The sequence below is a fragment of the Nothobranchius furzeri genome, chromosome 10 (genome assembly GCF_043380555.1).
Source record: "Nothobranchius furzeri strain GRZ-AD chromosome 10, NfurGRZ-RIMD1, whole genome shotgun sequence".
Taxonomy (NCBI): Eukaryota; Metazoa; Chordata; class Actinopteri; order Cyprinodontiformes; family Nothobranchiidae; genus Nothobranchius; species Nothobranchius furzeri.
In genome coordinates, this window is record NC_091750.1 from 22286582 (window position 1) to 22574939 (window position 288358).

Consider the following 288358-nt stretch of genomic DNA (forward strand, 5'->3'; position numbering starts at 1 on the left):
CTCATTGGACCTTGTTTTCACACAAATGAACCCAGAATGATGTGAAATTGTGCTTCGTGCAACATAATTCTGGGTGCCATTTAAAAACCATAAGTGCTAATGACTCCATTCCTTTTTGGGGTAATGGGGGCTGTTAATTGGAGTACTCTAAAACAAACCTGACCTCTTTACGATATTCAGAAGCCAAGTTATAAGCCCACAAAGGTGTAACTGGACTACTTCTTTAAAGTGACACCAGGCCCGGTGACCTTTGGGACATGGTTTAACCCCCTATAGGAATGTGGGATCATCATGAAACGTTCAGATCACTTACAACTCAATAGATTCTACCTTCTTGTAAAATTTCAGCCTGATTGGACCTTGTTTTCACACAAATGGACCTAGAATGATGTGAAATTGTGCTTCGTGCAAAATAATTCTGGTTGCCATTGACAAACCATAAGTGCTAATGACTCCATTCCTTTTTGTGGTTGCAGGGGCTATTGATTGGAGTACACTAAAACAAACCTGATCTCTCTAGGACATTCAGAAGCCAAGTTACAAGCCCACAAATGTGTAACTGGACTACTTCTTTAAATTGACACCAGATCTGGTGACCTTTGTGACATGGTTTGACCCCCTCAGGAAAGTGCTATCATCATGAAACGTTCAGATCATTTACAACTCAATAGATTCTACCTTCCTGTAACGTTTCAGCCTGATTGGACCTTGTTTTCACACAAATGGACCCAGAATGATGTGAAATTGTGCTTCGTGCAACATAATTCTGGTTGCCATTTACAAACCATAAGTGCTAATGACTCCATTCCTTTTTGTGGGTGTAGGGGCTGTTGATTGGAGTACACTAAAACAAGTCTGACCTCTCTAGGACATTCAGAAGCCAAGTTATAAGCCCACAAATGTGTAACTTGACTACTTCTTTAAATTGACACCAGATCCGGTGACCTTTGGGACATGGTTTGACCCCCTTAGGAAAGGGCTATCATAATGAAACGTTCAGATCACTTACAACTCAATAGATTCTACCTTCCTGTAACATTTCAGCCTCATTGGACCTTGTTTTCACACAAATGAACCCAGAATGATGTGAAATTGTGCTTCGTGCAACATAATTCTGGGTGCCATTTAAAAACCTTAAGTGCTAATGACTCCATTCCTTTTTGGGGTAATGGGGGCTGTTAATTGGAGTACTCTAAAACAAACCTGACCTCTTTACGATATTCAGAAGCCAAGTTATATGCCCACAAAGGTGTAACTGGACTACTTCTTTAAAGTGACACCAGGCCCGGTGACCTTTGGGACATGGTTTGACCCCCTTAGGAAAGTGCTATCATCATGAAACGTTCAGATCACTTCCAACTCAATAGATTCTACCTTCCTGTAACGTTTCAGCCTGATTCGACCTTGTTTTCACACAAATGAACCCAGAATGATGTGAAGTTGTGCTTCGTGCAACATAATTCTGGGTGCCATTTAAAAACCATAAGTGCTAATGACTCCATTCCTTTTTGGGGTAATGGGGCTGTTAATCGGAGTACTCTAAAACAAACCTGATCTCTCTAGGACATTCAGAAGCCAAGTTATAAGCCCATAAATGTGTAACTGGACTACTTCTTTAAATTGACACCAGATCCGGTGACCTTTGGGACATGGTTTGACCCCCTTAGGAAAGTGCTATCAGAATGAAACGTTCCGATCACTTTCAACTCAATAGATTCTACCTTCCTGTAATGTTTCAGCCTGATTGGACCTTGTTTTCACACAAATGAACCCAGAATGATGTGAAATTGTGCTTCGTGCAACATAATTCTGGGTGCCATTTAAAAACCATAAGTGCTAATGACTCCATTCCTTTTTGTGGTTGTAGGGGCTGTTGATTGGAGTACACTAAAAAAAACCTGACCTATCTAGGACATTCAGAAGCCAAGTTATAAGCCCACAAATGTGTAACTGGACTACTTCTTTAAAGTGACACCAGGCCCGGTGACCTTTGGGACATGGTTTTACCCCCTATAGGAATGTGTGATCATCATGAAACGTTCAGATCACTTACAACTCAATAGATTCTACCTTCTTGTAACGTTTCAGCCTGATTGGACCTTGTTTTCACACAAATGGACCCAGAATGATGTGAAATTGTGCTTCGTGCAACATAATTCGGGGTGCCATTTACAAACCATAACTGATAATGACTCCATTCCTTTTTGTGGTTGTAGGGGCTGTTGATTGGAGTACACTAAAACAAACCTGATCTCTCTAGGACATTCAGAAGCCAAGATATAAGCCCACAATTGTGTAACTGGACTACTTCTTTAAATTGACACCAGATCCGGTGACCTTTGGGACATGGTTTGACCCCCTTAGGAAAGTGTTATCATCATGAAACGTTCAGATCACTTACAACTCAATAGATTCTACCTTCTTGTAACGTTTCAGCCTGATTGGACCTTGTTTTCACACAAATGGACCCAGAATGATGTGAAATTGTGCTTCGTGCAACATAATTCTGGTTGCCATTTACAAACCATAAGTGCTAATGACTCCATTCCTTTTTGTGGGTGTAGGGGCTGTTGATTGGAGTACACTAAAACAAGCCTGACCTCTCTAGGACATTCAGAAGCCAAGTTATAAGCCCACAAATGTGTAACTTGACTACTTCTTTAAATTGACACCAGATCCGGTGACCTTTGGGACATGGTTTGACCCCCTTAGGAAAGTGCTATCATAATGAAACGTTCAGATCACTTACAACTAAATAGATTCTACCTTCCTGTAACATTTCAGCCTCATTGGACCTTGTTTTCACACAAATGAACCCAGAATGATGTGAAATTGTGCTTCGTGCAACATAATTCTGGGTGCCATTTAAAAACCATAAGTGCTAATGACTCCATTCCTTTTTGGGGTAATGGGGGCTGTTAATTGGAGTACTCTAAAACAAACCTGACCTCTTTACGATATTCAGAAGCCAAGTTATAAGCCCACAAAGGTGTAACTGGACTACTTCTTTAAAGTGACACCAGGCCCGGTGACCTTTGGGACATGGTTTAACCCCCTATAGGAATGTGGGATCATCATGAAACGTTCAGATCACTTACAACTCAATAGATTCTACCTTCTTGTAAAATTTCAGCCTGATTGGACCTTGTTTTCACACAAATGGACCTAGAATGATGTGAAATTGTGCTTCGTGCAAAATAATTCTGGTTGCCATTGACAAACCATAAGTGCTAATGACTCCATTCCTTTTTGTGGTTGCAGGGGCTATTGATTGGAGTACACTAAAACAAACCTGATCTCTCTAGGACATTCAGAAGCCAAGTTACAAGCCCACAAATGTGTAACTGGACTACTTCTTTAAATTGACACCAGATCTGGTGACCTTTGTGACATGGTTTGACCCCCTCAGGAAAGTGCTATCATCATGAAACGTTCAGATCATTTACAACTCAATAGATTCTACCTTCCTGTAACGTTTCAGCCTGATTGGACCTTGTTTTCACACAAATGGACCCAGAATGATGTGAAATTGTGCTTCGTGCAACATAATTCTGGGTGCCATTTAAAAACCATAAGTGCTAATGACTCCCTTCCTTTTTGCGTTGTAGGGGCTGTTGATTGGAGTACACTAAAACAAACCTGACCTCTCTAGGACATTCAGAAGCCAAGTTATAAGCCTACAAATGTGAAACTGGACTACTTCTTTAAATTGACACCGGATCCGGTGACCTTTGGGACATGGTTTGACCCCCTTAGGAAAGTGCTATCATCATGAAATGTTCAGATCACTTACAACTCAATAGATTCTACCGTCCTGTAACGTTTCAGCCTGATTGGACCTTGTTTTCACACAAATGAACCCAGAATGATGTGAAATTGTGCTTTGTGCAACATAATTCTGGGTGCCATTTAAAAACCATAAGTGCCAATGACTCCATTTTTTTTTTGTGGTTTTAGGGGCTGTTGATTGGAGTACACTAAAACAAACCTGACCTCTCTAGGACATTCAGAAGCCAAGTTATAAGCCCACAAAGGTGTAACTGGACTACTTCTTTAAAGTGACACCAGGCCCGGTGACCTTTGGGACATGGTTTGACCCCCTATAGGAATGTGTGATAATCATGAAACGTTCAGATCACTTACAACTCAATAGATTCTACCTTCTTGTAACGTTTCAGCCTGATTGGACCTTGTTTTCACACAAATGGACCCAGAATGATGTGAAATTGTGCTTCGTGCAACATAATTCTGGTTGCCATTTAAAAACCATAAGTGCTAATGACTCCATTCCTTTTTGGGGTAATGGGGCTGTTAATCGGAGTACTCTAAAACAAACCTGATCTCTCTAGGACATTCAGAAGCCAAGTTATAAGCCCATAAATGTGTAACTGGACTACTTCTTTAAATTGACACCAGATCCGGTGACCTTTGGGACATGGTTTGACCCCCTTAGGAAAGGGCTATCATAATGAAACGTTCAGATCACTTACAACTCAATAGATTCTACCTTCCTGTAACATTTCAGCCTCATTGGACCTTGTTTTCACACAAATGAACCCAGAATGATGTGAAATTGTGCTTCGTGCAACATAATTCTGGGTGCCATTTAAAAACCATAAGTGCTAATGACTCCATTCCTTTTTGGGGTAATGGGGGCTGTTAATTGGAGTACTCTAAAACAAACCTGACCTCTTTACGATATTCAGAAGCCAAGTTATAAGCCCACAAAGGTGTAACTGGACTACTTCTTTAAAGTGACACCAGGCCCGGTGACCTTTGGGACATGGTTTGACCCCCTTAGGAAAGTGCTATCATCATGAAACGTTCAGATCACTTCCAACTCAATAGATTCTACCTTCCTGTAACGTTTCAGCCTGATTCGACCTTGTTTTCACACAAATGAACCCAGAATGATGTGAAGTTGTGCTTCGTGCAACATAATTCTGGGTGCCATTTAAAAACCATAAGTGCTAATGACTCCATTCCTTTTTGGGGTAATGGGGCTGTTAATCGGAGTACTCTAAAACAAACCTGATCTCTCTAGGACATTCAGAAGCCAAGTTATAAGCCCATAAATGTGTAACTGGACTACTTCTTTAAATTGACACCAGATCCGGTGACCTTTGGGACATGGTTTGAACCCCTTAGGAAAGTGCTATCAGAATGAAACGTTCCGATCACTTACAACTCAATAGATTCTACCTTCCTGTAATGTTTCAGCCTGATTGGACCTTGTTTTCACACAAATGAACCCAGAATGATGTGAAATTGTGCTTCGTGCAACATAATTCTGGGTGCCATTTAAAAACCATAAGTGCTAATGACTCCATTCCTTTTTGTGGTTGTAGGGGCTGTTGATTGGAGTACACTAAAAAAAACCTGACCTATCTAGGACATTCAGAAGCCAAGTTATAAGCCCACAAATGTGTAACTGGACTACTTCTTTAAAGTGACACCAGGCCCTGTGACCTTTGGGACATGGTTTTTCCCCCTATAGGAATGTGTGATCATCATGAAACGTTCAGATCACTTACAACTCAATAGATTCTACCTTCTTGTAACGTTTCAGCCTGATTGGACCTTGTTTTCACACAAATGGACCCAGAATGATGTGAAATTGTGCTTCGTGCAACATAATTCGGGGTGCCATTTACAAACCATAACTGATAATGACTCCATTCCTTTTTGTGGTTGTAGGGGCTGTTGATTGGAGTACACTAAAACAAACCTGATCTCTCTAGGACATTCAGAAGCCAAGATATAAGCCCACAAATGTGTAACTGGACTACTTCTTTAAATTGACACCAGATCCGGTGACCTTTGGGACATGGTTTGACCCCCTTAGGAAAGTGTTATCATCATGAAACGTTCAGATCACTTACAACTCAATAGATTCTACCTTCTTGTAACGTTTCAGCCTGATTGGACCTTGTTTTCACACAAATGGACCCAGAATGATGTGAAATATTGCTTCGTGCAACATAATTCTGGTTGCCATTTACAAACCATAAGTGCTAATGACTCCATTCCTTTTTGTGGGTGTAGGGGCTGTTGATTGGAGTACACTAAAACAAGCCTGACCTCTCTAGGACATTCAGAAGCCAAGTTATAAGCCCACAAATGTGTAACTTGACTACTTCTTTAAATTGACACCAGATCCAGTGACCTTTGGGACATGGTTTGACCCCCTTAGGAAAGTGCTATCATAATGAAACGTTCAGATCACTTACAACTAAATAGATTCTACCTTCCTGTAACATTTCAGCCTCATTGGACCTTGTTTTCACACAAATGAACCCAGAATGATGTGAAATTGTGCTTCGTGCAACATAATTCTGGGTGCCATTTAAAAACCATAAGTGCTAATGACTCCATTCCTTTTTGGGGTAATGGGGGCTGTTAATTGGAGTACTCTAAAACAAACCTGACCTCTTTACGATATTCAGAAGCCAAGTTATAAGCCCACAAAGGTGTAACTGGACTACTTCTTTAAAGTGACACCAGGCCCGGTGACCTTTGGGACATGGTTTGACCCCCTATAGGAATGTGGGATCATCATGAAACGATCAGATCACTTACAACTCAATAGATTCTACCTTCTTGTAAAATTTCAGCCTGATTGGACCTTGTTTTCACACAAATGGACCTAGAATGATGTGAAATTGTGCTTCGTGCAAAATAATTCTGGTTGCCATTGACAAACCATAAGTGCTAATGACTCCATTCCTTTTTGTGGTTGCAGGGGCTATTGATTGGAGTACACTAAAACAAACCTGATCTCTCTAGGACATTCAGAAGCCAAGTTACAAGCCCACAAATGTGTAACTGGACTACTTCTTTAAATTGACACCAGATCTGGTGACCTTTGTGACATGGTTTGACCCCCTCAGGAAAGTGCTATCATCATGAAACGTTCAGATCATTTACAACTCAATAGATTCTACCTTCCTGTAACGTTTCAGCCTGATTGGACCTTGTTTTCACACAAATGAACCCAGAATGATGTGAAATTGTGCTTCGTGCAACATAATTCTGGGTGCCATTTAAAAACCATAAGTGCTAATGACTCCATTCCTTTTTGGGGTAATGGGGGCTGTTAATTGGAGCACTCTAAAACAAACCTGACCTCTCTAGGATATTCAGAAGCCAAGTTATAAGCCCACAAAGGTGTAACTGGACTACTTCTTTAAAGTGACACCAGGCCCGGTGACCTTTGGGACATGGTTTGACCCCCTTAGGAAAGTGCTATCATCATGAAACGTTCAGATCACTTCCAACTCAATAGATTCTACCTTCCTGTAACGTTTCAGCCTGATTCGACCTTGTTTTCACACAAATGAACCCAGAATGATGTGAAGTTGTGCTTCGTGCAACATAATTCTGGGTGCCATTTAAAAACCATAAGTGCTAATGACTCCATTCCTTTTTGGGGTAATGGGGCTGTTAATCGGAGTACTCTAAAACAAACCTGATCTCTCTAGGACATTCAGAAGCCAAGTTATAAGCCCATAAATGTGTAACTGGACTACTTCTTTAAATTGACACCAGATCCGGTGACCTTTGGGACATGGTTTGAACCCCTTAGGAAAGTGCTATCAGAATGAAACGTTCCGATCACTTACAACTCAATAGATTCTACCTTCCTGTAATGTTTCAGCCTGATTGGACCTTGTTTTCACACAAATGAACCCAGAATGATGTGAAATTGTGCTTCGTGCAACATAATTCTGGGTGCCATTTAAAAACCATAAGTGCTAATGACTCCATTCCTTTTTGTGGTTGTAGGGGCTGTTGATTGGAGTACACTAAAAAAAACCTGACCTATCTAGGACATTCAGAAGCCAAGTTATAAGCCCACAAATGTGTAACTGGACTACTTCTTTAAAGTGACACCAGGCCCTGTGACCTTTGGGACATGGTTTTTCCCCCTATAGGAATGTGTGATCATCATGAAACGTTCAGATCACTTACAACTCAATAGATTCTACCTTCTTGTAACGTTTCAGCCTGATTGGACCTTGTTTTCACACAAATGGACCCAGAATGATGTGAAATTGTGCTTCGTGCAACATAATTCGGGGTGCCATTTACAAACCATAACTGATAATGACTCCATTCCTTTTTGTGGTTGTAGGGGCTGTTGATTGGAGTACACTAAAACAAACCTGATCTCTCTAGGACATTCAGAAGCCAAGATATAAGCCCACAAATGTGTAACTGGACTACTTCTTTAAATTGACACCAGATCCGGTGACCTTTGGGACATGGTTTGACCCCCTTAGGAAAGTGTTATCATCATGAAACGTTCAGATCACTTACAACTCAATAGATTCTACCTTCTTGTAACGTTTCAGCCTGATTGGACCTTGTTTTCACACAAATGGACCCAGAATGATGTGAAATATTGCTTCGTGCAACATAATTCTGGTTGCCATTTACAAACCATAAGTGCTAATGACTCCATTCCTTTTTGTGGGTGTAGGGGCTGTTGATTGGAGTACACTAAAACAAGCCTGACCTCTCTAGGACATTCAGAAGCCAAGTTATAAGCCCACAAATGTGTAACTTGACTACTTCTTTAAATTGACACCAGATCCGGTGACCTTTGGGACATGGTTTGACCCCCTTAGGAAAGTGCTATCATAATGAAACGTTCAGATCACTTACAACTAAATAGATTCTACCTTCCTGTAACATTTCAGCCTCATTGGACCTTGTTTTCACACAAATGAACCCAGAATGATGTGAAATTGTGCTTCGTGCAACATAATTCTGGGTGCCATTTAAAAACCATAAGTGCTAATGACTCCATTCCTTTTTGGGGTAATGGGGGCTGTTAATTGGAGTACTCTAAAACAAACCTGACCTCTTTACGATATTCAGAAGCCAAGTTATAAGCCCACAAAGGTGTAACTGGACTACTTCTTTAAAGTGACACCAGGCCCGGTGACCTTTGGGACATGGTTTGACCCCCTATAGGAATGTGGGATCATCATGAAACGATCAGATCACTTACAACTCAATAGATTCTACCTTCTTGTAAAATTTCAGCCTGATTGGACCTTGTTTTCACACAAATGGACCTAGAATGATGTGAAATTGTGCTTCGTGCAAAATAATTCTGGTTGCCATTGACAAACCATAAGTGCTAATGACTCCATTCCTTTTTGTGGTTGCAGGGGCTATTGATTGGAGTACACTAAAACAAACCTGATCTCTCTAGGACATTCAGAAGCCAAGTTACAAGCCCACAAATGTGTAACTGGACTACTTCTTTAAATTGACACCAGATCTGGTGACCTTTGTGACATGGTTTGACCCCCTCAGGAAAGTGCTATCATCATGAAACGTTCAGATCATTTACAACTCAATAGATTCTACCTTCCTGTAACGTTTCAGCCTGATTGGACCTTGTTTTCACACAAATGAACCCAGAATGATGTGAAATTGTGCTTCGTGCAACATAATTCTGGGTGCCATTTAAAAACCATAAGTGCTAATGACTCCATTCCTTTTTGGGGTAATGGGGGCTGTTAATTGGAGCACTCTAAAACAAACCTGACCTCTCTAGGATATTCAGAAGCCAAGTTATAAGCCCACAAATGTGTAACTGGACTACTTCTTTAAAGTGACACCAGGCCCGGTGACCTTTGGGACATGGTTTGACCCCCTATAGGAATGTGGGATCATCATGAAACGTTCAGATCACTTACAACTCAATAGATTCTACCTTCTTGTAACGTTTCAGCCTGATTGGACCTTGTTTTCACACAAATGGACCTAGAATGATGTGAAATTGTGCTTCGTGCAAAATAATTCTGGTTGCCATTGACAAACCATAAGTGCTAATGACTCCATTCCTTTTTGTGGTTGCAGGGGCTATTGATTGGAGTACACTAAAACAAACCTGATCTCTCTAGGACATTCAGAAGCCAAGTTACAAGCCCACAAATGTGTAACTGGACTACTTCTTTAAATTGTCACCAGATCTGGTGACCTTTGTGACATGGTTTGACCCCCTCAGGAAAGTGCTATCATCATGAAACGTTCAGATCATTTACAACTCAATAGATTCTACCTTCCTGTAACGTTTCAGCCTGATTGGACCTTGTTTTCACACAAATGAACCCAGAATGATGTGAAATTGTGCTTCGTGCAACATAATTCTGGGTGCCATTTAAAAACCATAAGTGCTAATGACTCCATTCCTTTTTGTGGTTGTAGGGGCTGTTGATTGGAGTACACTAAAACAAACCTGATCTCTCTAGGACATTCAGAAGCCAAGTTATAAGCCCACAAATGTGTAACTGGACTACTTTAAATTGACACCAGATCCGGTGACCTTTGGGACATGGTTGGACCCCCTATAGGAATGTGCAATAATCATGAAACGTTCAGATCACTTACAACTCAATAGATTCTACCTTCTTGTAACGTTTCAGCCTGATTGGACCTTGTTTTCACACAAATGGACCCAGAATGATGTGAAATTGTGCTTCGTGCAACATAATTCTGGGTGCCATTTACAAACCATAAGTGCTAATGACTCCATTCCTTTTTGGGGTTGTAGGGGCTGTTAATTAGAGTACTCTAAAACAAACCTGACCTCTCTAGGACATTTGGAAGAAAAGTTATAGGCCCACAAAGGTGTAACTGGATTACTTCTTTAAAGTGACACCAGATCCGGTGATCGTTGGGACATGGTTTGCCCCCTATAGGAATGTGCGATCATTATGAAACGTTCAGATCACTTACAACTCAATAGATTCTACCTTCTTGTAACGTTTCAGCCTGATTGGACCTTGTTTTCACACAAATGAACCCAGAATGATGTGAAATTGTGCTTTGTGCAACATAATTCTGGGTGCCATTTAAAAACCATAAGTGCCAATGACTCCATTCCTTTTTGTGGTTTTAGGGGCTGTTGATTGGAGTACACTAAAACAAACCTGACCTCTCTAGGACATTCAGAAGCCAAGTTATAAGCCCACAAAGGTGTAACTGGACTACTTCTTTAAATTGACACCAGATCCGGTGACCTTTGGGACATGGTTTGACCCCCTTAGGAAAGTGCTATCATAATGAAACGTTCAGATCACTTACAACTCAATAGATTCTACCTTCCTGTAACATTTCAGCCTCATTGGACCTTGTTTTCACACAAATGAACCCAGAATGATGTGAAATTGTGCTTCGTGCAACATAATTCTGGGTGCCATTTAAAAACCATAAGTGCTAATGACTCCATTCCTTTTTGGGGTAATGGGGGCTGTTAATTGGAGTACTCTAAAACAAACCTGACCTCTATACGATATTCAGAAGCCAAGTTATAAGCCCACAAAGGTGTAACTGGACTACTTCTTTAAAGTGACACCAGGCCCGGTGACCTTTGGGACATGGTTTGACCCCCTTAGGAAAGTGCTATCATCATGAAACGTTCCGATCACTTCCAACTCAATAGATTCTACCTTCCTGTAACGTTTCAGCCTGATTCGACCTTGTTTTCACACAAATGAACCCAGAATGATGTGAAGTTGTGCTTCGTGCAACATAATTCTGGGTGCCATTTAAAAACCATAAGTGCTAATGACTCCATTCCTTTTTGGGGTAATGGGGCTGTTAATCGGAGTACTCTAAAACAAACCTGATCTCTCTAGGACATTCAGAAGCCAAGTTATAAGCCCATAAATGTGTAACTGGACTACTTCTTTAAATTGACACCAGATCCGGTGACCTTTGGGACATGGTTTGACCCCCTTAGGAAAGTGCTATCAGAATGAAACGTTCCGATCACTTACAACTCAATAGATTCTACCTTCCTGTAATGTTTCAGCCTGATTGGACCTTGTTTTCACACAAATGAACCCAGAATGATGTGAAATTGTGCTTCGTGCAACATAATTCTGGGTGCCATTTAAAAACCATAAGTGCTAATGACTCCATTCCTTTTTGTGGTTGTAGGGGCTGTTGATTGGAGTACACTAAAAAAACCTGACCTATCTAGGACATTCAGAAGCCAAGTTATAAGCCCACAAATGTGTAACTGGACTACTTCTTTAAAGTGACACCAGGCCCTGTGACCTTTGGGACATGGTTTTACCCCCTATAGGAATGTGTGATCATCATGAAACGTTCAGATCACTTACAACTCAATAGATTCTACCTTCTTGTAACGTTTCAGCCTGATTGGACCTTGTTTTCACACAAATGGACCCAGAATGATGTGAAATTGTGCTTCGTGCAACATAATTCGGGGTGCCATTTACAAACCATAACTGCTAATGACTCCATTCCTTTTTGTGGTTGTAGGGGCTGTTGATTGGAGTACACTAAAACAAACCTGATCTCTCTAGGACATTCAGAAGCCAAGTTATAAGCCCACAAATGTGTAACTGGACTACTTCTTTAAAGTGACACCAGGCCCGGTGAACTTTGGGTTATGGTTTGACCCCCTATAGGAATGTGCGATCATCATGAAACGTTCAGATCACTTACAACTCAATAGATTCTACCTTCTTGTAACGTTTCAGCCTGATTGGACCTTGTTTTCACACAAATGGACCCAGAATGATGTGAAATTGTGCTTCGTGCAACATAATTCTGGGTGCCATTTACAAACCATAAGTGCTAATGACTCCATTCCTTTTTGTGGTTGTAGGGGCCGTTGATTGGAGTACACTAAAACAAACCTGACCTCTCTAGGACATTCAGAAGCCAAGTTATAAGCCCACAAAGGTGTAACTGGACTACTTCTTTAAAGTGACACCAGGCCCGGTGACCTTTGGGACATGGTTTGACCCCCTATAGGAATGTGTGATAATCATGAAACGTTCAGATCACTTACAACTCAATAGATTCTACCTTCTTGTAACGTTTCAGCCTGATTGGACCTTGTTTTCACACAAATGGACCCAGAATGATGTGAAATTGTGCTTTGTGCAACATAATTCTGGGTGCCATTTAAAAACCATAAGTGCTAATGACTCCATTCCTTTTTGTGGAGGTACGGGCTGTTGATTGGAGTACACTAAAACAAACCTGATCTCTCTAGGACATTCAGAAGCCAAGTTATAAGCCCACAAATGTGTAACTCAATAGATTCTACTTTTCTGTGACGTTTCAGCCTGATTGAAGCCTTTTTCTGAGAAATGGATCCGGAATGATGTGAAATTGTGCTTTGTGCGACATAATTCTGGGTGCCATTTAAAAACCATAAGTGCTAATGACTCCATTCCTTTTTTTGTTTATGTTTATGTTTATTCATTTTGCGGGCTGCATGGTGGCGCAGTGGTTAGCACTGTTGCCTCGCAGCACGAAGGTCGCAGGTTCAAAACTCGCCTTTCTGCGTGGAGTTGCGTGTTCTCCCCATGCATGCGTGGGTTTCCTCCGGGTACTCCGGTCTCCCCCACACATCAAAACATGCCCTACAGGTTATAAAAAAAATAAGGAAAAAAAAAACTTGTACGTCGCTTTGGATAAAAGTGTCTGCAAAATGACTAAACATAAACATAAACATAACTGGACTACTTATTTAAATTGACACCAGATCCGGTGACCTTTGGGACATGGTTTGACCCCCTATAGGAATGTGCGATCATCATGAAACGTTCAGATCACTTACAACTCAATAGATTCTACCTTCCTGTAATGTTTCAGCCTGATTGGACCTTGTTTTCACACAAATGAACCCAGAATGATGTGAAATTGTGCTTCATGCAACATAATTCTGGGTGCCATTTAAAAACCATAAGTGCTAATGACTCCATTCCTTTTTGAGGTTGTAGGGGCTGATGATTGGAGTACACTAAAACAAACCTGATCTCTCTAGGACATTCAGAAACCAAGTTATAAGCCCATAAATGTGTAACTGGACTACTTCTTTAAATTGACACCAGATCCGGTGACCTTTGGGACATGGTTTGACCCCCTTAGGAAAGTGCTATCATAATGAAACGTTCCGATCACTTACAACTCAATAGATTCTACCTTCCTGTAATGTTTCAGCCTGATTGGACCTTGTTTTCACACAAATGAACCCAGAATGATGTGAAATTGTGCTTCGTGCAACATAATTCTGGGTGCCATTTAAAAACCATAAGTGCTAATGACTCCATTCCTTTTTGAGGTTGTAGGGGCTGATGATTGGAGTACACTAAAACAAACCTGATCTCTCTAGGACATTCAGAAGCCAAGTTATAAGCCCACAAATGTGTAACTGGACTACTTCTTTAAAGTGACACCAGGCCCGGTGACTTTTGGGACATGGTTTGACCGCCTTAGGAAAGTGCTATCATCATGAAACGTTCGGATCACTTACAACTCAATAGATTCTACCTTCCTGTAACGTTTCAGCCTGATTGGACCTTGTTTTCACACAAATGGACCCAGAATGATGTGAAATTGTGCTTCGTGCAACATAATTCTGGGTGCCATTTACAAACCATAGGTGCTAATGACTCCATTCCTTTTTGTGGTTGTAGGGGCTGTTGATTGGAGTACACTAAAACAAATCTGACCTATCTAGGACATTCAGAAGCCAAGTTATAAGCCCACAAATGTGTAACTGGACTACTTCTTTAAAGTGACACCAGGCCCTGTGACCTTTGGGACATGGGTTTACCCCCTATAGGAATGTGTGATCATCATGAAACGTTCAGATCACTTACAACTCAATAGATTCTACCTTCTTGTAACGTTTCAGCCTGACTGGACCTTGTTTTCACACAAATGGACCCAGAATGATGTGAAATTGTGCTTCGTGCAACATAATTCGGGGTGCCATTTACAAACCATAAGTGCTAATGACTCCATTCCTTTTTGTGGTTGTAGGGGCTGTTGATTGGAGTACACTAAAACAAACCTGACCTATCTAGGACATTCAGAAGCCAAGTTATAAGCCCACAAATGTGTAACTGGACTACTTCTTTAAAGTGACACCAGGCCCGGTGACCTTTGGGACATGGTTTGACCCCCTATAGGAATGTGCGATCATCATGAAACGTTCAGATCCCTTACAACTCAATAGATTCTACCTTCTTGTAACGTTTCAGCCTGATTGGACCTTGTTTTCACACAAATGGACCCAGAATGATGTGAAATTGTGCTTCGTGCAACATAATTCTGGGTGCCATTTACAAACCATAAGTGCTAGTATCTCCATTCCTTTTTGTGGTTGTAGGGGCTGTTGATTGGAGTACACTAAAACAAACCTGATCTCTCTAGGACATTCAGAAGCCAAGATATAAGCCCACAAATGTGTAACTGGACTACTTCTTTAAATTGACACCAGATCCGGTGACCTTTGGGACATGGTTTGACCCCCTTAGGAAAGTGCTATCATCATGAAACGTTCAGATAACTTACAACTCAATAGATTTTACCTTCCTGTAACGTTTCTGCCTGATTGGACCTTGTTTTCACACAAATGGACCCAGAATGATGTGAAATTGTGCTTCGTGCAACATAATTCTGGGTGCCATTTAAAAACCATAAGTGCTAATGACTCCATTCCTTTTTGAGGTTGTAGGGGCTGATGATTGGAGTACACTAAAACAAACCTGATCTCTCTAGGACATTCAGAAGCCAAGTTATAAGCCTACAAATGTGTAACTGGACTACTTCTTTAAATTGACACCGGATCCGGTGACCTTTGGGACATGGTTTGACCCCCTTAGGAAAGTGCTATCATCATGAAATGTTCAGATCACTTACAACTCAATAGATTCTACCGTCCTGTAACGTTTCAGCCTGATTGGACCTTGTTTTCACACAAATGAACCCAGAATGATGTGAAATTGTGCTTTGTGCAACATAATTCTGGGTGCCATTTAAAAACCATAAGTGCCAAGGACTCCATTCCTTTTTGTGATTTTAGGGGCTGTTGATTGGAGTACACTAAAACAAACCTGACCTCTCTAGGACATTCAGAAGCCAAGTTATAAGCCCACAAAGGTGTAACTGGACTACTTCTTTAAAGTGACACCAGGCCCGGTGACCTTTGGGACATGGTTTGACCCCCTATAGGAATGTGTGATAATCATGAAACGTTCAGATCACTTACAACTCAATAGATTCTACCTTCTTGTAACGTTTCAGCCTGATTGGACCTTGTTTTCACACAAATGGACCCAGAATGATGTGAAATTGTGCTTTGTGCAACATAATTCTGGGTGCCATTTAAAAACCATAAGTGCTAATGACTCCATTCCTTTTTTTGTTTATGTTTATGTTTATTCATTTTACGGGCTGCATGGTGGCGCAGTGGTTAGCACTGTTGCCTCGCAGCACGAAGGTCGCAGTTTCAAAACTCGCCTTTCTGCGTGGAGTTGCGTGTTCTCCCCATGCATGCGTGGGTTTCCTCCGGGTACTCCGGTTTCCCCCACACATCAAAACATGCCCTACAGGTTATAAATAAAATAAGGAAAAAAAAAAAACTTGTACGTCGCTTTGGATAAAAGTGTCTGCAAAATGACTAAACATAAACATAAACATAACTGGACTACTTCTTTAAATTGACACCAGATCCGGTGACCTTTGGGACATGGTTTGACCCCCTATAGGAATGTGCGATCATCGTGAAACGTTCAGATCACTTACAACTCAATAGATTCTACCTTCTTGTAACGTTTCAGCGTGATTGGACCTTGTTTTCACACAAATGGACCCAGAATGATGTGAAATTGTGCTTCGTGCAACATAATTCTGGGTGCCATTTACAAACCATAAGTGCTAATGACTCCATTCCTTTTTGTGGTTGTAGGCGCTGTTGATTGGAGTACTCTAAAACAAGCCTGACCTCTAGGACATTCAGAAGCCAAGTTATAAGCCCACAAATGTGTAACTGGACTACTTCTTTAAATTGACACCAGATCCGGTGACCTTCGGGACATGGTTTGGCCCCTTAGGAAAGTGCTATCATAATGAAACGTTCAGATCACTTACAACTCAATAGATTCTACCTTCCTGTAACGTTTCAGCCTGATTGGACCTTATTTTCACACAAATGAACCCAGAATGATGTGAAATTGTGCTTCGTGCAACATAATTCTGGGTGCCATTTAAAAACCATAAGTGCTAATGACTCCATTCCTTTTTGGGGTAATGGGGGCTGTTAATTGGAGTACTCTAAAACAAACCTGACCTCTTTACGATATTCAGAAGCCAAGTTATAAGCCCACAAAGGTGTAACTGGACTAATTCTTTAAAGTGACACCAGGCCCGGTGACCTTTGGGACATGGTTTGACCCCCTATAGGAATGTGCGATCATCATGAAATGTTCAGATCACTTACAACTCAATAGATTCTACCTTCTTGTAATGTTTCAGCCTGATTGGACCTTGTTTTCACACAAATGGACCCAGAATGATGTGAAATTGTGCTTCGTGCAACATAATTCTGGGTGCCATTTACAAACCATAAGTGCTAGTATCTCCATTCCTTTTTGTGGTTGTAGGGGCTGTTGATTGGAGTACACTAAAACAAACCTGATCTCTCTAGGACATTCAGAAGCCAAGATATAAGCCCACAAATGTGTAACTGGACTACTTCTTTAAATTGACACCAGATCCGGTGACCTTTGGGACATGGTTTGACCCCCTTAGGAAAGTGCTATCATCATGAAACGTTCAGATAACTTACAACTCAATAGATTTTACCTTCCTGTAACGTTTCTGCCTGATTGGACCTTGTTTTCACACAAATGGACCCAGAATGATGTGAAATTGTGCTTCGTGCAACATAATTCTGGGTGCCATTTAAAAACCATAAGTGCTAATGACTCCATTCCTTTTTGAGGTTGTAGGGGCTGATGATTGGAGTACACTAAAACAAACCTGATCTCTCTAGGACATTCAGAAGCCAAGTTATAAGCCTACAAATGTGTAACTGGACTACTTCTTTAAATTGACACCGGATCCGGTGACCTTTGGGACATGGTTTGACCCCCTTAGGAAAGTGCTATCATCATGAAATGTTCAGATCACTTACAACTCAATAGATTCTACCGTCCTGTAACGTTTCAGCCTGATTGGACCTTGTTTTCACACAAATGAACCCAGAATGATGTGAAATTGTGCTTTGTGCAACATAATTCTGGGTGCCATTTAAAAACCATAAGTGCCAAGGACTCCATTCCTTTTTGTGATTTTAGGGGCTGTTGATTGGAGTACACTAAAACAAACCTGACCTCTCTAGGACATTCAGAAGCCAAGTTATAAGCCCACAAAGGTGTAACTGGACTACTTCTTTAAAGTGACACCAGGCCCGGTGACCTTTGGGACATGGTTTGACCCCCTATAGGAATGTGTGATAATCATGAAACGTTCAGATCACTTACAACTCAATAGATTCTACCTTCTTGTAACGTTTCAGCCTGATTGGACCTTGTTTTCACACAAATGGACCCAGAATGATGTGAAATTGTGCTTTGTGCAACATAATTCTGGGTGCCATTTAAAAACCATAAGTGCTAATGACTCCATTCCTTTTTTTGTTTATGTTTATGTTTATTCATTTTACGGGCTGCATGGTGGCGCAGTGGTTAGCACTGTTGCCTCGCAGCACGAAGGTCGCAGTTTCAAAACTCGCCTTTCTGCGTGGAGTTGCGTGTTCTCCCCATGCATGCGTGGGTTTCCTCCGGGTACTCCGGTTTCCCCCACACATCAAAACATGCCCTACAGGTTATAAATAAAATAAGGAAAAAAAAAAACTTGTACGTCGCTTTGGATAAAAGTGTCTGCAAAATGACTAAACATAAACATAAACATAACTGGACTACTTCTTTAAATTGACACCAGATCCGGTGACCTTTGGGACATGGTTTGACCCCCTATAGGAATGTGCGATCATCGTGAAACGTTCAGATCACTTACAACTCAATAGATTCTACCTTCTTGTAACGTTTCAGCGTGATTGGACCTTGTTTTCACACAAATGGACCCAGAATGATGTGAAATTGTGCTTCGTGCAACATAATTCTGGGTGCCATTTACAAACCATAAGTGCTAATGACTCCATTCCTTTTTGTGGTTGTAGGCGCTGTTGATTGGAGTACTCTAAAACAAGCCTGACCTCTAGGACATTCAGAAGCCAAGTTATAAGCCCACAAATGTGTAACTGGACTACTTCTTTAAATTGACACCAGATCCGGTGACCTTCGGGACATGGTTTGGCCCCTTAGGAAAGTGCTATCATAATGAAACGTTCAGATCACTTACAACTCAATAGATTCTACCTTCCTGTAACGTTTCAGCCTGATTGGACCTTATTTTCACACAAATGAACCCAGAATGATGTGAAATTGTGCTTCGTGCAACATAATTCTGGGTGCCATTTAAAAACCATAAGTGCTAATGACTCCATTCCTTTTTGGGGTAATGGGGGCTGTTAATTGGAGTACTCTAAAACAAACCTGACCTCTTTACGATATTCAGAAGCCAAGTTATAAGCCCACAAAGGTGTAACTGGACTAATTCTTTAAAGTGACACCAGGCCCGGTGACCTTTGGGACATGGTTTGACCCCCTATAGGAATGTGCGATCATCATGAAATGTTCAGATCACTTACAACTCAATAGATTCTACCTTCTTGTAATGTTTCAGCCTGATTGGACCTTGTTTTCACACAAATGGACCCAGAATGATGTGAAATTGTGCTTCGTGCAACATAATTCTGGGTGCCATTTACAAACCATAAGTGCTAATGACTCCATTCCTTTTTGTGGTTGTAGGGGCTGTTGATTGGAGTACAGTAAAACAAACCTGATCTCTCTAGGACATTCAGAAGCAAAGTTATAAGCCCATAAATGTGTAACTGGACTACTTCTTTATATTGACACCAGATCCGGTGACCTTTGGGACATGGTTTGACCCCCTTAGGAAAGTGCTATCATAATGAAATGTTCAGATCACTTACAACTCAATAGATTCTACCTTCCTGTAATGTTTCAGCCTGATTGGACCTTGTTTTCACACAAATGGACCCAGAATGATGTGAACTTGTGCTTCGTGCAACATAATTCTGGGTGCCATTTAAAAACCATAAGTGCTAATGACTCCATTCCTTTTTGAGGTTGTAGGGGCTGATGATTGGAGTACACTAAAACAAACCTGACCTCTCTAGGACATTCAGAAGCCAAGTTATAAGCCTACAAATGTGAAACTGGACTACTTCTTTAAATTGACACCGGATCCGGTGACCTTTGGGACATGGTTTGACCCCCTTAGGAAAGTGCTATCATCATGAAATGTTCAGATCACTTACAACTCAATAGATTCTACCGTCCTGTAACGTTTCAGCCTGATTGGACCTTGTTTTCACACAAATGAACCCAGAATGATGTGAAATTGTGCTTTGTGCAACATAATTCTGGGTGCCATTTAAAAACCATAAGTGCCAATGACTCCATTCCTTTTTGTGGTTTTAGGGGCTGTTGATTGGAGTACACTAAAACAAACCTGACCTCTCTAGGACATTCAGAAGCCAAGTTATAAGCCCACAAAGGTGTAACTGGAATACTTCTTTAAAGTGACACCAGGCCCGGTGAACTTTGGGACATGGTTTGACCCCTTAGGAAAGTGCTATCATAATGAAACGTTCAGATCACTTACAACTCAATAGATTCTACCTTCCTGTAACGTTTCAGCCTGATTGGACCTTATTTTCACACAAATGAACCCAGAATGATGTGAAATTGTGCTTCGTGCAACATAATTCTGGGTGCCATTTAAAAACCATAAGTGCTAATGACTCCATTCCTTTTTGGGGTAATGGGGGCTGTTAATTGGAGTACTCTAAAACAAACCTGACCTCTTTACGATATTCAGAAGCCAAGTTATAAGCCCACAAAGGTGTAACTGGACTAATTCTTTAAAGTGACACCAGGCCCGGTGACCTTTGGGACATGGTTTGACCCCCTATAGGAATGTGCGATCATCATGAAATGTTCAGATCACTTACAACTCAATAGATTCTACCTTCTTGTAATGTTTCAGCCTGATTGGACCTTGTTTTCACACAAATGGACCCAGAATGATGTGAAATTGTGCTTCGTGCAACATAATTCTGGGTGCCATTTACAAACCATAAGTGCTAATGACTCCATTCCTTTTTGTGGTTGTAGGGGCTGTTGATTGGAGTACAGTAAAACAAACCTGATCTCTCTAGGACATTCAGAAGCAAAGTTATAAGCCCATAAATGTGTAACTGGACTACTTCTCTATATTGACACCAGATCCGGTGACCTTTGGGACATGGTTTGACCCCCTTAGGAAAGTGCTATCATAATGAAATGTTCAGATCACTTACAACTCAATAGATTCTACCTTCCTGTAATGTTTCAGCCTGATTGGACCTTGTTTTCACACAAATGGACCCAGAATGATGTGAACTTGTGCTTCGTGCAACATAATTCTGGGTGCCATTTAAAAACCATAAGTGCTAATGACTCCATTCCTTTTTGAGGTTGTAGGGGCTGATGATTGGAGTACAATAAAACAAACCTGATCTCTCTAGGACATTCATAAGCCAAATTATAAGCCCACAAATGTGTAACTGGACTACTTCTTTAAATTGACACCGGATCCGGTGACCTTTGGGACATGGTTTGACCCCCTTAGGAAAGTGCTATCATCATAAAACGTTCAGATCACTTACAACTCAATAGATTCTACCTTCCTGTAACGTTTCAGCCTGATTGGACCTTGTTTTCACACAAATGAACCCAGAATGATGTGAAATTGTGCTTCGTGCAACATAATTCTGGGTGCCATTTAAAAACCATAAGTGCTAATGACTCCCTTCCTTTTTGTGTTGTAGGGGCTGTTGATTGGAGTACACTAAAACAAACCTGACCTCTCTAGGACATTCAGAAGCCAAGTTATAAGCCTACAAATGTGAAACTGGACTACTTCTTTAAATTGACACCGGATCCGGTGACCTTTGGGACATGGTTTGACCCCCTTAGGAAAGTGCTATCATCATGAAATGTTCAGATCACTTACAACTCAATAGATTCTACCGTCCTGTAACGTTTCAGCCTGATTGGACCTTGTTTTCACACAAATGAACCCAGAATGATGTGAAATTGTGCTTTGTGCAACATAATTCTGGGTGCCATTTAAAAACCATAAGTGCCAATGACTCCATTCCTTTTTGTGGTTTTAGGGGCTGTTGATTGGAGTACACTAAAACAAACCTGACCTCTCTAGGACATTCAGAAGCCAAGTTATAAGCCCACAAAGGTGTAACTGGAATACTTCTTTAAAGTGACACCAGGCCCGGTGACCTTTGGGACATGGTTTGACCCCCTATAGGAATGTGTGATAATCATGAAACGTTCAGATCACTTACAACTCAATAGATTCTACCTTCTTGTAACGTTTCAGCCTGATTGGACCTTGTTTTCACACAAATGGACCCAGAATGATGTGAAATTGTGCTTTGTGCAACATAATTCTGGGTGCCATTTAAAAAGCATAAGTGCTAATGACTCCATTCCTTTTTTTGTTTATGTTTATGTTTATTCATTTTACGGGCTGCATGGTGGCGCAGTGGTTAGCACTGTTGCCTCGCAGCACGAAGGTCGCAGTTTCAAAACTCGCCTTTCTGCGTGGAGTTGCGTGTTCTCCCCATGCATGCGTGGGTTTCCTCCGGGTACTCCGGTTTCCCCCACACATCAAAACATGCCCTACAGGTTATAAATAAAATAAGGAAAAAAAAAACTTGTACGTCGCTTTGGATAAAAGTGTCTGCAAAATGACTAAACATAAACATAAACATAACTGGACTACTTCTTTAAATTGACACCAGATCCGGTGACCTTTGGGACATGGTTTGACCCCCTATAGGAATGTGCGATCATCGTGAAACGTTCAGATCACTTACAACTCAATAGATTCTACCTTCTTGTAACGTTTCAGCGTGATTGGACCTTGTTTTCACACAAATGGACCCAGAATGATGTGAAATTGTGCTTCGTGCAACATAATTCTGGGTGCCATTTACAAACCATAAGTGCTAATGACTCCATTCCTTTTTGTGGTTGTAGGCGCTGTTGATTGGAGTACTCTAAAACAAGCCTGACCTCTAGGACATTCAGAAGCCAAGTTATAAGCCCACAAATGTGTAACTGGACTACTTCTTTAAATTGACACCAGATCCGGTGAACTTCGGGACATGGTTTGGCCCCTTAGGAAAGTGCTATCATAATGAAACATTCAGATCACTTACAACTCAATAGATTCTACCTTCCTGTAACGTTTCAGCCTGATTGGACCTTATTTTCACACAAATGAACCCAGAATGATGTGAAATTGTGCTTCGTGCAACATAATTCTGGGTGTCATTTAAAAACCATAAGTGCTAATGACTCCATTCCTTTTTGGGGTAATGGGGGCTGTTAATTGGAGTACTCTAAAACAAACCTGACCTCTTTACGATATTCAGAAGCCAAGTTATAAGCCCACAAAGGTGTAACTGGACTAATTCTTTAAAGTGACACCAGGCCCGGTGACCTTTGGGACATGGTTTGACCCCCTATAGGAATGTGCGATCATCATGAAATGTTCAGATCACTTACAACTCAATAGATTCTACCTTCTTGTAATGTTTCAGCCTGATTGGACCTTGTTTTCACACAAATGGACCCAGAATGATGTGAAATTGTGCTTCGTGCAACATAATTCTGGGTGCCATTTACAAACCATAAGTGCTAATGACTCCATTCCTTTTTGTGGTTGTAGGGGCTGTTGATTGGAGTACAGTAAAACAAACCTGATCTCTCTAGGACATTCAGAAGCAAAGTTATAAGCCCATAAATGTGTAACTGGACTACTTCTTTATATTGACACCAGATCCGGTGACCTTTGGGACATGGTTTGACCCCCTTAGGAAAGTGCTATCATAATGAAATGTTCAGATCACTTACAACTCAATAGATTCTACCTTCCTGTAATGTTTCAGCCTGATTGGACCTTGTTTTCACACAAATGGACCCAGAATGATGTGAACTTGTGCTTCGTGCAACATAATTCTGGGTGCCATTTAAAAACCATAAGTGCTAATGACTCCATTCCTTTTTGAGGTTGTAGGGGCTGATGATTGGAGTACAATAAAACAAACCTGATCTCTCTAGGACATTCAGAAGCCAAGTTATAAGCCCACAAATGTGTAACTGGACTACTTCTTTAAATTGACACCGGATCCGGTGACCTTTGGGACATGGTTTGACCCCCTTAGGAAAGTGCTATCATCATAAAACGTTCAGATCACTTACAACTCAATAGATTCTACCTTCCTGTAACGTTTCAGCCTGATTGGACCTTGTTTTCACACAAATGAACCCAGAATGATGTGAAATTGTGCTTCGTGCAACATAATTCTGGGTGCCATTTAAAAACCATAAGTGCTAATGACTCCCTTCCTTTTTGCGTTGTAGGGGCTGTTGATTGGAGTACACTAAAACAAACCTGACCTCTCTAGGACATTCAGAAGCCAAGTTATAAGCCTACAAATGTGAAACTGGACTACTTCTTTAAATTGACACCGGATCCGGTGACCTTTGGGACATGGTTTGACCCCCTTAGGAAAGTGCTATCATCATGAAATGTTCAGATCACTTACAACTCAATAGATTCTACCGTCCTGTAACGTTTCAGCCTGATTGGACCTTGTTTTCACACAAATGAACCCAGAATGATGTGAAATTGTGCTTTGTGCAACATAATTCTGGGTGCCATTTAAAAACCATAAGTGCCAATGACTCCATTTTTTTTTGTGGTTTTAGGGGCTGTTGATTGGAGTACACTAAAACAAACCTGACCTCTCTAGGACATTCAGAAGCCAAGTTATAAGCCCACAAAGGTGTAACTGGACTACTTCTTTAAAGTGACACCAGGCCCGGTGACCTTTGGGACATGGTTTGACCCCCTATAGGAATGTGTGATAATCATGAAACGTTCAGATCACTTACAACTCAATAGATTCTACCTTCTTGTAACGTTTCAGCCTGATTGGACCTTGTTTTCACACAAATGGACCCAGAATGATGTGAAATTGTGCTTTGTGCAACATAATTCTGGGTGCCATTTAAAAACCATAAGTGCTAATGACTCCATTCCTTTTTTTGTTTATGTTTATGTTTATTCATTTTACGGGCTGCATGGTGGCGCAGTGGTTAGCACTGTTGCCTCGCAGCACGAAGGTCGCAGTTTCAAAACTCGCCTTTCTGCGTGGAGTTGCGTGTTCTCCCCATGCATGCGTGGGTTTCCTCCGGGTACTCCGGTTTCCCCCACACATCAAAACATGCCCTACAGGTTATAAATAAAATAAGGAAAAAAAAACTTGTACGTCGCTTTGGATAAAAGTGTCTGCAAAATGACTAAACATAAACATAAACATAACTGGACTACTTCTTTAAATTGACACCAGATCCGGTGACCTTTGGGACATGGTTTGACCCCCTATAGGAATGTGCGATCATCGTGAAACGTTCAGATCACTTACAACTCAATAGATTCTACCTTCTTGTAACGTTTCAGCGTGATTGGACCTTGTTTTCACACAAATGGACCCAGAATGATGTGAAATTGTGCTTCGTGCAACATAATTCTGGGTGCCATTTACAAACCATAAGTGCTAATGACTCCATTCCTTTTTGTGGTTGTAGGCGCTGTTGATTGGAGTACTCTAAAACAAGCCTGACCTCTAGGACATTCAGAAGCCAAGTTATAAGCCCACAAATGTGTAACTGGACTACTTCTTTAAATTGACACCAGATCCGGTGAACTTCGGGACATGGTTTGGCCCCTTAGGAAAGTGCTATCATAATGAAACGTTCAGATCACTTACAACTCAATAGATTCTACCTTCCTGTAACGTTTCAGCCTGATTGGACCTTATTTTCACACAAATGAACCCAGAATGATGTGAAATTGTGCTTCGTGCAACATAATTCTGGGTGTCATTTAAAAACCATAAGTGCTAATGACTCCATTCCTTTTTGGAGTAATGGGGGCTGTTAATTGGAGTACTCTAAAACAAACCTGACCTCTTTACGATATTCAGAAGCCAAGTTATAAGCCCACAAAGGTGTAACTGGACTAATTCTTTAAAGTGACACCAGGCCCGGTGACCTTTGGGACATGGTTTGACCCCCTATAGGAATGTGCGATCATCATGAAATGTTCAGATCACTTACAACTCAATAGATTCTACCTTCTTGTAATGTTTCAGCCTGATTGGACCTTGTTTTCACACAAATGGACCCAGAATGATGTGAAATTGTGCTTCGTGCAACATAATTCTGGGTGCCATTTACAAACCATAAGTGCTAATGACTCCATTCCTTTTTGTGGTTGTAGGGGCTGTTGATTGGAGTACAGTAAAACAAACCTGATCTCTCTAGGACATTCAGAAGCAAAGTTATAAGCCCATAAATGTGTAACTGGACTACTTCTTTATATTGACACCAGATCCGGTGACCTTTGGGACATGGTTTGACCCCCTTAGGAAAGTGCTATCATAATGAAATGTTCAGATCACTTACAACTCAATAGATTCTACCTTCCTGTAATGTTTCAGCCTGATTGGACCTTGTTTTCACACAAATGGACCCAGAATGATGTGAACTTGTGCTTCGTGCAACATAATTCTGGGTGCCATTTAAAAACCATAAGTGCTAATGACTCCATTCCTTTTTGAGGTTGTAGGGGCTGATGATTGTAGTACAATAAAACAAACCTGATCTCTCTAGGACATTCAGAAGCCAAGTTATAAGCCCACAAATGTGTAACCGGACTACTTTAAATTGACACCGGATCCGGTGACCTTTGGGACATGGTTTGACCCCCTTAGGAAAGTGCTATCATCATAAAACGTTCAGATCACTTACAACTCAATAGATTCTACCTTCCTGTAACGTTTCAGCCTGATTGGACCTTGTTTTCACACAAATGAACCCAGAATGATGTGAAATTGTGCTTCGTGCAACATAATTCTGGGTGCCATTTAAAAACCATAAGTGCTAATGACTCCCTTCCTTTTTGTGTTGTAGGGGCTGTTGATTGGAGTACACTAAAACAAACCTGACCTCTCTACGACATTCAGAAGCCAAGTTATAAGCCTACAAATGTGTAACTGGACTACTTCTTTAAATTGACACCGGATCCGGTGACCTTTGGGACATGGTTTGACCCCCTTAGGAAAGTGCTATCATCATGAAATGTTCAGATCACTTACAACTCAATAGATTCTACCGTCCTGTAACGTTTCAGCCTGATTGGACCTTGTTTTCACACAAATGAACCCAGAATGATGTGAAATTGTGCTTTGTGCAACATAATTCTGGGTGCCATTTAAAAACCATAAGTGCCAATGACTCCATTCCTTTTTGTGGTTTTAGGGGCTGTTGATTGGAGTACACTAAAACAAACCTGACCTCTCTAGGACATTCAGAAGCCAAGTTATAAGCCCACAAAGGTGTAACTGGACTACTTCTTTAAAGTGACACCAGGCCCGGTGACCTTTGGGACATGGTTTGACCCCCTATAGGAATGTGTGATAATCATGAAACGTTCAGATCACTTACAACTCAATAGATTCTACCTTCTTGTAACGTTTCAGCCTGATTGGACCTTGTTTTCACACCAATGGACCCAGAATGATGTGAAATTGTGCTTTGTGCAACATAATTCTGGGTGCCATTTAAAAACCATAAGTGCTAATGACTCCATTCCTTTTTGTGGAGGTACGGGCTGTTGATTGGAGTACACTAAAACAAACCTGATCTCTCTAGGACATTCAGAAGCCAAGTTATAAGCCCACAAATGTGTAACTCAATAGATTCTACTTTTCTGTGACGTTTCAGCCTGATTGAAGCTTTTTTCTGAGAAATGGATCCGGAATGATGTGAAATTGTGCTTTGTGCGACATAATTCTGGGTGCCATTTAAAAACCATAAGTGCTAATGACTCCATTCCTTTTTTTGTTTATGTTTATGTTTATTCATTTTACGGGCTGCATGGTGGCGCAGTGGTTAGCACTGTTGCCTCGCAGCACGAAGGTCGCAGGTTCAAAACTCGCCTTTCTGCGTGGAGTTGCGTGTTCTCCCCATGCATGCGTGGGTTTCCTCCGGGTACTCCGGTTTCCCCCACACATCAAAACATGCCCTACAGGTTATAAATAAAATAAGGAAAAAAAAAACTTGTACGTCGCTTTGGATAAAAGTGTCTGCAAAATGACTAAACATAAACATAAACATAACTGGACTACTTCTTTAAATTGACACCAGATCCAGTGACCTTTGGGACATGGTTTGACCCCCTATAGGAATGTGCGATCATCATGAAACGTTCAGATCACTTACAACTCAATAGATTCTACCTTCTTGTAACGTTTCAGCGTGATTGGACCTTGTTTTCACACAAATGGACCCAGAATGATGTGAAATTGTGCTTCGTGCAACATAATTCTGGGTGCCATTTACAAACCATAAGTGCTAATGACTCCATTCCTTTTTGGGGTAATGGGGGCTGTTAATTGGAGTACTCTAAAACAAACCTGACCTCTCTAGGATATTCAGAAGCCAAGTTATAAGCCCACAAATGTGTAACTGGACTACTTCTTTAAATTGACACCAGATCCGGTGAACTTCGGGACATGGTTTGGCCCCTTAGGAAAGTGCTATCATAATGAAACATTCAGATCACTTACAACTCAATAGATTCTACCTTCCTGTAACGTTTCAGCCTGATTGGACCTTATTTTCACACAAATGAACCCAGAATGATGTGAAATTGTGCTTCGTGCAACATAATTCTGGGTGTCATTTAAAAACCATAAGTGCTAATGACTCCATTCCTTTTTGGGGTAATGGGGGCTGTTAATTGGAGTACTCTAAAACAAACCTGACCTCTTTACGATATTCAGAAGCCAAGTTATAAGCCCACAAAGGTGTAACTGGACTAATTCTTTAAAGTGACACCAGGCCCGGTGACCTTTGGGACATGGTTTGACCCCCTATAGGAATGTGCGATCATCATGAAATGTTCAGATCACTTACAACTCAATAGATTCTACCTTCTTGTAATGTTTCAGCCTGATTGGACCTTGTTTTCACACAAATGGACCCAGAATGATGTGAAATTGTGCTTCGTGCAACATAATTCTGGGTGCCATTTACAAACCATAAGTGCTAATGACTCCATTCCTTTTTGTGGTTGTAGGGGCTGTTGATTGGAGTACAGTAAAACAAACCTGATCTCTCTAGGACATTCAGAAGCAAAGTTATAAGCCCATAAATGTGTAACTGGACTACTTCTTTATATTGACACCAGATCCGGTGACCTTTGGGACATGGTTTGACCCCCTTAGGAAAGTGCTATCATAATGAAATGTTCAGATCACTTACAACTCAATAGATTCTACCTTCCTGTAATGTTTCAGCCTGATTGGACCTTGTTTTCACACAAATGGACCCAGAATGATGTGAACTTGTGCTTCGTGCAACATAATTCTGGGTGCCATTTAAAAACCATAAGTGCTAATGACTCCATTCCTTTTTGAGGTTGTAGGGGCTGATGATTGGAGTACAATAAAACAAACCTGATCTCTCTAGGACATTCAGAAGCCAAGTTATAAGCCCACAAATGTGTAACTGGACTACTTCTTTAAATTGACACCGGATCCGGTGACCTTTGGGACATGGTTTGACCCCCTTAGGAAAGTGCTATCATCATAAAACGTTCAGATCACTTACAACTCAATAGATTCTACCTTCCTGTAACGTTTCAGCCTGATTGGACCTTGTTTTCACACAAATGAACCCAGAATGATGTGAAATTGTGCTTCGTGCAACATAATTCTGGGTGCCATTTAAAAACCATAAGTGCTAATGACTCCCTTCCTTTTTGCGTTGTAGGGGCTGTTGATTGGAGTACACTAAAACAAACCTGACCTCTCTAGGACATTCAGAAGCCAAGTTATAAGCCTACAAATGTGAAACTGGACTACTTCTTTAAATTGACACCGGATCCGGTGACCTTTGGGACATGGTTTGACCCCCTTAGGAAAGTGCTATCATCATGAAATGTTCAGATCACTTACAACTCAATAGATTCTACCGTCCTGTAACGTTTCAGCCTGATTGGACCTTGTTTTCACACAAATGAACCCAGAATGATGTGAAATTGTGCTTTGTGCAACATAATTCTGGGTGCCATTTAAAAACCATAAGTGCCAATGACTCCATTTTTTTTTGTGGTTTTAGGGGCTGTTGATTGGAGTACACTAAAACAAACCTGACCTCTCTAGGACATTCAGAAGCCAAGTTATAAGCCCACAAAGGTGTAACTGGACTACTTCTTTAAAGTGACACCAGGCCCGGTGACCTTTGGGACATGGTTTGACCCCCTATAGGAATGTGTGATAATCATGAAACGTTCAGATCACTTACAACTCAATAGATTCTACCTTCTTGTAACGTTTCAGCCTGATTGGACCTTGTTTTCACACAAATGGACCCAGAATGATGTGAAATTGTGCTTTGTGCAACATAATTCTGGGTGCCATTTAAAAACCATAAGTGCTAATGACTCCATTCCTTTTTTTGTTTATGTTTATGTTTATTCATTTTACGGGCTGCATGGTGGCGCAGTGGTTAGCACTGTTGCCTCGCAGCACGAAGGTCGCAGTTTCAAAACTCGCCTTTCTGCGTGGAGTTGCGTGTTCTCCCCATGCATGCGTGGGTTTCCTCCGGGTACTCCGGTTTCCCCCACACATCAAAACATGCCCTACAGGTTATAAATAAAATAAGGAAAAAAAAACTTGTACGTCGCTTTGGATAAAAGTGTCTGCAAAATGACTAAACATAAACATAAACATAACTGGACTACTTCTTTAAATTGACACCAGATCCGGTGACCTTTGGGACATGGTTTGACCCCCTATAGGAATGTGCGATCATCGTGAAACGTTCAGATCACTTACAACTCAATAGATTCTACCTTCTTGTAACGTTTCAGCGTGATTGGACCTTGTTTTCACACAAATGGACCCAGAATGATGTGAAATTGTGCTTCGTGCAACATAATTCTGGGTGCCATTTACAAGCCATAAGTGCTAATGACTCCATTCCTTTTTGTGGTTGTAGGCGCTGTTGATTGGAGTACTCTAAAACAAGCCTGACCTCTAGGACATTCAGAAGCCAAGTTATAAGCCCACAAATGTGTAACTGGACTACTTCTTTAAATTGACACCAGATCCGGTGAACTTCGGGACATGGTTTGGCCCCTTAGGAAAGTGCTATCATAATGAAACGTTCAGATCACTTACAACTCAATAGATTCTACCTTCCTGTAACGTTTCAGCCTGATTGGACCTTATTTTCACACAAATGAACCCAGAATGATGTGAAATTGTGCTTCGTGCAACATAATTCTGGGTGTCATTTAAAAACCATAAGTGCTAATGACTCCATTCCTTTTTGGAGTAATGGGGGCTGTTAATTGGAGTACTCTAAAACAAACCTGACCTCTTTACGATATTCAGAAGCCAAGTTATAAGCCCACAAAGGTGTAACTGGACCAATTCTTTAAAGTGACACCAGGCCCGGTGACCTTTGGGACATGGTTTGACCCCCTATAGGAATGTGCGATCATCATGAAATGTTCAGATCACTTACAACTCAATAGATTCTACCTTCTTGTAATGTTTCAGCCTGATTGGACCTTGTTTTCACACAAATGGACCCAGAATGATGTGAAATTGTGCTTCGTGCAACATAATTCTGGGTGCCATTTACAAACCATAAGTGCTAATGACTCCATTCCTTTTTGTGGTTGTAGGGGCTGTTGATTGGAGTACAGTAAAACAAACCTGATCTCTCTAGGACATTCAGAAGCAAAGTTATAAGCCCATAAATGTGTAACTGGACTACTTCTTTATATTGACACCAGATCCGGTGACCTTTGGGACATGGTTTGACCCCCTTAGGAAAGTGCTATCATAATGAAATGTTCAGATCACTTACAACTCAATAGATTCTACCTTCCTGTAATGTTTCAGCCTGATTGGACCTTGTTTTCACACAAATGGACCCAGAATGATGTGAACTTGTGCTTCGTGCAACATAATTCTGGGTGCCATTTAAAAACCATAAGTGCTAATGACTCCATTCCTTTTTGAGGTTGTAGGGGCTGATGATTGTAGTACAATAAAACAAACCTGATCTCTCTAGGACATTCAGAAGCCAAGTTATAAGCCCACAAATGTGTAACTGGACTACTTTAAATTGACACCGGATCCGGTGACCTTTGGGACATGGTTTGACCCCCTTAGGAAAGTGCTATCATCATAAAACGTTCAGATCACTTACAACTCAATAGATTCTACCTTCCTGTAACGTTTCAGCCTGATTGGACCTTGTTTTCACACAAATGAACCCAGAATGATGTGAAATTGTGCTTCGTGCAACATAATTCTGGGTGCCATTTAAAAACCATAAGTGCTAATGACTCCCTTCCTTTTTGTGTTGTAGGGGCTGTTGATTGGAGTACACTAAAACAAACCTGACCTCTCTACGACATTCAGAAGCCAAGTTATAAGCCTACAAATGTGTAACTGGACTACTTCTTTAAATTGACACCGGATCCGGTGACCTTTGGGACATGGTTTGACCCCCTATAGGAATGTGTGATAATCATGAAACGTTCAGATAACTTACAACTCAATAGATTTTACCTTCCTGTAACGTTTCTGCCTGATTGGACCTTGTTTTCACACAAATGGACCCAGAATGATGTGAAATTGTGCTTCGTGCAACATAATTCTGGGTGCCATTTAAAAACCATAAGTGCTAATGACTCCATTCCTTTTTGAGGTTGTAGGGGCTGATGATTGGAGTACACTAAAACAAACCTGATCTCTCTAGGACATTCAGAAGCCAAGTTATAAGCCTACAAATGTGTAACTGGACTACTTCTTTAAATTGACACCGGATCCGGTGACCTTTGGGACATGGTTTGACCCCCTTAGGAAAGTGCTATCATCATGAAATGTTCAGATCACTTACAACTCAATAGATTCTACCGTCCTGTAACGTTTCAGCCTGATTGGACCTTGTTTTCACACAAATGAACCCAGAATGATGTGAAATTGTGCTTTGTGCAACATAATTCTGGGTGCCATTTAAAAACCATAAGTGCCAAGGACTCCATTCCTTTTTGTGATTTTAGGGGCTGTTGATTGGAGTACACTAAAACAAACCTGACCTCTCTAGGACATTCAGAAGCCAAGTTATAAGCCCACAAAGGTGTAACTGGACTACTTCTTTAAAGTGACACCAGGCCCGGTGACCTTTGGGACATGGTTTGACCCCCTATAGGAATGTGTGATAATCATGAAACGTTCAGATCACTTACAACTCAATAGATTCTACCTTCTTGTAACGTTTCAGCCTGATTGGACCTTGTTTTCACACAAATGGACCCAGAATGATGTGAAATTGTGCTTTGTGCAACATAATTCTGGGTGCCATTTAAAAACCATAAGTGCTAATGACTCCATTCCTTTTTTTGTTTATGTTTATGTTTATTCATTTTACGGGCTGCATGGTGGCGCAGTGGTTAGCACTGTTGCCTCGCAGCACGAAGGTCGCAGTTTCAAAACTCGCCTTTCTGCGTGGAGTTGCGTGTTCTCCCCATGCATGCGTGGGTTTCCTCCGGGTACTCCGGTTTCCCCCACACATCAAAACATGCCCTACAGGTTATAAATAAAATAAGGAAAAAAAAAAACTTGTACGTCGCTTTGGATAAAAGTGTCTGCAAAATGACTAAACATAAACATAAACATAACTGGACTACTTCTTTAAATTGACACCAGATCCGGTGACCTTTGGGACATGGTTTGACCCCCTATAGGAATGTGCGATCATCGTGAAACGTTCAGATCACTTACAACTCAATAGATTCTACCTTCTTGTAACGTTTCAGCGTGATTGGACCTTGTTTTCACACAAATGGACCCAGAATGATGTGAAATTGTGCTTCGTGCAACATAATTCTGGGTGCCATTTACAAACCATAAGTGCTAATGACTCCATTCCTTTTTGTGGTTGTAGGCGCTGTTGATTGGAGTACTCTAAAACAAGCCTGACCTCTAGGACATTCAGAAGCCAAGTTATAAGCCCACAAATGTGTAACTGGACTACTTCTTTAAATTGACACCAGATCCGGTGACCTTCGGGACATGGTTTGGCCCCTTAGGAAAGTGCTATCATAATGAAACGTTCAGATCACTTACAACTCAATAGATTCTACCTTCCTGTAACGTTTCAGCCTGATTGGACCTTATTTTCACACAAATGAACCCAGAATGATGTGAAATTGTGCTTCGTGCAACATAATTCTGGGTGCCATTTAAAAACCATAAGTGCTAATGACTCCATTCCTTTTTGGGGTAATGGGGGCTGTTAATTGGAGTACTCTAAAACAAACCTGACCTCTTTACGATATTCAGAAGCCAAGTTATAAGCCCACAAAGGTGTAACTGGACTAATTCTTTAAAGTGACACCAGGCCCGGTGACCTTTGGGACATGGTTTGACCCCCTATAGGAATGTGCGATCATCATGAAATGTTCAGATCACTTACAACTCAATAGATTCTACCTTCTTGTAATGTTTCAGCCTGATTGGACCTTGTTTTCACACAAATGGACCCAGAATGATGTGAAATTGTGCTTCGTGCAACATAATTCTGGGTGCCATTTACAAACCATAAGTGCTAATGACTCCATTCCTTTTTGTGGTTGTAGGGGCTGTTGATTGGAGTACAGTAAAACAAACCTGATCTCTCTAGGACATTCAGAAGCAAAGTTATAAGCCCATAAATGTGTAACTGGACTACTTCTTTATATTGACACCAGATCCGGTGACCTTTGGGACATGGTTTGACCCCCTTAGGAAAGTGCTATCATAATGAAATGTTCAGATCACTTACAACTCAATAGATTCTACCTTCCTGTAATGTTTCAGCCTGATTGGACCTTGTTTTCACACAAATGGACCCAGAATGATGTGAACTTGTGCTTCGTGCAACATAATTCTGGGTGCCATTTAAAAACCATAAGTGCTAATGACTCCATTCCTTTTTGAGGTTGTAGGGGCTGATGATTGGAGTACACTAAAACAAACCTGACCTCTCTAGGACATTCAGAAGCCAAGTTATAAGCCTACAAATGTGAAACTGGACTACTTCTTTAAATTGACACCGGATCCGGTGACCTTTGGGACATGGTTTGACCCCCTTAGGAAAGTGCTATCATCATGAAATGTTCAGATCACTTACAACTCAATAGATTCTACCGTCCTGTAACGTTTCAGCCTGATTGGACCTTGTTTTCACACAAATGAACCCAGAATGATGTGAAATTGTGCTTTGTGCAACATAATTCTGGGTGCCATTTAAAAACCATAAGTGCCAATGACTCCATTCCTTTTTGTGGTTTTAGGGGCTGTTGATTGGAGTACACTAAAACAAACCTGACCTCTCTAGGACATTCAGAAGCCAAGTTATAAGCCCACAAAGGTGTAACTGGAATACTTCTTTAAAGTGACACCAGGCCCGGTGAACTTTGGGACATGGTTTGACCCCTTAGGAAAGTGCTATCATAATGAAACGTTCAGATCACTTACAACTCAATAGATTCTACCTTCCTGTAACGTTTCAGCCTGATTGGACCTTATTTTCACACAAATGAACCCAGAATGATGTGAAATTGTGCTTCGTGCAACATAATTCTGGGTGCCATTTAAAAACCATAAGTGCTAATGACTCCATTCCTTTTTGGGGTAATGGGGGCTGTTAATTGGAGTACTCTAAAACAAACCTGACCTCTTTACGATATTCAGAAGCCAAGTTATAAGCCCACAAAGGTGTAACTGGACTAATTCTTTAAAGTGACACCAGGCCCGGTGACCTTTGGGACATGGTTTGACCCCCTATAGGAATGTGCGATCATCATGAAATGTTCAGATCACTTACAACTCAATAGATTCTACCTTCTTGTAATGTTTCAGCCTGATTGGACCTTGTTTTCACACAAATGGACCCAGAATGATGTGAAATTGTGCTTCGTGCAACATAATTCTGGGTGCCATTTACAAACCATAAGTGCTAATGACTCCATTCCTTTTTGTGGTTGTAGGGGCTGTTGATTGGAGTACAGTAAAACAAACCTGATCTCTCTAGGACATTCAGAAGCAAAGTTATAAGCCCATAAATGTGTAACTGGACTACTTCTTTATATTGACACCAGATCCGGTGACCTTTGGGACATGGTTTGACCCCCTTAGGAAAGTGCTATCATAATGAAATGTTCAGATCACTTACAACTCAATAGATTCTACCTTCCTGTAATGTTTCAGCCTGATTGGACCTTGTTTTCACACAAATGGACCCAGAATGATGTGAACTTGTGCTTCGTGCAACATAATTCTGGGTGCCATTTAAAAACCATAAGTGCTAATGACTCCATTCCTTTTTGAGGTTGTAGGGGCTGATGATTGGAGTACAATAAAACAAACCTGATCTCTCTAGGACATTCATAAGCCAAATTATAAGCCCACAAATGTGTAACTGGACTACTTCTTTAAATTGACACCGGATCCGGTGACCTTTGGGACATGGTTTGACCCCCTTAGGAAAGTGCTATCATCATAAAACGTTCAGATCACTTACAACTCAATAGATTCTACCTTCCTGTAACGTTTCAGCCTGATTGGACCTTGTTTTCACACAAATGAACCCAGAATGATGTGAAATTGTGCTTCGTGCAACATAATTCTGGGTGCCATTTAAAAACCATAAGTGCTAATGACTCCCTTCCTTTTTGTGTTGTAGGGGCTGTTGATTGGAGTACACTAAAACAAACCTGACCTCTCTAGGACATTCAGAAGCCAAGTTATAAGCCTACAAATGTGAAACTGGACTACTTCTTTAAATTGACACCGGATCCGGTGACCTTTGGGACATGGTTTGACCCCCTTAGGAAAGTGCTATCATCATGAAATGTTCAGATCACTTACAACTCAATAGATTCTACCGTCCTGTAACGTTTCAGCCTGATTGGACCTTGTTTTCACACAAATGAACCCAGAATGATGTGAAATTGTGCTTTGTGCAACATAATTCTGGGTGCCATTTAAAAACCATAAGTGCCAATGACTCCATTCCTTTTTGTGGTTTTAGGGGCTGTTGATTGGAGTACACTAAAACAAACCTGACCTCTCTAGGACATTCAGAAGCCAAGTTATAAGCCCACAAAGGTGTAACTGGAATACTTCTTTAAAGTGACACCAGGCCCGGTGACCTTTGGGACATGGTTTGACCCCCTATAGGAATGTGTGATAATCATGAAACGTTCAGATCACTTACAACTCAATAGATTCTACCTTCTTGTAACGTTTCAGCCTGATTGGACCTTGTTTTCACACAAATGGACCCAGAATGATGTGAAATTGTGCTTTGTGCAACATAATTCTGGGTGCCATTTAAAAAGCATAAGTGCTAATGACTCCATTCCTTTTTTTGTTTATGTTTATGTTTATTCATTTTACGGGCTGCATGGTGGCGCAGTGGTTAGCACTGTTGCCTCGCAGCACGAAGGTCGCAGTTTCAAAACTCGCCTTTCTGCGTGGAGTTGCGTGTTCTCCCCATGCATGCGTGGGTTTCCTCCGGGTACTCCGGTTTCCCCCACACATCAAAACATGCCCTACAGGTTATAAATAAAATAAGGAAAAAAAAAACTTGTACGTCGCTTTGGATAAAAGTGTCTGCAAAATGACTAAACATAAACATAAACATAACTGGACTACTTCTTTAAATTGACACCAGATCCGGTGACCTTTGGGACATGGTTTGACCCCCTATAGGAATGTGCGATCATCGTGAAACGTTCAGATCACTTACAACTCAATAGATTCTACCTTCTTGTAACGTTTCAGCGTGATTGGACCTTGTTTTCACACAAATGGACCCAGAATGATGTGAAATTGTGCTTCGTGCAACATAATTCTGGGTGCCATTTACAAACCATAAGTGCTAATGACTCCATTCCTTTTTGTGGTTGTAGGCGCTGTTGATTGGAGTACTCTAAAACAAGCCTGACCTCTAGGACATTCAGAAGCCAAGTTATAAGCCCACAAATGTGTAACTGGACTACTTCTTTAAATTGACACCAGATCCGGTGAACTTCGGGACATGGTTTGGCCCCTTAGGAAAGTGCTATCATAATGAAACATTCAGATCACTTACAACTCAATAGATTCTACCTTCCTGTAACGTTTCAGCCTGATTGGACCTTATTTTCACACAAATGAACCCAGAATGATGTGAAATTGTGCTTCGTGCAACATAATTCTGGGTGTCATTTAAAAACCATAAGTGCTAATGACTCCATTCCTTTTTGGGGTAATGGGGGCTGTTAATTGGAGTACTCTAAAACAAACCTGACCTCTTTACGATATTCAGAAGCCAAGTTATAAGCCCACAAAGGTGTAACTGGACTAATTCTTTAAAGTGACACCAGGCCCGGTGACCTTTGGGACATGGTTTGACCCCCTATAGGAATGTGCGATCATCATGAAATGTTCAGATCACTTACAACTCAATAGATTCTACCTTCTTGTAATGTTTCAGCCTGATTGGACCTTGTTTTCACACAAATGGACCCAGAATGATGTGAAATTGTGCTTCGTGCAACATAATTCTGGGTGCCATTTACAAACCATAAGTGCTAATGACTCCATTCCTTTTTGTGGTTGTAGGGGCTGTTGATTGGAGTACAGTAAAACAAACCTGATCTCTCTAGGACATTCAGAAGCAAAGTTATAAGCCCATAAATGTGTAACTGGACTACTTCTTTATATTGACACCAGATCCGGTGACCTTTGGGACATGGTTTGACCCCCTTAGGAAAGTGCTATCATAATGAAATGTTCAGATCACTTACAACTCAATAGATTCTACCTTCCTGTAATGTTTCAGCCTGATTGGACCTTGTTTTCACACAAATGGACCCAGAATGATGTGAACTTGTGCTTCGTGCAACATAATTCTGGGTGCCATTTAAAAACCATAAGTGCTAATGACTCCATTCCTTTTTGAGGTTGTAGGGGCTGATGATTGGAGTACAATAAAACAAACCTGATCTCTCTAGGACATTCAGAAGCCAAGTTATAAGCCCACAAATGTGTAACTGGACTACTTCTTTAAATTGACACCGGATCCGGTGACCTTTGGGACATGGTTTGACCCCCTTAGGAAAGTGCTATCATCATAAAACGTTCAGATCACTTACAACTCAATAGATTCTACCTTCCTGTAACGTTTCAGCCTGATTGGACCTTGTTTTCACACAAATGAACCCAGAATGATGTGAAATTGTGCTTCGTGCAACATAATTCTGGGTGCCATTTAAAAACCATAAGTGCTAATGACTCCCTTCCTTTTTGCGTTGTAGGGGCTGTTGATTGGAGTACACTAAAACAAACCTGACCTCTCTAGGACATTCAGAAGCCAAGTTATAAGCCTACAAATGTGAAACTGGACTACTTCTTTAAATTGACACCGGATCCGGTGACCTTTGGGACATGGTTTGACCCCCTTAGGAAAGTGCTATCATCATGAAATGTTCAGATCACTTACAACTCAATAGATTCTACCGTCCTGTAACGTTTCAGCCTGATTGGACCTTGTTTTCACACAAATGAACCCAGAATGATGTGAAATTGTGCTTTGTGCAACATAATTCTGGGTGCCATTTAAAAACCATAAGTGCCAATGACTCCATTTTTTTTTGTGGTTTTAGGGGCTGTTGATTGGAGTACACTAAAACAAACCTGACCTCTCTAGGACATTCAGAAGCCAAGTTATAAGCCCACAAAGGTGTAACTGGACTACTTCTTTAAAGTGACACCAGGCCCGGTGACCTTTGGGACATGGTTTGACCCCCTATAGGAATGTGTGATAATCATGAAACGTTCAGATCACTTACAACTCAATAGATTCTACCTTCTTGTAACGTTTCAGCCTGATTGGACCTTGTTTTCACACAAATGGACCCAGAATGATGTGAAATTGTGCTTTGTGCAACATAATTCTGGGTGCCATTTAAAAACCATAAGTGCTAATGACTCCATTCCTTTTTTTGTTTATGTTTATGTTTATTCATTTTACGGGCTGCATGGTGGCGCAGTGGTTAGCACTGTTGCCTCGCAGCACGAAGGTCGCAGTTTCAAAACTCGCCTTTCTGCGTGGAGTTGCGTGTTCTCCCCATGCATGCGTGGGTTTCCTCCGGGTACTCCGGTTTCCCCCACACATCAAAACATGCCCTACAGGTTATAAATAAAATAAGGAAAAAAAAACTTGTACGTCGCTTTGGATAAAAGTGTCTGCAAAATGACTAAACATAAACATAAACATAACTGGACTACTTCTTTAAATTGACACCAGATCCGGTGACCTTTGGGACATGGTTTGACCCCCTATAGGAATGTGCGATCATCGTGAAACGTTCAGATCACTTACAACTCAATAGATTCTACCTTCTTGTAACGTTTCAGCGTGATTGGACCTTGTTTTCACACAAATGGACCCAGAATGATGTGAAATTGTGCTTCGTGCAACATAATTCTGGGTGCCATTTACAAACCATAAGTGCTAATGACTCCATTCCTTTTTGTGGTTGTAGGCGCTGTTGATTGGAGTACTCTAAAACAAGCCTGACCTCTAGGACATTCAGAAGCCAAGTTATAAGCCCACAAATGTGTAACTGGACTACTTCTTTAAATTGACACCAGATCCGGTGAACTTCGGGACATGGTTTGGCCCCTTAGGAAAGTGCTATCATAATGAAACGTTCAGATCACTTACAACTCAATAGATTCTACCTTCCTGTAACGTTTCAGCCTGATTGGACCTTATTTTCACACAAATGAACCCAGAATGATGTGAAATTGTGCTTCGTGCAACATAATTCTGGGTGTCATTTAAAAACCATAAGTGCTAATGACTCCATTCCTTTTTGGAGTAATGGGGGCTGTTAATTGGAGTACTCTAAAACAAACCTGACCTCTTTACGATATTCAGAAGCCAAGTTATAAGCCCACAAAGGTGTAACTGGACTAATTCTTTAAAGTGACACCAGGCCCGGTGACCTTTGGGACATGGTTTGACCCCCTATAGGAATGTGCGATCATCATGAAATGTTCAGATCACTTACAACTCAATAGATTCTACCTTCTTGTAATGTTTCAGCCTGATTGGACCTTGTTTTCACACAAATGGACCCAGAATGATGTGAAATTGTGCTTCGTGCAACATAATTCTGGGTGCCATTTACAAACCATAAGTGCTAATGACTCCATTCCTTTTTGTGGTTGTAGGGGCTGTTGATTGGAGTACAGTAAAACAAACCTGATCTCTCTAGGACATTCAGAAGCAAAGTTATAAGCCCATAAATGTGTAACTGGACTACTTCTTTATATTGACACCAGATCCGGTGACCTTTGGGACATGGTTTGACCCCCTTAGGAAAGTGCTATCATAATGAAATGTTCAGATCACTTACAACTCAATAGATTCTACCTTCCTGTAATGTTTCAGCCTGATTGGACCTTGTTTTCACACAAATGGACCCAGAATGATGTGAACTTGTGCTTCGTGCAACATAATTCTGGGTGCCATTTAAAAACCATAAGTGCTAATGACTCCATTCCTTTTTGAGGTTGTAGGGGCTGATGATTGTAGTACAATAAAACAAACCTGATCTCTCTAGGACATTCAGAAGCCAAGTTATAAGCCCACAAATGTGTAACCGGACTACTTTAAATTGACACCGGATCCGGTGACCTTTGGGACATGGTTTGACCCCCTTAGGAAAGTGCTATCATCATAAAACGTTCAGATCACTTACAACTCAATAGATTCTACCTTCCTGTAACGTTTCAGCCTGATTGGACCTTGTTTTCACACAAATGAACCCAGAATGATGTGAAATTGTGCTTCGTGCAACATAATTCTGGGTGCCATTTAAAAACCATAAGTGCTAATGACTCCCTTCCTTTTTGTGTTGTAGGGGCTGTTGATTGGAGTACACTAAAACAAACCTGACCTCTCTACGACATTCAGAAGCCAAGTTATAAGCCTACAAATGTGTAACTGGACTACTTCTTTAAATTGACACCGGATCCGGTGACCTTTGGGACATGGTTTGACCCCCTTAGGAAAGTGCTATCATCATGAAATGTTCAGATCACTTACAACTCAATAGATTCTACCGTCCTGTAACGTTTCAGCCTGATTGGACCTTGTTTTCACACAAATGAACCCAGAATGATGTGAAATTGTGCTTTGTGCAACATAATTCTGGGTGCCATTTAAAAACCATAAGTGCCAATGACTCCATTCCTTTTTGTGGTTTTAGGGGCTGTTGATTGGAGTACACTAAAACAAACCTGACCTCTCTAGGACATTCAGAAGCCAAGTTATAAGCCCACAAAGGTGTAACTGGACTACTTCTTTAAAGTGACACCAGGCCCGGTGACCTTTGGGACATGGTTTGACCCCCTATAGGAATGTGTGATAATCATGAAACGTTCAGATCACTTACAACTCAATAGATTCTACCTTCTTGTAACGTTTCAGCCTGATTGGACCTTGTTTTCACACCAATGGACCCAGAATGATGTGAAATTGTGCTTTGTGCAACATAATTCTGGGTGCCATTTAAAAACCATAAGTGCTAATGACTCCATTCCTTTTTGTGGAGGTACGGGCTGTTGATTGGAGTACACTAAAACAAACCTGATCTCTCTAGGACATTCAGAAGCCAAGTTATAAGCCCACAAATGTGTAACTCAATAGATTCTACTTTTCTGTGACGTTTCAGCCTGATTGAAGCTTTTTTCTGAGAAATGGATCCGGAATGATGTGAAATTGTGCTTTGTGCGACATAATTCTGGGTGCCATTTAAAAACCATAAGTGCTAATGACTCCATTCCTTTTTTTGTTTATGTTTATGTTTATTCATTTTACGGGCTGCATGGTGGCGCAGTGGTTAGCACTGTTGCCTCGCAGCACGAAGGTCGCAGGTTCAAAACTCGCCTTTCTGCGTGGAGTTGCGTGTTCTCCCCATGCATGCGTGGGTTTCCTCCGGGTACTCCGGTTTCCCCCACACATCAAAACATGCCCTACAGGTTATAAATAAAATAAGGAAAAAAAAAACTTGTACGTCGCTTTGGATAAAAGTGTCTGCAAAATGACTAAACATAAACATAAACATAACTGGACTACTTCTTTAAATTGACACCAGATCCAGTGACCTTTGGGACATGGTTTGACCCCCTATAGGAATGTGCGATCATCATGAAACGTTCAGATCACTTACAACTCAATAGATTCTACCTTCTTGTAACGTTTCAGCGTGATTGGACCTTGTTTTCACACAAATGGACCCAGAATGATGTGAAATTGTGCTTCGTGCAACATAATTCTGGGTGCCATTTACAAACCATAAGTGCTAATGACTCCATTCCTTTTTGGGGTAATGGGGGCTGTTAATTGGAGTACTCTAAAACAAACCTGACCTCTCTAGGATATTCAGAACCCAAGTTATAAGCCCACAAAGGTGTAACTGGACTACTTCTTTAAAGTGACACCAGGCCCGGTGACCTTTGGGACATGGTTTGACCCCCTTAGGAAAGTGCTATCATCATGAAACATTCAGATCACTTACAACTCAATAGATTCTACCTTCTTGTAACGTTTCAGCCTGATTGGACCTTGTTTTCACACAAATGGACCCAGAATGATGTGAAATTGTGCTTCGTGCAACATAAATCTGGATGCCATTTACAAACCATAAGTGCTAATGACTCCATTCCTTTTTGTGGTTGTAGGCGCTGTTGATTGGAGTACTCTAAAACAAGCCTGACCTCTAGGATATTCAGAAGCCAAGTTATAAGCCCACAAATGTGTAACTGGACTACTTCTTTAAATTGACACCAGATCCGGTGACCTTCGGGACATGGTTTGGCCCCTTAGGAAAGTGCTATCATAATTAAACGTTCAGATCACTTACAACTCAATAGATTCTACCTTCCTGTAACGTTTCAGCCTGATTGGACCTTATTTTCACACAAATGAACCCAGAATGATGTGAAATTGTGCTTCGTGCAACATAATTCTGGGTGCCATTTAAAAACCATAAGTGCTAATGACTCCATTCCTTTTTGGGGTAATGGGGGCTGTTAATTGGAGTACTCTAAAACAAACCTGACCTCTTTACGATATTCAGAAGCCAAGTTATAAGCCCACAAAGGTGTAACTGGACTAATTCTTTAAAGTGACACCAGGCCTGGTGACCTTTGGGACATGGTTTGACCCCCTATAGGAATGTGCGATCATCATGAAATGTTCAGATCACTTACAACTCAATAGATTCTACCTTCTTGTAATGTTTCAGCCTGATTGGACCTTGTTTTCACACAAATGGACCCAGAATGATGTGAAATTGTGCTTCGTGCAACATAATTCTGGGTGCCATTTACAAACCATAAGTGCTAATGACTCCATTCCTTTTTGTGGTTGTAGGGGCTGTTGATTGGAGTACAGTAAAACAAACCTGATCTCTCTAGGACATTCAGAAGCAAAGTTATAAGCCCAGAAATGTGTAACTGGACTACTTCTTTATATTGACACCAGATCCGGTGACCTTTGGGACATGGTTTGACCCCCTTAGGAAAGTGCTATCATAATGAAATGTTCAGATCACTTACAACTCAATAGATTCTACCTTCCTGTAATGTTTCAGCCTGATTGGACCTTGTTTTCACACAAATGGACCCAGAATGATGTGAACTTGTGCTTCGTGCAACATAATTCTGGGTGCCATTTAAAAACCATAAGTGCTAATGACTCCATTCCTTTTTGAGGTTGTAGGGGCTGATGATTGTAGTACAATAAAACAAACCTGATCTCTCTAGGACATTCAGAAGCCAAGTTATAAGCCCACAAATGTGTAACTGGACTACTTCTTTAAATTGACACCGGATCCGGTGACCTTTGGGACATGGTTTGACCCCCTTAGGAAAGTGCTATCATCATAAAACGTTCAGATCACTTACAACTCAATAGATTCTACCTTCCTGTAACGTTTCAGCCTGATTGGACCTTGTTTTCACACAAATGAACCCAGAATGATGTGAAATTGTGCTTCGTGCAACATAATTCTGGGTGCCATTTAAAAACCATAAGTGCTAATGACTCCCTTCCTTTTTGTGTTGTAGGGGCTGTTGATTGGAGTACACTAAAACAAACCTGACCTCTCTACGACATTCAGAAGCCAAGTTATAAGCCTACAAATGTGTAACTGGACTACTTCTTTAAATTGACACCGGATCCGGTGACCTTTGGGACATGGTTTGACCCCCTTAGGAAAGTGCTATCATCATGAAATGTTCAGATCACTTACAACTCAATAGATTCTACCGTCCTGTAACGTTTCAGCCTGATTGGACCTTGTTTTCACACAAATGAACCCAGAATGATGTGAAATTGTGCTTTGTGCAACATAATTCTGGGTGCCATTTAAAAACCATAAGTGCCAATGACTCCATTCCTTTTTGTGGTTTTAGGGGCTGTTGATTGGAGTACACTAAAACAAACCTGACCTCTCTAGGACATTCAGAAGCCAAGTTATAAGCCCACAAAGGTGTAACTGGACTACTTCTTTAAAGTGACACCAGGCCCGGTGACCTTTGGGACATGGTTTGACCCCCTATAGGAATGTGTGATAATCATGAAACGTTCAGATCACTTACAACTCAATAGATTCTACCTTCTTGTAACGTTTCAGCCTGATTGGACCTTGTTTTCACACCAATGGACCCAGAATGATGTGAAATTGTGCTTTGTGCAACATAATTCTGGGTGCCATTTAAAAACCATAAGTGCTAATGACTCCATTCCTTTTTGTGGAGGTACGGGCTGTTGATTGGAGTACACTAAAACAAACCTGATCTCTCTAGGACATTCAGAAGCCAAGTTATAAGCCCACAAATGTGTAACTCAATAGATTCTACTTTTCTGTGACGTTTCAGCCTGATTGAAGCTTTTTTCTGAGAAATGGATCCGGAATGATGTGAAATTGTGCTTTGTGCGACATAATTCTGGGTGCCATTTAAAAACCATAAGTGCTAATGACTCCATTCCTTTTTTTGTTTATGTTTATGTTTATTCATTTTACGGGCTGCATGGTGGCGCAGTGGTTAGCACTGTTGCCTCGCAGCACGAAGGTCGCAGGTTCAAAACTCGCCTTTCTGCGTGGAGTTGCGTGTTCTCCCCATGCATGCGTGGGTTTCCTCCGGGTACTCCGGTTTCCCCCACACATCAAAACATGCCCTACAGGTTATAAATAAAATAAGGAAAAAAAAAAACTTGTACGTCGCTTTGGATAAAAGTGTCTGCAAAATGACTAAACATAAACATAAACATAACTGGACTACTTCTTTAAATTGACACCAGATCCGGTGACCTTTGGGACATGGTTTGACCCCCTATAGGAATGTGCGATCATCGTGAAACGTTCAGATCACTTACAACTCAATAGATTCTACCTTCTTGTAACGTTTCAGCGTGATTGGACCTTGTTTTCACACAAATGGACCCAGAATGATGTGAAATTGTGCTTCGTGCAACATAATTCTGGGTGCCATTTACAAACCATAAGTGCTAATGACTCCATTCCTTTTTGTGGTTGTAGGCGCTGTTGATTGGAGTACTCTAAAACAAGCCTGACCTCTAGGACATTCAGAAGCCAAGTTATAAGCCCACAAATGTGTAACTGGACTACTTCTTTAAATTGACACCAGATCCGGTGAACTTCGGGACATGGTTTGGCCCCTTAGGAAAGTGCTATCATAATGAAACATTCAGATCACTTACAACTCAATAGATTCTACCTTCCTGTAACGTTTCAGCCTGATTGGACCTTATTTTCACACAAATGAACCCAGAATGATGTGAAATTGTGCTTCGTGCAACATAATTCTGGGTGTCATTTAAAAACCATAAGTGCTAATGACTCCATTCCTTTTTGGGGTAATGGGGGCTGTTAATTGGAGTACTCTAAAACAAACCTGACCTCTTTACGATATTCAGAAGCCAAGTTATAAGCCCACAAAGGTGTAACTGGACTAATTCTTTAAAGTGACACCAGGCCCGGTGACCTTTGGGACATGGTTTGACCCCCTATAGGAATGTGCGATCATCATGAAATGTTCAGATCACTTACAACTCAATAGATTCTACCTTCTTGTAATGTTTCAGCCTGATTGGACCTTGTTTTCACACAAATGGACCCAGAATGATGTGAAATTGTGCTTCGTGCAACATAATTCTGGGTGCCATTTACAAACCATAAGTGCTAATGACTCCATTCCTTTTTGTGGTTGTAGGGGCTGTTGATTGGAGTACAGTAAAACAAACCTGATCTCTCTAGGACATTCAGAAGCAAAGTTATAAGCCCATAAATGTGTAACTGGACTACTTCTTTATATTGACACCAGATCCGGTGACCTTTGGGACATGGTTTGACCCCCTTAGGAAAGTGCTATCATAATGAAATGTTCAGATCACTTACAACTCAATAGATTCTACCTTCCTGTAATGTTTCAGCCTGATTGGACCTTGTTTTCACACAAATGGACCCAGAATGATGTGAACTTGTGCTTCGTGCAACATAATTCTGGGTGCCATTTAAAAACCATAAGTGCTAATGACTCCATTCCTTTTTGAGGTTGTAGGGGCTGATGATTGGAGTACAATAAAACAAACCTGATCTCTCTAGGACATTCAGAAGCCAAGTTATAAGCCCACAAATGTGTAACTGGACTACTTCTTTAAATTGACACCGGATCCGGTGACCTTTGGGACATGGTTTGACCCCCTTAGGAAAGTGCTATCATCATAAAACGTTCAGATCACTTACAACTCAATAGATTCTACCTTCCTGTAACGTTTCAGCCTGATTGGACCTTGTTTTCACACAAATGAACCCAGAATGATGTGAAATTGTGCTTCGTGCAACATAATTCTGGGTGCCATTTAAAAACCATAAGTGCTAATGACTCCCTTCCTTTTTGCGTTGTAGGGGCTGTTGATTGGAGTACACTAAAACAAACCTGACCTCTCTAGGACATTCAGAAGCCAAGTTATAAGCCTACAAATGTGAAACTGGACTACTTCTTTAAATTGACACCGGATCCGGTGACCTTTGGGACATGGTTTGACCCCCTTAGGAAAGTGCTATCATCATGAAATGTTCAGATCACTTACAACTCAATAGATTCTACCGTCCTGTAACGTTTCAGCCTGATTGGACCTTGTTTTCACACAAATGAACCCAGAATGATGTGAAATTGTGCTTTGTGCAACATAATTCTGGGTGCCATTTAAAAACCATAAGTGCCAATGACTCCATTTTTTTTTGTGGTTTTAGGGGCTGTTGATTGGAGTACACTAAAACAAACCTGACCTCTCTAGGACATTCAGAAGCCAAGTTATAAGCCCACAAAGGTGTAACTGGACTACTTCTTTAAAGTGACACCAGGCCCGGTGACCTTTGGGACATGGTTTGACCCCCTATAGGAATGTGTGATAATCATGAAACGTTCAGATCACTTACAACTCAATAGATTCTACCTTCTTGTAACGTTTCAGCCTGATTGGACCTTGTTTTCACACAAATGGACCCAGAATGATGTGAAATTGTGCTTTGTGCAACATAATTCTGGGTGCCATTTAAAAACCATAAGTGCTAATGACTCCATTCCTTTTTTTGTTTATGTTTATGTTTATTCATTTTACGGGCTGCATGGTGGCGCAGTGGTTAGCACTGTTGCCTCGCAGCACGAAGGTCGCAGTTTCAAAACTCGCCTTTCTGCGTGGAGTTGCGTGTTCTCCCCATGCATGCGTGGGTTTCCTCCGGGTACTCCGGTTTCCCCCACACATCAAAACATGCCCTACAGGTTATAAATAAAATAAGGAAAAAAAAACTTGTACGTCGCTTTGGATAAAAGTGTCTGCAAAATGACTAAACATAAACATAAACATAACTGGACTACTTCTTTAAATTGACACCAGATCCGGTGACCTTTGGGACATGGTTTGACCCCCTATAGGAATGTGCGATCATCGTGAAACGTTCAGATCACTTACAACTCAATAGATTCTACCTTCTTGTAACGTTTCAGCGTGATTGGACCTTGTTTTCACACAAATGGACCCAGAATGATGTGAAATTGTGCTTCGTGCAACATAATTCTGGGTGCCATTTACAAGCCATAAGTGCTAATGACTCCATTCCTTTTTGTGGTTGTAGGCGCTGTTGATTGGAGTACTCTAAAACAAGCCTGACCTCTAGGACATTCAGAAGCCAAGTTATAAGCCCACAAATGTGTAACTGGACTACTTCTTTAAATTGACACCAGATCCGGTGAACTTCGGGACATGGTTTGGCCCCTTAGGAAAGTGCTATCATAATGAAACGTTCAGATCACTTACAACTCAATAGATTCTACCTTCCTGTAACGTTTCAGCCTGATTGGACCTTATTTTCACACAAATGAACCCAGAATGATGTGAAATTGTGCTTCGTGCAACATAATTCTGGGTGTCATTTAAAAACCATAAGTGCTAATGACTCCATTCCTTTTTGGAGTAATGGGGGCTGTTAATTGGAGTACTCTAAAACAAACCTGACCTCTTTACGATATTCAGAAGCCAAGTTATAAGCCCACAAAGGTGTAACTGGACTAATTCTTTAAAGTGACACCAGGCCCGGTGACCTTTGGGACATGGTTTGACCCCCTATAGGAATGTGCGATCATCATGAAATGTTCAGATCACTTACAACTCAATAGATTCTACCTTCTTGTAATGTTTCAGCCTGATTGGACCTTGTTTTCACACAAATGGACCCAGAATGATGTGAAATTGTGCTTCGTGCAACATAATTCTGGGTGCCATTTACAAACCATAAGTGCTAATGACTCCATTCCTTTTTGTGGTTGTAGGGGCTGTTGATTGGAGTACAGTAAAACAAACCTGATCTCTCTAGGACATTCAGAAGCAAAGTTATAAGCCCATAAATGTGTAACTGGACTACTTCTTTATATTGACACCAGATCCGGTGACCTTTGGGACATGGTTTGACCCCCTTAGGAAAGTGCTATCATAATGAAATGTTCAGATCACTTACAACTCAATAGATTCTACCTTCCTGTAATGTTTCAGCCTGATTGGACCTTGTTTTCACACAAATGGACCCAGAATGATGTGAACTTGTGCTTCGTGCAACATAATTCTGGGTGCCATTTAAAAACCATAAGTGCTAATGACTCCATTCCTTTTTGAGGTTGTAGGGGCTGATGATTGTAGTACAATAAAACAAACCTGATCTCTCTAGGACATTCAGAAGCCAAGTTATAAGCCCACAAATGTGTAACTGGACTACTTTAAATTGACACCGGATCCGGTGACCTTTGGGACATGGTTTGACCCCCTTAGGAAAGTGCTATCATCATAAAACGTTCAGATCACTTACAACTCAATAGATTCTACCTTCCTGTAACGTTTCAGCCTGATTGGACCTTGTTTTCACACAAATGAACCCAGAATGATGTGAAATTGTGCTTCGTGCAACATAATTCTGGGTGCCATTTAAAAACCATAAGTGCTAATGACTCCCTTCCTTTTTGTGTTGTAGGGGCTGTTGATTGGAGTACACTAAAACAAACCTGACCTCTCTACGACATTCAGAAGCCAAGTTATAAGCCTACAAATGTGTAACTGGACTACTTCTTTAAATTGACACCGGATCCGGTGACCTTTGGGACATGGTTTGACCCCCTTAGGAAAGTGCTATCATCATGAAATGTTCAGATCACTTACAACTCAATAGATTCTACCGTCCTGTAACGTTTCAGCCTGATTGGACCTTGTTTTCACACAAATGAACCCAGAATGATGTGAAATTGTGCTTTGTGCAACATAATTCTGGGTGCCATTTAAAAACCATAAGTGCCAATGACTCCATTCCTTTTTGTGGTTTTAGGGGCTGTTGATTGGAGTACACTAAAACAAACCTGACCTCTCTAGGACATTCAGAAGCCAAGTTATAAGCCCACAAAGGTGTAACTGGACTACTTCTTTAAAGTGACACCAGGCCCGGTGACCTTTGGGACATGGTTTGACCCCCTATAGGAATGTGTGATAATCATGAAACGTTCAGATCACTTACAACTCAATAGATTCTACCTTCTTGTAACGTTTCAGCCTGATTGGACCTTGTTTTCACACCAATGGACCCAGAATGATGTGAAATTGTGCTTTGTGCAACATAATTCTGGGTGCCATTTAAAAACCATAAGTGCTAATGACTCCATTCCTTTTTGTGGAGGTACGGGCTGTTGATTGGAGTACACTAAAACAAACCTGATCTCTCTAGGACATTCAGAAGCCAAGTTATAAGCCCACAAATGTGTAACTCAATAGATTCTACTTTTCTGTGACGTTTCAGCCTGATTGAAGCTTTTTTCTGAGAAATGGATCCGGAATGATGTGAAATTGTGCTTTGTGCGACATAATTCTGGGTGCCATTTAAAAACCATAAGTGCTAATGACTCCATTCCTTTTTTTGTTTATGTTTATGTTTATTCATTTTACGGGCTGCATGGTGGCGCAGTGGTTAGCACTGTTGCCTCGCAGCACGAAGGTCGCAGGTTCAAAACTCGCCTTTCTGCGTGGAGTTGCGTGTTCTCCCCATGCATGCGTGGGTTTCCTCCGGGTACTCCGGTTTCCCCCACACATCAAAACATGCCCTACAGGTTATAAATAAAATAAGGAAAAAAAAAACTTGTACGTCGCTTTGGATAAAAGTGTCTGCAAAATGACTAAACATAAACATAAACATAACTGGACTACTTCTTTAAATTGACACCAGATCCAGTGACCTTTGGGACATGGTTTGACCCCCTATAGGAATGTGCGATCATCATGAAACGTTCAGATCACTTACAACTCAATAGATTCTACCTTCTTGTAACGTTTCAGCGTGATTGGACCTTGTTTTCACACAAATGGACCCAGAATGATGTGAAATTGTGCTTCGTGCAACATAATTCTGGGTGCCATTTACAAACCATAAGTGCTAATGACTCCATTCCTTTTTGGGGTAATGGGGGCTGTTAATTGGAGTACTCTAAAACAAACCTGACCTCTCTAGGATATTCAGAACCCAAGTTATAAGCCCACAAAGGTGTAACTGGACTACTTCTTTAAAGTGACACCAGGCCCGGTGACCTTTGGGACATGGTTTGACCCCCTTAGGAAAGTGCTATCATCATGAAACATTCAGATCACTTACAACTCAATAGATTCTACCTTCTTGTAACGTTTCAGCCTGATTGGACCTTGTTTTCACACAAATGGACCCAGAATGATGTGAAATTGTGCTTCGTGCAACATAAATCTGGATGCCATTTACAAACCATAAGTGCTAATGACTCCATTCCTTTTTGTGGTTGTAGGCGCTGTTGATTGGAGTACTCTAAAACAAGCCTGACCTCTAGGATATTCAGAAGCCAAGTTATAAGCCCACAAATGTGTAACTGGACTACTTCTTTAAATTGACACCAGATCCGGTGACCTTCGGGACATGGTTTGGCCCCTTAGGAAAGTGCTATCATAATTAAACGTTCAGATCACTTACAACTCAATAGAATCTACCTTCCTGTAACGTTTCAGCCTGATTGGACCTTATTTTCACACAAATGAACCCAGAATGATGTGAAATTGTGCTTCGTGCAACATAATTCTGGGTGCCATTTAAAAACCATAAGTGCTAATGACTCCATTCCTTTTTGGGGTAATGGGGGCTGTTAATTGGAGTACTCTAAAACAAACCTGACCTCTTTACGATATTCAGAAGCCAAGTTATAAGCCCACAAAGGTGTAACTGGACTAATTCTTTAAAGTGACACCAGGCCTGGTGACCTTTGGGACATGGTTTGACCCCCTATAGGAATGTGCGATCATCATGAAATGTTCAGATCACTTACAACTCAATAGATTCTACCTTCTTGTAATGTTTCAGCCTGATTGGACCTTGTTTTCACACAAATGGACCCAGAATGATGTGAAATTGTGCTTCGTGCAACATAATTCTGGGTGCCATTTACAAACCATAAGTGCTAATGACTCCATTCCTTTTTGTGGTTGTAGGGGCTGTTGATTGGAGTACAGTAAAACAAACCTGATCTCTCTAGGACATTCAGAAGCAAAGTTATAAGCCCAGAAATGTGTAACTGGACTACTTCTTTATATTGACACCAGATCCGGTGACCTTTGGGACATGGTTTGACCCCCTTAGGAAAGTGCTATCATAATGAAATGTTCAGATCACTTACAACTCAATAGATTCTACCTTCCTGTAATGTTTCAGCCTGATTGGACCTTGTTTTCACACAAATGGACCCAGAATGATGTGAACTTGTGCTTCGTGCAACATAATTCTGGGTGCCATTTAAAAACCATAAGTGCTAATGACTCCATTCCTTTTTGAGGTTGTAGGGGCTGATGATTGTAGTACAATAAAACAAACCTGATCTCTCTAGGACATTCAGAAGCCAAGTTATAAGCCCACAAATGTGTAACTGGACTACTTCTTTAAATTGACACCGGATCCGGTGACCTTTGGGACATGGTTTGACCCCCTTAGGAAAGTGCTATCATCATAAAACGTTCAGATCACTTACAACTCAATAGATTCTACCTTCCTGTAACGTTTCAGCCTGATTGGACCTTGTTTTCACACAAATGAACCCAGAATGATGTGAAATTGTGCTTCGTGCAACATAATTCTGGGTGCCATTTAAAAACCATAAGTGCTAATGACTCCCTTCCTTTTTGTGTTGTAGGGGCTGTTGATTGGAGTACACTAAAACAAACCTGACCTCTCTACGACATTCAGAAGCCAAGTTATAAGCCTACAAATGTGTAACTGGACTACTTCTTTAAATTGACACCGGATCCGGTGACCTTTGGGACATGGTTTGACCCCCTTAGGAAAGTGCTATCATCATGAAATGTTCAGATCACTTACAACTCAATAGATTCTACCGTCCTGTAACGTTTCAGCCTGATTGGACCTTGTTTTCACACAAATGAACCCAGAATGATGTGAAATTGTGCTTTGTGCAACATAATTCTGGGTGCCATTTAAAAACCATAAGTGCCAATGACTCCATTCCTTTTTGTGGTTTTAGGGGCTGTTGATTGGAGTACACTAAAACAAACCTGACCTCTCTAGGACATTCAGAAGCCAAGTTATAAGCCCACAAAGGTGTAACTGGACTACTTCTTTAAAGTGACACCAGGCCCGGTGACCTTTGGGACATGGTTTGACCCCCTATAGGAATGTGTGATAATCATGAAACGTTCAGATCACTTACAACTCAATAGATTCTACCTTCTTGTAACGTTTCAGCCTGATTGGACCTTGTTTTCACACCAATGGACCCAGAATGATGTGAAATTGTGCTTTGTGCAACATAATTCTGGGTGCCATTTAAAAACCATAAGTGCTAATGACTCCATTCCTTTTTGTGGAGGTACGGGCTGTTGATTGGAGTACACTAAAACAAACCTGATCTCTCTAGGACATTCAGAAGCCCAGTTATAAGCCCACAAATGTGTAACTCAATAGATTCTACTTTTCTGTGACGTTTCAGCCTGATTGAAGCTTTTTTCTGAGAAATGGATCCGGAATGATGTGAAATTGTGCTTTGTGCGACATAATTCTGGGTGCCATTTAAAAACCATAAGTGCTAATGACTCCATTCCTTTTTTTGTTTATGTTTATGTTTATTCATTTTACGGGCTGCATGGTGGCGCAGTGGTTAGCACTGTTGCCTCGCAGCACGAAGGTCGCAGGTTCAAAACTCGCCTTTCTGCGTGGAGTTGCGTGTTCTCCCCATGCATGCGTGGGTTTCCTCCGGGTACTCCGGTTTCCCCCACACATCAAAACATGCCCTACAGGTTATAAATAAAATAAGGAAAAAAAAAACTTGTACGTCGCTTTGGATAAAAGTGTCTGCAAAATGACTAAACATAAACATAAACATAACTGGACTACTTCTTTAAATTGACACCAGATCCAGTGACCTTTGGGACATGGTTTGACCCCCTATAGGAATGTGCGATCATCATGAAACGTTCAGATCACTTACAACTCAATAGATTCTACCTTCTTGTAACGTTTCAGCGTGATTGGACCTTGTTTTCACACAAATGGACCCAGAATGATGTGAAATTGTGCTTCGTGCAACATAATTCTGGGTGCCATTTAAAAACCATAAGTGCTAATGACTCCATTCCTTTTTGGGGTAATGGGGGCTGTTAATTGGAGTACTCTAAAACAAACCTGACCTCTTTACGATATTCAGAAGCCAAGTTATAAGCCCACAAAGGTGTAACTGGACTAATTCTTTAAAGTGACACCAGGCCTGGTGACCTTTGGGACATGGTTTGACCCCCTATAGGAATGTGCGATCATCATGAAATGTTCAGATCACTTACAACTCAATAGATTCTACCTTCTTGTAATGTTTCAGCCTGATTGGACCTTGTTTTCACACAAATGGACCCAGAATGATGTGAAATTGTGCTTCGTGCAACATAATTCTGGGTGCCATTTACAAACCATAAGTGCTAATGACTCCATTCCTTTTTGTGGTTGTAGGGGCTGTTGATTGGAGTACAGTAAAACAAACCTGATCTCTCTAGGACATTTAGAAGCAAAGTTATAAGCCCAGAAATGTGTAACTGGACTACTTCTTTATATTGACACAAGATCCGGTGACCTTTGGGACATGGTTTGACCCCCTTAGGAAAGTGCTATCATAATGAAATGTTCAGATAACTTACAACTCAATAGATTCTACCTTCCTGTAATGTTTCAGCCTGATTGGACCTTGTTTTCACACAAATGGACCCAGAATGATGTGAACTTGTGCTTCGTGCAACATAATTCTGGGTGCCATTTAAAAACCATAAGTGCTAATGACTCTATTCCTTTTTGAGGTTGTAGGGGCTGATGATTGGAGTACAATAAAACAAACCTGATCTCTCTAGGACATTCAGAAGCCAAGTTATAAGCCCACAAATGTGTAACTGGACTACTTCTTTAAATTGACACCGGATCCGGTGACCTTTGGGACATGGTTTGACCCCCTTAGGAAAGTGCTATCATCATAAAACGTTCAGATCACTTACAACTCAATAGATTCTACCTTCGTGTAACGTTTCAGCCTGATTGGACCTTGTTTTCACACAAATGAACCCAGAATGATGTGAAATTGTGCTTCGTGCAACATAATTCTGGGTGCCATTTAAAAACCATAAGTGCTAATGACTCCATTCCTTTTTGTGTTGTAGGGGCTGTTGATTGGAGTACACTAAAACAAACCTGACCTCTCTAGGACATTCAGAAGCCAAGTTATAAGCCCACAAAGGTGTAACTGGACTACTTCTTTCAAAGTGACACCAGGCCCGGTGACCTTTGGGACATGGTTTGACCCCCTCAGGAAAGTGCTATCATCATGAAACGTTCGGATCACTTACAACTCAATAGATTCTACCTTCCTGTAACGTTTCAGCCTGACTGGACCTTGTTTTCACACAAATGGACCCAGAATGATGTGAAAATGTGCTTCGTGCAACATAATTCTGGGTGCCATTTACAAACCATAAGTGCTAATGACTCCATTCCTTTTTGTGATTGTAGGGGCTGTTGATTGGAGTACACTAAAACAAACCTGATCTCTCTAGGACATTCAGAAGCCAAGTTATAAGCCCACAAATGTGTAACTGGACTACTTCTTTAAAGTGACACCAGGCCCTGTGACCTTTGGGACATGGTTTTACCCCCTATAGGAATGTGTGATCATCATGAAAAGTTCAGATCACTTACAACTCAATAGATTCTACCTTCTTGTAACGTTTCAGCCTGATTGGACCTTGTTTTCACACAAATGGACCCAGAATGATGTGAAATTGTGCTTCGTGCAACATAATTCGGGGTGCCATTTACAAACCATAAGTGCTAATGACTCCATTCCTTTTTGTGGTTGTAGGGGCTGTTGATTGGAGTACACTAAAACAAACCTGACCTATCTAGGACATTCAGAAGCCAAGTTATAAGACCACAAATGTGTAACTGGACTACTTCTTTAAAGTGACACCAGGCCCGGTGACCTTTGGGACATGGTTTGACCCCCTATAGGAATGTGCGATCATCATGAAACGTTCAGATCACTTACAACTCAATAGATTCTACCTTCTTGTAACGTTTCAGCCTGATTGGACCTTGTTTTCACACAAATGGACCCAGAATTATGTGAAATTGTGCTTCGTGCAACATAATTCTGGATGCCATTTACAAACCATAAGTGCTAATGACCCCATTCCTTTTTGTGGTTGTAGGGGCTGTTGATTGGAGTACACTAAAACAAACCTGATCTCTCTAGGACATCCAGAAGCCAAGTTATAAGCCCACAAAGGTGTAACTGGACTACTTCTTTAAATTGACACCAGATCCGGTGACATTTGGGACATGGTTTGACCCCCTTAGGAAAGTGCTATCATCATGAAACGTTCAGATCACTTACAACTCAATAGATTCTACCTTCCTGTAATGTTTCAGCCTGATTGGACCTTTTTTTCACACAATTGGACCCAGAATGATGTGAAATTGTGCTTCGTTCAACATAATTCTGGGTGCCATTTAAAAACCATAAGTGCTAATGACTCCATTCCTTTTTGAGGTTGTAGGGGCTGATGATTGGAGTACACTAAAACAAACCTGATCTCTCTAGGACATTAAGAAGCCAAGTTATAAGCCCACAAATGTGTAACTCAATAGATTCTACTTTTCTGTGACGTTTCAGCCTGATTGAAGCTTTTTTCTGAGAAATGGATCCGGAATGATGTGAAATTGTGCTTTGTGCGACATAATTCTGGGTGCCATTTAAAAACCATAAGTGCAAATGACTCCATTCCTTTTTTTGTTTATGTTTATGTTTATTCATTTTGCGGGCTGCATGGTGGCGCAGTGGTTAGCACTGTTGCCTCGCAGCACGAAGGTCGCAGGATCAAAACTCGCCTTTCTGCGTGGAGTTGCGTGTTCTCCCCATGCATGCGTGGGTTTCCTCCGGGTACTCCGGTTTCCCCCACACATCACAACATAACCTACAGGTTATAAAAAAAAGGAAGAAAAAAAACTTGTACGTCGCTTTGGATAAAAGTGTCTGCGAAATGAATAAACATAAACATAAACATAACTGGACTACTTCTTTAAATTGACACCAGATCCGGTGACCTTTGGGACATGGTTTGACCCCCTATAGGAATGTGCGATCATCATGAAACGTTCAGATCACTTACAACTCAATAGATTCTACCTTCTTGTAACGTTTCAGCCTGATTGGACCTTGTTTTCACACAAATGGACCCAGAATGATGTGAAATTGTGCTTCGTGCAACATAATTCTGGGTGCCATTTACAAACCATAAGTGCTAATGACTCCAGTCCTTTTTGGGGTTGTAGGGGCTGTTAATTAGAGTACTCTAAAACAAACCTGACCTCTCTAGGACATTTGGAAGAAAAGTTATAGGCCCACAAAGGTGTAACTGGACTACTTCTTTAAAGTGACACCAGGCCCGGTGATCTTTGGGACATGGTTTGCCCCCTATAGGAATGTGCTATCATCATGAAACGTTCAGATCACTTACAACTCAATAGATTGTACCTTCCTGTAATGTTTCAGCCTGATTGGACCTTGTTTTCACACAAATGGACCCAGAATGATGTGAAATTGTGCTTCGTGCAACATAATTCTGGGTGCCATTTACAAACCATAAGTGCTAATGACTCCATTCCTTTTTGTGGTTGTAGGGGCTGTTTATTGGAGTACACTAAAACAAACCTGATCTCTCTAGGACATTCAGAAGCCAAGTTACAAGCCCACAAATGTGTAACTGGACTACTTCTTTAAATTGACACCAGATCCGGTGACCTTTGTGACATGGTTTGACCCCCTTAGGAAAGTGCTATCATCATGAAACGTTCAGATCACTTACAACTCAATAGATTCTACCTTCCTGTAACGTTTCAGCCTGATTGGACCTTGTTTTCACAAAAATGAACCCAGAATGATGTGAAATTGTGCTTCGTGCAACATAATTCTGGGTAGGGCCTGCACGACTTTATTTTTTTTAAAGTCGACAGTCAAGTAATGAAAGTCGAGTCGACTTCGACTAGTCGTTGATGACGTCATACGCCGGAAGCGGGGTGGGGGTGGGGGTGGGGGGTGGGGGTGGGGGGGTCGGTCGGTAGGTTCGCTGGAGTTTTTGACAATTAAAATTGCGCCCACATTTTCTAAGTTAACACATCTCTTTTAACAACGGTAGTTTCTGCATCTTACTTCAGTCCTCTCCCCCCTCCCCCTGCGCAGCAGCCGCAAACTCACTGATGCGCCTGCAGCCTTTCCTGCTGCTCTAAACATTAAAATAATTATTTCATTTTCTGTTCCTCACTTCTGATTACCTTCAATGGTGTCTGTTTGTTGCAACCACCAGGTACAAAAACTAACTTGTTTTTATTTGACTATTTTTCTGTCCTGTCTGTTTATTATCTTCCTGCATCTCCTCTCAATCCTAAAGAGAAACTGCTACCTGCGTTCATATATATTCACCTTATGAGTTACCTTTGAACTGCAGTTCTAAAAAGATCTACCGACCGCAAAAACAGCGGAGTGCCGCTGCTCGCCAGCCGACTACAACGGGACCGCTTTTGCTGCGGAGTTCATGCCGGAGCGGAGCGGAGATAGTGGAATTTTGGGGATGCGTCACCGGAGAACAAAACAGGTGAAGAGCCTCGCTCCGCAGCAGCGAAACGCATCAGGCACAAATAACAGACAGAAAACATGAAAGGAAATGAGCCGACATGAACGATCGCGTGTTTAATTTGTTTTTGAGGTGGTGACACCTGATTTGGCGGTGCTCAGGACGCAATGTCTGGAGCGCACGTCAACGATCAGAGCTTTGCATGCGCAAACTGGTTAAGATTAGGATGGGGGTGAGGGGAAGGTTAAATTGCAAGAGGGAAAAGGTCACAGTTTGGTTAAATGTCCGTTTTACCGCCGGTGTCAGTACCGCACAGCGCGTTGCCTCCGCCTCGATCCAGACACGCAGGGGCTCATCACCTGCTGTCTTTTCCGAGGACTGCATCTTGTCAGTGATTATCACGTGACAGCGACTAGTTGATGACAGGCATAAAAAGTCACTACAGAGCCGTGAAGTCGACTAGTCGACTGGTTCGTACAACCCCTAATTCTGGGTGCCATTTAAAAACCATAAGTGCTAATGACTCCATTCCTTTTTGGGGTAATGGGGGCTGTTAATCGGAGTACTCTAAAACAAACCTGACCTCTCTAGGATATTCAGAAGCCAAGTTATAAGCCCACAGAGGTGTAACTGGACTACTTCTTTAAAGTGACACCAGGCCCGGTGACCTTTGGGACATGGTTTGACCCCCTTAGGAAAGTGCTATCATCATGAAACGTTCAGATCACTTACAACTCAATAGATTCTACCTTCTTGTAACGTTTCAGCCTGATTGGACCTTGTTTTCACACAAATGGACCCAGAATGATGTGAAATTGTGCTTCGTGCAACATAATTCTGGTTGCCATTTACAAACCATAAGTGCTAATGACTCCATTCCTTTTTGTGGTTGTAGGGGCTGTTGATTGGAGTACACTAAAACAAGCCTGACCTCTCTAGGACATTCAGAAGCCAAGTTATAAGCCCACAAATGTGTAACTGGACTACTTCTTTAAATTGACACCAGATCCGGTGACCTTTGGGACATGGTTTGACCCCCTTAGGAAAGTGCAATCGTCATGAAACGTTCAGATCACTTACAACTCAATAGATTCTACCTTCCTTTAACGTTTTATCCTGATTGGACCTTGTTTTCACACAAATGGACCCAGAATGATGTGAAATTCTGCTTCGTGCAACATAATTCTGGGTGCCATTTAAAAACCATAAGTGGTAATGACTCCATTCCTTTTTGTGGTTGTAGGGGCTGTTGATTGGAGTACACTTAAACAAGCCTGACCTCTCTAGGACATTCAGAAGCCAAGTTATAAGCCCACGAATGTGTAACTGGACTACTTCTTTAAATTGACACCAGATCCGGTGACCTTTGGGACATGGTTTGACCCCCTTAGGAAAGTGCTATCATCATGAAATGTTCAGATCACTTACAACTCAATAGATTCTACCTTCCTGTAACGTTTCAGCCTCATTGGACATTGTTTTCACACAAATGAACCCAGAATGATGTGAAATTGTGCTTCGTGCAACATAATTCTGGGTGCCATTTACAAACCATAAATGCTAATGACTCCATTCCTTTTTGTGGTTGTAGGGGCTGTTGATTGGAGTACACTAAAACAAACCTGATCTCTCTAGGACATTCAGAAGCCAAGTTATAAACCCACAAATGTGTAACTGGACTACTTCTTTAAATTGACACCAGATCCGGTGACCTTTGGGACATGGTTTGACCCCCTTAAGAAAGTGCTATCATAATGAAACGTTCAGATCACTTACAACTCAATAGATTGTACCTTCCTGTAATGTTTCAGCCTGATTGGACCTTGTTTTCACACAAATGGACCCAGAATGATGTGAAATTGTGCTTCGTGCAACATAATTCTGGGTGCCATTTACAAACCATAAGTGCTAATGACTCCATTCCTTTTTGTGGTTGTAGGGGCTGTTTATTGGAGTACACTAAAACAAACCTGATCTCTCTAGGACATTCAGAAGCCAAGTTACAAGCCCACAAATGTGTAACTGGACTACTTCTTTAAATTGACACCAGATCCGGTGACCTTTGTGACATGGTTTGACCCCCTTAGGAAAGTGCTATCATCATGAAACGTTCAGATCACTTACAACTCAATAGATTCTACCTTCCTGTAACGTTTCAGCCTGATTGGACCTTGTTTTCACAAAAATGAACCCAGAATGATGTGAAATTGTGCTTCGTGCAACATAATTCTGGGTAGGGCCTGCACGACTTTATTTTTTTTAAAGTCGACAGTCAAGTAATGAAAGTCGAGTCGACTTCGACTAGTCGTTGATGACGTCATACGCCGGAAGCGGGGTGGGGGTGGGGGTGGGGGGTGGGGTTGTGGGGGGGTCGGTCGGTAGGTTCGCTGGAGTTTTTGACAATTAAAATTGCGCCCACATTTTCTAAGTTAACACATCTCTTTTAACAACGGTAGTTTCTGCATCTTACTTCAGTCCTCTCCCCCCTCCCCCTGCGCAGCAGCCGCAAACTCACTGATGCGCCTGCAGCCTTTCCTGCTGCTCTAAACATTAAAATAATTATTTCATTTTCTGTTCCTCACTTCTGATTACCTTCAATGGTGTCTGTTTGTTGCAACCACCAGGTACAAAAACTAACTTGTTTTTATTTGACTATTTTTCTGTCCTGTCTGTTTATTATCTTCCTGCATCTCCTCTCAATCCTAAAGAGAAACTGCTACCTGCGTTCATATATATTCACCTTATGAGTTACCTTTGAACTGCAGTTCTAAAAAGATCTACCGACCGCAAAAACAGCGGAGTGCCGCTGCTCGCCAGCCGACTACAACGGGACCGCTTTTGCTGCGGAGTTCATGCCGGAGCGGAGCGGAGATAGTGGAATTTTGGGGATGCGTCACCGGAGAACAAAACAGGTGAAGAGCCTCGCTCCGCAGCAGCGAAACGCATCAGGCACAAATAACAGACAGAAAACATGAAAGGAAATGAGCCGACATGAACGATCGCGTGTTTAATTTGTTTTTGAGGTGGTGACACCTGATTTGGCGGTGCTCAGGACGCAATGTCTGGAGCGCACGTCAACGATCAGAGCTTTGCATGCGCAAACTGGTTAAGATTAGGATGGGGGTGAGGGGAAGGTTAAATTGCAAGAGGGAAAAGGTCACAGTTTGGTTAAATGTCCGTTTTACCGCCGGTGTCAGTACCGCACAGCGCGTTGCCTCCGCCTCGATCCAGACACGCAGGGGCTCATCACCTGCTGTCTTTTCCGAGGACTGCATCTTGTCAGTGATTATCACGTGACAGCGACTAGTTGATGACAGGCATAAAAAGTCACTACAGAGCCGTGAAGTCGACTAGTCGACTGGTTCGTACAACCCCTAATTCTGGGTGCCATTTAAAAACCATAAGTGCTAATGACTCCATTCCTTTTTGGGGTAATGGGGGCTGTTAATCGGAGTACTCTAAAACAAACCTGACCTCTCTAGGATATTCAGAAGCCAAGTTATAAGCCCACAGAGGTGTAACTGGACTACTTCTTTAAAGTGACACCAGGCCCGGTGACCTTTGGGACATGGTTTGACCCCCTTAGGAAAGTGCTATCATCATGAAACGTTCAGATCACTTACAACTCAATAGATTCTACCTTCTTGTAACGTTTCAGCCTGATTGGACCTTGTTTTCACACAAATGGACCCAGAATGATGTGAAATTGTGCTTCGTGCAACATAATTCTGGTTGCCATTTACAAACCATAAGTGCTAATGACTCCATTCCTTTTTGTGGTTGTAGGGGCTGTTGATTGGAGTACACTAAAACAAGCCTGACCTCTCTAGGACATTCAGAAGCCAAGTTATAAGCCCACAAATGTGTAACTGGACTACTTCTTTAAATTGACACCAGATCCGGTGACCTTTGGGACATGGTTTGACCCCCTTAGGAAAGTGCAATCGTCATGAAACGTTCAGATCACTTACAACTCAATAGATTCTACCTTCCTTTAACGTTTTATCCTGATTGGACCTTGTTTTCACACAAATGGACCCAGAATGATGTGAAATTCTGCTTCGTGCAACATAATTCTGGGTGCCATTTAAAAACCATAAGTGGTAATGACTCCATTCCTTTTTGTGGTTGTAGGGGCTGTTGATTGGAGTACACTTAAACAAGCCTGACCTCTCTAGGACATTCAGAAGCCAAGTTATAAGCCCACGAATGTGTAACTGGACTACTTCTTTAAATTGACACCAGATCCGGTGACCTTTGGGACATGGTTTGACCCCCTTAGGAAAGTGCTATCATCATGAAACGTTCAGATCACTTACAACTCAATAGATTCTACCTTCCTGTAACGTTTCAGCCTGATTGGACCTTATTTTCACTAAAATGAACCCAGAATGATGTGAAATTGTGCTTTGTGCAACATAATTCTGGGTGCCATTTAAAAACCATAAGTGCTAATGACTCCATTCCTTTTTGGGGTAATGGGGGCTGTTAATTGGAGTACTCTAAAACAAACCTGACCTCTTTACGATATTCAGAAGCCAAGTTATAAGCCCACAAAGGTGTAACTGGACTACTTCTTTAAAGTGACACCAGGCCCGGTGACCTTTGGGACATGGTTTTACCCCCTATAGGGTTGTGCGATCATCATGAAACGTTCAGATCACTTACAACTCAATAGATTCTACCTTCTTGTAACGTTTCAGCCTGATTGGACCTTGTTTTCACACAAATGGACCTAGAATGATGTGAAATTTTACTTCGTTCAAAATAATTCTGGTTGCCATTGACAAACCATAAGCGCTAATGATTCCATTCCTTTTTGGGGTAATGGGGGCTGTTAATTGGAGTACTCTAAAACAAACCTGACCTCTCTAGGACATTCAGAAGCCAAGTTATAAGCCCACAAATGTGTAACTGGACTACTTCTTTAAAGTGACACCAGGCCCGGTGACCTTTGGGACATGGTTTGACCCCCTATAGGAATGTGCGATCATCATGAAACGTTCAGATCACTTACAACTCAATAGATTCTACCTTCTTGTAACGTTTCAGCCTGATTGGACCTTGTTTTCACACAAATGAACCCAGAATGATGTGAAATTGTGCTTCGTGCAACATAATTCTGGGTGCCATTTACAAACCATAAGTGCTAATGACTCCATTCCTTTTTGGGGTAATGGGGGCTGTTAATTGGAGTACTCTAAATTAAACCTGACATCTCTAGGATATTCAGAAGCCAAGTTATAAGCCCACAAAGGTGTAACTGCACTACTTCTTTAAAGTGACACCAGGCCCGGTGACCTTTGGGACATGGTTTGACCCCCTTAGGAAAATGCTATCATCATGAAACGTTCAGATCACTTACAACTCAATAGATTGTACCTTCCTGTAATGTTTCAGCCTGATTGGACCTTGTTTTCACACAAATGGACCCAGAATGATGTGAAATTGTGCTTCGTGCAACATAATTCTGGGTGCCATTTACAAACCATAAGTGCTAATGACTCCATTCCTTTTTGTGGTTGTAGGGGCTGTTTATTGGAGTACACTAAAACAAACTTGATCTCTCTAGGACATTCAGAAGCCAAGTTACAAGCCCACAAATGTGTAACTGGACTACTTCTTTAAATTGACACCAGATCCGGTGACCTTTGTGACATGGTTTGACCCCCTTAGGAAAGTGCTATCATCATGAAACGTTCAGATCACTTACAACTCACTAGATTCTACCTTCCTGTAACGTTTCAGCCTGATTGGACCTTGTTTTCACAAAAATGAACCCAGAATGATGTGAAATTGTGCTTCGTGCAACATAATTCTGGGTAGGGCCTGCACGACTTTATTTTTTTTAAAGTCGACAGTCAAGTAATGAAAGTCGAGTCGACTTCGACTAGTCGTTGATGACGTCATACGCCGGAAGCGGGGTGGGGGTGGGGGTGGGGGGTGGGGGTGGGGGGGTCGGTCGGTAGGTTCGCTGGAGTTTTTGACAATTAAAATTGCGCCCACATTTTCTAAGTTAACACATCTCTTTTAACAACGGTAGTTTCTGCATCTTACTTCAGTCCTCTCCCCCCTCCCCCTGCGCAGCAGCCGCAAACTCACTGATGCGCCTGCAGCCTTTCCTGCTGCTCTAAACATTAAAATAATTATTTCATTTTCTGTTCCTCACTTCTGATTACCTTCAATGGTGTCTGTTTGTTGCAACCACCAGGTACAAAAACTAACTTGTTTTTATTTGACTATTTTTCTGTCCTGTCTGTTTATTATCTTCCTGCATCTCCTCTCAATCCTAAAGAGAAACTGCTACCTGCGTTCATATATATTCACCTTATGAGTTACCTTTGAACTGCAGTTCTAAAAAGATCTACCGACCGCAAAAACAGCGGAGTGCCGCTGCTCGCCAGCCGACTACAACGGGACCGCTTTTGCTGCGGAGTTCATGCCGGAGCGGAGCGGAGATAGTGGAATTTTGGGGATGCGTCACCGGAGAACAAAACAGGTGAAGAGCCTCGCTCCGCAGCAGCGAAACGCATCAGGCACAAATAACAGACAGAAAACATGAAAGGAAATGAGCCGACATGAACGATCGCGTGTTTAATTTGTTTTTGAGGTGGTGACACCTGATTTGGCGGTGCTCAGGACGCAATGTCTGGAGCGCACGTCAACGATCAGAGCTTTGCATGCGCAAACTGGTTAAGATTAGGATGGGGGTGAGGGGAAGGTTAAATTGCAAGAGGGAAAAGGTCACAGTTTGGTTAAATGTCCGTTTTACCGCCGGTGTCAGTACCGCACAGCGCGTTGCCTCCGCCTCGATCCAGACACGCAGGGGCTCATCACCTGCTGTCTTTTCCGAGGACTGCATCTTGTCAGTGATTATCACGTGACAGCGACTAGTTGATGACAGGCATAAAAAGTCACTACAGAGCCGTGAAGTCGACTAGTCGACTGGTTCGTACAACCCCTAATTCTGGGTGCCATTTAAAAACCATAAGTGCTAATGACTCCATTCCTTTTTGGGGTAATGGGGGCTGTTAATCGGAGTACTCTAAAACAAACCTGACCTCTCTAGGATATTCAGAAGCCAAGTTATAAGCCCACAGAGGTGTAACTGGACTACTTCTTTAAAGTGACACCAGGCCCGGTGACCTTTGGGACATGGTTTGACCCCCTTAGGAAAGTGCTATCATCATGAAACGTTCAGATCACTTACAACTCAATAGATTCTACCTTCTTGTAACGTTTCAGCCTGATTGGACCTTGTTTTCACACAAATGGACCCAGAATGATGTGAAATTGTGCTTCGTGCAACATAATTCTGGTTGCCATTTACAAACCATAAGTGCTAATGACTCCATTCCTTTTTGTGGTTGTAGGGGCTGTTGATTGGAGTACACTAAAACAAGCCTGACCTCTCTAGGACATTCAGAAGCCAAGTTATAAGCCCACAAATGTGTAACTGGACTACTTCTTTAAATTGACACCAGATCCGGTGACCTTTGGGACATGGTTTGACCCCCTTAGGAAAGTGCAATCGTCATGAAACGTTCAGATAACTTACAACTCAATAGATTCTACCTTCCTTTAACGTTTTATCCTGATTGGACCTTGTTTTCACACAAATGGACCCAGAATGATGTGAAATTCTGCTTCGTGCAACATAATTCTGGGTGCCATTTAAAAACCATAAGTGGTAATGACTCCATTCCTTTTTGTGGTTGTAGGGGCTGTTGATTGGAGTACACTTAAACAAGCCTGACCTCTCTAGGACATTCAGAAGCCAAGTTATAAGCCCACGAATGTGTAACTGGACTACTTCTTTAAATTGACACCAGATCCGGTGACCTTTGGGACATGGTTTGACCCCCTTAGGAAAGTGCTATCATCATGAAATGTTCAGATCACTTACAACTCAATAGATTCTACCTTCCTGTAACGTTTCAGCCTCATTGGACATTGTTTTCACACAAATGAACCCAGAATGATGTGAAATTGTGCTTCGTGCAACATAATTCTGGGTGCCATTTACAAACCATAAATGCTAATGACTCCATTCCTTTTTGTGGTTGTAGGGGCTGTTGATTGGAGTACACTAAAACAAACCTGATCTCTCTAGGACATTCAGAAGCCAAGTTATAAGCCCACAAATGTGTAACTGGACTACTTCTTTAAATTGACACCAGATCCGGTGACCTTTGGGACATGGTTTGACCCCCTTAAGAAAGTGCTATCATAATGAAACGTTCAGATCACTTACAACTCAATAGATTCTACCTTCCTGTAACGTTTCAGCCTGATTGGACCTTATTTTCACTAAAATGAACCCAGAATGATGTGAAATTGTGCTTTGTGCAACATAATTCTGGGTGCCATTTAAAAACCATAAGTGCTAATGACTCCATTCCTTTTTGGGGTAATGGGGGCTGTTAATTGGAGTACTCTAAAACAAACCTGACCTCTTTACGATATTCAGAAGCCAAGTTATAAGCCCACAAAGGTGTAACTGGACTACTTCTTTAAAGTGACACCAGGCCCGGTGACCTTTGGGACATGGTTTTACCCCCTATAGGGTTGTGCGATCATCATGAAACGTTCAGATCACTTACAACTCAATAGATTCTACCTTCTTGTAACGTTTCAGCCTGATTGGACCTTGTTTTCACACAAATGGACCTAGAATGATGTGAAATTTTACTTCGTTCAAAATAATTCTGGTTGCCATTGACAAACCATAAGCGCTAATGATTCCATTCCTTTTTGGGGTAATGGGGGCTGTTAATTGGAGTACTCTAAAACAAACCTGACCTCTCTAGGACATTCAGAAGCCAAGTTATAAGCCCACAAATGTGTAACTGGACTACTTCTTTAAAGTGACACCAGGCCCGGTGACCTTTGGGACATGGTTTGACCCCCTATAGGAATGTGCGATCATCATGAAACGTTCAGATCACTTACAACTCAATAGATTCTACCTTCTTGTAACGTTTCAGCCTGATTGGACCTTGTTTTCACACAAATGAACCCAGAATGATGTGAAATTGTGCTTCGTGCAACATAATTCTGGGTGCCATTTACAAACCATAAGTGCTAATGACTCCATTCCTTTTTGTGGTTGTAGGGGCTGTTGATTGGAGTACACTAAAACAAACCTGATCTCTCTAGGACATTCAGAAGCCAAGTTATAAGCTCATAAATGTGTAACTGGACTACTTCTTTAAATTGACACCAGATCCGGTGACCTTTGGGACATGGTTTGACCCCCTTAGGAAAGTGCTATCATAATGAAACGTTCAGATCACTTACAACTCAATAGATTCTACCTTCTTGTAACGTTTCAGCCTGATTGCACCTTGTTTTCACACAAATGGACCCAGAATGATGTGAAATTGTGCTTCGTGCAACATAATTCTGGTTGCCATTTACAAACCATAAGTGCTAATGACTCCATTCCTTTTTGTGGTTGTAGGGGCTGTTGATTGGAGTACACTAAAAGAGGCCTGACCTCTCTAGGACATTCAGAAGCCAAGTTATAAGCCCACAAATTTGTAACTGGACTACTTCTTTAAAATGACACCAGATCCGGTGACCTTTGGGACATGGTTTGACCCCCTTAGGAAAGTGCTATCATCATAAAATGTTCAGATCACTTACAACTCAATAGATTCTACTTTCCTGTAACGTTTCAGCCTGATTGGACCTTGTTTTCACACAAATGAACCCAGAATGATGTGAAATTGTGCTTCGTGCAAAATAATTCTGGTTGCCATTGACAAACCATAAGTGCTAATGACTCCATTCCTTTTTGGGGTAATGGGGGCTGTTAATTGGAGTACTCTAAAACAAACCTGACCTCTCTAGGATATTCAGAAGCCAAGTTATAAGCCCACAAATGTGTAACTGGACTACTTCTTTAAAGTGACACCAGGCCCGGTGACCTTTGGGACATGGTTTGACCCCCTATAGGAATGTGCGATCATCATGAAACATTCAGATCACTTACAACTCAATAGATTCTACCTTCTTGTAACGTTTGAGCCTGATTGGACCTTGTTTTCACACAAATGGACCCAGAATGATGTGAAATTGTGCTTCGTGCAACATAATTCTGGGTGCCATTTACAAACCATAAGTGCTAATGACTCCATTCCTTTTTGTGGTTGTAGGGGCTGTTGATTGGAGTACACTAAAACAAACCTGATCTCTCTAGGACATTCAGAAGCCAAGTTATAAGCCCATAAATGTGTAACTGGACTACTTCTTTAAATTGACACCAGATCCGGTGACCTTTGGGACATGGTTTGACCCCCTTAGGAAAGTGCTATCATAATGAAACGTTCAGATCACTTACAACGCAATAGATTCTACCTTCTTGTAACGTTTCAGCCTGATTGCACCTTGTTTTCACACAAATGGACCCAGAATGATGTGAAATTGTGCTTCGTGCAACATAATTCTGGTTGCCATTTACAAACCATAAGTGCTAATGACTCCATTCCTTTTTGTGGTTGTAGGGGCTGTTGATTGGAGTACACTAAAACAAGCCTGACCTCTCTAGGACATTCAGAAGCCAAGTTATAAGCCCACAAATTTGTAACTGGACTACTTCTTTAAATTGACACCAGATCCGGTGACTTTTGGGACATGGTTTGACCCCCTATAGGAATGTGCGATCATCATGACACGTTCAGATCACTTACAACTCAATAGATTCTACCTTCTTGTAACATTTCAGCCTGATTGGACCTTGTTTTCACACAAATGGACCCAGAATGATGTGAAATTGTGCTTCGTGCAACATAATTCTGGGTGCCATTTACAAACCATAAGTGCTAATGACTCCATTCCTTTTTGGGGTTGTAGGGGCTGTTAATTAGAGTACTCTAAAACAAACCTGGCCTCTCTAGGACATTTGGAAGAAAAGTTATAGGCCCACAAAGGTGTAACTGGACTACTTCTTTTAAGTGACACCAGGCCCGGTGATCTTTGGGACATGGTTTGCCCCGTATAGGAATGTGCTGTCGTCATGAAACGTTCAGATCACTTACAACTCAATAGATTCTACCTTACTGTAATGTTTCAGCCTGATTGGACCTTGTTTTCACACAAATGGACCCAGAATGATGTGAAATTGTGCTTCGTGCAACATAATTCTGGGTGCCATTTACAAACCATAAGTGCTAATGACTCCATTCCTTTTTGTGGTTGTAGAGGCTGTTGATTGGAGTACACTAAAACAAACCTGATATCTCTAGGACATTCAGAAGCCAAGTTACAAGCCCACAAATGTGTAACTGGAATACTTCTTTAAATTGACACCAGATCCGGTGACATTTGTGACATGGTTTGACCCCCTTAAGAAAGAGCTATCATCATGAAACGTTCAGATCACTTACAACTCAATAGATTCTACCTTCCTGTAACGTTTCAGCCTGATTGGACCTTGTTTTCACACAAATGGACCCAGAATGATGTGAAATTGTGCTTCGTGCAACATAATTCTGGTTGCCATTTACAAACCATAAGTGCTAATGACTCCATTCCTTTTTGTGGTTGTAGGGGCTGTTGATTGGAGTACACTAAAACAAGCCTGACCTCTCTAGGACATTCAGAAGCCAAGTTATAAGCCCACAAATTTGTAACTGGACTACTTTTTTAAATTGACACCAGATCCGGTGACTTTTGGGACATGGTTTGACCCCCTATAGGAATGTGCGATCATCATGACACGTTCAGATCACATACAACTCAATAGATTCTACCTTCTTGTAACATTTCAGCCTGATTGGACCTTGTTTTCACACAAATGGACCCAGAATGATGTGAAATTGTGCTTCGTGCAACATAATTCTGGGTGCCATTTACAAACCATAAGTGCTAATGACTCCATTCCTTTTTGGGGTTGTAGGGGCTGTTAATTAGAGTACTCTAAAACAAACCTGACCTCTCTAGGACATTTGGAAGAAAAGTTATAGGCCCACAAAGGTGTAACTGGACTACTTCTTTAAAGTGACACCAGGCCCGGTGATCTTTGGGACATGGTTTGCCCCGTATAGGAATGTGCTGTCGTCATGAAACGTTCAGATCACTTACAACTCAATAGATTCTACCTTCCTGTAACGTTTCAGCCTGATTGGACCTTGTTTTCACACAAATGGACCCAGAATGATGTGAAATTGTGCTTCGTGCAACATAATTCTGGGTGCCATTTACAAACCATAAGTGCTAATGACTCCATTCCTTTTTGTGGTTGTAGAGGCTGTTGATTGGAGTACACTAAAACAAACCTGATATCTCTAGGACATTCAGAAGCCAAGTTACAAGCCCACAAATGTGTAACTGGAATACTTCTTTAAATTGACACCAGATCCGGTGACATTTGTGACATGGTTTGACCCCCTTAAGAAAGAGCTATCATCATGAAACGTTCAGATCACTTACAACTCAATAGATTCTACCTTCTTGTAACGTTTCTGCCTTATTGGACCTTGTTTTCGCACAAATGAACCCAGAATGACGTGAAATTGTGCTTCGTGCAACATAATTCTGGGTGCCATTTGAAAACCATAAGTGCTAATGACTCCATTCCTTTTTGGGGTAATGGGGGCTGTTAATCGGAGTACTCTGAAACAAACCTGACCTCTCTAGGATATTCAGAAGCCAAGTTATAAGCCCACAAATGTGTAACTGGACTACTTCTTTAAATTGACACCAGATCCGGTGACCTTTGGGACATGGTTTGACCCCCTTAGGAAAGTGCTATCATCATGAAATGTTCAGATCACTTACAACTCAATAGATTCTACCTTCCTGTAACGTTTCAGCCTCATTGGACATTGTTTTCACACAAATGAACCCAGAATGATGTGAAATTGTGCTTCGTGCAACATAATTCTGGGTGCCATTTACAAACCATAAGTGCTAATGACTCCATTCCTTTTTGTGGTTGTAGGGGCTGTTGATTGGACTACACTAAAACAAAGTTGATCTCTCTAGGACATTCAGAAGCCAAGAAATAAGCCCACAAATGTGTAACTGGACTACTTCTTTAAATTGACACCAGATCCGGTGACCTTTGGGACATGGTTTGACCCCCTTAGGAAAGTGCTATCATAATGAAACGTTCAGATCACTTACAACTCAATAGATTCTGCCTTCCTGTAACGTTTCAGCCTGATTGGACCTTATTTTCACACAAATGAACCCAGAATGATGTGAAATTGTGCTTCGTGCAACATAATTCTGGGTGCCATTTAAAAACCATAAGTGCTAATGACTCCATTCCTTTTTGGGGTAATGGGGGCTGTTAATTGGAGTACTCTAAAACAAACCTGACCTCTTTACGATATTCAGAAGCCAAGTTATAAGCCCACAAAGGTGTAACTGGACTACTTCTTTAAAGTGACACCAGGCCCGGTGACCTTTGGGACATGGTTTGACCCCCTATAGGAATGTGCGATCATCATGAAACGTTCAGATCACTTACAACTCAATAGAGTGTACCCTCTTGTAACGTTTCAGCCATATTGGACCTTGTTTTCACACAAATGGACCTAGAATGATGTGAAATTGTGCTTCGTGCAAAATAATTCTGGTTGCCATTGACAAACCATAAGTGCTAATGACTCCATTCCTTTTTGGGGTAATGGGGGCTGTTAATTGGAGTACTCTAAAACAAACCTGACCTCTCTAGGATATTCAGAAGCCAAGTTATAAGCCCACAAATGTGTAACTGGACTACTTCTTTAAAGTGACACCAGGCCCGGTGACCTTTGGGACATGGTTTGACCCCCTATAGGAATGTGCGATCATCATGAAACGTTCAGATCACTTACAACTCAATAGATTCTACCTTCTTGTAACGTTTCAGCCTGATTGGACCTTGTTTTCACACAAATGGACCCAGAATGATGTGAAATTGTGCTTCGTGCAACATAATTCTGGGTGCCATTTACAAACCATAAGTGCTAATGACTCCATTCCTTTTTGTGGTTGTAGGGGCTGTTGATTGGAGTACACTAAAACAAACCTGATCTCTCTAGACATTCAGAAGCCAAGTTATAAGCCCATAAATGTGTAACTGGACTACATCTTTAAATTGACACCAGATCCGGTGACCTTTGGGACATGGTTTGACCCCCTTAGGAAAGTGCTATCATAATGAAACGTTCAGATCAATTACAACTCAATAGATTCTACCTTACTGTAAAGTTTCAGCCTGATTGGACCTTGTTTTCACACAAATGAACCCAGAATGATGTGAAATTGTGCTTCGTGCAACATAATTCTGGGTGCCATTTAAAAACCATAAGTGCTAATGACTCCATTCCTTTTTGAGGTTGTAGGGGCTGATGATTGGAGTACACTAAAACAAACCTGATATCTCTAGGACATTCAGAAGCCAAGTTATAAGCCCACAAATGTGTAACTGGACTACTTCTTTAAATTGACACCGGATCCGGTGACCTTTGGGACATGGTTTGACCCCCTTAGGAAAGTGCTATCATCATGAAACGTTCAGATCACTTACAACTCTATATATTCTACCTTCCTGTAACGTTTCAGCCTGATTGGACCTTGTTTTCACACAAATGAACCCAGAATGAAGTGAAATTGTGCTTCTTGCAACATAATTCTGGGTGCCATTTAAAAGCCATAAGTGCTAATGACTCCATTCCATTTTGTAGTTGTAGGGGCTGTTGATTAGAGTGCATTAAAACAAACCTGACCTCTCTAGGACATTCAGAAGCCAAGTTATAAACCCACAAAGGTGTAACTGGACTACTTCTTTAAAGTGACACCAGGCCCGGTGACCTTTGGGACATGGTTTGACCCCCTTAGGAAAGTGCTATCATCCTGAAACGTTCAGATCACTTACAACTCAATAGATTCTACCTTCCTGTAACTTTTTAGCCTGATTGGACCTTGTTTTCACACAAATGGACCCAGAATGATGTGAAATTGTGCTTCGTGCAACATAATTCTGGGTGCCATTTACAAACCATAAGTGCTAATGACTCCATTCCTTTTTGTGGTTGTAGGGGCTGTTGATTGGAGTACACTAAAACAAACCTGATCTCTCTAGGACATTCAGAAGCCAAGTTATAAGCCCACAAATGTGTAACTGGACTACTTCTTTAAAGTGACACCAGGCCCGGTGACCTTTGGGACATGGTATTACCCCCTATAGGAATGTGTGATCATCATGAAACGTTCAGATCACTTACAACTCAATAGATTCTACCTTCTTGTAACGTTTCAGCCTGATTGGACCTTGTTTTCACACAAATGGACCCAGAATGATGTGAAATTGTGCTTCGTGCAACATAATTCTGGGTGCCATTTACAAACCATAAGTGCTAATGACTCCATTCCTTTTTGTGGTTGTAGGGGCTGTTTATTGGAGTACTCTAAAACAAACCTGACCTCTCTAGGATATTCAGAAGCCAAGTTATAAGCCCACAAAGGTGTAACTGGACTACTTCTTTAAAGTGACACCAGGCCTTTTGACCTTTGGGACATGGTTTTACCCCCTATAGGAATGTGCGATCATCATGAAACGTTCAGATCACTTACAAGTCAATAGATTCTACCTTCTTGTAACGTTTCAGCCTGATTGGACCTTGTTTTCACACAAATGGACCCAGAATGATGTGAAATTGTGCTTCGTGCAACATAATTCTGGGTGCCATTTACAAACCATAAGTGCTAATGACTCCATTCCTTTTTGTGGTTGTAGGGGCTGTTGATTGGAGTACACTAAAACAAACCTGATCTCTCTAGGACATTCAGAAGCCAAGTTATAAGCCCACAAAGGTGTAACTGGACTACTTCTTTTAAGTGACACCAGGCCCGGTGATCTTTGGGACATGGTTTGCCCCGTATAGGAATGTGCTGTCGTCATGAAACGTTCAGATCACTTACAACTCAATAGATTCTACCTTACTGTAATGTTTCAGCCTGATTGGACCTTGTTTTCACACAAATGGACCCAGAATGATGTGAAATTGTGCTTCGTGCAACATAATTCTGGGTGCCATTTACAAACCATAAGTGCTAATGACTCCATTCCTTTTTGTGGTTGTAGAGGCTGTTGACTGGAGTACACTAAAACAAACCTGATATCTCTAGGACATTCAGAAGCCAAGTTACAAGCCCACAAATGTGTAACTGGAATACTTCTTTAAATTGACACCAGATCCGGTGACATTTGTGACATGGTTTGACCCCCTTAAGAAAGAGCTATCATCATGAAACGTTCAGATCACTTACAACTCAATAGATTCTACCTTCCTGTAACGTTTCAGCCTGATTGGACCTTGTTTTCACACAAATGGACCCAGAATGATGTGAAATTGTGCTTCGTGCAACATAATTCTGGTTGCCATTTACAAACCATAAGTGCTAATGACTCCATTCCTTTTTGTGGTTGTAGGGGCTGTTGATTGGAGTACACTAAAACAAGCCTGACCTCTCTAGGACATTCAGAAGCCAAGTTATAAGCCCACAAATTTGTAACTGGACTACTTTTTTAAATTGACACCAGATCCGGTGACTTTTGGGACATGGTTTGACCCCCTATAGGAATGTGCGATCATCATGACACGTTCAGATCACATACAACTCAATAGATTCTACCTTCTTGTAACATTTCAGCCTGATTGGACCTTGTTTTCACACAAATGGACCCAGAATGATGTGAAATTGTGCTTCGTGCAACATAATTCTGGGTGCCATTTACAAACCATAAGTGCTAATGACTCCATTCCTTTTTGGGGTTGTAGGGGCTGTTAATTAGAGTACTCTAAAACAAACCTGACCTCTCTAGGACATTTGGAAGAAAAGTTATAGGCCCACAAAGGTGTAACTGGACTACTTCTTTAAAGTGACACCAGGCCCGGTGATCTTTGGGACATGGTTTGCCCCGTATAGGAATGTGCTGTCGTCATGAAACGTTCAGATCACTTACAACTCAATAGATTCTACCTTCCTGTAACGTTTCAGCCTGATTGGACCTTGTTTTCACACAAATGGACCCAGAATGATGTGAAATTGTGCTTCGTGCAACATAATTCTGGGTGCCATTTACAAACCATAAGTGCTAATGACTCCATTCCTTTTTGTGGTTGTAGAGGCTGTTGATTGGAGTACACTAAAACAAACCTGATATCTCTAGGACATTCAGAAGCCAAGTTACAAGCCCACAAATGTGTAACTGGAATACTTCTTTAAATTGACACCAGATCCGGTGACATTTGTGACATGGTTTGACCCCCTTAAGAAAGAGCTATCATCATGAAACGTTTAGATCACTTACAACTCAATAGATTCTACCTTCTTGTAACGTTTCTGCCTTATTGGACCTTGTTTTCACACAAATGAACCCAGAATGACGTGAAATTGTGCTTCGTGCAACATAATTCAGGGTGCCATTTGAAAACCATAAGTGCTAATGAGTCCATTCCTTTTTGGGGTAATGGGGGCTGTTAATCGGAGTACTCTGAAACAAACCTGACCTCTCTAGGATATTCAGAAGCCTAGTTATAAGCCCACAAATGTGTAACTGGACTACTTCTTTAAATTGACACCAGATCCGGTGACCTTTGGGACATGGTTTGACCCCCTTAGGAAAGTGCTATCATCATGAAATGTTCAGATCACTTACAACTCAATAGATTCTACCTTCCTGTAACGTTTCAGCCTCATTGGACATTGTTTTCACACAAATGAACCCAGAATGATGTGAAATTGTGCTTCGTGCAACATAATTCTGGGTGCCATTTACAAACCATAAGTGCTAATGACTCCATTCCTTTTTGTGGTTGTAGGGGCTGTTGATTGGACTACACTAAAACAAAGGTGATCTCTCTAGGACATTCAGAAGCCAAGAAATAAGCCCACAAATGTGTAACTGGACTACTTCTTTAAATTGACACCAGATCCGGTGACCTTTGGGACATGGTTTGACCCCCTTAGGAAAGTGCTATCATAATGAAACGTTCAGATCACTTACAACTCAATAGATTCTGCCTTCCTGTAACGTTTCAGCCTGATTGGACCTTATTTTCACACAAATGAACCCAGAATGATGTGAAATTGTGCTTCGTGCAACATAATTCTGGGTGCCATTTAAAAACCATAAGTGCTAATGACTCCATTCCTTTTTGGGGTAATGGGGGCTGTTAATTGGAGTACTCTAAAACAAACCTGACCTCTTTACGATATTCAGAAGCCAAGTTATAAGCCCACAAAGGTGTAACTGGACTACTTCGCCAGCGTTCACTCAACCGGTTCCGGTTGAGTGAACGCTGGCGCGTCTCGCTGCCGCTGCTCGCTGGCAAACAAACTTTTTGTATTTTTTTTTTCTTCTTTTTCACCCTGGTCACATCCCTGTGTCGGTGAAAACTCATTTTCACCTACCTGCTCAGCTTGCGTTCTGGTTGCACATCACCACCTCCCTGCTCCACTCCATAATGTGGTCCAGCAGGATTTCTGTGTGCCTCGCACTGGCCTGGATCATCCTGTCGCTCATTCTTCTGTCCGTGGATGGCCTTCTCCAGTACTCGGCGGCGGAGCTCTTCAACCTCCGCTTTCGCTACTCCGGATCTCCACCACCAGCTCTGTGCCTCTTCCCCGACATCACCTTCCAGCCTCGCCGTCGGTATATCCATCGGGGGTCCCGGCGGAACCTCCATCTCGACGGCTCCAAAGGAATACCCTCCTTCTGGTCCACGACTAGCCGGCGGCTACCCAGGAATACCTGCCGAGCTGCCGACTCCAGCGTGTTAGCCCGGCTGGCTAGTCGGACTAATGCTCCTGTCGCCAGGGACTTCCGCACTGCTAATTTTGGTCTTCTCAACATTCGCTCCCTCTCTGGTAAAGGACATCTCCTCCAAGATACCATCAGTGACCATAAGCTAGACTTTCTTTGTCTGAACGAAACATGGCAACAACCCAGCGATTTCTCACAACTCAATGACTGTACTCCTCCCGGATTTGTTTACCTCTCCAAACCCCGTGGGTCGGGCCGCGGCGGTGGTCTCGCGATACTGTATCGCGAGACTTGGAAGGTCCTTCCCGTAAACCTTCCTCCTCTCACCACTCTGGAATGCCTCGCCTGTCAACTCTCCGGCCCGACCCCCACAATAATTGTCACTGTTTATCGTCCCCCCAAGTTCAGCCCTGAGTTTTTAAATGAACTCTCTGCTCTTTTATCCCATCTGTCCGCCCTTTCCCCAAATGTAATTTTACTTGGTGATTTTAATATTCATATGGACAATATGGCCCTCCCCCTCAGCAAAGACTTCTCCTCATCTTTGGACAGCCTCAGTTTTCATCAATATGCCAATTTTCCCACTCACATTAAAGGTCACACCCTGGATTTAATCTGCTGCTCCGGCCTGACCCCCTCCAACTGTACAGCTGACCCGCTCCCTTTCACGGACCACTTCCTCATCTCCTTTTCTGTTCCCCTCCGTCTCTCCATCATCAAGTCACCACGTATCATTTCTTTTCGTAATATTAAGGACATTGATCTAGCCTCCCTGTCCTCCAGTTTTGCCACCTTGACCCCTAATTTGTCCTCTACTCCCGATGATCTTGTCATTCAGTACAATAACGGTCTGGTTTCTATCCTTAATTCATTTGCTCCCATCAAATCCCGCTCTGTATATTTTACTCGGTCTGCTCCATGGTTCACCCCTGCCCTTCGCTCCTTGAAAGCTACCAACCGGAGGCTTGAAAGACTCTACAAGAAAACCGGTCTCACCATCCATAAAGACTTATATTCTGCTCAGATTTCTCTCTACAAGGACTCCATCTCCCATGCCAAATCTCAGTATTACTCCGGTCTCATCTCGTCCAACTCCAGCAACACTAAAACATTATTTTCCATCATGAACAGCATTTTTCAGCCTCCCGACTCCTTACCCATCCATCTTTACTCTTCAGAAACCTGTAACTCTCTCCTTCAGTTTTTTAATGAGAAGGTCAATAGAATCCATCTCTCTTTACCTCATTCCTCCCCTCCCTCTCCTGATTTATTTGAACCCACCATTCCGTTCTCCTCCTTTGAACTTCCCCATCCCTCAGAAATATTAGATTACATCACCAAATCCAAACCTTCCACCTGTCAACTGGACCCTATTCCAACTGTTTTAGTTAAATCCTGCCTTTCTTCTCTGCTCCCTTTTATAACAGCCATTATTCATTCCTCACTATCCTCTGGTACGGTCCCATCCCTATTCAAATCCGCTTCAGTCAGCCCTATTCTAAAAAAACCTGGTTTAGATCCCAATGATTTCAATAACCTCCGTCCCATTTCCCATCTTCCCTTCATTTCCAAAGTCCTTGAGAAAACAGTTGCATCTCAGCTCCATTCACATCTCACCCGCAATAACCTTTATGAACAGTTTCAGTCTGGCTTCCGTCCCCACCACAGCACAGAAACAGCTCTCATCAAGATCACTAACGACCTACTCATTGCTGCTGATTCTGGTTTAATCTCTATTCTTATTCTCCTCGATCTGAGTGCGGCCTTTGACACCATTTCTCATCCCATCCTCCTTAATAGACTCTATTCCTTAGGCATCACTCACACCCCCCTCCGCTGGTTTCAATCTTACCTTACTGGCCGCACTCAGTTCATCCAGTTAAAATCCTTTACCTCAGAACCCTCCCCAGTCAAGTCAGGTGTGCCCCAGGGCTCTGTCCTGGGGCCCCTCCTCTTCATAGTATATCTCCTCCCTATCGGCAAAATCTTCCGCAAATTCAATATCCAGTTTCACTGCTTTGCAGATGACACCCAGCTCTACATTTCCAGTAAGCCCAACTCAACTCTCCCACCATCCTCCCTTACACTCTGCCTCTCTGAAATCAAATCATGGTTCACCTCTAATTTCCTCAAACTCAACGGCAATAAAACTGAACTTCTTCTAGTTGGCACTAACTCCACCCTCTCAACATCTGACAGCTTTTCTTTAACTATTGACAGTGCCACAGTCTCCCCCTCACCTCATGTCAAGAGTCTGGGTGTCATTCTCGACAGCTCCCTTTCTTTTCAGGCTCACATTAATAACTTAATTCGGTCAGCATACTTCCATCTACGTTCCATAAACCGTCTTCGTCCCTCACTGACCCCTCACACTGCCGCTATTCTCGTCCACAGCCTCGTCACCTCCCGTATCGACTATTGCAATTCACTTCTTTATGGTCTCCCCAACAAAGTCCTTCATAAACTGCAACTGGTCCAGAATTCAGCAGCCCATATTATCACCAGAACCCCTTCCTTTCACCACATCACGCCGGTTCTCCAGCAGCTCCACTGGCTCCCAGTTAAATTCAGGTCCATCTTCAAAATTCTCCTCCATACCTTCAAAGCAATCCACAACCTCTCTCCTCCATATATCTCAGACCTTATAAGTATTCACACCTCGTCCCGTTCACTCAGATCTTCTTCTTCCATCCATCTTGCGGTTCCTTCTGCCCGTCTCGCTACCATGGGGAGCAGAGCTTTCAGCCGCTCTGCTCCTCGACTCTGGAACTCACTTCCCCCAGACATCAGGAACATCGACAGTTTTACCCTTTTCCAATCAAAACTCAAAACACACATGTTTAAATCTGCCTACAACCTCTGATTTTATTGAAATGTTTCTCTCTGTTTTTTCTTCTTTGGGTTTTATTATTGTTTTATTGTATTTTATTACGTGTTTTGTGTAAAGTGACCTTGGGTGTCCTGAAAGGCGCTTTGAAATAAAATGTATTATTATTATTATTACTTCTTTAAAGTGACACCAGGCCTTTTGACCTTTGGGACATGGTTTTACCCCCTATAGGAATGTGCGATCATCATGAAACGTTCAGATCACTTACAAGTCAATAGATTCTACCTTCTTGTAACGTTTCAGCCTGATTGGACCTTGTTTTCACACAAATGGACCCAGAATGATGTGAAATTGTGCTTCGTGCAATATATTTCTGGGTGCCATTTACAAACCATAAGTGCTAATGACTCCATTCCTTTTTGTGGTTGTAGTGGCTGTTGATTGGAGTACACTAAAACAAACCTGATCTCTCTAGGACATTCAGAAGCCAAGTTATAAGCCCACAAAGGTATAACTGGACTACTTCTTTAAAGTGACACCAGGCCCGGTGACCTTTGGGACATGGTTTGACCCCCTATAGGAATATGTGATCATCATGAAACGTTCAGATCACTTACAACTCAATATATTCTATCTTCTTGTAACGTTTCAGCCTGATTGGACCTTGTTTTCACACAAATGAACCCAGAATGATGTGAAATTGTGCTTCGTGCAACATAATTCTGGGTGCCATTTAAAAACCATAAGTGCTAATGACTCAATTCCTTTTTGTCGTTGTAGGGGCTGTTGATTGGAGTACACTAAAACAAACCTGATCTCTCTAGGACATTCAGAAGACAAGTTATAAGCCCACAAATGTGTAACTGGACTACTTCTTTAAAGTGACACCAGGCCTGGTGACCTTTGGGACATGGTTTTACCCCCTATAGGAATGTGCGATCATCATGAAACATTCAGATCACTTACAACTCAATAGATTCTACCTTCTTGTTACGTTTCAGCCTGATTGGACCATGTTTTCACACAAATGGACCCAGAATGATGTGAAATTGTGCTTCGTGCAACATAATTCTGGGTGCCATTTTCAAACCATAAGTGCTAATGACTCCATTCCTTTTTTTTGGTTGTAGGGGCTGTTGATTGGAGTACACTAAAACAAACCTGATCTCTCTAGGACATTCAGAAGCCAAGTTATAAGCCCACAAATGTGTAACAGGACTACTTCTTTAAAGTGACACCAGGCCCGGTGACCTTTGGGACATGGTTTGACCCCCTATAGGAATGTGCGATCATCATGAAATGTTCAGATCACTTACAACTCAATAGATTCTACCTTCTTGTAATGTTTCAGCCTGATTGGACCTTGTTTTCACACAAATGGACCCAGAATGATGTGAAATTGTGCTTCGTGCAACATAATTCTGGGTGCCATTTACAAACCATAAGTGCTAATGACTCCATTCCTTCTTGTGGTTGTAGGGGCTGTTGATCGGAGTACAATAAAACAAACCTGATCTCTCTAGGACATTCAGAAGCCAAGTTATAAGCCCACAAAGGTGTAACTGGACTACTTCTTTAAAGTGACACCAGGCCCGGTGACCTTTGGGACATGGTTTGACCCCCTATAGGAATGTGCGATCATCATGAAACGTTTAGATCACTTACAACTCAATAGCTTCTACCTTCTTGTAACGTTTCAGCCTGATTGGACCTTGTTTTCACACGAATGAACCCAGAATGATGTGAAATTGTGCTTCGTACAACATAATTCTGGCTGCCATTTAAAAACCATAAGTGCTAATGACTCCATTCCTTTTTGGGGTAATGGGGGCTCTTAATTGGAGTACTCTAAAACAAACCTGACCTCTCTAGGATATTCAGAAGCCAAGTTATAAGCCCACAAATGTGTAACTGAACTACTTCTTTAAAGTGACACCAGGCCCGGTGACCTTTGGGACATGGTTTGACCCCCTATAGGAATGTGCAATCATCATGAAACGTTCAGATCACTTACAACTCAATAGATTCTACCTTCTTGTAACGTTTCAGCCTGATTGGACCTTATTTTCACTAAAATGAACCCAGAATGATGTGAAATTGTGCTTTGTGCAACATAATTCTGGGTGCCATTTAAAAACCATAAGTGCTAATGACTCCATTCCTTTTTGGGGTAATGGGGGCTGTTAATTGGAGTACTCTAAAACAAACCTGACCTCTTTACGATATTCAGAAGCCAAGTTATAAGCCCACAAAGGTGTAACTGGACTACTTCTTTAAAGTGACACCAGGCCCGGTGACCTTTGGGACATGGTTTTACCCCCTATAGGGTTGTGCGATCATCATGAAACGTTCAGATCACTTACAACTCAATAGATTCTACCTTCTTGTAACGTTTCAGCCTGATTGGACCTTGTTTTCACACAAATGGACCTAGAATGATGTGAAATTTTACTTCGTTCAAAATAATTCTGGTTGCCATTGACAAACCATAAGCGCTAATGATTCCATTCCTTTTTGGGGTAATGGGGGCTGTTAATTGGAGTACTCTAAAACAAACCTGACCTCTCTAGGACATTCAGAAGCCAAGTTATAAGCCCACAAATGTGTAACTGGACTACTTCTTTAAAGTGACACCAGGCCCGGTGACCTTTGGGACATGGTTTGACCCCCTATAGGAATGTGCGATCATCATGAAACGTTCAGATCACTTACAACTCAATAGATTCTACCTTCTTGTAACGTTTCAGCCTGATTGGACCTTGTTTTCACACAAATGAACCCAGAATGATGTGAAATTGTGCTTCGTGCAACATAATTCTGGGTGCCATTTACAAACCATAAGTGCTAATGACTCCATTCCTTTTTGTGGTTGTAGGGGCTGTTGATTGGAGTACACTAAAACAAACCTGATCTCTCTAGGACATTCAGAAGCCAAGTTATAAGCTCATAAATGTGTAACTGGACTACTTCTTTAAATTGACACCAGATCCGGTGACCTTTGGGACATGGTTTGACCCCCTTAGGAAAGTGCTATCATAATGAAACGTTCAGATCACTTACAACTCAATAGATTCTACCTTCTTGTAACGTTTCAGCCTGATTGCACCTTGTTTTCACACAAATGGACCCAGAATGATGTGAAATTGTGCTTCGTGCAACATAATTCTGGTTGCCATTTACAAACCATAAGTGCTAATGACTCCATTCCTTTTTGTGGTTGTAGGGGCTGTTGATTGGAGTACACTAAAAGAGGCCTGACCTCTCTAGGACATTCAGAAGCCAAGTTATAAGCCCACAAATTTGTAACTGGACTACTTCTTTAAAATGACACCAGATCCGGTGACCTTTGGGACATGGTTTGACCCCCTTAGGAAAGTGCTATCATCATAAAATGTTCAGATCACTCACAACTCAATAGATTCTACTTTCCTGTAACGTTTCAGCCTGATTGGACCTTGTTTTCACACAAATGAACCCAGAATGATGTGAAATTGTGCTTCGTGCAAAATAATTCTGGTTGCCATTGACAAACCATAAGTGCTAATGACTCCATTCCTTTTTGGGGTAATGGGGGCTGTTAATTGGAGTACTCTAAAACAAACCTGACCTCTCTAGGATATTCAGAAGCCAAGTTATAAGCCCACAAATATGTAACTGGACTACTTCTTTAAAGTGACACCAGGCCCGGTGACCTTTGGGACATGGTTTGACCCCCTATAGGAATGTGCGATCATCATGAAACATTCAGATCACTTACAACTCAATAGATTCTACCTTCTTGTAACGTTTGAGCCTGATTGGACCTTGTTTTCACACAAATGGACCCAGAATGATGTGAAATTGTGCTTCGTGCAACATAATTCTGGGTGCCATTTACAAACCATAAGTGCTAATGACTCCATTCCTTTTTGTGGTTGTAGGGGCTGTTGATTGGAGTACACTAAAACAAACCTGATCTCTCTAGGACATTCAGAAGCCAAGTTATAAGCCCATAAATGTGTAACTGGACTACTTCTTTAAATTGACACCAGATCCGGTGACCTTTGGGACATGGTTTGACCCCCTTAGGAAAGTGTTATCATAATGAAACGTTCAGATCACTTACAACGCAATAGATTCTACCTTCTTGTAACGTTTCAGCCTGATTGCACCTTGTTTTCACACAAATGGACCCAGAATGATGTGAAATTGTGCTTCGTGCAACATAATTCTGGTTGCCATTTACAAACCATAAGTGCTAATGACTCCATTCCTTTTTGTGGTTGTAGGGGCTGTTGATTGGAGTACACTAAAACAAGCCTGACCTCTCTAGGACATTCAGAAGCCAAGTTATAAGCCCACAAATTTGTAACTGGACTACTTCTTTAAATTGACACCAGATCCGGTGACTTTTGGGACATGGTTTGACCCCCTATAGGAATGTGCGATCATCATGACACGTTCAGATCACTTACAACTCAATAGATTCTACCTTCTTGTAACATTTCAGCCTGATTGGACCTTGTTTTCACACAAATGGACCCAGAATGATGTGAAATTGTGCTTCGTGCAACATAATTCTGGGTGCCATTTACAAACCATAAGTGCTAATGACTCCATTCCTTTTTGGGGTTGTAGGGGCTGTTAATTAGAGTACTCTAAAACAAACCTGACCTCTCTAGGACATTTGGAAGAAAAGTTATAGGCCCACAAAGGTGTAACTGGACTACTTCTTTTAAGTGACACCAGGCCCGGTGATCTTTGGGACATGGTTTGCCCCGTATAGGAATGTGCTGTCATCATGAAACGTTCAGATCACTTACAACTCAATAGATTCTACCTTACTGTAATGTTTCAGCCTGATTGGACCTTGTTTTCACACAAATGGACCCAGAATGATGTGAAATTGTGCTTCGTGCAACATAATTCTGGGTGCCATTTACAAACCATAAGTGCTAATGACTCCATTCCTTTTTGTGGTTGTAGAGGCTGTTGATTGGAGTACACTAAAACAAACCTGATATCTCTAGGACATTCAGAAGCCAAGTTACAAGCCCACAAATGTGTAACTGGAATACTTCTTTAAATTGACACCAGATCCGGTGACATTTGTGACATGGTTTGACCCCCTTAAGAAAGAGCTATCATCATGAAACGTTCAGATCACTTACAACTCAATAGATTCTACCTTCCTGTAACGTTTCAGCCTGATTGGACCTTGTTTTCACACAAATGGACCCAGAATGATGTGAAATTGTGCTTCGTGCAACATAATTCTGGTTGCCATTTACAAACCATAAGTGCTAATGACTCCATTCCTTTTTGTGGTTGTAGGGGCTGTTGATTGGAGTACACTAAAACAAGCCTGACCTCTCTAGGACATTCAGAAGCCAAGTTATAAGCCCACAAATTTGTAACTGGACTACTTTTTTAAATTGACACCAGATCCGGTGACTTTTGGGACATGGTTTGACCCCCTATAGGAATGTGCGATCATCATGACACGTTCAGATCACATACAACTCAATAGATTCTACCTTCTTGTAACATTTCAGCCTGATTGGACCTTGTTTTCACACAAATGGACCCAGAATGATGTGAAATTGTGCTTCGTGCAACATAATTCTGGGTGCCATTTACAAACCATAAGTGCTAATGACTCCATTCCTTTTTGGGGTTGTAGGGGCTGTTAATTAGAGTACTCTAAAACAAACCTGACCTCTCTAGGACATTTGGAAGAAAAGTTATAGGCCCACAAAGGTGTAACTGGACTACTTCTTTAAAGTGACACCAGGCCCGGTGATCTTTGGGACATGGTTTGCCCCGTATAGGAATGTGCTGTCGTCATGAAACGTTCAGATCACTTACAACTCAATAGATTCTACCTTCCTGTAACGTTTCAGCCTGATTGGACCTTGTTTTCACACAAATGGACCCAGAATGATGTGAAATTGTGCTTCGTGCAACATAATTCTGGGTGCCATTTACAAACCATAAGTGCTAATGACTCCATTCCTTTTTGTGGTTGTAGAGGCTGTTGATTGGAGTACACTAAAACAAACCTGATATCTCTAGGACATTCAGAAGCCAAGTTACAAGCCCACAAATGTGTAACTGGAATACTTCTTTAAATTGACACCAGATCCGGTGACATTTGTGACATGGTTTGACCCCCTTAAGAAAGAGCTATCATCATGAAACGTTCAGATCACTTACAACTCAATAGATTCTACCTTCTTGTAACGTTTCTGCCTTATTGGACCTTGTTTTCGCACAAATGAACCCAGAATGACGTGAAATTGTGCTTCGTGCAACATAATTCTGGGTGCCATTTGAAAACCATAAGTGCTAATGACTCCATTCCTTTTTGGGGTAATGGGGGCTGTTAATCGGAGTACTCTGAAACAAACCTGACCTCTCTAGGATATTCAGAAGCCAAGTTATAAGCCCACAAATGTGTAACTGGACTACTTCTTTAAATTGACACCAGATCCGGTGACCTTTGGGACATGGTTTGACCCCCTTAGGAAAGTGCTATCATCATGAAATGTTCAGATCACTTACAACTCAATAGATTCTACCTTCCTGTAACGTTTCAGCCTCATTGGACATTGTTTTCACACAAATGAACCCAGAATGATGTGAAATTGTGCTTCGTGCAACATAATTCTGGGTGCCATTTACAAACCATAAGTGCTAATGACTCCATTCCTTTTTGTGGTTGTAGGGGCTGTTGATTGGACTACACTAAAACAAAGTTGATCTCTCTAGGACATTCAGAAGCCAAGAAATAAGCCCACAAATGTGTAACTGGACTACTTCTTTAAATTGACACCAGATCCGGTGACCTTTGGGACATGGTTTGACCCCCTTAGGAAAGTGCAATCATAATGAAACGTTCAGATCACTTACAACTCAATAGATTCTGCCTTCCTGTAACGTTTCAGCCTGATTGGACCTTATTTTCACACAAATGAACCCAGAATGATGTGAAATTGTGCTTCGTGCAACATAATTCTGGGTGCCATTTAAAAACCATAAGTGCTAATGACTCCATTCCTTTTTGGGGTAATGGGGGCTGTTAATTGGAGTACTCTAAAACAAACCTGACCTATTTACGATATTCAGAAGCCAAGTTATAAGCCCACAAAGGTGTAACTGGACTACTTCTTTAAAGTGACACCAGGCCCGGTGACCTTTGGGACATGGTTTGACCCCCTATAGGAATGTGCGATCATCATGAAACGTTCAGATCACTTACAACTCAATAGAGTTACCCTCTTGTAACGTTTCAGCCATATTGGACCTTGTTTTCACACAAATGGACCTAGAATGATGTGAAATTGTGCTTCGTGCAAAATAATTCTGGTTGCCATTGACAAACCATAAGTGCTAATGACTCCATTCCTTTTTGGGGTAATGGGGGCTGTTAATTGGAGTACTCTAAAACAAACCTGACCTCTCTAGGATATTCAGAAGCCAAGTTATAAGCCCACAAATGTGTAACTGGACTACTTCTTTAAAGTGACACCAGGCCCGGTGACCTTTGGGACATGGTTTGACCCCCTATAGGAATGTGCGATCATCATGAAACGTTCAGATCACTTACAACTCAATAGATTCTACCTTCTTGTAACGTTTCAGCCTGATTGGACCTTGTTTTCACACAAATGGACCCAGAATGATGTGAAATTGTGCTTCGTGCAACATAATTCTGGGTGCCATTTACAAACCATAAGTGCTAATGACTCCATTCCTTTTTGTGGTTGTAGGGGCTGTTGATTGGAGTACACTAAAACAAACCTGATCTCTCTAGACATTCAGAAGCCAAGTTATAAGCCCATAAATGTGTAACTGGACTACATCTTTAAATTGACACCAGATCCGGTGACCTTTGGGACATGGTTTGACCCCCTTAGGAAAGTGCTATCATAATGAAACGTTCAGATAAATTACAACTCAATAGATTCTACCTTACTGTAAAGTTTCAGCCTGATTGGACCTTGTTTTCACACAAATGAACCCAGAATGATGTGAAATTGTGCTTCGTGCAACATAATTCTGGGTGCCATTTAAAAACCATAAGTGCTAATGACTCCATTCCTTTTTGAGGTTGTAGGGGCTGATGATTGGAGTACACTAAAACAAACCTGATATCTCTAGGACATTCAGAAGCCAAGTTATAAGCCCACAAATGTGTAACTGGACTACTTCTTTAAATTGACACCGGATCCGGTGACCTTTGGGACATGGTTTGACCCCCTTAGGAAAGTGCTATCATCATGAAACGTTCAGATCACTTACAACTCTATATATTCTACCTTCCTGTAACGTTTCAGCCTGATTGGACCTTGTTTTCACACAAATGAACCCAGAATGATGTGAAATTGTGCTTCTTGCAACATAATTCTGGGTGCCATTTAAAAGCCATAAGTGCTAATGACTCCATTCCATTTTGTAGTTGTAGGGGCTGTTGATTAGAGTGCATTAAAACAAACCTGACCTCTCTAGGACATTCAGAAGCCAAGTTATAAGCCCACAAAGGTGTAACTGGACTACTTCTTTAAAGTGACACCAGGCCCGGTGACCTTTGGGACATGGTTTGACCCCCTTAGGAAAGTGCTATCATCCTGAAACGTTCAGATCACTTACAACTCAATAGATTCTACCTTCCTGTAACTTTTTAGCCTGATTGGACCTTGTTTTCACACAAATGGACCCAGAATGATGTGAAATTGTGCTTCGTGCAACATAATTCTGGGTGCCATTTACAAACCATAAGTGCTAATGACTCCATTCCTTTTTGTGGTTGTAGGGGCTGTTGATTGGAGTACACTAAAACAAACCTGATCTCTCTAGGATATTCAGAAGCCAAGTTATAAGCCCACAAATGTGTAACTGGACTACTTCTTTAAAGTGACACCAGGCCCGGTGACCTTTGGGACATGGTATTACCCCCTATAGGAATGTGTGATCATCATGAAACGTTCAGATCACTTACAACTCAATAGATTCTACCTTCTTGTAACGTTTCAGCCTGATTGGACCTTGTTTTCACACAAATGGACCCAGAATGATGTGAAATTGTGCTTCGTGCAACATAATTCTGGGTGCCATTTACAAACCATAAGTGCTAATGACTCCATTCCTTTTTGTGGTTGTAGGGGCTGTTTATTGGAGTACTCTAAAACAAACCTGACCTCTCTAGGATATTCAGAAGCCAAGTTATAAGCCCACAAAGGTGTAACTGGACTACTTCTTTAAAGTGACACCAGGCCTTTTGACCTTTGGGACATGGTTTTACCCCCTATAGGAATGTGCGATCATCATGAAACGTTCAGATCACTTACAAGTCAATAGATTCTACCTTCTTGTAACGTTTCAGCCTGATTGGACCTTGTTTTCACACAAATGGACCCAGAATGATGTGAAATTGTGCTTCGTGCAACATAATTCTGGGTGCCATTTACAAACCATAAGTGCTAATGACTCCATTCCTTTTTGTGGTTGTAGGGGCTGTTGATTGGAGTACACTAAAACAAACCTGATCTCTCTAGGACATTCAGAAGCCAAGTTATAAGCCCACAAAGGTGTAACTGGACTACTTCTTTTAAGTGACACCAGGCCCGGTGATCTTTGGGACATGGTTTGCCCCGTATAGGAATGTGCTGTCGTCATGAAACGTTCAGATCACTTACAACTCAATAGATTCTACCTTACTGTAATGTTTCAGCCTGATTGGACCTTGTTTTCACACAAATGGACCCAGAATGATGTGAAATTGTGCTTCGTGCAACATAATTCTGGGTGCCATTTACAAACCATAAGTGCTAATGACTCCATTCCTTTTTGTGGTTGTAGAGGCTGTTGACTGGAGTACACTAAAACAAACCTGATATCTCTAGGACATTCAGAAGCCAAGTTACAAGCCCACAAATGTGTAACTGGAATACTTCTTTAAATTGACACCAGATCCGGTGACATTTGTGACATGGTTTGACCCCCTTAAGAAAGAGCTATCATCATGAAACGTTCAGATCACTTACAACTCAATAGATTCTACCTTCCTGTAACGTTTCAGCCTGATTGGACCTTGTTTTCACACAAATGGACCCAGAATGATGTGAAATTGTGCTTCGTGCAACATAATTCTGGTTGCCATTTACAAACCATAAGTGCTAATGACTCCATTCCTTTTTGTGGTTGTAGGGGCTGTTGATTGGAGTACACTAAAACAAGCCTGACCTCTCTAGGACATTCAGAAGCCAAGTTATAAGCCCACAAATTTGTAACTGGACTACTTTTTTAAATTGACACCAGATCCGGTGACTTTTGGGACATGGTTTGACCCCCTATAGGAATGTGCGATCATCATGACACGTTCAGATCACATACAAATCAATAGATTCTACCTTCTTGTAACATTTCAGCCTGATTGGACCTTGTTTTCACACAAATGGACCCAGAATGATGTGAAATTGTGCTTCGTGCAACATAATTCTGGGTGCCATTTACAAACCATAAGTGCTAATGACTCCATTCCTTTTTGGGGTTGTAGGGGCTTTTAATTAGAGTACTCTAAAACAAACCTGACCTCTCTAGGACATTTGGAAGAAAAGTTATAGGCCCACAAAGGTGTAACTGGACTACTTCTTTAAAGTGACACCAGGCCCGGTGATCTTTGGGACATGGTTTGCCCCGTATAGGAATGTGCTGTCGTCATGAAACGTTCAGATCACTTACAACTCAATAGATTCTACCTTCCTGTAACGTTTCAGCCTGATTGGACCTTGTTTTCACACAAATGGACCCAGAATGATGTGAAATTGTGCTTCGTGCAACATAATTCTGGGTGCCATTTACAAACCATAAGTGCTAATGACTCCATTCCTTTTTGTGGTTGTAGAGGCTGTTGATTGGAGTACTCTAAAACAAACCTGATATCTCTAGGACATTCAGAAGCCAAGTTACAAGCCCACAAATGTGTAACTGGAATACTTCTTTAAATTGACACCAGATCCGGTGACATTTGTGACATGGTTTGACCCCCTTAAGAAAGAGCTATCATCATGAAACGTTCAGATCACTTACAACTCAATAGATTCTACCTTCTTGTAACGTTTCTGCCTTATTGGACCTTGTTTTCACACAAATGAACCCAGAATGATGTGAAATTGTGCTTCGTGCAACATAATTCTGGGTGCCATTTACAAACCATAAGTGCTAATGACTCCATTCCTTTTTGTGGTTGTAGGGGCTGTTGATTGGACTACACTAAAACAAAGTTGATCTCTCTAGGACATTCAGAAGCCAAGAAATAAGCCCACAAATGTGTAACTGGACTACTTCTTTAAATTGACACCAGATCCGGTGACCTTTGGGACATGGTTTGACCCCCTTAGGAAAGTGCTATCATAATGAAACGTTCAGATCACTTACAACTCAATAGATTCTGCCTTCCTGTAACGTTTCAGCCTGATTGGACCTTATTTTCACACAAATGAACCCAGAATGATGTGAAATTGTGCTTCGTGCAACATAATTCTGGGTGCCATTTAAAAACCATAAGTGCTAATGACTCCATTCCTTTTTGGGGTAATGGGGGCTGTTAATTGGAGTACTCTAAAACAAACCTGACCTCTTTACGATATTCAGAAGCCAAGTTATAAGCCCACAAAGGTGTAACTGGACTACTTCTTTAAAGTGACACCAGGCCTTTTGACCTTTGGGACATGGTTTTACCCCCTATAGGAATGTGCGATCATCATGAAACGTTCAGATCACTTACAAGTCAATAGATTCTACCTTCTTGTAACGTTTCAGCCTGATTGGACCTTGTTTTCACACAAATGGACCCAGAATGATGTGAAATTGTGCTTCGTGCAATATATTTCTGGGTGCCATTTACAAACCATAAGTGCTAATGACTCCATTCCTTTTTGTGGTTGTAGTGGCTGTTGATTGGAGTACACTAAAGCAAACCTGATCTCTCTAGGACATTCAGAAGCCAAGTTATAAGCCCACAAAGGTATAACTGGACTACTTCTTTAAAGTGACACCAGGCCCGGTGACCTTTGGGACATGGTTTGACCCCCTATAGGAATATGTGATCATCATGAAACGTTCAGATCACTTACAACTCAATATATTCTATCTTCTTGTAACGTTTCAGCCTGATTGGACCTTGTTTTCACACAAATGAACCCAGAATGATGTGAAATTGTGCTTCGTGCAACATAATTCTGGGTGCCATTTAAAAACCATAAGTGCTAATGACTCCATTCCTTTTTGTCGTTGTAGGGGCTGTTGATTGGAGTACACTAAAACAAACCTGATCTCTCTAGGACATTCAGAAGCCAAGTTATAAGCCCACAAATGTGTAACTGGACTACTTCTTTAAAGTGACACCAGGCCTGGTGACCTTTGGGACATGGTTTTACCCCCTATAGGAATGTGCGATCATCATGAAACATTCAGATCACTTACAACTCAATAGATTCTACCTTCTTGTTACGTTTCAGCCTGATTGGACCATGTTTTCACACAAATGGACCCAGAATGATGTGAAATTGTGCTTCGTGCAACATAATTCTGGGTGCCATTTTCAAACCATAAGTGCTAATGACTCCATTCCTTTTTTTGGTTGTAGCGGCTGTTGATTGGAGTACATTAAAACAAACCTGATCTCTCTAGGACATTCAGAAGCCAAGTTATAATCCCACACAGGTGTAACTGGACTACTTCTTTAAAGTGACACCAGGCCCTGTGACCTTTGGGGCATGGTTTGACCCCCTGTACGAATGTGCGATCATCATGAAACGTTCAGATCACTTACAACTCAATAGATTCTACCTTCTTGTATCGTTTCAGCCTGATTGGACCTTGTTTTCACACAAATGAACCCAGAATGATGTGAAATTGTGCTTCGTGCAACATAATTCTGGGTGCCATTTAAAAACCATAAGTGCTAATGACTCCATTCCTTTTTGGGGTAATGGGGGCTGTTAATTGGAGTACTCTAAAAGAAACCTGACCTCTCTAGGATATTCAGAAGCCAAGTTATAAGCCCACAAATGTGTAACTGGACTACTTCTTTAAAGTGACACCAGGCCCGGTGACCTTTGGGACATGGTTTGACCCCCTATAGGAATGTGCGGTCATCATGAAACGTTCAGATCACTTACAACTCAATAGATTCTACCTCCTTGTAACGTTTCAGCCCGATTGGACCTTGTTTTCACACAAATGGACCCAGAATGATGTGAAATTGTGCTTCGTGCAACATAATTCTGGGTGCCATTTACAAACCATAAGTGCTAATGACTCCATTCCTTTTTGTGGTTGTAGGGGCTGTTGATTGGAGTACACTAAAACAAACCTGATCTCTCTAGGACATTCAGAAGCCAAGTTATAAGCCCACAAATGTGTAACTGGACTACTTCTTTAAAGTGACACCAGGCCCGGTGACCTTTGGGACATGGTTTGACCCCCTATAGGAATGTGCGATCATCATGAAACGTTCAGATCACTTACAACTCAATAGATTCTACCTTCTTGTAATGTTTCAGCCTGATTGGACCTTGTTTTCACACAAATGGACCCAGAATGATGTGAAATTGTGCTTCGTGCAACATAATTCTGGGTGCCATTTACAAACCATAAGTGCTAATGACTCCATTCCTTTTTGTGGTTGTAGGGGCTGTTGATCGGAGTACAATAAAACAAACCTGATCTCTCTAGGACATTCAGAAGCCAAGTTATAAGCCCACAAAGGTGTAACTGGACTACTTCTTTAAAGTGACACCAGGCCCGGTGACCTTTGGGACATGGTTTGACCCCCTATAGGAATGTGCGATCATCATGAAACGTTCAGATCACCTACAACTCAATAGATTCTACCTTCTTGTATCGTTTCAGCCTGATTGGACCTTGTTTTCACACAAATGAACCCAGAATGATGTGAAATTGTGCTTCGTGCAACATAATTCTGGGTGCCAATTAAAAACCATAAGTGCTAATGACTCCATTCCTTTTTGGGGTAATGGGGGCTGTTAATTGGAGTACACTAAAACAAACCTGATCTCTCTAGGACATTCAGAAGCCAAGTTATAAGCCCACAAATGTGTAACTGGACTACTTCTTTAAAGTGACACCAGGCCCGGTGACCTTTGGGACATGGTTTGACCCCCTATAGGAATGTGCGATCATCATGAAACGTTCAGATCACTTACAACTCAATAGATTCTACCTTCTTGTAATGTTTCAGCCTGATTGGACCTTGTTTTCACACAAATGGACCCAGAATGATGTGAAATTGTGCTTCGTGCAACATAATTCTGGGTGCCATTTACAAACCATAAGTGCTAATGACTCCATTCCTTTTTGTGGTTGTAGGGGCTGTTGATCGGAGTACAATAAAACAAACCTGATCTCTCTAGGACATTCAGAAGCCAAGTTATAAGCCCACAAAGGTGTAACTGGACTACTTCTTTAAAGTGACACCAGGCCCGGTGACCTTTGGGACATGGTTTGACCCCCTATAGGAATGTGCGATCATCATGAAACGTTTAGATAACTTACAACTCAATAGCTTCTACCTTCTTGTAACGTTTCAGCCTGATTGGACCTTGTTTTCACACGAATGAACCCAGAATGATGTGAAATTGTGCTTCGTACAACATAATTCTGGCTGCCATTTAAAAACCATAAGTGCTAATGACTCCATTCCTTTTTGGGGTAATGGGGGCTCTTAATTGGAGTACTCTAAAACAAACCTGACCTCTCTAGGATATTCAGAAGCCAAGTTATAAGCCCACAAATGTGTAACTGAACTACTTCTTTAAAGTGACACCAGGCCCGGTGACCTTTGGGACATGGTTTGACCCCCTATAGGAATGTGCAATCATCATGAAACGTTCAGATCACTTACAACTCAATAGATTCTACCTTCTTGTAACGTTTCAGCCTGATTGGACCTTGTTTTCACACAAATGGACCCAGAATGATGTGAAATTGTGCTTCGTGCAACATAATTCTGGGTGCCATTTACAAACCATAAGTGCTAATGACTCCATTCCATTTTGTGGTTGTAGGGGCTGTTGATTGGAGTACAATAAAACAAACCTGATCTCTCTAGGACATTCAGAAGCCAAGTTATAAGCCCACAAAGGTGTAAATGGACTACTTCTTTAAAGTGACACCAGGCCCGGTGACCTTTGGGACATGGTTTGACCCCCTATAGGAATGTGCGATCATCATGAAACGTTCAGATCACTTACAACTCAATAGATTCTACCTTCTTGTAACGTTTCAGCCTGATTGGACCTTGTTTTCACACAAATGAACCCAGAATGATGTGAAATTGTGCTTCGTACAACATAATTCTGGGTGCCATTTAAAAACCATAAGTGCTAATGACTTAATTCCTTTTTGGGGTAATGGGGGCTGTTAATTGGAGTACTCTAAAACAAACCTGACCTCTCTAGGATATTCAGAAGCCAAGTTATAAGCCCACAAATGTGTAACTGGACTACTTCTTTAAAGTGACACCAGGCCCGGTGACCTTTGGGACATGGTTTGACCCCCTATAGGAATGTGCGATCATCATGAAACGTTCAGATCACTTACAACTCAATAGATTCTACCTTCTTGTAACGTTTCAGCCTGATTGGACCTTGTTTTCACACAAATGGACCTAGAATGATGTGAAATTGTGCTTCGTGCAACATAATTCTGGGTGCCATTTAAAAACCATAAGTGCTAATGACTCCGTTCCTTTTTGTGGTTGTAGGGGCTGTTGATTGGAGTACACTAAAAAAAACCTGATCTCTCTAGGACATTCAGAAGCCAAGTTATAAGCCCACAAATGTGTATCTGGACTACTTCTTTAAAGTGACACCAGGCCCGGTGACCTTTGGGACATGGTTTGACCCCCTATAGGAATATGCGATCATCATGAAACGTTCAGATCACTTACAACTCAATAGATTCTACCTTCTTGTAACGTTTCAGTCTGATTGGACCTTGTTTTCACACAAATGGACCCAGAATGATGTGAAATTGTGCTTCGTGCAACATAATTCTGGGTGCCATTTACAAACCATAAGTGCTAATGACTCCATTCCTTTTTGTGGTTGCAGGGGCTGTTTATTGGAGTACACTAAAACAAACCTGATCTCTCTAGGACATTCAGAAGCCAAGTTATAAGCCCACAAATGTGTAACTGGACTACTTCTTTAAAGTGACACCAGGCCCGGTGACCTTTGGGACATGGTTTGACCCCCTATAGGAATGTGCGATCATCATGAAACGTTCAGATCACTTACAACTCAATAGATTCTACCTTCTTGTAATGTTTCAGCCTGATTGGACCTTGTTTTCACACAAATGGACCCAGAATGATGTGAAATTGTGCTTCGTGCAACATAATTCTGGGTGCCATTTACAAACCATAAGTGCTAATGGCTCCATTCCTTTTTGTGGTTGTAGGGGCTGTTGATCGGAGTAAGATAAAAAAACCTGATCTCTCTAGGACATTCAGAAGCCAAGTTATAAGCCCACAAAGGTGTAACTGGACTACTTCTTTAAAGTGACACCAGGCCCGGTGACCTTTGGGACATGGTTTGACCCCCTATAGGAATGTGCGATCATCATGAAACGTTCAGATCACTTACAACTCAATAGCTTCTACCTTCTTGTAACGTTTCAGCCTGATTGGACCTTGTTTTCACACGAATGAACCCAGAATGATGTGAAATTGTGCTTCGTACAACATAATTCTGGCTGCCATTTAAAAACCATAAGTGCTAATGACTCCATTCCTTTTTGGGGTAATGGGGGCTCTTAATTGGAGTACTCTAAAACAAACCTGACCTCTCTAGGATATTCAGAAGCCAAGTTATAAGCCCACAAATGTGTAACTGAACTACTTCTTTAAAGTGACACCAGGCCCGGTGACCTTTGGGACATGGTTTGACCCCCTATAGGAATGTGCAATCATCATGAAACGTTCAGATCACTTACAACTCAATAGATTCTACCTTCTTGTAACGTTTCAGCCTGATTGGACCTTGTTTTCACACAAATGGACCCAGAATGATGTGAAATTGTGCTTCGTGCAACATAATTCTGGGTGCCATTTACAAACCATAAGTGCTAATGACTCCATTCCATTTTGTGGTTGTAGGGGCTGTTGATTGGAGTACAATAAAACAAACCTGATCTCTCTAGGACATTCAGAAGCCAAGTTATAAGCCCACAAAGGTGTAACTGGACTACTTCTTTAAAGTGACACCAGGCCCGGTGACCTTTGGGACATGGTTTGACCCCCTATAGGAATGTGCGATCATCATGAAACGTTCAGATCACTTACAACTCAATAGATTCTACCTTCTTGTAACGTTTCAGCCTGATTGGACCTTGTTTTCACACAAATGAACCCAGAATGATGTAAAATTGTGCTTCGTACAACATAATTCTGGGTGCCATTTAAAAACCATAAGTGCTAATGACTTAATTCCTTTTTGGGGTAATGGGGGCTGTTAATTGGAGTACTCTAAAACAAACCTGACCTCTCTAGGATATTCAGAAGCCAAGTTATAAGCCGACAAATGTGTAACTGGACTACCTCTTTAAAGTGACACCAGGCCCGGTGACCTTTGGGACATGGTTTGACCCCCTATAGGAATGTGCGATCATCATGAAACGTTCAGATCACTTACAACTCAATAGATTCTACCTTCTTGTAACGTTTCAGCCTGATTGGACCTTGTTTTCACACAAATGGACCTAGAATGATGTGAAATTGTGCTTCGTGCAACATAATTCTGGGTGCCATTTACAAACCATAAGTGCTAATGACTCCGTTCCTTTTTGTGGTTGTAGGGGCTGTTGATTGGAGTACACTAAAAAAAACCTGATCTCTCTAGGACATTCAGAAGCCAAGTTATAAGCCCACAAATGTGTATCTGGACTACTGCTTTAAAGTGACACCAGGCCTTTTGACCTTTGGGACATGGTTTTACCCCCTATAGGGATGTGCGATCATCATGAAACGTTCAGATAACTTACAAGTCAATAGATTCTACCTTCTTGTAACGTTTCAGCCTGATTGGACCTTGTTTTCACACAAATGGACCCAGAATGATGTGAAATTGTGCTTCGTGCAATATATTTCTGGGTGCCATTTACAAACCATAGGTGCTAATGACTCCATTCCTTTTTGTGGTTGTAGGGGCTGTTGATTGGCGTACACTAAAGCAAACCTGATCTCTCTAGGACATTCAGAAGCCAAGTTATAAGCCCACAAAAGTGTAACTGGACTACTTCTTTAAAGTGACACCAGGCCCGGTGACCTTTGGGACATGGTTTGACCCCCTATAGGAATATGCGATCATCATGAAACGTTCAGATCACTTACAACTCAATAGATTCTACCTTCTTGTAACGTTTCAGCCTGATTGGACCTTGTTTTCACACAAATTGACCCAGAATGATGTGAAATTGTGCTTCGTGCAACATAATTCTGGGTGCCATTTACAAACCATAAGTGCTAATGACTCCATTCCATTTTGTGGTTGTAGGGGCTGTTGATTGGAGTACAATAAAACAAACCTGATCTCTCTAGGACATTCAGAAGCCAAGTTATAAGCCCACAAAGGTGTAACTGGACTACTTCTTTAAAGTGACACCAGGCCCGGTGACCTTTGGGACATGGTTTGACCCCCTATAGGAATGTGCGATCATCATGAAACGTTCAGATCACTTACAACTCAATAGATTCTACCTTCTTGTAACGTTTCAGCCTGATTGGACCTTGTTTTCACACAAATGAACCCAGAATGATGTGAAATTGTGCTTCGTACAACATAATTCTGGGTGCCATTTAAAAACCATAAGTGCTAATGACTTAATTCCTTTTTGGGGTAATGGGGGCTGTTAATTGGAGTACTCTAAAACAAACCTGACCTCTCTAGGATATTCAGAAGCCAAGTTATAAGCCCACAAATGTGTAACTGGACTACTTCTTTAAAGTGACACCAGGCCCGGTGACCTTTGGGACATGGTTTGACCCCCTATAGGAATGTGCGATCATCATGAAACGTTCAGATCACTTACAACTCAATAGATTCTACCTTCTTGTAACGTTTCAGCCTGATTGGACCTTGTTTTCACACAAATGGACCTAGAATGATGTGAAATTGTGCTTCGTGCAACATAATTCTGGGTGCCATTTACAAACCATAAGTGCTAATGACTCCGTTCCTTTTTGTGGTTGTAGGGGCTGTTGATTGGAGTACACTAAAAAAAACCTGATCTCTCTAGGACATTCAGAAGCCAAGTTATAAGCACACAAATGTGTATCTGGACTACTGCTTTAAAGTGACACCAGGCCTTTTGACCTTTGGGACATGGTTTTACCCCCTATAGGAATGTGCGATCATCATGAAACGTTCAGATCACTTACAAGTCAATAGATTCTACCTTCTTGTAACGTTTCAGCCTGATTGGACCTTGTTTTCACACAAATGGACCCAGAATGATGTGAAATTGTGCTTCGTGCAATATATTTCTGGGTGCCATTTACAAACCATAGGTGCTAATGACTCCATTCCTTTTTGTGGTTGTAGGGGCTGTTGATTGGAGTACACTAAAGCAAACCTGATCTCTCTAGGACATTCAGAAGCCAAGTTATAAGTCCACAAAGGTGTAACTGGACTACTTCTTTAAAGTGACACCAGGCCCGGTGACCTTTGGGACATGGTTTGACCCCCTATAGGAATATGCGATCATCATGAAACGTTCAGATCACTTACAACTCAATAGATTCTACCTTCTTGTAACGTTTCAGCCTGATTGGACCTTGTTTTCACACAAATGGACCCAGAATGATGTGAAATTGTGCTTCGTGCAACATAATTCTGGGTGCCATTTACAAACCATAAGTGCTAATGACTCCATTCCTTTTTGTGGTTGCAGGGGCTGTTGATTGGAGTACACTAAAACAAACCTGATCTCTCTAGGACATTCAGAAGCCAAGTTATAAGCCCACAAATGTGTAACTGGACTACTTCTTTAAAGTGACACCAGGCCTGGTGACCTTTGGGACATGGTTTTACCCCCTATAGGAATGTGCGATCATCATGAAATGTTCAGATCACTTACAACTCAATAGATTCTACCTTCTTGTAACGTTTCAGCCTAATTGGACCTTGTTTTCACACAAATGGACCCAGAATGATGTGAAATTGTGCTTCGTGCAACATAATTCTGGGTGCCATTTACAAACCATAAGTGCTAATGACTCCATTCCTTTTTGTGGTTGTAGGGGCTGTTGATTGGAGTACACTAAAACAAACCTGATCTCTCTAGGACATTCAGAAGCCAAGTTATAAGCCCACAAATGTGTAACTGGACTACTTCTTTAAATTGACACCAGATCCGGTGACCTTTGGGACATGGTTTGACCCCCTTCGGAAAGTGCTATCATCATGAAATGTTCAGATCACTTACAACTCAATAGATTCTACCTTCCTGTAACGTTTCAGCCTGATTGGACCTTGTTTTCACACAAATGAACCCAGAATTATGTGAAATTGTGCTTCGTGCAACATAATTCTGGGTGCCATTTAAAAACCATAAGTGCTAATGACTCCATTTCTTTTTGGGGTAATGGGGGCTGTTAATTGGAGTACTCTGAAACAAACCTGACCTCTCTAGGATATTCAGAAGCCAAGTTATAAGCCCACAAATGTGTAACTGGACTACTTCTTTAAAGTGACACCAGGCCCGGTGACCTTTGGGACATGGTTTGACCCCCTATAGGAATGTGCGATCATCATGAAACGTTCAGATCACTTACAACTCAATAGATTCTACCTTCTTGTAACGTTTCAGCCTGATTGGACCTTGTTTTCACACAAATGGACCTAGAATGATGTGAAATTGTGCTTCGTGCAACATAATTCTGGGTGCCATTTAAAAACCATAAGTGCTAATGACTCCGTTCCTTTTTGTGGTTGTAGGGGCTGTTGATTGGAGTACACTAAAAAAAACCTGATCTCTCTAGGACATTCAGAAGCCAAGTTATAAGCCCACAAATGTGTATCTGGACTACTTCTTTAAAGTGACACCAGGCCCGGTGACCTTTGGGACATGGTTTGACCCCCTATAGGAATATGCGATCATCATGAAACGTTCAGATCACTTACAACTCAATAGATTCTACCTTCTTGTAACGTTTCAGTCTGATTGGACCTTGTTTTCACACAAATGGACCCAGAATGATGTGAAATTGTGCTTCGTGCAACATAATTCTGGGTGCCATTTACAAACCATAAGTGCTAATGACTCCATTCCTTTTTGTGGTTGCAGGGGCTGTTTATTGGAGTACACTAAAACAAACCTGATCTCTCTAGGACATTCAGAAGCCAAGTTATAAGCCCACAAATGTGTAACTGGACTACTTCTTTAAAGTGACACCAGGCCCGGTGACCTTTGGGACATGGTTTGACCCCCTATAGGAATGTGCGATCATCATGAAACGTTCAGATCACTTACAACTCAATAGATTCTACCTTCTTGTAATGTTTCAGCCTGATTGGACCTTGTTTTCACACAAATGGACCCAGAATGATGTGAAATTGTGCTTCGTGCAACATAATTCTGGGTGCCATTTACAAACCATAAGTGCTAATGGCTCCATTCCTTTTTGTGGTTGTAGGGGCTGTTGATCGGAGTAAGATAAAAAAAACCTGATCTCTCTAGGACATTCAGAAGCCAAGTTATAAGCCCACAAAGGTGTAACTGGACTACTTCTTTAAAGTGACACCAGGCCCGGTGACCTTTGGGACATGGTTTGACCCCCTATAGGAATGTGCGATCATCATGAAACGTTCAGATCACTTACAACTCAATAGCTTCTACCTTCTTGTAAGGTTTCAGCCTGATTGGACCTTGTTTTCACACGAATGAACCCAGAATGATGTGAAATTGTGCTTCGTACAACATAATTCTGGCTGCCATTTAAAAACCATAAGTGCTAATGACTCCATTCCTTTTTGGGGTAATGGGGGCTCTTAATTGGAGTACTCTAAAACAAACCTGACCTCTCTAGGATATTCAGAAGCCAAGTTATAAGCCCACAAATGTGTAACTGGACTACTTCTTTAAAGTGACACCAGGCCCGGTGACCTTTGGGACATGGTTTGACCCCCTATAGGAATGTGCGATCATCATGAAACGTTCAGATCACTTACAACTCAATAGATTCTACCTTCTTGTAACGTTTCAGTCTGATTGGACCTTGTTTTCACACAAATGGACCTAGAATGATGTGAAATTGTGCTTCGTGCAACATAATTCTGGGTGCCATTTACAAACCATAAGTGCTAATGACTCCGTTCCTTTTTGTGGTTGTAGGGGCTGTTGATTGGAGTACACTAAAAAAAACCTGATCTCTCTAGGACATTCAGAAGCCAAGTTATAAGCCCACAAATGTGTATCTGGACTACTGCTTTAAAGTGACACCAGGCCTTTTGACCTTTGGGACATGGTTTTACCCCCTATAGGAATGTGCGATCATCATGAAACGTTCAGATCACTTACAAGTCAATAGATTCTACCTTCTTGTAACGTTTCAGCCTGATTGGACCTTGTTTTCACACAAATGGACCCAGAATGATGTGAAATTGTGCTTCGTGCAATATATTTCTGGGTGCCATTTACAAACCATAGGTGCTAATGACTCCATTCCTTTTTGTGGTTGTAGGGGCTGTTGATTGGAGTACACTAAAGCAAACCTGATCTCTCTAGGACATTCAGAAGCCAAGTTATAAGCCCACAAATGTGTAACTGGACTACTTCTTTAAAGTGACACCAGGCCCGGTGACCTTTGGGACATGGTTTGACCCCCTATAGGAATGTGCGATCATCATGAAACGTTCAGATCACTTACAACTCAATAGATTCTACCTTCTTGTAATGTTTCAGCCTGATTGGACCTTGTTTTCACACAAATGGACCCAGAATGATGTGAAATTGTGCTTCGTGCAACATAATTCTGGGTGCCATTTACAAACCATAAGTGCTAATGGCTCCATTCCTTTTTGTGGTTGTAGGGGCTGTTGATCGGAGTAAGATAAAAAAAACCTGATCTCTCTAGGACATTCAGAAGCCAAGTTATAAGCCCACAAAGGTGTAACTGGACTACTTCTTTAAAGTGACACCAGGCCCGGTGACCTTTGGGACATGGTTTGACCCCCTATAGGAATGTGCGATCATCATGAAACGTTCAGATCACTTACAACTCAATAGCTTCTACCTTCTTGTAAGGTTTCAGCCTGATTGGACCTTGTTTTCACACGAATGAACCCAGAATGATGTGAAATTGTGCTTCGTACAACATAATTCTGGCTGCCATTTAAAAACCATAAGTGCTAATGACTCCATTCCTTTTTGGGGTAATGGGGGCTCTTAATTGGAGTACTCTAAAACAAACCTGACCTCTCTAGGATATTCAGAAGCCAAGTTATAAGCCCACAAATGTGTAACTGGACTACTTCTTTAAAGTGACACCAGGCCCGGTGACCTTTGGGACATGGTTTGACCCCCTATAGGAATGTGCGATCATCATGAAACGTTCAGATCACTTACAACTCAATAGATTCTACCTTCTTGTAACGTTTCAGTCTGATTGGACCTTGTTTTCACACAAATGGACCTAGAATGATGTGAAATTGTGCTTCGTGCAACATAATTCTGGGTGCCATTTACAAACCATAAGTGCTAATGACTCCGTTCCTTTTTGTGGTTGTAGGGGCTGTTGATTGGAGTACACTAAAAAAAACCTGATCTCTCTAGGACATTCAGAAGCCAAGTTATAAGCCCACAAATGTGTATCTGGACTACTGCTTTAAAGTGACACCAGGCCTTTTGACCTTTGGGACATGGTTTTACCCCCTATAGGAATGTGCGATCATCATGAAACGTTCAGATCACTTACAAGTCAATAGATTCTACCTTCTTGTAACGTTTCAGCCTGATTGGACCTTGTTTTCACACAAATGGACCCAGAATGATGTGAAATTGTGCTTCGTGCAATATATTTCTGGGTGCCATTTACAAACCATAGGTGCTAATGACTCCATTCCTTTTTGTGGTTGTAGGGGCTGTTGATTGGAGTACACTAAAGCAAACCTGATCTCTCTAGGACATTCAGAAGCCAAGTTATAAGTCCACAAAGGTGTAACTGGACTACTTCTTTAAAGTGACACCAGGCCCGGTGACCTTTGGGACATGGTTTGACCCCCTATAGGAATATGCGATCATCATGAAACGTTCAGATCACTTACAACTCAATAGATTCTACCTTCTTGTAACGTTTCAGCCTGATTGGACCTTGTTTTCACACAAATGGACCCAGAATGATGTGAAATTGTGCTTCGTGCAACATAATTCTGGGTGCCATTTACAAACCATAAGTGCTAATGACTCCATTCCTTTTTGTGGTTGCAGGGGCTGTTGATTGGAGTACACTAAAACAAACCTGATCTCTCTAGGACATTCAGAAGCCAAGTTATAAGCCCACAAATGTGTAACTGGACTACTTCTTTAAAGTGACACCAGGCCTGGTGACCTTTGGGACATGGTTTTACCCCCTATAGGAATGTGCGATCATCATGAAATGTTCAGATCACTTACAACTCAATAGATTCTACCTTCTTGTAACGTTTCAGCCTAATTGGACCTTGTTTTCACACAAATGGACCCAGAATGATGTGAAATTGTGCTTCGTGCAACATAATTCTGGGTGCCATTTACAAACCATAAGTGCTAATGACTCCATTCCTTTTTGTGGTTGTAGGGGCTGTTGATTGGAGTACACTAAAACAAACCTGATCTCTCTAGGACATTCAGAAGCCAAGTTATAAGCCCACAAATGTGTAACTGGACTACTTCTTTAAATTGACACCAGATCCGGTGACCTTTGGGACATGGTTTGACCCCCTTCGGAAAGTGCTATCATCATGAAATGTTCAGATCACTTACAACTCAATAGATTCTACCTTCCTGTAACGTTTCAGCCTGATTGGACCTTGTTTTCACACAAATGAACCCAGAATTATGTGAAATTGTGCTTCGTGCAACATAATTCTGGGTGCCATTTAAAAACCATAAGTGCTAATGACTCCATTTCTTTTTGGGGTAATGGGGGCTGTTAATTGGAGTACTCTGAAACAAACCTGACCTCTCTAGGATATTCAGAAGCCAAGTTATAAGCCCACAAATGTGTAACTGGACTACTTCTTTAAAGTGACACCAGGCCTGGTGACCTTTGGGACATGGTTTTACCCCCTATAGGAATGTGCGATCATCATGAAACGTTCAGATCACTTACAACTCAATAGATTCTACCTTCTTGTAATGTTTCAGCCTGATTGGACCTTATTTTCACACAAATGAACCCAGAATGATGTGAAATTGTGCTTCGTGCAACATAATTCTGGGTGCCATTTAAAAACCAGAAGTGCTAATGACTCCATTCCTTTTTGGGGTAATGGGGGCTGTTAATTGGAGTACTCTAAAACAAACCTGACCTCTTTAGGATATTCAGAAGCCAAGTTATAAGCCCACAAATGTGTAACTGGACTACTTCTTTAAAGTGACACAAGGCCCGGTGACCTTTGGGACATGGTTTGACCCCCTATAGGAATGTGCGATCATCATGAAACGTTCAGATCACTTACAACTCAATAGATTCTACCTTCTTGTAACGTTTCAGCCTGATTGGACCTTGTTTTCACACAAATGGACCCAGAATGATGTGAAATTGTGCTTCGTGCAACATAATTCTGGGTGCCATTTACAAACCATAAGTGCTAATGACTCCATTCCTTTTTGTGGTTGCAGGGGCTGTTGATTGGAGTACACTAAAACAAACCTGATCTCTCTAGGACATTCAGAAGCCAAGTTATAAGCCCACAAATGTATAACTGGACTACTTCTTTAAAGTGACACCAGGCCTGGTGACCTTTGGGACATGGTTTTACCCCCTATAGGAATGTGCGATCATCACGAAACGTTCAGATCACTTTAAACTCAATAGATTCTACCTTCTTGTAACGTTTCAGCCTGATTGGACCTTGTTTTCACACAAATGGACCCAGAATGATGTGAAATTGTGCTTCGTGCAATATATTTCTGGCTGCAATTTACAAACCATAAGTGCTAATGACTCCATTCCTTTTTGTGGTTGTAGGGGCTGTTGATTGGAGTACACTAAAACAAGCCTGACCTCTCTAGGACATTCAGAAGCCAAGTTATAAGCCCACAAATGTGTAACTGGACTACTTCTTTAAATTGACACCAGATCTGGTGACCTTTGGGACATGGTTTGACCCCCTTAGGAAAGTGCTATCATCATGAAACGTTCAGATCACTTACAACTCAATAGATTCTACCTTCCTGTAACGTTTCAGCCTGATTGGGCCTTGTTTTCAAACAAATGAACCCAGAATGATGTGAAATTGTGCTTCGTGCAACATAATTCTGGGTGCCATTTAAAAACCATAAGTGCTAATGACTCCATTCCTTTTTGTGGTTGTAGGGGCTGTTGATTGGAGTACATTAAAACAAACCTGATCTCTCTAGGACATTCAGAAGCCAAGTTATAAGCCCACAAATGTGTAACTGGACTACTTCTTTAAATTGACACCGGATCCGGTGACCTTTGGGACATGGTTTGACCCCCTTAGGCAAGTGCTATCATCATGAAACGTTCAGATCACTTACAACTCTATAGATTCTACCTTCCTGTAACGTTTCAGCCTGATTGGACCTTGTTTTCACACAAATGAACCCAGAATGATGTGAAATTGTGCTTCTTGCAACATAATTCTGGGTGCCATTTAAAAACCATAAATGCTAATGACTCCATTCCATTTTGTAGTTGTAGGGGCTGTTGATTAGAGTGCACTAAAACAAACCTGACCTCTCTAGGACATTCAGAAGCCAAGTTATAAGCCCACAAAGGTGTAACTGGACTACTTCTTTAAAGTGACACCAGGCCCGGTGACCTTTGGGACATGGTTTGACCCCCTTAGGAAAGTGCTATCATCCTGAAACGTTCAGATCACTTACAACTCAATAGATTCTACCTTCCTGTAACTTTTCAGCCTGATTGGACCTTGTTTTCACACAAATGGACCCAGAATGATGTGAATTTGTGCTTCGTGCAACATAATTCTGGGTGCCATTTACAAACCATAAGTGCTAATGACTCCATTCCTTTTTATGGTTGTAGGGGCTGTTTATTGGAGTACAATAAAACAAACCTGATCTCTCGAGGACATTCAGAAGCCAAGTTATAAGCCCACAAAGGTGTAACTGGACTACTTCTTTAAAGTGACAGAAAGGCCCAGTGACCTTTGGGACATGGTTTGAACCCCTATAGGAATGTGCGATCATCATGAAACGTTCAGATCAATTACAACTCAATATATTCTACCTTCTTGTAACGTTTCAGCCTGATTGGACCTTGTTTTCACACAAATGGACCCAGAATGATGTGGAATTGTGCTTCGTACAACATAATTCTGGGTGCCATTTAAAAACCATAAGTGCTAATGACTCAATTCCTTTTTGGGGTAATGGGGGCTGTTAATTGGAGTACTCTAAAACAAACCTGACCTCTCTAGGATATTCAGAAGCCAAGTTATAAGCCCACAAAGGTGTAACTGGACTACTTCTTTAAAGTGACACCAGGCCTTTTGACCTTTGGGACATGGTTTTACCCCCTATAGGAATGTGCGATCATCATGAAACGTTCAGATCACTTACAAGTAAATAGATTCTACCTTCTTGTAACGTTTCAGCCTGATTGGACCTTGTTTTCACACAAATGGACCCAGAATGATGTGAAATTGTGCTTCGTGCAATATATTTCTGGGTGCCATTTACAAACCATAAGTGCTAATGACTCCATTCCTTTTTGTGGTTGTAGGGGCTGTTGATTGGAGTACACTAAAGCAAACCTGATCTCTCTAGGACATTCAGAAGCCAAGTTATAAGCCCACAAAGGTGTAACTGGACTACTTCTTTAAAGTGACACCAGGCCCGGTGACCTTTGGGACATGGTTTGACCCCCTATAGGAATATGCGATCATCATGAAACGTTCAGATCACTTACAACTCATTAGATTCTATCTTCTTGTAACGTTTCAGCCTGATTGGACCTTGTTTTCACACAAATGAACCCAGAATGATGTGAAATTGTGCTTCGTGCAACATAATATTGGGTGCCATTTAAAAACCATAAGTGCTAATGACTCCATTCCTTTTTGTCGTTGTAGGGGCTGTTGATTGGAGTACACTAAAACAAACCTGATCTCTCTAGGACATTCAGAAGCCAAGTTATAAGCCCACAAATGTGTAACTGGACTTTTTCTTTAAAGTGACACCAGGCCTGGTGACCTTTGGGACATGGTTTTACCCCCTATAGGAATGTGCGATCATCATGAAACATTCAGATCACTTACAACTCAATAGATTCTACCTTCTTGTTACGTTTCAGCCTGATTGGACCATGTTTTCACACAAATGGACCCAGAATGATGTGAAATTGTGCTTCGTGCAACATAATTCTGGGTGCCATTTACAAACCATAAGTGCTAATGACTCCATTCCTTTTTGTGGTTGTAGGGGCTGTTGATTGGAGTACATTAAAACAAACCTGATCTCTCTAGGACATTCAGAAGCCAAGTTATAATCCCACACAGGTGTAACTGGACTACTTCTTTAAAGTGACACCAGGCCCTGTGACCTTTGGGACATGGTTTGACCCCCTATACGAATGTGCGATCATCATGAAACGTTCAGATCACTTACAACTCAATAGATTCTACCTTCTTGTATCGTTTCAGCCTGATTGGACCTTGTTTTCACACAAATGAACCCAGAATGATGTGAAATTGTGCTTCGTGCAACATAATTCTGGGTGCCATTTAAAAACCATAAGTGCTAATGACTCCATTCCTTTTTGGGGTAATGGGGGCTGTTAATTGGAGTACTCTAAAAGAAACCTGACCTCTCTAGGATATTCAGAAGCCAAGTTATAAGCCCACAAATGTGTAACTGGACTACTTCTTTAAAGTGACACCAGGCCCGGTGACCTTTGGGACATGGTTTGACCCCCTATAGGAATGTGCGGTCATCATGAAACGTTCAGATCACTTACAACTCAATAGATTCTACCTCCTTGTAACGTTTCAGCCTGATTGGACCTTGTTTTCACACAAGTGGACCCAGAATGATGTGAAATTGTGCTTCGTGCAACATAATTCTGGGTGCCATTTACAAACCATAAGTGCTAATGACTCCATTCCTTTTTGTGGTTGTAGGGGCTGTTGATTGGAGTACACTAAAACAAACCTGATCTCTCTAGGACATTCAGAAGCCAAGTTATAAGCCCACAAATGTGTAACTGGACTACTTCTTTAAAGTGACACCAGGCCCGGTGACCTTTGGGACATGGTTTGACCCCCTATAGGAATGTGTGATCATCATGAAACGTTCAGATCACTTACAACTCAATAGATTCTACGTTCTTGTAATGTTTCAGCCTGATTGGACCTTGTTTTCACACAAATGGACCCAGAATGATGTGAAATTGTGCTTCGTGCAACATAATTCTGGGTGCCATTTACAAACCATAAGTGCTAATGACTCCATTCCTTTTTGTGGTTGTAGGGGCTGTTGATTGGAGTACATTAAAACAAACCTGATCTCTCTAGGACATTCAGAAGCCAAGTTATAATCCCACACAGATGTAACTGGACTACTTCTTTAAAGTGACACCAGGCCCTGTGACCTTTGGGACATGGTTTGACCCCCTATACGAATGTGCGATCATCATGAAACGTTCAGATCACTTACAACTCAATAGATTCTACCTTCTTGTATCGTTTCAGCCTGATTGGACCTTGTTTTCACACAAATGAACCCAGAATGATGTGAAATTGTGCTTCGTGCAACATAATTCTGGGTGCCATTTACAAACCATAAGTGCTAATGACTCCATTCCTTTTTGTGGTTGTAGGGACTGTTGATTGGAGTACACTAAAACAAACCTGATCTCTCTAGGACATTCAGAAGCCAAGTTATAAGCCCACAAATGTGTAACTGGACTACTTCTTTAAAGTGACACCAGGCCCGGTGACCTTTGGGACATGGTTTGACCCCCTATAGGAATGTGCGATCATCATGAAACGTTCAGATCACTTACAACTCAATAGATTCTACCTTCTTGTAATGTTTCAGCCTGATTGGACCTTGTTTTCACACAAATGGACCCAGAATGATGTGAAATTGTGCTTCGTGCAACATAATTCTGGGTGCCATTTACAAACCATAAGTGCTAATGACTCCATTCCTTTTTGTGGTTGTAGGGGCTGTTGATCGGAGTACAATAAAACAAACCTGATCTCTCTAGGACATTCAGAAGCCAAGTTATAAGCCCACAAAGGTGTAACTGGACTACTTCTTTAAAGTGACACCAGGCCCGGTGACCTTTGGGACATGGTTTGACCCCCTATAGGAATGTGCGATCATCATGAAACGTTCAGATCACTTACAACTCAATAGCTTCTACCTTCTTGTAACGTTTCAGCCTGATTGGACCTTGTTTTCACACGAATGAACCCAGAATGATGTGAAATTGTGCTTCGTACAACATAATTCTGGCTGCCATTTAAAAACCATAAGTGCTAATGACTCCATTCCTTTTTGGGGTAATGGAGGCTCTTAATTGGAGTACTCTAAAACAAACCTGACCTCTCTAGGATATTCAGAAGCCAAGTTATAAGCCCACAAATGTGTAACTGAACTACTTCTTTAAAGTGACACCAGGCCCGGTGACCTTTGGGACATGGTTTGACCCCCTATAGGAATGTGCAATCATCATGAAACGTTCAGATCACTTACAACTCAATAGATTCTACCTTCTTGTAACGTTTCAGCCTGATTGGACCTTGTTTTCACACAAATGGACCCAGAATGATGTGAAATTGTGCTTCGTGCAACATAATTCTGGGTGCCATTTACAAACCATAAGTGCTAATGACTCCATTCCATTTTGTGGTTGTAGGGGCTGTTGATTGGAGTACAATAAAACAAACCTGATCTCTCTAGGACATTCAGAAGCCAAGTTATAAGCCCACAAAGGTGTAACTGGACTACTTCTTTAAAGTGACACCAGGCCCGGTGACCTTTGGGACATGGTTTGACCCCCTATAGGAATGTGCGATCATCATGAAACGTTCAGATCACTTACAACTCAATAGATTCTACCTTCTTGTAACGTTTCAGCCTGATTGGACCTTGTTTTCACACAAATGAACCCAGAATGATGTGAAATTGTGCTTCGTACAACATAATTCTGGGTGCCATTTAAAAACCATAAGTGCTAATGACTTAATTCCTTTTTGGGGTAATGGGGGCTGTTAATTGGAGTACTCTAAAACAAACCTGACCTCTCTAGGATATTCAGAAGCCAAGTTATAAGCCCACAAATGTGTAACTGGACTACTTCTTTAAAGTGACACCAGGCCCGGTGACCTTTGGGACATGGTTTGACCCCCTATAGGAATGTGTGATCATCATGAAACGTTCAGATCACTTACAACTCAATAGATTCTACCTTCTTGTAACGTTTCAGCCTGATTGGACCTTGTTTTCACACAAATGGACCTAGAATGATGTGAAATTGTGCTTCGTGCAACATAATTCTGGGTGCCATTTACAAACCATAAGTGCTAATGACTCCTTTCCTTTTTGTGGTTGTAGGGGCTGTTGATTGGAGTACACTAAAAAAAACCTGATCTCTCTAGGACATTCAGAAGCCAAGTTATAAGCCCACAAATGTGTATCTGGACTACTGCTTTAAAGTGACACCAGGCCTTTTGACCTTTGGGACATGGTTTTACCCCCTATAGGAATGTGCGATCATCATGAAACGTTCAGATCACTTACAACTCAATAGATTCTACCTTCTTGTAACGTTTCAGCCTGATTGGACCTTGTTTTCACACAAATGGACCCAGAATGATGTGAAATTGTGCTTCGTGCAACATAATTCTGGGTGCCATTTACAAACCATAAGTGCTAATGACTCCATTCCTTTTTGTGGTTGCAGGGGCTGTTGATTGGAGTACACTAAAACAAACCTGATCTCTCTAGGACATTCAGAAGCCAAGTTATAAGCCCACAAATGTGTAACTGGACTACTTCTTTAAAGTGACACCAGGCCTGGTGACCTTTGGGACATGGTTTTACCCCCTTAGGAAAGTGCTATCATCATGAAACGTTCAGATCACTTACAACTCAATAGATTCTACCTTCCTGTAACGTTTCAGCCTGATTGGACCTTGTTTTCACACAAATGAACCCAGAATTATGTGAAATTGTGCTTCGTGCAACATAATTCTGGGTGCCATTTAAAAACCATAAGTGCTAATGACTCCATTTCTTTTTGGGTTAATGGGGGCTGTTAATTGGAGTACTCTGAAACAAACCTGACCTCTCTAGGATATTCAGAAGCCAAGTTATAAGCCCACAAATGTGTAACTGGACTACTTCTTTAAAGTGACACCAGGCCTGGTGACCTTTGGGACATGGTTTTACCCCCTATAGGAATGTGCGATCATCATGAAACGTTCAGATCACTTACAACTCAATAGATTCTACCTTCTTGTAACGTTTCAGCCTGATTGGACTTTATTTTCACACAAATGAACCCAGAATGATGTGAAATTGTGCTTCGTGCAACATAATTCTGGGTGCCATTTAAAAACCAGAAGTGCTAATGACTCCATTCCTTTTTGGGGTAATGGGGGCTGTTAATTGGAGTACTCTAAAACAAACCTGACCTCTTTAGGATATTCAGAAGCCAAGTTATAAGCCCACAAATGTGTAACTGGACTACTTCTTTAAAGTGACACAAGGCCCGGTGACCTTTGGGACATGGTTTGACCCCCTATAGGAAGGTGCGATCATCATGAAACGTTCAGATCACTTACAACTCAATAGATTCTACCTTCTTGTAACGCTTCAGCCTGATTGGACCTTGTTTTCACACAAATGGACCCAGAATGATGTGAAATTGTGCTTCGTGCAACATAATTCTGGGTGCCATTTACAAACCATAAGTGCTAATGACTCCATTCCTTTTTGTGGTTGCAGGGGCTGTTGATTGGAGTACACTAAAACAAACCTGATCTCTCTAGGACATTCAGAAGCCAAGTTATAAGCCCACAAATGTATAACTGGACTACTTCTTTAAAGTGACACCAGGCCTGGTGACCTTTGGGACATGGTTTTACCCCCTATAGGAATGTGCGATCATCATGAAACGTTCAGATCACTTTAAACTCAATAGATTCTACCTTCTTGTAACGTTTCAGCCTGATTGGACCTTGTTTTCACACAAATGAACCCAGAATGATGTGAAATTGGGCTTCGTGCAACATAATTCTGGGTGCCATTTAAAAACCATAAGTGCTAATGACTCCATTCCTTTTTGTGGTTGTAGGGGCTGTTGATATGAGTACACTAAAACAAACCTGATCTCTCTAGGACATTCAGAAGCCAAGTTATAAGCCCACAAATGTGTAACTGGACTACTTCTTTAAATTGACACCAGATCCGGTGACCTTTGGGACATGGTTTGACCCCCTTAGGAAAGTGCTATCATCCTGAAACGTTCAGATCACTTACAACTCAATAGATTCTACCTTCCTGTAACGTTTCAGCCTGATTGGGCCTTGTTTTCACACAAATGAACCCAGAATGATGTGAAATTGTGCTTCGTGCAACATAATTCTGGGTGCCATTTAAAAACCATAAGTGCTAATGACTCCATTCCTTTTTGTGGTTGTAGGGGCTGTTGATTGGAGTACATTAAAACAAACCTGATCCCTCTAGGACAGGGGTATACAAATACTATTTAAAAAGGTCAAGTCAGAAAGAATTTTTTTTAGCCCAAGGTCCGAAAGATCATTATGTCCGACCTACAATAGTGTGACATGTATTTAAGTATCCTAGCAGTTTTATCAACATCTGCATTATTAATTTGCATATCAAATCAGAAATACTTCAGTGTAATTCAAATACTTTTGACATTTATTGTCACTTAAAGTGTTGAACATGTAAATGATTTATTTGGAATGTTCTCTCATTTACTAAATAAAAGTAGAAAAAAGTGTCAACATGAAAAAAACACATGGCAACTGAATCTTCACAAACTACTAACTTCAGAATAAATGTAGAAAAAGCTTAATTTTTTACATTTTTCCTCTTCACGTGCGAACTAAAAAGTCTTAAAATGATTTTAAAAAATGTGACTCTGCACACATGTAATAACTGAACATATATTTAGGTTAATGTTTTCCACATTTTTACTTAGTGAGAGAAGTGAGCTCTTGCTTGTCCTGCCAACATTTTGAACCTGGGCTTGAATGGAGACAGAGCCATCCTCATGCATGTGTGGAGATGCTCATTGGTGAGCCTGGAACGATATTTGTTTTTTATAATGTTCATTGTGGAGAACGCTGCCTCACAGTTGTGGGTGGAACCAAACATGGTCAGGATGTACAGGGCTACTTTCTTTAGACTTGAGAAAGATGTCTCAGGAACCATTTGGAGCCAGAATGAGGACGGGTCAGTCCTGGCAGACAGTTCTTTCATGGCCACGTTTGCTTGGAGGTCAACTAACTCCATCTGAAGATCCCTGGCATTGACCCATTTAAAATGCTGTGTGGCTTCCTTTGAGAAGCTCCTGACATCTGTGATGAGGAATGGGTTCTGAATGAACATGGTGAGCTGCTGGCCAATGCTGAAGCTATCAAAACGATTGCTGAAGTTAGCAATAAGTTTATCAATGAAGACAACAAACGACGAGACATCTCGCTGTCCCTGAACCTGTTCCTGCACTGCTGGGAAGTGGACACAGTCTTCCTGCAAGTCCTCCTTGAACATTTCAAGTTTTCTCTGAAAGGCACGGACAGCTGTCATTAGTTCACAAATGGAATTGTCCTTGCCCTGTAGCCTCAAGTTCAGTTCGTTTAGATGTGAAGTTATATCAACCAAAAAGGCAACATTGTCCATCTGCTTCTCATTTTCTAGAAATGTAGAAAACTGTGTTGCCTTATGATGTTTTAGCTCTGCCAAAAAAGATGCTACTTCCCTCCTGATGGCCCAAAAGCGTGCTAAAACTCTGCCTTTGCTGAGCCATCTCACATTGTTGTGCAGCAGAAGATCATCAGCATTGGCATCAACTTCTTTGAGGAATTCTCTAAGCATGCGATGCTGGTAGGAAGAGGACGCTCTAAGAAAGTTGATCATTTTCATCACTGAAGTCATCACCTCAGCATGCTCATCTGACAGGGAGGCACAGAGGACAGATTGATGAATAATGCAATGGTAGGTTAAGAGGTCAGGGTTGTCTTTCTTCATTCTTGTTACAGCTCCCTTTTCTCTCCCTATCATAGCAGGGGCTCCATCTGTAGTTATTGAAATCACTTTTGAAGGCTCAATTCCTCTCTTTGCCAACATCTCCATAATGGCCAGGTAGCTGTCCTCTCCTGTTGTGCTGGTCTGAAGAGGAGTAATACCCAGCAGGTCTTCATAGAATGCTTTCTGCTCTGCGTAATAAAACCTCACATAAACCAACAGCTGAGCATTATCACACACGTCAGTGGACTCATCCACAGCCAAACCTACACATGGTGCCTTCTGTATGGCTTCATCTAGCTGGGCTACAACATCCTGAGTCAGTATTTCACTTTTCTTTGTAGCAGATGATGCTGATATGGGGATTTGCTTTATTTTTTCACAAACTTCTTGTTTTTCTTTTCCTTCAAACAGTGTTTCAGCAACTGCTGTCATACACTCTTTGACAACCTCTCCATCAGTAAATGGTTTTTTGTGCTGACCCAAAATCCAAGAAACTCTGAGGGAACTCTCATGGGCTCGTTGCTGAGCAGTGAACGTGTGGCTCAGGATCCTGGTGGACTGTTCATATTGGGCTTTGAGACTACGTATTTTCTCTGATCTTACTTCTGATCTGAGGGGATATGTTTCTTCAAAACATTTGTGTTTTGTCTCATAATGGCGTTTCACATTGCCACTTTTAATAAGTGCCACTGTTTCTGAACATATGAGACAAACAGGTTTTGTGCCACCAGTGGGAAGAACAAAGAGAAATGACTCTGTCCATTCTGGATTAAATGCTCTATTTTCGCTGTCCACTTTCCGTTTTTTAGAGGCTGCCATTTCTGCTTTCTCTACTTCTCTCCGTCTCACCCGCCTGAATCTCTCCTTGTCGCCTGTCGCCGCTTTCCTTTTCTCTGCCTGAATTCCTCCTCCTTTACACCTGAATCTCTCCTTGTCGCTGCTCTTAGCCTGAATGTCTCCTTCTTTCCACCGCTCTCCGCCTGAATCTCTCGTTTTCTCTGTTCAAATTTCTGCTCTTCGCTGCTCTCCTTCTCTCCGGCGTCTGAACCGTTTATTTTCGCTACGTATCGCCTGTATTTTCTGGCAGGAATAAAACATGTTATTGGCTTGTTGGTGTCACGTGGTCTGACTAAACTCGCGCACAATTGGCCTGTGGGTGTTCGTGGATGCTAGAATACTACCGTAAAGAATGCAATAGCTGCACCGGCCAGAAGCGGTTATAAAATTAGGCGAACTTTATTTTGGCATTAGGCTCGGGTCCACACCAGACAGCATTTCGGTCCGGATCCGGACCCAGGTCCGCCTATTAGTGATCTCTGCCCTATAGGAATGTGCGATCATCATGAAACGTTCAGATCACTTACAACTCAATAGATTCTACCTTCCTGTAATGTTTCAGCCTGATTGGACCTTGTTTTCACACAAATGAACCCAGAATGATGTGAAATTGTGCTTCTTGCAACATAATTCTGGGTGCCATTTAAAAACCATAAGTGCTAATGACTCCATTCCTTTTTGTGGTTGTAGGGGCTGTTGATTGGAGTACACTAAAACAAACCTGATCTCTCTAGGACATTCAGAAGCCAAGTTATAAGCCCACAAATGTGTAACTGGACTACTTCTTTAAATTGACACCAGATCCGGTGACCTTTGGGACATGGTTTGACCCCCTTAGGAAAGTGATATCATCATGAAACGTTCAGATCACTTACAACTCAATAGATTCTACCTTCCTGTAACGTTTCTGCCTGATTGGACCTTGTTTTCACACAAATGAACCCAGAATGATGTGAAATTGTGCTTCGTGCAACATAATTCTGGGTGCCATTTAAAAACCATAAGTGCTAATGACTCCATTCCTTTTTGGGGTAATGGGGGCTGTTAATTGGAGTACTCTAAAACAAACCTGACCTCTCTAGGATATTCAGAAGCCAAGTTATAAGCCCACAAATGTGTAACTGGACTACTTATTTAAGGTGACACCAGGCCCGGTGACCTTTGGGACATGGTTTGACCCCCTATAGGAATGTGCGACCATCATGAAACGTTCAGATCACTTACAACTCAATAGATTCTACCTTCCTGTAACGTTTCAGCCGAATTGGACCTTGTTTTCACACAAATGGACCCAGAATGATGTGAAATTGTGCTTCGTGCAACATAATTCTGGGTGACATTTAAAAACCATAAGTGCTAATGACTCCATTCCTTTTTGTGGTTGTTGGGGCTGTTGATTGGAGTACACTAAAACAAACGTGATCTCTCTAGGACATTCAGAAGCCAAGTTATAAGCCCACAAATGTGTAACTGGACTACTTCTTTAAAGTGACACCAGATCCGGTGACCTTTGGGACATGGTTTGACCCCTTATTGGAATGTGCGATCATCATGAAACATTCAGATCACTTACAACTCAATACATTCTACCTTCTTGTAACGTTTCAGCCTGATTGGACCTTGTTTTCACACAAATGGACCCAGAATGATGTGAAATTGTGCTTCGTGCAACATAATTCTGGGTGCCATTTACAAACCATAAGTGCTAATGACTCCATTCCTTTTTGTGGTTGTAGGGGCTGTTGTTTGGAGTACACTAAAACAAACCTGATCTCTCTAGGACATTCAGAAGCCAAGTTATAAGCCCACAAATGTGTAACTGGACTACTTTTTTAAAGTGACACCAGGCCTGGTGACCTTTGGGACATGGTTTTACCCCCTATAGGAAGGTGCGATCATCATGAAACATTCAGATCACTTACAACTCAATAGATTCTACCTTTTTGTAACGTTTCAGCCTGATTGGACCTTGTTTTCACACAAATGGACCCAGAATGATGTGAAATTGTGCTTCGTCCAACATAATTCTGGGTGCCATTTACAAACCATAAGTGCTAATGACTCCATTCCTTTTTGTGGTTGTAGGGGCTGTTGATTGGAGTACATTAAAACAAACCTGATCTCTCTAGGACATTCAGAGGCCAAGTTATAAGCCCACAAATGTGTAACTGGACTACTTCTTTAAAGTGACACCAGGCCCGGTGACCTTTGGGACATGGTTTGACCCCTATAGGAATATGCGATCATCATGAAACATTCAGATCACTTACAACTCAATAGATTCTACCTTCTTGTAACGTTTCAGCCTGATTGGACCTTGTTTTCACACAAATGAACCCAGAAATATGTGAAATTGTGCTTCGTGCAACATAATTCTGGGTGCCATTTACAAACCATAAGTGCTAATGACTCCATTCCTTTTTGTGGTTGTAGGGGCTGTTGATTGGAGTACACTAAAACAAACCTGACCTCTCTAGGACATTCAGAAGCCAAGTTATAAGCCCACTAATGTGTAACTGGACTACTTCTTTAAAGTGACACCAGGCCTGGTGACCTTTGGGACATGGTTTGACCCCCTATAGGAATGTGCGATCATCATGAAACGTTCAGATCACTTACAACTCAATAGATTCTACATTCCTGTAACGTTTCAGCCTGATTGGACCTTGTTTTCACACAAATGGACCCAGAATGATGTGAAATTGTGCTTCGTGCAACATAATTCTGGATGCCATTTACAAACCATAAGTGCTAATGACTCCATTCCTTTTTGTGGTTGTAGGGGCTGTTGATTGGAGTACATTAAAACAAACCTGATCTCTCTAGGACATTCAGAGGCCAAGTTATAAGCCCACAAAGGTGTAGCCGGACTACTTCTTTAAAGTGACACCTGGCCCGGTGACCTTTGGGACATGGTTTGACCCCCTATAGGAATGTGCGATCATCATTAAACGTTCAGATCACTTAGAACTCAATAGATTATACCTTCTTGTAACGTTTCAGCCTGATTGGACCTTGTTTTCACACAAATGGACCCAGAATGATGTGAAATTGTGCTTCGTGCAACATAATTCTGGGTGCCATTTACAAACCATAAGTGCTAATGACTCCATTCCTTTTTGTGGTTGTAGGGGCTGTTGATTGGAGTACACTAAAACAAACCTGATCTCTCTAGGACATTCAGAAGCCAAGTTATAAGCCCACAAATGTGTAACTGGACTACTTCTTTAAAGTGACACCAGGCCTGGTGACCTTTGGGACATGGTTTTACCCCCTATAGGAATGTGCGATCATCATGAAACGTTCAGATCACTTACAACTCAATAGATTCTACCTTCTTGTAACGTTTCTGCCTGATTGGACCTTGTTTTCACACAAATGGACCCAGAATGATGTGAAATTGTGCTTCGTGCAACATAATTCTGGGTGCCATTTACAAACCATAAGTGCTAATGACTCCATTCCTTTTTGTGGTAATGGGGGCTGTTAATTGGAGTACTCTAAAACAAACCTGACCTCTCTAGGATATTCAGAAGCCAAGTTATAAGCCCACAAATGTGTAACTGGACTACTTCTTTAAATTGACACCAGATCCGGTGACCTTTGGGACATGGTTTGACCCCCTTAGGAAAGTGCTATCATCGTGAAACGTTCAGATCACTTACAACTCAATAGATTCTACCTTCCTGTAACGTTTCAGCCTGATTGGACCTTGTTTTCACACAAATGAACCCAGAATGATGTGAAATTGTGCTTCGTGCAACATAATTCTGGGTGCCATTTAAAAACCATAAGTGCTAATGACTCCATTCCTTTTTGTGGTTGTAGGGGCTGTGGATTGGAGTACACTAAAACAAACCTGATCTCTCTAGGACATTCAGAAGCCAAGTTATAAGCCCACAAATGTGTAATTGGACTACTTCTTTAAAGTGACACCAGGCCCGGTGACCTTTGGGACATGGTTTGACCCCCTATAGGAATGTGTGATCATCATGAAACGTTCAGATCACTTACAACTCAATAGATTCTAGCTTCCTGTAACGTTTCAGCCTGATTGGACTTTGTTTTCACACAAATGGACCCAGAATGATGTAAAATTGTGCTTCGTGCAACATAATTCTGTGTGCCATTTACAAACCATAAGTGCTAATGACTCCATTCCTTTTTGTGGGTGTAGGGGCTGTTGATTGGAGTACATTAAAACAAACCTGATCTCTCTAGGACATTCAGAAGCCAAGTTATAAGCCCACAAATGTGTAACTGGACTACTTCTTTAAAGTGACACCAGGCCCGGTGACCTTTGGGACATGGTTTGACCCCTATAGGAATATGCGATCATCATGAAACATTCAGATCACTTACAACTCAATAGATTCTACCTTCTTGTAACGTTTCAGCCTGATTGGACCTTGTTTTCACACAAATGAACCCAGAAATATGTGAAATTGTGCTTCGTGCAACATAATTCTGGGTGCCATTTACAAACCATAAGTGCTAATGACTCCATTCCTTTTTGTGGTTGTAGGGGCTGTTGATTGGAGTACACTAAAACAAACCTGACCTCTCTAGGACATTCAGAAGCCAAGTTATAAGCCCACTAATGTGTAACTGGACTACTTCTTTAAAGTGACACCAGGCCTGGTGACCTTTGGGACATGGTTTGACCCCCTATAGGAATGTGCGATCATCATGAAACGTTCAGATCACTTACAACTCAATAGATTCTACATTCCTGTAACGTTTCAGCCTGATTGGACCTTGTTTTCACACAAATGGACCCAGAATGATGTGAAATTGTGCTTCGTGCAACATAATTCTGGATGCCATTTACAAACCATAAGTGCTAATGACTCCATTCCTTTTTGTGGTTGTAGGGGCTGTTGATTGGAGTACATTAAAACAAACCTGATCTCTCTAGGACATTCAGAGGCCAAGTTATAAGCCCACAAAGGTGTAGCCGGACTACTTCTTTAAAGTGACACCTGGCCCGGTGACCTTTGGGACATGGTTTGACCCCCTATAGGAATGTGCGATCATCATTAAACGTTCAGATCACTTAGAACTCAATAGATTATACCTTCTTGTAACGTTTCAGCCTGATTGGACCTTGTTTTCACACAAATGGACCCAGAATGATGTGAAATTGTGCTTCGTGCAACATAATTCTGGGTGCCATTTACAAACCATAAGTGCTAATGACTCCATTCCTTTTTGTGGTTGTAGGGGCTGTTGATTGGAGTACACTAAAACAAACCTGATCTCTCTAGGACATTCAGAAGCCAAGTTATAAGCCCACAAATGTGTAACTGGACTACTTCTTTAAAGTGACACCAGATCCGGTGACCTTTGGGACATGGTTTGACCCCTTATTGGAATGTGCGATCATCATGAAACATTCAGATCACTTACAACTCAATACATTCTACCTTCTTGTAACGTTTCAGCCTGATTGGACCTTGTTTTCACACAAATGGACCCAGAATGATGTGAAATTGTGCTTCGTGCAACATAATTCTGGGTGCCATTTACAAACCATAAGTGCTAATGACTCCATTCCTTTTTGTGGTTGTAGGGGCTGTTGTTTGGAGTACACTAAAACAAACCTGATCTCTCTAGGACATTCAGAAGCCAAGTTATAAGCCCACAAAAGTGTAACTGGACTACTTCTTTAAAGTGACACCAGATCCGGTGACCTTTGGGACATGGTTTGACCCCTTATTGGAATGTGCGATCATCATGAAACATTCAGATCACTTACAACTCAATACATTCTACCTTCTTGTAACGTTTCAGCCTGATTGGACCTTGTTTTCACACAAATGGACCCAGAATGATGTGAAATTGTGCTTCGTGCAACATAATTCTGGGTGCCATTTACAAACCATAAGTGCTAATGACTCCATTCCTTTTTGTGGTTGTAGGGGCTGTTGTTTGGAGTACACTAAAACAAACCTGATCTCTCTAGGACATTCAGAAGCCAAGTTATAAGCCCACAAATGTGTAACTGGACTACTTTTTTAAAGTGACACCAGGCCTGGTGACCTTTGGGACATGGTTTTACCCCCTATAGGAAGGTGCGATCATCATGAAACATTCAGATCACTTACAACTCAATAGATTCTACCTTTTTGTAACGTTTCAGCCTGATTGGACCTTGTTTTCACACAAATGGACCCAGAATGATGTGAAATTGTGCTTCGTCCAACATAATTCTGGGTGCCATTTACAAACCATAAGTGCTAATGACTCCATTCCTTTTTGTGGTTGTAGGGGCTGTTGATTGGAGTACATTAAAACAAACCTGATCTCTCTAGGACATTCAGAGGCCAAGTTATAAGCCCACAAATGTGTAACTGGACTACTTCTTTAAAGTGACACCAGGCCCGGTGACCTTTGGGACATGGTTTGACCCCTATAGGAATATGCGATCATCATGAAACATTCAGATCACTTACAACTCAATAGATTCTACCTTCTTGTAACGTTTCAGCCTGATTGGACCTTGTTTTCACACAAATGAACCCAGAAATATGTGAAATTGTGCTTCGTGCAACATAATTCTGGGTGCCATTTACAAACCATAAGTGCTAATGACTCCATTCCTTTTTGTGGTTGTAGGGGCTGTTGATTGGAGTACACTAAAACAAACCTGACCTCTCTAGGACATTCAGAAGCCAAGTTATAAGCCCACTAATGTGTAACTGGACTACTTCTTTAAAGTGACACCAGGCCTGGTGACCTTTGGGACATGGTTTGACCCCCTATAGGAATGTGCGATCATCATGAAACGTTCAGATCACTTACAACTCAATAGATTCTACATTCCTGTAACGTTTCAGCCTGATTGGACCTTGTTTTCACACAAATGGACCCAGAATGATGTGAAATTGTGCTTCGTGCAACATAATTCTGGATGCCATTTACAAACCATAAGTGCTAATGACTCCATTCCTTTTTGTGGTTGTAGGGGCTGTTGATTGGAGTACATTAAATCAAACCTGATCTCTCTAGGACATTCAGAGGCCAAGTTATAAGCCCACAAAGGTGTAGCCGGACTACTTCTTTAAAGTGACACCTGGCCCGGTGACCTTTGGGACATGGTTTGACCCCCTATAGGAATGTGCGATCATCATTAAACGTTCAGATCACTTAGAACTCAATAGATTATACCTTCTTGTAACGTTTCAGCCTGATTGGACCTTGTTTTCACACAAATGGACCCAGAATGATGTGAAATTGTGCTTCGTGCAACATAATTCTGGGTGCCATTTACAAACCATAAGTGCTAATGACTCCATTCCTTTTTGTGGTTGTAGGGGCTGTTGATTGGAGTACACTAAAACAAACCTGATCTCTCTAGGACATTCAGAAGCCAAGTTATAAGCCCACAAATGTGTAACTGGACTACTTCTTTAAAGTGACACCAGGCCTGGTGACCTTTGGGACATGGTTTTACCCCCTATAGGAATGTGCGATCATCATGAAACGTTCAGATCACTTACAACTCAATAGATTCTACCTTCTTGTAACGTTTCTGCCTGATTGGACCTTGTTTTCACACAAATGGACCCAGAATGATGTGAAATTGTGCTTCGTGCAACATAATTCTGGGTGCCATTTACAAACCATAAGTGCTAATGACTCCATTCCTTTTTGTGGTAATGGGGGCTGTTAATTGGAGTACTCTAAAACAAACCTGACCTCTCTAGGATATTCAGAAGCCAAGTTATAAGCCCACAAATGTGTAACTGGACTACTTCTTTAAATTGACACCAGATCCGGTGACCTTTGGGACATGGTTTGACCCCCTTAGGAAAGTGCTTTCATCGTGAAACGTTCAGATCACTTACAACTCAATAGATTCTACCTTCCTGTAACGTTTCAGCCTGATTGGACCTTGTTTTCACACAAATGAACCCAGAATGATGTGAAATTGTGCTTCGTGCAACATAATTCTGGGTGCCATTTAAAAACCATAAGTGCTAATGACTCCATTCCTTTTTGTGGTTGTAGGGGCTGTGGATTGGAGTACACTAAAACAAACCTGATCTCTCTAGGACATTCAGAAGCCAAGTTATAAGCCCACAAATGTGTAATTGGACTACTTCTTTAAAGTGACACCAGGCCCGGTGACCTTTGGGACATGGTTTGACCCCCTATAGGAATGTGTGATCATCATGAAACGTTCAGATCACTTACAACTCAATAGATTCTAGCTTCCTGTAACGTTTCAGCCTGATTGGACTTTGTTTTCACACAAATGGACCCAGAATGATGTAAAATTGTGCTTCGTGCAACATAATTCTGTGTGCCATTTACAAACCATAAGTGCTAATGACTCCATTCCTTTTTGTGGGTGTAGGGGCTGTGGATTGGAGTACACTAAAACAAACCTGATCTCTCTAGGACATTCAGAAGCCAAGTTATAAGCCCACAAATGTGTAACTGGACTACTTCTTTAAAGTGACACCAGGCCCGGTGACCTTTGGGACATGGTTTGACCCCTATAGGAATATGCGATCATCATGAAACATTCAGATCACTTACAACTCAATAGATTCTACCTTCTTGTAACGTTTCAGCCTGATTGGACCTTGTTTTCACACAAATGAACCCAGAAATATGTGAAATTGTGCTTCGTGCAACATAATTCTGGGTGCCATTTACAAACCATAAGTGCTAATGACTCCATTCCTTTTTGTGGTTGTAGGGGCTGTTGATTGGAGTACACTAAAACAAACCTGACCTCTCTAGGACATTCAGAAGCCAAGTTATAAGCCCACTAATGTGTAACTGGACTACTTCTTTAAAGTGACACCAGGCCTGGTGACCTTTGGGACATGGTTTGACCCCCTATAGGAATGTGCGATCATCATGAAACGTTCAGATCACTTACAACTCAATAGATTCTACATTCCTGTAACGTTTCAGCCTGATTGGACCTTGTTTTCACACAAATGGACCCAGAATGATGTGAAATTGTGCTTCGTGCAACATAATTCTGGATGCCATTTACAAACCATAAGTGCTAATGACTCCATTCCTTTTTGTGGTTGTAGGGGCTGTTGATTGGAGTACATTAAAACAAACCTGATCTCTCTAGGACATTCAGAGGCCAAGTTATAAGCCCACAAAGGTGTAGCCGGACTACTTCTTTAAAGTGACACCTGGCCCGGTGACCTTTGGGACATGGTTTGACCCCCTATAGGAATGTGCGATCATCATTAAACGTTCAGATCACTTAGAACTCAATAGATTATACCTTCTTGTAACGTTTCAGCCTGATTGGACCTTGTTTTCACACAAATGGACCCAGAATGATGTGAAATTGTGCTTCGTGCAACATAATTCTGGGTGCCATTTACAAACCATAAGTGCTAATGACTCCATTCCTTTTTGTGGTTGTAGGGGCTGTTGATTGGAGTACACTAAAACAAACCTGATCTCTCTAGGACATTCAGAAGCCAAGTTATAAGCCCACAAATGTGTAACTGGACTACTTCTTTAAAGTGACACCAGATCCGGTGACCTTTGGGACATGGTTTGACCCCTTATTGGAATGTGCGATCATCATGAAACATTCAGATCACTTACAACTCAATACATTCTACCTTCTTGTAACGTTTCAGCCTGATTGGACCTTGTTTTCACACAAATGGACCCAGAATGATGTGAAATTGTGCTTCGTGCAACATAATTCTGGGTGCCATTTACAAACCATAAGTGCTAATGACTCCATTCCTTTTTGTGGTTGTAGGGGCTGTTGTTTGGAGTACACTAAAACAAACCTGATCTCTCTAGGACATTCAGAAGCCAAGTTATAAGCCCACAAATGTGTAACTGGACTACTTTTTTAAAGTGACACCAGGCCTGGTGACCTTTGGGACATGGTTTTACCCCCTATAGGAAGGTGCGATCATCATGAAACATTCAGATCACTTACAACTCAATAGATTCTACCTTCTTGTAACGTTTCAGCCTGATTGGACCTTGTTTTCACACAAATGGACCCAGAATGATGTGAAATTGTGCTTCGTCCAACATAATTCTGGGTGCCATTTACAAACCATAAGTGCTAATGACTCCATTCCTTTTTGTGGTTGTAGGGGCTGTTGATTGGAGTACATTCAAACAAACCTGATCTCTCTAGGACATTCAGAGGCCAAGTTATAAGCCCACAAATGTGTAACTGGACTACTTCTTTAAAGTGACACCAGGCCCGGTGACCTTTGGGACATGGTTTGACCCCTATAGGAATATGCGATCATCATGAAACATTCAGATCACTTACAACTCAATAGATTCTACCTTCTTGTAACGTTTCAGCCTGATTGGACCTTGTTTTCACACAAATGAACCCAGAAATATGTGAAATTGTGCTTCGTGCAACATAATTCTGGGTGCCATTTACAAACCATAAGTGCTAATGACTCCATTCCTTTTTGTGGTTGTAGGGGCTGTTGATTGGAGTACACTAAAACAAACCTGACCTCTCTAGGACATTCAGAAGCCAAGTTATAAGCCCACTAATGTGTAACTGGACTACTTCTTTAAAGTGACACCAGGCCTGGTGACCTTTGGGACATGGTTTGACCCCCTATAGGAATGTGCGATCATCATGAAACGTTCAGATCACTTACAACTCAATAGATTCTACATTCCTGTAACGTTTCAGCCTGATTGGACCTTGTTTTCACACAAATGGACCCAGAATGATGTGAAATTGTGCTTCGTGCAACATAATTCTGGATGCCATTTACAAACCATAAGTGCTAATGACTCCATTCCTTTTTGTGGTTGTAGGGGCTGTTGATTGGAGTACATTAAAACAAACCTGATCTCTCTAGGACATTCAGAGGCCAAGTTATAAGCCCACAAAGGTGTAGCCGGACTACTTCTTTAAAGTGACACCTGGCCCGGTGACCTTTGGGACATGGTTTGACCCCCTATAGGAATGTGCGATCATCATTAAACGTTCAGATAACTTAGAACTCAATAGATTATACCTTCTTGTAACGTTTCAGCCTGATTGGACCTTGTTTTCACACAAATGGACCCAGAATGATGTGAAATTGTGCTTCGTGCAACATAATTCTGGGTGCCATTTACAAACCATAAGTGCTAATGACTCCATTCCTTTTTGTGGTTGTAGGGGCTGTTGATTGGAGTACACTAAAACAAACCTGATCTCTCTAGGACATTCAGAAGCCAAGTTATAAGCCCACAAATGTGTAACTGGACTACTTCTTTAAAGTGACACCAGGCCTGGTGACCTTTGGGACATGGTTTTACCCCCTATAGGAATGTGCGATCATCATGAAACGTTCAGATCAATTACAACTCAATAGATTCTACCTTCTTGTAACGTTTCTGCCTGATTGGACCTTGTTTTCACACAAATGGACCCAGAATGATGTGAAATTGTGCTTCGTGCAACATAATTCTGGGTGCCATTTACAAACCATAAGTGCTAATGACTCCATTCCTTTTTGTGGTAATGGGGGCTGTTAATTGGAGTACTCTAAAACAAACCTGACCTCTCTAGGATATTCAGAAGCCAAGTTATAAGCCCACAAATGTGTAACTGGACTACTTCTTTAAATTGACACCAGATCCGGTGACCTTTGGGACATGGTTTGACCCCCTTAGGAAAGTGCTATCATCGTGAAACGTTCAGATCACTTACAACTCAATAGATTCTACCTTCCTGTAACGTTTCTGCCTGATTGGACCTTGTTTTCACACAAATGAACCCAGAATGATGTGAAATTGTGCTTCGTGCAACATAATTCTGGGTGCCATTTAAAAACCATAAGTGCTAATGACTCCATTCCTTTTTGTGGTTGTAGGGGCTGTGGATTGGAGTACACTAAAACAAACCTGATCTCTCTAGGACATTCAGAAGCCAAGTTATAAGCCCACAAATGTGTAATTGGACTACTTCTTTAAAGTGACACCAGGCCCGGTGACCTTTGGGACATGGTTTGACCCCCTATAGGAATGTGTGATCATCATGAAACGTTCAGATCACTTACAACTCAATAGATTCTAGCTTCCTGTAACGTTTCAGCCTGATTGGACTTTGTTTTCACACAAATGGACCCAGAATGATGTAAAATTGTGCTTCGTGCAACATAATTCTGTGTGCCATTTACAAACCATAAGTGCTAATGACTCCATTCCTTTTTGTGGGTGTAGGGGCTGTTGATTGGAGTACATTAAAACAAACCTGATCTCTCTAGGACATTCAGAAGCCAAGTTATAAGCCCACAAATGTGTAACTGGACTACTTCTTTAAAGTGACACCAGGCCCGGTGACCTTTGGGACATGGTTTGACCCCTATAGGAATATGCGATCATCATGAAACATTCAGATCACTTACAACTCAATAGATTCTACCTTCTTGTAACGTTTCAGCCTGATTGGACCTTGTTTTCACACAAATGAACCCAGAAATATGTGAAATTGTGCTTCGTGCAACATAATTCTGGGTGCAATTTACAAACCATAAGTGCTAATGACTCCATTCCTTTTTGTGGTTGTAGGGGCTGTTGATTGGAGTACACTAAAACAAACCTGACCTCTCTAGGACATTCAGAAGCCAAGTTATAAGCCCACTAATGTGTAACTGGACTACTTCATTAAAGTGACACCAGGCCTGGTGACCTTTGGGACATGGTTTGACCCCCTATAGGAATGTGCGATCATCATGAAACGTTCAGATCACTTACAACTCAATAGATTCTACATTCCTGTAACGTTTCAGCCTGATTGGACCTTGTTTTCACACAAATGGACCCAGAATGATGTGAAATTGTGCTTCGTGCAACATAATTCTGGATGCCATTTACAAACCATAAGTGCTAATGACTCCATTCCTTTTTGTGGTTGTAGGGGCTGTTGATTGGAGTACATTAAAACAAACCTGATCTCTCTAGGACATTCAGAGGCCAAGTTATAAGCCCACAAAGGTGTAGCCGGACTACTTCTTTAAAGTGACACCTGGCCCGGTGACCTTTGGGACATGGTTTGACCCCCTATAGGAATGTGCGATCATCATTAAACGTTCAGATCACTTAGAACTCAATAGATTATACCTTCTTGTAACGTTTCAGCCTGATTGGACCTTGTTTTCACACAAATGGACCCAGAATGATGTGAAATTGTGCTTCGTGCAACATAATTCTGGGTGCCATTTACAAACCATAAGTGCTAATGACTCCATTCCTTTTTGTGGTTGTAGGGGCTGTTGATTGGAGTACACTAAAACAAACCTGATCTCTCTAGGACATTCAGAAGCCAAGTTATAAGCCCACAAATGTGTAACTGGACTACTTCTTTAAAGTGACACCAGGCCTGGTGACCTTTGGGACATGGTTTTACCCCCTATAGGAATGTGCGATCATCATGAAACGTTCAGATCACTTACAACTCAATAGATTCTACCTTCTTGTAACGTTTCTGCCTGATTGGACCTTGTTTTCACACAAATGGACCCAGAATGATGTGAAATTGTGCTTCGTGCAACATAATTCTGGGTGCCATTTACAAACCATAAGTGCTAATGACTCCATTCCTTTTTGTGGTAATGGGGGCTGTTAATTGGAGTACTCTAAAACAAACCTGACCTCTCTAGGATATTCAGAAGCCAAGTTATAAGCCCACAAATGTGTAACTGGACTACTTCTTTAAATTGACACCAGATCCGGTGACCTTTGGGACATGGTTTGACCCCCTTAGGAAAGTGCTATCATCGTGAAACGTTCAGATCACTTACAACTCAATAGATTCTACCTTCCTGTAACGTTTCAGCCTGATTGGACCTTGTTTTCACACAAATGAACCCAGAATGATGTGAAATTGTGCTTCGTGCAACATAATTCTGGGTGCCATTTAAAAACCATAAGTGCTAATGACTCCATTCCTTTTTGTGGTTGTAGGGGCTGTGGATTGGAGTACACTAAAACAAACCTGATCTCTCTAGGACATTCAGAAGCCAAGTTATAAGCCCACAAATGTGTAATTGGACTACTTCTTTAAAGTGACACCAGGCCCGGTGACCTTTGGGACATGGTTTGACCCCCTATAGGAATGTGTGATCATCATGAAACGTTCAGATCACTTACAACTCAATAGATTCTAGCTTCCTGTAACGTTTCAGCCTGATTGGACTTTGTTTTCACACAAATGGACCCAGAATGATGTAAAATTGTGCTTCGTGCAACATAATTCTGTGTGCCATTTACAAACCATAAGTGCTAATGACTCCATTCCTTTTTGTGGGTGTAGGGGCTGTTGATTGGAGTACATTAAAACAAACCTGATCTCTCTAGGACATTCAGAAGCCAAGTTATAAGCCCACAAAGGTGTAGCTGGACTACTTCTTTAAAGTGACACCTGGCCCGGTGACCTTTGGGACATGGATTGACCCCCTATAGGAATGTGCGATTATCATGAAACGTTCAGATCACTTACAACTCAATAGATTCTACCTTCTTGTAATGTTTCAGCCTGATTGGACCTTGTTTTCACACAAATGGACCCAGAATGATGTGAAATTGTGCTTCGTGCAACATAATTCTGGGTGCCATTTACAAACCATAAGTGCTAATGACTCCATTCCTTTTTGTGGTTGTAGGGGCTGTTGATTGGAGTACACTAAAACAAACCTGATCTCTCAAGGACATTCAGAAGCCAAGTTATAAGCCCACAAATGTGTAACTGGACTACTTCTTTAAAGTGACACCAGGCCTGGTGACCTTTGGGACATGGTTTTACCCCCTATAGGAATGTGCGATCATCATGAAACATTCAGATCACTTACAACTCAATAGATTCTACCTTCTTGTAACGTTTTTGCCTGATTGGACCTTGTTTTCACACAAATGGACCCAGAATTATGTGAAATTGTGCTTCGTGCAACATAATTCTGGGTGCCATTTACAAACCATAAGTGCTAATGACTCCATTCCTTTTTGTGGTTGTAGGGGCTGTTGATTGGAGTACATTAAAACAAACCTGATCTCTCTAGGACATTCAGAAGCCAAGTTATAAGCCCACAAAGGTGTAACTCGACTACTTCTTTAAAGTGACACTAGGCCCGGTCACCTTTGGGACATGGTTTGACCCCCTATAGGAATGTGCGATCATCATGAAACGTTCAGATCACTTACAACTCAATATATTCTACCTTCTTGTAACGTTTCAGCCTGATTGGACCTTGTTTTCACACAAATGAACCCAGAATGATGTGAAATTGTGCTTCGTGCAACATAATTCTGGGTGCCATTTAAAAACCATAAGTGCTAATGACTCCATTCCTTTTTGTGGTTGTAGGGGCTGTTCATTTGGAGTACACTAAAACAAACCTGATCTCTCTAGGACATTCAGAAGCCAAGTTATAAGCCCACAAATGTGTAACTGGACTACTTCTTTAAATTGACACCAGATCCGGTTACCTTTGGGACATGGTTTGACCCCCTTAGGAAAGTGCTATCATCATGAAACGTTCAGATCACTTACAACTCAATAGATTCTACCTTCCTGTAACGTTTCAGCCTGATTGGACCTTGTTTTCACACAAATGGACCCAGAATGATGTGAAATTGTGCTTCGTGCAACATAATTCTGGGTGCCATTTACAAACCATAAGTGCTAATGACGCCATTCCTTTTTGTGGTTGTAGGGGCTGTTGATTGGAGTACACTAAAACAAACCTGATCTCTCTAGGACATTCAGAGGCCAAGTTATAAGCCCAAAAAGGTGTAACTGGACTACTTCTTTAAAGTGACACCAGGCCCGGTGACCTTTGGGACATGGTTTGACCCCTATAGGAATGTGCGATCTTCATGAAACGTTCAGATCACTTACAACTCAATAGATTCTACCTTCTTGTAACGTTTCAGCCTGATTGAACCTTGTTTTCACACAAATGAACCCAGAATTATGTGAAAGTGTGCTTCGTGCAACATAATTCTGGGTGTCATTTAAAAACCATAAGTGCTAATGACTCCATTCCTTTTTGTGGTAATGGGGGCTGTTAATTGGAGTACTCTAAAACAAACCTGACCTCTCTAGGATATTCAGAAGCCAAGTTATAAGCCAACAAAGGTGTAACTGGACTACTTCTTTAAATTGACATCAGATCCGGTGACTTTTGGGACATGGTTTGACCCCCTTAGGAAAGTGCTATCATCATGAAATGTTCAGATCACTTACAACTCAATAGATTCTACCTTTCTGTAATGTTTCAGCCTGATTGGACCTTGTTTTCACACAAATGAACCCAGAATGATGTGAAATTGTGCTTCGTGCAACATAATTCTGGGTGCCAATATAAAAACCATAAGTGCTAGTGACTCCATTCCTTTTTGTGGTTGTAGGGGCTGTTGATTGGAGTACATTAAAACAAACCTGATCTCTCTAGGACATTCAGAAGCCAAGTTATAAGCCCACAAAGGTGTAGCTGGACTACTTCTTTAAAGTGACACCTGGCCTGGTGACCTTTGGGACATGGATTGACCCCCTATAGGAAAGTGCTATCGTCATGAAATGTTCAGATCACTTACAACTCAATAGATTCTACCTTCTTGTAATGTTTCAGCCTGATTGGACCTTGTTTTCACACAAATGGACCCAGAATGATGTGAAATTGTGCTTCGTGCAACATAATTCTGGGTGCCATTTACAAACCATAAGTGCTAATGACTCCATTCCTTTTTGTGGTTGTAGGGGCTGTTGATTGGAGTACACTAAAACAAACCTGATCTCTCAAGGACATTCAGAAGCCAAGTTATAAGCCCACAAATGTGTAACTGGACTACTTCTTTAAAGTGACACCAGGCCTGGTGACCTTTGGGACATGGTTTTACCCCCTATAGGAATGTGCGATCATCATGAAACGTTCAGATCACTTACAACTCAATAGATTCTACCTTCTTGTAATGTTTTAGCCTGATTGGACCTTGTTTTCACACAAATGGACCCAGAATGATGTGAAATTGTGCTTCGTGCAACATAATTCTGGGTGCCATTTACAAACCATAAGTGCTAATGACTCCATTCCTTTTTGTGGTTGTAGGGGCTGTTGATTGGAGTACACTAAAACAAACCTGATCTCTCAAGGACATTCAGAAGCCAAGTTATAAGCCCACAAATGTGTAACTGGACTACTTCTTTAACGTGACACCTGGCCTGGTGACCTTTGGGACATGGATTGACCCCCTATAGGAATGTGCGATTATCATGAAACGTTCAGATCACTTACAACTCAATAGATTCTACCTTCTTGTAATGTTTCAGCAAGATTGGACCTTGTTTTCACACAAATGGACCCAGAATGATGTGAAATTGTGCTTCGTGCAACATAATTCTGGGTGCCATTTACAAACCATAAGTGCTAATGACTCCATTCCTTTTTGTGGTTGTAGGGGCTGTTGATTGGAGTACATTAAAACAAACCTGATCTCTCTAGGACATTCAGAAGCCAAGTTATAAGCCCACAAAGGTGTAACTCGACTACTTCTTTAAAGTGACACTAGGCCCGGTCACCTTTGGGACATGGTTTGACCCCCTATAGGAATGTGCGATCATCATGAAATGTTCAGATCACTTACAATTCAATAGATTCTACCTTCTTGTAACGTTTCAGCCTGATTGGACCTTGTTTTCACACAAATGAACCCAGAATGATGTGAAATTGTGCTTCGTGCAACATAATTCTGGGTGCCATTTAAAAACCATAAGTGCTAATGACTCCATTCCTTTTTGTGGTTGTAGGGGCTGTTGATTGGAGTACACTAAAACAAACCTGATCTCTCTAGGACTTTCAGAAGCCAAGTTATAAGCCCACAAATGTGTAACTGGACTACTTAAAATTGACACCAGATCCGGTGACCTTTGGGACATGGTTTGACCCCCTTATGAAAGTGCTATCATCACGAAACATTCAGATAACTTACAACTCAATAGATTCTACCTTCTTGTAATGTTTCCGCCTGATTGGACCTTGTTTTCACACAAATGGACCCGGAATGATGTGAAATTATGCTTCGTGCAACATAATTCTGGGTGCCATTTAAAAACCATAAGTGCTAATGACTCCATTCCTTTTTGGGGTAATGGGGGCTGTTAATTGGAGTACTATAAAACAAACCTGACCTCTCTAGGATATTCAGAAGCCAAGTTATAAGCCCACAAATGTGTAACTGGACTACTTCTTTAAAGTGACACAAGGCCCGGTGACCTTTGGGACATGGTTTGACCCCCTATGGGAATGTGCAATCATCATTAAACGTTCAGATCACTTACAACTCAATAGATTCTACCTTCTTGTAACGTTTCAGCCTGATTGGACCTTGTTTTCACACAAATGGACCCAGAATGATGTGAAATTGTGCTTCATGCAACATAATTCTGGGTGCCATTTACAAACCATAAGTGCTAATGATGCCATTCCTTTTTGTGGTTGTAGGGGCTGTTGATTGGAGTACACTAAAACAAACCTGATCTCTCTAGGACATTCAGAAGCCAAGTTATAAGCCCACAAATGTGTAACTGGACTACTTCTTTAAAGTGACACCAGGCCTGGTGACCTTTGGGACATGGTTTTACCCCCTATAGGAATGTGCGATCATCATGAAACGTTCAGATCACTTACAACTCAATAGATTCTACCTTCTTGTAACGTTTCAGCCTGATTGGACCTTGTTTTCACACAAATGGACCCAGAATGATGTGAAATTGTGCTTCATGCAACATAATTCTGGGTGCCATTTACAAACCAAAAGTGCTAATGACCCCATTCCTTTTTGTGGTAATGGGGGCTGTTAATTGGAGTACTCTAAAACAAACCTGACCTCTCTAGGATATTCAGAAGCCAAGTTATAAGCCCACAAAGGTGTAACTCGACTACTTCTTTAAATTGACATCAGATCCGGTGACTTTTGGGACATGGTTTGACCCCCTTAGGAAAGTGCTATCATCATGAAACGTTCAGATCACTTACAACTCAATAGATTCTACCTTTCTGTAACGTTTCAGCCTGATTGGACCTTGTTTTCACACAAATGAACCCAGAATGATGTGAAATTGTGCTTCGTGCAACATAATTCTGGGTGCCATTTAAAAACCATAAGTGCTAATGACTCCATTCCTTTTTGTGGTTGTAGGGGCTGTTGATTGGAGTACACTAAAACAAACCTGCTCTCTCTAGGACATTCAGAAGCCAAGTTATAAGCCCACAAATGTGTAACTGGACTACTTCTTTAAAGTGACACCAGATCCGGTGACCTTTGGGACATGGTTTGACCCCTTGTAGGAATGTGCAATCATCATGAAACATTCAGATCACTTACAACTCAATACATTCTAACTTTTTGTAACGTTTCAGCCTGATTGGACCTTGTTTTCACACAAATGGACCCAGAATGATGTGAAATTGTGCTTCGTGCAACATAATTCTGGGTGCCATTTACAAACCATAAGTGCTATAATGACTCCATTCCTTTTTGTGGTTGTAGGGGCTGTTGATTGGAGTACACTAAAACAAACCTGATCTCTCTAGGACATTCAGAAGCCAAGTTATAAGCCCACAAATGTGTAACTGGACAAATTCTTTAAAGTGACACCAGATCCGGTGACTTTTGGGACATGGTTTGACCCCCTTAGGAAAGTGCTATCATTATGAAACGTTCAGATCAGTTACAACTCAATAGATTCTACCTTCCTGTAACGTTTCAGCCTGATTGGACCTTGTTTTCACACAAATGAACCCAGAATGATGTGAAATTGTGCTTCGTGCAACATAATTCTGGGTGCCATTTAAAAACCATAAGTGCTAATGACTCCATTCCTTTTTGTGGTTGTAGGGGCTGTTGATTGGAGTACACTAAAACAAACCTGATCTCTCTAGGACATTCAGAAGCCAAGTTATAAGCCCACAAATGTGTAACTGGACTACTTCTTTAAATTGACACCAGATCCGGTGACCTTTGGGACATGGTTTGACCCCCTTAGGAAAGTGCTATCATCATGAAACGTTCAGACCACTTACAACTCAATAGATTCTACCTTCCTGTAACGTTTCTGCCTGATTGGACCTTGTTTTCACACAAATGAACCCAGAATGATGTGAAATTGTGCTTCGTGCAACATAATTCTGGGTGCCATTTAAAAACCATAAGTGCTAATGACTCCATTCCTTTTTGGGGTAATGGGGGCTGTTAATTGGAGTACTATAAAACAAACCTGACCTCTCTAGGATATTCAGAAGCCAAGTGTAAGGTTATGAAGTTCATGGTTTTCAACTCCATACAGCTGGCCCCTGGGCACAATAACACCGTGTAGAAAAACCAAGGTCGAGTTGTTCCTCAGACTGTTTACATTCCAGGAGAAGAGTCCGAAGGAGAAGAAGAAGCTTTACTTAATCAAAGTACTTTATTTGTGATTAAAATTATTAAGCAAAACAGATGCTGATCAACAATAATCAAGTGAATGATCTGTGAAATAAATATGTCATGAATTATGTTTAATGAAACCAGGACTACGGTGCAGACATACTGATCCTCATCTCCATAGAAACGCATGACACATTGTTCCAACCAATCAGAGCTTTCGGCTGCCGCAGGAGAATCTGGTGTTGACTTCAAGTGTCCAATCTACTTTACTGAAACTTATCAACAATTCAGAGATATAAAACAAGGCAACGCCATTTTAAGTCAGTTCCATTTTGACTTCAGTTCTATTCACCATCATCCTAAAGACAAGCGCAGCCTGGCCGGATGCGTTTTCTTTAAACTAAGAACTGTGAAACGGGAGATTTTCGTCGTTTAACAACCAGACGACGTCTTTTCAAAATAAGAGCAACTGCTGACGCTGCTGAATCGTACCGGGCCGACCCTCCAGACGGGTTTTGAAACGTTGTGACCGCTGCACCGACAGCTCCATCGTACATCCGAGGTTTCCAGACCTGGCAATTCCTGATCTACTTGGGAGACCCCACTGGGTACGTACACGGCAAAATAGCGGCTCATGTCATCACTTTATAAGCCTCGTGATATCTAGTCATAACAAAGACGACCAGATTCGATTACGTCATCCTAGAGAATCTGAACCAGACCCACACACACACACACACGCACCAACACAACATCCGAATCCATTCTCATCCATCACAGAGTAGTCCTGGTAGATTGTTTAGAATTTATAATTCAGAAATTAAAGATTCTCAAACGATCCCATCTCTCTCTCTTTTATTGTCTCAAAGTCAATACAGAGTGTTTAATTAAACTCCCTGATGATAAAAACAGCCTATTCCTCTGTTTATAAAAGTGAACTACTAACAGTGTATTAAAATACAACTTTGGTTAGTTACATCACTTTGATTCCATTACATATGGCGAGCCAAGCTTGATATCTGCACAGTTTATTACACTTTGTGCCGACTCTGAGACATTTTATTTGGGATTTTTAGTTCACTGTCTGTGTGTTAGAGAAAAGAGAAAAAGGCGAGCGCTTCCTCATTCAGCTCTCAGAAAGGGGGGGTGCACATTCATCACCCTCCGACGGGAGGCGCTGTTTCATCAAAACACCTTAAGTGCTGACGTGTGCTGGTGGCCATTTTGAGGCCTACATCTAAGGGTAAACATTTCTCCTGTTTTATTGCATTGGAACCGTCTGTTTATTGTTTGTCGTGGTGTTTGTGACACTGTGTGCGTCCATTTGTGTAATCGGAGACAGAAGACTCCGTCGGAAATTTATTTCCGTTCGATGAGCGCAGGATTCGCGCTGTTCTTAGTCGGAATTCTCGTTAGCACCTGCCGTTGCTTGACTGCTCGGTAAACGCTGTCAGCCGAGAACACCCGCAGAGCGGTACTGAATCCAGATTGCGTACACTTTTAAGACCCTTTCAATCACGGAGCGAGAGGCACGTTGGTTGATCGAGGCAATTTTGAGACCCTGATCGCTACAGGGCGTTCGCTAGCATTAGCCGACGAGCTAACTAGCCACTCTCGGTGTGAAGGCTCGGGAACGCGTCCCGCGGAGCTTTCTAGCCGTTCCGACGCAGCGGAACTGCGTCCTTTAATCCGCTAAACCTTCCGGTATGGAGTACTTTAAGGTAACCTTAGCGGCGGTTCTGAAACACGCTCCAGTGTTCAGAATTGTGTGATTGCTACGGGGATCCAGGCCGGGTGTCGGACGACGCATGCGCGGCGGTCCGCCATCTTAGGTGCCCGACACGTAGCTCGACCCGCCATCTTGGGCAGGTCAAATGACAATGATATTTTTTTTTTTTGGCATTATTGAACAATTTTGCCCAAAATAATCATTCACCAGCCAAGCTTCCTTGTAACTACTTCTTTTAAAAAATCTACAGGTAAGGTTGTTTCTAAATAAACATCTAATTAGAAGGCAAATTTAAAGAGTAAATTAATAAATAAAATAAAAAAGGACTATTTACTATTTTGGAAAATGGACTCAGAGGTAGCGATGCAATTTCAAGCCCAACTTCAGGCAGCAATTCAAAACACTTTCCTTCCCATGATGACTAACATGATGAACATGATTTGCGCTCTTCAGAAAGACGGCGAGGACGTCAAACAATTCATGCGTGATTCTCAGGCGACACGGGCTGCAGGTCCGGGTTTGCCTGAGAAGCCACAAAATGAGACTGAAGTGCTGCAGGTTGATGTTTTCACAGGTTCTGATTCACAGGAAAACAACAACACCTCTAAGGAAAGCGACGACACCTCACCGGTCGTTCCGTCCGTGGCGATGTTAGGCGATGAACCCGCAGATGACGACCGCAGTACCACTACTACCACCGCCGTGACTGAGAAAATTTTGCTTGCACCTCTGGTCGTGAGAAGGGGATCTGATAGGCCCGCAGTGGAGGTCACTGTAAATCAACGACAACGCTGTGTCGCATTATTAGACACAGGAGCGGACATCTCGCTCATCAGCGGAGCTCTTTACAGCAGCATGTGCGAACAAAGGGGGGAGGACATCTCAAACCCCACACTCATTTCGGGCCCAAAGGATTTTGACGAGTTCTATGGCGCTCCCTCGCCCGCGGCTGCGACGGCTGAGGTCAACATCTCGATAGGGGGCATGTCCTTTAAACACCTCGTGTACATCACCGAGGAGATGCCGATGCCCATGCTCTTAGGGTTGGACTGTCTCCAACGCCTTGACGCTGGAATCAGCGGTGCGTCCGGACGACTGTTTGCACGTGTGCGGGAGCCAAAGCCGTGCAAACCGTGGCCTGACACAGGCGGACGCCCTTCGGTGGCGTGTCTTTCGCGGGGGTACGCGATTTCGACCTCACCACCACTCTCGAAGCCACCGGGTAGACCCCCGGAACTTCTGTTACAGATTGAGAAGGTCATGGACCACTTCTACGACCAGAACCTGCGAACTCACCTGCTGGCAGCATTCTCGTTCGCACAGGCATCTCTGGGAAAGTCAGCTGAAGGCAGAAAAACTTATTACGATAAGAAAGCCTCACCTTCCGAACTCGATGTAGGTGACCAGGCCTGGTACTACATTTTCGCTCCCGAAACGGGTAACAATAATGCGACCTCGGGGAAGCTGGCTAAGAAACTTTGGCCCAGATGGTCTGGTCCATACCTGGTTACAGATAAGATCTCTCCGGTCGTGTATCAGATCATGATCGCCGACAAAAACATGGCGCCCGTCTACAAATGGGTACACAGGGGCCATATCAAACTGCACAAGGGTCCCACAGATTTGGCCGATACCAACATCAACAATCCACCGACTTCAAAAGGGGGGTGGTAAATACGTCCCGTTGGTTCCACAGATTTCTGTCTCTGCTTACACAAATTTGTTTGTTTGTGAGTGTACATGGTTGTCTTTCCTGTTATACGTCACGTGCAGACTTAAGGTGGGTTGAGATGGACGTGCTGTGGGCTCCTGGAGTCAGGTGAAAGGCCAGGTAACAGTGAGTGGGTTAGGTCACATAGTACTGTTGTCCAAAATTTTGTTTTTTTTTTAATCTTTACTAATCACAATTCCTTAGGGGTACATTCACATGAACATGATTACTAACCACTGATTTACATTTTAGTGCTGATTTACATTTCTGTTTTTTATAGTACCTTTGACCAGTTGATTTTTACAGTGAAAATTATGTTTGTGATCATCAATTCTTTGATTTATCCTGCGGGGCTACAACCAATGTTGCCCCTGTCCTGACACAAGTATTTACAGTGAGGATTCACTGATACCAGTTAGGGTTTCTTTCACTTTTCTGCTTCTCGCATCATCCCTTTTTGCATCTTACACAGTCAGGGTTGCATCCATTTCTTCGCTTAATGGGTAATTACACTTAAAACTAACACATAGTACAAAAGGCACTCATAGAGTTAGGTTTTTATTATTTTTTTATTTCTTTGATGACATGAAATGCACTTTTGTCGTGTCTACATTGAAGTGCCTACACTGTGCTCTCTCTCCTCTGCTGAGCTTGTGAGGATCCTGCGTCCTGGGGGTGGATCCGTGACTCGTCATCTGCATCAACTACTCCTGGGTGGTGCTCCGGCTCGTTGGCCTTGGACGACTGTGGTTCCTGCGTGGCTGCTGGGACGCCTCATTCGTTGGGTTTACTGTCACCCGCTCTTCCCTTTTTGTGGATTACGATAAGTACTCTTACAACAATCGATTTTTAATTGGAACACTACCCTGTTCGTGGATACGTTCAAGATTTGCTCCTGCTTTGCTTTATTGCCCGTGAGGATATGAAGTTGCTGTTGCTTCGTTTATGGCTTCCATGGGGAATAATTAATAACCTGCGGACTTGTGTTCTTCCTGAGGAGTATGCGAGACTGTTCTCCGGCGTGGGGTTCGTACCTCACCACAGATGGCTGTTCCCTTGGGATCGCATGCGGTTCTGTTGTCAAGATTCTTCATAACTTGGGTTGGTTCAACGACCAAGTGGTCTCTTGAAGGACCACATTGACCTTGAAAAGGGGGGATATGTAAGGTTATGAAGTTCATGGTTTTCAACTCCATACAGCTGGCCCCTGGGCACAATAACACCGTGTAGAAAAACCAAGGTCGAGTTGTTCCTCAGACTGTTTACATTCCAGGAGAAGAGTCCGAAGGAGAAGAAGAAGCTTTACTTAATCAAAGTACTTTATTTGTGATTAAAATTATTAAGCAAAACAGATGTTGATCAACAATAATCAAGTGAATGATCTGTGAAATAAATATGTCATGAATTATGTTTAATGAAACCAGGACTACGGTGCAGACATACTGATCCTCATCTCCATAGAAACGCATGACACATTGTTCCAACCAATCAGAGCTTTCGGCTGCCGCAGGAGAATCTGGTGTTGACTTCAAGTGTCCAATCTACTTTACTGAAACTTATCAACAATTCAGAGATATAAAACAAGGCAACGCCATTTTAAGTCAGTTCCATTTTGACTTCAGTTCTATTCACCATCATCCTAAAGACAAGCGCAGCCTGGCCGGATGCGTTTTCTTTAAACTAAGAACTGTGAAACGGGAGATTTTCGTCGTTTAACAACCAGACGACGTCTTTTCAAAATAAGAGCAACTGCTGACGCTGCTGAATCGTACCGGGCCGACCCTCCAGACGGGTTTTGAAACGTTGTGACCGCTGCACCGACAGCTCCATCGTACATCCGAGGTTTCCAGACCTGGCAATTCCTGATCTACTTGGGAGACCCCACTGGGTACGTACACGGCAAAATAGCGGCTCATGTCATCACTTTATAAGCCTCGTGATATCTAGTCATAACAAAGACGACAGATTCGATTACGTCATCCTAGAGAATCTGAACCAGACCCACACACACACACACACGCACCAACACAACATCCGAATCCATTCTCATCCATCACAGAGTAGTCCTGGTAGATTGTTTAGAATTTATAATTCAGAAATTAAAGATTCTCAAACGATCCCATCTCTCTCTCTTTTATTGTCTCAAAGTCAATACAGAGTGTTTAATTAAACTCCCTGATGATAAAAACAGCCTATTCTTCTGTTTATAAAAGTGAACTACTAACAGTGTATTAAAATACAACTTTGGTTAGTTACATCACTTTGATTCCGTTACACAAGTTATAAGCCCACAAATGTGTAACTGGACTACTTCTTTAAAGTGACACAAGGCCCGGTGACCTTTGGGACATGGTTTGACCCCCTATGGGAATGTGCAATCATCATTAAACGTTCAGATCACTTACAACTCAATAGATTCTACCTTCTTGTAACGTTTCAGCCTGATTGGACCTTGTTTTCACACAAATGGACCCAGAATGATGTGAAATTGTGCTTCGTGCAACATAATTCTGCGTGCCATTTACAAACCATAAGTGCTAATGACGCCATTCCTTTTTGTGGTTGTAGGGGCTGTTGATTGGAGTACACTAAAACAAACCTGATTTCTCTAGGACATTCAGAAGCCAAGTTATAAGCCCACAAATGTGTAACTGGACTACTTCTTTAAAGTGACACCAGGCCTGGTGACCTTTGGGACATGGTTTTACCCCCTATAGGAATGTGCGATCATCATGAAACGTTCAGATCACTTACAACTCAATAGATTCTACCTTCTTGTAACGTTTCAGCCTGATTGGACCTTGTTTTCACACAAATGGACCCAGAATGATGTGAAATTGTGCTTCATGCAACATAATTCTGGGTGCCATTTAAAAACCATAAGTGCTAATGACTCCATTCCTTTTTGTGGTTGTAGGGGCTGTTGATTGGAGTACATTAAAACAAACCTGATCTCTCTAGGACATTCAGAGGCCAAGTTATAAGCCCACAAAGGTGTAACTGGACTACTTCTTTAAAGTGACACCAGGCCCGGTGACCTTTGGGACATGGTTTGACCCCTATAGGAATGTGCGATCATCATGAAACGTTCAGATCACTTACATCTCAATAGATTCTACCTTCTTGTAACGTTTCAGCCTGATTGGACCTTGTTCTCACACAAATGAACCCAGAATGATGTGAAAGTGTGCTTCGTGCAACATAATTCTGGGTGCCATTTAAAAACCATAAGTGCTAATGACTCCATTCCTTTTTGTGGTAATGGGGGCTGTTAATTGGAGTACTCTAAAACAATCCTGACCTCTCTAGGATATTCAGAAGCCAAGTTATAAGCCCACAAAGGGGTAACTGGACTACTTCTTTAAAGTGACACCAGGCCCGGTGACCTTTGGGACATGGTTTGACCCCTATAGGAATGTGCGATCATCATGAAACGTTCAGATCACTTACAACTCAATAGATTCTACCTTCTTGTAACGTTTCAGCCTGATTGGACCTTGTTTTCACACAAATGGACCCAGAATGATGTGAAATTGTGCTTCGTGCAACATAATTCTGGGTGCCATTTACAAACCATAAGTGCTAATGACTCCATTCCTTTTTGTGGTTGTAGGGGCTGTTGATTGGAGTACATTAAAACAAACCTGATCTCTCTAGGACATTCAGAGGCCAAGTTATAAGCCCACAAAGGGGTAACTGGACTACTTCTTTAAAGTGACACCAGGCCCGGTGACCTTTGGGACATGGTTTGACCCCTATAGGAATGTGCGATCATCATGAAACGTTCAGATCACTTACAACTCAATAGATTCTACCTTCTTGTAACGTTTCAGCCTGATTGGACCTTGTTTTCACACAAATGGACCCAGAATGATGTGAAATTGTGCTTCGTGCAACATAATTCTGGGTGCCATTTACAAACCATAAGTGCTAATGACTCCATTCCTTTTTGTGGTTGTAGGGGCTGTTGATTGGAGTACATTAAAACAAACCTGATCTCTCTAGGACATTCAGAGGCCAAGTTATAAGCCCACAAAGGGGTAACTGGACTACTTCTTTAAAGTGACACCAGGCCCGGTGACCTTTGGGACATGGTTTGACCCCTATAGGAATGTGCGATCATCATGAAACGTTCAGATCACTTACAACTCAATAGATTCTACCTTCTTGTAACGTTTCAGCCTGATTGGACCTTGTTTTCACACAAATGAACCCAGAATGATGTGAAATTGTGCTTCGTGCAACATAATTCTGGGTGCCATTTACAAACCATAAGTGCTAATGACTCCATTCCTTTTTGTGGTTTTAGGGGCTGTTGATTGGAGTACACTAAAACAAACCTGACCTCTCTAGGACATTCAGAAGCCAAGTTATAAGCCCACAAATGTGTAACTGGACTACTTCTTTAAAGTGACACCAGGCCTGGTGACCTTTGGGACATGGTTTGACCCCCTATAGGAATGTGCGATCATCATGAAACGTTCAGATCACTTACAACTCAATAGATTCTACCTTCCTGTAACGCTTCAGCCTGATTGGACCTTGTTTTCACACAAATGGACCCAGAATGATGTGAAATTGTGCTTCGTGCAACATAATTCTGGGTGCCATTTACAAACCATAAGTGCTAATGACTCCATTCCTTTTTGTGGTTGTAGGAGCTGTTGATTGGAGTACATTAAAACAAACCTGATCTCTCTAGGACATTCAGAGGCCAAGTTATAAGCCCACAAAGGTGTAGCTGGACTACTTCTTTAAAGTGACACCTGGCCCGGTGACCTTTGGGACATGGTTTGACCCCCTATAGGAATGTGCGATCATCATGAAACGTTCAGATCACTCACAACTCAATAGATTCTACCTTCTTGTAACGTTTCAGCCTGATTGGACCTTGTTTTCACACAAATGGACCCAGAATGATGGGAAATTGTGCTTTGTGCAACATAATTCTGGGTGCCATTTACAAACCATAAGTGCTAATGACTCCATTCCTTTTTGTGGTTGTAGGGGCTGTTGATTGGAGTACACTTAAACAAACCTGATCTCTCAAGGACATTCAGAAGCCAAGTTATAAGCCCACAAATGTGTAACTGGACTACTTCTTTAAAGTGACACCAGGCCGGGTGACCTTTGGGACATGGTTTTACCCCCTATAGGAATGTGCGATCATCATGAAACGTTCAGATCACTTACAACTCAATAGATTCTACCTTCTTGTAACGTTTCTGCCTGATTGGACCTTGTTTTCACACAAATGGACCCAGAATGATGTGAAATTGTGCTTCGTGCAACATAATTCTGGGTGCCATTTACAAACCATAAGTGCTAATGACTCCATTCCTTTTTGTGGTTGTAGGGGCTGTTGATTGGAGTAACTAAAACAAACCTGATCTCTCTAGGACATTCAGAAGCCAAGTTATAAGCACACAAATGTGTAACTGGACTACTTCTTTAAAGTGACACCAGACCTGGTGACCTTTGGGACATGGTTTGACCCCCTATAGGAATGTGCGACCATCATGAAACGTTCAGATCACTTACAACTCAATAGATTCTACCTTCTTGTAATGTTTCAGCCTGATTGGACCTTGTTTTCACACAAATGGACCCAGAATGATGTGAAATTGTGCTTCGTGCAACATAATTCTGGGTGCCATTTACAAACCATAAGTGCTAATGACTCCATTCGTTTTTGTGGTTGTAGGGGCTGTTGATTGGAGTACATTAAAACAAACCTGATCTCTCTAGGACATTCAGAGGCCAAGTTATAAGCCCACAAAGGTGTAGCTGGACTACTTCTTTAAAGTGACACCTGGCCCGGTGACCTTTGGGACATGGTTTGACCCCCTATAGGAATGTGCGATCATCATGAAACGTTCAGATCACTCACAACTCAATAGATTCTACCTTCTTGTAACGTTTCAGCCTGATTGGACCTTGTTTTCACACAAATGGACCCATAATGATGTGAAATTGTGCTTTGTGCAACATAATTCTGGGTGCCATTTACAAACCATAAGTGCTAATGACTCCATTCCTTTTTGTGGTTGTAGGGGCTGTTGATTGGAGTACACTTAAACAAACCTGATCTCTCAAGGACATTCAGAAGCCAAGTTATAAGCCCACAAATGTGTAACTGGACTACTTCTTTAAAGTGACACCAGGCCTGGTGACCTTTGGGACATGGTTTTACCCCCTATAGGAATGTGCGATCATCATGAAACGTTCAGATCACTCACAACTCAATAGATTCTACCTTCTTGTAACGTTTCAGCCTGATTGGACCTTGTTTTCACACAAATGGACCCATAATGATGTGAAATTGTGCTTTGTGCAACATAATTCTGGGTGCCATTTACAAACCATAAGTGCTAATGACTCCATTCCTTTTTGTGGTTGTAGGGGCTGTTGATTGGAGTACACTTAAACAAACCTGATCTCTCAAGGACATTCAGAAGCCAAGTTATAAGCCCACAAATGTGTAACTGGACTACTTCTTTAAAGTGACACCAGGCCTGGTGACCTTTGGGACATGGTTTTACCCCCTATAGGAATGTGCGATCATCATGAAACGTTCAGATCACTTACAACTCAATAGATTCTACCTTCTTGTAACGTTTCTGCCTGATTGGACCTTGTTTTCACACAAATGGACCCAGAATGATGTGAAATTGTGCTTCGTGCAACATAATTCTGGGTGCCATTTACAAACCATAAGTGCTAATGACTCCATTCCTTTTTGTGGTTGTAGGGGCTGTTGATTGGAGTAACTAAAACAAACCTGATCTCTCTAGGACATTCAGAAGCCAAGTTATAAGCACACAAATGTGTAACTGGACTACTTCTTTAAAGTGACACCAGACCTGGTGACCTTTGGGACATGGTTTTACCCCCTATAGGAATGTGCGATCATCATTAAACGTTCAGATCACTTACAACTCAATAGATTCTACCTTCTTGTAACGTTTCAGCCTGATTGGACCTTGTTTTCACACAAATGGACCCAGAATGATGTGAAATTGTGCTTCGTGCAATATAATTCTGGGTGCCATTTACAAACCATAAGTGCTAATGACTCCATTCAGTTTTTTGTTGTAGGGGCTGTTTATTGGAGTACATTAAAACAAACCTGATCTCTCTAGGACATTCAGAAGCCAAGTTATAAGCCCACAAAGGTGTAACTGGACTACTTCTTTAAAGTGACACCAGGCCCGGTGACCTTTGGGACATGGTTTGACCCCCTATAGGAATGTGCGACCATCATGAAACGTTCAGATCACTTACAACTCAATAGATTCTACCTTCTTGTAATGTTTCAGCCTGATTGGACCTTGTTTTCACACAAATGGACCCATAATGATGTGAAATTGTGCTTCGTGCAACATAATTCTGTGTGCCATTTACAAACCATAAGTGCTAATGACTCCATTCCTTTTTGTGGTTGTAGGGGCTGTTGATTGGAGTACACTAAAACAAACCTGATCTCTCTAGGACATTCAGAGGCCAAGTTATAGGCCCACAAAGGTGTAACTGGACTACTTCTTTAAAGTGACACCAGGCCCGGTGACCTTTGGGACATGGTTTGACCCCCTATAGGAATGTGCGACCATCATGAAACGTTCAGATCACTTACAACTCAATAGATTCTACCTTCTTGTAATGTTTCAGCCTGATTGGACCTTGTTTTCACACAAATGGACCCAGAATGATGTGAAATTGTGCTTCGTGCAACATAATTCTGGGTGCCATTTAAAAACCATAAGTGCTAATGACTCCATTCCTTTTTGGGGTAATGGGGCTGTTAATTGGAGTACTATAAAACAAACCTGACCTCTCTAGGATATTCAGAAGCCAAGTTATAAGCCCACAAATGTGTAACTGGACTACTTCTTTAAAGTGACACCAGGCCCGGTGACCTTTGGGACATGGTTTGACCCCCTATGGGAATGTGCGATCATCATTAAACGTTCAGATCACTTACAACTCAATAGATTCTACCTTCTTGTAACGTTTCAGCCTGATTGGACCTTGTTTTCACACAAATGGACCCAGAATGATGTGAAATTGTGCTTCGTGCAACATAATTCTGGGTGCCATTTACAAACCATAAGTGCTAATGACGCCATTCCTTTTTGTGGTTGTAGGGGCTGTTGATTGGAGTACATTAAAACAAACCTGATCTCTCTAGGACATTCAGAAGCCAAGTTATAAGCCCACAAAGGTGTAACTCGACGACTTCTTTAAAGTGACACCAGGCCCGGTGACCTTTGGGACATGGTTTGACCCCCTATAGGAATGTGCGATCATCATGAAACGTTCAGATCACTTACAACTCAATAGATTCTACCTTCTTTTAACGTTTCAGCCTGATTGGACCTTGTTTTCACACAAATGAACCCAGAATGATGTGAAATTGTGCTTCGTGCAACATAATTCTGGGTGCCATTTAAAAACCATAAGTGCTAATGACTCCATTCCTTTTTGTGATAATGGGGGCTGTTAATTGGAGTACTCTAAAACAAACCTGACCTCTCTAGGATATTCAGAAGCCAAGTTATAAGCCCATAAAGGTGTAACTGGACTACTTCTTTAAATTGACATCAGATCCGGTGACTTTTGGGACATGGTTTGACCCCCTTAGGAAAGTGCTATCATCATGAAACGTTCAGATCACTTACAAATCAATAGATTCTACCTTCCTGTAACGTTTCAGCCTGATTGGACCTTGTTTTCACACAAATGAACCCATAATGATGTGAAATTGTGCTTTGTGCAACATAATTCTGGGTGCCATTTAAAAACCATAAGTGCTAATGACTCCATTCCTTTTTGTGGTTGTAGGGGCTGTTGATTGGAGTACACTAAAACAAACCTGATCTCTCTAGGACATTCAGAAGCCAAGTTATAAGCCCACAAATGTGTAACTGGACTACTTCTTTAAAGTGTCACCAGATCCGGTGACCTTTGGGACATGGTTTGACCCCTTATAGGAATGTGTGATCATCATGAAACGTTCAGATCACTTACAACTCAATAGATTCTAGCTTCCTGTAACGTTTCAGCCTGACTGGACTTTGTTTTCACACAAATGGTCCCAGAATGATGTAAAATTGTGCTTCGTGCAACATAATTCTGGGTGCCATTTACAAACCATAAGTGCTAATGACTCCATTCCTTTTTGTGGTTGTAGGGGCTGTTGATTAGAGTACATTAAAACAAACCTGATCTCTCTAGGACATTCAGAAGCCAAGTTATAAGCCCACAAAGGTGTAACTCGACTACTTCTTTAAAGTGACACCAGGCCCGGTGACCTTTGGGACATGGTTTGACCCCCTTAGGAAAGTGCTATCATCATGAAACGTTCAGATCACTTACAACTCAATAGATTCTACCTTCCTGTAACGTTTCTGCCTGATTGGACCTTGTTTTCACACAAATAAACCCAGAATGATGTGAAATTGTGCTTCGTGCAACATAATTCTGGGTGCCATTTAAAAACCATAAGTGCTAATGACTCCATTCCTTTTTGGGGTAATGAGGGCTGTTAATTGGAGTACTGTAAAACAAACCTGACCTCTCTAGGATATTCAGAAGCCAAGTTATAAGCCCACAAATGTGTAACTGGACTACTTCTTTAAAGTGACACCAGGCCCGGTGACCTTTGGGACATGGTTTGACCCCTATAGGAATGTGCGATCATCATGAAACGTTCAGATCACTTACAACTCAATAGATTCTACCTTCTTGTAACGTTTCAGCCTGATTGGACCTTGTTTTCAAACAAATGGACCCAGAATGATGTGAAATTGTGCTTCGTGCAACATAATTCTGGGTGCCATTTACAAACCATAAGTGCTAATGACTCCATTCCTTTTTGTGGTTGTAGGGGCTGTTGATTGGAGTACACTAAAACAAACCAGATCTCTCTAGGACATTCAGAAGCCAAGTTATAAGCACACAAATGTGTAACTGGACTACTTCTTTAAAGTGACACCAGGCCTGGTGACCTTTGGGACATGGTTTTACCCCCTATAGGAATGTGCGATCATCATTAAACGTTCAGATCACTTACAACTCAATAGATTCTACCTTCTTGTAACGTTTCAGCCTGATTGGACCTTGTTTTCACACAAATGGACCCAGAATGATGTGAAATTGTGCTTCGTGCAACATAATTCTGGGTGCCATTTACAAACCATAAGTGCTAATGACTCCATTCAGTTTTTTGTTGTAGGGGCTGTTTATTGGAGTACATTAAAACAAACCTGATCTCTCTAGGACATTCAGAAGCCAAGTTATGAGCCCACAAACGTGTAACTGGACTACTTCTTTAAAGTGACACCAGGCCCGGTGACCTTTGGGACATGGTTTGACCCCCTATAGGAATGTGCGACCATCATGAAACGTTCAGATCACTTACAACTCAATAGATTCTACCTTCTTGTAATGTTTCAGCCTGATTGGACCTTGTTTTCACACAAATGGACCCAGAATGATGTGAAATTGTGCTTCGTGCAACATAATTCTGGGTGCCATTTACAAACCATAAGTGCTAATGACTCCATTCCTTTTTGTGGTTGTAGGGGCTGTTGATTGGAGTACACTAAAACAAACCTGATCTCTCTAGGACATTCAGAAGCCAAGTTATAAGCCCACAAATGTGTAACTGGACTACTTCTTTAAAGTGACACCAGGCCTGGTGACCTTTGGGACATGGTTTTACCCCCTATAGGAATGTGCGATCATCATGAAATGTTCAGATCACTTACAACTCAATAGATTCTACCTTCTTGTAACGTTTCAGCCTGATTGGACCTTGTTTTCACACAAATGGACCCAGAATGATGTGAAATTGTGCTTCATGCAACATAATTCTGGGTGCCATTTACAAACCATAAGTGCTAATGACTCCATTCCTTTTTGTGGTTGTAGGGGCTGTTGATTGGAGTACATTAAAACAAACCTGATCTCTCTAGGACATTCAGAGGCCAAGTTATAAGCCCACAAAGGTGTAACTGGACTACATCTTTAAAGTGACACCAGGCCCGGTGACCTTTGGGACATGGTTTGACCCCTATAGGAATGTGCGATCATCATGAAACATTCAGATCACTTACAACTCAATAGATTCTACCTTCTTGTAACGTTTCAGCCTGATTGGACCTTGTTTTCACACAAATGAACCCAGAATGATGTGAAATTGTGATTCGTGCAACATGATTCTGGGTGCCATTTAAAAACCATAAGTGCTAATGACTCCATTCCTTTTTGGGGTAATGGGGCTGTTAATTGGAGTACTATAAAACAAACCTGACCTCTCTAGGATATTCAGAAGCCAAGTTATAAGCCCACAAATGTGTAACTGGACTACTTCTTTAAAGTGACACCAGGCCCGGTGACCTTTGGGACATGGTTTGACCCCCTATGGGAATGTGCGATCATCATTAAACGTTCAGATCACTTACAACTCAATAGATTCTACCTTCTTGTAACGTTTCAGCCTGATTGGACCTTGTTTTCACACAAATGGACCCAGAATGATGTGAAATTGTGCTTCGTGCAACATAATTCTGGGTGCCATTTACAAACCATAAGTGCTAATGACGCCATTCCTTTTTGTGGTTGTAGGGGCTGTTGATTGGAGTACATTAAAACAAACCTGATCTCTCTAGGACATTCAGAAGCCAAGTTATAAGCCCACAAAGGTGTAACTCGACGACTTCTTTAAAGTGACACCAGGCCCGGTGACCTTTGGGACATGGTTTGACCCCCTATAGGAATGTGCGATCATCATGAAACGTTCAGATCACTTACAACTCAATAGATTCAACCTTCTTGTAACGTTTCAGCCTGATTGGACCTTGTTTTCACACAAATGGACCCAGAATGATGTGAAATTGTGCTTCGTGCAACATAATTCTGGGTGCCATTTACAAACCATAAGTGCTAATGACGCCATTCCTTTTTGTGGTTGTAGGGGCTGTTGATTGGAGTACATTAAAACAAACCTGATCTCTCTAGGACATTCAGAAGCCAAGTTATAAGCCCATAAAGGTGTAACTGGACTACTTCTTTAAATTGACATCAGATCCGGTGACTTTTGGGACATGGTTTGACCCCCTTAGGAAAGTGCTATCATCATGAAACGTTCAGATCACTTACAAATCAATAGATTCTACCTTCCTGTATAGTTTCAGCCTGATTGGACCTTGTTTTCACACAAATGAACCCAGAATGATGTGAAATTGTGCTTTGTGCAACATAATTCTGGGTGCCATTTAAAAACCATAAATGCTAATGACTCCATTCCTTTTTGTGGTTGTAGGGGCTGTTGATTGGAGTACACTAAAACAAACCTGATCTCTCTAGGACATTCAGAAGCCAAGTTATAAGCCCACAAATGTGTAACTGGACTACTTCTTTAAAGTGTCACCAGATCCGGTGACCTTTGGGACATGGTTTGACCCCTTATAGGAATGTGTGATCATCATGAAACGTTCAGATCACTTACAACTCAATAGATTCTAGCTTCCTGTAACGTTTCAGCCTGACTGGACTTTGTTTTCACACAAATGGACCCAGAATGATGTAAAATTGTGCTTCGTGCAACATAACTCTGGGTGCCATTTACAAACCATAAGTGCTAATGACTCCATTCCTTTTTGTGGTTGTAGGGGCTGTTGATTGGAGTACACTAAAACAAACCTGATCTCTCTAGGACATTCAGAAGCCAAGTTATAAGCCCACAAATGTGTAACTGGACTACTTCTTTAAAGTGACACCAGGCCTGGTGACCTTTGGGACATGGTTTTACCCCCTATAGGAATGTGCGATCATCATGAAACGTTCAGATCACTTACAACTCAATAGATTCTACCTTCTTGTAACGTTTCAGCCTGATTGGACCTTGTTTTCACACAAATGGACCCAGAATGATGTGAAATTGTGCTTCATGCAACATAATTACAAACCATAAGTGCTAATGACTCCATTCATTTTTGTGGTTGTAGGGGCTGTGGATTGGTGTACATTAAAACAAACCTGATCTCTCTAGGACATTCAGAGGCCATGTTATAAGCCCACAAATGTGTAACTGGACTACTTTAAATTGACACCAGATCCGGTGACCTTTGGGACATGGTTTGACCCCTATAGGAATGTGCGATCATCATGAAACATTCAGATCACTTACAACTCAATAGATTCTACCTTCTTGTAACGTTTCAGCCTGATTGGACCTTGTTTTCACACAAATGAACCCAGAATGATGTGAAATTGTGATTCGTGCAACATGATTCTGGGTGCCATTTAAAAACCATAAGTGCTAATGACTCCATTCCTTTTTGGGGTAATGGGGCTGTTAATTGGAGTACTATAAAACAAACCTGACCTCTCTAGGATATTCAGAAGCCAAGTTATAAGCCCACAAATGTGTAACTGGACTACTTCTTTAAAGTGACACCAGGCCCGGTGACCTTTGGGACATGGTTTGACCCCCTATGGGAATGTGCGATCATCATTAAACGTTCAGATCACTTACAACTCAATAGATTCTACCTTCTTGTAACGTTTCAGCCTGATTGGACCTTGTTTTCACACAAATGGACCCAGAATGATGTGAAATTGTGCTTCGTGCAACATAATTCTGGGTGCCATTTACAAACCATAAGTGCTAATGACGCCATTCCTTTTTGTGGTTGTAGGGGCTGTTGATTGGAGTACATTAAAACAAACCTGATCTCTCTAGGACATTCAGAAGCCAAGTTATAAGCCCATAAAGGTGTAACTGGACTACTTCTTTAAATTGACATCAGATCCGGTGACTTTTGGGACATGGTTTGACCCCCTTAGGAAAGTGCTATCATCATGAAACGTTCAGATCACTTACAAATCAATAGATTCTACCTTCCTGTATAGTTTCAGCCTGATTGGACCTTGTTTTCACACAAATGAACCCAGAATGATGTGAAATTGTGCTTTGTGCAACATAATTCTGGGTGCCATTTAAAAACCATAAGTGCTAATGACTCCATTCCTTTTTGTGGTTGTAGGGGCTGTTGATTGGAGTACACTAAAACAAACCTGACCTCTCTAGGACATTCAGAAGCCAAGTTATAAGCCCACAAATGTGTAGCTGGACTACTTCTTTAAAGTGACACCAGGCCCGGTGACCTTTGGGACATGGTTTGACCCCTATAGGAATGTGAGATCATCATGAAACATTCAGATCACTTACAACTCAATAGATTCTACCTTCTTGTAACGTTTCAGCCTGATTGGACCTTGTTTTCACACAAATGAACCCAGAATGATGTGAAAGTGTGCTTCGTGCAACATAATTCTGGGTGCCATTTAAAAACCATAAGTGCTAATGACTCCATTCCTTTTTGTGGTAATGGTTGCTGTTAATTGGAGTACTCTAAAACAAACCTGATCTCTCTAGGACATTCAGAGGCCATGTTATAAGCCCACAAAGGTGTAACTGGACTACTTCTTTAAAGTGACACCAGGCCCGGTGACCTTTGGGACATGGTTTGACCCCTATAGGAATGTGAGATCATCATGAAACATTCAGATCACTTACAACTCAATAGATTCTACCTTCTTGTAACGTTTCAGCCTGATTGGACCTTGTTTTCACACAAATGGACCCAGAATGATGTGAAATTGTGCTTCGTGCAACATAATTCTGCGTGCCATTTACAAACCATAAGTGCTAATGACGCCATTCCTTTTTGTGGTTGTAGGGGCTGTTGATTGGAGTACACTAAAACAAACCTGATTTCTCTAGGACATTAAGAAGCCAAGTTATAAGCCCACAAATGTGTAACTGGACTACTTCTTTAAAGTGACACCAGGCCTGGTGACCTTTGGGACATGGTTTTACCCCCTATAGGAATGTGCGATCATCATGAAACGTTCAGATCACCTACAACTCAATAGATTCTACCTTCTTGTAACGTTTCAGCCTGATTGGACCTTGTTTTCACACAAATGGACCCAGAATGATGTGAAATTGTGCTTCATGCAACATAATTCTGGGTGCCATTTAAAAACCATAAGTGCTAATGACTCCATTCCTTTTTGTGGTTGTAGGGGCTGTTGATTGGAGTACATTAAAACAAACCTGATCTCTCTAGGACATTCAGAGGCCAAGTTATAAGCCCACAAAGGTGTAACTGGACTACTTCTTTAAAGTGACACCAGGCCCGGTGACCTTTGGGACATGGTTTGACCCCTATAGGAATGTGCGATCATCATGAAACGTTCAAATCACTTACATCTCAATAGATTCTACCTTCTTGTAACGTTTCAGCCTGATTGGACCTTGTTCTCACACAAATGAACCCAGAATGATGTGAAAGTGTGCTTCGTGCAACATAATTCTGGGTGCCATTTAAAAACCATAAGTGCTAATGACTCCATTCCTTTTTGTGGTAATGGGGGCTGTTAATTGGAGTACTCTAAAACAATCCTGACCTCTCTAGGATATTCAGAAGCCAAGTTATAAGCCCACAAAGGGGTAACTGGACTACTTCTTTAAAGTGACACCAGGCCCGGTGACCTTTGGGACATGGTTTGACCCCTATAGGAATGTGCGATCATCATGAAACGTTCAGATCACTTACAACTCAATAGATTCTACCTTCTTGTAACGTTTCAGCCTGATTGGACCTTGTTTTCACACAAATGGACCCAGAATGATGTGAAATTGTGCTTCGTGCAACATAATTCTGGGTGCCATTTACAAACCATAAGTGCTAATGACTCCATTCCTTTTTGTGGTTGTAGGGGCTGTTGATTGGAGTACATTAAAACAAACCTGATCTCTCTAGGACATTCAGAGGCCAAGTTATAAGCCCACAAAGGGGTAACTGGACTACTTCTTTAAAGTGACACCAGGCCCGGTGACCTTTGGGACATGGTTTGACCCCTATAGGAATGTGCGATCATCATGAAACGTTCAGATCACTTACAACTCAATAGATTCTACCTTCTTGTAACGTTTCAGCCTGATTGGACCTTGTTTTCACACAAATGAACCCAGAATGATGTGAAATTGTGCTTCGTGCAACATAATTCTGGGTGCCATTTACAAACCATAAGTGCTAATGACTCCATTCCTTTTTGTGGTTTTAGGGGCTGTTGATTGGAGTACACTAAAACAAACCTGACCTCTCTAGGACATTCAGAAGCCAAGTTATAAGCCCACAAATGTGTAACTGGACTACTTCTTTAAAGTGACACCAGGCCTGGTGACCTTTGGGACATGGTTTGACCCCCTATAGGAATGTGCGATCATCATGAAACGTTCAGATCACTTACAACTCAATAGATTCTACCTTCCTGTAACGCTTCAGCCTGATTGGACCTTGTTTTCACACAAATGGACCCAGAATGATGTGAAATTGTGCTTCGTGCAACATAATTCTGGGTGCCATTTACAAACCATAAGTGCTAATGACTCCATTCCTTTTTGTGGTTGTAGGGGCTGTTGATTGGAGTACATTAAAACAAACCTGATCTCTCTAGGACATTCAGAGGCCAGGTTATAAGCCCACAAAGGTGTAGCTGGACTACTTCTTTAAAGTGACACCTGGCCCGGTGACCTTTGGGACATGGTTTGACCCCCTATAGGAATGTGCGATCATCATGAAACGTTCAGATCACTCACAACTCAATAGATTCTACCTTCTTGTAACGTTTCAGCCTGATTGGACCTTGTTTTCACACAAATGGACCCAGAATGATGGGAAATTGTGCTTTGTGCAACATAATTCTGGGTGCCATTTACAAACCATAAGTGCTAATGACTCCATTCCTTTTTGTGGTTGTAGGGGCTGTTGATTGGAGTACACTTAAACAAACCTGATCTCTCAAGGACATTCAGAAGCCAAGTTATAAGCCCACAAATGTGTAACTGGACTACTTCTTTAAAGTGACACCAGGCCGGGTGACCTTTGGGACATGGTTTTACCCCCTATAGGAATGTGCGATCATCATGAAACGTTCAGATCACTTACAACTCAATAGATTCTACCTTCTTGTAACGTTTCTGCCTGATTGGACCTTGTTTTCACACAAATGGACCCAGAATGATGTGAAATTGTGCTTCGTGCAACATAATTCTGGGTGCCATTTACAAACCATAAGTGCTAATGACTCCATTCCTTTTTGTGGTTGTAGGGGCTGTTGATTGGAGTAACTAAAACAAACCTGATCTCTCTAGGACATTCAGAAGCCAAGTTATAAGCACACAAATGTGTAACTGGACTACTTCTTTAAAGTGACACCAGACCTGGTGACCTTTGGGACATGGTTTGACCCCCTATAGGAATGTGCGACCATCATGAAACGTTCAGATCACTTACAACTCAATAGATTCTACCTTCTTGTAATGTTTCAGCCTGATTGGACCTTGTTTTCACACAAATGGACCCAGAATGATGTGAAATTGTGCTTCGTGCAACATAATTCTGGGTGCCATTTACAAACCATAAGTGCTAATGACTCCATTCCTTTTTGTGGTTGTAGGGGCTGTTGATTGGAGTACATTAAAACAAACCTGATCTCTCTAGGACATTCAGAGGCCAAGTTATAAGCCCACAAAGGTGTAGCTGGACTACTTCTTTAAAGTGACACCTGGCCCGGTGACCTTTGGGACATGGTTTGACCCCCTATAGGAATGTGCGATCATCATGAAACGTTCAGATCACTCACAACTCAATAGATTCTACCTTCTTGTAACGTTTCAGCCTGATTGGACCTTGTTTTCACACAAATGGACCCAGAATGATGTGAAATTGTGCTTTGTGCAACATAATTCTGGGTGCCATTTACAAACCATAAGTGCTAATGACTCCATTCCTTTTTGTGGTTGTAGGGGCTGTTGATTGGAGTACACTTAAACAAACCTGATCTCTCAAGGACATTCAGAAGCCAAGTTATAAGCCCACAAATGTGTAACTGGACTACTTCTTTAAAGTGACACCAGGCCTGGTGACCTTTGGGACATGGTTTTACCCCCTATAGGAATGTGCGATCATCATGAAACGTTCAGATCACTTACAACTCAATAGATTCTACCTTCTTGTAACGTTTCTGCCTGATTGGACCTTGTTTTCACACAAATGGACCCAGAATGATGTGAAATTGTGCTTCGTGCAACATAATTCTGGGTGCCATTTACAAACCATAAGTGCTAATGACTCCATTCCTTTTTGTGGTAATAGGGGCTGTTGATTAGAGTACATTAAAACAAACCTGATCTCTCTAGGACATTCAGAAGCCAAGTTATAAGCCCACAAAGGTGTAACTCGACTACTTCTTTAAAGTGACACCAGGCCCGGTGACCTTTGGGACATGGTTTGACCCCCTTAGGAAAGTGCTATCATCATGAAACGTTCAGATCACTTACAACTCAATAGATTCTACCTTCCTGTAACGTTTCTGCCTGATTGGACCTTGTTTTCACACAAATAAACCCAGAATGATGTGAAATTGTGCTTCGTGCAACATAATTCTGGGTGCCATTTAAAAACCATAAGTGCTAATGACTCCATTCCTTTTTGGGGTAATGAGGGCTGTTAATTGGAGTACTGTAAAACAAACCTGACCTCTCTAGGATATTCAGAAGCCAAGTTATAAGCCCACAAATGTGTAACTGGACTACTTCTTTAAAGTGACACCAGGCCCGGTGACCTTTGGGACATGGTTTGACCCCTATAGGAATGTGCGATCATCATGAAACGTTCAGATCACTTACAACTCAATAGATTCTACCTTCTTGTAACGTTTCAGCCTGATTGGACCTTGTTTTCAAACAAATGGACCCAGAATGATGTGAAATTGTGCTTCGTGCAACATAATTCTGGGTGCCATTTACAAACCATAAGTGCTAATGACTCCATTCCTTTTTGTGGTTGTAGGGGCTGTTGATTGGAGTACACTAAAACAAACCAGATCTCTCTAGGACATTCAGAAGCCAAGTTATAAGCACACAAATGTGTAACTGGACTACTTCTTTAAAGTGACACCAGGCCTGGTGACCTTTGGGACATGGTTTTACCCCCTATAGGAATGTGCGATCATCATTAAACGTTCAGATCACTTACAACTCAATAGATTCTACCTTCTTGTAACGTTTCAGCCTGATTGGACCTTGTTTTCACACAAATGGACCCAGAATGATGTGAAATTGTGCTTCGTGCAATATAATTCTGGGTGCCATTTACAAACCATAAGTGCTAATGACTCCATTCAGTTTTTTGTTGTAGGGGCTGTTTATTGGAGTACATTAAAACAAACCTGATCTCTCTAGGACATTCAGAAGCCAAGTTATAAGCCCACAAAGGTGTAACTGGACTACTTCTTTAAAGTGACACCAGGCCCGGTGACCTTTGGGACATGGTTTGACCCCCTATAGGAATGTGCGACCATCATGAAACGTTCAGATCACTTACAACTCAATAGATTCTACCTTCTTGTAATGTTTCAGCCTGATTGGACCTTGTTTTCACACAAATGGACCCAGAATGATGTGAAATTGTGCTTCGTGCAACATAATTCTGGGTGCCATTTACAAACCATAAGTGCTAATGACTCCATTCCTTTTTGTGGTTGTAGGGGCTGTTGATTGGAGTACACTAAAACAAACCTGATCTCTCTAGGACATTCAGAGGCCAAGTTATAGGCCCACAAAGGTGTAACTGGACTACTTCTTTAAAGTGACACCAGGCCCGGTGACCTTTGGGACATGGTTTGACCCCTATAGGAATGTGCGATCATCATGAAACATTCAGATCACTTACAACTCAATAGATTCTACCTTCTTGTAACGTTTCAGCCTGATTGGACCTTGTTTTCACACAAATGAACCCAGAATGATGTGAAATTGTGCTTCGTGCAACATAATTCTGGGTGCCATTTAAAAACCATAAGTGCTAATGACTCCATTCCTTTTTGGGGTAATGGGGCTGTTAATTGGAGTACTATAAAACAAACCTGACCTCTCTAGGATATTCAGAAGCCAAGTTATAAGCCCACAAATGTGTAACTGGACTACTTCTTTAAAGTGACACCAGGCCCGGTGACCTTTGGGACATGGTTTGACCCCCTATGGGAATGTGCGATCATCATTAAACGTTCAGATCACTTACAACTCAATAGATTCTACCTTCTTGTAACGTTTCAGCCTGATTGGACCTTGTTTTCACACAAATGGACCCAGAATGATGTGAAATTGTGCTTCGTGCAACATAATTCTGGGTGCCATTTACAAACCATAAGTGCTAATGACGCCATTCCTTTTTGTGGTTGTAGGGGCTGTTGATTGGAGTACATTAAAACAAACCTGATCTCTCTAGGACATTCAGAAGCCAAGTTATAAGCCCACAAAGGTGTAACTCGACGACTTCTTTAAAGTGACACCAGGCCCGGTGACCTTTGGGACATGGTTTGACCCCCTATAGGAATGTGCGATCATCATGAAACGTTCAGATCACTTACAACTCAATAGATTCTACCTTCTTTTAACGTTTCAGCCTGATTGGACCTTGTTTTCACACAAATGAACCCAGAATGATGTGAAATTGTGCTTCGTGCAACATAATTCTGGGTGCCATTTAAAAACCATAAGTGCTAATGACTCCATTCCTTTTTGTGGTAATGGGGGCTGTTAATTGGAGTACTCTAAAACAAACCTGACCTCTCTAGGATATTCAGAAGCCAAGTTATAAGCCCATAAAGGTGTAACTGGACTACTTCTTTAAATTGACATCAGATCCGGTGACTTTTGGGACATGGTTTGACCCCCTTAGGAAAGTGCTATCATCATGAAACGTTCAGATCACTTACAAATCAATAGATTCTACCTTCCTGTAACGTTTCAGCCTGATTGGACCTTGTTTTCACACAAATGAACCCATAATGATGTGAAATTGTGCTTTGTGCAACATAATTCTGGGTGCCATTTAAAAACCATAAGTGCTAATGACTCCATTCCTTTTTGTGGTTGTAGGGGCTGTTGATTGGAGTACACTAAAACAAACCTGATCTCTCTAGGACATTCAGAAGCCAAGTTATAAGCCCACAAATGTGTAACTGGACTACTTCTTTAAAGTGTCACCAGATCCGGTGACCTTTGGGACATGGTTTGACCCCTTATAGGAATGTGTGATCATCATGAAACGTTCAGATCACTTACAACTCAATAGATTCTAGCTTCCTGTAACGTTTCAGCCTGACTGGACTTTGTTTTCACACAAATGGTCCCAGAATGATGTAAAATTGTGCTTCGTGCAACATAATTCTGGGTGCCATTTACAAACCATAAGTGCTAATGACTCCATTCCTTTTTGTGGTTGTAGGGGCTGTTGATTAGAGTACATTAAAACAAACCTGATCTCTCTAGGACATTCAGAAGCCAAGTTATAAGCCCACAAAGGTGTAACTCGACTACTTCTTTAAAGTGACACCAGGCCCGGTGACCTTTGGGACATGGTTTGACCCCCTTAGGAAAGTGCTATCATCATGAAACGTTCAGATCACTTACAACTCAATAGATTCTACCTTCCTGTAACGTTTCTGCCTGATTGGACCTTGTTTTCACACAAATAAACCCAGAATGATGTGAAATTGTGCTTCGTGCAACATAATTCTGGGTGCCATTTAAAAACCATAAGTGCTAATGACTCCATTCCTTTTTGGGGTAATGAGGGCTGTTAATTGGAGTACTGTAAAACAAACCTGACCTCTCTAGGATATTCAGAAGCCAAGTTATAAGCCCACAAATGTGTAACTGGACTACTTCTTTAAAGTGACACCAGGCCCGGTGACCTTTGGGACATGGTTTGACCCCTATAGGAATGTGCGATCATCATGAAACGTTCAGATCACTTACAACTCAATAGATTCTACCTTCTTGTAACGTTTCAGCCTGATTGGACCTTGTTTTCAAACAAATGGACCCAGAATGATGTGAAATTGTGCTTCGTGCAACATAATTCTGGGTGCCATTTACAAACCATAAGTGCTAATGACTCCATTCCTTTTTGTGGTTGTAGGGGCTGTTGATTGGAGTACACTAAAACAAACCAGATCTCTCTAGGACATTCAGAAGCCAAGTTATAAGCACACAAATGTGTAACTGGACTACTTCTTTAAAGTGACACCAGGCCTGGTGACCTTTGGGACATGGTTTTACCCCCTATAGGAATGTGCGATCATCATTAAACGTTCAGATCACTTACAACTCAATAGATTCTACCTTCTTGTAACGTTTCAGCCTGATTGGACCTTGTTTTCACACAAATGGACCCAGAATGATGTGAAATTGTGCTTCGTGCAACATAATTCTGGGTGCCATTTACAAACCATAAGTGCTAATGACTCCATTCAGTTTTTTGTTGTAGGGGCTGTTTATTGGAGTACATTAAAACAAACCTGATCTCTCTAGGACATTCAGAAGCCAAGTTATGAGCCCACAAACGTGTAACTGGACTACTTCTTTAAAGTGACACCAGGCCCGGTGACCTTTGGGACATGGTTTGACCCCCTATAGGAATGTGCGACCATCATGAAACGTTCAGATCACTTACAACTCAATAGATTCTACATTCTTGTAATGTTTCAGCCTGATTGGACCTTGTTTTCACACAAATGGACCCAGAATGATGTGAAATTGTGCTTCGTGCAACATAATTCTGGGTGCCATTTACAAACCATAAGTGCTAATGACTCCATTCCTTTTTGTGGTTGTAGGGGCTGTTGATTGGAGTACACTAAAACAAACCTGATCTCTCTAGGACATTCAGAAGCCAAGTTATAAGCCCACAAATGTGTAACTGGACTACTTCTTTAAAGTGACACCAGGCCTGGTGACCTTTGGGACATGGTTTTACCCCCTATAGGAATGTGCGATCATCATGAAATGTTCAGATCACTTACAACTCAATAGATTCTACCTTCTTGTAACGTTTCAGCCTGATTGGACCTTGTTTTCACACAAATGGACCCAGAATGATGTGAAATTGTGCTTCATGCAACATAATTCTGGGTGCCATTTACAAACCATAAGTGCTAATGACTCCATTCCTTTTTGTGGTTGTAGGGGCTGTTGATTGGAGTACATTAAAACAAACCTGATCTCTCTAGGACATTCAGAGGCCAAGTTATAAGCCCACAAAGGTGTAACTGGACTACTTCTTTAAAGTGACACCAGGCCCGGTGACCTTTGGGACATGGTTTGACCCCTATAGGAATGTGCGATCATCATGAAACATTCAGATCACTTACAACTCAATAGATTCTACCTTCTTGTAACGTTTCAGCCTGATTGGACCTTGTTTTCACACAAATGAACCCAGAATGATGTGAAATTGTGATTCGTGCAACATGATTCTGGGTGCCATTTAAAAACCATAAGTGCTAATGACTCCATTCCTTTTTGGGGTAATGGGGCTGTTAATTGGAGTACTATAAAACAAACCTGACCTCTCTAGGATATTCAGAAGCCAAGTTATAAGCCCACAAATGTGTAACTGGACTACTTCTTTAAAGTGACACCAGGCCCGGTGACCTTTGGGACATGGTTTGACCCCCTATGGGAATGTGCGATCATCATTAAACGTTCAGATCACTTACAACTCAATAGATTCTACCTTCTTGTAACGTTTCAGCCTGATTGGACCTTGTTTTCACACAAATGGACCCAGAATGATGTGAAATTGTGCTTCGTGCAACATAATTCTGGGTGCCATTTACAAACCATAAGTGCTAATGACGCCATTCCTTTTTGTGGTTGTAGGGGCTGTTGATTGGAGTACATTAAAACAAACCTGATCTCTCTAGGACATTCAGAAGCCAAGTTATAAGCCCACAAAGGTGTAACTCGACGACTTCTTTAAAGTGACACCAGGCCCGGTGACCTTTGGGACATGGTTTGACCCCCTATAGGAATGTGCGATCATCATGAAACGTTCAGATCACTTACAACTCAATAGATTCAACCTTCTTGTAACGTTTCAGCCTGATTGGACCTTGTTTTCACACAAATGGACCCAGAATGATGTGAAATTGTGCTTCGTGCAACATAATTCTGGGTGCCATTTACAAACCATAAGTGCTAATGACGCCATTCCTTTTTGTGGTTGTAGGGGCTGTTGATTGGAGTACATTAAAACAAACCTGATCTCTCTAGGACATTCAGAAGCCAAGTTATAAGCCCATAAAGGTGTAACTGGACTACTTCTTTAAATTGACATCAGATCCGGTGACTTTTGGGACATGGTTTGACCCCTTATAGGAATGTGTGATCATCATGAAACGTTCAGATCACTTACAACTCAACAGATTCTAGCTTCCTGTAACGTTTCAGCCTGACTGGACTTTGTTTTCACACAAATGGACCCAGAATGATGTAAAATTGTGCTTCGTGCAACATAATTCTGGGTGCCATTTACAAACCATAAGTGCTAATGACTCCATTCCTTTTTGTGGTTGTAGGGGCTGTTGATTGGAGTACACTAAAACAAACCTGATCTCTCTAGGACATTCAGAAGCCAAGTTATAAGCCCACAAATGTGTAACTGGACTACTTCTTTAAAGTGACACCAGGCCTGGTGACCTTTGGGACATGGTTTTACCCCCTATAGGAATGTGCGATCATCATGAAACGTTCAGATCACTTACAACTCAATAGATTCTACCTTCTTGTAACGTTTCAGCCTGATTGGACCTTGTTTTCACACAAATGGACCCAGAATGATGTGAAATTGTGCTTCATGCAACATAATTACAAACCATAAGTGCTAATGACTCCATTCATTTTTGTGGTTGTAGGGGCTGTTGATTGGAGTACATTAAAACAAACCTGATCTCTCTAGGACATTCAGAGGCCATGTTATAAGCCCACAAAGGTGTAACTGGACTACTTCTTTAAAGTGACACCAGGCCCGGTGACCTTTGGGACATGGTTTGACCCCTATAGGAATGTGAGATCATCATGAAACATTCAGATCACTTACAACTCAATAGATTCTACCTTCTTGTAACGTTTCAGCCTGATTGGACCTTGTTTTCACACAAATGAACCCAGAATGATGTGAAAGTGTGCTTCGTGCAACATAATTCTGGGTGCCATTTAAAAACCATAAGTGCTAATGACTCCATTCCTTTTTGTGGTAATGGTTGCTGTTAATTGGAGTACTCTAAAACAAACCTGACCTCTCTAGGATATTCAGAAGCCAAGTTATAAGCCCACAAAGGTGTAACTGGACTACTTCTTTAAAGTGACACCAGATCCGGTGACCTTTGGGACATGGTTTGACCCCTTATAGGAATGTGCGATCATCATGAAACATTCAGATCACTTACAACTCAATACATTCTACCTTCTTGTAACGTTTCAGCCTGATTGGACCTTGTTTTCACACAAATGAACCCAGAATGATGTGAAACTGTGCTTCGTGCAACATAATTCTGGGTGCCCTTTACAAACCATAAGTGCTAATGACTCCATTCCTTTTTGTGGTTGTAGGGGCTGTTGATTGGAGTACACTAAAACAAACCTGATCTCTCTAGGACATTCAGAAGCCAAGTTATAAGCCCACAAATGTGTAACTGGACTACTTCTTTAAAGTGACACCAGGCCCGGTGACCTTTGGGACATGGTTTGACCCCTATAGGAATGTGCGATCATCATGAAACGTTCAGATCACTTACAACTCAATAGATTCTACCTTCTTGTAACGTTTCAGCCTGATTGGACCTTGTTTTCAAACAAATGGACCCAGAATGATGTGAAATTGTGCTTCGTGCAACATAATTCTGGGTGCCATTTACAAACCATAAGTGCTAATGACTCCATTCCTTTTTGTGGTTGTAGGGGCTGTTGATTGGAGTACACTAAAACAAACCAGATCTCTCTAGGACATTCAGAAGCCAAGTTATAAGCACACAAATGTGTAACTGGACTACTTTAAAGTGACACCAGGCCTGGTGACCTTTGGGACATGGTTTTACCCCCTATAGGAATGTGCGATCATCATTAAACGTTCAGATCACTTACAACTCAATAGATTCTACCTTCTTGTAACGTTTCAGCCTGATTGGACCTTGTTTTCACACAAATGGACCCAGAATGATGTGAAATTGTGCTTCGTGCAACATAATTCTGGGTGCCATTTACAAACCATAAGTGCTAATGACTCCATTCAGTTTTTTGTTGTAGGGTCTGTTTATTGGAGTACATTAAAACAAACCTGATCTCTCTAGGACATTCAGAAGCCAAGTTATAAGCCCACAAAGGTGTAACTGGACTACTTCTTTAAAGTGACACCAGTCCCGGTGACCTTTGGGACATGGTTTGACCCCCTATAGGAATGTGCGACCATCATGAAACGTTCAGATCACTTACAACTCAATAGATTCTACCTTCTTGTAATGTTTCAGCCTGATTGGACCTTGTTTTCACACAAATGGACCCAGAATGATGTGAAATTGTGCTTCGTGCAACATAATTCTGGGTGCCATTTACAAACCATAAGTGCTAATGACTCCATTCCTTTTTGTGGTTGTAGGGGCTGTTGATTGGAGTACACTAAAACAAACCTGATCTCTCTAGGACATTCAGAAGCCAAGTTATAAGCCCACAAATGTGTAACTGGACTACTTCTTTAAAGTGACACCAGGCCTGGTGACCTTTGGGACATGGTTTTACCCCCTATAGGAATGTGCGATCATCATGAAATGTTCAGATCACTTACAACTCAATAGATTCTACCTTCTTGTAACGTTTCAGCCTGATTGGACCTTGTTTTCACACAAATGGACCCAGAATGATGTGAAATTGTGCTTCATGCAACATAATTCTGGGTGCCATTTACAAACCATAAGTGCTAATGACTCCATTCCTTTTTGTGGTTGTAGGGGCTGTTGATTGGAGTACATTAAAACAAACCTGATCTCTCTAGGACATTCAGAGGCCAAGTTATAAGCCCACAAAGGTGTAACTGGACTACTTCTTTAAAGTGACACCAGGCCCGGTGACCTTTGGGACATGGTTTGACCCCTATAGGAATGTGCGATCATCATGAAACATTCAGATCACTTACAACTCAATAGATTCTACCTTCTTGTAACGTTTCAGCCTGATTGGACCTTGTTTTCACACAAATGAACCCAGAATGATGTGAAATTGTGCTTCGTGCAACATAATTCTGGGTGCCATTTAAAAACCATAAGTGCTAATGACTCCATTCCTTTTTGGGGTAATGGGGCTGTTAATTGGAGTACTATAAAACAAACCTGACCTCTCTAGGATATTCAGAAGCCAAGTTATAAGCCCACAAATGTGTAACTGGACTACTTCTTTAAAGTGACACCAGGCCCGGTGACCTTTGGGACATGGTTTGACCCCCTATGGGAATGTGCGATCATCATTAAACGTTCAGATCACTTACAACTCAATAGATTCTACCTTCTTGTAACGTTTCAGCCTGATTGGACCTTGTTTTCACACAAATGGACCCAGAATGATGTGAAATTGTGCTTCGTGCAACATAATTCTGGGTGCCATTTACAAACCATAAGTGCTAATGACGCCATTCCTTTTTGTGGTTGTAGGGGCTGTTGATTGGAGTACATTAAAACAAACCTGATCTCTCTAGGTCATTCAGAAGCCAAGTTATAAGCCCACAAAGGTGTAACTCGACGACTTCTTTAAAGTGACACCAGGCCCGGTGACCTTTGGGACATGGTTTGACCCCCTATAGGAATGTGCGATCATCATGAAACGTTCAGATCACTTACAACTCAATAGATTCTACCTTCTTTTAACGTTTCAGCCTGATTGGACCTTGTTTTCACACAAATGAACCCAGAATGATGTGAAATTGTGCTTCGTGCAACATAATTCTGGGTGCCATTTAAAAACCATAAGTGCTAATGACTCCATTCCTTTTTGTGGTAATGGGGGCTGTTAATTGGAGTACTCTAAAACAAACCTGACCTCTCTAGGATATTCAGAAGCCAAGTTATAAGCCCATAAAGGTGTAACTGGACTACTTCTTTAAATTGACATCAGATCCGGTGACTTTTGGGACATGGTTTGACCCCCTTAGGAAAGTGCTATCATCATGAAACGTTCAGATCACTTACAAATCAATAGATTCTACCTTCCTGTAACGTTTCAGCCTGATTGGACCTTGTTTTCACACAAATGAACCCAGAATGATGTGAAATTGTGCTTTGTGCAACATAATTCTGGGTGCCATTTAAAAACCATAAGTGCTAATGACTCCATTCCTTTTTGTGGTTGTAGGGGCTGTTGATTGGAGTACACTAAAACAAACCTGATCTCTCTAGGACATTCAGAAGCCAAGTTATAAGCCCACAAATGTGTAACTGGACTACTTCTTTAAAGTGTCACCAGATCCGGTGACCTTTGGGACATGGTTTGACCCCTTATAGGAATGTGTGATCATCATGAAACGTTCAGATCACTTACAACTCAATAGATTCTAGCTTCCTGTAACGTTTCAGCCTGACTGGACTTTGTTTTCACACAAATGGACCCAGAATGATGTAAAATTGTGCTTCGTGCAACATAATTCTGGGTGCCATTTAAAAACCATAAGTGCTAATGACTCCATTCCTTTTTGTGGTTGTAGGGGCTGTTGATTGGAGTACACTAAAACAAACCTGATCTCTCTAGGACATTCAGAAGCCAAGTATAAGCCCACAAATGTGTAACTGGACTACTTCTTTAAAGTGACACCAGGCCTGGTGACCTTTGGGACATGGTTTTACCCCCTATAGGAATGTGCGATCATCATGAAACGTTCAGATCACTTACAACTCAATAGATTCTACCTTCTTGTAACGTTTCAGCCTGATTGGACCTTGTTTTCACGCAAATGGACCCAGAATGATGTGAAATTGTGCTTCATGCAACATAATTACAAACCATAAGTGCTAATGACTCCATTCATTTTTGTGGTTGTAGGGGCTGTTGATTGGAGTACATTAAAACAAACCTGATCTCTCTAGGACATTCAGAGGCCAAGTTATAAGCCCACAAAGGTGTAACTGGACTACTTCTTTAAAGTGACACCAGGCCCGGTGACCTTTGGGACATGGTTTGACCCCTATAGGAATGTGAGATCATCATGAAACATTCAGATCACTTACAACTCAATAGATTCTACCTTCTTGTAACGTTTCAGCCTGATTGGACCTTGTTTTCACACAAATGAACCCAGAATGATGTGAAAGTGTGCTTCGTGCAACATAATTCTGGGTGCCATTTAAAAACCATAAGTGCTAATGACTCCATTCCTTTTTGTGGTAATGGTTGCTGTTAATTGGAGTACTCTAAAACAAACCTGACCTCTCTAGGATATTCAGAAGCCAAGTTATAAGCCCACAAAGGTGTAACTGGACTACTTCTTTAAAGTGACACCAGATCCGGTGACCTTTGGGACATGGTTTGACCCCTTATAGGAATGTGCGATCATCATGAAACATTCAGATCACTTACAACTCAATACATTCTACCTTCTTGTAACGTTTCAGCCTGATTGGACCTTGTTTTCACACAAATGAACCCAGAATGATGTGAAATTGTGCTTCGTGCAACATAATTCTGGGTGCCATTTACAAACCATAAGTGCTAATGACTCCATTCCTTTTTGTGGTTGTAGGGGCTGTTGATTGGAGTACACTAAAACAAACCTGACCTCTCTAGGACATTCAGAAGCCAAGTTATAAGCCCACAAAGGTGTAGCTGGACTACTTCTTTAAAGTGACACCTGGCCCGGTGACCTTTGGGACATGGTTTGACCCCCTATAGGAATGTGCGATCATCATGAAACGTTCAGATCACTTACAAATCAATAGATTCTACCTTCTTGTAACGTTTCAGCCTGATTGGACCTTGTTTTCACACAAATGGACCCAGAATGATGTGAAATTGTGCTTCGTGCAACATAATTCTGGGTGCCCTTTACAAACCATAAGTGCTAATGACTCCATTCCTTTTTGTGGTTGTAGGGGCTGTTGATTGGAGTACACTAAAACAAACCTGATCTCTCTAGGACATTCAGAAGCCAAGTTATAAGCCCACAAATGTGTAACTGGACTACTTCTTTAAAGTGACACCAGGCCTGGTGACCTTTGGGACATGGTTTTACCCCCTATAGGAATGTGCGATCATCATGAAACGTTCAGATCACTTACAACTCAATAGATTCTACCTTCTTGTAACATTTCTGCCTGATTGGACCTTGTTTTCACACAAATGGACCCAGAATGATGTGAAATTGTGCTTCGTGCAACATAATTCTGGGTGCCATTTACAAACCATAAGTGCTAATGACTCCATTCCTTTTTGTGGTTGTAGCGGCTGTTGATTGGAGTACATTAAAACAAATCTGATCTCTCTAGGACATTCAGAAGCCAAGTTATAAGCCCACAAAGGTGTAGCTGGACTACTTCTTTAAAGTGACACCTGGCCCGGTGACCTTTGGGACATGGTTTGACCCCCTATAGGAATGTGCGATCATCATGAAACGTTCAGATCACTTACAATTCAATAGATTCTACCTTCTTGTAACGTTTCAGCCTGAATGGACCTTGTTTTCACACAAATGGACCCAGAATGATGTGAAATTGTGCTTCGTGCAACATAATTCTGGGTGCCATTTACAAACCATAAGTGCTAATGACTCCATTCCTTTTTGTGGTTGTAGGGGCTGTTGATTGGAGTACACTAAAACAAACCTGATCTCTCAAGGACATTCAGAAGCCAAGTTATAAGCCCACAAATGTGTAACTGGACTACTTTAAAGTGACACCAGGCCTGGTGACCTTTGGGACATGGTTTTACCCCCTATAGGAATGTGCGATCATCATGAAACGTTCAGATCACTTACAACTCAATAGATTCTACCTTCTTGTAACGTTTCTGCCTGATTGGACCTTGTTTTCACACAAATGGACCCAGAATGATGTGAAATTGTGTTTCGTGCAACATAATTCTGGGTGCCATTTACAAACCATAAGTGCTAATGACTCCATTCCTTTTTGTGGTTGTAGGGGCTGTTGATTGGAGTACATTAAAACAAACCTGATCTCTCTAGGACATTCAGAAGCCAAGTTATAAGCACACAAAGGTGTAACTCGACTACTTCTTTAAAGTGACACCAGGCCCGGTGACCTTTGGGACATGATTTGACCCCCTATAGGAATGTGCGATCATCATGAAACGTTCAGATCACTTACAACTCAATATATTCTACCTTCTTGTAACATTTCAGCCTGATTGGACCTTGTTTTCACACAAATGAACCCAGAATGATGTGAAATTGTGCTTCGTGCAACATAATTCTGGGTGCCATTTAAAAACCATAAGTGCTAATGACTCCATTCCTTTTTGTGGTTGTAGGGGCTGTTGATTGGAGTACACTAAAACAAACCTGATCTCTCTAGGACATTCAGAAGCCAAGTTATATGCCCACAAATGTGTAACTGGACTACTTCTTTAAATTGACACCAGATCCGGAAACCTTTGGGACATGGTTTGACCTCCTTAGGAAAGTGCTATCATCATGAAACGTTCAGATCACTTACAACTCAATAGATTCTACCTTCCTATAACGTTTCTGCCTGATTGAACCTTGTTTTCACACAAATGAACCCAGAATGATGTGAAATTGTGCTTCGTGCAACATAATTCTTGGTGCCATTTAAAAACCATAAGTGCTAATGACTCCATTCCTTTTTGGGGTAATGGGGGCTGTTAATTGGAGTACTCTAAAACAAACCTGACCTCTCTAGGATATTCAGAAGCCAAGTTATAAGCCCACAAATGTGTAACTTGACTACTTCTTTAAATTGACACCAGGCCTGGTGACCTTTGGGACATGGTTTTACCCCCTATAGGAATGTGCGATCATCATGAAACGTTCAGATCACTTACAACTCAATAGATTCTACATTCATGTAACGTTTCAGCCTGATTGGACCTTGTTTTCACACAAATGGACCCAGAATGATGTGAAATTGTGCTTCATGCAACATAATTCTGGGTGCCATTTACAAACCATAAGTGCTAATGACTCCATTCCTTCATGTGGTTGTAGGGGCTGTTGATTGGAGTACATAGAAAACAAACCTGATCTCTCTAGGACATTCAGAGGCCAAGTTATAAGCCCACAAAGGTGTAACTGGACTACTTCTTTAAAGTGACACCAGGCCCGGTGACCTTTGGGACATGGTTTGACCCCTATAGGAATGTGCGATCATCATGAAACGTTCAGATCACTTACAACTCAATAGATTCTACCTTCTTGTAACGTTTCAGCCTGATTGGACCTTGTTTTCACACAAATGAACCCAGAATGATGTGAAATTGTGCTTCGTGCAACATAATTCTGGGTGCCATTTAAAAACCATAAGTGCTAATGACTCCATTCCTTTTTGTGGTTGTAGGGGCTGTTGATTGGAGTACACTAAAACACACCTGACCTCTCTAGGACATTCAGAAGCCAAGTTATAAGCCCACAAATGTGTAACTGGACTACTTCTTTAAATTGACACCAGATCCGGTGACCTTTGGGACATGGTTTGACCCCTTATAGGAATGTGCGATCATTATGAAACACTCAGATCACTTACAACTCAATATATTCTACCTTCTTGTAACGTTTCAGCCTGACTGGACCTTGTTTTCACACAAATGGACCCAGAATGATGTGAAATTGTGCTTCGTTTAACATAATTCTGGGTGCCATTTACAAACCATAAGTGCTAATGACTCCATTCCTTTTTGTGGTTGTAGGGGCTGTTGATTGGAGTACACTAAAACAAACCTGGTCTCTCTAGGACATTCAGAAGCCAAGTTATAAGCCCACAAATGTGTAACTGGACTACTTCTTTAAAGTGACACCAGGCCCGGTGACCTTTGGGACATGGTTTGACCCCCTATAGGAATGTGCGATCATCATGAAACGTTCAGATCACTTACAACTCAATAGATTGTACCTTCTTGTAACGTTTCAGCCTGATTGGACCTTGTTTTCACACAAATGGACCCAGAATGATGTGAAATTGTGCTTCATGCAACATAATTCTGGGTGCCATTTACAAACCATAAGTGCTAATGACTCCATTCCGTTTTGTGTTGTAGGGGCTGTTTATTGGAGTACATTAAAACAAACCTGGTCTCTCTAGGACATTCAGAAGCCAAGTTATAAGCTCACAAATGTGTAACTGGACTACTTCTTTAAAGTGACACCAGGCCCGGTGACCTTTGGGACATGGTTTGACCCCCTATAGGAATGTGCGATCATCATGAAAAGTTCAGATCACTTACAACTAACTAGATTCTACCTTCTTGTAACGTTTCAGCCTGATTGGACCTTGTTTTCACACAAATTAACCCAGAATGATGTGAAATTGTGCTTCGTGCAACATAATTCTGGGTGCCATTTAAAAACCATAAGTGATAATGACTCCATTCCTTTTTGTGGTTGTAGGGGCTGTTGATTGGAGTACACTAAAACAAACCTGATCTCTCTAGGACATTCAGAAGCCAAGTTATAAGCCCACAAATGTGTAACTGGACTACTTCTTTAAAGTGACACCAGATCCGGTGACCTTTGGGACATGGTTTGACCTCCTTAGGAAAGTGCTATCATCATGAAACGTTCAGATCACTTACAACTCAATAGATTCTACCTTCTTGTAACGTTTCAGCCTGATTGGACCTTGTTTTCACACAAATGGACCCAGAATGATGTGAAATTGTGCTTCGTGCAACATTATTCTGGGTGCCATTTACAAACCATAAGTGCTAATGACTCCATTCCTTTTTGTGGTTGTAGGGGCTGTTGATTGGAGTACACTAAAACAAACCTGATCTCTCTAGGACATTCAGAAGCCAAGTTATAAGCCCACAAATGTGTAACTGGACTACTTCTTTAAATTTACACCAGGCCTGGTGACCTTTGGGACATGGTTTTACCCCCTATAGGAATGTGCGATCATCATGAAACGTTCAGATCACTTACAACTCAATAGATTCTACATTCATGTAACGTTTCAGCCTGATTGGACCTTGTTTTCACACAAATGGACCCAGAATGATGTGAAATTGTGCTTCATGCAACATAATTCTGGGTGCCATTTACAAACCATAAGTGCTAATGACTCCATTCCTTTATGTGGTTGTAGGGGCTGTTGATTGGAGTACATAGAAAACAAACCTGATCTCTCTAGGACATTCAGAGGCCAAGTTATAAGCCCACAAAGGTGTAACTGGACTACTTCTTTAAAGTGACACCAGGCCCGGTGACCTTTGGGACATGGTTTGACCCCTATAGGAATGTGCGATCATCATGAAACGTTCAGATCACTTACAACTCAATAGATTCTACCTTCTTGTAACGTTTCAGCCTGATTGGACCTTGTTTTCACACAAATGAACCCAGAATGATGTGAAATTGTGCTTCGTGCAACATAATTCTGGGTGCCATTTAAAAACCATAAGTGCTAATGACTCCATTCCTTTTTGTGGTTGTAGGGGCTGTTGATTGGAGTACACTAAAACACACCTGACCTCTCTAGGACATTCAGAAGCCAAGTTATAAGCCCACAAATGTGTAACTGGACTACTTCTTTAAATTGACACCAGATCCGGTGACCTTTGGGACATGGTTTGACCCCTTATAGGAATGTGCGATCATCATGAAACACTCAGATAACTTACAACTCAATATATTCTACCTTCTTGTAACGTTTCAGCCTGATTGGACCTTGTTTTCACACAAATGGACCCAGAATGATGTGAAATTGTGCTTCGTTTAACATAATTCTGGCTGCCATTTAAAAACCATAAGTGCTAATGACTCCATTCCTTTTTGTGGTTGTAGGGGCTGTTGATTGGAGTACACTAAAACAAACCTGATCTCTCTAGGACATTCAGAAGCCAAGTTATAAGCCCACAAATGTGTAACTGGACTACTTCTTTAAAGTGACACCAGGCCCGGTGACCTTTGGGACATGGTTTGACCCCCTATAGGAATGTGCGATCATCATGAAACGTTCAGATCACTTACAGCTCAATAGATTCTACCTTCTTGTAACGTTTCAGCCTGATTGGACCTTGTTTTCACACAAATGGACCCAGAATGATGTGAAATTGTGCTTCGTGCAACATAATTCTGGGTGCCATTTACAAACCATAAGTGCTAATGACTCCATTCCTTTTTGTGGTTGTAGGGGCTGTTGATTGGAGTACACTAAAACAAACCTGATCTCTCTAGGACATTCAGAAGCCAAGTTATAAGCCCACAAATGTGTAACTGGACTACTTCTTTAAATTGACACCAGGCCAGGTGACCTTTGGGACATGGTTTTACCCCCTATAGGAATGTGCGATCATCATGAAACATCACTTACAACTTAATAGATTCTACCTTCTTGTAACGTTTCAGCCTGATTGGACCTTGTTTTCACACAAATGGACCCAGAATGATGTGAAATTGTGCTTCGTGCAACATAATTCTGGGTGCCATTTACAAACCATAAGTGCTAATGACTCCATTCCTTTTTGTGGTTGTAGGGGATGTTGACTGGAGTACATTAAAACAAACCTGATCTCTCTAGGACATTCAGAAGCCAAGTTATAAGCCCACAAAGGTGTAACTGGACTACTTCTTTAAAGTGACACCAGGCCCGGTGACCTTTGGGACATGGTTTGACCCACTATAGGAATGTGCGATCATCATGAAACGTTCAGATCACTTACAATTCAAAAGATTCTACCTTCTTGTAACGTTTCAACCTGATTGGACCTTGTTTTCACACAAATGGACCCAGAATGATGTGAAATTGTGCTTCGTGCAACATAATTCTGGGTGCCATTTACAAACCATAAGTGCTAATGACTCCATTCCTTTTTGTGGTTGTAGGGGCTGTTGATTGGAGTACACTAAAACAAACCTGATCTCTCTAGGACATTCAGAAGCCAAGTTATAAGCCCACAAATGTGTAACTGGACTACTTCTTTAAAGTGACACCAGGCCTGGTGACCTTTGGGACATGGTTTTACCCCCTCTAGGAATGTGTGATCATCATGAAATGTTCAGATCACTTACAACTCAATAGATTCTACCTTCTTGTAACATTTCTGCCTGATTGGACCTTGTTTTCACACAAATGGACCCAGAATGATGTGAAATTGTGCTTCGTGCAACATAATTCTGGGTGCCATATACAAACCATAAGTGCTAATGACTCCATTCCTTTTTGTGGTTGTAGGGGCTGTTGATTGGAGTACATTAAAACAAACCTGATCTCTCTAGGACATTCAGAAGCCAAGTTATAAGCCCACAAAGGTGTAACTGGACTACTTCTTTAAAGTGACACCAGTCCCGGTGACCTTTGGGACATGGTTTGACCCCCTATAGGAATGTGCGATCATCATGAAACGTTCAGATCACTTACAACTCAATAGATTCTACCTTCTTGTAACGTTTCAGCCTGATTGGACGTTGTTTTCACACAAATGAACCCAGATTGATGTGAAATTGTGCTTCGTGCAACATAATTCTGGGTGCCATTTAAAAACCATAAGTGCTAATGACTCCATTCCTTTTTTTGGGTGTAGGGGCTGTTGATTGGAGTACACTAAAACAAACCTGATCTCTCTAGGACATTCAGAAGCCAAGTTATAACCCCACAAATGTGTAACTGGACTACTTCTTTAAAGTGACACCAGGCCCGGTGACCTTTGGGACATGGTTTGACCCCCTATGGGAATGTGCGATCTTCATTAAACGTTCAGATCACTTACAACTCAATAGATTCTACCTTCTTGTAACGTTTCAGCCTGATTGGACCTTGTTTTCACACAAATGGACCCAGAATGATGTGAAATTGTGCTTCGTGCAACATAATTCTGGGTGCCATTTACAAACCATAAGTGCTAATGACTCCATTCCTTTTTGTGGTTGTAGGGGCTGTTGATTGGAGTACACTAAAACAAACCTGATCTCTCTAGGACATTCAGAAGCCAAGTTATAAGCCCACAAATGTGTAACTGGACTACTTCTTTAAAGTGACACCAAGCCTGCTGACCTTTGGGACATGGTTTTACCCCCTATAGGAATGTGCGATCATCATGAAACGTTCAGATCACTTACAACTCAATAGATTCTACCTTCTTGTAACGTTTCAGCCTGATTGGACCTTGTTTTCACACAAATGGACCCAGAATGATGTGAAATTGTGCTTCGTGCAACGTAATTCTGGGTGCCATTTACAAACCATAAGTGCTAATGACTCCATTCCTTTTTGTGGTTGTAGGGGCTGTTGATTGGAGTACACTAAAACAAACCTGATCTCTCTAGGACATTCAGAAGCCAAGTTATAAGCCCACAAATGTGTAACTGGACTACTTCTTTAAATTGACACCAGATCCGGTGACCTTTGGGACATGGTTTGACCCCTTATAGGAATGTGCGATCATCATGAAACATTCAGATCACTTACAACTCAATAGATTCTACCTTCTTGTAACGTTTCAGCCTGATTGGACCTTGTTTTCACACAAATGGACCCAGAATGATGTGAAATTGTGCTTCGTGCAGCATAATTCTGGGTGCCATTTACAAACCATAAGTGCTAATGACTCCATTCCTTTTTGTGGTTGTAGGGGCTGTTGATTGGAGTACACTAAAACAAACCTGATCTCTCTAGGACATTCAGAAGCCAAGTTATAAGCCCACAAAGGTGTAACTGGACTACTTCTTTAATGTGACACCAGGCCTGGTGACCTTTGGGACATGGTTTTACCCCCTATAGGAATGTGCGATCATCATGAAACATTCAGATCACTTACAACTCAATAGATTCTAACTTCTTGTAACGTTTCAGCCTGATTGGACCTTGTTTTCACACAAATGGACCCAGAATGATGTGAAATTGTGCTTCGTGCAACATAATTCTGGGTGCCATTTACAAACCATAAGTGCTAATGACTCCATTCCTTTTTGTGGGTGTAGGGGCTGTTGATTGGAGTACACTAAAACAAACCTGACCTCTCTAGGACATTCAGAAGCCAAGTTATAAGCCCACAAATGTGTAACTGGACTACTTCTTTAAAGTGACACCAGGCACGGTGACCTTTGGGACATGGTTTGACCCCCTATAGGAATGTGCGATCATCATGACACGTTCAGATCACATACAACTCAATAGATTCTACCTTCCTGTAAAGTTTCAGCCTGATTGGACCTTGTTTTCACACAAATGGACCCAGAATGATGTGAAATTGTGCTTCGTGCAACATAATTCTGGGTGCCATTTACAAACCATAAGTGCTAATGACTCCATTCCTTTTTGTGGTTGTAGGGGCTGTTGACTGGAGTACATTAAAACAAACCTGATCTTTCTAGGTCATTCAGAAGCCAAGTTATAAGCCCACAAAGGTGTAACTGGACTACTTCTTTAAAGTGACACCAGGCCCGGTGACCTTTGGGACATGGTTTGACCCCCTATAGGAATGTGCGATCATCATGAAACGTTCAGATCACTTACAACTCAATAGATTCTACCTTCTTGTAACGTTTCAGCCTGATTGGACCTTGTTTTCACACAAATGAACCCAGAATGATGTGAAATTGTGCTTCGTGAAACATAATTCTGGGTGCCATATAAAAACCATAAGTGCTAATGACTCCATTCGTTTTTGTGGTTGTAGGGGCTGTTGATTGGAGTACACTAAAACAAACCTGATCTCTTTAGGACATTCAGAAGCCAAGTTATAAGCCAACAAAGGTGTAACTGGACGACTTCTTTAAATTGACACCAGATCCGGTGACCTTTGGGACATGGTTTGACCCCCTTAGGAAAGTGCTATAATCATGAAACGTTCAGATCACTTACAACTCAATAGATTCTACCTTCCTGTAACGTTTGAGCCTGATTGGACCTTGTTTTCACACAAATGAACCCAGAATGATGTGAAATTGTGCTTCGTGCAACATAATTCTGGGTGCCATTTACAAACCTTAAGTGCTAATGACTCCATTCCTTTTTGTGGTTGTAGGGGCTGTTGATTGGAGTACACTAAAACAAACCTGACCTCTCTAGGACATTCAGAAGCCAAGTTATAAGCCCACAAATGTGTAACTGGACTACTTCTTTAAAGTGACACCAGGCACGGTGACCTTTGGGACATGGTTTGACCCCCTATAGGAATGTGCGATCATCATGAAACGTTCAGATCACTTACAACTCAATAGATTCTACCTTCCTGTAACGTTTCAGCCTGATTGGACCTTGTTTTCACACAAATGGACCCAGAATGATTTGAAATTGTGCTTCGTGCAACATAATTCTGGGTGCCATTTACAAACCATAAGTGCTAATGACTCCATTCCTTTTTGTGGTTGTAGGGGCTGTTGACTGGAGTACATTAAAACAAACCTGATCTCTCTAGGACATTCAGAAGCCAAGTTATAAGCCCACAAAGGTGTAACTGGACTACTTCTTTAAAGTGACACCAGGCCCGGTGACCTTTGGGACATGGTTTGACCCCCTATAGGAATGTGCGATGATCATGAAAAGTTCAGATCACTTACAATTCAAAAGATTCTACCTTCTTGTAACGTTTCAACCTGATTGGACCTTGTTTTCACACAAATGGACCCAGAATGATGTGAAATTGTGCTTCGTGCAACATAATTCTGGGTGCCATTTACAAACCATAAGTGCTAATGACTCCATTCTTTTTTGTGGTTGTGGGGGCTGTTGATTGGAGTACACTAAAACAAACCTGATCTCTCTAGGACATTCAGAAGCCAAGTTATAAGCCCACAAATGTGTAACTGGACTACTTCTTTAAAGTGACACCAGGCCTGGTGACCTTTGGGACATGGTTTTACCCCCCATAGGAATGTGTGATCATCATGAAACGTTCAGATCACTTACAACTCAATAGATTCTACCTTCTTGTAACGTTTCAGCCTGATTGGACCTTGTTTTCACACAAATGGACCCAGAATGATGTGAAATTGTGCTTCGTGCAACATAATTCTGGGTGCCATTTACAAACCATAAGTGCTAATGACTCCATTCCGTTTTGTGTTGTAGGGGCTGTTTATTGGAGTACATTAAAACAAACCTGATCTCTCTAGGACATTCAGAAGCCAAGTTATAAGCCCAAAAAGGTGTAACTGGACTACTTCTTTAAAGTGACACCCGGCCCGGTGACCTTTGGGACATGGTTTGACCCCCTATAGGAATGTGCGATCATCATGAAACGTTCAGATCACTTACAACTCAATAGATTCTACCTTCTTGTAACGTTTCAGCCTGATTGGACCTTGTTTTCACACAAATGAACCCAGAATGATGTGAAATTGTGCTTCGTGAAACATAATTCTGGGTGCCATTTAAAAACCATAAGTGCTAATGACTCCATTCGTTTTTGTGGTTGTAGGGGCTGTTGATTGGAGTACACTAAAACAAACCTGATCTCTCTAGGACATTCAGAAGCCAAGTTACAAGCCCACAAAGGTGTAACTGGACTACTTCTTTAAATTGACACCAGATCCGGTGACCTTTGGGACATGGTTTGACCCCCTTAGGAAAGTGCTATAATCATGAAACGTTCAGATCACTTACAACTCAATAGATTCTACCTTCCTGTAACGTTTGAGCCTGATTGGACCTTGTTTTCACACAAATGAACCCAGAATGATGTGAAATTGTGCTTCGTGCAACATAATTCTGGGTGCCATTTAAAAACCATAAGTGCTAATGACTCCATTCCTTTTTGGGGTAATGGGGGCTGTTAATTGGAGTACTCTAAAACAAACCTGACCTCTCTAGGATATTCAGAAGCCAAGTTATAAGCCCACAAATGTGTAACTGGACTACTTCTTTTAAGTGACACCAGGCCCGGTGACCTTTGGGACATGGTTTGACCCCCTATGGGAATGTGCGATCATCATTAAACGTTCAGATCACTTACAACTCAATAGATTCTACCTTCTTGTAACGTTTCAGCCTGATTGGACCTTGTTTTCACACAAATGGACCCAGAATGATGTGAAATTGTGCTTCGTGCAACATAATTCTGGGTGCCATTTACAAACCATAAGTGCTAATGACTTCATTCCTTTTTGTGGTTGTAGGGGCTGTTGATTGGAGTACACTAAAACAAACCTGATCTCTCTAGGACATTCAGAAGCCAAGTTATGAGCCCACAAATGTGTAACTGGACTACTTTAAATTGACACCAGATCCGGTGACCTTTGGGACATGGTTTGACCCCCTTAGGAAAGTGCTATCATCATGAAACGTTCAGATCACTTACAACTCAATAGATTCTACCTTCCTGTAACGTTTCTGTCTGACTGGACCTTGATTTCACACAAATGAACCCAGAATGATGTGAAATTGTGCTTCGTGTAACATAATTCTGGGTGCCATTTACAAACCATAAGTGCTAATGACTCCATTCTGTTTTGTGTTGTAGGGGCTGTTTATTGGAGTACATTAAAACAAACCTGATCTCTCTAGGACATTCAGAAGCCAATTTATAAGCCCACAAAGGTGTAACTGGACTTCTTATTTAAAGTGACACCAGGCCCGGTGATCTTTGGGACATGGTTTGACCCCCTTAGGAAAGTGCTATCATCATGAAACGTTCAGATTACTTACAACTCAATAGATTCTACCTTCCTGTAACGTTTCTGTCTGACTGGACCTTGTTTTCACACAAATGAACCCAGAATGATGTGAAATTGTGCTTCGTGCAACATAATTCTGGGTGCCATTTAAAAACCATAAGTGCTAATGACTCCATTCCTTTTTGTGGTTGTAGGGGCTGTTGATTGGAGTATACTAAAACAAATCTGATCTCTCTAGGACATTCAGAAGCCAAGTTATAAGCCCACAAATGTGTAACTGGACTACTTCTTTAAATTGACACCAGATCCGGTGACCTTGGGGACATGGTTTGACCCCCTTAGGAAATTGCTATCATCATGAAACGTTCAGATCACTTACAACTCAATAGATTCTACCTTCCTGTAACGTTTCAGCCTAATTGGACCTTGTTTTCACACAAATGAACCCAGAATGATGTGAAATTGTGCTTCGTGCAACATAATTCTGGGTGCCATTTAAAAACCATAAGTGCTAATGACTCCATTCCTTTTTGTGGTTGTAGGGGCTGTTGATTGGAGTACACTAAAACAAACTGATCTCTCTAGGACATTCAGAAGCCAAGTTATAAGCCCACAAATGTGTAACTGGACTACTTCTTTAAATTGACACCAGATCCGGTGACCTTTGGGACATGGTTTGACCCCTTATAGGAATGTGCGATCATCATGAAACATTCAGATCACTTACAACTCAATAGATTCTACCTTCTTGTAACGTTTCAGCCTGATTTGACCTTGTTTTCACACAAATGAACCCAGAATGATGTGAAATTGTGCTTCGTGCAACATAATTCTGGGTGCCATTTACAAACCATAAGTGCTAATGACTCCATTCCTTTTTGTGGTTGTAGGGGCTGTTGATTGGAGTACACTAAAACAAACCTGATCTCTCTAGGACATTCAGAAGCCAAGTTATAAGCCCACAAATGTGTAACTATACTACTTCTTTAAAGTGACACCAGGCCCGGTGACCTTTGGGACATGGTTTTACCCCCTATAGGAATGTGCCATCATCATGAAACGTTCAGATCACTTACAACTCAATAGATTCTACCTTCTTGTAACGTTTCAGCCTGATTGGACCTTGTTTTCACACAAATGGACCCAGAATGATGTGAAATTGTGCTTAATGCAACATAATTCTGGGTGCCATTTACAAACCATAAGTGCTAATGACTCCATTCCTTTTTGTGGTTGTAGGGGCTGTTGATTGGAGTACATTAAAACAAACCTGATCTCTCTAAGACATTCAGAGGCCAAGTTATAAGCCCAAAAAGGTGTAACTGGACTACTTCTTTAAAGTGACACCAGGCCCAGTGACCTTTGGAACATGGTTTGACCCCTATAGGAATGTGCGATCATCATGAAACATTCAGATCACTTACAACTCAATAGATTCTACCTTTTTGTAACGTTTCAGCCTGATTGGACCTTGTTTTCACACAAATGAACCCAGAATGATGTGAAATTGTGCTTCGTGCAACATAATTCTGGGTCCCATTTAAAAACCATAAGTGCTAATGACTCCATTCCTTTTTGTGGTAATGGGGGCTGTTAATTGGAGTACTCTAAAACAAACCTGAACTCTCTAGGATATTCAGAAGCCAAGTTATAAGCCCACAAAGGTGTAACTGGACAACTTATTTAAAGTGACACCAGGCCTGGTGACCTTTGGGACATGGTTTGACCCCCTATAGGAATGTGCGATCATCATGAAACGTTCAGATAACTTACAGCTCAATAGATTCTACCTTCTTGTAATGTTTCAGCCTGATTGGACCTTGTTTTCACACAAATGAACCCAGAATGATGTGAAATTGTGCTTCGTGCAACATAATTCTGGGTGCCATTTAAAAACCATAAGTGCTAATGACTCCATTCCTTTTTGTGGTTGTAGGGGCTGTTGATTGGAGTACACTAAAACAAACCTGATCTCTCTAGGACATTCAGAAGCCAAGTTATAAGCCCACAAATGTGTAACTGGACTACTTCTTTAAATTGACACCAGATCCGGTGAACTTTGGGACATGGTTTGACCCCCTTAGGAAAGTGCTATCATCATGAAACGTTCAGATCACTTACAACTCATTAGATTCTACCTTCCTGTAACGTTTCTGCCTGATTGGACCTTGTTTTCACACAAATGAACCCAGAATGATGTGAAATTGTGCTTCCTACAACATAATTCTGGGTGCCATTTAAAAACCATAAGTGCTAATGACTCCATTCCTTTTTGGGGTAATGGGGGATGTTAATTGGAGTACTCTAAAACAAACCTGACCTCTCTAGGATATTCAGAAGCCAAGTTATAAGCCCACAAATGTGTAACTGGACTACTTCTTTAAAGTGACACCAGGCCCGGTGACCTTTGGGACATGGTTTGACCCCCTATAGGAATGTGCGATCATCATGAAACGTTCAGATCACTTACAACTCAATAGATTCTACCTTCTTGTAACGTTGCAGCCTGATTGGACCTTGTTTTCACACAAATGGACCCAGAATGATGTGAAATTGTGCTTCGTGCAACATAATTCTGGGTGCCATTTACAAACCATAAGTGCTAATGACTCCATTCCTTTTTGTGGTTGTAGGGGCTGTTGATTGGAGTACACTAAAACAAACCTGATCTCTCTAGGACATTCAGAAGCCAAGTTATAAGCCCACAAATGTGTAACTCGACGACTTCTTTAAAGTGACACCAGGCCCGGTGACCTTTGGGACATGGTTTGACCCCCTATAGGAATGTGCGATCATCATGAAACGTTCAGATCACTTACAACTCAATAGATTCTACCTTCTTGTAACGTTTCAGCCTGATTGGACCTTGTTTTCACACAAATGAACCCAGAATGATGTGAAATTGTGCTTCGTGCAACATAATTCTGGGTCCCATTTAAAAACCATAAGTGCTAATGACTCCATTCCTTTTTGTGGTAATGGGGGCTGTTAATTGGAGTACTCTAAAACAAACCTGAACTCTCTAGGATATTCAGAAGCCAAGTTATAAGCCCACAAAGGTGTAACTGGACAACTTATTTAAAGTGACACCAGGCCTGGTGACCTTTGGGACATGGTTTGACCCCCTATAGGAATGTGCGATCATCATGAAACGTTCAGATCACTTACAACTCAATAGATTCTACCTTCTTGTAACGTTTCAGCCTGATTGGACCATGTTTTCACACAAATGGACCCAGAATGATGTGAAATTGTGCTTCGTGCAACATAATTCTGGGTGCCATTTACAAACCATAAGTGCTAATGACTTCATTCCTTTTTGTGGTTGTAGGGGCTGTTGATCCGAGTACAGTAAAACAAACCTGATCTCTCTAGGACATTCAGAAGCCAAGTTATGAGCCCACAAATGTGTAACTGGACTACTTTAAATTGACACCAGATCCGGTGACCTTTGGGACATGGTTTGACCCCCTTAGGAAAGTGCTATCATCATGAAACGTTCAGATCACTTACAACTCAATAGATTCTACCTTCCTGTAACGTTTCTGTCTGACTGGACCTTGTTTTCACACAAATGAACCCAGAATGATGTGAAATTGTGCTTCGTGCAACATAATTCTGGGTGCCATTTACAAACCATAAGTGCTAATGACTCCATTCCTTTTTGTGGTTGTAGGGGCTGTTGATTGGAGTACACTAAAACAAACCTGACCTCTCTAGGACATTCAGAAGCCAAGTTATAAGCCCACAAATGTGTAACTGGACTACTTCTTTAAAGTGACACCAGGCACGGTGACCTTTGGGACATGGTTTGACCCCCTATAGGAATGTGCGATCATCATGAAACGTTCAGATCACTTACAACTCAATAGATTCTACCTTCCTGTAACGTTTCAGCCTGATTGGACCTTGTTTTCACACAAATGGACCCAGAATGATGTGAAATTGTGCTTCGTGCAACATAATTCTGGGTGCCATTTACAAACCATAAGTGCTAATGACTCCATTCCTTTTTGTGGTTGTAGGGGCTGTTGACTGGAGTACATTAAAACAAACCTGATCTCTCTAGGACATTCATAAGCCAAGTTATAAGCCCACAAAGGTGTAACTGGACTACTTCTTTAAAGTGACACCAGGCCCGGTGACCTTTGGGACATGGTTTGACCCCCTATAGGAATGTGCGATCATCATGAAACGTTCAGATCACTTACAATTCAAAAGATTCTACCTTCTTGTAACGTTTCAACCTGATTGGACCTTGTTTTCACACAAATGGACCCAGAATGATGTGAAATTGTGCTTCGTGCAACATAATTCTGGGTGCCATTTACAAACCATAAGTGCTAATGACTCCATTCCTTTTTGTGGTTGTGGGGGCTGTTGATTGGAGTACACTAAAACAAACCTGATCTCTCTAGGACATTCAGAAGCCAAGTTATAAGCCCACAAATGTGTAACTGGACTACTTCTTTAAAGTGACACCAGGCCTGGTGACCTTTGGGATATGGTTTTACCCCCTATAGGAATGTGTGATCATCATGAAACGTTCAGATCACTTACAACTCAATAGATTCTACCTTCTTGTAACGTTTCAGCCTGATTGGACCTTGTTTTCACACAAATGGACCCAGAATGATGTGAAATTGTGCTTCGTGCAACATAATTCTGGGTGCCATTTACAAACCATAAGTGCTAATGACTCCATTCCATTTTGTGTTGTAGGGGCTGTTTATTGGAGTACATTAAAACAAACCTGATCTCTCGAGGACATTCAGAAGCCAAGTTATAAGCCCAAAAAGGTGTAACTGGACTACTTCTTTAAAGTGACACCCGGCCCGGTGACCTTTGGGACATGGTTTGACCCCCTATAGGAATGTGCGATCATCATGAAACGTTCAGATCACTTACAACTCAATAGATTCTACCTTCTTGTAACGTTTCAGCCTGATTGGACCTTGTTTTCACACAAATGAACCCAGAATGATGTGAAATTGTGCTTCGTGAAACATAATTCTGGGTGCCATTTAAAAACCATAAGTGCTAATGACTCCATTCGTTTTTGTGGTTGTAGGGGCTGTTGACTGGAGTACATTAAAACAAACCTGATCTCTCTAGGACATTCAGAGGCCAAGTTATAAGCCCACAAAGGTGTAACTGGACTACTTCTTTAAAGTGACACCAGGCCCAGTGACCTTTGGAACATGGTTTGACCCCTATAGGAATGTGCGATCATCATGAAACATTCAGATCCCTTACAACTCAATAGATTCTACCTTCTTGTAACGTTTCAGCCTGATTGGACCTTGTTTTCACACAAATGAACCCAGAATGATGTGAAATTGTGCTTCGTGCAACATAATTCTGGGTCCCATTTAAAAACCATAAGTGCTAATGACTCCATTCCTTTTTGTGGTAATGGGGGCTGTTAATTGGAGTACTCTAAAACAAACCTGAACTCTCTAGGATATTCAGAAGCCAAGTTATAAGCCCACAAAGGTGTAACTGGACAACTTATTTAAAGTGACACCAGGCCTGGTGACCTTTGGGACATGGTTTGACCCCCTATAGGAATGTGCGATCATCATGAAACGTTCAGATAACTTACAGCTCAATAGATTCTACCTTCTTGTAATGTTTCAGCCTGATTGGACCTTGTTTTCACACAAATGAACCCAGAATGATGTGAAATTGTGCTTCGTGCAACATAATTCTGGGTGCCATTTAAAAACCATAAGTGCTAATGACTCCATTCCTTTTTGTGGTTGTAGGGGCTGTTGATTGGAGTACACTAAAACAAACCTGATCTCTCTAGGACATTCAGAAGCCAAGTTATAAGCCCACAAATGTGTAACTGGACTACTTCTTTAAATTGACACCAGATCCGGTGACCTTTGGGACATGGTTTGACCCCCTTAGGAAAGTGCTATCATCATGAAACGTTCAGATCACTTACAACTCAATAGATTCTACCTTCCTGTAACGTTTCTGCCTGATTGGACCTTGTTTTCACACAAATGAACCCAGAATGATGTGAAATTGTGCTTCCTACAACATAATTCTGGGTGCCATTTAAAAACCATAAGTGCTAATGACTCCATTCCTTTTTGGGGTAAAGGGGGATGTTAATTGGAGTACTCTAAAACAAACCTGACCTCTCTAGGATATTCAGAAGCCAAGTTATAAGCCCACAAATGTGTAACTGGACTACTTCTTTAAAGTGACACCAGGCCCGGTGACCTTTGGGACATGGTTTGACCCCCTATAGGAATGTGCGATCATCATGAAACGTTCAGATCACTTACAACTCAATAGATTCTACCTTCTTGTAACGTTGCAGCCTGATTGGACCTTGTTTTCACACAAATGGACCCAGAATGATGTGAAATTGTGCTTCGTGCAACATAATTCTGGGTGCCATTTACAAACCATAAGTGCTAATGACTCCATTCCTTTTTGTGGTTGTAGGGGCTGTTGATTGGAGTACACTAAAACAAACCTGATCTCTCTAGGACATTCAGAAGCCAAGTTATAAGCCCACAAATGTGTAACTCGACGACTTCTTTAAAGTGACACCAGGCCCGGTGACCTTTGGGACATGGTTTGACCCCCTATAGGAATGTGCGATCATCATGAAACGTTCAGATCACTTACAACTCAATAGATTCTACCTTCTTGTAACGTTTCAGCCTGATTGGACCTTGTTTTCACACAAATGAACCCAGAATGATGTGAAATTGTGCTTCGTGCAACATAATTCTGGGTCCCATTTAAAAACCATAAGTGCTAATGACTCCATTCCTTTTTGTGGTAATGGGGGCTGTTAATTGGAGAACTCTAAAACAAACCTGAACTCTCTAGGATATTCAGAAGCCAAGTTATAAGCCCACAAAGGTGTAACTGGACAACTTATTTAAAGTGACACCAGGCCTGGTGACCTTTGAGCCATGGTTTGACCCCCTATAGGAATGTGCGATCATCATGAAACGTTCAGATCACTTACAACTCAATAGATTCTACCTTCTTGTAACGTTTCAGCCTGATTGGACCATGTTTTCACACAAATGGACCCAGAATGATGTGAAATTGTGCTTCGTGCAACATAATTCTGGGTGCCATTTACAAACCATAAGTGCTAATGACTTCATTCCTTTTTGTGGTTGTAGGGGCTGTTGATCCGAGTACAGTAAAACAAACCTGATCTCTCTAGGACATTCAGAAGCCAAGTTATGAGCCCACAAATGTGTAACTGGACTACTTTAAATTGACACCAGATCCGGTGACCTTTGGGACATGGTTTGACCCCCTTAGGAAAGTGCTATCATCATGAAACGTTCAGATCACTTACAACTCAATAGATTCTACCTTCCTGTAACGTTTCTGTCTGACTGGACCTTGTTTTCACACAAATGAACCCAGAATGATGTGAAATTGTGCTTCGTGCAACATAATTCTGGGTGCCATTTACAAACCATAAGTGCTAATGACTCCATTCCTTTTTGTGGTTGTAGGGGCTGTTGATTGGAGTACACTAAAACAAACCTGACCTCTCTAGGACATTCAGAAGCCAAGTTATAAGCCCACAAATGTGTAACTGGACTACTTCTTTAAAGTGACACCAGGCACGGTGACCTTTGGGACATGGTTTGACCCCCTATAGGAATGTGCGATCATCATGAAACGTTCAGATCACTTACAACTCAATAGATTCTACCTTCCTGTAACGTTTCAGCCTGATTGGACCTTGTTTTCACACAAATGGACCCAGAATGATGTGAAATTGTGCTTCGTGCAACATAATTCTGGGTGCCATTTACAAACCATAAGTGCTAATGACTCCATTCCTTTTTGTGGTTGTAGGGGCTGTTGACTGGAGTACATTAAAACAAACCTGATCTCTCTAGGACATTCATAAGCCAAGTTATAAGCCCACAAAGGTGTAACTGGACTACTTCTTTAAAGTGACACCAGGCCCGGTGACCTTTGGGACATGGTTTGACCCCCTATAGGAATGTGCGATCATCATGAAACGTTCAGATCACTTACAATTCAAAAGATTCTACCTTCTTGTAACGTTTCAACCTGATTGGACCTTGTTTTCACACAAATGGACCCAGAATGATGTGAAATTGTGCTTCGTGCAACATAATTCTGGGTGCCATTTACAAACCATAAGTGCTAATGACTCCATTCCTTTTTGTGGTTGTGGGGGCTGTTGATTGGAGTACACTAAAACAAACCTGATCTCTCTAGGACATTCAGAAGCCAAGTTATAAGCCCACAAATGTGTAACTGGACTACTTCTTTAAAGTGACACAAGGCCTGGTGACCTTTGGGATATGGTTTTACCCCCTATAGGAATGTGTGATCATCATGAAACGTTCAGATCACTTACAACTCAATAGATTCTACCTTCTTGTAACGTTTCAGCCTGATTGGACCTTGTTTTCACACAAATGAACCCAGAATGATGTGAAATTGTGCTTCGTGAAACATAATTCTGGGTGCCATTTAAAAACCATAAGTGCTAATGACTCCATTCGTTTTTGTGGTTGTAGGGGCTGTTGATTGGAGTACACTAAAACAAACCTGATCTCTCTAGGACATTCAGAAGCCAAGTTACAAGCCCACAAAGGTGTAACTGGACTACTTCTTTAAATTGACACCATATCCGGTGACCTTTGGGAAATGGTTTGACCCCCTTAGGAAAGTGCTATAATCATGAAACGTTCAGATCACTTACAACTCAATAGATTCTACCTTCCTGTAACGTTTGAGCCTGATTGGACCTTGTTTTCACACAAATGAACCCAGAATGATGTGAAATTGTGCTTCGTGCAACATAATTCTGGGTGCCATTTAAAAACCATAAGTGATAATGACTCCATTCCTTTTTGGGGTAATGGGGGCTGTTAATTGGAGTACTCTAAAACAAACCTGACCTCTCTAGGATATTCAGAAGCCAAGTTATAAGCCCACAAATGTGTAACTGGACTACTTCTTTTAAGTGACACCAGGCCCGGTGACCTTTGGGACATGGTTTGACCCCCTATGGGAATGTGCGATCATCATTAAACGTTCAGATCACTTACAACTCAATAGATTCTACCTTCTTGTAACGTTTCAGCCTGATTGGACCTTGTTTTCACACAAATGGACCCAGAATGATGTGAAATTGTGCTTCGTGCAACATAATTCTGGGTGCCATTTACAAACCATAAGTGCTAATGACTCCATTCCTTTTTGTGGTTGTAGGGGCTGTTGATTGGAGTACACTAAAACAAACCTGACCTCTCTAGGACATTCAGAAGCCAAGTTATAAGCCCACAAATGTGTAACTGGACTACTTCTTTAAAGTGACACCAGGCACGGTGACCTTTGGGACATGGTTTGACCCCCTATAGGAATGTGCGATCATCATGAAACGTTCAGATCACTTACAACTCAATAGATTCTACCTTCCTGTAACGTTTCAGCCTGATTGGACCTTGTTTTCACACAAATGGACCCAGAATGATGTGAAATTGTGCTTCGTGCAACATAATTCTGTGTGCCATTTACAAACCATAAGTGCTAATGACTCCATTCCTTTTTGTGGTTGTAGGGGCTGTTGACTGGAGTACATTAAAACAAACCTGATCTCTCTAGGACATTCAGAAGCCAAGTTATAAGCCCACAAAGGTGTAACTGGACTACTTCTTTAAAGTGACACCAGGCCCGGTGACCTTTGGGACATGGTTTGACCCCCTATAGGAATGTGCGATCATCATGAAACGTTCAGATCACTTACAATTCAAAAGATTCTACCTTCTTGTAACGTTTCAACCTGATTGGACCTTGTTTTCACACAAATGGACCCAGAATGATGTGAAATTGTGCTTCATGCAACATAATTCTGGGTGCCATTTACAAACCATAAGTGCTAATGACTCCATTCCTTTTTGTGGTTGTGGGGGCTGTTGATTGGAGTACACTAAAACAAACCTGATCTCTCTAGGACATTCAGAAGCCAAGTTATAAGCCCACAAATGTGTAACTGGACTACTTCTTTAAAGTGACACCAGGCCTGGTGACCTTTGGGACATGGTTTTACCCCCTATAGGAATGTGTGATCATCATGAAACGTTCAGATCACTTACAACTCAATAGATTCTACCTTCTTGTAACGTTTCAGCCTGATTGGACCTTGTTTTCACACAAATGGACCCAGAATGATGTGAAATTGTGCTTCGTGCAACATAATTCTGGGTGCCATTTACAAACCATAAGTGCTAATGACTCCATTCCGTTTTGTGTTGTAGGGGCTGTTTATTGGAGTACATTAAAACAAACCTGATCTCTCTAGGACATTCAGAAGCCAAGTTATAAGCCCAAAAAGGTGTAACTGGACTACTTCTTTAAAGTGACACCCGGCCCGGTGACCTTTGGGACATGGTTTGACCCCCTATAGGAATGTGCGATCATCATGAAACGTTCAGATCACTTACAACTCAATAGATTCTACCTTCTTGTAACGTTTCAGCCTGATTGGACCTTGTTTTCACACAAATGAACCCAGAATGATGTGAAATTGTGCTTCGTGAAACATAATTCTGGGTGCCATTTAAAAACCATAAGTGCTAATGACTCCATTCGTTTTTGTGGTTGTAGGGGCTGTTGATTGGAGTACACTAAAACAAACCTGATCTCTCTAGGACATTCAGAAGCCAAGTTACAAGCCCACAAAGGTGTAACTGGACTACTTCTTTAAATTGACACCAGATCCGGTGACCTTTGGGACATGGTTTGACCCCCTTAGGAAAGTGCTATAATCATGAAACGTTCAGATCACTTACAACTCAATAGATTCTACCTTCCTGTAACGTTTGAGCCTGATTGGACCTTGTTTTCACACAAATGAACCCAGAATGATGTGAAATTGTGCTTCGTGCAACATAATTCTGGGTGCCATTTAAAAACCATAAGTGATAATGACTCCATTCCTTTTTGGGGTAATGGGGGCTGTTAATTGGAGTACTCTAAAACAAACCTGACCTCTCTAGGATATTCAGAAGCCAAGTTATAAGCCCACAAATGTGTAACTGGACTACTTCTTTTAAGTGACACCAGGCCCGGTGACCTTTGGGACATGGTTTGACCCCCTATGGGAATGTGCGATCATCATTAAACGTTCAGATCAATTACAACTCAATAGATTCTACCTTCTTGTAATGTTTCAGCCTGATTGGACCTTGTTTTCACACAAATGGACCCAGAATGATGTGAAATTGTGCTTCGTGCAACATAATTCTGGGTGCCATTTACAAACCATAAGTGCTAATGACTTCATTCCTTTTTGTGGTTGTAGGAGCTGTTGATTGGAGTACACTAAAACAAACCTGATCTCTCTAGGACATTCAGAAGCCAAGTTATGAGCCCACAAATGTGTAACTGGACTACTTTAAATTGACACCAGATCCGGTGACCTTTGGGACATGGTTTGACCCCCTTAGGAAAGTGCTATCATCATGAAACGTTCAGATCACTTACAACTCAATAGATTCTACCTTCCTGTAACGTTTCTGTCTGACTGGACCTTGATTTCACACAAATGAACCCAGAATGATGTGAAATTGTGCTTCGTGCAACATAATTCTGGGTGCCATTTACAAACCATAAGTGCTAATGACTCCATTCTGTTTTGTGTTGTAGGGGCTGTTTATTGGAGTACATTAAAACAAACCTGATCTCTCTAGGACATTCAGAAGCCAAGTTATAAGCCCACAAAGGTGTAACTGGACTTCTTATTTAAAGTGACACCAGGCCCGGTGATCTTTGGGACATGGTTTGACCCCCTTAGGAAAGTGCTATCATCATGAAACGTTCAGATCACTTACAACTCAATATATTCTACCTTCCTGTAACGTTTCTGTCTGACTGGACCTTGTTTTCACACAAATGAACCCAGAATGATGTGAAATTGTGCTTCGTGCAACATAATTCTGGGTGCCATTTAAAAACCATAAGTGCTAATGACTCCATTCCTTTTTGTGGTTGTAGGGGCTGTTGATTGGAGTATACTAAAACAAATCTGATCTCTCTGGGACATTCAGAAGCCAAGTTATAAGCCCACAAATGTGTAACTGGACTACTTCTTTAAATTGACACCAGATCCGTTGACCTTGGGGACATGGTTTGACCCCCTTAGGAAATTGCTATCATCATGAAACGTTCAGATCACTTACAACTCAATAGATTCTACCTTCCTGTAACGTTTCAGCCTAATTGGACCTTGTTTTCACACAAATGAACCCAGAATGATGTGAAATTGTGCTTCGTGCAACATAATTCTGGGTGCCATTTAAAAACCATAAGTGCTAATGACTCCATTCCTTTTTGTGGTTGTAGGGGCTGTTGATTGGAGTACACTAAAACAAACTGATCTCTCTAGGACATTCAGAAGCCAAGTTATAAGCCCACAAATGTGTAACTGGACTACTTCTTTAAATTGACACCAGATCCGGTGACCTTTGGGACATGGTTTGACCCCTTATAGGAATGTGCGATCATCATGAAACATTCAGATCACTTACAACTCAATAGATTCTACCTTCTTGTAACGTTTCAGCCTGATTTGACCTTGTTTTCACACAAATGAACCCAGAATGATGTGAAATTGTGCTTCGTGCAACATAATTCTGGGTGCCATTTACAAACCATAAGTGCTAATGACTCCATTCCTTTTTGTGGTTGTAGGGGCTGTTGATTGGAGTACACTAAAACAAACCTGATCTCTCTAGGACATTCAGAAGCCAAGTTATAAGCCCACAAATGTGTAACTATACTACTTCTTTAAAGTGACACCAGGCCCGGTGACCTTTGGAACATGGTTTGACCCCTATAGGAATGTGCGATCATCATGAAACGTTCAGATCACTTACAACTCAATAGATTCTACCTTCTTGTAACGTTTCAGCCTGATTGGACCTTGTTTTCACACAAATGAACCCAGAATGATGTGAAATTGTGCTTCGTGCAACATAATTCTGGGTCCCATTTAAAAACCATAAGTGCTAATGACTCCATTCCTTTTTGTGGTAATGGGGGCTGTTAATTGGAGTACTCTAAAACAAACCTGAACTCTCTAGGATATTCAGAAGCCAAGTTATAAGCCCACAAAGGTGTAACTGGACAACTTATTTAAAGTGACACCAGGCCTGGTGACCTTTGGGACATGGTTTGACCCCCTATAGGAATGTGCGATCATCATGAAACGTTCAGATAACTTACAGCTCAATAGATTCTACCTTCTTGTAATGTTTCAGCCTGATTGGACCTTGTTTTCACACAAATGAACCCAGAATGATGTGAAATTGTGCTTCGTGCAACATAATTCTGGGTGCCATTTAAAAACCATAAGTGCTAATGACTCCATTCCTTTTTGTGGTTGTAGGGGCTGTTGATTGGAGTACACTAAAACAAACCTGATCTCTCTAGGACATTCAGAAGCCAAGTTATAAGCCCACAAATGTGTAACTGGACTACTTCTTTAAATTGACACCAGATCCGGTGACCTTTGGGACATGGTTTGACCCCCTTAGGAAAGTGCTATCATCATGAAACGTTCAGATCACTTACAACTCAATAGATTCTACCTTCCTGTAACGTTTCTGCCTGATTGGACCTTGTTTTCACACAAATGAACCCAGAATGATGTGAAATTGTGCTTCCTACAACATAATTCTGGGTGCCATTTAAAAACCATAAGTGCTAATGACTCCATTCCTTTTTGGGGTAATGGGGGATGTTAATTGGAGTACTCTAAAACAAACCTGACCTCTCTAGGATATTCAGAAGCCAAGTTATAAGCCCACAAATGTGTAACTGGACTACTTCTTTAAAGTGACACCAGGCCCGGTGACCTTTGGGACATGGTTTGACCCCCTATAGGAATGTGCGATCATCATGAAACGTTCAGATCACTTACAACTCAATAGATTCTACCTTCTTGTAACATTGCAGCCTGATTGGACCTTGTTTTCACACAAATGGACCCAGAATGATGTGAAATTGTGCTTCGTGCAACATAATTCTGGGTGCCATTTACAAACCATAAGTGCTAATTACTCCATTCCTTTTTGTGGTTGTAGGGGCTGTTGATTGGAGTACACTAAAACAAACCTGATCTCTCTAGGACATTCAGAAGCCAAGTTATAAGCCCACAAATGTGTAACTGGACTACTTCTTCAAATTGACACCAGATCCGATGACCTTTGGGACATGGTTTGACCCACGTAGGAAAGTGCTATCATCATGAAACCTTCAGATCACTTACAACTCAATAGATTCTACCTTCCTGAAACGTTTGAGCCTGATTGGACCTTGTTTTCACACAAATGAACCCAGAGTGATGTGAAATTGTGCTTCGTGCAACATAATTCTGGGTGCTATTTAAAAACCATAAGTGCTAATGACTCCATTCCTTTTTGGGTTATAGGGGCTGTTGATTGGAGTACATTAAAACAAACCTGATCTCTCTAAGACATTCAGAGGCCAAGTTATAAGCCCACAAAGGTGAAACTGGACAACTTATTTAAAGTGACACCAGGCCTGGTGACCTTTGGGACATGGTTTGACCCCTATAGGAATGTGCGATCATCATGAAGCGTTCAGATCACTTACAACTCAATAGATTCTACCTTCTTGTAACGTTTCAGCCTGATTGGACCTTGTTTTCACACAAATGAACCCAGAATGATGTGAAATTGTGCTTCGTGCAACATAATTCTGGGTCCCATTTAAAAACCATAAGTGCTAATGACTCCATTCCTTTTTGTGGTAATGGGGGCTGTTAATTGGAGTACTCTAAAACAAACCTGAACTCTCTAGGATATTCAGAAGCCAAGTTATAAGCCCACAAAGGTGTAACTTGACAACTTATTTAAAGTGACACCAGGCCTGGTGACCTTTGGGACATGGTTTGACCCCCTATAGGAATGTGCTATCATCATGAAACGTTCAGATAACTTACAGCTCAATAGATTCTACCTTCTTGTAATGTTTCAGCCTGATTGGACCTTGTTTTCACACAAATGAACCCAGAATGATGTGAAATTGTGCTTCGTGCAACATAATTCTGGGTGCCATTTAAAAACCATAAGTGCTAATGACTCCATTCCTTTTTGTGGTTGTAGGGGCTGTTGATTGGAGTACACTAAAACAAACCTGATCTCTCTAGGACATTCAGAAGCCAAGTTATAAGCCCACAAATGTGTAACTGGACTACTTTAAATTGACACCAGATCCGGTGACCTTTGGGACATGGTTTGACCCCCTTAGGAAAGTGCTATCATCATGAAACGTTCAGATCACTTACAACTCAATAGATTCTACCTTCCTGTAACGTTTCTGCCTGATTGGACCTTGTTTTCACACAAATGAACCCAGAATGATGTGAAATTGTGCTTCCTACAACATAATTCTGGGTGCCATTTAAAAACCATAAGTGCTAATGACTCCATTCCTTTTTGGGGTAATGGGGGATGTTAATTGGAGTACTCTAAAACAAACCTGACCTCTCTAGGATATTCAGAAGCCAAGTTATAAGCCCACAAATGTGTAACTGGACTACTTCTTTAAAGTGACACCAGGCCCGGTGACCTTTGGGACATGGTTTGACCCCCTATAGGAATGTGCGATCATCATGAAACGTTCAGATCACTTACAACTCAATAGATTCTACCTTCTTGTAACGTTGCAGCCTGATTGGACCTTGTTTTCACACAAATGGACCCAGAATGATGTGAAATTGTGCTTCGTGCAACATAATTCTGGGTGCCATTTACAAACCATAAGTGCTAATGACTCCATTCCTTTTTGTGGTTGTAGGGGCTGTTGATTGGAGTACACTAAAACAAACCTGATCTCTCTAGGACATTCAGAAGCCAAGTTATAAGCCCACAAATGTGTAACTCGACGACTTCATTAAAGTGACACCAGGCCCGGTGACCTTTGGGACATGGTTTGACCCCCTATAGGAATGTGCGATCATCATGAAACGTTCAGATCACTTACAACTCAATAGATTCTACCTTCTTGTAACGTTTCAGCCTGATTGGACCTTGTTTTCACACAAATGAACCCAGAATGATGTGAAATTGTGCTTCGTGCAACATAATTCTGGGTCCCATTTAAAAACCATAAGTGCTAATGACTCCATTCCTTTTTGTGGTAATGGGGGCTGTTAATTGGAGTACTCTAAAACAAACCTGAACTCTCTAGGATATTCAGAAGCCAAGTTATAAGCCCACAAAGGTGTAACTGGACAACTTATTTAAAGTGACACCAGGCCTGGTGACCTTTGGGACATGGTTTGACACCCTATAGGAATGTGCGATCATCATGAAACGTTCAGATAACTTACAGCTCAATAGATTCTACCTTCTTGTAATGTTTCAGCCTGATTGGACCTTGTTTTCACACAAATGAACCCAGAATGATGTGAAATTGTGCTTCGTGCAACATAATTATGGGTGCCATTTAAAAACCATAAGTGCTAATGACTCCATTCCTTTTTGTGGTTGTAGGGGCTGTTGATTGGAGTACACTAAAACAAACCTGATCTCTCTAGGACATTCAGAAGCCAAGTTATAAGCCCACAAATGTGTAACTGGACTACTTCTTTAAATTGACACCAGATCCGGTGACCTTTGGGACATGGTTTGACCCCCTTAGGAAAGTGCTATCATCATGAAACGTTCAGATCACCTACAACTCAATAGATTCTACCTTCCTGTAACGTTTCTGCCTGATTGGACCTTGTTTTCACACAAATGAACCCAGAATGATGTGAAATTGTGCTTCCTACAACATAATTCTGGGTGCCATTTAAAAACCATAAGTGCTAATGACTCCATTCCTTTTTGGGGTAATGGGGGATGTTAATTGGAGTACTCTAAAACAAACCTGACCTCTCTAGGATATTCAGAAGCCAAGTTATAAGCCCACAAATGTGTAACTGGACAACTTCTTTAAAGTGACACCAGGCCCGGTGACCTTTGGGACATGGTTTGACCCCCTATAGGAATGTGCGATCATCATGAAACGTTCAGATCACTTACAACTCAATAGATTCTACCTTCTTGTAACGTTGCAGCCTGATTGGACCTTGTTTTCACACAAATGGACCCAGAATGATGTGAAATTGTGCTTCGTGCAACATAATTCTGGGTGCCATTTAAAAACCATAAGTGCTAATGACTCCATTCCTTTTTGTGGTTGTAGGGGCTGTTGATTGGAGTATACTAAAACAAATCTGATCTCTCTGGGACATTCAGAAGCCAAGTTATAAGCCCACAAATGTGTAACTGGACTACTTCTTTAAATTGACACCAGATCTGGTGACCTTGGGGACATGGTTTGACCCCCTTAGGAAATTGCTATCATCATGAAACGTTCAGATCACTTACAACTCAATAGATTCTACCTTCCTGTAACGTTTCAGCCTAATTGGACCTTGTTTTCACACAAATGAACCCAGAATGATGTGAAATTGTGCTTCGTGCAACATAATTCTGGGTGCCATTTAAAAACCATAAGTGCTAATGACTCCATTCCTTTTTGTGGTTGTAGGGGCTGTTGATTGGAGTACACTAAAACAAACTGATCTCTCTAGGACATTCAGAAGCCAAGTTATAAGCCCACAAATGTGTAACTGGACTACTTCTTTAAATTGACACCAGATCCGGTGACCTTTGGGACATGGTTTGACCCCTTATAGGAATGTGCGATCATCATGAAACATTCAGATCACTTACAACTCAATAGATTCTACCTTCTTGTAACGTTTCAGCCTGCTTTGACCTTGTTTTCACACAAATGAACCCAGAATGATGTGAAATTGTGCTTCGTGCAACATAATTCTGGGTGCCATTTACAAACCATAAGTGCTAATGACTCCATTCCTTTTTGTGGTTGTAGGGGCTGTTGATTGGAGTACACTAAAACAAACCTGATCTCTCTAGGACATTCAGAAGCCAAGTTATAAGCCCACAAATGTGTAACTATACTACTTCTTTAAAGTGACACCAGGCCCGGTGACCTTTGGGACATGGTTTTACCCCCTATAGGAATGTGCCATCATCATGAAACGTTCAGATAACTTACAGCTCAATAGATTCTACCTTCTTGTAATGTTTCAGCCTGATTGGACCTTGTTTTCACACAAATGAACCCAGAATGATGTGAAATTGTGCTTCGTGCAACATAATTCTGGGTGCCATTTAAAAACCATAAGTGCTAATGACTCCATTCCTTTTAGTGGTTGTAGGGGCTGTTGATTGGAGTACACTAAAACAAACCTGATCTCTCTAGGACATTCAGAAGCCAAGTTATAAGCCCACAAATGTGTAACTGGACTACTTCTTTAAATTGACACCAGATCCGGTGACCTTTGGGACATGGTTTGACCCCCTTAGGAAAGTGCTATCATCATGAAACGTTCAGATCACTTACAACTCAATAGATTCTACCTTCCTGTAACGTTTCTGCCTGATTGGACCTTGTTTTCACACAAATGAACCCAGAATGATGTGAAATTGTGCTTCCTACAACATAATTCTGGGTGCCATTTAAAAACCATAAGTGCTAATGACTCCATTCCTTTTTGGGGTAATGGGGGATGTTAATTGGAGTACTCTAAAACAAACCTGACCTCTCTAGGATATTCAGAAGCCAAGTTATAAGCCCACAAATGTGTAACTGGACTACTTCTTTAAAGTGACACCAGGCCCGGTGACCTTTGGGACATGGTTTGACCCCCTATAGGAATGTGCGATCATCATGAAACGTTCAGATCACTTACAACTCAATAGATTCTACCTTCTTGTAACATTGCAGCCTGATTGGACCTTGTTTTCACACAAATGGACCCAGAATGATGTGAAATTGTGCTTCGTGCAACATAATTCTGGGTGCCATTTACAAACCATAAGTGCTAATGACTCCATTCCTTTTTGTGGTTGTAGGGGCTGTTGATTGGAGTACACTAAAACAAACCTGATCTCTCTAGGACATTCAGAAGCCAAGTTATAAGCCCACAAATGTGTAAATGGACTACTTCTTTAAATTGACACCAGATCCGATGACCTTTGGGACATGGTTTGACCCACGTAGGAAAGTGCTATCAACATGAAACCTTCAGATCACTTACAACTCAATAGATTCTACCTTCCTGAAACGTTTGAGCCTGATTGGACCTTGTTTTCACACAAATGAACCCAGAGTGATGTGAAATTGTGCTTCGTGCAACATAATTCTGGGTGCTATTTAAAAACCATAAGTGCTAATGACTCCATTCCTTTTTGGGGTTGTAGGGGCTGTTGATTGGAGTACATTAAAACAAACCTGATCTCTCTAAGACATTCAGAGGCCAAGTTATAAGCCCACAAAGGTGAAACTGGACAACTTATTTAAAGTGACACCAGGCCTGGTGACCTTTGGGACATGGTTTGACCCCCTATAGGAATGTGCGATCATCATGAAACGTTCAGATAACTTACAGCTCAATAGATTCTACCTTCTTGTAATGTTTCAGCCTGATTGGACCTTGTTTTCACACAAATGAACCCAGAATGATGTGAAATTGTGCTTCGTGCAACATAATTCTGGGTGCCATTTAAAAACCATAAGTGCTAATGACTCCATTCCTTTTTGTGGTTGTAGGGGCTGTTGATTGGAGTACACTAAAACAAACCTGATCTCTCTAGGACATTCAGAAGCCAAGTTATAAGCCCACAAATGTGTAACTGGACTACTTTAAATTGACACCAGATCCGGTGACCTTTGGGACATGGTTTGACCCCCTTAGGAAAGTGCTATCATCATGAAACGTTCAGATCACTTACAACTCAATAGATTCTACCTTCCTGTAACGTTTCTGCCTGATTGGACCTTGTTTTCACACAAATGAACCCAGAATGATGTGAAATTGTGCTTCCTACAACATAATTCTGGGTGCCATTTAAAAACCATAAGTGCTAATGACTCCATTCCTTTTTGGGGTAATGGGGGATGTTAATTGGAGTACTCTAAAACAAACCTGACCTCTCTAGGATATTCAGAAGCCAAGTTATAAGCCCACAAATGTGTAACTGGACTACTTCTTTAAAGTGACACCAGGCCCGGTGACCTTTGGGACATGGTTTGACCCCCTATAGGAATGTGCGATCATCATGAAACGTTTAGATCACTTACAACTCAATAGATTCTACCTTCTTGTAACGTTGCAGCCTGATTGGACCTTGTTTTCACACAAATGGACCCAGAATGATGTGAAATTGTGCTTCGTGCAACATAATTCTGGGTGCCATTTACAAACCATAAGTGCTAATGACTCCATTCCTTTTTGTGGTTGTAGGGGCTGTTGATTGGAGTACACTAAAACAAACCTGATCTCTCTAGGACATTCAGAAGCCAAGTTATAAGCCCACAAATGTGTAACTCGACGACTTCTTTAAAGTGACACCAGGCCCGGTGACCTTTGGGACATGGTTTGACCCCCTATAGGAATGTGCGATCATCATGAAACGTTCAGATCACTTACAACTCAATAGATTCTACCTTCTTGTAACGTTTCAGCCTGATTGGACCTTGTTTTCACACAAATGAACCCAGAATGATGTGAAATTGTGCTTCGTGCAACATAATTCTGGGTCCCATTTAAAAACCATAAGTGCTAATGACTCCATTCCTTTTTGTGGTAATGGGGGCTGTTAATTGGAGTACTCTAAAACAAACCTGAACTCTCTAGGATATTCAGAAGCCAAGTTATAAGCCCACAAAGGTGTAACTGGACAACTTATTTAAAGTGACACCAGGCCTGGTGACCTTTGGGACATGGTTTGCCCCCCTATAGGAATGTGCGATCATCATGAAACGTTCAGATAACTTACAGCTCAATAGATTCTACCTTCTTGTAATGTTTCAGCCTGATTGGACCTTGTTTTCACACAAATGAACCCAGAATGATGTGAAATTGTGCTTCGTGCAACATAATTCTGGGTGCCATTTAAAAACCATAAGTGCTAATGACTCCATTCCTTTTTGTGGTTGTAGGGGCTTTTGATTGGAGTACACTAAAACAAACCTGATCTCTCTAGGACATTCAGAAGCCAAGTTATAAGCCCACAAATGTGTAACTGGACTACTTCTTTAAATTGACACCAGATCCGGTGACCTTTGGGACATGGTTTGACCCCCTTAGGAAAGTGCTATCATCATGAAACGTTCAGATCACGTACAACTCAATAGATTCTACCTTCCTGTAACGTTTCTGCCTGATTGGACCTTGTTTTCACACAAATGAACCCAGAATGATGTGAAATTGTGCTTCCTACAACATAATTCTGGGTGCCATTTAAAAACCATAAGTGCTAATGACTCCATTCCTTTTTGGGGTAATGGGGGATGTTAATTGGAGTACTCTAAAACAAACCTGACCTCTCTAGGATATTCAGAAGCCAAGTTATAAGCCCACAAATGTGTAACTGGACAACTTCTTTAAAGTGACACCAGGCCCGGTGACCTTTGGGACATGGTTTGACCCCCTATAGGAATGTGCGATCATCATGAAACGTTCAGATCACTTACAACTCAATAGATTCTACCTTCTTGTAACGTTGCAGCCTGATTGGACCTTGTTTTCACACAAATGGACCCAGAATGATGTGAAATTGTGCTTCGTGCAACATAATTCTGGGTGCCATTTACAAACCATAAGTGCTAATGACTCCATTCCTTTTTGTGGTTGTAGGGGCTGTTGATTGGAGTACACTAAAACAAACCTGATCTCTCTAGGACATTCAGAAGCCAAGTTATAAGCCCACAAATGTGTAACTGGACTAATTCTTTAAATTGACACCAGATCCGGTGACCTTTGGGACATGGTTTGACCCACGTAGGAAAGTGCTATCATCATGAAACCTTCAGATCACTTACAACTCAATAGATTCTACCTTCCTGAAACGTTTCAGCCTGATTGGACCTTGTTTACACACAAATGAACCCAGAATGATGTGAAATTGTGCTTCGTGCAACATAATTCTGGGTGCCATTTAAAAACCATAAGTGCTAATGACTCCATTCCTTTTTGTGGTTGTAGGGGCTGTTGATTGGAGTACACTAAAACAATCCTGATCTCTCTAGGACATTCAGAAGCCAAGTTATAAGCCCACAAATGTGTAACTGGACTACTTCTTTAAAGTGACACCAGGCTAGGTGACCTTTGGGACATGGTTTGACCCCTATAGGAATGTGCGATCATCATGAAACGTTCAGATCACTTACAACTCAATAGATTCTACCTTCCTGTAACGTTTCAGCCTGATTGGATCTTGTTTTCACACAAATGAACCCAGAATGAGGTGAAATTGTGCTTCGTGCAACATAATTCTGGGCGCCATTTAAAAACCATAAGTGCTAATGATCCATTCCTTTTTGTGGTAATGGGGGCTGTTAATTGGAGTACTCTAAAACAAACCTGACCTCTCTAGGATATTCAGAAGCCAAGTTATAAGCCCACAAAGGTGTAACTGGACTACTTCTTTAAAGTGACACCAGGCCCGGTGACCTTTGGGACATGGTTTGACCCCCTATAAGAATGTGCGATCATCATGAAACATTCAGATCACTTACAACTCAATAGATTCTACCTTCTTGTAACATTTCAGCCTGATTGGACCTTGTTTTCACACAAATGGACCCAGAATGATGTGAAATTGTGCTTCGTGCAACATAATTCTGGGTGCCATTTAAAAACCATAAGTGCTAATGACTCCATTCCTTTTTGTGGTTGTAGGGGCTGTTGATTGGAGTATACTAAAACAAACCTGATCTCTCTAGGACATTCAGAAGCCAAGTTATAAGCCCACAAATGTGTAACTGGACTACTTCTTTAAATTGACACCAGATCCGGTGACCTTGGGGACATGGTTTGACCCCCTTAGGAAAGTGCTATCATCATGAAACGTTCAGATCACTTACAACTCAATAGATTCTACCTTCCTGTAACGTTTCAGCCTGATTGGACCTTGTTTTCACACAAATGAACCCAGAATGATGTGAAATTGTGCTTCGTGCAACATAATTCTGGGTGCCATTTAAAAACCATAAGTGCTAATGACTCCATTCCTTTTTGTGGTTGTAGGGGCTGTTGATTGGAGTACACTAAAACAAACTGATCTCTCTAGGACATTCAGAAGCCAAGTTATAAGCCCACAAATGTGTAACTGGACTACTTCTTTAAATTGACACCAGATCCGGTGACCTTTGGGACATGGTTTGACCCCTTATAGGAATGTGCGATCATCATGAAACATTCAGATCACTTACAACTCAATAGATTCTACCTTCTTGTAACGTTTCAGCCTGATTTGACCTTGTTTTCACACAAATGAACCCAGAATGATGTGAAATTGTGCTTCGTGCAACATAATTCTGGGTGCCATTTACAAACCATAAGTGCTAATGACTCCATTCTGTTTTGTTTTGTAGGTGCTGTTTATTGGAGTACATTAAAACAAACCTGATCTCTCTAGGACATTCAGAAGCCAAGTTATAAGCCCACAAAGGTGTAACTGGACTACTTCTTTAAAGTGACACCAGGCCCGGTGATCTTTGGGACATGGTTTGACCCACTATAGGAATGTGCAATCATCATGAAACGTTCAGATCACTTACAGCTCAATAGATTCTACCTTCTGGTAACGTTTCAGCCTGATTTGACCTTGTTTTCACACAAATGAACCCAGAATGATGTGAAATTGTGCTTCGTGCAACATAATTCTGGGTGCCATTTACAAACCATAAGTGCTAATGACTTCATTCCTTTTTGTGGTTGTAGGGGCTGTTGATTGGAGTACACTAAAACAAACCTGATCTCTCTAGGACATTCAGAAGCCAAGTTATGAGCCCACAAATGTGTAACTGGACTACTTCTTTAAATTGACACCAGATCCGGTGACCTTTGGGACATGGTTTGACCCCCTTAGGAAAGTGCTATCATCATGAAACGTTCAGATCACTTACAACTCAATAGATTCTACCTTCCTGTAACGTTTCTGTCTGACTGGACCTTGTTTTCACACAAATGAACCCAGAATGATGTGAAATTGTGCTTCGTGCAACATAATTCTGGGTGCCATTTAAAAACCATAAGTGCTAATGACTCCATTCCTTTTTGTGGTTGTAGGGGCTGTTGATTGGCGTACACTAAAACAAACCTGATCTCTCTAGGACATTCAGAAGCCAAGTTATAAGCCCACAAATGTGTAACTGGACAACTTCTTTAAAGTGACACCAGGCCCGGTGACCTTTGGGACATGGTTTGACCCCCTATAGGAATGTGCGATCATCATGAAACGTTCAGATCACTTACAACTCAATAGATTCTACCTTCTTGTAACGTTGCAGCCTGATTGGACGTTGTTTTCACACAAATGGACCCAGAATGATGTGAAATTGTGCTTCGTGCAACATAATTCTGGGTGCCATTTAAAAACCATAAGTGCTAATGACTCCATTCCTTTTTGTGGTTGTAGGGGCTGTTGATTGGAGTATACTAAAACAAATCTGATCTCTCTGGGACATTCAGAAGCCAAGTTATAAGCCCACAAATGTGTAACTGGACTACTTCTTTAAATTGACACCAGATCCGGTGACCTTGGGGACATGGTTTGACCCCCTTAGGAAATTGCTATCATCATGAAACGTTCAGATCACTTACAACTCAATAGATTCTACCTTCCTGTAACGTTTCAGCCTAATTGGACCTTGTTTTCACACAAATGAACCCAGAATGATGTGAAATTGTGCTTCGTGCAACATAATTCTGGGTGCCATTTAAAAACCATAAGTGCTAATGACTCCATTCCTTTTTGTGGTTGTAGGGGCTGTTGATTGGAGTACACTAAAACAAACTGATCTCTCTAGGACATTCAGAAGCCAAGTTATAAGCCCACAAATGTGTAACTGGACTACTTCTTTAAATTGACACCAGATCCGGTGACCTTTGGGACATGGTTTGACCCCTTATAGGAATGTGCGATCATCATGAAACATTCAGATCACTTACAACTCAATAGATTCTACCTTCTTGTAACGTTTCAGCCTGCTTTGACCTTTTTTTCACACAAATGAACCCAGAATGATGTGAAATTGTGCTTCGTGCAACATAATTCTGGGTGCCATTTACAAACCATAAGTGCTAATGACTCCATTCCTTTTTGTGGTTGTAGGGGCTGTTGATTGGAGTACACTAAAACAAACCTGATCTCTCTAGGACATTCAGAAGCCAAGTTATAAGCCCACAAATGTGTAACTATACTACTTCTTTAAAGTGACACCAGGCCCGGTGACCTTTGGGACATGGTTTTACCCCCTATAGGAATGTGCCATCATCATGAAACGTTCAGATCACTTACAACTCAATAGATTCTACCTTCTTGTAACGTTTCAGCCTGATTGGACCTTGTTTTCACACAAATGGACCCAGAATGATGTGAAATTGTGCTTCATGCAACATAATTCTGGGTGCCATTTACAAACCATAAGTGCTAATGACTCCATTCCTTTTTGTGGTTGTAGGGGCTGTTGATTGGAGTACATTAAAACAAACCTGATCTCTCTAAGACATTCAGAGGCCAAGTTATAAGCCCACAAAGGTGTAACTGGACTACTTCTTTAAAGTGACACCAGGCCCGGTGACCTTTGGAACATGGTTTGACCCCTATAGGAATGTGCGATCATCATGAAACGTTCAGATCACTTACAACTCAATAGATTCTACCTTCTTGTAACGTTTCAGCCTGATTGGACCTTGTTTTCACACAAATGAACCCAGAATGATGTGAAATTGTGCTTCGTGCAACATAATTCTGGGTCCCATTTAAAAACCATAAGTGCTAATGACTCCATTCCTTTTTGTGGTAATGGGGGCTGTTAATTGGAGTACTCTAAAACAAACCTGAACTCTCTAGGATATTCAGAAGCCAAGTTATAAGCCCACAAAGGTGTAACTGGACAACTTATTTAAAGTGACACCAGGCCTGGAGACCTTTGGGACATGGTTTGACCCCCTATGGGAATGTGCGATCATCATGAAACGTTCAGATAACTTACAGCTCAATAGATTCTACCTTCTTGTAATGTTTCAGCCTGATTGGACCTTGTTTTCACACAAATGAACCCAGAATGATGTGAAATTGTGCTTCGTGCAACATAATTCTGGGTGCCATTTAAAAACCATAAGTGCTAATGACTCCATTCCTTTTTGTGGTTGTAGGGGCTGTTGATTGGAGTACACTAAAACAAACCTGATCTCTCTAGGACATTCAGAAGCCAAGTTATAAGCCCACAAATGTGTAACTGGACTACTTCTTTAAATTGACACCAGATCCGGTGACCTTTGGGACATGGTTTGACCCCCTTAGGAAAGTGCTATCATCATGAAACGTTCAGATCACTTACAACTCAATAGATTCTACCTTCCTGTAACGTTTCTGCCTGATTGGACCTTGTTTTCACACAAATGAACCCAGAATGATGTGAAATTGTGCTTCCTACAACATAATTCTGGGTGCCATTTAAAAACCATAAGTGCTAATGACTCCATTCCTTTTTGGGGTAATGGGGGATGTTAATTGGAGTTCTCTAAAACAAACCTGACCTCTCTAGGATATTCAGAAGCCAAGTTATAAGCCCACAAATGTGTAACTGGACTACTTCTTTAAAGTGACACCAGGCCCGGTGACCTTTGGGACATGGTTTGACCCCCTATAGGAATGTGCGATCATCATGAAACGTTCAGATCACTTACAACTCAATAGATTCTACCTTCTTGTAACATTGCAGCCTGATTGGACCTTGTTTTCACACAAATGGACCCAGAATGATGTGAAATTGTGCTTCGTGCAACATAATTCTGGGTGCCATTTACAAACCATAAGTGCTAATGACTCCATTCCTTTTTGTGGTTGTAGGGGCTGTTGATTGGAGTACACTAAAACAAACCTGATCTCTCTAGGACATTCAGAAGCCAAGTTATAAGCCCACAAATGTGTAACTGGACTACTTCTTTAAATTGACACCAGATCCGATGACCTTTGGGACATGGTTTGACCCACGTAGGAAAGTGCTATCATCATGAAACCTTCAGATCACTTACAACTCAATAGATTCTACCTTCCTGAAACGTTTGAGCCTGATTGGACCTTGTTTTCACACAAATGAACCCAGAGTGATGTGAAATTGTGCTTCGTGCAACATAATTCTGGGTGCTATTTAAAAACCATAAGTGCTAATGACTCCATTCCTTTTTGGGGTTGTAGGGGCTGTTGACTGGAGTACATTAAAACAAACCTGATCTCTCTAAGACATTCAGAGGCCAAGTTATAAGCCCACAAAGGTGAAACTGGACAACTTATTTAAAGTGACACCAGGCCTGGTGACCTTTGGGACATGGTTTGACCCCTATAGGAATGTGCGATCATCATGAAACGTTCAGATCACTTACAACTCAATAGATTCTACCTTCTTGTAACGTTTCAGCCTGATTGGACCTTGTTTTCACACAAATGAACCCAGAATGATGTGAAATTGTGCTTCGTGCAACATAATTCTGGGTCCCATTTAAAAACCATAAGTGCTAATGACTCCATTCCTTTTTGTGGTAATGGGGGCTGTTAATTGGAGTACTCTAAAACAAACCTGAACTCTCTAGGATATTCAGAAGCCAAGTTATAAGCCCACAAAGGTGTAACTGGACAACTTATTTAAAGTGACACCAGGCCTGGTGACCTTTGGGACATGGTTTGACCCCCTATAGGAATGTGCGATCATCATGAAACGTTCAGATAACTTACAGCTCAATAGATTCTACCTTCTTGTAATGTTTCAGCCTGATTGGACCTTGTTTTCACACAAATGAACCCAGAATGATGTGAAATTGTGCTTCGTGCAACATAATTCTGGGTGCCATTTAAAAACCATAAGTGCTAATGACTCCATTCCTTTTTGTGGTTGTAGGGGCTGTTGATTGGAGTACACTAAAACAAACCTGATCTCTCTAGGACATTCAGAAGCCAAGTTATAAGCCCACAAATGTGTAACTGGACTACTTTAAATTGACACCAGATCCGGTGACCTTTGGGACATGGTTTGACCCCCTTAGGAAAGTGCTATCATCATGAAACGTTCAGATCACTTACAACTCAATAGATTCTACCTTCCTGTAACGTTTCTGCCTGATTGGACCTTGTTTTCACACAAATGAACCCAGAATGATGTGAAATTGTGCTTCCTACAACATAATTCTGGGTGCCATTTAAAAACCATAAGTGCTAATGACTCCATTCCTTTTTGGGGTAATGGGGGATGTTAATTGGAGTACTCTAAAACAAACCTGACCTCTCTAGGATATTCAGAAGCCAAGTTATAAGCCCACAAATGTGTAACTGGACTACTTCTTTAAAGTGACACCAGGCCCGGTGACCTTTGGGACATGGTTTGACCCCCTATAGGAATGTGTGATCATCATGAAACGTTCAGATCACTTACAACTCAATAGATTCTACCTTCTTGTAACGTTGCAGCCTGATTGGACCTTGTTTTCACACAAATGGACCCAGAATGATGTGAAATTGTGCTTCGTGCAACATAATTCTGGGTGCCATTTACAAACCATAAGTGCTAATGACTCCATTCCTTTTTGTGGTTGTAGGGGCTGTTGATTGGAGTACACTAAAACAAACCTGATCTCTCTAGGACATTCAGAAGCCAAGTTATAAGCCCACAAATGTGTAACTCGACGACTTCTTTAAAGTGACACCAGGCCCGGTGACCTTTGGGACATGGTTTGACCACCTATAGGAATGTGCGATCATCATGAAACGTTCAGATCACTTACAACTCAATAGATTCTACCTTCTTGTAACGTTTCAGCCTGATTGGACCTTGTTTTCACACAAATGAACCCAGAATGATGTGAAATTGTGCTTCGTGCAACATAATTTTGGGTCCCATTTAAAAACCATAAGTGCTAATGACTCCATTCCTTTTTGTGGTAATGGGGGCTGTTAATTGGAGTACTCTAAAACAAACCTGAACTCTCTAGGATATTCAGAAGCCAAGTTATAAGCCCACAAAGGTGTAACTGGACAACTTATTTAAAGTGACACCAGGCCTGGTGACCTTTGGGACATGGTTTGACCCCATATAGGAATGTGCGATCATCATGAAACGTTCAGATAACTTACAGCTCAATAGATTCTACCTTCTTGTAATGTTTCAGCCTGATTGGACCTTGTTTTCACACAAATGAACCCAGAATGATGTGAAATTGTGCTTCGTGCAACATAATTCTGGGTGCCATTTAAAAACCATAAGTGCTAATGACTCCATTCCTTTTTGTGGTTGTAGGGGCTGTTGATTGGAGTACACTAAAACAAACCTGATCTCTCTAGGACATTCAGAAGCCAAGTTATAAGCCCACAAATGTGTAACTGGACTACTTCTTTAAATTGACACCAGATCCGGTGACCTTTGGGACATGGTTTGACCCCCTTAGGAAAGTGCTATCATCATGAAACGTTCAGATCACATACAACTCAATAGATTCTACCTTCCTGTAACGTTTCTGCCTGATTGGACCTTGTTTTCACACAAATGAACCCAGAATGATGTGAAATTGTGCTTACTACAACATAATTCTGGGTGCCATTTAAAAACCATAAGTGCTAATGACTCCATTCCTTTTTGGGGTAATGGGGGATGTTAATTGGAGTACTCTAAAACAAACCTGACCTCTCTAGGATATTCAGAAGCCAAGTTATAAGCCCACAAATGTGTAACTGGACAACTTCTTTAAAGTGACACCAGGCCCGGTGACCTTTGGGACATGGTTTGACCCCCTATAGGAATGTGCGATCATCATGAAACGTTCAGATCACTTACAACTCAATAGATTCTACCTTCTTGTAACGTTGCAGCCTGATTGGACCTTGTTTTCACACAAATGGACCCAGAATGATGTGAAATTGTGCTTCGTGCAACATAATTCTGGGTGCCATTTACAAACCATAAGTGCTAATGACTCCATTCCTTTTTGTGGTTGTAGGGGCTGTTGATTGGAGTACACTAAAACAAACCTGATCTCTCTAGGACATTCAGAAGCCAAGTTATAAGCCCACAAATGTGTAACTGGACTAATTCTTTAAATTGACACCAGATCCGGTGACCTTTGGGACATGGTTTGACCCACGTAGGAAAGTGCTATCATCATGAAACCTTCAGATCACTTACAACTCAATAGATTCTACCTTCCTGAAACGTTTGAGCCTGATTGGACCTTGTTTTCACACAAATGAACCCAGAATGATGTGAAATTGTGCTTCGTGCAACATAATTCTGGGTGCCATTTAAAAACCATAAGTGCTAATGACTCCATTCCTTTTTGTGGTTGTAGGGGCTGTTGATTGGAGTACACTAAAACAAACCTGATCTCTCTAGGACATTCAGAAGCCAAGTTATAAGCCCACAAATGTGTAACTGGACTACTTCTTTAAAGTGACACCAGGCTAGGTGACCTTTGGGACATGGTTTGACCCCCTATAGGAATGTGCGATCATCATGAAACGTTCAGATCACTTACAACTCAATAGATTCTACCTTCCTGTAACGTTTCAGCCTGATTGGATCTTGTTTTCACACAAATGAACCCAGAATGATGTGAAATTGTGCTTCGTGCAACATAATTCTGGGTGCCATTTAAAAACCATAAGTGCTAATGACTCCATTCCTTTTTGGGGTAATGGGGGCTGTTAATTGGATTACTCTAAAACAAACCTGACCTCTCTAGGATATTCAGAAGCCAAGTTATAAGCCCACAAATGTGTAACTGGACTACTTCTTTAAAGTGACACCAGGCCCGGTGACCTTTGGGACATGGTTTGACCCCCTATAGGAATGTGCGATCATCATGAAACGTTCAGATCACTTACAACTCAATAGATTCTACCTTCTTGTAACATTGCAGCCTTATTGGACCTTGTTTTCACACAAATGGACCCAGAATGATGTGAAATTGTGCTTCGTGCAACATAATTCTGGGTGCCATTTACAAACCATAAGTGCTAATGACTCCATTCCTTTTTGTGGTTGTAGGGGCTGTTGATTGGAGTACACTAAAACAAACCTTATCTCTCTAGGACATTCAGAAGCCAAGTTATAAGCCCACAAATGTGTAATTGGACTACTTCTTTAAATTGACACCAGATCCGGTGACCTTTGGGACATGGTTTGACCCACGTAGGAAAGTGCTATCATCATGAAACCTTCAGATCACTTACAACTCAATAGATTCTACCTTCCTGAAACGTTTCAGCCTGATTGGACCTTGTTTACACACAAATGAACCCAGAATGATGTGAAATTGTGCTTCGTGCAACATAATTCTGGGTGCCATTTAAAAACCATAAGTGCTAATGACTCCATTCCTTTTTGTGGTTGTAGGGGCTGTTGATTGGAGTACACTAAAACAAACCTGATCTCTCTAGGACATTCAGAAGCCAAGTTATAAGCCCACAAATGTGTAACTGGACTACTTCTTTAAAGTGACACCAGGCTAGGTGACCTTTGGGACATGGTTTGACCCCTATAGGAATGTGCGATCATCATGAAACGTTCAGATCACTTACAACTCAATAGATTCTACCTTCCTGTAACGTTTCAGCCTGATTGGATCTTGTTTTCACACAAATGAACCCAGAATGAGGTGAAATTGTGCTTCGTGCAACATAATTCTGGGCGCCATTTAAAAACCATAAGTGCTAATGATCCATTCCTTTTTGTGGTAATGGGGGCTGTTAATTGGAGTACTCTAAAACAAACCTGACCTCTCTAGGATATTCAGAAGCCAAGTTATAAGCCCACAAAGGTGTAACTGGACTACTTCTTTAAAGTGACACCAGGCCCGGTGACCTTTGGGACATGGTTTGACCCCCTATAAGAATGTGCGATCATCATGAAACATTCAGATCACTTACAACTCAATAGATTCTACCTTCTTGTAACATTTCAGCCTGATTGGACCTTGTTTTCACACAAATGGACCCAGAATGATGTGAAATTGTGCTTCGTGCAACATAATTCTGGGTGCCATTTACAAACCATAAGTGCTAATGACTTCATTCCTTTTTGTGGTTGTAGGGGCTGTTGATTGGAGTACACTAAAACAAACCTGATCTCTCTAGGACATTCAGAAGCCAAGTTATGAGCCCACAAATGTGTAACTGGACTACTTTAAATTGACACCAGATCCGGTGACCTTTGGGACATGGTTTGACCCCCTTAGGAAAGTGCTATCATCATGAAACGTTCAGATCACTTACAACTCAATAGATTCTACCTTCCTGTAACGTTTCTGTCTGACTGGACCTTGTTTTCACACAAATGAACCCAGAATGATGTGAAATTGTGCTTCGTGCAACATAATTCTGGGTGCCATTTAAAAACCATAAGTGCTAATGACTCCATTCCTTTTTGTGGTTGTAGGGGCTGTTGATTGGAGTATACTAAAACAAACCTGATCTCTCTAGGACATTCAGAAGCCAAGTTATAAGCCCACAAATGTGTAACTGGACTACTTCTTTAAATTGACACCAGATCCGGTGACCTTGGGGACATGGTTTGACCCCCTTAGGAAAGTGCTATCATCATGAAACGTTCAGATCACTTACAACTCAATAGATTCTACCTTCCTGTAACGTTTCAGCCTGATTGGACCTTGTTTTCACACAAATGAACCCAGAATGATGTGAAATTGTGCTTCGTGCAACATAATTCTGGGTGCCATTTAAAAACCATAAGTGCTAATGACTCCATTCCTTTTTGTGGTTGTAGGGGCTGTTGATTGGAGTACACTAAAACAAACTGATCTCTCTAGGACATTCAGAAGCCAAGTTATAAGCCCACAAATGTGTAACTGGACTACTTCTTTAAATTGACACCAGATCCGGTGACCTTTGGGACATGGTTTGACCCCTTATAGGAATGTGCGATCATCATGAAACATTCAGATCACTTACAACTCAATAGATTCTACCTTCTTGTAACGTTTCAGCCTGATTTGACCTTGTTTTCACACAAATGAACCCAGAATGATGTGAAATTGTGCTTCGTGCAACATAATTCTGGGTGCCATTTACAAACCATAAGTGCTAATGACTCCATTCTGTTTTGTTTTGTAGGTGCTGTTTATTGGAGTACATTAAAACAAACCTGATCTCTCTAGGACATTCAGAAGCCAAGTTATAAGCCCACAAAGGTGTAACTGGACTACTTCTTTAAAGTGACACCAGGCCCGGTGATCTTTGGGACATGGTTTGACCCCCTATAGGAATGTGCAATCATCATGAAACGTTCAGATCACTTACAGCTCAATAGATTCTACCTTCTGGTAACGTTTCAGCCTGATTTGACCTTGTTTTCACACAAATGAACCCAGAATGATGTGAAATTGTGCTTCGTGCAACATAATTCTGGGTGCCATTTACAAACCATAAGTGCTAATGACTTCATTCCTTTTTGTGGTTGTAGGGGCTGTTGATTGGAGTACACTAAAACAAACCTGATCTCTCTAGGACATTCAGAAGCCAAGTTATGAGCCCACAAATGTGTAACTGGACTACTTCTTTAAATTGACACCAGATCCGGTGACCTTTGGGACATGGTTTGACCCCCTTAGGAAAGTGCTATCATCATGAAACGTTCAGATCACTTACAACTCAATAGATTCTACCTTCCTGTAACGTTTCAGCCTGATTGGACCTTGTTTTCACACAAATGAACCCAGAATGATGTGAAATTGTGCTTCGTGCAACATAATTCTGGGTGCCATTTAAAAACCATAAGTGCTAATGACTCCATTCCTTTTTGTGGTTGTAGGGGCTGTTGATTGGAGTACACTAAAACAAACTGATCTCTCTAGGACATTCAGAAGCCAAGTTATAAGCCCACAAATGTGTAACTGGACTACTTCTTTAAATTGACACCAGATCCGGTGACCTTTGGGACATGGTTTGACCCCTTATAGGAATGTGCGATCATCATGAAACATTCAGATCACTTACAACTCAATAGATTCTACCTTCTTGTAACGTTTCAGCCTGATTTGACCTTGTTTTCACACAAATGAACCCAGAATGATGTGAAATTGTGCTTCGTGCAACATAATTCTGGGTGCCATTTACAAACCATAAGTGCTAATGACTCCATTCTGTTTTGTTTTGTAGGTGCTGTTTATTGGAGTACATTAAAACAAACCTGATCTCTCTAGGACATTCAGAAGCCAAGTTATAAGCCCACAAAGGTGTAACTGGACTACTTCTTTAAAGTGACACCAGGCCCGGTGATCTTTGGGACATGGTTTGACCCCCTATAGGAATGTGCAATCATCATGAAACGTTCAGATCACTTACAGCTCAATAGATTCTACCTTCTGGTAACGTTTCAGCCTGATTTGACCTTGTTTTCACACAAATGAACCCAGAATGATGTGAAATTGTGCTTCGTGCAACATAATTCTGGGTGCCATTTAAAAACCATAAGTGCTAATGACTCCATTCCTTTTTGTGGTTGTAGGGGCTGTTGATTGGAGTACACTAAAACAAACTGATCTCTCTAGGACATTCAGAAGCCAAGTTATAAGCCCACAAATGTGTAACTGGACTACTTCTTTAAATTGACACCAGATCCGGTGACCTTTGGGACATGGTTTGACCCCTTATAGGAATGTGCGATCATCATGAAACATTCAGATCACTTACAACTCAATAGATTCTACCTTCTTGTAACGTTTCAGCCTGATTTGACCTTGTTTTCACACAAATGAACCCAGAATGATGTGAAATTGTGCTTCGTGCAACATAATTCTGGGTGCCATTTACAAACCATAAGTGCTAATGACTCCATTCTGTTTTGTTTTGTAGGTGCTGTTTATTGGAGTACATTAAAACAAACCTGATCTCTCTAGGACATTCAGAAGCCAAGTTATAAGCCCACAAAGGTGTAACTGGACTACTTCTTTAAAGTGACACCAGGCCCGGTGATCTTTGGGACATGGTTTGACCCCCTATAGGAATGTGCAATCATCATGAAACGTTCAGATCACTTACAGCTCAATAGATTCTACCTTCTGGTAACGTTTCAGCCTGATTTGACCTTGTTTTCACACAAATGAACCCAGAATGATGTGAAATTGTGCTTCGTGCAACATAATTCTGGGTGCCATTTACAAACCATAAGTGCTAATGACTTCATTCCTTTTTGTGGTTGTAGGGGCTGTTGATTGGAGTACACTAAAACAAACCTGATCTCTCTAGGACATTCAGAAGCCAAGTTATGAGCCCACAAATGTGTAACTGGACTACTTCTTTAAATTGACACCAGATCCGGTGACCTTTGGGACATGGTTTGACCCCCTTAGGAAAGTGCTATCATCATGAAACGTTCAGATCACTTACAACTCAATAGATTCTACCTTCCTGTAACGTTTCTGTCTGACTGGACCTTGTTTTCACACAAATGAACCCAGAATGATGTGAAATTGTGCTTCGTGCAACATAATTCTGGGTGCCATTTAAAAACCATAAGTGCTAATGACTCCATTCCTTTTTGTGGTTGTAGGGGCTGTTGATTGGCGTACACTAAAACAAACCTGATCTCTCTAGGACATTCAGAAGCCAAGTTATAAGCCCACAAATGTGTAACTGGACTACTTCTTTAAATTGACACCAGATCCGGTGACCTTTGGGACATGGTTTGACCCCTTATAGGAATGTGCGATCATCATGAAACATTCAGATCACTTACAACTCAATAGATTCTACCTTCTTGTAACGTGTCAGCCTGATTTGACCTTGTTTTCACACAAATGAACCCAGAATGATGTGAAATTGTGCTTCGTGCAACATAATTCTGGGTGCCATTTACAAACCATAAGTGCTAATGACTCCATTCCTTTTTGTGGTTGTAGGGGCTGTTGATTGGAGTACACTAAAACAAACCTGATCTCTCTAGGACATTCAGAAGCCAAGTTATAAGCCCACAAATGTGTAACTGGACTACTTCTTTAAAGTGACACCAGGCCTGGTGACCTTTGGGACATGGTTTTACCCCCTATAGGAATGTGCCATCATCATGAAACGTTCAGATCACTTACAACTCAATAGATTCTACCTTCTTGTAACGTTTCAGCCTGATTGGACCTTGTTTTCACACAAATGGACCCAGAATGATGTGAAATTGTGCTTCATGCAACATAATTCTGGGTGCCATTTACAAACCATAAGTGCTAATGACTCCATTACTTTTTGTGGTTGTAGGGGCTGTTGATTGGAGTACATTAAAACAAACCTGATCTCTCTAGGACATTCAGAGGCCAAGTTATAAGCCCACAAAGGTGTAACTGGACTACTTCTTTAAAGTGACACCAGGCCCGGTGACCTTTGGAACATGGTTTGACCCCTATAGGAATGTGCGATCATCATGAAACGTTCAGATCACTTACAACTCAATAGATTCTACCTTCTTGTAACGTTTCAGCCTGATTGGACCTTGTTTTCACACAAATGAACCCAGAATGATGTGAAATTGTGCTTCGTGCAACATAATTCTGGGTCCCATTTAAAAACCATAAGTGCTAATGACTCCATTCCTTTTTGTGGTAATGGGGGCTGTTAATTGGAGTACTCTAAAACAAACCTGAACTCTCTAGGATATTCAGATGCCAAGTTATATGCCCACAAAGGTGTAACTGGACAAATTCTTTAAAGTGACACCAGGCCCGGTGACCTTTGGGACATGGTTTGACCCCCTATAGGAATGTGCGATCATCATGAAACGTTCAGATCACTTACAGCTCAATAGATTCTACCTTCTTGTAACGTTTCAGCCTGATTGGACCTTGTTTTCACACAAATGAACCCAGAATTATGTGAAATTGTGCTTCGTGCAACATAATTCTGGGTGCCATTTAAAAACCATAAGTGCTAATGACTCCATTCCTTTTTGTGGTTGTAGGGGCTGTTGATTGGAGTACACTAAAACAAACCTGATCTCTCTAGGACATTCAGAAGCCAAGTTATAAGCCCACAAATGTGTAACTGGACTACTTCTTTAAATTGACACTAGATCCGGTGACCTTTGGGACATGGTTTGACCCCCTATAGGAATGTGCGATCATCATGAAACGTTCAGATCACTTACAACTCAATAGATTCTACCTTCCTGTAACGTTTCAGCCTGATTGGATCTTGTTTTCACACAAATGAACCCAGAATGATGTGAAATTGTGCTTCGTGCAACATAATTCTGGGTGCCATTTAAAAACCATAAGTGCTAATGACTCCATTCCTTTTTGGGGTAATGGGGGCTGTTAATTGGATTACTCTAAAACAAACCTGACCTCTCTAGGATATTCAGAAGCCAAGTTATAAGCCCACAAATGTGTAACTGGACTACTTCTTTAAAGTGACACCAGGCCCGGTGACCTTTGGGACATGGTTTGACCCCCTATAGGAATGTGCGATCATCATGAAACGTTCAGATCACTTACAACTCAATAGATTCTACCTTCTTGTAACATTGCAGCCTTATTGGACCTTGTTTTCACACAAATGGACCCAGAATGACGTGAAATTGTGCTTCGTGCAACATAATTCTGGGTGCCATTTACAAACCATAAGTGCTAATGACTCCATTCCTTTTTGTGGTTGTAGGGGCTGTTGATTGGAGTACACTAAAACAAACCTTATCTCTCTAGGACATTCAGAAGCCAAGTTATAAGCCCACAAATGTGTAATTGGACTACTTCTTTAAATTGACACCAGATCCGGTGACCTTTGGGACATGGTTTGACCCACGTAGGAAAGTGCTATCATCATGAAACCTTCAGATCACTTACAACTCAATAGATTCTACCTTCCTGAAACGTTTCAGCCTGATTGGACCTTGTTTACACACAAATGAACCCAGAATGATGTGAAATTGTGCTTCGTGCAACATAATTCTGGGTGCCATTTAAAAACCATAAGTGCTAATGACTCCATTCCTTTTTGTGGTTGTAGGGGCTGTTGATTGGAGTACACTAAAACAAACCTGATCTCTCTAGGACATTCAGAAGCCAAGTTATAAGCCCACAAATGTGTAACTGGACTACTTCTTTAAAGTGACACCAGGCTAGGTGACCTGTGGGACATGGTTTGACCCCCTATAAGAATGTGCGATCATCATGAAACATTCAGATCACTTACAACTCAATAGATTCTACCTTCTTGTAACATTTCAGCCTGATTGGACCTTGTTTTCACACAAATGGACCCAGAATGATGTGAAATTGTGCTTCGTGCAACATAATTCTGGGTGCCATTTACAAACCATAAGTGCTAATGACTTCATTCCTTTTTGTGGTTGTAGGGGCTGTTGATTGGAGATCACTAAAACAAACCTGATCTCTCTAGGACATTCAGAAGCCAAGTTATGAGCCCACAAATGTGTAACTGGACTACTTTAAATTGACACCAGATCCGGTGACCTTTGGGACATGGTTTGACCCCCTTAGGAAAGTGCTATCATCATGAAACGTTCAGATCACTTACAACTCAATAGATTCTACCTTCCTGTAATGTTTCTGTCTGACTGGACCTTGTTTTCACACAAATGAACCCAGAATGATGTGAAATTGTGCTTCGTGCAACATAATTCTGGGTGCCATTTAAAAACCATAAGTGCTAATGACTCCATTCCTTTTTGTGGTTGTAGGGGCTGTTGATTGGAGTATACTAAAACAAACCTGATCTCTCTAGGACATTCAGAAGCCAAGTTATAAGCCCACAAATGTGTAACTGGACTACTTCTTTAAATTGACACCAGATCCGGTGACCTTGGGGACATGGTTTGACCCCCTTAGGAAAGTGCTATCATCATGAAACGTTCAGATCACTTACAACTCAATAGATTCTACCTTCCTGTAACGTTTCAGCCTGATTGGACCTTGTTTTCACACAAATGAACCCAGAATGATGTGAAATTGTGCTTCGTGCAACATAATTCTGGGTGCCATTTAAAAACCATAAGTGCTAATGACTCCATTCCTTTTTGTGGTTGTAGGGGCTGTTGATTGGAGTACACTAAAACAAACTGATCTCTCTAGGACATTCAGAAGCCAAGTTATAAGCCCACAAATGTGTAACTGGACTACTTCTTTAAATTGACACCAGATCCGGTGACCTTTGGGACATGGTTTGACCCCTTATAGGAATGTGCGATCATCATGAAACATTCAGATCACTTACAACTCAATAGATTCTACCTTCTTGTAACGTTTCAGCCTGATTTGACCTTGTTTTCACACAAATGAACCCAGAATGATGTGAAATTGTGCTTCGTGCAACATAATTCTGGGTGCCATTTACAAACCATAAGTGCTAATGACTCCATTCTGTTTTGTTTTGTAGGTGCTGTTTATTGGAGTACATTAAAACAAACCTGATCTCTCTAGGACATTCAGAAGCCAAGTTATAAGCCCACAAAGGTGTAACTGGACTACTTCTTTAAAGTGACACCAGGCCCGGTGATCTTTGGGACATGGTTTGACCCCCTATAGGAATGTGCAATCATCATGAAACGTTCAGATCACTTACAGCTCAATAGATTCTACCTTCTGGTAACGTTTCAGCCTGATTTGACCTTGTTTTCACACAAATGAACCCAGAATGATGTGAAATTGTGCTTCGTGCAACATAATTCTGGGTGCCATTTACAAACCATAAGTGCTAATGACTTCATTCCTTTTTGTGGTTGTAGGGGCTGTTGATTGGAGTACACTAAAACAAACCTGATCTCTCTAGGACATTCAGAAGCCAAGTTATGAGCCCACAAATGTGTAACTGGACTACTTCTTTAAATTGACACCAGATCCGGTGACCTTTGGGACATGGTTTGACCCCCTTAGGAAAGTGCTATCATCATGAAACGTTCAGATCACTTACAACTCAATAGATTCTACCTTCCTGTAACGTTTCTGTCTGACTGGACCTTGTTTTCACACAAATGAACCCAGAATGATGTGAAATTGTGCTTCGTGCAACATAATTCTGGGTGCCATTTAAAAACCATAAGTGCTAATGACTCCATTCCTTTTTGTGGTTGTAGGGGCTGTTGATTGGAGTACACTAAAAAAAACCTGATCTCTCTAGGACATTCAGAAGCCAAGTTATAAGCCCACAAATGTGTAACTGGACTACTTCTTTAAATTGACACCAGATCCGGTGACCTTTGGGACATGGTTTGACCCCTTATAGGAATGTGCGATCATCATGAAACATTCAGATCACTTACAACTCAATAGATTCTACCTTCTTGTAACGTGTCAGCCTGATTTGACCTTGTTTTCACACAAATGAACCCAGAATGATGTGAAATTGTGCTTCGTGCAACATAATTCTGGGTGCCATTTACAAACCATAAGTGCTAATGACTCCATTCCTTTTTGTGGTTGTAGGGGCTGTTGATTGGAGTACACTAAAACAAACCTGATCTCTCTAGGACATTCAGAAGCCAAGTTATAAGCCCACAAATGTGTAACTGGACTACTTCTTTAAAGTGACACCAGGCCTGGTGACCTTTGGGACATGGTTTTACCCCCTATAGGAATGTGCCATCATCATGAAACGTTCAGATCACTTACAACTCAATAGATTCTACCTTCTTGTAACGTTTCAGCCTGATTGGACCTTGTTTTCACACAAATGGACCCAGAATGATGTGAAATTGTGCTTCATGCAACATAATTCTGGGTGCCATTTACAAACCATAAGTGCTAATGACTCCATTACTTTTTGTGGTTGTAGGGGCTGTTGATTGGAGTACATTAAAACAAACCTGATCTCTCTAGGACATTCAGAGGCCAAGTTATAAGCCCACAAAGGTGTAACTGGACTACTTCTTTAAAGTGACACCAGGCCCGGTGACCTTTGGAACATGGTTTGACCCCTATAGGAATGTGCGATCATCATGAAACGTTCAGATCACTTACAACTCAATAGATTCTACCTTCTTGTAACGTTTCAGCCTGATTGGACCTTGTTTTCACACAAATGAACCCAGAATGATGTGAAATTGTGCTTCGTGCAACATAATTCTGGGTCCCATTTAAAAACCATAAGTGCTAATGACTCCATTCCTTTTTGTGGTAATGGGGGCTGTTAATTGGAGTACTCTAAAACAAACCTGAACTCTCTAGGATATTCAGATGCCAAGTTATATGCCCACAAAGGTGTAACTGGACAAATTCTTTAAAGTGACACCAGGCCCGGTGACCTTTGGGACATGGTTTGACCCCCTATAGGAATGTGCGATCATCATGAAACGTTCAGATCACTTACAGCTCAATAGATTCTACCTTCTTGTAACGTTTCAGCCTGATTGGACCTTGTTTTCACACAAATGAACCCAGAATTATGTGAAATTGTGCTTCGTGCAACATAATTCTGGGTGCCATTTAAAAACCATAAGTGCTAATGACTCCATTCCTTTTTGTGGTTGTAGGGGCTGTTGACTGGAGTACACTAAAACAAACCTGATCTCTCTAGGACATTCAGAAGCCAAGTTATAAGCCCACAAATGTGTAACTGGACTACTTCTTTAAATTGACACTAGATCCGGTGACCTTTGGGACATGGTTTGACCCCCTTAGGAAAGTGCTATCATCATGAAACGTTCAGATCACTTACAACTCAATAGATTCTACCTTCCTGTAACGTTTCTGCCTGATTGGACCTTGTTTTCACACAAATGAACCCAGAATGATGTGAAATTGTGCTTCGTACAACATAATTCTGGGTGCCATTTAAGAACCATAAGTGCTAATGACTCCATTCCTTTTTGGGGTAATGGGGGCTGTTAATTGGAGTACTCTAAAACAAACCTGACCTCTCTAGGATATTCAGAAGCCAAGTTATAAGCCCACAAATGTGTAACTGGACTACTTCTTTAAAGTGACACCAGGCCCGGTGACCTTTGGGACATGGTTTGACCCCCTATAGGAATGTGCGATCATCATGAAACGTTCAGATCACTTACAAATCAATAGATTCTACCTTCTTGTAACGTTGCAGCCTGATTGGACCTTCTTTTCACACAAATGGACCCAGAATGATGTGAAATTGTGCTTCGTGCAACATAATTCTGGGTGCCATTTACAAACCATAAGTGCTAATGACTCCATTCCTTTTTGTGGTTGTAGGGGGTGTTGATTGGAGTACACTAAAACAAACCTGATCTCTCTAGGACATTCAGAAGCCAAGTTATAAGCCCACAAATGTGTAACTGGACTACTTCTTTAAATTGACACCACATGGTTTGACCCACGTAGGAAAGTGCTATCATCATGAAACCTTCAGATCACTTACAACTCAATAGATTCTACCTTCCTGAAACGTTTCAGTCTGATTGGACCTTGTTTTCACACAAATGAACCCAGAATGATGTGAAATTGTGCTTCGTGCAACATAATTCTGGGTGCCATTTAAAAACCATAAGTGCTAAAGACTCCATTCCTTTTTGTGGTTGTAGGGGCTGTTGATTGGAGTACACTAAAACAAACTGATCTCTCTAGGACATTCAGAAGCCAAGTTATAAGCCCACAAATGTGTAACTGGACTACTTCTTTAAATTGACACCAGATCCGGTGACCTTTGGGACATGGTTTGACCCCTTATAGGAATGTGCGATCATCATGAAACATTCAGATCACTTACAACTCAATAGATTCTACCTTCTTGTAACGTTTCAGCCTGATTTGACCTTGTTTTCACACAAATGAACCCAGAATGATGTGAAATTGTGCTTCGTGCAACATAATTCTGGGTGCCATTTACAAACCATAAGTGCTAATGACTCCATTCCTTTTTGTGGTTGTAGGGGCTGTTGATTGGAGTACACTAAAACAAACCTGATCTCTCTAGGACATTCAGAAGCCAAGTTATAAGCCCACAAATGTGTAACTGGACTACTTCTTTAAAGTGACACCAGGCCTGGTGACCTTTGGGACATGGTTTTACCCCCTTTAGGAATGTGCCATCATCATGAAACGTTCAGATCACTTACAACTCAATAGATTCTACCTTCTTGTAACATTTCAGCCTGATTGGACCTTGTTTTCACACAAATGGACCCAGAATGATGTGAAATTGTGCTTCATGCAACATAATTCTGGGTGCCATTTACAAACCATAAGTGCTAATGACTCCATTACTTTTTTTGGTTGTAGGGGCTGTTGATTGGAGTACATTAAAACAAACCTGATCTCTCTAGGACATTCAGAGGCCAAGTTATAAGCCCACAAAGGTGTAACTGGACTACTTCTTTAAAGTGACACCAGGCTCGGTGACCTTTGGGACATGGTTTGACCCCCTATAGGAATGTGTGATCATCATGAAACGTTCAGATCACTTACAACTCAGTAGATTCTACCTTCTTGTAACGTTTCAGCCTGATTGGACCTTGTTTTCACACAAATGGACCCAGAATGATGTGAAATTGTGCTTCGTGCAACATAATTCTGGGTGCCATTTACAAACCATAAGTGCTAATGACTCCATTCCTTTATGTGGTTGTAGGGGCTGTTGATTGGAGTACACTAAAATAAACCTGATCTCTCTAGGATATTCAGAAGCCAAGTTATAAGCCCACAAATGTGTAACTGGACGCTTTTAAATTGACACCAGATCCGGTGACCTTTGGGACATGGTTTGACCCCCTTAGGGAAGTGCTATCATCATGAAACGTTCAGATCACTTACATCTCAATAGATTCTACCTTCCTGTAACGTTTCAGCCTGATTGGACCTTGTTTTCACACAAATGAACCCAGAATGATGTGAAATTGTGCTTCGTGCAACATAATTCTGGGTGCCATTTAAAAACCATAAGTGCTAATGACTCCATTACTTTTTGTGGTTGTAGGGGCTGTTGATTGGAGTACACTAAAACAAACCTGACCTCTCTAGGACATTCAGAAGCCAAGTTATAAGCCCACAAAGGTGTAACTGGACTACTTCTTTAAATTGACACCAGATCCGGTGACCTTTGGGACATGGTTTGACCCCCTTAGGAAAGTGCTATCATCGTGAAACGTTCAGATCACTTACAACTCAATAGATTCTACCTTACTGTAACGTTTCAGCCTGATTGGACCTTGTTTTCACACAAATGAACCCAGAATGATGTGAAATTGTGCTTCGTGCAACATAATTCTGGGTGCCATTTAAAAACCATAAGTGCTAATGACTCCAATCCTTTTTGTGGTTGTAGGGGCTGTTGATTGGAGTATACTAAAACAAACCTGATCTCTCTAGGACATTCAGAACCCAAGTTATAAGCCCACAAATGTGTAACTGGACTACTTCTTTAAATTGACACCAGATCCGATGACCTTTGGGACATGGTTTGACCCCCTTAGGAAAGTGCTATCATCATGAAACGTTCAGATCACTTACAACTCAATAGATTCTACCTTCCTGTAATGTTTCAGCCTGATTGGACCTTGTTTTCACACAAATGAACCCAGAATGATGTGAAATTGTGCTTCGTGCAACATAATTCTGGGTGCCATTTACAAACCATAAGTGCTAATGACTCCATTCCTTTTTGTGGTTGTAGGGGCTATTGATTGGAGTACACTAAAACAAACCTGACCTCTCTAGGACACTCAGAAGCCAAGTTATAAGCCCACAAAGGTGTAACTGGACTACTTCTTTAAAGTGACACCAGGCCCGGTGACCTTTGGGACATGGTTTGACCCCCTATAGGAATGTGCGATCATCATGAAACGTTCAGATCACTTACAACTCAATAGATTCTACCTTCTGGTAACGTTTCAGCCTGATTGGACCTTGTTTTCACACAAATGGACCCAGAATGATGTGAAATTGTGCTTCGTGCATCATAATTCTGGGTGCCATTTACAAACCATAAGTGCTAATGACTCCATTCCTTTTTGTGGTTGTAGGGGCTGTTGGTTGGAGTACACTAAAACAAACCTGATCTCTCTAGGACATTCAGAAGCCAAGTTATAAGCCCACAAATGTGTAACTGGACTACATTAAATTGACACCAGATCCAGTGACCTTTGGGACATGGTTTGACCCCCTTAGGGAAGTGCTATCATCATGAAACGTTCAGATCACTTACAACTCAATAGATTCTACCTTCCTGTAAAGTTTCAGCCTGATTGGACCTTGTTTTCACACAAATGAACCAAGAATGATGTCAAATTGTGCTTCGTGCAACATAATTCTGGGTGCCATTTAAAAACCATAAGTGCTAATGACTCCATTCCTTTTTGTGGTTGTAGGGGCTGTTGATTGGAGTATACTAAAACAAACCTGATCTCTCTAGGACATTCAGAAGCCAAGTTATAAGCCCACAAATGTGTAACTGGACTACTTCTTTAAATTGACACCAGATCCGGTGACCTTTGGGACATGGTTTGATCGCCTTAGGAAAGTGCTATCATCATGAAACGTTCAGATCACTTACAACTCAATAGATTCTACCTTAATGTAACGTTTCAGCCTGATTGGACCTTGTTTTCACACAAATGGACCCAGAATGATGTGAAATTGTGCTTCGTGCAACATAATTCTGGGTGCCATTTACAAACCATAAGAGCTAATGACTCCATTCCTTTTTGTGGTTGTAGGGGCCGTTGATTGGAGTACACTAAAACAAACCTGACCTCTCTAGGACATTCAGAAGCCAAGTTATAAGCCCACAAAGGTGTAACTGGACTACTTCTTTAAAGTGACACCAGGCCCGGTGACCTTTGGGACATGGTTTGACCCCCTATAGGAATGTGCGATCATCATGAAACGTTCAGATCACTTACAACTCAATAGGTTCTACCTTCTTGTAACGTTTCAGCCTGATTGGACCTTGTTTTCACACAAATGGACCCAGAATGATGTGAAATTGTGCTTCGTGCAACATAATTCTGGGTGCCATTTACAAACCATAAGTGCTAATGACTCCATTCCTTTTTGTGGTTGTATCGCCTGTTGATTGGAGTACACTAAAACAAACCTGATCTCTCTAGGACATTCAGAAGCCAAGTTATAAGCCCACAAATGTGTAACTGGACTACTTTAAACTGACACCAGATCCGGTGACCTTTGGGACATGGTTTGACCCCCTTAGGAAAGTGCTATCATCATGAAACGTTCAGATCACTTACAACTAAATAGATTCTACCTTCTTGTAACGTTTCAGCCTGATTGGACCTTGTTTTCACACAAATGGACCCAGAATGATGTGAAATTGTGCTTCGTGCAACATAATTCTGGGTGCCATTTACAAACCATAAGTGCTAATGACTCCATTCCTTTTTGGGGTAATGGGGGCTGTTAATTGGAGTACTCTAAAACAAACCTGACCTCTCTAGGATATTCAGAAGCCAAGTTATAAGCCCACAAATGTGTAACTGGACTACTTCTTTAAAGTGACACCAGGCCCGGTGACCTTTGGGACATGGTTTGACCCCCTATAGGAATGTGCGATCATCATGAAACGTTCAGATCACTTACAACTCAATAGATTCTACCTTCTTGTAACGTTGCAGCCTGATTGGACCTTGTTTTCACACAAATGGACCCAGAATGATGTGAAATTGTGCTTCGTGCAACATAATTCTGGGTGCCATTTACAAACCATAAGTGCTAATGACTCCATTCCTTTTTGTGGTTGTAGGGGCTGTTGATTGGAGTACACTAAAACAAACCTGATCTCTCTAGGACATTCAGAAGCCAAGTTATAAGCCCACAAATGTGTAACTGGACTACTTCTTTAAATTTACACCACATGGTTTGACCCACGTAGGAAAGTGCTATCATCATGAAACCTTCAGATCACTTACAACTCAATAGATTCTACCTTCCTGAAACGTTTCAGTCTGATTGGACCTTGTTTTCACACAAATGAACCCAGAATGATGTGAAATTGTGCTTCGTGCAACATAATTCTGGGTGCCATTTAAAAACCATAAGTGCTAAAGACTCCATTCCTTTTTGTGGTTGTAGGGGCTGTTGATTGGAGTACACTAAAACAAACTGATCTCTCTAGGACATTCAGAAGCCAAGTTATAAGCCCACAAATGTGTAACTGGACTACTTCTTTAAATTGACACCAGATCCGGTGACCTTTGGGACATGGTTTGACCCCTTATAGGAATGTGCGATCATCATGAAACATTCAGATCACTTACAACTCAATAGATTCTACCTTCTTGTAACGTTTCAGCCTGATTTGACCTTGTTTTCACACAAATGAACCCAGAATGATGTGAAATTGTGCTTCGTGCAACATAATTCTGGGTGCCATTTACAAACCATAAGTGCTAATGACTCCATTCCTTTTTGTGGTTGTAGGGGCTGTTGATTGGAGTACACTAAAACAAACCTGATCTCTCTAGGACATTCAGAAGCCAAGTTATAAGCCCACAAATGTGTAACTGGACTACTTCTTTAAAGTGACACCAGGCCTGGTGACCTTTGGGACATGGTTTTACCCCCTTTAGGAATGTGCCATCATCATGAAACGTTCAGATCACTTACAACTCAATAGATTCTACCTTCTTGTAACATTTCAGCCTGATTGGACCTTGTTTTCACACAAATGGACCCAGAATGATGTGAAATTGTGCTTCATGCAACATAATTCTGGGTGCCATTTACAAACCATAAGTGCTAATGACTCCATTACTTTTTTTGGTTGTAGGGGCTGTTGATTGGAGTACATTAAAACAAACCTGATCTCTCTAGGACATTCAGAGGCCAAGTTATAAGCCCACAAAGGTGTAACTGGACTACTTCTTTAAAGTGACACCAGGCCCGGTGACCTTTGGAACATGGTTTGACCCCTATAGGAATGTGCGATCATCATGAAACGTTCAGATCACTTACAACTCAATAGATTCTACCTTCTTGTAACGTTTCAGCCTGATTGGACCTTGTTTTCACACAAATGAACCCAGAATGATGTGAAATTGTGCTTCGTGCAACATAATTCTGGGTCCCATTTAAAAACCATAAGTGCTAATGACTCCAGTCCTTTTTGTGGTAATGGGGGCTGTTAATTGGAGTACTCTAAAACAAACCTGAACTCTCTAGGATATTCAGAAGCCAAGTTATAAGCCCACAAAGGTGTAACTGGACAACTTCTTTAAAGTGACACCAGGCTCGGTGACCTTTGGGACATGGTTTGACCCCCTATAGGAATGTGTGATCATCATGAAACGTTCAGATCACTTACAACTCAGTAGATTCTACCTTCTTGTAACGTTTCAGCCTGATTGGACCTTGTTTTCACACAAATGGACCCAGAATGATGTGAAATTGTGCTTCGTGCAACATAATTCTGGGTGCCATTTACAAACCATAAGTGCTAATGACTCCATTCCTTTATGTGGTTGTAGGGGCTGTTGATTGGAGTACACTAAAATAAACCTGATCTCTCTAGGATATTCAGAAGCCAAGTTATAAGCCCACAAATGTGTAACTGGACGCTTTTAAATTGACACCAGATCCGGTGACCTTTGGGACATGGTTTGACCCCCTTAGGGAAGTGCTATCATCATGAAACGTTCAGATCACTTACATCTCAATAGATTCTACCTTCCTGTAACGTTTCAGCCTGATTGGACCTTGTTTTCACACAAATGAACCCAGAATGATGTGAAATTGTGCTTCGTGCAACATAATTCTGGGTGCCATTTAAAAACCATAAGTGCTAATGACTCCATTACTTTTTGTGGTTGTAGGGGCTGTTGATTGGAGTACACTAAAACATACCTGACCTCTCTAGGACATTCAGAAGCCAAGTTATAAGCCCACAAAGGTGTAACTGGACTACTTCTTTAAATTGACACCAGATCCGGTGACCTTTGGGACATGGTTTGACCCCCTTAGGAAAGTGCTATCATCGTGAAACGTTCAGATCACTTACAACTCAATAGATTCTACCTTACTGTAACGTTTCAGCCTGATTGGACCTTGTTTTCACACAAATGAACCCAGAATGATGTGAAATTGTGCTTCGTGCAACATAATTCTGGGTGCCATTTAAAAACCATAAGTGCTAATGACTCCAATCCTTTTTGTGGTTGTAGGGGCTGTTGATTGGACTATACTAAAACAAACCTGATCTCTCTAGGACATTCAGAACCCAAGTTATAAGCCCACAAATGTGTAACTGGACTACTTCTTTAAATTGACACCAGATCCGGTGACCTTTGGGACATGGTTTGACCCCCTTAGGAAAGTGCTATCATCATGAAATGTTCAGATCACTTACAACTCAATAGATTCTACCTTCTGGTAACGTTTCAGCCTGATTGGACCTTGTTTTCACACAAATGGACCCAGAATGATGTGAAATTGTGCTTCGTGCATCATAATTCTGGGTGCCATTTACAAACCATAAGTGCTAATGACTCCATTCCTTTTTGTGGTTGTAGGGGCTGTTGGTTGGAGTACACTAAAACAAACCTGATCTCTCTAGGACATTCAGAAGCCAAGTTATAAGCCCACAAATGTGTAACTGGACTACATTAAATTGACACCAGATCCAGTGACCTTTGGGACATGGTTTGACCCCCTTAGGGAAGTGCTATCATCATGAAACGTTCAGATCACTTACAACTCAATAGATTCTACCTTCCTGTAAAGTTTCAGCCTGATTGGACCTTGTTTTCACACAAATGAACCAAGAATGATGTCAAATTGTCCTTCGTGCAACATAATTCTGGGTGCCATTTAAAAACCATAAGTGCTAATGACTCCATTCCTTTTTGTGGTTGTAGGGGCTGTTGATTGGAGTATACTAAAACAAACCTGATCTCTCTAGGACATTCAGAAGCCAAGTTATAAGCCCACAAATGTGTAACTGGACTACTTCTTTAAATTGACACCAGATCCGGTGACCTTTGGGACATGGTTTGATCGCCTTAGGAAAGTGCTATCATCATGAAACGTTCAGATCACTTACAACTCAATAGATTCTACCTTAATGTAACGTTTCAGCCTGATTGGACCTTGTTTTCACACAAATGGACCCAGAATGATGTGAAATTGTGCTTCGTGCAACATAATTCTGGGTGCCATTTACAAACCATAAGAGCTAATGACTCCATTCCTTTTTGTGGTTGTAGGGGCCGTTGATTGGAGTACACTAAAACAAACCTGACCTCTCTAGGACATTCAGAAGCCAAGTTATAAGCCCACAAAGGTGTAACTGGACTACTTCTTTAAAGTGACACCAGGCCCGGTGACCTTTGGGACATGGTTTGACCCCCTATAGGAATGTGCGATCATCATGAAACGTTCAGATCACTTACAACTCAATAGGTTCTACCTTCTTGTAACGTTTCAGCCTGATTGGACCTTGTTTTCACACAAATGGACCCAGAATGATGTGAAATTGTGCTTCGTGCAACATAATTCTGGGTGCCATTTACAAACCATAAGTGCTAATGACTCCATTCCTTTTTGTGGTTGTATCGCCTGTTGATTGGAGTACACTAAAACAAACCTGATCTCTCTAGGACATTCAGAAGCCAAGTTATAAGCCCACAAATGTGTAACTGGACTACTTTAAACTGACACCAGATCCGGTGACCTTTGGGACATGGTTTGACCCCCTTAGGAAAGTGCTATCATCATGAAACGTTCAGATCACTTACAACTAAATAGATTCTACCTTCTTGTAACGTTTCAGCCTGATTGGACCTTGTTTTCACACAAATGGACCCAGAATGATGTGAAATTGTGCTTCGTGCAACATAATTCTGGGTGCCATTTACAAACCATACGTGCTATTGACTCCATTCCTTTTTGTGGTTGTAGGGGCTGTTGATTGGAGTACACTAAAACAAACCTGATCTCTCTAGGACATTCAGAAGCCAAGTTATAAGCCCACAAATGTGTAACTGGACTACTTTAAACTGACACCAGATCCGGTGACCTTTGGGACATGGTTTGCCCCCCTTAGGAAAGTGCTATCATCATGAAACGTTCAGATCACTTACAACTCAATAGATTCTACCTTCCTGTAACGTTTCAGCCTGATTGGACCTTGTTTTCACACAAATGAACCCAGAATGATGTGAAATTGTGCTTCGTGCAACATAATTCTGGGTGCCATTTAAAAACCATAAGTGCTAATGACTCCGTTAATTTTTGTGGTTATAGGGGCTGTTGATTGGAGTACACTAAAACAAACCTGACCTCTCTAGGACATTCAGAAGCCAAGTTATAAGCCCACAAAGGTGTAACTGGACTACTTCTTTAAAGTGACACCAGGCCCGGTGACCTTTGGGACATGGTTTGACCCCCTATAGGAATGTGCGATCATCATGAAACGTTCAGATCACTTACAACTCAATAGGTTCTACCTTCTTGTAACGTTTCAGCCTGATTGGACCTTGTTTTCACACAAATGGACCCAGAATGATGTGAAATTGTGCTTCGTGCAACATAATTCTGGGTGCCATTTACAAACCATAAGTGCTAATGACTCCATTCCTTTTTGTGGTTGTATCGGCTGTTGATTGGAGTACACTAAAACAAACCTGATCTCTCTAGGACATTCAGAAGCCAAGTTATAAGCCCACAAATGTGTAACTGGACTACTTTAAACTGACACCAGATCCGGTGACCTTTGGGACATGGTTTGACCCCCTTAGGAAAGTGCTATCATCATGAAACGTTCAGATCACTTACAACTCAATAGATTCTACCTTCTTGTAACGTTTCAGCCTGATTGGACCTTGTTTTCACACAAATGGACCCAGAATGATGTGAAATTGTGCTTCGTGCAACATAATTCTGGGTGCCATTTACAAACCATAAGTGCTAATGACTCCATTCCTTTTTCTGGCTGTAGGGGCTGTTGATTGGAGTACACTAAAACAAACCTGATCTCTCTAGGACATTCAGAAGCCAAGTTATAAGCCCACAAATGTGTAACTGGACTACTTTAAATTGACAACAGATCCGTTGACCTTTGGGACATGGTTTGACCCCCTTAGGAAAGTGATATCATCATGAAACGTTCAGATCACTTACAACTCAATAGATTCTACCTTCTTGTAACGTTTCAGCCTGATTGGACCTTGTTTTCACACAAATGGTCCCAGAATGATGTGAAATTGTGCTTTGTGCAACATAATTCTGGGTGCCATTTACAAACCATAAGTGCTAATGACTCCATTCCTTTTTGTGGTTGTAGGGGCTGTTGATTGGAGTACACTAAAACAAACCTGATCGCTCTAGGACATTCAGAAGCCAAGTTATAAGCCCACAAATGTGTAACTGGACAACTTCTTTAAATTGACACCAGATCCGGTGACATTTGGGACATGGTTTGACCCCCTATAGGAATGTGCGATCATCATGAAATGTTCAGATCACTTACAACTCAATAGGTTCAACCTTCTTGTAACGTTTCAGCCTGATTGGACCTTGTTTTCACACAAATGGACCCAGAATGATGTGAAATTGTGCTTCGTGCAACATATTTCTGGGTGCCATTTACAAACCATAAGTGCTAATGACTCCCTTCCTTTTGGTGGTTGTAGGGGCTGTTGATTGGAGTACACTAAAAGAAGCCTGATCTCTCTAGGATATTCAGAAGCCAAGTTATAAGCCCACAAATGTGTAACTGGACTACTTCTTTAAAGTGACACCAGGCCCGGTGACCTTTGGGACATGGTTTGACCCCCTTAGGAAAGTGCTATCATCATGAAACGTTCAGATCCCTTACAACTCAATAGATTCTACCTTCCTGTAACGTTTCAGCCTGATTGGACCTTGTTTTCACACAAATGAACCCAGCATGATGTGAAATTGTGCTTCGTGCATAATAATTCTGGGTGCCATTTACAAACCATAAGTGCTAATGACTCCATTCCTTTTTGTGGTTGTAGGGGCTGTTGATTGGAGTACACTTAAACAAACCTGATCTCTCTAGGACATTCAGAGGCCAAGTTATATGCCCACAAATGTGTAACTGGACTACTTCTTTAAATTGACACCAGGTCCGGTGACCTTTGGGACATGGTTTGACCCCCTTAGGAAAATGCTATCATCATGAAACGTTCAGATCACTTACAACTCAATAGGTTCTACCTTCTTGTAACGTTTCAGCCTGATTGGACCTTGTTTTCACACAAATGGACCCAGAATGATGTGAAATTGTGCTTCGTGCAACATAATTCTGGGTGCCATTTACAAACCATAAGTGCTAATGACTCCATTCCTTTTTGTGGTTGTATCGGCTGTTGATTGGAGTACACTAAAACAAACCTGATCTCTCTAGGACATTCAGAAGCCAAGTTATAAGCCCACAAATGTGTAACTGGACTACTTTAAATTGACAACAGATCCGGTGACCTTTGGGACATGGTTTGACCCCCTTAGGAAAGTGATATCATCATGAAACGTTCAGATCACTTACAACTCAATAGATTCTACCTTCTTGTAACGTTTCAGCCTGATTGGACCTTGTTTTCACACAAATGGTCCCAGAATGATGTGAAATTGTGCTTTGTGCAACATAATTCTGGGTGCCATTTACAAACCATAAGTGCTAATGACTCCATTCCTTTTTGTGGTTGTAGGGGCTGTTGATTGGAGTACACTAAAACAAACCTGATCGCTCTAGGACATTCAGAAGCCAAGTTATAAGCCCACAAATGTGTAACTGGACAACTTCTTTAAATTGACACCAGATCCGGTGACATTTGGGACATGGTTTTACCCCCTATAGGAATGTGCGATCATCATGAAATGTTCAGATCACTTACAACTCAATAGGTTCAACCTTCTTGTAACGTTTCAGCCTGATTGGACCTTGTTTTCACACAAATGGACCCAGAATGATGTGAAATTGTGCTTCGTGCAACATATTTCTGGGTGCCATTTACAAACCATAAGTGCTAATGACTCCCTTCCTTTTGGTGGTTGTAGGGGCTGTTGATTGGAGTACACTAAAAGAAGCCTGATCTCTCTAGGATATTCAGAAGCCAAGTTATAAGCCCACAAATGTGTAACTGGACTACTTCTTTAAAGTGACACCAGGCCCGGTGACCTTTGGGACATGGTTTGACCCCCTTAGGAAAGTGCTATCATCATGAAACGTTCAGATCCCTTACAACTCAATAGATTCTACCTTCCTGTAACGTTTCAGCCTGATTGGACCTTGTTTTCACACAAATGAACCCAGCATGATGTGAAATTGTGCTTCGTGCATAATAATTCTGGGTGCCATTTACAAACCATAAGTGCTAATGACTCCATTCCTTTTTGTGGTTGTAGGGGCTGTTGATTGGAGTACACTTAAACAAACCTGATCTCTCTAGGACATTCAGAGGCCAAGTTATATGCCCACAAATGTGTAACTGGACTACTTCTTTAAATTGACACCAGGTCCGGTGACCTTTGGGACATGGTTTGACCCCCTTAGGAAAGTGCTATCATCATGAAACGTTCAGATCACTTACAACTCAATAGATTCTACCTTCCTGTAACGTTTCAGCATGATTGGACCTTGTTTCACACAAATGAACCAAGAATGATGTGAAATTGTGCTTCGTGCAACATAATTCTGGGTGCCATTTAAAAACCATAAGTGCTAATGACTCCATTCCTTTTTGAGGTAATGGGGGCTGTTATTTGGAGTACTCTAAAACAAACCTGACCTCTCTAGGATATTCAGAAGCCAAGTTAGGGGTCATCTACTCATGTGAATTAATGGTTTTACCAGAGGTTTTTGTTGTCTTTGGGCTTATTTGTGATTCACTGTGGCGTTGTAACAGTTACATTTAGCAGACAATACCAGTTATCATTTATGAATTTATCACAGAGGAAATTTCCAACTCTGTGTCATCAACCTGACCCAGGCTGCTTTCAGAGTATTTTTAGCCATAATTCAACCGTTGTATTTCTCAAGATTCAGCATTTTGTTGAGGAAAAATCATATTTTATACAAATACAAATTTAAACTATACTATAGCGACTATAACGGTCTCACCATTTTTCATGGGTTACATGTTACAAACACATATTCAGGGGCGTCGGACTGGGGTGGAGAATGGTACCGTTTACCCAGGGCCCACTGCAGGGAAGGGCCCTGAGACAGCTTTGAATAAAAATGTTTTATTGTTGTTGTTTTTCCCCCCAACTTACTTAATGTCTTAATAAACTTCCCTTTACCTGGATAAAGAGGTTAAGAAACAGAATTTCGCCTTAAAAATAATAACTGAATAATCTCTGAGGCATCTATCACCCCTTAAAAATGTGCAAAATGGTTTAGTCCACACCAGCGGCCAGGGGCTGCACAGCCGCATGTACATTTTATGAGACATCGCAGATGCCGACAGCCAGAGCTGGAGGTAGGAGAGTCAGTCATGTTTTTTCCCGAGAAAGTGAAATCTGGCTTCCAGAAAAGAAAAGAAAATTAGGAGAAGGAGAAAAAGTTAATTGAACAGAAGCAAATATTGACTAGGTTCTTCAAGAAGGAAGGTGAGCAGCAGCAGAACACAGTTTTAGCTGATATTAGCTAGCTCTCAGAAGCTGCAATCATGTTAGGTGTTCAGTGTTAAACGTTAGTTTCACCATCAAGATCAAATATAAATTAATTATTGTTATCAGTGAAAACACTAATATATATATATATATATATATATATATATATATATATATATATATATATATATATATATATATATATATATTAATCAGAATTATTATCGCGGGCGGCCGCCGCCAATTAATTCGCAGACCTCGCAGTAAAAACAGGTTCACTCTGTGTGGATATTTCAGCTCCTTCCCAGTCATGGACCAGGACAAACTTGGTATTGATGGATTCGTGGTAATCTCAGGAATGTGAAGCTGCCACTGTTTTTCGTATAGCATGATGACACTGGTGTTAGAGGATTGTTATTGACTTGGTTAGATATTTTAAGCCTATTTTGAATTTCTTTATATTTGATCTTGAAAACGGACAATCTCATAATTTGGCTGGGATTATAACATTTAGATTATATTACATTCACAGAGAGAACCTGGTTTATTTCATGTCATATGTATTTAATATATCAATGTATATCAGTATTAGCAAAGCTTAACATCATGAACCATGACAGACATGACTGAAGAGCAGATGAAGATATCATGCCGGGCACTGATGAGAAAATATTACAAGGATCTCACAGCTGAATTTGAGAATGAGATGCTACACCTGAGAACAATATATGGTGCCACATTTCCACACAGTCGGTCTCCTCTTGAGCTGCTTAATGCCATCTATACAGGATGCAATTACAGAGCATTTTTGGAGAAGTTTGTATTGGACTGAGGATTTTTTGCACACTACCTGTGACTGTTGCTGGGGGTGAACGGGCTTTTAGCAAACTTAAACTGGTGAAAAATTATTTGAGATCAACAATGTCCCAGGATGGACTGAACAGCCTAGCTCTTCTTTCTATTGAAAGCCAATTAGCCAAAGGATTGGACTTTAAAGATCTCATAAGTGATTTTGCTAACATGAAGACCCGTCAGTGGGCATTTACTGGAAAATAAATTGTTTGAACACATTGTTGGCAAATAAAAATAATTATATGTGAAGTCTGGGCATTTCACTTTTATTATGCTGGCATTTGTATTTGCTCAATATAGAGGTTAAACTAAGATCATATTTATTTTCTTGTCTTATAGCATGACAATAAATGTGTAAGAGAGATATTAAGTAATTGAGCATGAGGGCCCACCTAGAAGACTTGTACCTAGGGCCCAGAATTTGGTGCTACACCCCTGCACATATTGGATTGACAGTTATTATCATATCTAAAAACTTACTTGATTATTAAGCCTTTTTTTTTTGGCAGTCATCCTCCGGTCCGTGTGACTATATTCTCATGGGTCGGGACCTTAGCGTGTGCTGATGGCTAAAACTAAATAAACTAGTAATAATAACCGCAATCCAGTGAAAACAGACCTGGTGAGGTAGCGGCCGCATTGCTGTTGTCATCGTTGCTGAAAAAGGGAAGCGGGGGTATCGTCCAAGAACGTAACTACTACCCAACTGATAAGCTGCCGCTCATCGACATTAATATAGCTGCCGCTTCACGCATCCCTGTTCGTGACTTTGGAGACAGTGACGCTGACTCCAGGAAGTGAAAAAAATGTGTGCGGGTATTTCCCCTCTGCTGATGTTGCACTGATTTGGCTAAAAAGAAAACCACACCACTTAATTTCGGGTTAAAAGTTGATTGTAACGCGTGTTCGGAATGCCTTACATTACCCAGTTACAGCAAAAAGTAATGCAATGCAGTCAAAAGTTACTTTTGTAACACCTGGCTGCCAATAAACTACTGGTGCCACAAAATACGAAAATACCATTTACTAACGACCACAGACTCGTTTGCCACGAAATACGAAAATACCATTTACTAACAACCACAGACTCGTTTGCCATCTAAACAAATACTTATTTGAATATTTTATAATTCCATCTTCATTATCCTGCTATCCTGGAAGAAATAGCATCATAGTATATATTTCCAAAATCTACCGGTATAGCAATCGATTTCGCCCTCTCCGCGTTGCGCAACACTCTCCAAGCGCCTGTTTACAAGTAGCTGCCGGCCGTAATGTGTAATAAGAGGCTCTAAAAATAACACGCAGAGCGTTAGCTTACCTCTCAAGCTGAAAACCAGCAACAGCCAGCGGCGTCTGTGGTGGGGAGCGAATGGATTTCCACGAGAGAGCGGGGGCGCACAGAGTACGCATGCGCAGGAAGTGAAAACTAACCCAGGATTGGCTTAATTTTTTTAAATAAAAAAGTGGATTAAAAACTTGGACCTTTTTTATTTTTATGCTTACTGATATATTTTTTTCTAATATAAATAGGGATGCACCAATACCGGTATTGGATATCGGCCTCGATAACACATTTTCTAAAATACTAGTAGTCCTTAAAAGTCCCCCTAGGACCAATGTTGCAGGGTCTGAGAAATGTCTAAGTTTGAGTGGCATGTAAGGGGTTAATCACAAAGTTTTTTTAATATAATTATTTATTCTGTAATATGTTGCGTACAACATGCTTTAGTTTTCATTTAAAATAAATATTCTTAATTCCATACTAGTCCCTTGTTTTTTTTGTCAAATTATATGACTAAATCTGTAACCTGCATATTTAAATCATGTTTTACTTGGTATTGGCGAGTACTGACATGCAAGTGGTACTCAGACTCGTTTTCCAAAAAAGTTGTATCGGTGCCATATATAATGACAGAAAGATGTTCGAAACAAAATAACATTTAGCAAATAAAATGTATTGGTGTCTGTAATAATATTCTGGTTTATTGTGCACTGAACAATCAGTTTTTACTGGAACAATATACATAAAATGTTGTCTTATTGTATCAATAAGTAACAAATGGCTGCATCTAACACTTTGTTGTGTGGAAAACTGTGCGTGTTTGCCATAGATAAAATCAGTGAAGTAGACAATTCAGATATTCAACTATTCAGATGATAGTCAACTTTATATTACTCTTTCACCAGGTAACTGAACCCATTCAAACCCTAAATAAATGCATCAAGCTAATTAGTGGATGAACGTGTGACAAATTTCTCCAAATGAATAGAAATAAAACTGAGGTCATTGTTTTTAGACCAAAAGACGAGTGATCAAGAGTCAGCGCTCAGATTGAAACTAACCAGGCCCGAAATCTGGGTGTAATGATCTTCCAGAGTTACAAGGCTCTAGGAAAAGGACTGATGCAGCAACGAAACCTTGAAAAACTTCATGCTATATCTGTAGCCGGATTGATTACTGCAACAGCTGTCAGTCAGAAAACTGCTGCTGATCTAGAACACTGCCGCTTGCGTTAGAACCAGGAAAAGTGGATCACATCAGCACAGGTCATCCACTGGCTACCTGTAGCTCAGAGAATAGACTTACAAATACTTTTAAAGGTTTATAAATCGCCGAGGGGACATTCTCACCGTAGCAACCACCCTGACCCTCAGGTCCTCCAGCTCCAGCCTGCTAATCATTCCTAGACTCAGAACCAAACCAGGAGAAGCTGCTTCTGTTTCTATGCTCCACTTATCTGGAACAAACTACCTGAGTAGTGTAAAGCTGCTGAAACACTTAGATGCTTAGATTATGTAAAGTGCCTTGATTTACCTCTGCTGTTGAAAGTGTGCTATCCAAATAAAATTCCCTTGACTTCAACAGCCTAGCCTAAAGCAGCATGGCTACTAACATTAATCACCTCTACTAACATGAATATGTCTCTTGCTAAAGGGGGCAAAGTTGGCATTTGTGAGGTCAAAGGTTGCCGCATGGTAGTCAAAAATGTACCTTTTACCTTTAAAGTTGAAAAAATGGAGGGAAAAGTAATAACTTCCAAAGGCTTTGATCTGGGGAGCTGAAATTTTTATTTGTTCATCATGGGAGGCAAGCCATGCAGTGTACAACATTTCAGCATCTCAGCACTTTGGGAAGTGTCAAAAGTCACATCAAGTGTGGATGTGGCCTTTTGGTCAACCTTTTTTCTAATAATTCAAGCACACTTTGAGCTACATTGCCAAATTTAGAGTATGTTTATTGGGGGGCTAGAGTCATTCCCTGTGCCATGTTTGGCATCCGTGGGGTCAAAGGCTGCTGCATGGCAGCTAAAAATGCACATCGTACATCTAAAGTTGAAAAAATGGAGGGGAAAGGTATAACTTCTAAAAGCTTTGATCTAGGAAGCTGAAATTTGTATTTGTTCATCATGGGGGTGAGCCATGAACTGTACAAAATTCAATGTCTCAGCATCTTGGGAAGTGTCAAAAGTCACAAGGGTCAACCATCAACGTTGTACAGACGTCAGTAGAATGTGTTTCCAAGAATGTTATCTAATAGCGTTATGAGAACTGTAGTCAATCATAAATAACATTGTGAAGACATTACAATAATGTGGTTCTAAGAATGTTTTCTAACAACTTTAAGAGAACTTAAATCAGCCATAAATAACGTTGTTACCATGTTCCGAGAACGTGTTTCTAAAAATGTTCATTAACAACGTAATGAGAACTTTCATCAATCCCAGATAATGTTGTGAACACGTTCCGAGATTGTGATCCCACGAATGTTTTCAAACAACATTATGAGAATTTCAGTCAAACACAAATAACGTTAAGACGTTCCAATAATGTGGTGCTAAGACTGTTTTCTAACAAACATTATTAGAACTTTCATCAATCATAAATAACGTTGTAAAGACATATGAATGTGGTTCTAAGAATGCTTTCCAACAACATTGTGAGAACTTCATCAATCGCAGATGACGTGAAGACGTTATAAAAACGTGATTCTAGGAATGTTTTCTAACAACATTAAGATAATTTTAATCAGTCATAAATAACGTTGTTACCATGTGTAGTGGAATATAGTTGGTATATTCTTACACTTTTATTAAGGTCCAGAGAAATCACTGATCCAAACCTGAGCTGGATCATTAATCTTTGGACCGGGCCCTTAGAATCAAAAGAGGTTGTTTTTACTACAGGGAATTTTATTCAAACACTTTGTATTGAATTAGAGACAAGAAGAGAGAGAGAGGTGGGACGTTTAAAAATGTTTATTTTATAATTATTCGAAACAATCACCAGGACTAACTCTCTAATGATGGATGCAGATGAATGTAATGCTGAAGTGTTGGTGTGTGTGTGTGTCAGTTCAGAATCTCCATCTGGTGGAGGCGAGTCTGAGTGCGAGATGTTGTTTGCCCGAACTGACCGAAGATGGATTTCAGGAGGAAGACATGAGACGCGATCTATGCCGAACTACGTACCATGCGGAGACTTCCGTGTTAGATCCGGATGCCAGGTCCTGGAACCCTCCTTGTGCTGGAACTGGTGAAACAGTGTCAGCAGCACGACAAACCAGTCTATGGATCGCCTCTCGGTACAACGGCAGGGTTCAGCGTCACGTAGAGACAGTTCAATTTTTATTCTGAAGGAACCGTCGTCTTGTTGATAAAACGACAGAATTTTCCAGCTTGACAGTTCTCAGCTTAAAAGTAGAAAATACAGCTGGCCAGTCTGTACTTCACTTAGCGATGATGGACATCAGATGGATTTGAGAGCTGGTTGAGTACTTGGTTAGAACTATGTTAAAATTTTCATTGGAACTAACTTAAAATGGCGTTGTTCTGTTTTATTAACCTTAGTTGTTTTTGATTCTTAGCCAATTGGAGTGGACAGATTAACTAAACACCACAGGACTCTGCCACGCATCAGAAAGGAAGTTCTGATTGGAAGAGTGAACAATGTGTCATGTGTTTACCTTATGTGGATCAGGATGTCTAGCTCAGTTAGCCCAAAGTCTTGTTATTCATTAAACACATAAATCATAACATTGTGATTTCACAGATCAGTCACCTGATTATTATTGACCAACAGTTGTTTTGATTAGCTTTATTAGAAATAAAGTTCTTTGATTAACTAATGAAAAGCGTTCTTCGTCCTTCTTCTGTCTTCTTTGCTGTAATGTAAACATCAGAAGCAAGCGCACGACCTTGGCAATTTATGCACACTGTCACTGTGTCAAAGGGCAGCTGTTAAGGGCAGAAATGGCATATTCATAACGCTACACCATGCTCCTAGAACGTGGTTCTAAAAATGTTAATTAACAACATTATGTGAACTTTCATCAATCCCAGATAATGTTGTGAACACGTTCCAAGAATGTGGTTCTACGAATGTTAGCAAACATAATGACAAATTTAGTCAGTCACGAATAACGTTGTTAAGACATTTCAATAGTGTGGTTCTAAGACTATTTTCTAACAAACATTATTAGAACTTTCATCAATCATAAATAATATTGTAAAGACATTATAAGAACGTGGTTCTAAGAATGTTTTCTAACGACACTAAGAGAACTTTAATCAATCATAAATAACGTTGTTACCATGTTCCGAGAACGTGTTTCTAAAAATGTTCATTAACAACGTAATGAGAACTTTCATCAATCCCAGATAATGTTGTGAACACGTTCCGAGAATGTGATCCCACGAATGTTTTCAAACAACATTATGAGAATTTCAGTCAATCACAAATAATGTTAAGATGTTCCAATAATGTGGTGCTAAGACTGTTTTCTAACAAACATTATTAGAACTTTCATCAATCATAAATAACGTTGTAAAGACATATGAATGTGGTTGTAAGAATGCTTTCCAACAACATTGTGAGAACTTCATCAATCACAGATGACGTTGTGAAGACGTTATAAAAACGTGATTCTAGGAATGTTTTCTAATAACATTAAGATAATTTTATTTAGTCATAAATAACGTTGTTACCATACTCCTAGAACGTGGTTCTAAAAATGTTAATTAACAACATTATGAGAACTTTCATCAATCCCAGATAATGTTGTGAACACGTTCCGAGAATGCGCTTCTACGAATGTTAGCAAACAACATAATGACAAATTTAGTCAGTCACGAATAACGTTGTTAAGACGTTTCAATAATGTGGTTCTAAGACTACTTTCTAACTAACTTTATTAGAACTTTCATCAATCATAAATAACATTGTAAAGACATTATAAGACCGTGGTTCTAAGAATGTTTTCTAACGACACTAAGAGAAATTTAATCAATCATAAATAACGTTGTTACCATGTTCCGAGAATGTGGTTCTAAAAATGTTCTCTAACAACATTATGAGAACTTTCATCAATCATGAATAATGTTGTAAAGGCATTATAGGAACGTAGTTCTAAAAATGTTTTCCAACAACATTGTGAGAACATTCATCAATCACAGATACACGTTCTGAGAATGTGATCCCACAAATGTTTTCAAACAACATTAGGAGAACTTTAGTAAATCATGAATAACGTTGTTAAGACGTTCCAATAATGTGGTTCTAAGACTGTTTTCTAACAAACATTATTAGAACATTCATCAATCATTAATAACATTTTAAAGACATTATAAGAACGTGGTTCTAAAAATGTCTTCCAACAACATTGTGAGAACTTTCATCAATCACAGATGACGTTGTTACCATGTTCCGAGAATGTGGTTTTAAAAATGTTCTGTAACAACGTTATGAGAATTTTCATCAGTCATGAATAACGTTGTAAAGAGATTATAAGAACGTGGTTCTAAGAATGTTTTCTAACAACACTAAGAGAACTTTAATCAATCATAAATAACGTTGTTACCATGTTTCGAGAATGTGGTTTTAAAAATGTTCTCTAACAGCATTATGTGAACTTTCATCAATCATGAATAACGTTGTACAGACATTATAAGAACATGGTTCTAAAAATGTTTTCCAACAACATTGTGAGAACTGTCATCAATCACAGATAATGTTGTGAACACGTTTTGAGAATGTAATCCCACGAATGTTTTCTAACAACATTAGGAGAACTTTAGTCAATCATGAATAACTTTGTTAAGACATTCCAATAATGTGGTTCTAAGACTGTTTTCTAAGAAACCTTATTAGAACTTTCATCAATCATGAATAACGTTGTAAAGACATTATAAGAACGTGGTTCTAAAAATGTTTTCCAACAACATTGTGAGAACTTTCATCAGTCACAGATGACGTTGTTGCCATGTTCCAAGAATGTGGTTCTAAAAATGTTCTCTAACAACGTTATGAGAATTTTCATCAGTCATGAATAACGTTGTAAATACATTATAAGAATGTGGTTCTAAGAATGTTTTCTAACAACACTAAGAGAACTTTAATCAATCATAAATAACATTGTTACCTTGTTCCGAGAATGTGGTTCTAAACATGTTCTCTAACAATGTTATGAGAACTTTCATCAGTCATGAATAACGTTGTAAAGAAATTATAAGAACGTGGTTTTAAAAATGTTTTCCAACAACATTATGAAAACTGTCGTCAATCATAAATAACGTTGTAAAGACATTATAAAAACATGGTTCTAACAATGTTTTCTAACAACACTAAGAGAGCTTTAATCCATCATAAATAACATTGTTACCATGTTCCGAAAATATGGTTCTAAAAATGTTCTCTAACAACGTTTTTTAAACTTTCATCAGTCATGAATAACGTTGTAAAGACATTATAAGAACGTGGCTCTAAAAATGTTTTCCAACAACATTGTGAGAACTTTCATCAACCACAGATGATGTTGTTACCATGTTCCGAGAATGTGGTTCTAAAAATGTTCTCTAACAACGTTATGAGAACTTTCATCAATCATGAATAATGTTGTAAAGACATTATAAGAATGTGGTTCTAAAATGTTTTCTAGCAATATTGTGAGAACTTTCATCAATCACAGATAATGTTGTGAACACGTTCCGAGTATGTGGTTCTATGAATGTTTTCAAACAACATAATGAGAATTTTCTTCAGTCATGAATAACGTTTTAAAGAGATTATAAGAACGTGGTTCTAAGAATGTTTTCTAACAACACTAAGAGAACTTTAATCAATCATACATAACGTTTTTACCATGTTCCGAGAATGCGGTTCTAAACATGTTCTCTAATAGCGTTATGAGAATTTTCATCAATCATGAATAACGTTGTAAAGACATTATAAGAACGTGGTTCTAAAAATGTTTTCCAACAACATTATGAAAACTATCGTCAATCATAAATAACGTTGTAAAGACATTATAAAAACATGGTTCTAAGAATGTTTTCTAACAACACTAAGAGAACTTTAATCCATCATAAATTACGTTGTTACCATGTTCTGAAAATGTGGTTCTAAAAATGTTCTCTAACAACGTTATGAGAACTTTCATCAATCATGAATAGCATTGTAAAGACATTATAAGAATGTGGTTCTAAAAATGCTTTCTAGCAATATTGTGAGAACTTTCATCAATCACAGATAATGTTGTGAACACGTTCCGAGTATGTGGTTCTATGAATGTTTTCAAACAACATAATGAGAACTTTCATCAGTCATGAATAACGTTGTAAAGATGTTACAAGAACATGGTTCTAGGAATGTTTTCTTTCAGCTTTTGAGAACTTTAATCAATCACAAAAACACTATATAAACGTTCAAAGAACATTGTTACAAAACTGTTCTCTATCACCTTTATGAGAACTTTCGTCATGCAGACATAATGTTGTTACAACCTTCGTATAACAATCTTGTTAGAACGTTTGTCTATCAACGTTACAGCAACATTATTAACGTTCAAAGAACATTTTGAAAACATTACTTTAACAACGTTATGTACTACTATTAAAAAACTTTTAAAGAATGTTAGCGAAAGTTATGGGAATGTTCCCTGTTAGCTGGGATTGGACAAACTGATTAATCCAGGTGTGTCTGACTATTGGCACACAGCCTTGCGGACCAAGAATGAAAAATACTGCATTAAATTGTACATAAAATAACATGACCATAAATGGTAAATAGGCAATGCAAGAGGCAAGTAACTAAAACATTTTTGTTTAATTTCAACATTTGAGTGAACACGAAAAATTATGAGCAGGTCACTGTTACAGTAATGGTAGTAAACACTACTTAGACAAAATACCAGAAATTTACACTGTTAAATATTTCTGGAGTGTTGTGCTAAGGTCAACTTTATACAAAGATCAAGTGGATGCATTTGTGTGTGTGTGATACCTCATTTGTACAGAAATTTTGCCCTTCTGAGTGGCAAAGCTCACGATGACCTTTTTATTAAAGTCAGGAATGTTTGTGACAAGCTTTATTTCCATGGAGAGCATGGCAAGAGCATTCAGCTGATCCTGTGTCATGGTGTTCCTCAGGAAAGTCTTAATCCTCTTTAAAGTAGAAAAGCACCTCTGATTTGGCTGTGGTCATGGGTGTGGTGACAAGAATCTTCAAAAGAGTGACAGCTCTGTTCTGAGCTTAGCTTTGTTCAGCATGGGGTAGGCCTCTACAGCGGTCGCCAGTGCTGCATCTGGGAACTGTGCTGTGTGTTGCACAAACAAGTCACTTTGTAGCAGAGTGGCAGTAACGAGGTGCTTGGTAAAAGAGAATCGCTCTTTTGTATGGCTCAGGATGGTGTCACAAACCTGTCATATGATAAATAAAAAACAACAGATAAGTACATAGGAAACACTTTCATAGGAAATAATGTCATCAGTATCCTCTTACAAATGTCATATTTCCCATTTTTTGGGACAATAAAACATTTCTGATTCTCAATTAGATCTTTTCACTTCAAATGTAAAAACATCTGATTGAGAATCAGAAATGTTTTATTGTCCCAAAAGCTGGGAAATTTGTATGCTGCAGCAGAAGTATAACAAGTAAAATGGAATCAGATTGATGTATGTACAAATTTACATGAAATACACATTTACATGATTAAATATGTATAATAAGTATGTGTGTTGAAATGAGTTTTTACAGTTATTGCACATTAAACAATGTACATGTTATTAAACAAATGTCCCGGTTTGTGGGACAACCAAGGATTTCTGATTCTGATTGTCTTGTTCAAAGAAATGTAATGTACAGCTTACCTCTGCACCCAGCTGCTGTTGTTCTCCCTGGCCAAACGTCCTCCGTTTCTTCCTTTTCCCTCGTCGAGCTGCATGGCAATGTTAGCTCTGCCTAGCATGGCTAGCTTCACCATGTTGTCCACGTGTGCCCGGGATGACTCGTGTTTCTTCACCTTCTCAGAAAAATGTTTCATGTCTGTAACTCCTGACACAATCCATGCCTTATCTGTCCCAGTCGTTTTAAATAACAAACACGGAAAGCAAAATAACGCATTAGCGTGATTGCATCCAGCTAGCCAAGCCTTCCTGGTGTACCAATTTCGGGAGAAGCCTCGTGTGTACAGTTTACCCTTCTCCTTGTCCTGCTGGCTTATCTTTATTTCGGGCTGATCTGGTCCAAGCTCTTTGATATTAAGTTTTTCAGCCATTGTTCTCCTCTCGAACGGATACTGGAGAAGAGACCGAACTGAATTCAGTGGCTGCTGAGATCCAATATCCATGCTCGTTGTAGGCGCACTCTTGTCCATCACTGCATCTGCGTCACCACCACATAAATACCTTGCTCGAGTCGAGCTCAACCCAAACACCAACAAACAGCCTTGGCGGTAGCTCTATCGCCCTTCGGGCTTTCGAATCGACGACGCTGATTGGATGCATTCCCATTCCTATGCGTTTGATTTTCTTGTCAGCGGCTGGCTGCTTCACTGCTGTTTGGGCGATCTTTCTGTCGCCTCCACCGTTCGGCAGGGAGCTTCTCACCAATGATATATATATATATATATATATATATATATATATATATATATATATATATATATATATATATATATATATATGATTTGTTTTTGTTACAAAACACACAATTAACTTAGAATATGTGATTATTTGTTAATTTTATTTATTTATTTTTTAAAATAAAAATTAAAAACACTGGGGAAAACTGGGGGGCGGCACCCTATCGCCCTCTAGTGGCCAGCCGCCACTGGGTTTAAGATTATTTGTGAGAAGTTTTTATTGAAGCAAGTGTTTTATGATTATAGAGTGTGTTCGCTACTGAAGGAGGAGCTGTTAGACGTAGACCTCAATTTGTTTTTGAGGAAACCCTCTGGTGAGTTAATCTAATGTTTCATGGACTGAATGTATATCTAGATGTGAAATGAAGTAGAAAAAAAACGTTGATGTAAGCTATGCAAAGCTATGTTCTGTGAAATATATGTATGTTTTTGAGCATTTGTGACGGTCTCGTGTAGCCGCATTTTTAAGCCACCTGGCTAGCTGTTAGCTCAGTTTCTGTGAGTAGATGTGTTAAACTGTTGAGAAAATGAATTGTACACAAATTTCCTGTGAAGATGAGGTGATTTGTTTTGCTTTTATATTTATTTTGTTAATGAAATCTACTTTTCCAAGTATAGTTATTTTGTGAGTTTGGAAGATAATAGAAAAAAGAGAGTGACATTATTATAATGACATATTGTTGCATATGTTTTATACAGGATTGTTGATTGAGGTTTAAATAACCTTTACCTGCCTGGAAAGCCAACACATTTAAAGACTCAGATGCACTGCTTTGGTCCACTGGAGGGATATTAATACTCATGGGTGCCACGTCTTCATCATATCCTGTTTCATCAAATATGTTCTCTACACTATTCAAAGGTCCAAGGTTTTTTTTCCCTTCCTGAGTGAGGGTTTGGACACTTTTTTGGGCAACTTCCCAACATTTTAATGGACTGAATTTTCAATTTGCCCAAAAGCAAGAAGACTGTGTGACATAGTCCTGAACACATTGTTAAAGGACAATTGGTTTTATTTATTTATTTATCTATTTATTGATTGTTCGATTTTATTATTCCTCTAAGAACCCTCTAGGAGAGGGAATTTAGCATTTTTTTCCTTTATGATGAATTTTACAAACTGTCACATACTTCAATATATTTAATTTATTGAATTGATAGTTGTGTGTGTGGTTTGTGGGTTGGAGGTTTCAAACCTCAGATAATGAGCTACTACTGCTAAGAACCCAGCAATAGAGTTCAAAGGAACAAAAAGCAAGAAACTTTAGTAAATAAGACACATTTGATCCTGTAGCTCCCACAACACTTTAACCTTGAAGAAGAATTCCGCGCTGATATATTTGAATACAGATACTCAGTTTTTCAGGGAGCCACAGGTTACAAAAAAATGCAGGTCCCACCGAGATCTGGGTTGCAGTAGTCACCTAATCCTCCACCCCATAGCACAATGCTTTTACGTTGGTTTAAAACAAACTTAAGTATGGATCTTTGCAATCATTTTCATGTCGATGGTCAATGTTCTTTGTATGTGGAGGGTGTTGAAGACACTTGCACTAGTGAAGACATAGCAAGTGTTTGGAAATCAGTGGGAAGGTATCTAGAGTTGTCAGAATTCCCAATGAATCAATCAAACAAGCCAGAGGGTAGAGCCCTGATAGAGTAGACTATGATACCTGGCACACTCAGGTGGACCTTTTAGTGAGTGACTCTTCCTTGAATGATGTGACAAAAGTCAGAAAGATACTGGAAAGCTTGCTAAGCCCAGCTACCGATGTTGTTAAGATACTAGGGGTTTCTTCTCCACCTAGTGCTTATGTTATGCAGCTTTGGTGTGGTGGAGGATGGAGAGGAGCTGTATGCTGTTTTTTTTAAGCTCAGATCAGAACAGCGGTGAAAAACCGTCAGCCTTTTTGAACAGACTGCACTGTCTTCTCACAAGAGCAATTTCTAGAGGGGGAGATCCCCCTGGGAATCCAAATGAATTGATTCTCAGACAGTTCTGCAGGGGTTGTTGGGATCAAAGTCTTATTATTGGTCTACAGTTGGAGTACAAGAAAAATGATCCACCATCTTTCCCGAACTTGCTCCTTTCATTAAGGACTGAAGAGGATCGAAGATCTGCAAAGCTTGACAGGATGAAGAAACACCATGGATCCGTAAAGACCACTGCACTCGCTCATTCAGTGTTTCACATGCCTCAATATGATATTGACTGTAGTTCAGCATTCAGTGCTAAAGAGAATAACATGAGCAAATTTTAAAAACAGCTCAATGAACTCTGAAAGCAAGTAAAAAAATCAAGCCAAGAGTCCAAGAAGCCAGCTACTGGATGTGAAATCTCTCCAGAGCCAACATTAAGACAAGTGGAAAATACTAAGCTAGAGAGCAAGATAGATGAGCTATCAAACCAGCTAAAATAACTGACTGAAGGTCAGAAGCTCAGCAAGGCAGGCAATGGAAACACTCAATGTCTGAGAGTAACCAGTAACAGTATTAAGAACCCAGGGAAAGTTCTTAGCATGCCAAGGGCCTGGTTCTGTTTCAAATGTGGAGAAGACAACCACATTGCTGTCCGGTGTACAAATGAACCGAACCCCATACTTGTTCACCAAAAGAATGCAGAATTAAAAGCAAGACGGGAGAAGTTCTTGGCTCAACAGGCAGCTGAGCCTTTTTCTTTAAACTTGTAACAGCTCCTGCAGTAGGACTTCCAGGAGCTGGAACTGCAGAAATCCTACGTCCCGAAAGTTTTGCCTATAGTTCTGTAACCCAAGATGCAGTGATGTCCCATGCACCAAACTTGACCAATGGTGCAAATCCTATGTTACCATCTGGGCTTGTGGGTCCTCATTGTGTAGCATCTGTCCTTCTTGAAGGGGCGCCGTGTGAGTCAATTATGGACACTGGATCCCAAGTCACAACCATTTCAGAATCCTTCTATCGAAGTCACCTTTCTCATTTGCCTGTGCAACCAATCCAGGCTCTTCTTGAAGTTGAAGGAGCAGGAGGACAGCATGTCCCGTATCTAGGTTACATCGAAGTATGTGTCACTTTTCCTTGTAATATTACTGGTCGAGAAGAAGACTTAGCTGCTTTAGCACTTGCAGTCCCTGACTGTGCTTTTAATAACAGAATTCCCCTTCTGATCGGCAGTGTTGGGAGTAATTCGGTACAGAAGTAATTAATTACTGCAATGCATTGCTTTTTGTTGTAATGTGGTAATGTAAGGCATTACAGGGAAAGAAAATGGTAATATTTACTCGGTACAATTGTCAGTAACGCAGTAATTACAATGCATTTTAAACCCAGAATCAAGATGCGTTTCTTAAAAATTCAAATTGCGGGAAACCCAAAAAAAGATCCAGTATCTGCATATATTATGTCATTTATGGGCTCAGCTTTGCAGGCAGAGAGGACGCAGTGGTACCGGCTCAAATACTCCAGCGGCGTCCTCCACGCGGCCGCTGTAACATTCACAAAATCGCTCCACTAAAACAAAATAATTCACCTGCGATCGTTCATATCAGCACATGTTCTCTGGTATTCTGTACTTTTCTGACGTGCTTTGCCTCATCTGAGTTAATCTGGGCCCCGGTGATTTTAACTCATTGCTGCTGGAGCGCCGCGCATGTGAAGATCCCTTTGGCTGATAGTTAGAAAGTAGGAAATCTAGGAAACAGTTTTTTCTGGAAGACGGAGAAAACATGCAGCATGCAGGGAGGTTAGAGAGAGAAAGGGCAGGAAATAGTTCAAATAAAATCAAGAAAACAAAACAAAGGGCTTGAAAAGACAAAAAGTAGGTAGATTTATCCCCAATACAAATATTTACCAGTGACAAGCAATAATATATAAGAATTTAATATTTATACATGTGATAGAATCAGATCACCCCAGAAGCCAGTCCCACATCCTGGGCCGTATCAAGGCATTTGGGGACCAAGGCTAAATAGACTTGGAGCCCCCACCACCTCACTCCCTGCTCAGTTAATCTAAGATGGCAGCGTGTTGAGAGTACAAATTGTTGTTTCATTTATTTCATAAACAATCCTTCTAAAGAACTGTTTTTAACAGCAATCCTAGCTCAGACACCACATCACTTTCCACCGGATGTGTCATGAGTTCACCAGGCATCAGATTACCAAACTCATACTGAAGTTGTTTTGTTGAAAGTAACTTAGAGTAATGCAAAAGTAGTGTAATGACTTACATTTTAAAATCAGTAATATTGTAATGTAATGAATTACTTTAAAATGAGGGTAACAAGTAATAAATAATGTATTAGAGTTTTGAAGTAACTTGCCCAACACTGCTGATCGGGACCAATGTGATGTTCCAACTACATGACAATCTCCTTGAGCACAGTGGTCCAAAATTCACACATCAGCTGTGTTCTCGGGATTTGACAATGGTCTTGCAGCATGTAGCTCCTGCACAGAAGAGTGACAAATTTGTATATTCTGTGAAGCTGCATGGAGAAAATGCCGTCACCATACCAGCGAATCAAAAACGTTGCATTATGGGTAATGTAAGATTAAAGAAACATGATATGAACAAAAAAATTGTTCTTGAACAACACAAACATCTTCACTTACCTGGTGGATTATTTCTTGAACCTGCATTGGTGGATATCCCTTTCATAACTAACACTAAGATCCCCATAGTGTTGCGTAACCTGAGTGACCACAATGTGATGCTACGGCCGAAGTCCGTCCTTGCTCAGTTATGTGCAGCACAACAGTTGCACACACCAAGACCTGAGAGAAATGTGCCTCAGAAGCAGCCTAATTGTGGAAACCTAACATTTGACCTTCAAGATTCGATAATTTCAGAACAGTGGAGAGAACGCATTACCACCAAACTTAACTCCATCCGTGAAGTCTTTGCTACTAATGATTTGTCATACTTCAGCTGTAAAGCATCACATAAGGCTTGATGATGAAACACCTTTTAAGGAAAGGCCATGACCCATTCATCCCAGTGACAGGGAGGCTGTCAAGCAACACTTAAAGGAGCTGCTTGATGCTGGAGTCATAAGGGAGTCAGAAAGCCCCTTTTCTTCCCCAATAGTTTTGGTGCGTAAAAAAGATGGGCCAATAAGATTGTGCATAGACTATCGCAAATTAAATGCACACACTAACATAAAAAATACAGTGAATTCTAAATAAGAAACACTGAATTCTTCTTAAAAAAACACTGAATTCTAAATAAAAAACACCCATTTTTAAATAAAAAGCACTGAATTCTAAATAAAAATGCACTGAATTCGAAATTTAAAAAAACACTGAATTCTAAATAAAAAACACTGAATTTGTAGCGTTATGAATATGCTCTTTTCTGCCCTTAACAGCTGCCCTTTGACACAGTGACAGTGTGCATAAATTGCCAAGGTCGTGTGCTTGCTTCTGATGTTTACATTCTAGCAAAGAAGACAGAAGAAGGATGAAGAACGCTTTTCATTAGTTAATCAAAGAACTTTATTTTTAATAAAGCTAATCAAAACAACTGTTGGTCAATAATAATCAGGTGACTGATCTGTGAAATCACAATGTTATGAGTTATGTGTTTTAATGAATAAAAGGACTAACTGAGCTAGACACCCTGATCCACATAAGATAAACACATGACACATTCACGCATCCAATCAGAACTTCCGTTCTGTTGCGGGGCAGAGTTCTGTGGTGTTAACTTAATCTGTCCACTCCGGTTGGCTAAGATTCATAAACATCTAAGCTTAATAAAACAGAACCACGCCATTTTAATTCAGTTCCCTCGAGTTCCACCGCAAGTTTCAACGTAGTTCCAACGTGAGCTCGACCAGCTCTCAACTCCATCATCGCTAAGTGAAGTTCAGACTGGCCAGCTGTATTTTCTACTTTAAGCTGAGAACTGTCAAGCTGGAAAGCTTGTTGTTTTATCAACAAGACAACAGTTCCTTCAGAATAAAAGCTGACTATCAGTTCCAGCACCGAAGGAGGGTCCGAGGACCTGGCATTCCTGATCTAACATGGGAGTCTCCGAAGGTACGTAGTTTGGCATAGATGGCGTTTCATGTCTCTTCCTCCTGAAGTCCCTCGGTTAGTTAGTCAAAACAACATCTTGCCCTCAGACTCGCCTCGTACCAGATGGAGATTCTGAACTGACACACACACACCAACACTTCAGCTCACATTCATCTTCATCCATCATTAGAGAGTTAGTCCTGGTGATTGTTTCGAATAATTATAAAAGTAAATAATCTTAAACGTCCCATATTTCTCTTTTCTTGTCTCTAAGTCAATACAAAGTGTTTGAATAAAATTCCCTGTGGTAAAAACAACCTCTTCTGATTCTAAAGTAAGAACAACCTCTGTACCTTAATAAGTGTGAGAATATACCAACTATATTCTGCTACCATTCTAAATTAAAAACACTGAATTCTAAATAAAAAACACTGTATTCTAAATAAAAAACACTGAATTCTAAATAAATACATTGAATTCTAAATAAAAAACACTGAATTCTAAATAAATAAACACTGAATTCTAAATAAAAAAGCACTGAATTTTAAATAAAAAGCACTGAATTCTAAATAAAAACACCAAATTCTAAATAAAAATGCACTAAATTCTAAATTAAAAAACACTGGATTCTAAATACAAAACACTTAATTCTAAATAAAAAACACCAAATTCTTAATAAAAAACACTAAATTCTAAATTAAAAAACACAATTCTAAATTAAAACACTGAATTCTAATTAAAAAACACTGAGTTCTAATAAAAATACAGTGGATTCTAAATTAAAAAAAGCACTGAATTCTAAATAAAAACACGAAATTCTAAATAAAAACACTGAATTCTAAATAAAAACACTGAATTCTAAATAAAAAACACTAAATTCTAAATAAAAAACACTGAATTCTAAATAAAAAAGCACTGAATTCTAGATAAAAAGCACTGAATTCTAAATAAAAAACACTGAATTCTAAGTAAAAACACCAAATTCTAAATAAAAATGCACTGAAGTCTAAATAAAAAACACCAAATTCTAAATTAAAAAAGCACTGAATTCTAAATAGAAAAACACTGAATTCTAAAAAAATCCAAATTCTCAATAGAAAACACTGAATTCTAAATAAAAAAAATGATTTCTAAATAAAAAAAACACTCAATTCAAAATAAAAACACTGAATTCTAAATAAAAAAACACTAAATTCTAAATAAAAACACTAAATTCTAAATAAAAAAAAACTAAATTCAAAATAAAAAAGCACTGAACTCTAAATAAAAACACTGAAATTCTAAATAAAAACACCAAATTCTAAATATAAATGCATTGAAGTCTAAATAAAAACACCAAATTCTAAATTAAAAAAGCACTGAATTCTAAATAGAGAAACACTGAATTCTAAAAAAATCCAAATTCTCAATAGGAAACACTGAATTCTAAATAAAAAAACACTGAATTAAAAATAAATAAACACTGAATTCAAAATAAAAGCACTAATTTCTAAATAAAAAGCACTGATTTCTAAATAAAAACACTGAATTCTAAATTAAAAACACTAGATTCTAAAAAAAGCACCAACATCTAATAAAAAACACAATTCTAAAAAAAGCACAATTTTCTGAATAAAAAGCACTGACTTCTAAATAAAAAACATTGAATTCTAAATAAAAAACACTTCATTCTAAGTAAAAAAAACTCCAAATTCTGAATAAAAAACACTGAATTCTAAATAAAAACACAATTCTAATTAAAAACACGGAATTCTAATTAAAAAACACTGAATTCTAATAAAAAAAGCACTGCATTCTAAATAAAAACACCAAATTCTAAATAATTACACTGAAATTTAAATAAATAAACACTGAATTCTAAATAAAAAAACACTGTATTCTAAATAAAAAACACTGAATTCTAAATAAATACACTGAATAAAAAAAAAAACACTGAATTCTAAATAAATAAACACTGAATTCTAAATAAAAAAGCACTGAATTCTAAATAAAAAGCACTGAATACTAAATAAAAACACCAAATTCAAAATAAAAATGCACTGAATTCTAAATTAAAAAACACTGGATTCTAAATAAAAATCACTTAATTCTAAATAAAAAGCACCAAATTCTAAATAAAAAAACACAATTCTAAATAAAAACACTAAATTCTAATAAAAATACACTGAATTCTAATAAAAATACACTGGATTCTAAATTTAAAAAAACACTGAATTCTAAATAAAAAACCACTGAATTCTAAATAAAAACACAACATTCTAAATAAAAAACACTGAATTCTAAATAAAAAACACTAAATTCTAAATAAAAAACACTAAATTCTAAATAAAAACACTGAATTCTAAATAAAAAGCACTGAATTCTAAATAAAAAACCACTGAATTCTAAATAAAAACACCAAATTCTAAATAAAAATGCACTGAATTCTAAATAAAAAACATTGAAGTCTAAATAAAAAAAGACCAAATTCTAAATTAAAAAAGCACTGAATTCTAAATAGAAAAACACTGAATTCTAAAAAAAATCCAAATTCTCAATAGAAAACACTGAATTCTAAATAAAAAAACACTGAATTCTAAATAAATAAACACTGCATTCAAAATAAAAAGCACTGAATTCTAAATAAAAATGCACTGAATTATAAATAAAAAACCCTGAAGTCTAAATAAAAAACACGAAATTCTAAATTAAAAAAGCACTGAATTCTAAATAAAAAACACTGAATTCTAAATTTAAAACACTGGATTCTAAAAAAGCACCATCATCTAATAAAAAACACAATTCTAAAAAAGCACAATTTTCTGAATAAAAAGCACTGACTTCTAAATAAAAAACACTGAATTATAAACAAAAACATTTAATTCTAAATAAAAAAACTCCAAATTCTGAATAAAAAACACTGAATTATAAATAAAAACACAATTCTAAATAAAAACACCGAATTCTAATTAAAAACACTGAATTCTAATAAAAAGCATTGAATTCTATATAAAAACACCAAATTCTAAATAAAAATGCACTGAATTCTAAATAAAAAAAACACTGAATTCTAATTACATAAACACTGAATTCAAAATAAAAAGCACTGAATTCAAAATAAAAAGCACTGAATTCTAAATAAAAAACACTGACTTCTAAATTTAAAACACTGAATTCTAAAAAAGCACCAACATCTCATAAAAAGCACAATTATAAAAAAGCACAATTTTCTGACAAAAAAAGCACTGACTTCTAAATAAAAAACACTGAATTCTAAATAAAAAACACAATTCTAAATAAAAACAACGAATTCTAATTAAAAAACACTGAATTCTAATAAAAATACACTGGATTCTAAATTTAAAATAGCACTGAATTCTAAATAAAAAAAACACTGAATTATAAATAAAAACACCAAATTCTAAATAAAAAAACACTGAAGTCTAAATAAAAAACACCAAATTCTAAATTAAAAAGCACTGAATTCTAAATAGAAAAACACTGACTTCTAAAAAAAATATCCAAATTCTCAATACAAAACACTGAATTCTAAATAAAAAACACTGAATTCTAAATAAATACCCTGTATTCCAAATAAAAAAACACTGAATTCTAAATAAAAAACACTGAATTCTAAATAATTACACTGAATTCTAAATAAAAAACACAGAATTCTAAATAAATAAACACTGAATTCAAAATACAAAGCAATGAATTCTAAATAAAAAGCACTGAATTCTAAATAAAAAACACTGAATTATATATAAAAAACACTGAATTCTAACAAAGCACCAACATCTAATAAAAACACAATTCTAAAAAAAGCACAATTTTCTGAATAAAAAGCACTGGCTTCTAAAAAAACACTGAATTCTATATAAAAAACACTTAATTCTAAATAAAAAAACACCAAATTCTAAATAAAAAACACTGAATTCTAAATAAAATCACATTTCTAAATAAAAACACCGAATTGTAATAAAAAAACACTGAATTCTAATAAAAATACCCGGGATTCTAACGTTAAAAAAGCACTGAATTCTAAATGAAAAAAACCACTGAATGTTAAATAAAAACACCAAATTCTAAATAAAAGCACTTAATTCTAAATAAAAAACACTGAATTCTAAATAAAAAATACTTAATTCTAAATAAAAAACACCAAATTCTGAGTAAAAAACTGAATTCTAAATTAAATCACAATTCTAAATAAAAACACCGAATTGTAATAAAAAAACACTGAATTCTAATAAAAATACACTGGATTCTAAATTATAAAAAGCACTGAATTCTAAATTAAAAAAACCACTGAATTCTAAATAAAAACACCAAATTCTAAATAATAAAAGCACCGAATTCTAAATAGAAAAACACTGACTTCTAAATTAAAAACACTGTATTCTAAATAAAACACACTGAATTCTAAATTAAAAACACTGTATTCTAAATAAAACACACTGAATTCTAAATAAATACCCTGAATTCTAAGTAAAAAAAAACACTGATTTCTAAATGAAAAACACTGCATTCTAAATAAAAACGCACTGAATTTTAAATAAAAGGCAATGGATTCTAAATAAAAAACACTGAATTCTGATTAAAAATACACCGAATTCTAAATAAAAAACAGTGAATTCTAAATAAATACACTGAATTCTAAATAAAAACCACTGAATTCTAAATAAAAAACACTTAATTCTAAATAAAAGCACTGAATTCTAAATAAAAAAAACACTGAATTATAAATAAAAAACACCATATTCTAAATTTTAAAAGCACTAAATTCTAAATAGAAAAACACTGAATTCTAAATAAATAATCACTGAATTCAAAATAAAAAGCACTGAATTCTAAATAAAAAGCACTGAATTCTAAATGAAAAACACTGAATTCTAAATTAAAAACACTGGATTCTAAAAAAGCACCAACATCTAATAAAACACACAAATCTAACAAAAAGCACAATTTTCTGAATAAAAAGCACTGACTTCTAAATAAAAAACACCAAATTCTGAATAAAAAACACTGAATTCTAAATAAAACACACAATTCTAAATAAAAACACCAAATTCTAATTAAAAAAACACTGAATTCTAATAAAAATACACTGGATTCTAAATTTAAAAAAGCACTGAATTCTAAATAAAAAAACACAGAATTCTAAATAAAAACACCAAATTCTAAATAAAAAAGCACTGAATTCTAAATGAAAAAACACTGAAGTCTAAATAAAAAACACCAAATTCTAAATTAAAAAGCACTGAATTCTAAATAGAAAAAGACTGACTTCTAAAAAAATTATCCAAATTCTCAGTACAAAACACTGAATTCTAAATAAAAAGCACTGAATTCTAAATAAAAAACACTGAATTCTAAAATAAAAACACTGAATTCTAAATAAAAAACACTTAATTCTAAATAAAAAACACCAAATTCTGAGTAAAAAACACTGAATTCTAATTAAAAAACACTGAATTCTAAATAAAAAACACCAAATTCTAAATTAAAAAAGCACTGAATTCTAAATAGAAAAACACTGAATTCTAAAAAAATATCCAAGTTCTCAATAAAAACCACTGAATTCTAAATTAAAAACAATGTATTCTAAATAAAAAACCCACTGATTTCTAAATAATTACACTGTATTCTAAATAAAAAAACACTGAATTCTAAATGAAAAACACTGTATTCTAAATAAATAAACACTGAATTCTAAATAAAAAAGCACTGAAATCTAAATAAAAAGCACTGAATTCTAAATAAAAAACACTGAATTCTAAAAAAGCACCAACATCTAATAAAAACACAATTATAAAAAAAGGACAATTTTCTGAATAAAAAGCACTGACATCTAAATAAAAAACACTGAATTCTAAATAAAAAACAATAAATTCTAAATAAAAAAACACAATTGTAATAAAAAAAACCACTGAATTCTAAGAAAAATACACTGGATTCTTAATTAAAAAAAGCACTAAATTCTAAATAAAAAAACCACTGAATTCTAAATAAAAAACACTGAATTCTAAATAAAAACACTGAATTCTAAATAAAAAAACACTAAATTCTAAATAAAAAAACACTGAATTCTAAATAAAAAAGCACTGAATTCTAAATAAAAAGCACTGAAGTCTAAATAAAAAACACTGAATTCTAAATTAAAAAACTACTGAATTCTAATTAGAAAAACACAGAATTCTAAAAAAATCCAAATTCTCAATAGAAAACACTGAATTCTAAATAAAAACACTGAATTCTAAATTAAATACACTGTATGCTACACAAAAAACACTGAATTCTAAATTAAAAAACACTGAATTCTAAATAAATAAACACTGTATTCAAAATAAAAAGCACTGAATTCTAAATTAAAATCAGTGAATTCTAAATAAAAAACACTGAATTCTAAATTAAAAACACTGGATTCTAAAAAAGCACCAACATCTAATAAAAAACAGAAATCTAAAAAAAAGCACAATTTTCTGAATAAAAAGCACTGACTTCTAAAGAAAAAACACCAAATTCTGAATAAAAAACACTGAATTCTAAATAAAACACACAATTCTAAATAAAAACACCAAATTGTAATTAAAAAACACTGAATTCTAATAAATGTAGCGTTATGGATTTATGCTCTTTTATTGAAGAGAAACCATGCTACGTATTAATTCGGAATATTAATTTTAATAAATCAATAACCAAATGTTATATTGTTCAGAAGACTCAAAGGTTGTTTTCATCCATAAACTGCCGATAATATCTGAGTGTCTGTGTTTCAGTTCAATGAGGAAACCAGTTTGACGTTTAAAAGTTTTAATTCTTCAAATTAAACTAATGATTTTGAAATTGACAAAACAAAGAAATACAATCAACATTGATAACTTTGTGGGACAATCTTTTTAACAGTTGATATGCTGTTAATGCTCAAATAGACCTTCTGTAGGTGAATGAAGATTGAGAGTGATATGATGTGATTATGGACGCGTGTGGGTGCCAAGTGTAGTGAGAATTGAACATGAGATGAGATGAATGCATGTGTGCATCTGATGTTGCTTCAGGAAGAAACAGGTGTCTGAGTGAAGTGATGGTTTGAATAAACTTAGGTTTAGTGGAAAAGATGCATCAAAACGCTATCTGTCGTGTTTTGCCTCACCGAAAATCGGACCCTCTGTTGGACCCGGGACGTCACCTTAGGATGTTTCATCCAGGTCACCTTGGCTGGCAAAGAAGACAAAGATGCGCTGCGACCCGGTCCAGAGTTGCCCCTCGGTACACGTTGATGGTAAAGCGTTTTGTCGACGCGCTTTCTTAAGTTAATTCACTCAGAAATCAAAAGACTCGGTAATGAGTCTGCGTTAGAAGTTGCGGTTCAGCTATTCTGCCTGGCGTGGCAGAAACAGCGCGAGAGAAGCGGGGAAGAACGAGCCAACAGGCTCTGCCCCCCCTTTGGTTTTCAGGTCTGTTCTCTCTCGTTGTCCAACACGAACTGAATCAAAAGACTGAAAACTTACCAAAAACCTTTCTCTTCTCAAAGCAAAAACATGTGCGTCATCAAATGTGTCTGGATTTTACTGTGAGCAGGTGTGTGTGGATGTGTGTGAATGTTTGTGCTTGAGTGTGTGTGAAGGTCAGTAACAAACATTCTCAACATTATTTAAGAATGGATTCATTAAACCATTATAATTACCCCAAAGCATAAGAACCATTCATTTGATTAAATACATTTATAATGAGCAAAATGATAATGGTTATTTTTAACATTAAAATCAAGAAAAAGAAGTTTAAACTTTATGTTTTGACTTGGTCTGGGTACAACTCATGTAAACACATCTTCTGGTAGACTGCAGGTGGTTGATGCTATGGTTTCCTCCCAGACTCGCTGGCGTTCAGGACTTAATCTGTGGGCGAAAGTTCTCAATGACCCAGCTTTGACCTAGCTGCGTCCAACACCACCTTTGTGATAGAAAACCCATATTTCCTCACGTTACATACCCCCCCTTTTTGTGACGACATGGTGGTCAAGCACAGGCCACCTGCCGTTACAAACACAATAACGTGATGTACTCGTGAAGGTAGACATCCCAGATGAAGGCAGGAACGATGAAGCGTCACCACAGGTCTCGTGTAGAAGGGAGTCTATCCTGATCAGATGATTAAGGCCAAAACTGTTGCAATCATTGTAAAGTAATCCACTTAGGAAATCTTGAAAGCAGAGCTATTTCAATAGCAGTTAATTTCATCAGCAATAATGCAAAGGTATGCAAAGGATAAGCAGCTCGTGTGCCACACGGAGCTGGGCAGATGAAGTATTCCTCAGGCGTAGTCCAGGCGAAGTCCAGTGACGACCTCGACCCATCTCGAATCACGACCGACGCCCCATGCGACAGAAAACCAGTTGAAGGATGGTGAAGACGGCCCCTCTGATGGGATGTAGTCCATACGAGCTCGGAGAAGGAGACAAAGTGAGACAGCCCACACGACAGATAGCATTTGATGCAAAACAAAGAAATCAATCAAAACCTATCTATGGGTGCCTCTGGGAAAATGTGGGTGCCTTTTGTGAATTATCTAAAGAAGAAATGTTCTGCACCCTGTTCTACGTGTCATGTAAAAACGTGATGCAGTGAAAACACAAATAAAAGAAAGTAAATCCTAACTGATATGTGAAACTCAGCAGGCTGCATTAATTAAAGGCATATATATAAAGGAAACAATCATGAAAATGAAGGGCAAATTGGCTTCTGGCCCTTTAAGGGAAATAGCAACAAAATAAAATTAAATTTGTAATCAAATATAATCATGCTACACAAAGCACTAATAAAAAGATAGAGATGTAAATCAGTTCTAAAAATGTAAATCAGTAGGTTAGTAATCCCTAAAGATGTGAGTTAGTAACAGGACCCTGGCTGGAGGCAGGTAACCTGAAAAAAAACTCAAAGGATATCACATTTGTTAAAAATTCATCCCACAAACGAGATAATTTGTAACGGTCCACCAGTCAGTGGAAAAGAATCCGGTCAGAATAGAGTCGGTCAGAATAGAGTTTTGAATCTGGTATTGCGGACCCACAGAGACACGAGTTTGGACGTATCTGTGGGAGCAGGCTCATAAGCGATTTGGTTATCAAACTGTTTGTATCTGGTGTTACGAACCCACAGGGAAACTTGTTTGAATTTACCTGAGGGTCCCGTTTGGAACTGGAGCGAAGCTGATGGTTTAGCTGTTAAATCAGAACCTGATTTTACCTGCTCAAAGTTGGGTTGCAGCTTAACGGAGGCGACTTTGTTGTGATCAGAAATGGTAGTGAACTGGAAATGCGAAAATGATGCTCGCAAAGCGGGAGGAGGCTCCCCACCCCCCTTTTGTTTCTCAAACTTATGCCGTGTCTGTGAGACAGGAGAAGCATAACAAAGAACAGTTCTTAAGCTCTTAAAAGCCCTAATACCAAGAAGATGCACATTGTCACCTAAATCGTGCTGAAAGAGTAGGTGTTCAGACGTCCAAAGACCCGGAGGTGTTGGACTTGGAGGTTCTGAAAAGGAGTGATCCAAGGATGGTTGTGTCACGGGTGTCAAAGCAAACCTAGCCATGTTTAGAATCAGATACAGACATGATGCTAGCTTTAGGAACATGGTCTGTCCTGAAAACTGAAGCCAAGAATACTTTATTCCCAAGAATGATGGAGGTTCCCACACTGAATCAGAAAAACCCGGTTTAACCAGAGTATTTACAGACCGACTAGAACTCCGCCCCGTAGAAGGTGAAGCACCTAACTCCGGGTCGGAGGTCAATGTTGTCAGCTGAATTGGAGGAAGGTCAGTGTCGAGTTCTGCAATGACCCGCCCGCTCGGAGGAGGCATTCCCCCGAACCGGTTGAAGTCCGCAACGGAAAACTCAGAGCCACTCAGCACCCCCCCTTTGTCAGGAGGGGCCCCGAGCAGAGCATCGCTGCACGCACCTACACCTCCCGGGCCGGGTTGCCTTCCCGAGCCCGTGAGAGAGGTGTGCGCAGCAACCACCGAGCCACCTTTAATATCGCCACTGACCACAGGACTGCTGGAAACCGCAGGGTTTTCTGCGTCGTCGTGGTCACCTGTAAGAGAAATCACAGGAAAGAGAGCACAGAGGCCCGAGACTAAGTCACACCCCTGTGAAAGGAGAAAAGAATTGGCCACCGTATTAGCAGAGGTCACAAACTGAAAAGTGACAAGGTCACTCACATAAAGGTCAAGATGTCCGGGCACAAACCCCTTAAATGGCATGGTAGCTCCGTCCGGAGACCACAAGTGTTTCACGGCGGCTGACGTTTCCATCACGCCCCGATAAAGAAGCTGGTTTGTGCATGAGGCGGACTGACGAGTAAAACAGACCTCTGCCTGAAGCGGTGGGTCACAGCCTGAAGATTTCACACCCATGCTGGAGAGATGTTCAGCCTCTAACATGGATGACAGAGGAGAAGCATTAGGAACCAAAGGGTTAAGCACAACCTGTTTGTCAGAGAGGTTAACCATAGGCTCAAGAGATTTATTCAGCTTAAAAGCAGCAGAGAAAGTGTTGTTTATTTCAAACCTTGATGTTGATGGTGGGTTTTTGACCCCCTGGAAGAAACAAAGGTAAAGAAAAAGCGTTATGACTGTAAACAGCATGTTGTTTGAATTCACGTCATGAATTGCAGACCAGAACCACCTCCGACCCAGTGCAGCTGGCACCGAACCGCAGCCACTAGTCCCCACTGTTCCCGACCGGCGGCACCCGGCTAAAACGGGCCCGTTCGGGCGGGCGGAGGGACCAGCGATGCTCGGCCGGTGAATTTCCTGTGTCTTGGCATGTTCTGGAAGCAGAACGTCAGAGAACCTTACATCAGGTGTAACAGTGCAAGAAAGATTTTGTCGTGTCTCGTCCATCTCCCATTAAGTTCAGAGCAACTCGCGTTTTTACCTTCTGAGCCGACGTAAAACTCCGGGCAGATTCCTTAATATGTCTCACACAACAAGGACTGACCGTAGCCTACTTAACTTTATGACACAGGGTAAAACAAGGAATTGTTGATAGAGAAATGAATACACACTACTTCACAAGATGGAAGAAAAAGGCATGGAACCGAGCAACAGAGGCTGTGAAAGCCGACCCGTTCACCGGTCCAAAATAAAAATAATAAAAAAAATAACAAACCCTACGCTGCCGTGTTGGTATCAGACGGACAAACGTAGCAAAATGTAGATTCTACACACCGTAGCGATTTACAAGAATCACCGCCAATGCGGGTTTTGTGAGGACACAGACTGACTGTGCCAGAAAAGATGACAATTTAACGGGACGCGTGCCCTATTTGTCTAACTGTGGCGCTAGCTTAGCTCCCCGGCCAGGCCTAGCGTTCTTTGTCTGTAGCGGCCAGACTGAAATTTCCCCGATTAACAAGTAGGCATCTTGCTCCACTTTTAATACGGACTTTAAAAAAAAACGTACGCAATCTGAATGCAGTAACGCGTAACGGCTGTGCCTCGCTTTACGACGTTTACCGAGCAGTCAAGCTCCGGCAGGTGTCACCGAGCATTCCGTTTAAAAAGCGCACGCAATCTGAATGCAGTAACGCGTGACGGCCATAACCCGGCTTACGACGTTTACCGTGCAATCAAGCAACAGTAGGTGCCTACGGGCATTCCGTTTAGATTCGGCTTCTATAAGTCGCTCATGCAATGGAGATATTTTCCACAATAGCTCGCCCACAGTGTCAACACACTGAGACGAAAGGTGTCCGAGAATTTAGTCTCGGTTCTGAGGTCGGAGAATTTAGTGAGCGGAACAATTTCCGGTTAAGTTCAAAATAAGACATCAAAGTGAAACACAGAGAAAAGCGTTGTTTGTAGCTTTTAGATGTAAGAAATCAGATAAATCACAGATATAGAAGACTGGATACGCTCGCCATTAAATGTAGCGTTATGGATTTATGCTCTTATGTGAAAGAGGAACCATGCTACGTATTAATTCGGAATATTAATTTTAATAAATCAATAACCAAATGTTATATTGTTCAGAAGACTCAAAGGTTGTTTTCATCCATAAACTACCGATAATATCTGAGTGTCTGTGTTTCAGTTCAATGAGGAAACCAGTTTGACGTTTAAAAGTTTTAATTCTTCAAATTAAACTAATGATTTTGAAATTGACAAAACAAAGAAATACAATCAACATTGATAACTTTGTGGGACAATCTTTTTAACAGTTGATATGCTGTTAATGCTCAAATAGACCTTCTGTAGGTGAATGAAGATTGAGAGTGATATGATGTGATTATGGACGCGTGTGGGTGCCAAGTGTAGTGATAATTGAACATGAGATGAGATGAATGCAGGTGTGCATCTGATGTTGCTTCAGGAAGAAACAGGTGTCTGAGTGAAGTGATGGTTTGAATAAACTTAGGTTTAGTGGAAAAGATGCATCAAAACGCTATCTGTCGTGTTTTGCCTCACCGAAAATCGGACCCTCTGTTGGACCCGGGACGTCACCTTAGGATGTTTCATCCAGGTCACCTTGGCTGGCAAAGAAGACAAAGATGCGCTGCGACCCGGTCCAGAGTTGCCCCTCGGTACACGTTGATGGTAAAGCGTTTTGTCGACGCGCTTTCTTAAGTTAATTCACTCAGAAATCAAAAGACTCGGTAATGAGTCTGCGTTAGAAGTTGCGGTTCAGCTATTCTGCCTGGCGTGGCAGAAACAGCGCGAGAGAAGGGGGGAAGAACGAGCCAACAGGCTCTGCCCCCCCTTTGGTTTTCAGGTCTGTTCTCTCTCGTTGTCCAACACGAACTGAATCAAAAGACTGAAAACTTACCAAAAACCTTTCTCTTCTCAAAGCAAAAACATGTGCGTCATCAAATGTGTCTGGATTTTACTGTGAGCAGGTGTGTGTGGATGTGTGTGAATGTTTGTGCTTGAGTGTGTGTGAAGGTCAGTAACAAACATTCTCAACATTATTTAAGAATGGATTCATTAAACCATTATAATTACCCCAAAGCATAAGAACCATTCATTTGATTAAATACATTTATAATGAGCAAAATGATAATGGTTATTTTTAACATTAAAATCAAGAAAAAGAAGTTTAAACTTTATGTTTTGACTTGGTCTGGGTACAACTCATGTAAACACATCTTCTGGTAGACTGCAGGTGGTTGATGTTATGGTTTCCTCCCAGACTCGCTGGCGTTCAGGACTTAATCTGTGGGCGAAAGTTCTCAATGACCCAGCTTTGACCTAGCTGCGTCCAACACCACCTTTGTGATAGAAAACCCATATTTCCTCACGTTACATAAAAATACACTGGATTCTAAATTTACAAAAAGCACTGTATTCTAAATAAAAAACACTGAATTCTAAAAAAAATACTTAATTCTAAATAAAAAACACCAAATTCTGAGTAAAAAACTGAATTCTAAATAAAATCACAATTCTAAATAAAAACACCGAATTGTAATAAAAAAACACTGGATTCTACTAAAAATACACTGGATTCTAAATTATAAAAAGCACTGAATTCTAAATAAAAAAAAAACCACTGAATTCTAAATAAAAACACCAAATTCTAAATAATAAAAGCACTGAATTCTAAATAGATAAACACTGACTTCTAAATTAAAAACACTGTATTCTAAATAAAACACACTGAATTCTAAATTAAAAACACTGTATTCTAAATAAAACACACTGAATTCTCAATAAATGCCCTGAATTCTAAGTAAAAAAAAACACTGATTTCTAAATGAAAAACACTGCATTCTAAATAAAAAAGCACTGAATTCTAAATAAAAAGCAATGAATTCTAAATAAAAAACACTGAATTCTGATTAAAAATACACCAAATTCTAAATAAAAAACAGTGAATTTTAAATAAATACACTGAAATCTAAATAAAAACCACTGAATTCTAAATCAAAAACACTTAATTCTAAATAAAAGCACTGAATTCTAAATAAAAAAAACACTGAATTATAAATAAAAAACACCATATTCTAAATTTTAAAAGCACTAAATTCTAAATAGAAAAACACTGAATTCTAAATAAATAATCACTGAATTCAAAATAAAAAGCACTGAATTCTAAATAAAAAGCACTGAATTCTAAATGAAAAACACTGAATTCTAAATTAAAAACACTGGATTCTAAAAAAGCACCAACATCTAATAAAACACACAAATCTAACAAAAAGCACAATTTTCTGAATAAAAAGCACTGACTTCTAAATAAAAAACACCAAATTCTGAATAAAAAACACTGAATTCTAAATAAAACACACAATTCTAAATAAAAACACCTAATTCTAATTAAAAAAACACTGAATTCTAATAAAAATACACTGGATTCTAAATTTAAAAAAGCACTGAATTCTAAATAAGAAAACACAGAATTCTAAATAAAAACACCAAATTCTAAATAAAAAAGCCCTGAATTCTAAATGAAAAAAACACTGAAGTCTAAATAAAAAAACACCAAATTCTAAATTAAAAAGCACTGAATTCTAAATAGAAAAAGACTGACTTCTAAAAAAATTATCCAAATTCTCAGTACAAAACACTGAATTCTAAATAAAAAACACTTAATTCTAAATAAAAAACACCAAATTCTGAGTAAAAAACACTGAATTCTAATTAAAAAACACTGAATTCTAAATAAAAAACACCAAATTATAAATTAAAAAAGCACTGAATTCTAAATAGAAAAACACTGAATTCTAAAAAAAATATCCAAGTTCTCAATACAAAACACTGAATTCTAAATAAAAACCACTGAATTCTAAATTAAAAACAATGTATTCTAAATAAAAAAACACTGATTTCTAAATAATTACACTGAATTCTAAATAAAAAAACACTGAATTCTAAATGAAAAACACTGTATTCTAAATAAATAAACACTGAATTCTAAATAAAAAAGCACTGAAATCTAAATAAAAAGCACTGAATTCTAAATAAAAAACACTGAATTCTAAAAAAGCACCAACATCTAATAAAAACACAATTATAAAAAAAGGACTATTTTCTGAATAAAAAGCACTGACTTCTAAATAAAAAACACTGAATTCTAAATAAAAAACACTAAATTCTAAATAAAAATACACAATTCTAATAAAAAAACCATAGAATTCTAAGAAAAATACACTGGATTCTTAATTTAAAAAACACTGAATTCTAAATAAAAACACTGAATTCTAAATAAAAAAACACTAAATTCTAAATAAAAAAACACTGAATTCTAAATAAAAAAAGCACTGAATTCTAAATAAAAAGCACTGAAGTCTAAATAAAAACACTGAATTCTAAATTAAAAAACTACTGAATTCTAATTAGAAAAACACTGAATTCTAAAAAAATCCAAATTCTCAATAGAAAACACTGAATTCTAAATAAAAACACTGAATTCTAAATTAAATACACTGTATGCTACACAAAAAACACTGAATTCTAAATAATTACACTGAATTCTAAATTAAAAAACACTGAATTCTAAATAAATAAACACTGAATTCAAAATAAAAAGCACTGAATTCTAAATTAAAAGCAGTGAATTCTAAATAAAAAAACACTGAATTCTAAATTAAAAACACTGGATTCTGAAAAAGCACCAACATCTAATAAAAAACAGAAATCTAAAAAAAGCACAATTTTCTGAATAAAAAGCACTGACTTCTAAAGAAAAAACACCAAATTCTGAATAAAAAACACTGAATTCTAAATAAAACACACAATTCTAAATAAAAACACCAAATTCTAATTAAAAAACACTGAATTCTAATAAAAATACACTGGATTCTAAATTTACAAAAAGCACTGTATTCTAAATAAAAAAACACTGAATTCTAAATAAAAACACCAAATTCTAAATAAAAAAGCACTGATTTCAAAATAAAAAACACTGAAGTCTAAAAAAAACACCAAATTCTAAATTAAAAAGCACTGAATTCTAAATCAAAAACAGTGTATTCTAAATAAAACACACTGAATTCTAAATAAATACCCTGAATTCTAAATAAAAAAACACTGAATTCTAAATGAAAAACACTGTATTCTAAATAATAAACACTGAATTCTAAATAATTACACTCAATTCTAAATAAAAAAAAACACTGAATTCTAAATAAATACACTGAATTCTAAATAAAAAAACACTGAATTCTAAAGAAATATAACTGAATTCAAAATAAAAAGCACTGAATTCAAAATAAAAAGCACTGAATTCAAAATAAAAAGCACTGAATTCTAAATTAAAAACACTGAATTCTAAAAAAGCACCAACATCTAATAAAAAACACATTTCTAACAAAAGCACAATTTTCTTAATAAAAAGCACTGACTTCTAAATAAAAAACACTGAATTCTAATTAAAAAACACTGAATTCTAAATAAAAAACACCAAATTCTAAATTAAAAAAGCACTGAATTGTAAATAGAAAAACACTGAATTCTAAAAAAATATCCAAGTTCTCAATACAAAACACTGAATTCTAAATAAAAACCACTGAATTCCAAATTAAAAACACTGTATTCTAAGTAAAAAAAAAACACTGATTTCTAAATAATTACACTGAATTCTCAATAAAAAAACACTGAATTCTAAATGAAAAACACTGTATTCAAATTAAATAAACACTGAATTCTAAATAAATAAACACTGAATTCTAAATAAAAAAGCACTGAATTCTAAATAAAAATCACTGAATTCTAAATAAAAAACACTGAATTCTAAAAAAGCACCAACTTCTAAAAAAAACACAATTATAAAAAAAGGACAATTTTCTGAATAAAAAGCACTGACTTCTAAATAAAAAACACTGAATTCTAAATAAAAAACACTAAATTCTAAATAAAAAAACACAATTCTAATAAAAAAAAACCACTGAATTCTAAGAAAAATACACTGGATTCTTAATTTTAAAAAGCACTGAATTCTAAATAAAAAAACACTGAATTCTAAATAAAAAACACTGAATTCTAAATAAAAACACTGAATTCTAAATAAAAAAACACTAAATTCTAAATAAAAAAGCACTGAAGTCTAAATAAAAAACACTGAATTCTAAATTAAAAGCAGTGAATTCTAAATAAAAAACACTGAATTCTAAATTAAAAACACTGGATTCTAAAAAAGCACCAACATCTAATGAAAAACAGAAATCTAAAAAAAAGCACAATTTTCTGAATAAAAAGCACTGACTTCTAAAGAAAAAACACCAAATTCTGAATAAAAAACACTGAATTCTAAATAAAACACACAATTCTAAATAAAAACACCAAATTCTAATTAAAAAACACTGATTTCTAATAAAAATACACTGGATTCTAAATTTACCAAAAGCACTGTATTCTAAGTAAAAAAACACTGAATTCTAAATAAAAACACCAAATTCTAAATAAAAAAGCACTGATTTCAAAATAAAAAACACTGAAGTCTAAATAAAAAACACCAAATTCTAAATTAAAAAGCACTGAATTCTAAATCAAAAACAGTGTATTCTAAATAAAACACACTGAATTCTAAATAAATACCCTGAATTCTAAATAAAAAAACACTGAATTCTAAATGAAAAACACTGTATTCTAAATAATAAACACTGAATTCTAAATAAATACACTGAATTCTAAATAAAAAAAACACTGAATTCTAAAGAAATATAACTGAATTCAAAATAAAAAGCACTGAATTCTAAATAAAAAGCACTGAATTCTAAATTAAAAACACTGAATTCTAAAAAAGCACCAACATCTAATAAAAAACACATTTCTAACAAAAGCACAATTTTCTTAATAAAAAGCACTGACTTCTAAATAAAAAACACTGAATTCTAATTAAAAAACACTGAATTCTAAATAAAAAACACCAAATTCTAAATTAAAAAAGCACTGAATTGTAAATAGAAAAACACTGAATTCTAAAAAAATATCCAAGTTCTCAATACAAAACACTGAATTCTAAATAAAAACCACTGAATTCCAAATTAAAAACACTGTATTCTAAGTAAAAAAAAAACACTGATTTCTAAATAATTACACTGAATTCTCAATAAAAAAACACTGAATTCTAAATGAAAAACACTGTATTCAAATTAAATAAACACTGAATTCTAAATAAATAAACACTGAATTCTAAATAAAAAGCACTGAATTCTAAGTAAAAATCACTGAATTCTAAATAAAAAACACTGAATTCTAAAAAAGCACCAACTTCTAAAAAAAACACAATTATAAAAAAAGGACAATTTTCTGAATAAAAAGCACTGACTTCTAAATAAAAAACACTGAATTCTAAATAAAAAACACTAAATTCTAAATAAAAAACACAATTCTAATAAAAAAAACCACTGAATTCTAAGAAAAATACACTGGATTCTTAATTTTAAAAGGCACTGAATTCTAAATAAAAAAACACTGAATTCTAAATAAAAAACACTGAATTCTAAATAAAAACACTGAATTCTAAATAAAAAAACACTAAATTCTAAATAAAAAAGCACTGAAGTCTAAATAAAAAACACTGAATTCTAAATTAAAAAACTACTGAATTCTAATTAGAAAAACACTGAATTCTAAAAAAATCCCAATTCTCAATAGAAAACACTGAATTCTAAATAAAAACACTGAATTCTAAATTAAATACACTGTATGCTACACAAAAAACACTGAATTCTAAATAATTACACTGAATTCTAAATTAAAAAACACTGAATTCTAAATAAATAAACACTGAATTCAAAATAAAAAGCACTGAATTCTAAATTAAAAGCAGTGAATTCTAAATAAAAAACACTGAATTCTAAATTAAAAACACTGGATTCTAAAAAAGCACCAACATCTAATGAAAAACAGAAATCTAAAAAAAAAGCACAATTTTCTGAATAAAAAGCACTGACTTCTAAAGAAAAAACACCAAATTCTGAATAAAAAACACTGAATTCTAAATAAAACACACAATTCTAAATAAAAACACCAAATTCTAATAAAAAAACACTGATTTCTAATAAAAATACACTGGATTCTAAATTTACCAAAAGCACTGTATTCTAAGTAAAAAAACACTGAATTCTAAATAAAAACACCAAATTCTAAATAAAAAAGCACTGATTTCAAAATAAAAAACACTGAAGTCTAAATAAAAAACACCAAATTCTAAATTAAAAAGCACTGAATTCTAAATCAAAAACAGTGTATTCTAAATAAAACACACTGAATTCTAAATAAATACCCTGAATTCTAAATAAAAAAACACTGAATTCTAAATGAAAAACACTGTATTCTAAATAATAAACACTGAATTCTAAATAAATACACTGAATTCTAAATAAAAAAAACACTGAATTCTAAAGAAATATAACTGAATTCAAAATAAAAAGCACTGAATTCTAAATAAAAAGCACTGAATTCTAAATTAAAAACACTGAATTCTAAAAAAGCACCAACATCTAATAAAAAACACATTTCTAACAAAAGCACAATTTTCTTAATAAAAAGCACTGACTTCTAAATAAAAAACACTGAATTCTAATTAAAAAACACTGAATTCTAAATAAAAACCACCAAATTCTAAATAAAAAAAGCACTGAATTGTAAATAGAAAAACACTTAATTCTAAAAAAAATATCCAAGTTCTCAATACAAAACACTGAATTCTAAATAAAAACCACTGAATTCTAAATTGAAAACACTGTATTCTAAGTAAAAACAATGATTTCTAAATAATTACACTGAGTTCTCAATAAAAAAACAATGAATTCTAAATGAAAAACAATGTATTCAAATTAAATAAACACTGAATTCTAAATAAATAAACACTGAATTCTAAATAAAAAAGCACTGAATTCTAAATAAAAATCACTGAATTCTAAATAAAAACACTGAATTCTAAAAAAGCACCAACATCTAATAAAAACACAATTCTAAAAAAAAGCACAATTTTCTGAATAAAAAGCACTGACTTCTAAATAAAAAACACTGAATTCTAAATAAAAAACACTAAATTCTAAATAAAAAAAACACAATTCTAATAAAAAACCACTGAATTCTAAGAAAAATACACTGGATTCTAAATTTAAAATAGCACTGAATTCCAAATAAAAAAACACTGAATTCTAAATAAAAAAAAATTCTAAATAAAATACACTGAATTCTAAATAAAACACTGAACTCTAAATAAAAAAACACTAAATTCTAAATAAAAAAACACTGAATTCTAAATAAAAAAGCACTGAATTCTAAATAAAAAGCACTGAAGTCTAAATAAAAAACACCAAATTCTAAATAAAAAAAAACTACTGAATTCTAATCAGAAAAACACTGAATTCTAAAAAAAAATATCCAAGTTCTCAATGCAAAGCACTGAATTCTAAATAATAACCACTGAATTCTAAATTAAAAACACTGTATTCTAAATAAAAATCACTTAATTCTAAATAAAAAACACCAAATTCTAAATAAAAAAACACAATTCTAAAAAAAACACTGAATTCTAATAAAAACCCCTGAATTCTAATAAAAATACACTGGATTCTAAATTTAAAAAAGCACTGAATTCTAAATAAAAAACCACTGAATTCTAAATAAAAACACCAAATTCTAAATAAAAAACGCTGAATTCTAAATAAAAACACTGAATTCTAAATAAAAAAACACTAAATTCTGAATAAAAAACCACTGAATTCTAAATAAAAACACCAAATTCTAAATAAAAATGCACTGAATTCTAAATAAAAAACATTGAAGTCTAAATAAAAAAACACCAAATTCTAAATTAAAAAAGCACTGAATTCTAAATAGAAAAACACTGAATTCTAAAAAAAAATCCAAATTCTCAATAGAAAACACTGAATTCTAAATAAAAAACACTGAATTCTAAATAAATAAACACTGCATTCAAAATAAAAAGCACTGAATTCTAAATAAAAATGCACTGAATTATAAATAAAAAACCCTGAAGTCTAAATAAAAAACACGAAATTCTAAATTAAAAAAGCACTGAATTCTAAATAAAAAGCACTGAATTCTAAATAAAAAACACTGAATTCTAAATTTAAAACACTGGATTCTAAAAAAGCACCATCATCTAATAAAAAACACAATTCTAAAAAAGCACAATTTTCTGAATAAAAAGCACTGACTTCTAAATAAAAAACACTGAATTATAAACAAAAACATTTAATTCTAAATAAAAAAAACTCCAAATTCTGAATACAAAACACTGAATTATAAATAAAAACACAATTCTAAATAAAAACACCGAATTCTAATTAAAAACACTGAATTCTAATAAAAAGCATTGAATTCTATATAAAAACACCACATTCTAAATAAAAATGCACTGAATTCTAAATAAAAAAAACACTGAATTCTAATAACATAAACACTGAATTCAAAATAAAAAGCACTGAATTCTAAATAAAAAGCACTGAGTTCTAAATAAAAAACACTGACTTCTAAATTTAAAACACTGAATTCTAAAAAAGCACCAACATCTCATAAAAAGCACAATTATAAAAAAGCACAATTTTCTGACTAAAAAAGCACTGACTTCTAAATAAAAAACACTAAATTCTAAATAAAAAACACTTAATTCTAAATAAAAAAACACCAAATTCTGAATAAAAACACTGAATTCTAAATAAAAAACACAATTCTAAATAAAAACAACAAATTCTAATTAAAAAACACTGAATTCTAATAAAAATACACTGGATTCTAAATTTAAAATAGCACTGAATTCTAAATAAAAAAAACACTGAATTCTAAATAAAAACACCAAATTCTAAAGAATAAACACTGAAGTCTAAATAAAAAACACCAAATTCTAAATTAAAAAGCACTGAATTCTGAATAGAAAAACACTGACTTCTAAAAAAAGTATCCAAATTCTCAATACAAAACACTGAATTCTAAATAAAAACCACTGAATTCTAAATAAATACCCTGTATTCCAAATAAAAAAAACACTGAATTCTAAATAAAAAACACTGAATTCTAAATAATTACACTGAATTCTAAATAAAAAACACAGAATTCTAAATAAATAAACACTGAATTCAAAATACAAAGCAATGAATTCTAAATAAAAAGCACTGAATTCTAAATAAAAAAACTGAATTATATATAAAAAACACTGAATTCTAACAAAGCACCAACATCTAATAAAAAACACAATTCTAAAAAAAGCACAATTTTCTGAATAAAAAGCACTGGCTTCTAAATAAAAAAAACACTGAATTCTAAATAAAAAACACTTAATTCTAAATAAAAAAACACCAAATTCTAAATAAAAAACACTGAATTCTAAATAAAATCACATTTCTAAATGAAAACACCGAATTGTAATAAAAAAACACTGAATTCTAATAAAAATACCCTGGATTCTAACGTTAAAAAAGCACTGAATTCTAAATGAAAAAAAAAACACTGAATGTTAAATAAAAACACCAAATTCTAAATAAAAGCACTGAATTCTAAATAAAAAACACTGAATTCTAAATAAAAAATACTTAATTCTAAATAAAAAACACCAAATTCTGAGTAAAAAACTGAATTCTAAATAAAATCACTATTCTAAATAAAAACACCGAATTGTAATAAAAAAAACACTGAATTCTAATAAAAATACACTGGATTCTAAATTATAAAAAGCACTGAATTCTAAAAAAAACCCACTGAATTCTAAATAAAAACACCAAATTCTAAATAATAAAAGCACTGAATTCTAAATAGAAAAAGACTGACTTCTAAAAAAATATCCAAATTCTCAGTACAAAACACTGAATTCTAAATAAAAGCACTGAATTCTAAATAAAAAAACACTGAATTCTAAATTAAAAACACTGAATTTTAAACACCAAATTCTAAATTAAAAAAGCACTGAATTCTAAATAGAAAAACACTGAATTCTAAAAAAAAATATCCAAGTTCTCAATACAAAACACTGAATTCTAAATAAAAACCACTGAATTCTAAATAAAAAGCACTGAATTCTAAATTAAAAACACTGAATTCTAAAAAAGCACCAACATCTAATAAAAAACACATTTCTAACAAAAGCACAATTTTCTTAATAAAAAGCACTGACTTCTAAATAAAAAACACTGAATTCTAATTAAAAACCACTGAATTCTAAATAAAAAACACCAAATTCTAAATTAAAAAAGCACTGAATTGTAAATAGAAAAACACTTAATTCTAAAAAAAAATATCCAAGTTCTCAATACAAAACACTGAATTCTAAATAAAAACCACTGAATTCTAAATTGAAAACACTGTATTCTAAGTAAAAACACTGATATCTAAATAATTACACTGAATTCTCAATAAAAAAACACTGAATTCTAAATGAAAAACAATGTATTCAAATTAAATAAACACTGAATTCTAAATAAATAAACACTGAATTCTAAATAAAAAAGCACTGAATTCTAAATAAAAATCACTGAATTCTAAATAAAAACACTGAATTCTAAAAAAGCACCAACATCTAATAAAAACACAATTCTAAAAAAAAGCACAATTTTCTGAATAAAAAGCACTGACTTCTAAATTAAAAACACTGAATTCTAAATAAAAAACACTAAATTCTAAATAAAAAAAAACACAATTCTAATAAAAAACTACTGAATTCTAAGAAAAATACACTGGATTCTAAATTTAAAATAGCACTGAATTCCAAATAAAAAAAAACACTGAATTCTAAATTAAAAAAAAATTCTAAATAAAATACACTGAATTCTAAATAAAAACACTGAACTCTAAATAAAAAAACACTAAATTCTAAATAAAAAAAACACTGAATTCTAAATAAAAAAGCACTGAATTCTAAATAAAAAGCACTGAAGTCTAAATAAAAAACACCAAATTCTAAATAAAAAAAACTACTGAATTCTAATCAGAAAAACACTGAATTCTAAAAAAAAATATCCAAGTTCTCAATGCAAAGCACTGAATTCTAAATAATAACCACTGAATTCTAAATTAAAAACACTGTATTCTAAATAAAAATCACTTAATTCTAAATAAAAAAACACCAAATTCTAAATAAAAAAACACAATTCTAAATAAAAACACTGAATTCTAATAAAAACCACTGAATTCTAAGAAAAATACACTGGATTCTAAATTTAAAAAAGCACTGAATTCTAAATAAAAAACCACTGAATTCTAAATAAAAACACCAAATTCTAAATTAAAAAAGCACTGAATTGTAAATAGAAAAACACTTAATTCTAAAAAAAAATATCCAAGTTCTCAATACAAAACACTGAATTCTAAATAAAAACCACTGAATTCTAAATTGAAAACACTGTATTCTAAGTAAAAACACTGATATCTAAATAATTACACTGAATTCTCAATAAAAAAACACTGAATTCTAAATGAAAAACAATGTATTCAAATTAAATAAACACTGAATTCTAAATAAATAAACACTGAATTCTAAATAAAAAAGCACTGAATTCTAAATAAAAATCACTGAATTCTAAATAAAAACACTGAATTCTAAAAAAGCACCAACATCTAATAAAAACACAATTCTAAAAAAAAGCACAATTTTCTGAATAAAAAGCACTGACTTCTAAATAAAAAACACTGAATTCTAAATAAAAAACACTAAATTCTAAATAAAAAAAAACACAATTCTAATAAAAAACTACTGAATTCTAAGAAAAAATACACTGGATTCTAAATTTAAAATAGCACTGAATTCCAAATAAAAAAAACACTGAATTCTAAATTAAAAAAAAATTCTAAATAAAATACACTGAATTCTAAATAAAAACACTGAACTCTAAATAAAAAAAACACTAAATTCTAAATAAAAAAACACTGAATTCTAAATAAAAAAGCACTGAATTCTAAATAAAAAGCACTGAAGTCTAAATAAAAAACACCAAATTCTAAATAAAAAAAACTACTGAATTCTAATCAGAAAAACACTGAATTCTAAAAAAAAATATCCAAGTTCTCAATGCAAAGCACTGAATTCTAAATAATAACCACTGAATTCTAAATTAAAAACACTGTATTCTAAATAAAAATCACTTAATTCTAAATAAAAACACCAAATTCTAAATAAAAAACGCTGAATTCTAAATAAAAACACTGAATTCTAAATAAAAAAACACTAAATTCTAAATAAAAAACACTGAATTCTAAATAAAAAGCACTGAATTCTGAATAAAAAACCACTGAATTCTAAATAAAAACACCAAATTCTAAATAAAAATGCACTGAATTCTAAATAAAAAACATTGAAGTCTAAATAAAAAAACACCAAATTCTAAATTAAAAAAGCACTGAATTCTAAATAGAAAAACACTGAATTCTAAAAAAAAAAATCCAAATTCTCAATAGAAAACACTGAATTCTAAATAAAAAACACTGAATTCTAAATAAATAAACACTGCATTCAAAATAAAAAGCACTGAATTCTAAATAAAAATGCACTGAATTATAAATAAAAAACCCTGAAGTCTAAATAAAAAACACGAAATTCTAAATTAAAAAAGCACTGAATTCTAAATAAAAAGCACTGAATTCTAAATAAAAAACACTGAATTCTAAATAAAAAACACTGAATTCTAAATTTAAAACACTGGATTCTAAAAAAGCACCATCATCTAATAAAAAACACAATTCTAAAAAAGCACAATTTTCTGAATAAAAAGCACTGACTTCTAAATAAAAAACACTGAATTATAAACAAAAACATTTAATTCTAAATAAAAAAACTCCAAATTCTGAATAAAAAACACTGAATTATAAATAAAAACACAATTCTAAATAAAAACACTGAATTCTAATTAAAAACCACTGAATTCTAAATAAAAAACACCAAATTCTAAATTAAAAAAGCACTGAATTGTAAATAGAAAAACACTTAATTCTAAAAAAAAATATCCAAGTTCTCAATACAAAACACTGAATTCTAAATAAAAACCACTGAATTCTAAATTGAAAACACTGTATTCTAAGTAAAAACACTGATATCTAAATAATTACACTGAATTCTCAATAAAAAAACAATGAATTCTAAATGAAAAACAATGTATTCAAATTAAATAAACACTGAATTCTAAATAAATAAACACTGAATTCTAAATAAAAAAGCACTGAATTCTAAATAAAAATCACTGAATTCTAAATAAAAACACTGAATTCTAAAAAAGCACCAACATCTAATAAAAACACAATTCTAAAAAAAAGCACAATTTTCTGAATAAAAAGCACTGACTTCTAAATAAAAAACACTGAATTCTAAATAAAAAACACTAAATTCTAAATAAAAAAAAACACAATTCTAATAAAAAACTACTGAATTCTAAGAAAAATACACTGGATTCTAAATTTAAAATAGCACTGAATTCCAAATAAAAAAAACACTGAATTCTAAATTAAAAAAAAATTCTAAATAAAATACACTGAATTCTAAATAAAAACACTGAACTCTAAATAAAAAAAACACTAAATTCTAAATAAAAAAACACTGAATTCTAAATAAAAAAGCACTGAATTCTAAATAAAAAGCACTGAAGTCTAAATAAAAAACACCAAATTCTAAATAAAAAAAACTACTGAATTCTAATCAGAAAAACACTGAATTCTAAAAAAAATATCCAAGTTCTCAATGCAAAGCACTGAATTCTAAATAATAACCACTGAATTCTAAATTAAAAACACTGTATTCTAAATAAAAATCACTTAATTCTAAATAAAAAACACCAAATTCTAAATAAAAAAACACAATTCTAAATAAAAACACTGAATTCTAATAAAAACCACTGAATTCTAAGAAAAATACACTGGATTCTAAATTTAAAAAAGCACTGAATTCTAAATAAAAAACCACTGAATTCTAAATAAAAACACCAAATTCTAAATTAAAAAAGCACTGAATTGTAAATAGAAAAACACTTAATTCTAAAAAAAAAATATCCAAGTTCTCAATACAAAACACTGAATTCTAAATAAAAACCACTGAATTCTAAATTGAAAACACTGTATTCTAAGTAAAAACACTGATATCTAAATAATTACACTGAATTCTCAATAAAAAAACACTGAATTCTAAATGAAAAACAATGTATTCAAATTAAATAAACACTGAATTCTAAATAAATAAACACTGAATTCTAAATAAAAAAGCACTGAATTCTAAATAAAAATCACTGAATTCTAAATAAAAACACTGAATTCTAAAAAAGCACCAACATCTAATAAAAACACAATTCTAAAAAAAAGCACAATTTTCTGAATAAAAAGCACTGACTTCTAAATAAAAAACACTGAATTCTAAATAAAAAACACTAAATTCTAAATAAAAAAAACACAATTCTAATAAAAAACTACTGAATTCTAAGAAAAATACACTGGATTCTAAATTTAAAATAGCACTGAATTCCAAATAAAAAAAACACTGAATTCTAAATTAAAAAAAAATTCTAAATAAAATACACTGAATTCTAAATAAAAACACTGAACTCTAAATAAAAAAAACACTAAATTCTAAATAAAAAAACACTGAATTCTAAATAAAAAAGCACTGAATTCTAAATAAAAAGCACTGAAGTCTAAATAAAAAACACCAAATTCTAAATAAAAAAAACTACTGAATTCTAATCAGAAAAACACTGAATTCTAAAAAAAAATATCCAAGTTCTCAATGCAAAGCACTGAATTCTAAATAATAACCACTGAATTCTAAATTAAAAACACTGTATTCTAAATAAAAATCACTTAATTCTAAATAAAAACACCAAATTCTAAATAAAAAACGCTGAATTCTAAATAAAAAGCACTGAATTCTGAATAAAAAACCACTGAATTCTAAATAAAAACACCAAATTCTAAATAAAAATGCACTGAATTCTAAATAAAAAACATTGAAGTCTAAATAAAAAAACACCAAATTCTAAATTAAAAAAGCACTGAATTCTAAATAGAAAAACACTGAATTCTAAAAAAAAAATCCAAATTCTCAATAGAAAACACTGAATTCTAAATAAAAAACACTGAATTCTAAATAAATAAACACTGCATTCAAAATAAAAAGCACTGAATTCTAAATAAAAATGCACTGAATTATAAATAAAAAACCCTGAAGTCTAAATAAAAAACACGAAATTCTAAATTAAAAAAGCACTGAATTCTAAATAAAAAGCACTGAATTCTAAATAAAAAACACTGAATTCTAAATTTAAAACACTGGATTCTAAAAAAGCACCATCATCTAATAAAAAACACAATTCTAAAAAAGCACAATTTTCTGAATAAAAAGCACTGACTTCTAAATAAAAAACACTGAATTATAAACAAAAACATTTAATTCTAAATAAAAAAACTCCAAATTCTGAATAAAAAACACTGAATTATAAATAAAAACACAATTCTAAATAAAAACACCGAATTCTAATTAAAAACACTGAATTCTAATAAAAAGCATTGAATTCTATATAAAAACACCACATTCTAAATAAAAATGCACTGAATTCTAAATAAAAAAACACTGAATTCTAATAACATAAACACTGAATTCAAAATAAAAAGCACTGAATTCTAAATAAAAAGCACTGAGTTCTAAATAAAAAACACTGACTTCTAAATTTAAAACACTGAATTCTAAAAAAGCACCAACATCTCATAAAAAGCACAATTATAAAAAGCACAATTTTCTGACTAAAAAAGCACTGACTTCTAAATAAAAAACAATGAATTCTAAATAAAAAACACTTAATTCTAAATAAAAAAACACCAAATTCTGAATAAAAAACACTGAATTCTAAATAAAAAACACAATTCTAAATAAAAACAACAAATTCTAATTAAAAAACACTGAATTCTAATAAAAATACACTGGATTCTAAATTTAAAATAGCACTGAATTCTAAATAAAAAACCACTGAATTCTAAATAAAAACACCAAATTCTAAATAAAAAACACTGAAGTCTAAATAAAAAACACCAAATTCTAAATTAAAAAGCACTGAATTCTGAATAGAAAAACACTGACTTCTAAAAAAAGTATCCAAATTCTCAATACAAAACACTGAATTCTAAATAAAAACCACTGAATTCTAAATAAATACCCTGTATTCCAAATAAAAAAACACTGAATTCTAAATAAAAACCACTGAATTCTAAATTGAAAACACTGTATTCTAAGTAAAAACACTGATTTCTAAATAATTACACTGAATTCTCAATAAAAAAACACTGAATTCTAAATGAAAAACAATGTATTCAAATTAAATAAACACTGAATTCTAAATAAATAAGCACTGAATTCTAAATAAAAATCACTGAATTCTAAATAAAAACACTGAATTCTAAAAAAGCACCAACATCTAATAAAAACACAATTCTAAAAAAAAGCACAATTTTCTGAATAAAAAGCACTGACTTCTAAATAAAAAACACTGAATTCTAAATAAAAAACACTAAATTCTGAATAAAAAAAAACACAATTCTAATAAAAAACTACTGAATTCTAAGAAAAATACACTGGATTCTAAATTTAAAATAGCACTGAATTCCAAATAAAAAAAACACTGAATTCTAAATTAAAAAAAATTTCTAAATAAAATACACTGAATTCTAAATAAAAACACTGAACTCTAAATAAAAAAACACTAAATTCTAAATAAAAAAACACTGAATTCTAAATAAAAAAGCACTGAATTCTAAATAAAAAGCACTGAAGTCTAAATAAAAAAACACCAAATTCTAAATAAAAAAAACTACTGAATTCTAATCAGAAAAACACTGAATTCTAAAAAAAATATCCAAGTTCTCAATGCAAAGCACTGAATTCTAAATAATAACCACTGAATTCTAAATTAAAAACACTGTATTCTAAATAAAAACACCAAATTCTAAATAAAAAACACCAAATTCTAAATAAAAAAACACAATTCTAAATAAAAACACTGAATTCTAATAAAAACCACTGAATTCTAAGAAAAATACACTGGATTCTAAATTTAAAAAAGCACTGAATTCTAAATAAAAAACCACTGAATTCTAAATAAAAACACCAAATTCTAAATAAAAAACGCTGAATTCTAAATAAAAACACTGAATTCTAAATAAAAAAACACTAAATTCTAAATAAAAAACACTGAATTCTAAATAAAAAGCACTGAATTCTGAAAAAAACCCACTGAATTCTAAATAAAAACACCAAATTCTAAATAAAAATGCACTGAATTCTAAATAAAAAACATTGAAGTCTAAATAAAAAAACACCAAATTCTAAATTAAAAAAGCACTGAATTCTAAATAGAAAAACACTGAATTCTAAAAAAAAATCCAAATTCTCAATAGAAAACACTGAATTCTAAATAAAAAACACTGAATTCTAAATAAATAAACACTGCATTCAAAATAAAAAGCACTGAATTCTAAATAAAAATGCACTGAATTATAAATAAAAAACCCTGAAGTCTAAATAAAAAACACGAAATTCTAAATTAAAAAAGCACTGAATTCTAAATAAAAAGCACTGAATTCTAAATAAAAAACACTGAATTCTAAATTTAAAACACTGGATTCTAAAAAAGCACCATCATCTAATAAAAAACACAATTCTAAAAAAGCACAATTTTCTGAATAAAAAGCACTGACTTCTAAATAAAAAACACTGAATTATAAACAAAAACATTTAATTCTAAATAAAAAAACTCCAAATTCTGAATAAAAAACACTGAATTATAAATAAAAACACAATTCTAAATAAAAACACCGAATTCTAATTAAAAACACTGAATTCTAATAAAAAGCATTGAATTCTATATAAAAACACCACATTCTAAATAAAAATGCACTGAATTCTAAATAAAAAAAACACTGAATTCTAATAACATAAACACTGAATTCAAAATAAAAAGCACTGAATTCTAAATAAAAAGCACTGAGTTCTAAATAAAAAACACTGACTTCTAAATTTAAAACACTGAATTCTAAAAAAGCACCAACATCTCATAAAAAGCACAATTATAAAAAAGCACAATTTTCTGACTAAAAAAGCACTGACTTCTAAATAAAAAACTATGAATTCTAAATAAAAAACACTTAATTCTAAATAAAAAAACACCAAATTCTGAATAAAAAACACTGAATTCTAAATAAAAAACACAATTCTAAATAAAAACAACAAATTCTAATTAAAAAACACTGAATTCTAATAAAAATACACTGGATTCTAAATTTAAAATAGCACTGAATTCTAAATAAAAAAAACACTGAATTCTAAATAAAAATACCAAATTCTAAATAAAAAACACTGAAGTCTAAATAAAAAACACCAAATTCTAAATTAAAAAGCACTGAATTCTGAATAGAAAAACACTGACTTCTAAAAAAAGTATCCAAATTCTCAATACAAAACACTGAATTCTAAATAAAAACCACTGAATTCTAAATAAATACCCTGTATTCCAAATAAAAAAACACTGAATTCTAAA